Genomic DNA, 277,234 nt, shown 5'->3' with positions numbered 1-277,234 from the left:
GTTATTTTCCGTTCGTATGGAGAGAGTCAAAATTTTATAGTTCCCTATGGGACAGTTTATCCAGAAGACACGACAAAGTCATTTTTTCCAGCACTGAAAGTTGGAGGGACATCAATGTAAAATATTAATAAAATTCTTTCAGTCTCATGGGTAATAACTAGTTAAAGTTTTGATAAAAACTTTTGTTTATTCATTGTAGAAAACAAGCCAAATACAAAGTGCTGTGAATTTTATTTTTGCCTCTTTCCTGTTTCTTCTTTTTGCTTTTTTTTACATCTCAGTCTGCATTTGCTGCTCCTTTCTCTGCTTCTAGTCTACCTTGCAATAAAATTAAATCTTAAACTTGTTACTTTGGTGTTTATAAAACAGCAGGGTATATGAACTTTACTAGTCAATTTATAGACTTAAAAAATTGCAAACACTGAAAAATAGAGGCATCTACTTGAAAAACATCAGTTATCATTGGCTACATCTGATATCCAGCCATTTTGCAGTTTGGAAAAAATCTGAAAAATGTTTTTGTTGAAAAAGAAAAAAAACAAAACAATTGTTAACCTGTACAATGCATCCATTTTTTACATACATCTATGACATTCTCAGATTTCTATTTTGGACACACTTTTTGGTCTGTTGTAAAGTCAGACAAGGATCAACACTCTTTAAAATAAGTAGTTTGTCATGGAAATTAAGTCAACGTTATGTTTTTTGTAAACAAAAATGAAACATAGTAATCTACAAAGTGTCTCCAGACCATAATAATTTTACCTGACTAAATATCTAAATAAGTGCAAAAGAATCAGAGCAACCAGTTTTAAAACATTCATCAGTTTGGTTAACAAAACACAGTTTTTTATAAAGAGAATGAGAACATATTTGTTTGATAAAGCAGGAAGTCAACCTGATGATAGATTAATCTTCCGGACAAAGAAAAGAAAGCAGAACCCCTTTGATGGAGGTAAGAATGTTTTCCCAGAACCTGAGAAAACGAAATGAAGGGTTAGAATTCCTCAGAGCTCAGTCTCTGCAGTGTAATTCTTCTTCACCAGCCCTTTTGTGCAAGTTCGTCTACTTTTTCTTCCTAAATAAAAACTTTTTTTCTCTTCCCTCAGTGGTGCTTTATCTTTCTTCCGCCTTTGGTGTCAGGGACCAGTAGAGTCTCACTGCAAGACTAAACTGTGTTCCACGCTCTAGATCTCAGAGTCTGTGGTTGTCTGTAAAGAGAGCAGTGATTCCACCCAGGAGTCTACTCAAAACACAGCTCTCATTTTTCATAAACATATTCTGGGTTTTTTTTCAAACAGCTTTTAAGCTCTAATTTTAGGATTTGCCATTTCTCGTGAATGTTTGTCTGTTGACCTTTTACAATTGAGTTCAAATACAGTTTCAGTTTGATATAAAATGCTTTATTTGCTTCTCCGATGATGCAGTTAGTACAAAAAATACCATGGGTTTTTCTTTTTGTATTTTCTTACTTGTATGACTGACTCATGATAATCTATTTAAATGATTCATTGTTGTGACTGTTTCTTTTCTATAATGCCAAAAAGTAAGACAAATCTACCATAGCAAGAGGCTTTTTGATCCAAAACAAAATAGGTAAAATGATAAAGCTTGAAAGCATGATTCATGATGCCCAATACATGAACCTTGTAATTCAACTTTTCTTTTACCTTAAACATTAAACCTTTGAAACTGTACGAGATTTTCAAGAGCAACATTATCATTTTTGGGCTTTTTGCTTTACTTATTTTGTATTTACTTTCTGTCTTCTCAGTGGATTTTGTCTGAGTACTCCAACTTCTTCCCACAGTCCAAAAAACATTAGTTTTTTGTTTGACCTATGAATGTCAGACACTCTTAACAAGTGGCAGCTGGGCAACGGCTCCCAACCCTCCAATGCTCTTAAAAGAATAAGGTGGGAATGAAAATAAATAGGATAATGCTAATACATTAGCACTGTTTGTTTGTTGACATTCAACCTTCCAGCGTCTTTAAACCTGCTGAAGCTGCACGATGTAAATGAAACGTTCAGGTCATAATTATAGTTGTTTATCGTGTGGATCAACAGTGAGCTCTTCTAATCTGAACCCTGAGAATTTCAGTTGCTAGTATTAAGCTATGTGGGAAATGTCAAGATTAACTGTGCTGGGAAAAATATTCAATGTTGGTATGAGAATTGTATTAGCTTTCACATATACGCTTTGAGATTTATGAGCAAAAATCATTCAGGAAGAGAGTATTTTAAGACAGGAATTAGACATGGTCTTCGTCCCTGATGAAATGTGAGGAATCCAGCTTAACATTGGATCATCCCCGAAAGCCATGTATTTGTGGTAAAAAATAAAAAGTGCACTTTCTGTCAGCTCTAAGGCTTGTGCATTGAAACTTAGCCCTGATCTGCATCAGGATCTCAAATTATTCAGATCTAACCTCAGCTGTGCAAAAAGACAAACCACATACCACACCCTATCAACAGAGAGATCAACTTAAATGGAAAATGCTTTGAAAGAGGATGTGAAGATATACTACTCAAGATTTTTTTTGTTCCAAATCTGCCAGGTCATGTATGATTATGGAGTTCAATCATCCAACATGAAGAGAGCACAGATTTGCTTACTATATGCTGTGTGCGCTCCATGGCATGTCTCTGATAAACATCTCAGTAATATGAAGTGCTTCAAATGACCAGCTGTCTTCCTCTTGGTAGCCACTGTTTCTGTGATACTGTGCTGTCAATAAAGTTCTATGTGCCCAGCTTGCTGCCATGCTTAGAACCTGTATCACCCTCCACTTTTGTTGTATTTATTTACATTCTCATGTGAAACAATGCTTTTTCATTTTCTTCAAACATTTTCCCTATTGCTTGTTTATATGTGCTACAGTATCAGACATGTAAATTTAACCAGGTGAAAAATGGGTACATGTCATGCGAAGGGCCGAACCTTTCTTTAGCAGTTGCGGTTCTGCAGTAACTTCTACTCACAGCCAGTCTAAATCTTGTCTACAGCTGTGAGGGCACGCCCGGTAGTGACGTCAGTGAAGGTGAAGCAGAGAGAAACGTGAAGCAGGAGGTACCGGGGCTTTGAGGTGCGTCACGGAGACAGCCTGATATAAACACAGCAGGATGCTGTCTCTCGATACAGTTTAGAGAGTGCTGTATCGAGAGACAGCACTCTCTGTAAACTAAGATTAAACGTATATAAACTCTCTATAAGTTTATGGAGAGACAGCACCCTGATGTTTTTATACCAGGCTGTCTGACCGAGCGGAGGAACCGACTAGGACTGCATATGTTTTTCTCCCTGCCTGCACAGGGCTTTTAGGGGGTTCGGGGAGGGGCTTTCCCCGCTACTGCCAGGAACAACAAGGAAAGTAAATACAATTATTTTTTTGTGACTTCAACATCATAATCTACGTTTTTATTCACAAACAAGTCTATGTCATTAGACTTCTTTGAATTTATGAATTGAGAGCCACAGACAAGCATCCATATAGGCGCATAAAATAATGCAAAAAAAGAAAAAAAAGGCACTTGAGGCATCAATGAAAGGGGCCGGTGTTAAAACCCCTTCTGCCCCCTCTGCAAGTGCCTGACGGTAAAAAGTAAAATACACCTTCAAATTTTAAGGTTAACATATTAATGCCCTGGTCATTGTTAGTTTCTAAAATTATTTAAACTTTATTTCATTAACATGAAACTTCACATGACATTTTTAAAATAATTTTTGCATTTATTAAAAATACATATATAACATCCCAATAACCATATGTAGAGATGATATACATGAAATATGTAAAAACCAAAAAATTTGAAGAATGTTGCTTTCTTTTAACAACTTTAAGTCTGATAGCTTCACATGTTTACTAGTTTGATTTTTGTAAAATCTGTTCAACACCTCTCACACACCATTTCTTTATGAACAGCTTTGTCTGTTGTTGACACCCATGACCATAAAACAAAGAGAAGGACAAACTTCTGTCCTAAGATCTTTCGCTGATGAAACTCATTAAAGGCCCTTTTTTTCAATTGTTGTGAGTTTTGTTTTGACAATTATTAACCACAGCTTTTTACTTTTGTGTCAGTGTATTTTGTATGGAAATTCACTGTTGACATATTGACAATAATCTATTTCTTTTAATATGTCTTGATGGTTGGATGCAAGTTTTAAAATCTCAGCAGGGGATGGCGGCCAAAACGAACTGTGTGTTGAGCCAACCATCAAAAGAAACCGAATAATAGATGTCAAGGCAACATTTTTCACAAAACTGAATTCAACTCCTACCGCTATGGAAGAACAGAGAGATTTGTCCGCAACTGTGAAAATTACAGGCCCCTTTTGATGGCGGGAGGGGCATTTTCAGCAGTGGGGGTTTGCGTCATGTCAGTAAAAGAGGCTGTGATGTCTGAAAGGGTTGTTTCTGTTAGTAAAGTACTGAAATGCTGGCAAGTTTATGAAAGAATAATATTGTTGGCTGCTTTGTGTTAGACAGAGAAACAAACCGTTTAGTGAGAATTTAGCTTCTTGCCTCTTGATGAAAGACAGCAGAGCTACGGCTCCAAAAGAGAAATTACTTTTTCACATTAAAGAAAGAGTTCATGGTCATACACCTTCATGTGGTTGGATAAGAAGATGGAAACCTTTTGTGCACTCTGCTGAACTTTCTCATTTTTTAAACTGCACCAACAGACTGATGAAAACTACAATAATCTGGAGTCCAATAGCCTAATTAAAATGTTAGCTTTCAGCATGTAGCAAATTAGTTAATAAGGAGAAATACTGAACTACTTATTTAAATGCGATTAGAATAACCTTTTTCTGCTTTGGGAAAATGACTTATTTAAATGCGATTAGAATAACCTTTTCTGCTTTGGGAAAATGTGGGAGGGAAATAACTTACATCCAGCATGGCTTGATACAGTATATGAATTATGGAAGTTTTTGTGTAAATTTACTGCAGTTTGTACATACGATCAACCATGAATAGCTTGTTTGTCCAAGCTGAAGACAAATGAATTCTGTCAGTATTGACTTTCTCCTGACCTTTCTTCAATAAGGACTAGTTCGTTGACTGCAGATATAATACTTCATGGGTCAATAGATTCTTCCACCTGAGACCTGAATATGTGCAGCTCCTCCAGAGCAACCACAGGAATGTTGGCTGCTTCTCTGAATAATGCTGTTCTTGCCTGGCCTCTCAGTAGAAACACATCCATCCGTCCATACTTCAATAGCAATTCACAAACAAATTAAGGTAAGGTTGGTAAATTAAGGTTGTAAACGACCTTCTGCACAGTCCAAAACTGGCAACTGATTTTTTCAGTCACCATTTTTTAGCTTGTGAAGACAAAATAAGTGATAGAAAGAGAGTGTGATTTTTTTTTTTAATGCTTGTGACAGTGTGAGAGGAAACAGTTCACAGTACAGCTGGGGGAAACATCTCACCTGCCACTCAAAGTGTAGAGGATCCACATCCTGGCAGCTATACAAACTTTTACTTTCACATTTCCTTTTTAGGAAAGCAAAGCATCCCTCTTTGAAACTAGCATGAAAAAAAAGAGTATTGAAATTTCTTTATGAAGTGCGGTGGTGAATGAGTAAGAAAATAATTTTTTCCCTATCAGTTTTGAGTTAAGTGATTTATAATTTCCTTTGGTGTTAGGAAGGTAGTTTTGTTTTCTTGTTTTCTTTTTTGTACTTTATCAGTCAAATGCTTTTGGTTTTGAATTTAGATATTGACATAAATTGAAACTCCTAATTAAGAATTTATTACCCACAATTGTGGCCCTATTCAAACAATGTAACCAAAAGTGGATTTCCATGTATGAATTGAATCTTTGTGAATATGAATGTGTAATTATAATTTGTGAAAACACTAGTTGTGCTTAGTAGCTTTTTTTCTTGTTTCTTAGTATCTGTTCAAGGTTTTTTTTGCAGCTGTTAGATGTCAGGAAGTGCAGAGCATGTCTCATTTTCTTTGTGTTCTCTTTTTTATCTATACACGAGTGATTTTGTCTCATTGCCAAAGTTCATATAACTTACATGCCAATATGAATGGAAAGTGTTAAGTCTGATGAAGAACTGTACCATATGTATAATCATTTAAATTTTGAGAAAACATTCCTATCAAGCCAAGTTTGAGATAAATTTGTGCCAAATCTATCTTTGTAATTTCCTATGTTTATTGTATTTCGCCAGCTTGTTCAGTAACATTAAGGTTAATCTCTGAACCTTTTAAATTGACTGCACTTCTATAAATTTGTAACTGGGATGGAGTGAATTTGATTAATCATTTTGTGCTTTAAAAAAAGGCTTTATGCATCAAATCTTTCTTACCAGACTGATCAATAATTTGTTTCAGTCTGGATGCTAAAAAGCCTTTGTTCTAGATTCTTTGACGTGGTTTTTGGTCAACTGCAGTAGAAAAGTGGTTTGTCTGTCTGTGAGGTTGGATTCGCCACTAACAAGGTTTTGTAAAATCTGTCAGATGGATGGAAACAAATTTGGCAGAAAGATTTCAAGCTGGACAATTTTTACAAGAAGCTTCTCTTAAGCCTGCAGCTTTGCTTATTTTTTGTGCATCCTGTGGTTTACATGTTGAATACATGGCCTTGGGGGAAGCTTGTGAAAGAAGAGAGGTGAAGCTGGAACTGCCTTCTGTGAAATGTGAAGTGTTGCTGAATTGGGTTGTTGCTCTTCAGTCACTGCAGGCCAAGATTTCTCACATCATGAAATAAGAACCTCTCTGTGATTTAGATGTTTGAAAATGATCTTTGCTTTGGCCAAACTGTGAAGATACACAGGAATTTTATGATTCACTCTTTTGATTAGACAGGATGTGCGTGAATGGCAAAAATATTACTAAACACAGCCTTTCTTTTATAAATGGTAAATGGCCTGTACTTGAATAGTTCTTTATCTAGTCCAAATGACTCTAAGCTCTTTACAGTACATTCAGTCATTCACACAGCTATTAGACACTAATAATAATTATAGATGAACCACAATATAATTGAGAATAATTTGGTTATTAACCTTAACTGTGTATATTATGTTTATTTGCAATGTTTCATATTCAGTTGTGTATCTTGAAATGCATTCATTTCCATGACGAAAGAAAGAATGAAAGAGTTGCCAAAGGGTGATGTCATTACGATTTAAACCCTTGGGCATCAATGGGCCAACACAATGGGACCCCAAATGGAAAACCTCTAACTCAAATGTCTTTGTTTGTTGAAAGATTTAAATGCCAATTCATCCGATGAGGAGGATGACATAATCAGAAATCTTAATAATAAATAAAATGTATTATTATTATCAAATAAAATTGATAATGATCAGTTTTATTAATAATGGCTTTTATATCTCAAATTGTAATCTCAAATGACACATTCACACACTGATGATGATATGCTACTGGATTGTAGCAATAGCTGCCCTGGGGCAGGCTTACAGAAGCAAGGCTGCAGTTTTGCACCATTGGCCCTTGTGTCTCCTCTGAGAGTAATAGTGTGGAACAATGACAAACCAGAAAATGCCACCCAGAAAATTAAAAATGCTGAATGACCACTTGTACAGAAATTAAGAACAACAAAACATCAAAATCTTGGCATTATTCATCGTAATTTTGCTCTTAACCTGATAAGCTGATACCAAAATAACTTGTCATGCAGTGGTTGTCTAAAGCTCACTTTTCTACACATTATATGGCTGTATTTTGCTCATTAGGTTTTTATTGTATTATAGTAAGAGGGCTATAGTTATTCTGAGGACATCATCCGCTAGACAACTCAAAATCTATACGTCAGTCGACAGTTTTCTTACAACATGTTTAGTTGTAAAAATCACTTGAAGTTAATGCTGCATGTGGTGATTTGGCATCAAGTTGAAATGTCAATATAGCAGCAGTCCACAACAGTCTCCGCTTTATTTGTGCGGTTCTAGAAAACATGTCATCATGTGTCTGACTTACTTCCTTCCAAATTCAGTTTTTCTATACTATACATATGAAAAATAACCAAGTGGTTTAGAACAGAAGTCCTTAAAGAAATATAATATCAATGAGATATTTTAGGATTCTTGAAGTAAGATTCTCTTAAAGTACTATAAACAGTTTATTAGAGGGGAGTGGTTCCAAAGCCTCTAAAGTATGTTTTCAAATTATTTATTTGTTTTCTAAAACAGTAGAAAGACTGAGTGTAATTTATTTATGTTTTATACTTTTGGGTTTTCTGGCTTTAAAACATGTAAATAGGCCTATATTATTCAATAGCTCTGACAGACTTGAACGGTAATCAAGTTTTGGTTTGGTTTACCAAAACCCAAGGTTTTGGGTGTAAACACAAAAACCTATTTGAACAATCCTTACACATCTGCATAGGAACATGCTCATCTCCAACTTACTTTAAATAACCCCTTTCCAATTTAAAATCGGCTCAAAGTAGCAAAACTAACTACCTAATGGAATAAAGGCAAACCCGAATAGTTTGCGGGGTGTCAGCTACATCGAAATGACATTCAGATGTGTTGTGACTGGAACTGATGTTTGCTCACTTTGTTTCTACAAAATAAAATTGTCTGAGGGGGGGCCAATGTTGGTGGATGCTGTTAGCCATCGGACCTCCCTGACCGGCACATATGGGCGACATGCTCAAGCACTGACTCACATTTTAGGCCGACAGAAGGCTCTCTATAGAATCACTCATGGTTGAAAAGAAAAAGCTCTGAGATGAGACCAGTACAGTCTGCTGGCTTCATCTTTAGATAATAGCATGATTGTGCCTTTTTTTTTTATGGCTGGTCTCATCCTTTACGGTCTTAATTCTCCTTCTCTTTGAGTGTCACATGGAGAGTAGAGCCTCATACTGGTGACATTCAGCACATCATTCACAGACAGATCTGACAATGATGATGTGGGTGATAATCCTAAGAGGAATGGAGATGAGGGGGAAGCACAGTGTGAGATATGTGGGTGAAGCTTAAAGTTGATAATGTTTCAGCTTCTCTGGGCCCCACAGAAAGAGGCCTCCTACTGTCCCCTTCAGAGTGTGACCCCTCTGTGTGTCATCCACACCCAGTATTCCACATTTGGATTTGAAAACACATCCAAAGATTTTCAACTACGGCTGATGTTTTCACGTGACGGAAAGGCTGCCCTTGGTGCAAACATCTGTGCGGAGATGGATGGTGTTGGTGCTTCTAACCTTGGTGATATTAGCACATGAAAGGTAGAGAGACTGCAGGAGGGCCAATTTTACCTCTCATAGAGGCCCCTCCATTAGCCCCCCAACTTTTCGCAAACAGACACACACATGATGCTGCTGTTACACGGTGCATGTTGGTCACTTTCAACATCCGCTGCTCAAGCTGAATAATTTTGTCATAATTATGATTAATGTTCTGCTGGGTCAATGGCAGTGTTGACGCACTTCACAACACTGACTGCCCCTCCTTCACACAATCAGCAGGTCATTTACAAATCATTACTTTGAGTTGCGGTAATGGCCAACAAGTCATTTGACACTAGAACAGCTACAAGTCTTCTAATGTTTCCCTTTGGGAGCGTGAACTTAGTGCACATGGCGCCCCAGGACAGTGGCCTGGTGTGGGGCAGGGGAGTTTAATGACAAAAGAAAAGAGAAGGAGGTTAAAAAAGAGCAGGAAAAATAGTGATTTTAAATAATTAAAAAGGTTGTCGACAAGCAGAAATCAAATTCAGTAATGAAAAGACGGATCCGGTGCTAATGACTACACATAAAAAGTCTGAAAAGTGCTCTGGTCAGCAAATTCCCAAACTAACTTGTCTACATGCCAGATAGCAGCAAGGTTTTCTGTTTGACTTACTTCCTACCAAACTCTGATTTTCTATATATATGCTATACATATAAAAAATAATCAAATGCTTTTTAACAGCAATCTTTAAGGAAAAATAATAATATCAATGAGATATTTTAGGATTTTTGAAGGGAGGTTCTCTTAAAGTACTATAATATTTTTCTGCAGCAGATAACTCTCACTGAATTTTTTACATATTAATCCAACTAGATTGGGCCAAAGTTGACTTCCTACTATCTTAAAACAAGTTTGACCTCAAAAATGTTGTAGCAGTTTGCTGTTTAAACTGCTACAACATTCTCATTCCAAGGGCTACAAAAAACCCATGTAGATTGTTGTATCTAGATACAACAATCTACATGGGTTTTTGTATTAAAAACCCAATATTTTGGGTAATTAGGCAACACTTACTTTGATGGCAAATGCTTTGCATGTTGTAAACATCCTAATGGCCTAAGTCATTTTTCCAGAAGTGCCTTGTATTGCCTAAATCATGTTTTGGCCATAAATAGGGTTGATTTTTTTTCAAAAATCATTTTTGGCAAAAAAGGAAGGTGACAATATACTATTCTCAGTATACCTTTCACTGAGGCACATAATCTTCCTCCATTTCCCAAGTAAATAATCCTTGATGTTTTTGTAAATAGCCACCTAGTTAAACTGTGATTTTTGGTTCAAAGATTCATAAATTCATATTTGTACCATAATTTTCCTACCACTAGCCATTCCTAGATAACAGATTATTTAAAACTGCAAGTACAAAAGCAATACTCACAGGTGAGACATTCCTGTGTTTTGCTTTTAACTAGCTTTATATCACCTTTACAAAATACCATTGATTTCAGCCAACATCCTTCTATCCAAACAGCAAAACCTCTGGGTCTGCTGTAAACTATATATATTCTTAAACTATGGTGCAAATCTGAGTTTTAAAGCTGAAGCAGTGATGGGGGCAGGTGTAGTAAAAGTTGAGTCCTCCACTACCCACCATCCAGTACAGGAATTAGTAATCATGGGAACTTAACAGAGGTCAAAAAGAGGTCAGACATCGCTAACCAAAGCACCTCATTATAGGTGACATTTCTCAGAAGATGTGATAAATGTTGCACCGCTCTGAAAAAATGTTTCATCAACAAAAGAAAAATGGGAACATCTGAATAATTAAAAAATATATTATGTTACATATACAAAATCACAAATTACTGTTTACTTATTAAAAGTGGATTAAAATGTTTATTTGATTTAAATGAACTTCACAATGTGGAAAAGATTTACAGAAGCCTTTGGCTAAGGTCTAAAGCAATGTCAGTTTTCCTTTTTGTAGGACTTCAAGTCAAATTAATTTGATCATGAAATCCTTCCCTGTCTTTGCCCTACTGCTCTGTGTTGGAGTTTTAAACAGAGTGCTAAGGGATTTGGAAGGAAAGACAAACATTCAACCGGAAAAAAGCAAAGATCAATCCAACATGACATCCAAGTGTCTGCCCGGCAGTAGCTGACCTTGTGCTCTGAGCTAATTGGAAACTGGGGTCAAAGAGAAAATGTCAGGTTTCCCAAAGGGAGCTCAGGAGTCAAAAGGAAAATTATTTCCTCCTTCCTTATGAAAATGTTTACTGCAGCACAAAGTGTTGTGCACATATCCAACAACACATTGGCTTTTTGAGTAAAGATTTCATTATAAAGATATGAAAAGAGGAATTTTCTTCCACAAATTGCATTTTACAAAAGATATGAGTACATTTACAGCTTTTTTAAACAAGTTAATTATCTCCAAATGTGTGACATCCAGGCTTCAAAGTTTTCCCAGGGATATTATTTCTGTGTTTATTTAATACCTTAGGTGAAAATATGCTAAAATAGTGTACTCAACTTCTTGTCTGACAAGACAGACCTAAATTCTATTTAATTTATTCAGATATAATTTTTTATGACCATGTGTGCCTGAAATACTGTATGTACAGCACATGTAGCTACTTAAAATCTGACCTTGGTCAACATTACCATTTTGCTGTTTTTAATATAAACATACATATTTGAAAGCTATGTTCTGTGGGACCTTCTTGAAGTGGCTTTTTATGACCCCCATTTCCCTCTTCCACACATGGACACACAGACACACTAATATTTTACATTTCCATGGTTTAAATTCATGATGAATAACTGATAAGTAGAGTTTCATTGACAGAACATCTGGGAGCTCTTGCAGCTAAAAACGGTGGGAATACGTGCCATAAGTTAGACTATCACAGATACTCACCACGTCCCTCATTATATTGTAATTCTTTCCATATCACACGACAGATCTTTTTTCATTTTTCAAGGTGTCAAATTTTCCCCCAACATTGTGGTTAAACTCTAAATCCCAGCAGAATTTTGAAGAATATACTGGATATGGATTTCATCTGTCTTCTTATGTCTTGCTCATTCCTGAGCCATTATCTCTTTCCAAAAACGATGTGCTTGTGTCTGGTTCTTTGGTTTCTGAATATCTTCTAAAATCTTTTGCAATTCTGTCAGACACAGAACCCATCTACATACTGTTTGATGACATTGCCTCTGGTGAAAACACTGCTGCCAAAGGTTTTCAATTTAGAGTGTAGTCTGGGATCAGATATACCAGCTCAGCTGGCAAACATATGTAGACAGATTATTCTTTTTGATGACTTGAAGAATCTTTCAGTGTCGGTGTATGTCACATTTTTATTCTTAAAAAATGTTGCCATGTCCCCATATATTTATTCTTGCTGCTTATGCTACTACCATCCTGTCAAAATGGTTTGATTATTAGATTTACAAGATGATGTTTCCCCACAATCTGTAGGATTTCAATGCAAATGTGGGAGGTTTTGACACCTCAACCACATGTTTGAGCCTTACTGTGGAGAAGGAAACACATATCAGCTTATCATCTGCATGAAAAAATGCAGGTGAGGGGATTATTTTGAATAGATTTGTATGCATCACTGAGAATGGCATTTTGCACAATAATCATGATTCAGTACTTTCACATTCAGTCTATTAACTGATATGTACAGTTTGGAAATTTAGCACGAATACCCATCTTGTAGCTCGAATTCAATGAAAGTGCAGCTAATGCTGATCATCATCAGTATTAGCAAGGAACTTAAGAATTACATTTTTGGATGTATGTGCTGGTTTTTTTCTTGGTGTTTATGTTTTTTCAGTGATTGCATGTTGTTGTAGCCTGGTAAAAACCAGCTCTTTGTACTGCATTTTGCTTCACATGGAGGGCCTGGGCTCTTGGCTTTTGAGAAACAATTGCTTCCTGTTGGCATAAACTATATTAAAATTCAAAATTTTATCCAATCTCTAATGTTTGCCTTACATGCATGTAATGCGTCAGGTCAACGATAACAAACTTACCAGAAATTGCCTCTTTGTCCTTCACTTCAAAGACAGAAGTGCTGATCCGAACGAGACAGCTGTTAATGTTAATTCAATATTTGGAAGAGTGGCCAACACAGACGGCTTCCTTCACTTCCTACATTGCTAAAACTACAGGCAGACTACAATTCTCAAATAGCGCGGAAAATCAACGTCATCATTCACAACTTCTTCTGTTTGCTGATTGGCCCAATCAAAAATTGACTGGAGACAATCCATGTCAAGCGGATGTCAAGTGAAAGCCTAGACAGTGCTGTAAGCGAGATTTTTTTTTTTTTCGAGTGGAATTGTGCAGGAAGGCAACAGCCAGGCTAATATTTTTGCAATGCAGCAAGAAGGACCAAAGTTCAAATCCCAGCTGAAGTCTTTCTTCATGGAACTTGCAGGTTGACTGCGTCTATCTTGCGGCTACTATGCAATAACATGCATGCTAAATTAAATGGTGTCTTCTAATGGTCCCCAGGTATGTGTGTATACATGATTGTTTGTCTTGTTTCCCTCTGAAGGGCTGGAGAATTGCTCAATGTACATCCCAGTTCTTGCCCACTGACCCAGATAGGCACCACCCACAGCATGCACAGTGTGACCATCCAAGAATAAGCAGGTATAGACAGGTATCATGGAGGAATGTATGATTTTTTAAATTTTTTTGAAGAGTATGCTTCAGCAACTTGAGATCCTTCTTATTGTAGAGTGTTAGGTCCTCATAGCAATACTTGACATTAATTATGTGTGGTGTGATTAGATTCTACTCTTAAAATGTGGATATAATTTAAAAATCCTCATGCAAATTCATTATGTGGATCCACATGTCTTGTAATGATAGGTAACCTGAGATTTCTTCTTCATCTCAGAAGTTTTGAACTTGATTAAAACAGTCAAAAAACCCACACTTTTATTATTCATAATGGCGCAGTGTACTTGAAACAACACTTATGGACCTCTCAAAGATCCTGCAGAGACCATCCATGTCTTCACTGCTTTTCTCCTCTGTGATATGGTCTTAGTGCAGTGTGAAGGGGAGGCTATCGTCTGCAAAAGCTAACTAGTAAACATCCTTTGGCAAAAACTCACTAAGTATATATTTAAATCCATATTTGCATAAGCAATTTATTTCACAAAAATAAATCCATATTTGTTGGAACAGATATGGACTTAAATATAAACTATTTTAAAATTTAACAATAGTATGTTTACTATGGACTTTTAGACTGGATTTTTATTTAAATTTTAACTCTTTAAGGTACTATTTATCATTTACAACAATTCATCAAGCCACAAAGGATTACTTTTTCAATAAGGGCTTGTCTCTCTCTACCAGTGGAGACTGAGAGACACCATGGGTGTCCAGATCTATAGTTTGTTTATTTAGGATCACTACCCAGTTAGCTTCACTTACAAACTAGGCCCCGTGATGATGTCTGCCAAACATTTATATAATCACAATGTTCTGTTCCACTTCAGCAAACGTGATTTAGAGATGGATTAGTTTTTTTAAATACATCTCCTTAACTTTCCATAACATTTTGTTTTTTCAAGACTATCCTGCAGAAACATTAGTACATGGCACATTATATATGAATACAATGGCTATTAACGCTTTACACTTTGAAAATTGCTCAGGTGTATTTACCCTAGTATTTTCAGTTTAAAAGCATATTTGATGTGCTCATAAAATTGAAAGTTTAATCTTTTACACCCACACTTTACATTTCCTGAGGCTTTGAGAAACCAGTTTCAACACCTGCACAGTTTAACTGGTGGGTGGATGTGTTGATCCTCACAGCACAATGAACACAACTTTTTGTATTTTATATATATATATATATATATATATATATATATATATATATATATATATATATATATATATATATATATATATATATATATATAAATTTTTTAAAGTGTTTCTGGGCGGTCTGCTCTCATTTGTCAGTACTGTAGTCATTTAGGATAAATCAAGATGTAGGTGATAAAAGGAAAATAACATGCAACTTTGTAATTCTTAAAGTGAAATAATTGGAAGCAGTTTAAGTGAACAAATACAGGTGTTGACAATTTTGTTGTTAACCATCCACAATTAACAGAAACTAAAAATCTTTGAAAAATCTAGAACTGACAAAAGTTTGTTACTCCCTTTAATATTTTTGCACTTCCAACAGGTTGCTTGGTCAGAGCAGATCTATGACTGTAGGATTAAGATGTGAGGGTCATTCAGGAACAGTGTTCTTCTTTCTCTGCCATTTTTTTAGCTGTATGCTTTGGGTTGTTATCCTGTTGGAGGACCTATGAACTGCATATAAGACAGCTTTCTGGTAGTGGGTGGGAAGCCTTGGAAATCTCCAGACTTCACTGTGCTCTGCAAAGATTAAAGATTCCTCATGCCAGACAAAGCATGGCCACACCAAAACAAAACCAAGCCCACCCCATGTTTATAGTTTACATAGTGTTTCTTACTCTGGAAGCTGATTTTTTTTCAGCTTTCATCTTCAATTTCTCACCAAAAAAGCACCAATTTTGTCTCATGAATCCAAAGATTTTTCTCCTAGAACTTTTGTGACATCTATTTCTTGCCAGGATTTTTTTTGTTGTTTTTCTGTCAATGGCAAAGCCCTCCTGGGTTTTCTTCACTGGAGCCCATTCTGGTTCATAATGTAATCCATGATGTGATCAGAAAATGACATACCCCTCAAAAAGATTGACAGGGGAGATCCAAATTATAGAGCCCATTGTGTGCGCAAGCCGCTGAATCTTAACATCACTGTTTTGACCTGCAGCTTTCTGTGAGTTTAGTTCAAAGCAGCCTTTCAGTTCAGTGATTATGTCTAATTATTTTTCCAGTCTTGCCTGTTGGTATGGTGCTACTGTTTAACTCGCTATGGCTCAACCTGGACATCAATGCCAATTAGCTCCAAAATGGGCCACCGCTTGCATCCCTTTATCTATCCTTTATGCTTCAGTCAGCACACAACCCTCACATCAAAATGCCCTTGGAGGGAAGTTAAAAGTTCATCTCTTTTAGCTCTAATGTTTTCCTAATAGCTGCTTGTTGAGTTAATAGTTAAATCACAGTCAGGGTCCCAGTCTTTGCCTTTAATTTGGCCTTGCAAGGAGAGCCAAACACATGTTCTTACATAAAAGACTTAGTCTCTGACCTTTCCATACGGTAAAAATTCAGCAGCTGCACGTTGACACTGAATGTAAAGAATGACCTAGATAAGGAGTGTTTTAGTTTCTGTGCTGTTGTGTGCAAGTGTAATTATGTAGCATGTACAGGAAATCACACATTAAAACTTTACAAAGATTTTCTCTTTTTTTTTTTACTCAACAGATGTATACAAGTTTCACGATATAAAAAAGCTGCATGGCTCAGTTGTGAGAGTACAAGTCCTTCATTTTAAATGTTTAAACGTGTAAGAGTACAAAAATAAAACATTTGTATATCATTAATATTACATATGAGCAGGACAATTAAATGAATACATGGATGCATCTCCCAAATTTAACGTTTGCTGCAGCTAAACATTCAGTGACCAAAATAGAAAGAATATAAACTAAAAAAAAATCTAAGACAGAAGTAAATAGGCATGGTTAGAAAAGTTTTCTGTCAACACAGGAATACATCACATTTAAAGTGCATCGCTACATGCGTGGCGGTTATAGATAGTCACATTCATGTACATTTTAGTACTGCTTTCTGTACAGCTCGCAGTGTTTCTCTCTGTGTTAATTGCCAGTGGAGAAACTGCTGCCAAACTGTTATGCATCATTGTTTAACACAAACCAAACGGAAACACAAAGGCTCCCAGATGTGACCAGGGATCACTGTGATTTGTTCTCCAGCCTTCTTGTTAACTGATTCAACTTTATGGTTCCAGTACATTTTAATTTATAGGCTGCTCAATTAAAACTTTTTGGAAACCAGATGTTTTTTTTTGCTTTGTTTTGTTGTTTTGTCTTTTTATTTGCCATGAGTTAAGAAAAAATTACAAATGGATCAATTACATAATCGCAGTCAGAGTTCAGGAAATGCTCCATCTTTATAGGTCTCCAAAGTTCCATTAAAAACATTCAGAATTGAAAATTTTATTAGGATTTTATGTACATTTTACGTTCAATCAAGGTGTAGCTGGCACCCACTGAAATTCCTTGGAGCCAATTAGCTTGTGTTTTTCTTTAGTTTTTTATTTTTGGATAAGGAGCAGCTCGTTCGTCACAAACCATCAGGATAAGCATGTTTACAATTACCTGTATTTCCTGGTTGACAAACACAGGAGATGTTGCGACATACATCCCTCATCTTTAAACACTCAGGGCCCAGTTTTTTTTGTTGTTCTTTAATGACAGACAGGCCAGAGGGACAACTGAATCTTAAAAAATATCTCTTTACTGTTAAATGGAAAGTCCAAAAATATATACAATGTATTTAGCAAAACATACACTCTAAAGACACACTAAAGATATTTGTTAAAAGTCGTGATGAAGAAGATAATTCCAGGAACTGCTGCTCATGAAGAGTTGGGAGATTCAATCCATGCAAAAAGGCTGCAGCAGAGCAGCTAACATAAGTGCTGTATGACATACCAGAAGATCTTTGATTTATGTTTATATATGTGATGAAGGCCAAAATCCTCTGCAGTGACTCAGGAGAATCTCTTGCAGAAATGTTAGTTGGGCTGCTTGAATTTCTTCATCCTGGAACAGAAAAGAAAAATTAATATGAGTACAATGATTATAACTATAAGGCAAGTTTGTTTGTACATAATCATTTATACACAAGGTAATTTAAAAGTCTTTGTGAGGTAATAAAGACACAAAGATAAAGGAAATTACATTAAATTTACACACTGCATTACAAAAAGTGTTCAAATGCTACCTTAAAACAATTTCCAGGGAATTCTGGATCTGAGAAGTGTAGAAACTAAATGCTGCCACTTTGTGTTTTGTTGAATTCCTGAAAACACTGAATAAACCCGTGTCTGATGATCTGCTGCAGGATCTTTAAAGGTTCATATCTGGCAGCTGTGAAATGTATTTAAATCAAGGAGTGTATATATATATATATATATATATATATATATATATATATATATATATATATATATATATATATATATATATATATATATATATACGTATATAGACCAGTGTAAAACACCACTTTCTCAGTGTTGGACAGGACTCCAGAAGCAGCATTTGGACGAGCTGGAATTGCCTAATCGATCATTCAACATGGACATGAAAATACATAACACTGCAAAATTCTAAACTCCTAAAAAAAAATTTGCCTGGAAATCCTTTCATCAGTAAATAAAAGTATGATTAATACAGTTTCTACACATCCTTTGTGGTTTTTAGCATCACTGAATTTAGTGAAATGCTTATTTCTAACCTTGTGTGCGTGCAAGTAACAAATTTATGACTTCCTGTCATAAATTTGTGACAGTGAATCCATTATATCAATGGATTCACTGTCACAGTGGATTGTGGTCGCATGGTGGATTTCTCCTGGTTTTACAGCCTCGAGGCTGGAGAGACTGATACAAACATTTAATGGAGTTATGGTGTGAATGATGACTGAGACAGCTTTTATCTCTGATGTCTACACATTCAAAAGAAAATTCTTACAACCATAAGCATAACCGAACACACATGGCATTAATACCAAAAACTATCAAAATGATTGTATTTGAAAATGGAAAGCAACACTGCCTACACTGCTGCTGCTAAAATAAAATATAATAATTTTGGTCTTTGATATTTGTGGATTACTTTGATACATGTGCACACTTGCAGTCACTCTTTAAAATCAGTTACCTGTTTCATCCCAATCAGTTTCTTTCAGATAAAAATAAATTGGAAAAATCAAGACTTAAATTGTACATCGGTTAGAGCGCCGCATTGTTTCTTATATCGAATATAAAACTGACATGATCTTCAAATGAAGAGCTTTTATTGTACTCCATAATCTGACCAAAGGGAGGGGATGCAGGAAGTGGGTGGTATACAGATATTGATTAATAGTGAGCCAAGAATTAAGCTTTGAGGTGCCTCTCAAAGAATTTAAAATTGACTTCTAAGCAATAAACACCAACTTGAAAATGAATATTTATTTTTGCAAGAAGCTGAATAAATCTTGTTCCAGACTGTCAAAAACAAAAAGCTGTCTCACTGTAAATCTATTTTTTTACTGTTTTAAATTAAGAACAAAACATCTGACATTTCAAACATTTTTTCATTAACATTTGAGTAGCGGCACATTTGGTAGTACGCTTTGACATAATATTAAATTTCTAAAAATGAATGTCACATTCAGCTGCAGAAAGTATTTAATAGCATATATTTTCAACTTGGGGTAGCTTTTTATTTAATGAAAAAAAAAAGTAACAATTGTTTGTTTTAGTAGAGCAGCACAATGAATGAGGTTCAGGTTTGTGAATTTCTCACATTATAAAAAAGTTTATTCTTTTCTACTCCCCTTTGGCTAAATGTGTAATTGGAAACACATTAGGTTCTGATCTATTGCAAACAGGGAATGATCTGCTCTTTATGCGAGCCGCTTTCTGTTATGCAGTCAGCAGTTCACACGTTGCAAATCGAGGTCTCAGAAATCACCCCTTAGCCAGCCTGACTGCAGAACTGTGAGTGCATCCGTCAAGTTATGGGTATAGTTAAATAGATGCAAGAGTGTGTTAGAGTTTTGCATTTTTTTCTGCTGTACATTTGACATTTTATTGATTGCATTATGTTGTTCTGTTGATTTGTATGGTAAATGAGAGTAAAGTAATAAAATTGGTCAAATACTGTTTCTAAACACGTCTTATAAATTGATGTAGTGCAGTTTCTTTCCTAATAGTTGCAAACATGAACCCAAGAACACCATTGATTTTAAAGTTCATATTTCAGTTCACCGTCTAGAATAAAAGTATAAAACTGAAATGTTCTATTAATTAAATGACATGTCCAATTAGATGACTTTTCTTGTCATGTTGTAACAAATTATTTGTTACAACATGAGGTCTTTAACTCAAAGAAGTGTTGCTTTTTGTAATAACTGAGACAAGTGTAATATTTTAACTCATTTCTCCTCCAGGAACAGCATTTTCCCCATCAGATTCAACTAAATGAGATTTAGAAAGTGGGTGTCTTGTCCCTCATCAAACCACAGCTTTTGTGCTAAAGTGGAATTAGTTCATACTCCCACTTGGTCGTGTAGCTGCACGTTTTGAGTTTGAGCATTTGAAACCTGTCTTTCCAACAAAAATCTCTCAATGGCTTGTCCAGATGCGCATTTGTGTGTTTTCTGCTTTAAGTCTCCCAATTTGAAGTGAGTTAACGGCACATCAAATGAGCTACAAGTTAAACCTCAACAGCTGCAGACGGAAATGTGTATTGTGTTGCTGGTCCTCACTTGGTGATGGCGTTCCTCAGATAATTCTTCAGCCACCGCATCTCTGGGTTCAAACACACCTCCTTGTTTGACTTCAGCTTGGCACTGATTGGAAAAAGAAAGATCTTTTTTGTTGTTTTTTTAAAAGCAAAAAGTAAAATAGTTATGTAAATCAAATCAGCATCAGCAGTGGGTATTTTATCAAACAGACTAAATTAACATGGTCTGGTTAGCTTGACCCAGGCAAATAAAAGGCTTTTTGCAGAAATTCCTGTGACCTGAGATAGTGTTAATAAATTAGGTTTGCTTATGCAGATTAAAGAAATTTGATTGAAATATCTCATGCAAAGTAAAGAAAATTGCCAAGATGAAGGACAAATCTCTTTTTAAGCAAACTGGGTGATATTTAGGGGCTCACTTGCTCTTTATGTGGTTTTATAAGACCTGCCAATCACTTTTAATACAGATGCACCAACACATTAGCACATCAGTAACATGTTGACTGGAATCAGTCAACTCACAGCTTGGCCCGTCCTGACTAGTTAGAATCTCATAAATCCAATTTTTTGGGATCAATGAACCATACCGGGTCATGCTAACAGAAACACACTTCACTTTTCTTGTTACGACTACTATTACCAATGTAAGATGACTCAATGTCAGCTAATGTTGATATCAGTAAGGTTTTTAAAGTCAATTCAAAGCACAGAGATGTAAGAAGCTTATCATCTTGTACTATTTGTATTATCTACATGTCAAGACTTGTCTGTATTTTATGTAGGCAGCAAAAGACCAAGACAAAGCAAGTATTACAGGAGATAACAATAAAGATGAATTGAGAAGAACAAAGGTGTTTTCTCTTGTGGAATGTGCTGGATTAAGACAATTTGGTAGCTTTTTGGAAATCTTTGGAAGCCTTAATGTAAGGATTTGCATTTCATAACAAAATAATCCTAATCACGCTTATTGCTAATTTAAGATAGAAACAACAGCTTAAAATATCAAGTGATGTTTAAGAAAAAGACACACTTTACAGCAAGTGATAAGCCACATTTTGGGTATCAATCACAAAGAAAACATGGTCAAACCCTCCTGCAAGTATAAATAATCAATGATGCCTCAAGAAAAGAAAGCTGGAACATTTTTGGGGATGATTTTAGATTGAATCTTCTAAAACTGATATTGGTAGTTCTGTCTGTACAAAAACCAGAAATTACAAGCTACCTAAAAAACTGCTGTGTTTCTAGTATTTTCCTCTCAAATGATCTATGAAGGTCTTACTTGTTTAACAGATCATTTTGTGCTTTCAGTGCAATTTGCAGTTGTTAATAAATTGCCTACAAAAACTGTAAGAATTAACAAACCCCCCTTATTAATGTTTTCCTGCTAAAAGCCAACCTGCATATATTTCTGTCTAAATTTTCACCCCCAAACCTACTCTAAAGGATCACTTCCTGTGGATGCCTCAGTGAGCCAGTTGTACAAACGTTTCACTTTTTCTGAGTGTATGTGTGAGCGAGTGACAGAGGGGTGTGTGTGTGTACATATGCATGCGCAACTCCTTTCTCTGGCCTGTCACTTCTCCGAGATTGATGGTGAGAAATACCCGAAGACAAGACAAACTGACTGAGTTTTCATAGTGGAGTAAGAAAACTATTTGCCTTTGAACTCAACATTAATAATAATAATAAGAAGAAGAAGGAAAAAAGAATAAACCACTTACATCACTTGGAAGGGGCAGTTAGGAGTATGGAGGAATCTGAGCTCTCGGATAAAACTTTTCGGGAGGCTGTTAATGGTTGCACGGCAGTAGCATCGTTCCACCAGGCTGATGGGCTTTGCTGTGAAAGCAAAGGGGGACATAAGTCAGATGAGACAGAATTTAGAGGAAAGGATCTTTGCAGCAAGTGATAAAAGATTAAACCATTGATTGTATCAGGAAACTTTAGATTATAAATGTCCCGTTGAAATGAAGAAAGAAGAAAAACATTTACTAGACCAATAGATAGCCTGAAGGTTATTCAGGACAAAAAAAGGAAAATCACTCTTTGATGGACTAACAAGCTGAAGCAAGAGTGAAGCATTCTAATCGATGTCAGGCATCGTTCTGTTTAGATTTGAACTTCATTTTTACAGCTCATTACTTTTCCTCCTACGCGGTCACGAAATCTGCGTGATGACCACCTCTGAAAAACATTCAGTCTTCTCCATCACTGATTCATGTTTTGATTTCACGCAGAGGAAGCATCAAGATGCAAAAATGCAGAGGTCTTTGCGTAGTCTTGCACTGTGTGGTCTCTCTTGTGATAAAAGGGCATTCCGTTACAGCGTTAGGTTTCCTGTTTACGCGTAAACGTTCATGGCTGATCTACGTGAAAAAATAAATACAGCACGTTTCCTCAAATTTCCTTCATTTAAATGGAAAATTTTACGTAATAAAATTGTGTGAACTTCGCGCAGATGCGGTTGATGGAATTAAAAAGTATATGCTTTAATGACCTTTTGTCTGTATGCAAAGATTTGTTAAAACTAGCCACATTTCACGCCGCGGCGCAGCAAATGGTTGAATGTGTCACAACAGATTAAATCCTATGCAAATTATTTTTTACACCTGATCTAAGAGGTGCTACCAGGATAACAATAGAGTATCAGTCAACATACGGGATGACCGGTGACGCCGCGCTGGCTAGCGCTCGTACGCTTCACTTGTGCGTAATTAAAGAAAAACAAAGAGGACATGCGCTGATAAGATGTTGCTCAGTGACCAAACTGGGATTTGGCTTTTTCCTGCTGCCGCAGCCACATGTGTGGAGAGTTGGCGCTTTTACGCACGGCATAAATATGCACCTCTCCACGTTTGAGAAACCCACACGCTCATTAAATAAACAACTAAAAGTTAAAATAGGAATTAATGGTTCGGCATTATAAAAGCTGTACTAAACCTACACTTAAAAAGTGCGAAAAGCCGTGTGTTCACTTAACAGAAACGTGAATTCAATTACAATTTCTGTTTAACTTTTACAACAGCAACAATCCAACTGAAATTACACTTTTTGTTGCATTTCTATGCATTTTTAATTTCTACTATTTTGTGAACGTTTATAATTAATCGAAAAAACTTGCAGATTCCTAATAAATTCAGCAAACTAATGATCAAACGGAACCTAATTAAGCAAGCCGTACCTTCAGATGGAGGCGAGTATATCACCACTGTCAGTGCAGCCACGACGGCCAGTAGCTTCATATCCATGATTCTGCGTTAAAATCTCCGCGACCCGATCGTGTTCAGGGTAAAGTCCAGAGGAACTGTGGCAATGGGGGCCCTGGCGGAGAGCTAAATTACGCACCACAGTCAAGCCACACCGACAAAAGGAGACGACTTCCGGTAGATGTAAAAGTAAAAGTCACCAAACGGAACAAGTGGCGTAATAAAGGAACTATATCAAGATATCATAATGTGGAGTACCAGCAGAATTAGAGTGATTTACATGCTATTTTGGTATTAGGTGATCAGATTTAAAATGCATCTTGATGACAACCTTCTTTTCAGGGGAATGTAAAGTAGAGTTCGTAGCATATGTATTTAAGTGCAGTTGCTATTTGCTAAAAAAAAATTAAATAAATAATGTAAATTAAATAAATAAAAAATGAAACACACTGAAAAATTTAAATACAAACCGGAAAAAAGGAAACTTCCAGAAAACATATTTGAATCATTGTGTTTAGATGAACTTCAGCATCCCAAAATAATTAAAATATTTAATTGTTATTGAATAGGACTTATAAGATGCTATCTTACTTTGATTGCTCTAAAACATAAAATGTGATGAACCAACAAACTGGCACCTATTAGCTTCAGGATAATAAATGACTAAATTGTTCTCAGTTTAAGTGAATTCCTAAAGAATTGGCTTAGTAAAACCGTGTTAAAATACTCCAATGTGTGCATGTGCCAGTATGGGTGTGGGTGCTTGCAGAATGTTGGTGTTTAAGGTGTTATTGGAGCATTAAACGGGATGCAGATGTTAGTCTTCAGATGTTTGTCTTTCATCTTCCTTTACAAATGGTTCACACTGCATGCTAAAGCGTGCATAATACGCTGCCTTGCAAAAGTATTCACACCTCCTCAACTTTTCTAGATTTAGTCAGGTCACAGTCACTCACTGCTGCAGGTTTCATATGAGACACAACCAACACGTGGCAGCACATAATTGCTAGGTGGAAGCTAAAAAGATTTTAAAATAAAATCCAAAACTTGTAGCAAGCATTTATACTTTGCCTCATTTACTCTGACAATCCTAAATCTAACCAAACACAACCAACTGCTTCCAGAAGTCAACTTATAAATAAAGTCCACCTGTCTCATATTTAACCTCAATATAAACAGAAGAGTTATCCGAAAGCCTCAGAAGTTTGTTAGAGGACGTTCTCTAACAAACTTGTGGTAAGATTTAAGAGATATGAATACTTTTGCTGTTTATTGTTCACAACACAACGGAACCTTAGAGCTTAGGGTAAATATTTCTTATATGCCAAGTCATGCATTAATGCCTGACTTGCCTTTTTAGAGACTTTTGTAGAGAAACACACACAACCAGACTAAGTGGAGCCCCACAATGTAAATATAACCTGAAACTTCTCTGTTGGAGGATCACAAAAGCTTTTATTTACACAGACTGCGGATGTTTTTGTGCTACATTTCTGTCTGGATCTCAGAGCAACATGAATAATATGAATAAATCTTTGGTTTTGGATTTTCTATTTGGCCTTTTATTCACCAATCTGGGGACGTACCTACACATCCATCAACTGTGAGAACGCACACCACTTTATGACAGCACAATTCAACATAAAAATATGTGAAATGGAATAGAAAAGAATAACTCAAGAGGAATAACTGTGTTTTACACCAGTGTGTCCAAGTAATGTAAATACATACATATGATATTTGTCTAATTGATTTATAAAATGTTAACTTATCTTTAAAAAGTCAACTTGTCAGCATTTCTGGGTCTGATGTTTATCATCTTTCTCTTGATAATGCACTCCCTGTGGCCTTTTAAGCACAGTGACACCATGGACATTTTAAAACAGTCATCGGTACTTTTGGCAGTGTGAAGAGGTGTCAAGATCGCCATAATAACGCTCTATAAATGCAATGGAGATCCACCAGCAGATGTCACTAACTATGAAAACTTCACTCTGGACATCAAGCAACTTAGCATTTGTCCACTTTTCCTCCAGATTCTTGGACTTTAATTTTCAAATATAGTGGAAAATTTTCTTTTATCTGCAAGGAGGAGTTTGAACCACTAAGCAACAATCCAGTTCTTTTTTTATTTGGGTCAGAGAGGACGCTTCTGACGTTGCCTCCTGTCCTGGATGTGTCTTTGTTGCAGCTCCCAAAGCACAGTCACCAGTCCTGCATCATTTGAAATGGGCTTTGCATCAAAATCTCTAATTTCTGTTGCTTTCTGGTGACCTTTTTCAGTCCACTCATCTTTCCATAAATTCGCTGGAACTTTGTTAATGTTCCCCTTATCTACGAATGACCTTTTGTGGCTTACCTGTCTTGTATTTGTGTCAACTGGACAACTGTCAAGTCAGCAGTCTTGTTTAGGCCATGACAACGCTACATCTAAAATAATTTTTTATTGTCATTTTGATATCCTAATATTAAAAGAGCCTCACCATTATGTTCTGCTTTTATTAGTTTTAATAGAAGTAGACTTAGAAACAGAAATCCATTTATTATTAAGCCATAATCATTACCATTTACACAAAAAACACTCCAATCTGTGAGAAATATGTGTAATATATAAAATATGTTTTTACAAATGTAAGTACTAAAATAAATTAACTTTTCAATTATTGACACCAAATTCTTTGTTCAAGAACTTAGTAAATGTATTGTTGTAAATTGTTTGCTCTGTCTTGTGTCTTGAACAGTTCTGTGAATGAAGCCATGGAGACCAGACAGACAGACAGAGATGTGAAGAAGTCAAAACCAGCTGACAGCTGAGAGGACATATTGACTTCTCTCACAAGCAACAAAAGCTGTCTACACGTGTGTCTGGGTGTGTGAGTGAAAGTCAGTGTTTAAGTTAGATTCTCTCAGCCTGGGTTGAAGTTTAGCACCTAAATTTTTCAGATCAAAGTGTTGCCGTCTCACCATCCCATCCACGTGCAGCTGCCTCACACAGGATGCCGCCCTTAGTTTCTTTACTTCTATTATTTCTGCACTAAAAAGAAATGTGCGAGTCTGTGCAAACAACAAATGCCCATGTTGGGCTTTTGTGCAAGCACTTGTGCAATTGGAAGTGATTTCTTTTAAACACCCACATTCATGCATGCACAAGCACATGAAAACTGTAAATGACAAGACAACCAGCAGCATGTCATGGGAGAGAAATCAGAGCACATCCAAGTATTTCAACATTACTGTCACACTGGGAGAGATTTATTTTCTCCTAATGAGGCCAACAAACTTGTCGAGTGGTTACATAAGCACATTTAGCAGCACATGTTCTTGCCCAATTGTTTCACTCTTGAATTTGCAACGACTGTGAGTGTTTTAAAGAAAAGACTAGAAATGAAACAGCTGGTTTCTCGGTATGTTATTTCAGTAAAAGCGAAACTTGTTTGAGAATGAAACTGAAATACAATTTCCGATAATTGTATTTGTCTATAGGACCAAAGTTGTGGTAATATTGTGTGTGAGTCATTAAACTATCTGTGACACACATTTAAAAAATGCACAGTACCTGTTATGTGTTTCACACACCTGTCCACTGTCCAGCTTCTGTTTGAGTTGTGGTGTGGTGCTCTGTTCACCATGTGTCTCACAGCCTGCTGAGGAAGGTCTCACTGCAGGGGTCCATCTCCTGCTCTCTGCAGGAGCCACTTCCTACTGTAGTCTCAAAGAGCCTCTCTTTGACAGCAGAGGCAAATCATATGCTGTTTTACTTAGACTTTTTTTTTGTCCCTGAAGCTAAAGAAAATTAGCAGGTATCGTTCAACTTTTTAAAATACCCTGACTTATTTAGTTAATAAATTATGTTTTTTTGCTTTGTCTTATTACGATTATATGACAACCGAGGACATATGTTGTAGTGTGTGAAGAGTTACCATAGAGGAAAATGGAAAAAAAATGAAAAAGACAGTTATGGTAGTATTCGGTTTTTGTGTTCTGGTATTTTGTCAGGTAACTTATGCAGTACTGATCAGAAATTAAGAGAAGGATTTTCTGCTACTAAAAACTGAAGTAAAGAATGACCTTTAGCATGTCATTGTTTAAAAGAACATTTAAAAACTTTTCAAAAGTATTTATAAACCTCTTTGTCATATTTTGCCCCATTTGAACCACAAAAATCAATATATTTTGATACATAGAGTTAGATTTCTGTCTTGGTAGATTTGCAGATGTGTTATATCATGTTTTGCGTGATAGACCACATCTATTTCATTTCAAATATGAATTGGAAACAGCTTCTCAGAGATGCCTGGGCAATAATAACTGTGCGCTGGCTACGACAGCATCTTGTTCAAACGTGAAGAAGGAGCAGTACGCCAAGTTTGGCTTCAGAGGGATTGCACTAATACTGGCACTTGGAGGACCTGATGCAAATCTAATGGATGAGGGTGGTTTCATTATTTGTTGACAGACTGGCAGTCTAAACATAAGCTGTGGCTCCTAAACTGTAGCTAGTTTTAATAGCTGTCAATAAACACAGATTAAGCAAAGATTAAAGAGTACAGAATACTTGTAAAGAGAAAACAGTAGCACACCGATGCTATGTAATTAATGGATGATTAAAAGAAAACACGATGAATACAGGAAAAATAATCAGAAAGTGAAAGAGGGAATTCACCAGGAATAAGCAGGAATACTAAAAATAATTTTTGTTAAGGACTCCATGTATCTTAACTATCTCCAGGGTGAAGTGGCCTAATTAATGTTAATCATCAGAGATATTAGTGAACCTTATTCCCATTACATGGTGTGGGATTTGGCACCCTCATAATACACGGTACCACTTTTGGATAACATAAAGTCCACTCTTAGATTCAGTTCTATCATTTTAACAATCTGATATTGACACGGTTTCCACAGTGTCATTAAAGCTGTTTAATGACACTGTGGAATCTCTAGAGCATAAAATTGAGGCTGGTTTTAATCAGTCAAAAGAGACAAAGCCAAAATGGAAAAATTAAAACACACAAACCTTTCAACATGTTTGTAGCTGCAAAACTCAATTCAGACTTGATAAAAGAAACAGCAACTCAAAATGGCACCAAAGCTGGTTGCACTTTTCTCTATTTTGCCTGTTAGCATATATTTAAACGTTTTTTGTGGGTGTAGATGTATAAAAATGAAGTGTTGTTTGTAAATAGCAAGTCCTCTTGCATATAAGATAAAGAGTGTAAAATGTACAATGTGCACCTGTGTCAGGACAGTCAGTTTGTCTTGCCATGACATGGGCATATGTAATAAACCTAACTAGTTCTCATACAAAAAGCCTAGTGTATGCCCAGACAAAAATCAATAACACATTTTTGCTACATACTGTATTTAATTATTTCTGGCTGATTCTCTGATTTCTCTTTCCCAGATTCTGTCAAGACGTTTGAGTTCCAAACCTGTCAATTTAATGTCAATTTACTACATTTTATAAATCAGTTTAACATTTTTTTTGATCAAATTATTGAAAAAAAAAGGCACATGGCTTCCATTGCTATGGTAATAAAGAAATCTTGAATAGCGTTGATGATGAAACAGAAAAACACAAATGTCTCACATGCCAGTAGCTTGTTCTTGTTAAACATTCCTTAAGAGCCATTTACTTTTAAAAAGAGACCGTGTGGCCCAGAGGGGGATGCTTGAGTATGGATGGCTGAACGTATTAAGGTTGGAGTTGCCAGTTTCCATAGATCAGACTTTAGTTTGAGGACTTACAGACAACTGGACCCAGTAGGGGATCGCCCACCGCTCCATTGAAGCTCTGAGTGGCCAAGGCCCTGCTGGCTCCATCTTTTGTCTGGTTTTCCCTACATCCTCAAGAGAGTCACGAGCCTTGTTCACCATGCCACCATATGGACCGTCTCAATAGGCTGTCAGGAAAGTCTTTAGCCAGGGGTGTTAAACCAATGAAAAAAAATGCAGTAGAAAATATTTGCTTCATATCAAAAATCTTTAAGATACAACAAAAATGGAAAAAACTGCCAATTTTGCTGCTTTCTCTCTGTCCTGTCTTTTTTGATATTTAATTTTCTGGCAGAACCCAGAATATGTTTCCCCTTTACAGCATTGTCATCACCTATAGTTCTGCTTTAAGTATTTACTGCTAACTGCTTGTAAGAGTGACTCAAAAACTATTGCCTGGAGACGCAACAGACATAAACACACCGTTTGCATTCTCCTAATCCTTGAGATTCGGTGAGAAAGAGCTCACTTTACAACTCGCTATAAAGTGAGATTTAAAGCAAATGTCGGTTGTTATGGTTTTTATGATTTCAGCTGTGCATTTATGCCAGTGAAAACCACATGAAAGACAGCTGGTGTGTAGCTGGTGGGTTCACTGGTTGATGGTGAATCCATTGAGTTTGACACCTGGTGCTGAATGACCACGGGAAAAAGAGCCCCTCAGCTGCTCCAGTGATGTTCTCCAGGCGGAGCTGAGAAAAAACTCAAAGGCACATTAACCTTCAAAGTAACACTACTGAATCAACTTTTTGAAATCAAGTATCATGATATGTTGTTGTCATACAGCAGTTTTGCTTTCTTTCTTTCTTTTTTTTGGAGTTTAAAACTCCAGCTGCAATACATCTTGAGTCTTTTCAGAATTTTTCTCTCCCTAGTTTAAAAATATTTGAGGTTTGCTGTCGGAAAAAATCACAGACACATCGTAAAAGTGGAGTTTCAGATTTGAACAAAATGTCCTCAGTCTAATCTCATCTGTTAAACACGTCAGCTCAGCTTTGCTCCTTCATAGAGGTTTCTCAATTCTGCGTAAGTAGCAATCAGTGAACCGCGAACTTGTATATATAGAAGAATTTGTCAACTAGATTGTTCCTCATGTTGCAACGACACATAAACACGCATTAAATACAGGGACAGAAATGCAAACACAAACACACTTTTTCTCACAAGCAAAAGCTCCTGTAGTTTATTCTATCACTGAAATCAAAACCACAACACAAACAATACGGACCGCTCCTCGGCCCCGGCCACATGTTTAAACCTTGACAAAGGCAACGGCACAAAACCCCCTTCCACTTTTAACTCCTTGTTCTTGAAGTCTCTTCATCACTTGTGTTATACAGTTTATCTGACAGTTTATATTTTTAGATGCAGTACCAAATCTTTTCTATGTGATTTGAAAAAGTCTAAAAATAGTAAGAGAGATGGTACAGACCTTATTCGTGGAAAGTTTCTGCTTTTGTCTGCTGCGTTTATGGGATGTGTAAAAATTTGGGACAAACAGAGTTGTAAAATCAATTGTATGTTATGTGGAACAATGTTACTGAGAGTCTCCTCGATTGTAAAATGAAACTGGTTTCCTGATTTTCAGCTTGATGCACAACGAAAATAGATATTTACACATATTTAACATTCAATCATTAACTTTTCCTGTTTTAGATCAGTAAGATTACTCAAATTTATAATGATGCAGATGGCATCATTTAGCAACAATAGGCTTTTAGGAAAACCAGCAATCACTTTCTTTAGTGAGTTGGCAAAAGTGGTTAAAAAAAGAGCAGCTGAGATCTGTACTTCCTCTTTGCAATTAGGTGTTAATAAGGTGACGTCTGACTTAGAGATAACAAATCACTTTCATTAGATAAATAATTTTCTGTCACAAACTAAATTTTTTTCTGACACTTAATTTGGCTGATTTTAGTACTAAAAGTTCTTGCCCAAAATGTATTCACATAGTTACTAAGCTAGCATATTTGAGAGGTGGTGAAGCAACTTAAAGTTTAACTCTAACAGCAGAAAATCACTCAGTCAGTTCCCAGTTTAGTCTAAACTAAAAATCTGGGTCACAATATTTTATCTCCACAGTTCCGCTGAGAAGTGTCAGCCCCCCAAAGATTGTCTTACTAATCAATAATGATCCCTAACAAAGACTTACTTTTGGTAAATTAGAGCATTACTATGAAGTGCAGAAATCTCTCATCTGCCAACAGACTCCCAGAGAGACGTATCTGCAATTTGGAAATCGCATCAGAAACTCATCGAAGGCTAATGAGAAGATTGAGAAAAATTGTGTTTGCTAACAAAGGAAAATAAATTTCTGTCTCAGCTTCAGCACAGCTTGCAGATTTTCCAGATTAAAAATAATTGCACATGGTGCAATCAAAATAGCCACTGGACTCGAGTGCTGAAGTTTTTTTTTAAAGAGTGCTGGACATATCTGGTTTCCAAGACTTATCAGTTATAGTTGCATCAGTGCATATTTGCTTCCCCAATTTAGCCACATCTTAACCCCTTTCTGCTCACTTGCTCTGTTTTAGGGAACAACCCGCCCCAAGGTCTTTCTATTCTCAGCCGTCCGTTGAGCCGTAACGTCACAGCTGCTGTCCTTTTAGTGCTTCTTTATGCCCATGTCCCAACATTAAACACTCAAAGGGCATTAAAGGGAAGAGGCTACAGCTGTCAGTCAGAATGATTGAGTGTCTAAACATGACTGTCACTTTTATGCGCTTCCTTTGTAACTTAGCTGGCTATAATAGTAGGCGGCCCAGTGTTTCCCGGGCACGGGGCTGCGGCTGCAATCAAATACCCATTAATCAGACAGGGGAAAAGGCAACGCCAGGAAAGCAAAGACATACTGTCTTGTCGTCTTTTACTTTGACAAATATGAGATATTGTTACATGTAATCCATCCTCCGCGGTGCTTTTGATGTAATTCCCAAGCTGGAGAATGGAGGGCTATTTATCACGAGCGCATAAGTGAACATGAACGGGATCATGTGTACAAGTTGGCTTGCATGTGCCAGAACACAAAAAAACACCTGAAAGTAAAGGTGTGCAAGCATTTTAAGACGGGTTTATTTATTGGACATAGTGCTGTGGAAGAACAAATCTTACATGATAATTGTGATTGCATGAGCCACAAGTGTTGACATGCTGGTTGGGTGGCTTGAAGGCATTTGCCTCTGCTCATCTGCTGTTCCTAAAAACCCGTATGATCACAGAGAACTCCATTTGAGCAGAAAAGTAGGCGTGTGTGTGTGTGTGTCACCAGCACAGTGAGAAAGAAGAGTGACAAATGAACGTGATAGGAGAGAAAAGATCGAAAAGGATGAAAACAGGAAGCTGAGTCAATGATGGGTGAAGAGAAAGGAAGGGGAGAGTTTCATGTGATTTACAAGAAAGGCAAAGTAACCTGAAGTGAGAGAGAAAAATGAGCAGGTCTGTTTCCAGAGCTGGCTTTGATTAGCGACTGTAACCACGCTCTGTTCCTCATTACCTCGCCACGGTGCAGGCTCTTTCTGGGAGGTTAGACAGTGGGCCTAAATTCATCCGCCGCATCTTTCCACCTTTAAGACAAGGGTTGCCATAATTCAAAAACAGCTTCTGATCTGATTGTAGTTTCCTCTCTGGGATTCATGCCCACTGCTGATCTAAAATATACCCCCTGGAATAAAGCGATCATCACTGAGCAGCCTGTGATCACATCTGCGAAGAAGCACACTGGCATCTCTATCGGAGAGAAGAAGATTTAAGGAATGTCAGTTTTACAGATCTTTATCACAGCTGGCTCCTGAAGTGAGGAGAGAAAAGTAGACATCAACTTGTGTGCATGTAGCAGTAAGCAGAGATGCAGGATTATTTCTTTAATCGAGGGGTCTCAAACTCCAGTCCTCAGGGCCGCAGTCCTGCAACTTTTAGATGTGCCTCTGCTGCACCACACCTGAATAGAATAATTACCGTAGGTCATTAGCAAGGCTCTGGAGAACGGATCTACACAAGAAGGAGGTAATTAAGCCATTTCATTCCAGCGTTTTGTACCTGTGGCACATCTAAAAACTGCAGGACAGCGGCCCTCGAGGACTGGAGTTTGAGACCCCTGCTTTAATCCAATTGATGGGTAATGATATTAATGTTAGTATTTTACCTACTGGTGACATATAGACTCTAGTGCTTGCTAGGCTCGCAATTTGTCCAAAGAATTAGTCAGAAAGGTCTCACTGACCATATTATTAGATACACCAGTTACAATTGCTTGTCAAACAAGCAGTAAATCAGTCAATCACAAGACAGATATCCTGCCTCTCACTCATTGCCCGTTAAAGACAGGCACCACGGTTTCCTTTTAGTCCACTCAGAGGATAAGCACTTTTAAGCATTTTTGGGTTGAAAACATTTTTTGTCCAACGTAGTCCTAGATTGGTCTATGTTAAATCCATGCCTGGGTTAGAAACTCTGTTCAAATCAGTAGTTTTTAGAGTAAATCAACAAATTACAATAGTTTTAATTTAACTAGTTGTATAGAATTTACTATAAAAATGATTAGACAGCAGAAAATCTAAAAAATGATAGTCATTTGTTTCTTTTCTTAGTATATGTGCTTGATTTATATTATTATTGTTGAATTGTTTCTTAAAGCTGTTGCTGATCTGAAGAGCTCCTTCAGAGACAGACTGCTGCATCCTAAGTGCACAAAGTAGTATTACAGGAGATCCCTACTTCCATCAAACAAACTCAATAAATGTTTTTGTACCTGCCGTTATTTGCAAAGTTTTACTAATTTTAGATTATATCTCTGCACACCTCTGTTGTTTGCACAGTTATTTTCATTTTCATATACTATAAATAATATTCTGTTTTTAATGAACAAATACAAATGGACATTTTAAAGTTTTCTCTTTTTATGAGTAATTTTCCTACTCAGTTTCACATTCCTTGGGCTTGTAGTATGCCATTTGTGAAACTTCACACTATTGTATGTCATAATCTTGCCTTTAGTGCACATAATAATATTCTTAATTTAGATTTTTATATATTTTAAATACAGAAGCTGTGGCAAGATTCTCTTTCTGCTCAAGCTTTCCACCTATTTGTAGTCTCTTCCTAAAAGGCACTGAAGACAAGATTCAGTATTCAAACTGGAGCATGCAGTCTAATTATGGGTGGTCTTTGAAGTAGCCAGATTGACCACTGAAAGTACTCCTTTTCAACTGTCTCCACATGTGGCATGAACACTTGAGAAAGCATGAAACTTTATGCTTTATAGCTTGTAAATGGCAAGAATGTGACACACACCTGCATCAAGAAGTCAATGTTCTGCTCATATAAGCAGGTGTATCTAAACACTGAGATGAAGTGGAACATACGTTGTTAATTGCTTTATTATGAGAGGATTTATTTGTCACACAATTAGGCAAATAATTTCAAGATCCTTTCTGTAAATAGAACTATGCTGCTTCGGACATTGGTTACTTATTACACCTTGCTCCTATTTTTGTGATTGCAATTGTTTATATGTTTGTTGCAAAGGGAATTGTGTTGATGCACAAAGATCCTAAAGGTTCCCAGCAGCCTTGTCTTCCCAGCCTAACAGGACTTTGTTAACCCCAAACTCTTCACACAAAAGCAGCTTTGTGTCTGCAGTCTGCAAGTGCAGTGAAAAGGTTTTTTTTCTGGGGAGGTGAATTTGAAATAAGTTTTCTCTTTTCTTCTAATTCTACTATGTCTTTCACTTCCCTGCTTTACAAATGTGTGGCTGCCAGTTACAGGGAATCAAGACCATTCAAAAGGTGTACAATAGCCAAGAAGCTGTGATAATCCACAGTTCAGATGTTGGCTGGCTGTTGAAATTTGAGCTGGCTAGAACTGTGTCTTTCTGTGGACTGTGTGGCAGACATTCAGTAACAGCGGCTTTAACTTGAATCCTATTAAAGGGGACACAAAAAAAGTACAGAGTATCTGTATTCCCTCCCATCACCTAAATCTCTTTTAGAGATCTTGTTCTTTCTGTCTTAATATGTCCATAACATCTAACAATAGTAAATCAGGGAAAAAATAGGCTCTATTTTGTAGTTTGCACATATTATTTGTATGACTCACACACACATATGTACCTGGAACATTTTCCTCTCTCTAATTTTGGCTACGGTTTATTGGCTAATGAAGAAGTCAAGGTTGAGCTTCGAGGCCCCATGTGGAGAACTTGATCACATCAAATTCTGACATATTGACATATTTTAAACAAATACTACAAACCTGTGAGTGTTGAGGAATAAGAGCAGCATTTGGTTTTTCACACTGACGAGCTTTGATGACATAATTAAATTGTTGGCCTCTATCACATCATTAACATATCTAGAGATCATTAGAGTTTAGTCTCCAGTTCAAACTCTTTATGCTAATTTACTCTTTGATGCTTCTCTTCCTTTTTATAAGTGACTGGTTCCTTCAATCTCTGCTGTCTCCTCTGCTTTATCTGTATTACTGCTATCAGGTGAGATTGATTAGCAGCTCTGTGTCACACTGGGACTTTGATAAGAGACATTTGACTCCCAGACCTGCATAAAGAGGCACTAAATGAGCCTGTAGTATCTTCCTGTTGCCCAAGAGTTCAGAGGAAATTACATGACAATATAATATGCCATTGCATTGAAGAGAAGCATGGCTGTACTCTGTGTGCTCATTCATGTGACACTTGTTAAGTTTCAGAGACTTAGATGCCAGAACGTTTTTTATTCCTCTGTGCTGGGATTCATTATGAAAGCCAGAGCCACACAGACTTCACTGGACGATTTTATTACATGTGTGAGTGACTAAAAGAGGAGATTATGTTGTGGAAAAACAAAAACAATCTAATTCAAGTTTAACTACAATGCTTACCTTGTGAAAACAGAGCCCTTGCCTACTTTCCTAAGAATTTGTGAACCGAAAGGAGGTGTCATCACCATGTAGATGAGTGTGCTTTCAAACATCACATAATGATCAAGGCTGAAAAAGCATTGGTGGTTGGTGAGGTGTGTGTTTGACTTCTGGTTCAAAGCAGATCAACTTTGATCCCCTCTTTGCCTCCATACCTTTCAAACACAATTGCATAGCAGGTTTGTATCTGTGGTATTCGATAGAGCAGACACAGGCTCATTTTGGCTTAAAAACATTCAAATGTAGTAGATAAATAGCTTTCCCAAAACCAAGACAGTAAGAACATGCACTAAAGTAGCTTTAATTCAGAAGGATTTATCCAGAAAATCTACAGAAAGTTAAAGAGAAACTGCTAAAACAGGGTTTTATGTTTTTTAAACACATTAGAATAAATATTTCATGTAGCTCTGAGGGTTTTTGTAGACACTCTCGTATCACAGAGCTTTGGGGGCAAAAGGCAAAGGAAGCACATTGCTGATCTTCCTCACTTAAAGGTAAAGGTAATTTTATTTATATAGCACATTTTCAGCAACAAGGCAATATAAAGTGCTTTACAGGATTTAAAAGGAAATACAAGCAAAATAACAAACCAAAAGAAGAAAAAGCTAATAATGTTGATCCAAAGTAAATAAACTAGATACTCCTATTCATGGTTGGTAGATAAGTATAAGTAAGTATCCATCCATTCATCCATCAATCCATTTACTAACACCCTTGTCCCTAGTGGGGTCAGGAGGTGCTGGTGCCAATCTCCAGCTAACGTTGCGGGCGAGAGGCAGGGTTCACCCTGAATAGGTCGCCAGTCTGTCGCAGTAAGTAAGTATCTTCTGGTCTAATTCCTTTTCTGATTTGTAAGAATAGGAGTCTAAAAAGTAGTTGCTAGGGTAGTTTTTCTGAATTCCAAGTTCCAATCCTTGTTCTGGGTTGCTAAATAAGTGTAAGTAAGTAAGTAAGTAAGTATCCTCTAGTCTCTGTTATGTTTTTTTTTAAGCTTAATATATATGACGAAGTAAAAGTCTGAGAGCAAAGGGTAAAATAGAAGTTATGGTACTATTAATATATGTGGCATCAAGTTTTAATTTCTTATGACTTTAAAGTAGCACTACCAACTTATTGTCATGGAGTCCTAGAGACATAGAGGTAACAATTGCAGATATGGTTCAGTTCAATATCTTGAAGAATAAACGCTTCATTACCATATGTCATTATTACTCAAAAGATGTTTTTTTTGTTGTTTCTATAGCTGCTTCTGGAAGAGATTAGGGACCCTGCCTGCCACTGGCTCCATATCTATGAGTTTGGCTCCTCTTGGCAGTAACCGTTGTCTTGAAATCATAAAGTTTCTCCTCTACGGATTGCATTTGAACTCCAACTGCATTACCTTGTCTTTCACTCCGTGCCAAAGGGCTGCAGTATGAAATGAAATCCATACTCCCTGTGGGTAAATTGCTCGTATTTGCGCAGCTGGTCCATGCTGCAAGAACAGACTTGGGTATTTGGACAACTAGGCAATGTTAATTTGAAACCTATTAACATTCTGCATTAGTTTGAGTTGACAGAGATATTTCCAGTGAACACTGAGAGCAACATTTGTTTCCTGTTGAGGTGGCTTAAATCTTTATCTGTGAAATTCTCTTATGTTTAATATATGGCCACATGTCCAGAGAGGGTATGTGTCTGAGGCAGTATTTTTATTTCTGTGTTGTGTTATCGTTGGTAAGGTAATTAATTTTTTCTTTAATCAAATCTGTCTGGAGCTTAATAGCTTGATCCTGACGGATTAAGTTGGTTTCCTGTCATGCTGCTCCCCGCCCCCCCAAAAGCACATATAGTGGTATGGACTAAGTAACTATGACCTAAACTGTAAAAACATCCCAAGGTGAAGTGTTCAAAAGGTCAAAGAGTATAGAAAAGGAGTTTAAATTCACTTCCTGTAGTTTGGATTACCAACACAAATTCAAGATCTGAGCTCAGAGAAGGACGGAGCAATAACCACGTTTAAAACAGCTTTAACTGTGACAAAGACCCAAGTTTGACGTTTAGAGGCCAAGGTTTAAAGGGGTGGGGGGAATAATTACATTTCAATGAGTCCTGTCACCAAAATCATACACATCAAATATGTTGGTCAATGTTTCATTTATTATGGTTCAAAAGCTATTCAAAACAGGTGGGTTTAAAAGAGCTCAGTGTTTCAGCTGTTTCACAGTTTCCTGAAAGTTTGTTCCAGATTTGTGGTGCATAGAAACTGAATGCTGAATCCACAGTAAACACATTTGAGAAACTAAACAGTAGCTCAGTTGCAGCATTCACTAAACAGATTATTGTAATGCTCAAATGTTTAAAAAGAAAATGTAAAAATTATCCTTTTGCTGATGCTTCACCTCTCCACCATGTTTTAAGAAATAAATAAATTGCTTTAGTCAATTAAAGTATTGTAGTTATTGAGCACAATTTAAACATTTGTTTGTTTTATGATTTACTTAGTAAATACAAAACTTATGCTTTAAGTTTTATTTGATTAAATATAGTAGTAAATATTTGGTAAACTGTTTTCCTACTAACTTCTATAGTTTTTTACCGAGTACTTTTGAGATATTTAAGAGTTTCTTTATAAATATCTGGATGTGCTCAGTGTATCTGAGTGTGTTTGCTGGAGGCTTATCTGTCTGGAATTTGTTTAGACTGTGATCAGCCATTTCTTATGCAATCCACAGAGAGACTTCTCAAACTCAGACTCGTTTTATGAAACAAATCTACTCTCTTCAACTAAAATAGAATTGTTTTCCTCCTTTTGTTTTTGGTCCTAGTCCAGTGTGGGCGAGATTCTACATCAAGCAGGGAGACGGAGAGGAAGGCCACAGGGATGGGTTTTTCTGGAAAGGTGTTAGTAGAAATACGTCTTACATTTTATTGCTTTGATTTTACTTCCCAGTCATGAAATTGTCATGCGTATAAAGCAACTTACATTGTGCATGACAATTTTATGAAGCGTGTTGCTTTATGCAATCAACAAGAGAAACATTTTGCTAAAAGCCTATTTGCACTACGGAGTATGATTTTTATTTGCTCAATTTAATGAGCCTTTAAACAGTCCTATCAAGAAAATGATCAACTTTGACATGAAGGCATAAAAGTGTGTTGAGTAACTTTTTATCATTTTTTTGTACAGAAAATTCAATGGATAAAATTTCTGTCAAAACACTAGTTTATTCTGATTATTTTTTTTTTGTGTGTTTCATCTTCTATGACAAATGGTTTAATTTGTTATTGTAAGAAAAACAATGACCCCCTTCATCAGTTATCACAGTCTGCTATCTGCATCTAGAAAAATAATGTAATTAGTGAGATAAAATAAATAAAAGTTGCCATTTTTAAATCAGTTTGATTCTTTCCCTCTTTGAACAATGGCATTGTTTTTTTTACAGAATACTGTAAATAAAGATAAGGCCTCTTGTGTGACAGCGCTAAGGCAACGTGTTCTGCGACTGTCAACAGCAATTCTCTCACTGTGATCCCACATCATGTTTGGATCACTCATTCGCCATTTCTACGCACTCACCAGAGGCCGGAGTGTCAAAGGTCACAAGTGTAAAGCTATATCACAGCGCGACCCCCATCAAACAAAGTAACCGTGAAATCTAGACAAGGTGTGGTATCGGGCATCACACATGGTCTAATCGACAAATTCCTCTCAACACTTGGAATGTCAAGATTGAAGAAAGCTTGCTGGATTCTCCCGAGGTCATGGGAAGCATTCCTCTGAGTGTTAAAGCATGTTTCTTTGGATTAAAGAGCTAAAAAAATATTGATTATAAGTTTACATGAGTTAAGTGTGTTTATATAGTAACAAATGTCATCATCATTCTACAGCAAGTTTTTTTTTTAGATAATTTTGATATAGCTCAGTCCAATTCATCCAAGTACAGTCCAATCTCAACAGATTTGATCATAATTCATATTTTATTGGTATTGTTTTAAATATATTGCAGTGTATGTTCATCACTTTATATTTAGCTTCATTGTTTATTCTTGTGTTGTTAGATCATTTGTCAGACTTCTTTTCTTCTTTTGGTCTTAGATCCTTTGAGTCCCTATTCAATCCAGTTCTGTTTTAGTGTTCATTTACATTTCCTCATTCCGCCTTCTCTCCCAGCTGCACCCTGTTTGTAATCGAACACCTGCATCTTGTCAGTAATCAAGCTCTCCTGTAATCAATCTCCTCATTTTCTCTGATTCCATGCTGGATTCTTCCATTGTATATCTATCATTTTCTTTTTAGAAGTTTCCTTTTCTTTTGCTGATTAAAATACTCTAGTTTATCGCAAGTGAGCTCGGACTGCACGATATTCTTTCACAAAACCTAAAATCTTGACGTGTTCAGATTTCAGTACATACAGTCTGATTCAATCTCTTTCATAGAACTATACATGTAAATTCAGATGATTATATCAAGCCAGGTGATAAAATGTTATCTGTGTAGCAGACTGCATGGAGTCATTGCTTTTACACCAATTCTTGTTTCTCTCAACTTTGTGACAGAGTTTCCTTATTGGCCAGTATCACAGTTTAGATTCACCACTCATTTAAAATTTAAACTTTAAAACTTACATTTTAACAACCATCTTCAAGTTCATAGAAGAATTTGCTTTTTTCTTTTAAATAACAAACCAAGTCCCATTTTTCTGGATACATTAAGTCGCAAGTGTGAGAATTTATCAGTTATTGGTAACTCTTGTGCTTGTCTGAATAACTTTGTTTTACAGATTTAATGAACATTACGATCAATCTTTGTATCACTTTTTGCACTTTGGGAATGTTAATATCACCAGGACATGAAAATTTATAAACCTTACGATATTTCGGGTAGTTAGACTAATATGGATTGCAGAAGGACTTAACCAGCTGTGTTTCTGTCCCCTCTTATGATAAAGAGCAGAATGAGTTAGAAGATATCGACACCAGTTTAAAGACTTTATTTTTAGTTTTAGGATGTTTTCTCTGTACAGGTGGATTTCAGAGGTGATGAAAGTCACAGTTTTTGCAGTGTCTCACAGGAAACTTAGCTTTGCCCAGATGAAAACCAGACATGCTCTAATCAGGCGCTGATGTTTATGTGCTGACGATATTTGGAGTTTGAGTTATGCTGCAGATTCATGTTATAGTAAAGTAAATAATCAGGATTTAAGTTTTCTTTTCAGTGGAAACCCCCCTTTCTTGCAGGTTTTGTCAGCGATCGACGCCGGGCACAACGGGGAAACAATTAAAGTCGTTACTAGCAATGTTAGAAGTGTAACCGAATCGTGTTCTCTCTTATTTACCCAACCATTTACAACCCTGGCGCCTGTTTAACTCAGGATATGCTTTGTTGCTCCATATTGTTAGGCATGGATACAAATTTCATACATGACTTAATGTGCTGAGTTTCTTCATTCTGACAAATGATATAGGCTAAGAGAGGCCTGAGGAATTTTGCACCTCACATTCACCAGATCCAATGAACCCAAGACATTTAGACAAACCTTACAGACCTTGCATGATTCTTTACACTTTTTCCTCTATGTATTTGATTCACATTATACCATAAATCACTGTGCTGTTGCTCCATTTCAACAGGACTTGCTGCTGAACCAAAGACTCAAGGCCAACTCTCATTATACTTGGAGATAGAAAACAAAAATAAATTAAAATTATAAAACAGATAAATTACAATCAGCCTTTTCAGTATTCCTCTCAGTTGACAAGTAAATTAAGACAAATTTTCACTTTTTTGTTTTTTTTTTTACCTTTTTTTACCTTTTTACTCACACCCTGCAAATCAAGAAGCAAGTTTTGTAATGACAAAACTGATTGTTTTCCTCATAAAGAAAAACTTTTTAACAATTATATGTCAAAAGATGTAGTCTGCATTTTTGCGAGACAGATTATCTGTGAAGGAAAAGTGGATGAGTTTTGCACATAAGAATATGCTTTTGTTTTTGATTGATTTTTGAGTTTTTTTCTACCCAATACATATGCTGATACCCCCAGATTGTGCTGCTAAATACATCAACAACTTCACTCTGCATTAAACAATTGCACCTGATTTTTCTCTTTGTCTCACACAAACAATTGAGGGAACACTTAACTGCAGCTGTACCTTGATTTTACGTTGACATTATAGTTTCCTGTCCACCCGCACATGTGCAGCATTGCTTGAAGTGAATGTCAAGTTAGCCTGAAGAAAGAAACAAACTTACAGAATTTGGCTCACATGAAGCATAGTGTCTTTAAAATAACATTTAAACAACATTACTCAGTCTTCATGAGTAAACACAGACTGATTATGTGTAAAAAAAGGTGAGACCTGCACATCAGCGCATGCTTCACATAAATGAAATAAGATATTCTGATGACATAACTGTTGGGTGAAAAGTTCTGATGCAGAAATTGTAATGTTTGACTGAACATTGCCAATAATGAATGAAGGCTGCCAATAACGAAATGTTTCAAACTGCAGTTTTTATCACAAGTGGTCATTCTTTGCTGTGGTGCTTTACGCATCAGAGCACTTTTAAATCCATCCACAGGTTTCTGGGTTGCTTGGTTTATAAAAACTAAAATCAGAAAACTCCCTTCTTTACACTGTCTAAATCACAATGTAAATGTTAACTTTATGGAAACTTTGTTTTGCTTCCTTTTCTTGGGTTGCCATTGTTTTATGCATCGATGGCCAAATTTGGTGTTTTAATTGTAACATTTTCACTTTTCAGCAACTTTGGGCTGTGATCTCAGCTACCTTGTGCTTACTTGCCATTTGTTACAGTTTTCTACATATTTCTTGATGTAGGACATTGGAATTATAATAAGCATAGTGAACTCCAAGTCTGAAGACATCTGAAAAGAAAAAGTTGTAAAAAATGATTTGATTATGTATGCCCTTTAACACCTTAGAGGTGGACCAACAGAGAGGGCTAAAACTCGGTCATGACCCTGCCAGTGCAGTGCTTGTGTGTGGTCATAGAGGGTCAGGGGTTCAGCAAGGATCAGTGAAAGGTGAGGCGGGGGTTACAGGACACCAACAAATCTATCAAGTGCATGGAGAAAACATGTTTGGTTTTTTTTGTTTGTTTTGTTTTTATGCAATGTTGATTTTGCAAAAACAACACATAGCAAACATCACAAAAGTTAGGCATTTTTGGTCTTCTGGCATAGTTTATATGAAAGCAGTTCCTGCCTCCTGGTATTTGATTTATAGAGTTTGTCGTCACTCAGACCTTGTTAGCAAATCAAGCTATTGAAGTGAGTAATAATAGAACATTCTTCCCCGAGTGTCCTCTTATTTCTGATGAGATTTATAGAGGTGACAGGTGTCAGCAAATATACAACCTCTCTGTACTAAAGCACATTCCCACCACTGTGATGTTAAAACCTCACTGAAGAAAACCTTTGATTCTCTCTGAATTTGTTTGTACCGGAACATACTTGTTTTTAAATTTCTCTACTTTCTCTACAAATTTAGTTTTTTAAGAACTTAATATTCATGCTTGGCTACTTGAACTGTATCCCAGTGGCCCGCCTGTACTTTCTCTTTATTTTAAACTAATCTAACAACAGATTTAAAAAACCAACCTTTTTACGATGTTCGACACAACCCTAACCACACCATCAACAATTTGTATTTAATTTGCAGTTAAATACAAATTGTATTTAACTGCCTCCATGAATGCTCGTCATGTCCTAAAATCTCAATCATTATCATGTGCATGTGTGCAAATCTTTGCCATTTTTTCCATTCACACAATCCTTTTATTGCAGCCAAAACAATTTTTTTTTTTTTTTTTTTTTTTTTTTACAAATTGTCCTTGTTTCATGGCCTCATCCCATTGGTACAATTACATAAGCAGTTAAAGTTAGCAAATTCAGTCGGCCTGGAAACGTTTAAGCAAGCTGAAGGATGGCCCTCACCCTGAACACCACACAAATCTATAAAATCCAGCCACATGTAGAGGATTTGTGAGGATGATGACTTCCCTTTGGATAGTGACAATGAAGACAGCAGGCATGTCAAATAACTTGGTATTTATGGGATATTATATGACATGACTCCCTTTCTTATGTGGATCTTGAATTCATCCATCCAATTTATTAGCCATCTTAATAGCAGATTTAATGACTAAATGTCAACCACCAGATGAGAAATGGTGCTTTTGGAGAGTTCAGCTGTTATTTTTACTGGAATAAATCCATGGTCTGTTTTTTTTCCCAGCAACGCTAATTTTATTTTATTAAATCTCAGAGCTTTTCAAACACTGAAATTACAGTATAACGTCAAACAGAAGCAATGCTCGACACGGTATTATTTGTTCATGACTGTGTGAAAGTTTAAATAAATTGTGGTCTGGTTTGTGGCCATGGTCAACATTTACAGCAGGGTTGTCCAAAGTCGGTCCTCAAGAACTGGAGTCCCTGATTCACACTTGAATCAAGTGACGGCTCGCTAGCAGAACATTGACATGCTGAGGTAGTGGTAGCTACTACCAAAGAGGGAACTAAAATATGCAGGATACCAGTCCTGGAGCACTGACTTTTGACATTGCTCATTTAGAGAAAACATAAACTTGCATGGCTACTGTACTCCATTGTAGCACAAATTGGGTGGGATGCCAGGTTGGCTAGATTGTCACAGTACAAATTACAACAATGCAAATCGTATCTTTTAAGCTTTCACTGTTTTTTCCTCCTGTGAAACGCACAAGCACTGCTTTTTCACAATGACCTCGTGGTTCAAACCTGTAGACCAGGGGTCTCCAAAGTTATTAAGGGCTTGTATCCTGGATGTTTTAGCTGTTTCCCTTGTTTGACTTAATAAATCAAATGGTAGCTCATTAGCAGATCCTCTGTAGAACTTTTACATACTGAGCTAGTTGGACCATTTGAATCATTTGTGCTGGAGCTAAAACTGACAGAACACCGCAGCCCTGAAGGAGTTTGCAGATATATTGTGTACTAAGTGCCTTGAAAACTAGCATTAAAACATGTTCTAACCACAAGCTTTATCACATTATGCTAGGATTTTACATGATTACATTGTTGATTTTTTATTTTTTTTTGACTAAAAGTCTATTTGTATTTTCATACCAGTTTTACACATGTAAAGATATTTTTGGCCATTGTTCTTTGCAATATAGCTTCATTGAGCAGAGGCTTTGCCATATATTAGATTTAGCTCTGGACTTTTATTGCGCTATTCTATATTTTGATCTAAACCAGAAGCTTTCAAAGAAGCATGGTGCCTCTCAACCAAGGTCCTCAAAGTCTACTATCCTTCATGTTTAAAATATATTTCAATCTGGAGAGACTCAGACGGAGATGAGAAGACAATTAGAAGAGTTTATTGACAAACGGAATTTAAAGTCTTTGGCGCTCGGGCCCCGGCTGGGGATAACGGTTATCGCAGCGTTAGCGATAGGCTTCAGATGAGCATCCCCGATGCTGTTAGGAACGTCATCCCCCGGGGCCCGGCACTGGTGGTGGAGGTTGAAGAAGGGTGCGGGCCTCAGGACCGGGCGAATGGAGGAGAAGGGGTGGTGGTGGGTTGAGCTCGGCTGGAGAGCGAAGGACACCATGGATGAAGGTCCTTATCAGCTGGGACTTGGTCGGTGATTGGACGTGACGTGGCTTGGTCCGGCGTTGATAGGTCGACGATTGTGGGCAGGTCGCTTCAATTAACGGGTCCCGGTGGGGATAAAAGAGTCTTCCAGTTTGAATTTGCGCCTAGGCTTCATTTCAATCTGGAGAGACTCAGACGGAGATGAGAAGACAATTAGAAGAGTTTATTGACAAACGGAATTTAAAGTCTTTGGCGCTCGGGCCCCGGCTGGGGATAACGGTTATCGCAGCGTTAGCGATAGGCTTCAGATGAGCATCCCCGATGCTGTTAGGAACGTCATCCCCCAAAAAGAGGCCGAGGCCGGGGCCGAGGCCGTGAATATAAGGCAGAAAGTAAAAGGGGGAAAGAAGTTGCGCTGACTTTGGCTACCGAGTTAATAACGTAAAGGACGTGACATGATAGTTAAAGGAGAGGGAGAGTAGGACGGGAAGTGAAGACCAGCTGGGAATGCTGCAGGGTAAGAGGCGGTAGAATACACAAAACACAGGGCATAAGGACGTGGTGTGAGAGCCGGCTGGGGATACAGCAGGACAAGGGAGGAAGGGATGTTGGGAGGTGACGGCCGGCTGAGGACACAACGGGGCATGGAGTAGCAGAACGCAGGGCACAGGGATGCTGGAGGATGAGCCGGCTGGAAATGCTGCGGGACTAGTGGGATGGACGTGGGCTGGCGATAGTTGGCGGAGGACACGGCAGGGCATGATGATAGGAAAGCCGGCGGGGGATGCGTGGGGTGAGAATGAAGGGATAGAAGCAGGGCTTAGAAGAGGGGATGCTGGTCTAAAAAACGCCAGCATTAACTAAAGAGGGTTGTAGGATGAGGGGAGCAGGGCATAAGACAGGGGATGCTGGTTGAAAAACGCCAGCATTAACTAAAGAGGGGTGTAGGATGAGGGGAGCAGGGCATAAGACAGGGGATGCTGGTTGAAAAACGCCAGCATTAACTAAAGGAGGGTGTAGGATGAGGGGAGCAGGGCATAAGACAGGGGATGCTGGTTGAAAAACGCCAGCATTAACTAAAGGAGGGTGAAGGATGAGGGGAGCAGGGCATAAGACAGGGGATGCTGGTTGAAAAACGCCAGCATTAACTAAAGGAGGGTGTAGGATGAGGGGAGCAGGGCATAAGACAGGGGATGCTGGTTGAAAAACGCCAGCATTAACTAAAGAGGGGTGTAGGATAGAGGGAGCAGGGCATATGATGGGGGGATGCTGGTTAAAAAACGCCAGCATTAACTAAAGCAGGGTATAGGATAGAGGGAGCAGGGCTTAAGATAAAGGGATGCATTGAATAGAGGAGATGGAGCAGGGAAAAGGATACGGGGCAGCTGGCTAGAAAAAGAAGCCAGCTGGTAGCGGCAGGGCTTAGGAGGTAACGAAGATATGGAAGGGACCAGCAGAGGAAGGAACAGGACAAGGGATGAGGGGCAGCTGGTTAGAAAAAGAAGCAAGCTGGAAGCGGAGCGAGGCATTAGAGGAGAGAGGCAGATGGCTGAAGGACAGCTGGGAATGGTTCGAGGCATAGGGAGAAGTGCCGCTGGGAGAAGAGTGATCACTATGGGTGAGCGGGGACACAGCGGGGCAAGAGAAGGTGGAATGCTGATGGGTGAAGGCCAGTAGAGGTGAAATAATGATACTATGGAGTGATATTACTAATAGAGAATGAAATCCCCCCAAAAAGAGCTGAGGCCGGGGCCGAAGCTCAGAATTAGAGGCAGGAGGGGCTAGGCTAACTAGGGGCTTACGGGCTATGTCTCGAGGAGTAATTAGAAGATGATTGCAGAGATAGAGGTAAGAGACGAGAAGATGGTAGATGAAGGTGAACAAAGGTAAAGTGGATGCTATGAAAAGATATGTTAGCTGGTGAAAGGAAGCTAGCTGTGAGATAGCAAAAGAGGATGGGAGAATGAATAGACTAGAGTGAGAAAATAACTGCCTGCTACTGAAGGTGGGATGCTGATGCTAGGATCAGACTCAGAGGGTGACGTTAGAGGAAACGGGCGAAAGACAAGATCATTCTAGAATGAACCCGAAAATAAAAGTGTGAAGGACGATGAGGGGAAGGACATGCATCACGTTTGCTGCATAAGAGTGTGCACTTTTGCCTGAGGTTGACCAACCACCACCAGTGGATCGTGCAGCGCTCGTCTGGCACTGAGGGAAGCTGCGAACACGGAGGAGAGATACTCATTACGTGAAAAGAATGCTGAAGATGAACTGGGGATTTTTACATATATATGCCCATATATAAATTATGTACAATTTTTTTTTTGCACTTATTGGAATAAAGAACAATGACTCGCCAGATCTAGATCATCATCCATGTGTTTATCTTCAGTTACATTGGTTACTTCGCGGGTCTTTCCGACAAATCAATCGAACGCTGCAGCTGATCAGAAATACTACTGATTGCGTTCTCGCTAAAACCAGGAAGATGGAGCACAAAACGCCAGTTTTAAGATCCCAACACTGGCTCCCTGTTGTCCAAAGAATTGACTTTGAAATACCGTTGTTAGTTTGCAAATCACTGAACGACTTGGCCCCACGAAACAAGGAGGATCTGCCATAAAGCATCAACCTCCCAGGCTCATGAGGTCTTTCGGTTTGAGCCGCTCTACGACCCCGGGACCAGGCCAGAAAGAGAAGGAGCATTCAGCATCTAAACCCCGCGGATTGGAGCAACTCCCGGGAGACCCTAAAACAGCTGAAACACGACTTTGATTAATCTCGACTAAAACCCGCCTGTTTAGAATGTATTGGAAACATGCTCAATTACAAAATTAATGATGGAACTTGACTTGATATCATATTTTGTTTGTTGCTTCCCTATGCATGACTTTGGTTCATGAGCTGTTATGATATAAAAGCACTTGCGCTGAAGACACCTTGCTGCTAAAAAGCTTTGTTGAGTGAGATCTTTAAATACTACAGCAGCCACGAGCATCCGGTAAGGGATGAGAGGAGAGATTTCTGGTTCGAAATTTATTAAATAGAGCTGAGAGTGGTCTACGAGAAATACGGAAGATGAGGCAAATGAAGCTATTATTTTCACTCGCTATGGAGTTAATTTTTTTTTTTTTTTTTTTTTTTTTTTTGTACCAGCAGATGGCAGCGAGACGACAAATAAACCGCAAAAACGGTATCGTGATGATAACTCTTTAGATTGTCATACCTGAATTTAAGTTGCTCGGATATACGAATCCTGCTTGAACGCGGAGAAAACTTACTTTTATTCGTTGACCCGCTCCCGGTCTCTTGAACAAACAGCTCTGAACGGCCTCTAACGATAACTTCATAACGCTGAACGTGAGCTCTTACAACAACGGCTGATGCAGCTTGAGAGTACAGGAATCAAGGTAAATGTGAATCGGACGGTTTCCTGAGCTCTTAAAGCGCAGTTATGTTAATCCATTGACGACATGCTATACGATAGGAATTTGATTGATTGATTTGGCTGGCTAGTTGAAAAGTGCCGTGCGACTACTTGACTTGGACCCAGGCGATGATGAGGGGGTTTGGTTCCTTTATAAAAAGCCGTGGCTTCAGGGCGGCTTGTAAGTGCTGATGGCCGTGTTAACGAATCCGTAAGGGAAACCGGAGGGTGCTTTATGATGATTAGTTCAGAAGCGAGATGGAACGAACGCATCTGAGCCTGGAACCTGAGTGAGCTAGAGAACGAGCTGAGTGAACCAGGAAGTGGCAGGATAATCTGAGAAAAAATGGTATGCAGATTTCAGATGAGAGATGAAGCGTAAAAGCACTGGACGGGACATGAGCTTGAAATATGAAAAAATGGGACAGCTTGCTTATTAGCGGAGAACCGCCCTGGCTCAGGATAAAATTTAACGGGTAGGGCGAAATGAATCTACGAGGCTGAACATGTACCACAACATCGGTAGCCTGCAGGCTACTTGTCAACGAGCTTAAGGTATTACTGGAGTCAACTCTTAGCCATCTGTATTACTAGAGTCGACTTTCAGCTATCTGTATTACTAGAGTCACCTTTTAGCTAACTGTATTACTAGAGTCGACTTTCAGCTATCTGTATTACTAGAGTCACCTTTTAGCTAACTGAATTACTAGAGTCACTTTTTAGCTAACTGAATTACTAGAGTCACTTTTTTAGCTAACTGAATTACTAGAGTCACTTTTTTAGCTAACTGAATTACTAGAGTCACTTTTTTAGCTAACTGAATTACTAGTCACGTTTTGGCCATCTGTAGTGCTAGAGTCGCCTTTTAGCTAACTAAAGTGCTAGAGTCGCCTTTTAGCTAACTAAAGTGCTAGAGTCGCCTTTTAGCTAACTAAAGTGCTAGAGTCGCCTTTTAGCTAACTAAAGTGCTAGAGTCGCCTTTTAGCTAACTAAAGTGCTAGAGTCGCCTTTTAGCTAACTAAAGTGCTAGAGTCGCCTTTTAGCTAACTAAAGTGCTAGAGTCGCCTTTTAGCTAACTGTATTTATGAGAGTGAACTTTTAGCTATGATTGCCTGTATCAAAACGGCCCTATTCGCCTCAGTCGGTTGGTTTGGGGAAACATTTGCACGGTTCTTTGCGTTTGCTGATTGTTGCCGAGGTTCTAACGCGCCTGCGCTCTCCTTCGCTGCCCTCGGGGTAACCCAGCGCGAGCGTCTCAGCACTCATGATGCGTTTAAAGGCGGCTTGGAGAAAAAGTCCACGACATGAAAACATCAGATAAGCAGTTTTAACTGCGAAAAGAGCGAGAACACATGCATGGGAAGTACGGAAGCCCCCAATGTAACTAATTGATGTAAGAATGATGAAGTTTGGAACGCAGCCTGAAAGGCGCATGCGAGTAGGGCCTGCGAGTTCAGGAAGGGGATGAACTAATAAAGTTCCTACGTTTTGTCGCGTTGTAAAGAGTGAAAGAGGCACGTGAAGGCTACGTCTTACCCCCGAAGCCCGAGGCGGGCGTGGCGTGGGAAGTCCGATGGGAGGTGCTGACGGGCGGGCTGACAGCGGCCATGCGGATTTGAGCCAAAGCGGGGAACCAGTGGGAAGGCGGTGCGATGAACGCTGGCGGTGGAAAGGAAGATGGTGGACGATGAGCTGGGAGGAAACGGCAGCGTAGATCGAAGCAGCGAGACGTTGCGGCCCGGCCGGGGCGGAGAAAGGCTGCCAGGGGATGTATGCAACGTAGACGGTGGGATTATGTGTCCACTTGCCAGAGACGGATCGTGAAGCGGGTGGCATAGGAGCGAGGGCCGGTAGATCCCAGATCGGCGAGAGAGCGGCGGGAGAAGCTGTCTGGAATGAATGAGGCCTGGACCGTAAGGAACTCTTCTTCCATCGAGGAGCGTCTGAAGGAAAAGAAGGCGCCGAGCCCGCGGCTAAGCGGCTTTTGTGACTGACATTAGAGGTGGAAGGACGAGCAATGACGACGAAAAGGATCTGGTGAGATAGCTGACTGAGAGCTGAGGCGTGCAGCTGAACAGGTTGAGCTCGGCTGGAGAGCGAAGGACACCATGGATGAAGGTCCTTATCAGCTGGGACTTGGTCGGTGATTGGACGTGACGTGGCTTGGTCCGGCGTTGATAGGTCGACGATTGTGGGCAGGTCGCTTCAATTAACGGGTCCCGGTGGGGATAAAAGAGTCTTCCAGTTTGAATTTGCGCCTAGGCTTCATATGTCCTCCAGAATGCCAAATTCAGATGATTGCACCACCATTTCATTTATTCCAGGTGTGTGGCAGCGGGGTGTCATGTTGGGAGGACAGAGGACAGAGACGGGTTCATGTTGGAGAGTGAACAGTTTATAGACCAAAACCTAAGTAATTTATAGAAACACAAAAGAAACTCAAGACAGAAGAGACCCTAATGATAAAAGCTATAAAATACAAACACAAGTGAGAGATAAGAAACAAACAATTTTGAATCACAACACACAGAAATATTTGCTTCCACCATTTGGCACAATTTAGTCTTTTACCTTGACAGGATTTCCCAAACTATCCCTAAGGTATTTAACTGTTAATATTCAAGTTTCAGTATCTCCAAACTTGTTTTACAACAAAAGCCAGAGCCCTGCATGCACATACTTTCAGTGCACTGGGACTCTGAAGATAGTTTAAAGTTTGCATGTATCCTCTTTCTGAAATATTTTCCTAAATTTATCCTATTTGGCAGTCGTGTTTTGCATGAGAACCATTTACAACTCCCACATGCACAATAAAGTGGGCATTTTTTCCACTGAAACCCCAAATAGACCTTTGATGTTTTATGCAATGTGAGCACAAATGCTCAGGTTTGCTCTGTGGCCCTCGTGGAGACGACTGATGTATACATCAGGATTTCCCACAAGAGTGAACCTATCACATCAACTGTCGTATTATTATAATGTATTGCACTCCAAAGTATAATTTAGTTTTGCTTTCTTTATGAGCTCTTTCTTCTTTGAAAGCCTCTTGATTTCTAAAGAACAGCTTATGACTGTGTGGACCTCTTTTTACACCAGTGCCAGAACCTTGTGAAATTTATTTTTGAGCTGAATCGAGAATAAAAAAAAATATTCAAATGAAAAGCAGATTTGCCTCTACAGTTTGGATATCATTAAACAACTTTATTGTATATTTTTTTCTATTTGTCCTGAAATTCAGCACCTTCTCGGATCTTATCAGCCTGGAGATGAGGGGATGTGCTTTACAAGGTTCGAAGGGAAAATATTCTGGCTCTCATTGAATCTTTTATCCATGTTTTCTAATTCATTTTAGATCCACATCCTTATGTCTAATTTGTATAGTTTAAAGAGCTGAGTGTCACAAAATATCGCCTCAAATCGCATAGGCGATGTGAGGGTGCAGAGAGTCTGAATGAGACATTAAGACCCTGCGTTGGTTGAAAAACCTCTCGGTTAAAATGACAAGTGTTTGATGCTTAAATACTCTGAATCCTTATCACAAATGTTAATCAGACTAAAATGATTCATTATTCTCTGTTCTAACATGAAAACAAAGGGAACTTATCAGATTTCTTTCGTACAAAGGTCAAGCACTGCTTGCTGGTTTGTTTCACTGTGTGAATCTGAATGTGAGCTTTTATGTGTGAGTTTAAGCTTGAACTGGGTTGCCCCCTCATACCACATTCCTGAACCTTGCCTCTGCTACACAACATATGAGGGCACTGCAGCTCTGTAAGTGCTCAAGACGACGGTCAGGTTTAGGAAACATTAGACTCCGCCAGGGTCTCTTGTCACCCTCCTGTCGGCCAAACAGAAGATCCTTTCTTATCTATTCAGCTCATCTGACTTCATTTGTCAGATGAAGTAGAATAAAAGAGTTACATTGTTCCTTTTAATTAGTCCCATATGAAAGATGAAAGTATTTGCATTCAGAATTTGACATAAAATGAACAAGATCACAGTGAAATGAAAAGTTGCTGTCTTGACAAGTCATTATAGGCTTCTCTTATCTCAGAACATGCGAGTCTCTGTGCTGAGGTCTCCTTAAATCATGCAAGGGTGGAATGGGAGTTAAAAAAGAGCCATGGACTTTTTCCTCAATAGTCCAGATAACTGGATGTGTACAAAAAGCTTCTGACAGAGTTGTCATGATTTTCTGTGTGCAATACAATATGAAACATTTCCATGCTTGTATTGAAAAAGCCCTGTGATGTGGCCTGTTTCAAGCTGCTTGCCTGTTTGATCGACATTTTCCCACCAGTTATTTCACTCACAAAAGGACTCCTTTCATCAGGGTTGGCTAATATGAAACAAATTTCTCAACACTGCTTGCCGTCCTCCACATGTTTGTGATTAATACCACTATTATAATAACTGTCAGAGACAGGGTGTTTAAAATGTAACATAGAGCCAACATATTTGATCGTTCCTGTTGTTACACTGTCACTTTTTTGTACTGCAGTTGTTATAAACCTGATTTAACAAGTCAAACAAATAGTTTCTTGTAGGCAAGACGTTTGCATCCATGGATTCTCACTGGGTTCCTCACACTGCCCAGAAGCATGTCTGTCAATTAAATTGACTTCTCTTATTTGTTTGCATGTGTGTGCGTGCATGGTTGTCTGTCTCGGTGTTGTGGTGGACTGTCCAGGATAAACTCTGTCCCTTGTCCAAAAGTCGCTGCAGAAAGGCAGCAGTTCACCTGGATTCTGCAGTGTAAATAGCTGAAGGCACTGCTTGTAAGAATAAATATTACAGATTTGGTCATACTAAGAAATATAATTTTAAAAATGACCAGTTATTTCAAATAATTTTTAAATGTGGCTTTCAAACAATACCCTCTGCTTAATTGTCATAATAATAACTAAGCACCTCTGCAAAAGAGGCTTTGACGGATAATTAGTTTTATATAAGCTTTTTTTTTCAAATGAACTCTGTTTAAATATTCAAAAGCCAAATCAGAGAGCCTACTGGATAAGTAAAACTGTTGTATTTGCTGAAATGTTTTCGTTTGATGTTCCTGGCGCTGAAGGAGCGGCTGTATGACAAAACATGGCAAAAGATTGCAGAGAAAATAAATGTTTGTCCAGCTTGAGATCACAATAACGGAGTTGATAACATAGGAGCAATTGCTACATTTCCAGATAGGAATATTTCTTACAAAATAATCCATCAGTCTTTCTTCAACTGTCAGAATTTTTTTTTACTCATAGTTACCCATATAATGCATGATTATAGTGTACAATGTAGAATGAATCAGGTGTTATTGCAGGTTTTATTAAGGTTTTATAGCAGGTAAGCTAAGAAAACCCTCAACATTATTTAAAAGATTTCTCTTTGATTAAGTAAGGAACTCTCCAAAATAAAGATTAAATCTGCATAATTGAGTCCACCATGCTGGTAAATAAAATACAGTTCATTAAATGAGCAGATTAAATTTGCCTTTTTTTTTTACTGCTGCAAACTTAATCCAATTAATTTATAGCAGTGCTGTTTTGAATTCCTGATTATGTCTGATTAGAAAATTATTTGAATAGTTTATTATTAATTATTATCATTAATTATTATGAATTATTATTTAATCTTTTGAATCTTTAAATTGTGGAAATAAAAACCCCTGAAAAACTTTGACAGAGATCTATTATGTCTGCACTCATGAAAAACAGACAGCTTTATCTGGAAAGCCGTGGGAGATGTGACTTAGAGATTCGTGATTAAACTAGACGTTTTAATAACGTATCCGAGGACAACCATCTGTTGTTAGATCACCACCCAACATTGCTCTCTCTGTCTCTTTCTTTATCTACAGAGAGGGAAGGCTATACCTGTACACAGGGGCGCAGTATAGGGGGGGAAAGTTATGACAATTCTATGGGCCCCTGACCGACAGGGGGGCCCTCCACAATTTATTTATTTATTTTTTGTTCATAGAAATAAAAAAATAAAAAAAATTGAGGCCCTGTCAATTACAAAATTAATCATATTGTGTTTTCAAAGATTGTTTTTAGCAGTAAAAATGTAATATTCCCACTCCCAGACCAAAAATCAGACATCCACATTTGCCCTGATCACCCCCCTGGATCTGCATGAAATGTTCGTTCCTGCTTGGCGCACTTGGCGGTGGCGGTGTTCAGCAGCAGACAGAGAGGAAGACAAGAACGACTGTGGTGGTTACTATGCTGCTAAGAAAAATTATAAAATCAAGAAAAAAATAGAGAGAGGGAGAGAGAGAGAAAGGTAAGAGTGTCAATTTGTAACCCAGTTTTTCTCCGAGAGGTGGACAGACTGTGTGAGAATATCAACCTTTTCACATAATTAGCTTAGCTACAGACTACTGTTTGCCTCCTTTTCACTAGCATTTAATGAATCAAGGCAAAAAAATACCAACATATTCACATATTTAACCTGTCCCTTGTACCTTTTAACACACTCAACAGATAAGTCAGTCAGCAGTAGCTCTAACCCACGTCCCTCCTGACCTGACCTCTCCTAAGTGAAATTAAAGCTGTAGTACGTAACGTTTAAAAAAAGTTTTTTTTACATATTTGTTAAAACTGTCATTATGTTGTGAAAGTTATGGTATGAGAGATAATCTGTGAAAAATCTTTTTTTCTCTGCCTTCTCCCAGTGCTAGAAACAACCAGTCAGTGGCAGGAGAGTTTCAATGTTATCAGTCACAATCTCATGTGGCTGCTCATCCTTCCTCCCCCTCGCTCTGTGCTATGCTGTAGCTAGCGCAGCCTGTTGTGAATGCTCAGTCTAATTAGCATAGCTACCAATGACGGCAGATAAATGGTTTCCTGTAATGATATGTTGTTTTTCCACCATTAGCACATTTAGCAGTTAGTGAATGAGGTTGATTGACAGCACTAAGACCCTCCTACTGGTTCTGATTGGTTGTTTTTGGTCAAAACGGTGCATTACTTTAGCCAGTAATAGCAGTTCAGGGAGGAGGTGGAGGAGATTGATTGTTTTCACAGATTATCTGTCTCATAACAAACTGACACAATGTTGTGCCAGATTTAACAAATATGGAGAAAACATATTTTTGATTAAAATTATATACTGCAGCTTGAATAAAATTCGACTACATAGCATTTTTTGAGAAGTCTGGATTGCTTTGTGTATTTTGCACGTTGCTTTTGACTGTTGCTTGTGGGGAGAGACATTTCAGTAAGCTAAAACTAGTAGAAAAATTTAAGCAACCTACTTGCATACTGTATGCAGACTGTTGGATGTTAAATTCATGAGCAGTAAATATTGTGTTAGTATCAGTATTGAACCCAAGAAAGCAAGTTGCAAGCCTTTAAAATTGTGATGCTTTTTATGGGTCAAATAGACTCAAAAAATTGTAACAGCAGCTGCGGAGGGGGGCCCTATAAAATTTTTTGTCAGGGAGCCCAAGATTCCTGGTGACGCCCCTGCCTGTACAGTTGAAGTGAAAACACTCAGCTGCCTAACCGGTATGGCTCTCAATGCTGTGGTATTTTTACAGCAGCAAATAAAGAAATGAATTATATCAGTCTTCAAGCCTCACAAAGCCTGCAAAGCTCTGAAAAGCTCTGAAAAGCTCTGCAAAGACCGCCGGCAGCGGTCCAAGAAGTTGGACAAGTCCAATAATATGACAAAAGCCTCACTGTGAGACCGCTCAGTAACGACAAAAAACTGCCACAAATAATGCAAACAGTCTGCAGGTACAAATACACAAAGTAGGATCAGGTTAGTTAACACTAAAAATACACTCAACATGAAAAATGGCCATTTTGTTTTTCTATGGAGGTGTTCTATGTTTATTTTATTGTTCCCTTTCCACACCTTAATGATGCAAACCATTTGTATTTTGTTTTAGTGTGAAAGACTTTGACCCAATCAATCACTTGTGTAGTTTTCTGCAGACATCTTGTAAACTGTGAGGAGCTGAACCAGTGCATTTTAACGCATGATAATGATTAACATAATTTGAGATTACGGTAAAATACTGAGCAGAATGACATGACATATCTTTTCTGTCTTCGCAAAATCTTTGTGCATGATTTGTTTCTGTTTCACAACCTCTGATTTCCTGCTCCTCCCATGTCTGCTCTTCATCTCTCTGCAGTTGCCCTTTGTTGCTCTTATTAGAAGCATCTGAAAAAGGGGGAAAGAAAACATTCCTTCCTGTAAATGTCTGTATTTGTTGCTGATCAGTAAGCATCAGTTTCTGTGCTGAATTGTAGCAGTACTTCTCAACCACTAGGTGACTCCCTGCATTGATATTTGTAGAACTGTCGCCTGGTTGCTGCAGAATAATTGGTAACCTGTAAAGCACAGTCAGGCGAAATTTGCTTTTACACCATATGAAAGCTATTGTGCTTTTCTTACTTATTTAAAAGTGTAAACATTTGAGGCACATTTAGTGCAATACATTAATGTAAATATAAAAACTGAAAAAAGTACCTTTTAATATTTTCTGTAAATGGATTTTTTAAACAAACCACAATTTCTTGTGAAGAACTAGTTTCATTCCAAACTAATTACTTAAAATTGAACACAGCTGTATCACACCTGACACACATGATTAGAATACCATTACTTACCATATTTGAAGGAGGTTTACCCTGTCTAAACCTCAGACATTCAGTTTGGTATGCTCTTGATTGTTAAAGTGACAATCCACTAAATCCATGGTGAGATGATAAGAGCTGTCTGAGGCCTTTGAAAAGAGGATTGTACTGGGATTTAACATCACCCATTCCACTGTCTGGAAAGTAGTCTGCAAGTGAAAAACATCAGAAACAACTTCCAATACGTCCAGGGCAGGTTTTCTAAGCAGGACCACCCTGAATACGTCGCAAAAGATGATAAACAAAAAATCCCCTCAAAATGTCAGTACGGGACGTTCAAGAGATTCCTCTTATTGTTGAAATGAAAATGCATGTCAGTACAATCAGACGGCACGTGCACCAGTTTAATGTTTGTTGGGACAGTATGCAAACTGGAAACATTTACTCTCTAAGAAAAAACATTAAGACAAAGACCAGCATTTCTGGAACAATGTTGGTTGGACAAAAGACACTAGAGCTGAATTATGTGGACATTCGAAAGCATTCCAGGAACAGAAGCCCAATACCGACTGCAAAGAACTGAAGAGGAAGTGCCATGATCTGGGAATGTTTGTTGCAAGAACACCTGACCAGCTTACCCAAAAGCCATCATTATTTTTTGCTGTGTATTGGAGAATGCTTTAGTAAAACGAGAGACCATCTGCTAAAAAAAATAGACCTGAAGCAGATAATTTACAATGTGTAAATAAGCTACTGTGATAAAAAGTTATTGAATTTGAGGTTTTTGCCACACATTTACCACAGATGTGCAAAAAGTGTGGAGGGCACTGAAATATGCTGTGATCGTTCTGCTTTTAAAAGAAGACTTGTTTATTGATTTATCAGATCACTGGAGCAGGGTAATAAAGCTGCTTGTGTAATTAAGATTAGAGCTGTTTTTACTGGTTCTGACACATACCAGACACCCACGCCGGGCTGAATGTGACTGAGCAAGGAAAAACAAGAGAGAGGTCTCAGAGACCAAAGCCTGGTTAATCTCATGTCTAGTACCAATAGGCACATTCGGAAAAAAAAGACTGAGACTGCAAAATGGTGATAATAAAAAGTCTTAGGATAATGCATAATGTGGAAGGAACTACAGGGTGACGGGCAGAGGGAAGAAACCAAGAGGATGTAGAGGATCTGGTGGTCAGTGATGTTGTATACAATTCTGCTACACAGAAATGAAAACAAAGGAACATATTTAAGCCGTAGCATTAGACTACAGTCTCATAAAAATTGGTAGTTTCCAAGAGGACTTCCCTCAGGCATACTCTAATAATTGGTCAATAAACACACAAAAAAGGCAACAAATTAGTTTCAGGAAGCAATATATGGAGATGCAAGGGACTAAATCGCACTTAAGGATGATTGAAAAGCAATGTTACTTCTTACAATGTATAAAGAATTGCACACTATGAATATTCCAAGCATAATACTACAGCAACAATCTAGTCTTCAGAGCTGCAGACACTATGGCATGGCTTAGACAGTACACATTCTTGACTCATCTTTGTTTATTATTTTCTAAGCGTACAATACTCGACAGTCAAAACATCCATTTGACTCATTCAAGATGTCCTCAGAACTTCATTGTTTTATGCTATCATTTTCTGCACACCATCTACACAAGAAGAGTTTGTGGTTCAGTCTCCTCTCGTTCAAAGATCAGATATCTTTCAACAGTGAAGCTGAACCATATTTGCTTCACAGATTGATTTTTTTTTGACACCATCTGTTTATCGTAACTTTCAAAAGGATCCACACTTTGTTTCATTCCAACCACAAGCTTCAACGCATTTTATTAGAATTTAATTAGTCATACCTACAAATACCAGCAGATAATTATAAGCTAGAAGGAAGAGAATAGATGGGTTTGAAAATATTTTACAAGAAAAATCTCAAAAGTCTATATATAGAACCCAGTGTATGCCTTTTGAAGTCACTTAGTTAAAAAACGGAGGGAATTGTTTCTTTTTGTTCTGTTTTTGTTAGAATATACATTATTTACCAACATTTTGAAATTCAGATTGGTCTGCAACATGCAGTTCTGAAGCCATCTGAGGTTCTTTCTGTCCTTCACATTGTCTCTAACATCAGCCAAAACTGATACAATGTTGTGCAGAATTGATTCATAAAAACTATAAAAAGGCACATTTGAGTAGTTTTTCCATTCTTCAGTAATGTGTGTAAATGTAAATAGGATACATTAAAGTTTGTGATTATATGTGACTGATGAGAGAGTGCACAGTTCAAGGCACTTTGAGAATGTTTAAGAAAATTTTGAATAAATGTGAAGCTACTGAAACTGATAGAAATAATTTCAAGTAACAAAGGTTTAATCTTGGCTCAGTCTTTTGATGATGTGGCCTTCAAGTACTAACATGGCTGGTTTCTTCCTTTAAAGCAGTGTGTCTCACTTCTAGTCCTCAGGGACGACTGCCTGCATGGTGTCACCATTCTTCCATACACTTGACTTGAACAGGTGGGTAATTAACAGGCTTCTGTAGCACTTGATGGCAGGCAGAGGAGATCTTGCAATCATTTGAATAACATGTTCTGATTCAAATCACGTGTCTAAAATATGCAGGGCAGTAGTCTCTGAGGATCAGAATTGATAAACATTGCTTTTATAGATGCAGGTTCTGAATCAGGAATGTAGATAAAAAGCGTTCATACTATAGCAATTTTACAACATTAAGTTCTGCTCTTTATACCCTTTGTACCCTTTATAACCATAATGAGTTAGACATTTGAAGACATAAACAGTCTATTAAACACATTTAAATGCATATAAGTAAAAATGCTTGTAGAACATTTTTTAAAACACACCACAGATTGCAAGATATTTCAATCAAGACCAGTTAAACATATGTGTAATGCAAAGGCTGCATATTTTGGTGTCATGATCCAGTCTGTGAATCACTTCGGACAATTTTGTTGTCTTTGGTGCAACTGACTGAGCAGCTTTTTAAGCAGCTTGGGTAATGGCCAATCAGATTGTGTTGCTGACTATGTGCTTATTGCGTCACTGCAAAATGGCAGAAATGTCCACCACCAAGTTTACCTTAAAATCTAACTGCAATCGTTTAGCATGGCAAATTTTACAGCAATAAATGTGACTGTGTTTTATCAAGACCATAAGGGAACAAGTGAAAATGAAGGAGTATATATTATTCAGTGTCACTTACAGGATTAGTTTCCTTTTTCATATTTCCTGTCTGCAGTTTTGGCCACACACCTTCTCAGTGGCAACCCACAAATAACCTGATTCCTAAGCTAGAAACAAGCGGAACTGGTACAATAACACAAACGGGTCTTTGTTGAAGATTTAGAGAGATTTATTTAGCTTACTTTGGCCTGTTCCAGGAATCCGTGTGTGTTTGCATTTGTGAACTTTGTGACTTTGTTTTCTTGTTCCAGAAGACTTTTGCTGTGCCTGAACAAGCTCACACCTCCGCCAAGTTTCAGGCCTGCCAGTTATTTGTTCTGACTTTCATGCATGTGTGAATATGTCAGAGGCGGTCCGTTTGTTTCTGTGCTGCTTTGTCCCTCATCCATTAATCTACTCCTAATACACAGTTTCACTGGTGCGTTAAAGTGAATTTTGTTTATGATATCTCCAAAACCGTAGAAGCTGCTTTTATGTATGCTGACGCAAGTTGTAGTTTGCATGCCGTCAGAGCACACTCATGCTGAAACAGAGCTGCAATCAGTGAGCTTGTAGGCACTGATGGATGCCTTTAAGATGGGCAGATAACACTGCTTGGAAATGTTTTAAAATAACCCGAGAAAAAGGGGAATAAAGAAGTTCTGGTCATTTATTTATTTTAGTTTTCAAAGCTTTACTGGAGTTATTGTTAATGCTGTATATGTGCATGTAGGGCAGTTTCATATTAGCTCTTCAGAGGTAATTTTTAACCAGCTTAAATGCAAAATGCGACTGGCTGATCAAATGACCCTGAGCTGAACAGTTTCACCTTGGTGCAAGAGCAGAAAGCCTTTGTAAAACTTGTGCTGCGTGCTTGTGTGAGAGTGATTAGCAGTTACTGGAGCAACAGGAGCAGTGAGCCACAAACTTTATTTAGGTGAGCTTGTCCTCTCCGGGGGGCTTCGCATCACGACACTGATGGATTACACAACTTTCGCTGTTACTGTTCGCCAAACTATCAGTCAACTGTCCATGTAGAATGCATCTTTAGAGACGAGACTCTAAGAGCACAAATAGAGGCTGAATTTGAAAACAAAAAATAAAAAAAAAACCAGTGAAAATAATATGGGAAACTCTGGGAGCGTATGGTGGACTGTGGTGGAGTGCGCTTGCAGGATCCTTGGTGTTTCTACAGCAACAGGTAAGACTTGTGGGCCTTATTGAAAAGTGTTGCAAAAAAGAAATGTCTAAAGAGGGATTCAGTTAAAATTAAAGGGATTTATTTACCAATTCATGGTAACCCTGTGAACTTTTGGGGATCAAGGCAGCAAAAAAAGGCTATTAAAAATTCAGAACATGCAGTACACCAGGGCTTTTGTTTTAACTGCTGCTATGACTGAAAGGATATTCTAAATTGTAAAGTGCTTTACAAAACTATTTATACAAATAGATTTTCTTTCTACTTTTGAAATGTCACAGTCATTATACTTGATGTCTTTTACTAGGATTTTATGTTTTGAACAAAATTAGTGCCTAATTATGAAGAGGAAGGAGAAAAATGGATTTCTTTAAAAACACTGAAAAAACTTCTAAAAACTGTGTGCATTTGGATGTAGGTCACCCATTTAGTAAATAAATGTGTCTAATTTAATCCCAATACAAATCCAGTTTTTCTGTGTAGATCTGAGAGGTTTGCTAGAGAACGTTAGCACTCAAACCACATCAATGAAGACTAAAGAGCACAGAAGACAAAATACAGTTATGAAGAAGTCTAATGCAAAGTTTGGTTATAAAAAAATATTTTGAAAGAGCAATGTTTAAACCATAATCTAAAAAAGGAAACAGTATTACACAACTGTCCACATACTGAAAAATGGTTTTGCCACCTCAGTTAATAGGTCAGAAAAGGACAGCATTATTTGGAGAAGAAGCCAGGAGTTTTGCAGTAAAGTATCTAAAAGGTCTAAGATGAAAGATGGCCATAAGGTATTCTGGTCAGACGAGATGTTTCTGTTTAAATGCAAAACACTATCTATGGAGGAAAACTCGCATAACTCTTCTGAGCGCATCTCATTGTGATGGAAGCACAGCATGTTGTTATGATGCTTTTTTAAGCAATAAAAGGAAATCAAGTGAGGGTAGATTATTGGAAGATGAAGTGGAGTATATGCAGGGCAATCCTGACAGAAAACTTACCTAACTATCATTATCCAAGGTGCTAAGCTCCTCCCAATTAACTCCCTGCTCTGAGAGGTTAACACCTGGCCAGATCTCCGTCTAACAGGTGCTGAGATTCCTAAATCTGCTAAGTATTTACCTGTTCTGGATTTATAAAAAATGTGAATTATCGTAGAAGACTTCTTCAACTTTCTAAAGTTTATAAATCACATTAAATTATTTAATATGTTGACCTTTGTTGTTACAATGTAAGGACAATGTGAAAAGTTCAAGGTGTAAGCATATTTTTACAAGACATTGTATTACAATAACAAATCATATTTCAACAAAGATCAACTGTATTCCTGACCCCAAAGGACACCACTCTGTTGATATATACTGTAGCACACATAAAAGCACACTTGATGGTAAGCTATCATTGTTCCTCCTCCTGTGGTTTCCTCAGACACCCGATTACCCACAGCACAGTAAACCTACATGGAAGAAGCAGCTCTTAGGTTCCTCCTTGAAAAACATGGGACCCCTATTCTTAAATTCAGACAGCTGCAGACAATTAACATTAACTTGGAGACATGTGCCTCACATCATACCAGTGATAAGTCTCATATCCAGCTGGGTTATAGGGCTTAACTGAACAAGCTGTTTTACATTTACGCCCACAACAGGATTGTGTGCATTGTTTTTTTTTTTTATGTGTAAAAACATATGTACTGTATGTATGCTTATGGTGCGTGTGTGCATGTGCCTCTGTCTGAGCAGCTGCCCTGTTCACGCGTCTCCACGTCTGAGTCACCCCTTTGGCCTCTGTGTGTGTTCGCTGCAGACATTAATGCAGGGAGCGCATGTATGTTAATGTCCAGCTGAGCTATATGCAGCGTTAATTCCCCTCTCACTCTCCAAACTACCAGAACATGTTTAAGTCACATTCCCACAGCTTCCCTCCAGCAAAGATTGCATCTCTGGATTTTGGAGAACACCAGCCAAAGAAATTGCTTCCATGTGCTAAACAGCGATCGTTGCGTTGCCAAGCTTATCTCATAGGGAAAATACAGGTTATTATACAAAGAGGGTTTTACAGTCATTTCAAAGATGTTTTAGTCAGTAATCAAATTTGCAGGATATCCATTTAGAGTTGTGAGTGAAGTGGCCTGAAGAAAATTCACAAGTAACATTTTTACAGTATTATAAAAATGCAGCTAAAAAAGGAGATGTCCTGATTTTTAAAGGCAAAAAAGTAACGTATTATTTCCTTAATTCTTTTTTTTTTTTTTATTAGTGTTAGATTTGGAACAAAATCTTAGTTGCCATTGGACATGGTCAATGTTCAGAAACAACCCCTTTGGCAAGTATCACAGCTTGTAAACGCTCCTTTAAACCAGGAAGGAATTTCTCACCTATTCTGTGGGCTTTTATCTGCTTTTTAGAAGGTTTATGCTCCAACTTTAATTCAAGGCTATTTTTGTCTTTCTTACTGATATTTTCAATTGAAATAAGACATGCACTGCATAAATAGATAATTTAAGTAGAGTCAGTTTTACTCTGGATTTGATCAGTTAGGATTACAAGAGAACCCTTATATGCAAAATTTGTAATATTTTTTAAAAATAGTTTGCAAAGTCAGTCTGTAAACAATCTTACAGAAATTTAGGCATTTTCATCTTGTTTTTGAACAAGCTGGTGCTTGGTGTTACATATGTATTTTCTTCTTTTTCTACTTCAAAATTAATTATACTGAAGTTTTGATTGAGAAAACTTTCTAAAGATCTTACATGAGCAACTTATGATTTTTCACCTCTTTGGCAATTCAAGACCTATGTTCTTCATTTATCTTTTCTTCCAAAGTTCATTTTGAAATATGTGATACCAGATAGCATTGCTCTAGCTTATTTGCAAGAATGTAGAAATGGACGGTATTGTTAGCATTACTGAGGAGCCAACATCTCTTGATGTTTACAAATCAAGTTTTTATGAATCGATGTGATTACAAACCACTGAATTGTCCAAGACTTTTTCTAGTCATGATTGCGTACCAGCTGGTTTGAATCTCAGACATCTGGATGTTGTTATGAGAGCACAAATCTAATTTAATGCACAGACTTTTGGCATGATGCAGCATTCCTTTTCTAGAAAATTGGGCAAACTGGCTTTGTGACACTGGACTTGTCATTGACTCATTGTGAAGTCATTTGTTGACACCAATGCTTGAGTCTTTTTCCAAGCATGAGCAAGCTATTATCAAAGTTCTGTGACAATGAGAGAATAAATAGAAACAATTACAAAAAATACTGGTGCTTAATTTAATGGATGATTTTAAGTTGGTTCTGTTTGAGGGGGTTAGAATGAAAAAATAGGCTTTAAAGCAAAGTTTAGGTTAGTTTTTATGTTATGCTAATTATACACAAACTAAAAAGAAAAACATAAGAGCCTCAAGAAAGACTGCGAAAAACACAGAAAAGTATTGTTGGGAAATATAGTGGGAAAAACAGAGAACAAAGTCGGCCTGTGAAAATATTAAACATATTTATCTTAGTTTGAAGTCTTTATCCTAGTCCAGCAGAACCTCCAGCAAATAATGATCTTACTCTGACATCTGGTGGAAGAAATCTGCTAATTACTCCAACACTAAGTAAGTCATTTATTCTTTTATTGTTCAGTGTTGTGCGCGGTGGGAGTAGAGACAGTCCAACAGGGAGAATTCAACAGCCTTGGCATCTACCTGATGTAAGTGCTTACATTTCTAAGCTACTTCATGCTGCATTATTTCTACAAAACTTAATTCTATTCTACTTTTGTACCACTTCTTTGCAACATATGGCATATCAAAGAATAAAAGTGGTTTGTGGGCTTTTAAAAAAGTTACTTTTGGTTATAATCTGTCTTATAATGATAACACTTGTAGGCTTGCAAAAGAGATGGGAAGGAGTCAAAAGGCTAAACAGAGGTGCAGAGTGCAGAAGGGGGAGCTGTCTTCCTCCTCCTCCTAATATTATTCTGTATCAAAGCCAAACTCCCACAAAGCTGGAGGAAAATGTCTCTCCTGGGACAGAGACAGTTTATTTTGTTTTTACACAACACAAGCTGTCTCCACACAAAATATAATTTAAAAGTGTCTGCAAAAATGCAAAACCAAGCTATTTATATGCAGTTTATAGCACATAAGAATTGTTGCATCACTGACATGCTGCTTGTTGACATGCTTCTCCCTTTCGGCAGAACATCCTCTGTCGGCATCATGATGTTTGAGTTGGCATACTTTCTGGATTCCCTACTGTCCATGTGTATTCCGTAAGTACACAACCATCCTAAAAATATTTGTTTGGAACTTTTGAATAAGGAACATACATAACGATGGAGTAACGTCCAGTTAAATTTGGGTTTTAGATAGGTGACAGTACTTAGTTAAGCTCAGTCTTGTAGCAAATTGGAAAACCTTTTGAATTCACTAACTTGTCATCTTGTATTTTTATTTTATTTTTTTTTTCACTTGGTCCCCTTCTGTTTTAAAGCGTTTTAGAAATGAATGTGTGAATGAATGAGTAATATTGGCAGTACCAGCTAATAACAGCATATCTCCCTCCATTTGGAGAACTGAAACACTAAAGAACCATATTCCCTGCTTTATGCCATGTTTGGTTCTAATTTAGTGACATAAAAACCACCAGAAGAGCAAATATGTAGTTCGCACTGGTTAAATTGAATGTGTTTTACATGCAAAGCAGCCATTTTCAATTGAACTCTGGGTTACTTTGAGACCCAACTGCAGGATGTTGGTTTGTTTATTTAAACAACTTGGAACTTTGAAATTGTGAATTTTAAGGGCAAATTGAATGCACCATAAACCACACAGCTGTGAGACAAATTCTATCATCAACAAAACTCTAAGATAAACCTTCTGGCACTTAAAGTGACCACAGTCTTACTATGTGTTTTAATATTGTTCACTTTTGATTGAGAGTTTTTATCATTTTTGTTAAAAAAAAATTATTCTAATGTTTTGAGTTCACATCTAACAGTTATTTTTTATGATCTGTCTTACAAATGATCATTTATCTCCCCCCAACTGAGAATGTGAAAAAAGACCAGTTTGTCATTCTCAGTTTAACCTGGATCGTTGTTGCTGTGGATTTTGACCATCTGCTTGCAAGACAAGGCTGATCAGTGTTGGAATGCATTAGCATCTCCCATGCAGCTGCAAATTACTCATAGCTAACTGGATGTGGCCAATATGGGAACGTTAACAAGAGCAGAAACAACAGTGGAAATTTATACAAATGCCTGCTGATTAAACATAACATTGTGTCAAACTGCTTGTGTCATTTAAGGCTATATTCTTTTAGTTTGAGAAAATTTCCTACTAGGATCCGTCCCAAGAAGAAATAAGAATGTCACACTGATTCTCCAAGTAGGTGCTGTTTACTCTCACTGCATGTAAGATACTGTCTGCTAAACCTCTACACACAATCTCAGCTGAAAGCATCTGGAGCACATGTTCTGGTTTATTACCGAACTTGAATGTCCAGGAGAGGGCAGACTTGTCTTTCTTTACCTGTTCTAATTGTCTCAGATTTTTAAGAAAGAACGCTATATGTAAAACTCATTGTAGACTGTACTTTCCAGCTGCTATTCTCATGATTTCCCCTTTTAATCTGCAGCTGTCCTCCAAACTGGCAAGTGTTTGTCTTGTGGGGGAAGATGGCTCGTGTTGGAGGCTTTCATAAATTCCTCTACTACTCCATCATGTCAGTGGTCTGCTTCTTGCACCCTGTGTTGGTTTGGCACGCAATCATCCCAGGTAAAAAATAGCATGAGCAACATTAACGGCTGTAAATACTTTTGCTCTAAAACCTGATGGCTTTGTATTTAGGTAAGTGTGGAATGCCTGAATCTGATGCAGTAAGAAAAAATTTGCACACTTTTAAAAGCATCATTTATTTTCACTATGAAAATAAAAGTGCCTTGCAAATGTATTTACACTCCTTGAACTTTTTCACAGTTTGTTACAACCACAAGCAACGGTATCTTCTCTTCATAGTTTAGACAACAGACAAATTAAGGTATAAATGTGAAATGAAATTTTTAAAAAAACTTGATTTTTGAGTATTTTTAATTCAAATCTCAATAAGGTGTTGCATTCATTTGCATTTAGCCCAACTGCTGATCTTTTAGGAAATGTTAAATTCCAACAGATCTAAGTACAGGAATTGTTACCTATCATTCTTTGCAAATTGTACAAACTGAGTTAGGTTGAGCCATTGTGTCACATGAATACGGTTCTAAGTAATTTCACCGTGGGTCTGGCTGAATGTTTACTTTTGTTGTCTTGCTGGAATTTGAAACTCCTTCCCAGTCTCAGATGTCTTTCAGCTTCTAACAGGTTTTCTTGAGGATTGCTCTGTATTTTTTCTCCTTCTATCCAAACTTTTGAAAACTTGTCTTTTTGCATTATTATGGAATTCTGAGCTTTATGTTGTACAAAAATACATTAAGGTTTGTGGTTGTAATGTGACAAAATATGGAAAATGTTTAGGGGTGGGAATACTTTTGCAAGGCATCCAGTATTCTGTTGGCAACCCATAAATAAAGGCATGTAATTTTTGACTGCAGGATCAATGCTTTTGGTAACAGCATTTTTCAACTTCATACTAAGCAAGAAAGCAAAGACCAAGTCTCCCAAGAGTCCACCAGAGAGCAATGGTGACCAAAGCCAAACAACTGTAACAGAAAGATCTGGCTCCAACGGCACGTCCTCGTTCTTCCAAGCAGTGATGGGAAGAAAGGGAGGGGAAATGGCCCTCACAGACCCAGATCACTGCTTTGAGCCACAGGACAGAGGAGAGAGCGTCCAGGCCATGCTGGAGCAGGTGCAAACAGTAGCACCTGCGCACACAGAAAGGAGGAAGAGGGGGTGGAAAGAGATGATCTGGTTCAGAGAGAGGGAGGAGCCTGTGGAAAGGGAGATGGAGGAGATGAATGAGTCTGAACCAGACACCACCTCAGACACTGCACCTATGATCACTGACTGAACAAGTGATACTCCTTTTTGCAAACTGCGAAGCACGCATAATGTATTCAGACTTGGTGCAAAAGTGGAAAATAGCCAAACGAGCATGGTGTTGTTCATTCCTTTTGCTCTGGTTATATGGCTAAGATACTGATTGTTGCCATTTGCAGTAAATGTACAAATTTGTTTATTTTTGCCTTTCAAAAATGTCCAAAATATCACTGCAAAAGCAATAAAAAAAAAATAACAAAACCATTTGTTTCTGAACGAGCATGTGGTAGCTTTTAGTCTGATTGCCTGTTTTTGCTAAGCCAGCATTGATTGAAGAGCAGATGTTAAGGTGGACGAATGCAGTTACTGAAGCATGCATTATTCATAAGCTCATAAATTAGATCAGCTGATTTCTTCATTCAGAGGAAAAAGGAAATATGCAGAAGTGTGTAAAAGAAAGAGCAGACGTGTGTGGACGCATGTGTTAGTCACATTCAAGCCTCCTCATTGTGTGTATGTCATGTGTGAGCGGTGACCATGGAGACGGAGCTCTGGGAGGGGAGCCCATGTTATTATGGTGATTAGAGAAATGTAAGATAGCCTGCACAACCACTATCACAGGCCTGTGTCTCACCGCAATATGGATTAATAGTAGCTCATGCTACTGTGGCTGCTATTGTGGTCTAGGGATCATAACATAGCTTCATAAATCATGAAATTAGCATATTTGTGTGGGCCTGGGTGATAAGAAAAAGATTTGTTTTCTTCTGGTTTTTATCAGGGTATGAAAGATGCACGATCCCCTTTTGTTCAGGTTGTAAATCAATAGTGCTATTTTGCCAAAGAATGCACCCCAAACCTCTTGGTCCTTTGTTCACTCAGCTGCAGGTGTGAAACATGTATGGCTGAAAACAGCAATCTCTCAGCAGAGGGAATCAATAAGAACAGAGCATCTCATTCATCATAAAAAAAAAGCTCTTCACAGATATATCTGGTGTCAAACACGTGAAAACACAGAAATATCCCAAAGCTTAAACAAGTGAAACAAATCACATCCCCTGCAGCTACTTCTCTCCGTTGCTTTGTTTGATTGCTTTGTGTCTTAACATGTGAATCGAGTCAGGCGAGATTAGATGGAAAAATACAGAGTCTTTGTGTAGAGCATGCTGAATTCACTCAGTGGCCCACATCCTGAGTTGTGTTATTTCCCTCACAAAGATTTCTGGTAAATTAGCAGCAGAGTGACCCCATAATAATCAGGCTGCATATTTTCATAAGCATTCCACCATCTTTTCCCCTTTTTTTCCTTTTTTACAGAGAGTTGTTCTCTAAGAGGGAAGTTGGTCAGCTGTTGGAACAGCTCACTTCCTTTGTGCATGGTAAATCATAGCTCCCATTCAGACGCAGGGTTAGAGAGACTTCCTTCAGCTCTTGTTTCCACTCTGACATAGTTCCTGAGATGGCAGATCCAGACTCAAAAACAGGATGGGTGAAATAAATCTTCCCAGGCTGCAGGAACGTCAGCTCTGCTGAGTAGAGAGAGAATAATATGCACTAGCTCAAGTTGTGTGGAGGTTTTGTTTGTTTACTTATCAGTTCAATATGAGGATTTTTATAAATTATAAGAAAAACCTGTGCACTGGGACAAGTGGAAAGCGTATACCCATAGAATATTCTATCTATAGAGTGTCATTGAGAAGTTAATTTATGTAAGTAATTCAATTTGAAAACTGAAACTCATATAGTACATTCATTACCTAAAGAGGAATGCACTTAACGGTGTTAATTCTATTGTTTTGTTGTTGTTTTTTCAGTTTTTTTACTAGTCTATTCATCAACAGCTTGTGAGGAAGCAGGGCAGAGAGAGAAGAAGAGAACATGCAGCTGGGACAGCCTGTTGAGACTGTAAGTTCTGCATATGGTGCACATGTTCCTCCACTGAGCCACCTGGTGCCCCTTATTTCTATTTATTTTAATGATCTTTGCTCACTGCAAAGCTCTTAAAATGATCAGTGATTGTGGAAACTTCACACTGAATCTTTAGCAACTTGGATTCTGAGCATCCTTCCTCAGGACCTTCAGACTCTGGAATCTTTATTATTATTTTTTTATATATATATATAAAAATAAAATAATAACTTTCTCATTAAAAAATGGATTCTGGACCTCTAAGCATAAGTTCTGTCATTTTTACTTCATAGACCATTGAAACACTTATGGTATTTTTCTCTGATTTATTGTCAGAAAATGTGACATACTATACATCTGTATGTGATGGTTCTTGATGTTCTGAGCAATCCACGTCACATGAAACTCCAAAAAAAACTCTTGTTTCTTCCACTTAACTTTCCCATAATATGCTCTGATACATCACTTTGTATAGAGACCGCTTCTTTACCGACTTATCTTGAGGAGGGTGTCACTGGCTAGACACCTTTTAAGTGAACAGTCTTCTCCTTAATTGTATGAACATAACATTTCTGCATCAAACCTTTTTGATCATGTGTATTTTTTCTAATTTGTATTTATTTTAAATTGTATTTTAATTTTTCTAGAAGTCTAAACTCTGTTATTCCAGGTTGTGTTTAATGAATCTAGATAATATTTCACTTTTTGAAATGAATAAAGTTCTCAGTGATTAGGTATTTTACTGAGACAACGATCAGATACTGAAGCTTTATCGCTGCATGGTTTTGAGAGTACCGTAAATACGGTCCCGCCCACACTGAACGGCGATTGGCTGAGGAGAGGCGACGCCTGCTTCTATTGGCTTTGTCCCTTGTTCGTTTTGTGTCCCTTGTCAGAATACCGCTTGAGCAAAAAGGCATAACACTAGAAAAGATAAGGAGAAAACATCGCTGGTAGTCTCACGGAAGAGGACGGGGTCGCACTCTGTTATGGTAGGAGACAATATCATTAATTTTACTGCAGGAGGGGCTTGTACAGCAAGATGAAGAGGCGGGGAAGTTTACTGTGGTTATAAAAAAATAATTTTACTTCGGAAGTTGGATTGCGGTAAATTTCCACTTTTTGTGCTAAAATTATTAATACAGAAGGGAGTGGCTTTAATGTAACTTTAGTGAGCTCCTGCTCGCTTTGCTCTCATGTTAAATGTGCAGCGATAGCCGCAAGACTAGAAATGACCACATCAATTAATCTGAAGGTGCATCTCCTCACCCACATTTGTTCTGATGTGGGTTTTTATGCTCAAATCGTTATTTTTGCACAATCTTTGGATGCGATCTGGAGCTTTTTATATTGACGTTTCTTGTCTTGGGGCGCCGCTGTCCGCTGTAGGTGCGATAATTAGATGCGGATTTCGGGATGATCAAACCAATCACAGGCTGCAATGAGGGTTCTTTGTCCACCGGGAGAGCACACACACTGGGACAGAGACGGCTCAAAGAGAAGAGCTGAGCATCACTTTAATACAGAAAGAACAATATATTGCATTGGCCACAGTACTAATTCACACTGTTACGTTTCAGTCTTAAGCTTTGATGCATTTCATCGAGATTGAATTTGATGGAGTAACACAACAGATAACTGTGATGTGTTAAAACATACTTTTTTAGAAAACCAAATTAGAAGTTACTATGTGTTTGTATCCATCCCCCTTTTCTTTGATACCCCAAAATTTAACCCATACTCCCAAACACTTAGACTGAAAGTAGAGCATCTGAGCAACTTTGAAGCTGTACCCTACCACAAAGTCTCAATTTTGTGGACTTTAACTGGACCATCCTGACACATGCGCAAGATTTGATCAAAGTCCATAAAACAGTGATATAAGTACCACAAGTTGACTGTAGTGCCCATAGGAAATACTGACATCAACCATTAACTTTAATTTTTAACAAGTTGGAAAACTGATGAGTTGTTCAAGTAAAATGTATTTTTGAGTCAAATTGAAACTAAGAAAAAGAGAAGTACACATGAGAACATTTAGAGAACTTACACTAAATGAACAGTAAATAACTAAGTACAATGGGATGTGGCTGCTTATTTAGTTAACAGTTAAAAGAGCATCTATCTATGATATCACAGATGAAAATCAAACAATGGATAATATTCACATGGAGAAAATATAGAGAAAAAATAAACAGAAAGTACTTCAGGCTGTAATAAAACCACAGAATGTAAAACCTTTCAGCTACAAAATACACCAAAAATGGTGCAAAGGACTATAAGAAATAGATTTGCAAGATTTTGTTAGAAATACACATAATTAAATAAATAAACTTAATAAAAAATGTTGACATATGCACAATACTTATTTAGACTTTGGGTTAAAATGAATTTTATCAAACATGTCCTCCGGTCACTTCATGAAGTTCATTAAGTTTGTCCCTACCATTCAGAACCAAGACATGGATGAAAAGGATAAAACCTACTCAATAAAATATCTGTAATAATGTAAAACTAGTCTTGTAATTATGAAAGGGGAAAAGTCTTTATAGGAAAGACAAACTGTGATGCCATTTTCTGTGTGCTGCTTCACAATTCAAATCAAATTGTATTCCTGAATCAATGATTGTCCCAAAACACTCATTAGATTGGACACATTATACAGTTTGACAATTAATTTCAAACAGTCAATTTCAAGCATCAGGTGTACTGGACTTTTTCTTTAAATCCACAATCACTTCTGAAGTTGAACCCAACCCAAACCCAACATGAGTGTCTGATGTTCTCAATTCCCTAGTGCAATATGCTAGCTGTTGTCCTCACAGACAAGCTAACTATAATTTGCAATAGGCCATAAAAACTGTGTATCCTCTCATTACATTTTATATTTTTAAACACTGCAGGTACCTGTGGAAATTACACATTACAGTGAGTGTGAAAGATTTGATGACATATCTATCAGAAATGTTTATTAGTGCAATGATCAATATGCTTTTAACATGGGGCAGCCATATGTTGTACCTGTGCTTTTTTCTTCTGCACTGTCTCTGGAAAATAACACAACTAAGAAACCTCAGTTATTTACTGAGGTATTTTTATTATGAAAAGTTTAAGAACCACTGATATGTGTTTAGGTTTGTTATACTCCTGCGAGGTAAACCTCCTCTCAAAAGTTTTCCTTGCCCTGTATTTATTTCCTTCCCTCTTCCTATCAGTGGTGCTTGTTTCTATAGGTTAAGGGTGATGTGCAGTGTTAGTTTGTCCTCTAATGTTCTGTAGCAATAGTGTAAGACCTCCACAAAGCAGCTTTACACTGAGAGATGGATGAAACATTTGGAATTTGCCTACTAATATTCAAGGGCAGTTAGTTTATCTAAGATTAAAATACACATTTTAATAGTTTTGGACACCATTTAATAGTTTGTTGACTCCTGCAGGAGTGCCAGAAAAAAAGGCAACCATATTGCAATAAAAGCTACCTAATAAAGGCAAAAATATGCATAGTTTTTCTTATGTTAAAGCACTGCCTTGTGTGGCCTACCTTAAAAACCTATAGATTAACGTTAGACTTGAAGCAAAATGTTTAGCTGCAAGTCGTATGAATACTTTTGTAAAGCACTATACATCAAGCTTAGTCCATCTTCTGTGCAGACACGTGTGAAGGTTAAATTATTTATCATAATGGTGACAGACTAGAATCCTTTAAGTTATGGAAAATTGATGCACCTCTTAGTGTGTATAAATATGTATTAGAAACAGTCTGGACATCCTTTTATGGATATCCTCTCTCAGTTCTCTGGCTGGTTGACAGTGGAAAGGAACAGAGGTCATCAGATGTGCTGATGTGGCCTCTGTTTGGGATTTTTACATAAAATGGCCATGGTGTGTTTTGTTTTAGTATAAAGTAAAACACCAGTGTGAAAGGAAAGAATGTCTCATTTTTTCATACTCTCTATGTTTTAGACGAGTTACCATCAGACTTTTTACACATCACTTCTCAAACCCAGACAGTATTATCTGTTTCCTGATTTTTGTGGCAGCTGCTACTGCTAATGTAAGCAATTTTTTCTTCAGTTTTTTTTTTTTGTTTTTGTTTTTTTCTTCCCCTTAACCAATCTGTGCTCTGGCTCATGCATTTGCCTCTAGAATAAACTCTGTCATTTATTTTGAAGGAGTTTTTAATGGCCCACAATGGAACATGTGAAAATATTCAATATTAGCACTTTTATTAAAAAATAACTTGACACCATTAAATTAACAGTACTTCCTCTTACTTTTACTGTATTTCGATACCACACAGAAATTAAATGAATCCCTGTTAGGAAAGGTCTGTGAAGTTATTAGTCACAGAGGGTTAAGTAAGTCATATTCTTCCATCCAACTGGCTTTGCCTTTTAAATCTTGAGATCAGATTATATGAAGCGCTGCCTAGTGGATCCATCCATCCATCCATTTTCTTACACTCTTGTCCCTAGTGGGGTCTGGAGGTGCTGGTGCCTATCTCACGTTCTGGGCGAAAGGTGGGGTACACCCTGGACAGGTTGCCAGTCTGTCGCAGGCCTAGTGGATCATCTGTGACAAAAGGGTGCACTTCTTGCTGTAAACACTAGGTGACACCATTGGATCATCAGCATCACAGTGTAAAATCTATCAGAAGTTTTTAACTCCTTAACTACACATGCTTATATGTGAGTCAGTGGTTTGAGATTTCTTATCCTGTCAATATTTAATAATGTTTCTTTCTGCTATGTGCAAATCCTTGTCAACAGAGTTAATATTAACTGATGGTCTATAAAAGATTTACCATTAACCATGAGTTACACTCATGTATTAGGACACATCAGTGAAACTTTCAGAAAATGTCTTACTGTTACATAACATACTAATAGCAATGTCTACAGCTACATTTCTAAACTTTTTAATGTTTCATTAAGAGCAGTTGATCATTTTCATAATCTGAAAATGAAAAGATCATTTCACCAACCTTGGTCAGGTGCCTCTCATAGATCAAATAATAAAATTTTAAAAAGTTCACTCACTCTCTCACAGTGAGGTTCACGAAGGTCTTTAGGCAGCAGGTACAGTGTTTCTAATGACAGCAACAAGTTATGCGCTCAACTGTAGTTTCCTCTATGCACACTTGCTGCAATTAGAAACAATGAAGAAAGTGTGTGTTGAAACTTGTTTAAACTTTGTTGCACAATACTAAAACAAATTAGTAAAAGACTTGAAGAACATTTCCTGATCAGATGCAGACAATGCTGAACTCTTTTAGTGCTATTGCAACAACCATTTTTGGAGGAAGAATGGTTACACGCATCACTTCATCAAAACACTAAGCCAAAGTGAAGTGGGAACATTGTTGTGTGAACTGTCATATTATGCAGCATACTGACTGATTTATGAAGAAATGTATTAGGACACTCTTGATTGCGCTGTACAATCTTAGGAAAACATGTCAAAGACGGGTATTATGTATTTTCTAGGCACATCATATATTATAGCACAATCAAGTAACTATGTCACCTTTAGTTGTTATAAAAATGTTGTATATATCAAAGACAACTTAAAAGTAATTTGGCTCCTCAATTAAACACCTTGAAATTGGGTCTCTGTCTCTTTAAGAAGCTCCTACTCTTTCTGACACTCCGCCTTCATCAATGCCCCTCCATTAAGCCTTGTACAACCATCCTTAGGTGCATCGGACTAGTTCTAGGAGCTAGGAGTAGTTCGTATGATGAGCTCAGCAGACACGTTGTTCCACCAGGTGTTTGCTCATTTCTGCTGCTGCTAGTCTGGAGGAGTTGTGAAGGTGAGATGTGCTCTCCGAGGGGACTCTCAACTGGAGACTGCAGCTCCAGTGAGGAACTTTTAGGAAATATGCGTCACTTTGTGAGAGCAAATATCTTGGCACCTCTGAATGATACTTGAATGAAAGATTCAAGTATCATTCAACACTTCTTTTTTATTAGGGAATAACATTATAAGATGATAGAGCTCAAAATGCAAGTTTATGTAATACCCCCATTTCAACAAAATTGGACAGGCATAGAGAGCCTGACTTCATTGTATTTGTATAATTAGTTTCCATTTATTACTCTCCAGGCAGTTCTTTACAAAATGAAAATTGCGTACAGTGATGATACAATAACAATAAACTTTGATACATTGTGCATTACAGTATGCACCTATATGTGCAAATAAGACCATAATCTTTTGTTTGGGTGCTGTTCCTTATTGTTGCTGCCCTGCAGCAGAGGGTATTCTACTAACTGTTCTTGCGTGTGGGAGCAAGTTTCTCAGTTAGAAATGTATCTTTGTCAATATATTTGAAAAGCTAATTGGTTGCATGTTCTCTCCTGTTTTGAACAGAGTGTATATTCTGGAAATGGTCCTGAAGTCCTTTTCAGCACCACACCCTGTCTCTGCTGCACCTCATCTTTGTATATTATGTATATACACATAACCTGCATCTTAACTCGAGTCGAGCAAATCTCTATCTCGTTGTAATCTGTTGATGACAATGACAAATAAATCTAATCTAATCTTGTCTTATCTTATCTTATCTTATCAATAGGACACTTCTTTTGCTCTGAAAGGCTCACGTTGGTTGCGAGAGGGTTTGTCTAAAGAATGTGTGTTATTAAAGGTTGATCACAGGCCAAGTGGCAAATATACTTAGGCTCAGCTTTACGATGCTGTGGGATTACATGTTCGCAATAGTCTATGGAGGATGTTCTCTTTCAAATGCAGATTATGAGATACACACTGTTTTAAAATTCAAATACAATTTTGCATAATTTCATTTGTTTATTGAGTTAGAAATAGAAATAGGATGCTTGTATTGCATTGTAAGATTAGTCTTTGCCTCGTGCAGGTGACAGTGGTGAGGGTAAAAGATAAATGGGGGTTGGACTGGACAGTGCATGTGTGCACTCAGGGTGATGTTGTGGCTTATGGGAAGAAACTGTCCCATAAGTCTGTTTGTCCTGGTTCTAATGGGCCGGTAGCGCCTGCCAGGGCGCAGCAGGTCTAACAGGTGGTAGGTGGGATGAGTTTATTGTTGTCTTCTCGGTTCTCCTGCAGTATCTCTATTAATGTTTGATAAGGGAGTGACTTCTGATGGTTGTGCAGTGCAGCCCAACCAATGTGGAATGTGTTTTCAAAGGCAGCCTTGTATGAAGAAAAGGAAATTAGAAATCATAAAACCAAAAATATTTGCAGACAAAATCTTTTTTCTTACAGTAGGTTGTTAAGTCATTTTAATCAGAAATGCAAGTCAGTCAGTCAGTCACAAGGTCCATCTGAAATAAGACTGGGCAATAAATAAATATTGCCATTTAATCAAATCTACTGTTTGTAAAGATTTAGTCACCAGTAACATTATAAACGGGAAGGGAGTTTTGCTTTTCGTTAGATTAAGAAGATGCTGCCCAAGAATGAATGTTCCAAAATCAACAGCTGCAAGATGGATAGAAAGTTGGATTAACTCTCTATACAAGCCAAATGTTGGGGAAAAGTTTTTACCATCAAATAAGACAGCGATTGAGCTGTTTGTCCACAAAAAACGAGAATGATTTTTGGAGGAGTCAAAGTAAAGTTTTCAATCCTAGGAACAGTGTACCAGTGGTTAAACATGTTCTTAATCATGCCAAACACTCATCAAAACCATTTTGGAGTAAATAAAGCAGGATAATATCAAGTATCTGGAATGGCAGTAACTTTAAGCTGGCAACAACCTTAAAGCATCATTAAAAGCTAGGTGCAGGCCAGGAAACCAATTAATTAAAATCACTCTGCCTGTTATCAAATTTTCTGCCAAAAGTTTGCCGGAATATTGCTTGAGGCTACAAAAACCATGTTCATCTTTGTGACTTGCTATGGAACATTTAGCCAAAATTTATATTTATAGATTAAAACCTACATGTATATTTGTAACTTTCTACCGTTAATTTGCAATTTTTGCAGGTTAACATTTAATCAGACCACCTCACTCCATAATATTTGACTTTCACTCACTGTGGTGATAACAGAGCAGTTATGGAAAATCCCTCCCGCATTTTATTTCCCTCTAACAATGCCTATCCTGTTGTAAAATTTACTTTCACTTTCCATTTCACACCCATGTTCTGTTAGCCGTTTGGTGGGAAAGAGATCACATGATGATTTCGCAAGAGTTTATATGAAAGCCTTTTGGATTTCTTCTTATTCTCCAGGATTGGAGCAGTGCAGGTTGGAGCTTGTATCTGTTATTAAATGTTGGGCTGAAGGATAACTGTGTTATTTACACAGGTCCTTTCTTGTGGCTCTTACTGGATGTAGCTTATGAAATACTTTTACAAGACCTCTCAGGCAGCATATTTATGAGTTAACACAACATCCAGTGGCTCATTCAAACAGGAATGTCTGTTGTGCACAACCAACAATAAAAGTATAAAACATTATTACTGTACTCTGATCTGTGCTGTAAAACTCTTGCTTTACATCTTTAGATCAATCTGACAGTCCTGCTTTACTCAAATTCTACTGTGAATTGACTTAATATAGTTCCTTTTGTTATAGCTTAAATACACATTATTGTACAGCTATTTTAAGAAAGATTAGTTTGTTTTTCTTGCAGCTGCTGACTCACATCCTGGAGTTTTTTAACTAAAGAGGCCAGGGTGCCACTGACCCCTCATGTCCTGTTAAGGACGGACTTATCCTCTCCTTCCTTTAACTGTGATGTACTATCAAAGCTTGAGCCTAAAAAAATCACACGATACCAGATCTGTTCTTTTATATTTATTTATAAAAACAGCTTCAAAAAGTTTATATATATAAAAATAAATACACGGCACACTTTCTCCAGCTGTGTGTAACTACACACAAACAGTTCCTTTTTCAATTCCTCGAAGTGAAACCTGTCACTTTGTTCATAGAAATAAAATTAGTCTCATTGGGGGGACAAAGCCCCCTGCTGCCAAGTAATACAGATTTTCAGCTTAGATAAAAACTAAAGGGAGCATGATGAGGAGGAGCTTTACTATTATAGATTTTTTTTAAAGTATTTAAAACAGGCACTGTTGTACTGCAGTCACAAAAAACAGTGCAGCAGCCATCAGTCCATACACTCTTCCCTCCACACAGTAGCTTTATGCTGTTTGTCAACCTGCTGAACTATTTGGATTGTGAAGATGATGTTCTTCTGGTGTGCCTCCTTGCCTTCTGCTGGGGCCTCGGCCGGCGCCCGCCTCGCCGTCTCCTCCTCCGCAGACACACTTTCACATCGCAGCCCAACTTCTGAGCTCTGAGAAGGAAATAAAAAGCATTAGAAGTAATATCACGCATTTGAATGGGAAAATAAACACTTAAACATGATCTGTAGGAAAGATCAACAAAGTGCTAAACTGGGTGCTCTGTATTTACAAAAAACAGCTTGAGAACAATCAAATACAGGTAGGAGTGATTTATGTGAAGTAGGATCCCACCCTGTTCCAGATTAGTTTCAATTTACCTCTAAGCTGAAAGTATTATATGGTCCGCTTACTGTTTTTAAAAGCTACCTTTCATTCTGATTTCCTTAATAAACCCCTAAAGATGCAATATTTTCAACTATTACTGCTGGGGACACTCTGGAGATAAGTGTTTTGTTAAGATTCTTACCTTTTCCAGCATCGAATCAACTGTTTCCCTAGTGGTGCTTCAGGATCTAAGCAAACATTTGAGTTGTTTCGCTTCAGTGTCACTCTGAAAAGCACATAGAAAAATAAAACACATTTACTACAACTTTTAATATATTTCAAGGTTGGCTGATGTATGGCTGCCTGCAGCGTCTGGAACTCACATGACTGTAATGTTGCTACAGGTGGCACTTGTAGGGTAAACCTTAAGGTCTGTTAGTTGCCCCCCGATCTTCTTTGTAGTCTCTGGACACAAACATCTTCCGGGGACGTATGTGCCGTCCGCCTCTCTCACTGCACAGACACAAAAACAAGATTAAAGGTTAATCCACTAAGGCACAGCAAGAGTGAGAGTCCTTGTTCACCCAGCTTTTTTTTTTTTTTTTGCAGAAGCTATAATGTACTTTGGCTTTATTAAGAACTGTTTTATAAACATGTTCTTACCTGCAGTGAGTAGGCAACAGAGGATCAGGAGAGCGAACTGACAGACAGCCTGAAGATTAAGCGCCATGCTGGAGACAAGACAAGCGTTTGCACTGAGCTCCGTTTTGGAGTTTTATACCAGCATGCTCCTCCCCCGACCACTCCGCTCAGGAGACGGGTTTTCCAAACTAGGAAATTCCCTCGTTTTGCTCCTGAAACTAGGATACATGGATAAAGTACAGCTTTCCTCAGGATGTGCCATGTCATATTTTTAATAAATGAGTAATTCATGAACTTTCCTTATTTTCTACTGTGCAACAAAAAGAAAATTAAACTCAAGTTCTCTGGATTTTATTTATTTATGTATGTATTTTTGTTAAAGTTCCAGAGAACTAAAGTCTACTTTACATTTCATTATTATTTTGGGAGCAGAGGCAGATTTTGTCCCTGAATGAGACAAAGACATTCCTCCTCAGGCTCTCTGTAACCCTAGCACAAGGTAATAGTTTTTTTTTTCCCTCTGTTGGCTCGGTGTCAACAACCCCATGTGATTTCTCCTAATTCAGTGTCCCTGCATGAAACCCTGAAGCAATAGCTTCCAGAGGTTTTGTTTGTAAGAAAAGATTCCACTCAGGTTGTAAAGAACTATTAAATATCGTTTAACTTGTTACCGTTTTGTCACATTGTGTGGGTTGATTTTTTTTATTGATTTTTTTTGTGATTGATCAACACAAAGCGCTGCATAAATGTGAAGTGGAAAGGGGATATTTTATGGTTTAGTTTTCTTTTTTCAGTTAATAAAAATCAAACGATGTTGCCTTGCATATGTATTCATCATTCTGAGTCTATAGAAATACTTGTCATTGCTTTTACAGCTGCAGGTGTTTTGGGGATATGTCTGTAGCGACTTTGTACATACAGGGTCGTAAATGTTTGCTCATTCTTTTCAAATACAGCTCAGGCAGGACAGACAGGAGAAAGGCTATCTGTGAACAGAAATCCTGGCAAGTTGTCAACTGGAAATAAGTCTGGACTTTGACTTGGCCATTCTGACTCATGAAAATGCTTTGATCTCAATCAGTATTGTTCTGTTCAGATGAATGAACAGATTCATTCATCTGTTCCTCTGAACAGATGAATGAATTTCCTGTGGTAGAAAAAGATTCCCACAGCATGATGCTGGCACTACTCCGTTTCACAGTGAGATTGAACTGTGGATTTCTGCAGCTCCTCTAGTGTTAACATGCACATCGGGTTTGCAGTTGTATGATACTATTTCCTTTTCACATAAGGAACTGATCAGAGAAGTTTTTTAAACTTGTCCTCGTCGTCCCTCACCTTGCTTCTGTGTTCCTTCAAAATACTTTTTTTGTTTTCAAATCTTCTCTCACAAAACTCCTAGACCTCACAAAACAGCTTTTATTGAGATTAAATGGTGGATCAAACATTGAGAGTTTGCTTCTTAATTTGTTGACCTGAAGAATAAAATGGTTGCATTGGGATTTAATTGGATGAATTTCAAGGTGTCTGGATGCGAATCCACCCCACACTTGTACTTGTTTTCTTTTTAAAGAATGTAGTAACGCATCTTTTTCATTCCTATCCATATGTGCTAGTTTGCTTTGGTTCACAATACAAACCCCCCAGAGACAAATTAAAGTATTTAAGATTGTAATGTGATCAAGTATGAAAAAGTGTAGTAGGTGTGAAGACATTTATTAGGAACTACACTGATTTTCTTTGCTGCCATTATAAATGACCCGCATAAGATGACATTGTGCCTTTCTCTCTTCAGATCTTTATTTTTAAATTGTTATTTGGGATTATGAACAGCGACTATATAAACTGTTTTGTCTCGTTTTCTCCAGTGAGAATGTGTGAACGTCAGACCTTTGTAAAGCTCAGTGAAGAGAAGCTCATACCAAAGTAAGTGCTTAGTGAACACAGACAATAAACCAAAGTCAGTGTGTTGATTAGGCGTGATACGTTTCATTTATCGCCAGCAATACCTGCATTGTGGGTGAATTGACAGCACTAATCCACCCTTTGTGTTCATATTCAGGTCTGACATCCTGTCACTGCTGAGAACCTACAACTGCTATCATGAGGGAAAAAACTTTCAGCTGCGGACTCGCGAGGTAAGAATGAGATGCTGCGTTGCTGCTGGAAATGTAAGGAAGAACGGAATAGCTGATGCAAACTGCTGTGCCTTATTGTGAAATGCCTCGCACATGTTGAAGCACAGCAATTTGATTTTCTAACAGATATGAGAACCAAAAAAGCCTCATTGGCTGTGAATGTTGACACAAAGCCCTTCAAGATTCCTGACTTGCTTCCCAACATGGCAAGTGGGTAAGAAACCAAAAAAAAAGCCCCTTTGTTCCTCAAAATTAAGACAGAATGAGAAGGGCAGGCCCGTCTTTCAGTAGAAAACTCTTAGAGAACTAATTTCCACAGTAAGCTCTTTTTCTGTAAAGTGGTTCGGTCATTTATTTGATAATTATCCTAAGGGTTTTGTGGTTTGGAGTTCCCCTTTGTGTTCACCAGCAGGTTTTCCAGGGAGACCATGCATATTTCTCAGTGTCTATACAGTATAAGGGCAGGGCACAGTGGTCAAGATGTGTCCCTCAATTTTATTCCCTAGTCAGACCCACAACCTGACAAAAACATAAACAGAAAAATAGCATTGTCGCTTTCTGGGGAAATCCCACACAGCTGCACAAGATGGGCAGAGGAAACCGCTATAAAAATATTTCTGCAATATCAGCCACAAAGAAAACAACAGTTTAGCCGCCTTCAAAACTCTAATATCATGTAAGATAAAATGTTACCAAATTTCTCCTCATTCCAAGTGAATAGAAAGTGATCCAGCACAGATTGACTCAGCCCTGTAAGCCCTGCTTTGATGTTGGAAAGCAGCACTGTGTCATCTTTCAGCTATGCAGATGAAAAAAAATGAAAGGAAAAGTGTGTTTATGTAACTTAACCGAACTGAACTGTAAGACTAATGGATACTTTTGGTTCTAAAACTTAGGTTCTTCAGTGATTTAGCTGTGAACTACTTTTATTTTATAAAGTATTCACACAAGACATACTGGGGCAGATGATGAGACAGCAGTTTTATTCTTTTCATGACATACAGTTTCTACATTAAGAAAGATAACATTATGTTTGCCCAGGCAACAAAAACGTTGACAAATATGCATTATATGTAGATATAATAGTTATATAAATAGATAAATACAGATGCTACTTGGTCCTGAATGTCCTGTATCTTAAGCCCTAAAGATGGCTGCGTTTGTTCTGTCATGGGTTTATGTAAGAGCCCAGAATACAGACTGTTTCAGTGATTTAAATGGGTGCTAAATAGCTGGTCAATAAGTAGATAATATCAATATTTTGTCCTGGTAGACATAACCAATGAGCATTTAAAATTCCTCTTAAAAACAAGGTGTGCTAATAATCCTAATGAGAGCGGGGCAATAACTTATTTGACAATATTTATCCTTTCAGAAGGATTTTCTCCCCACTGCATCTGCCAGGTTTTTATGTAAAAACATTTTTAAAAATGACACCCCTCCAGCACTCCTGTCTGGGAGGTTGTACTTTCCAGACAAGAGGTGGGGAATCTTTTAGTTAAAGTAATATTTTTTTTTGCTTGTTTTTTACATAGGTTTTGCTTATATTTGAAATTTTTAAGCATTTATCTTCAGTTGTGCAAAAAATTAAAACTGGTCAGAAATGTGGATCATTTACAGAGTTTAAAGTTGAAAAAATGGATTGTGATGCTGCATCTTGCGTGCGTGACAGAGTTAAAAACTGTGTTTATAAAGCAAGAAATACCAAATGTCATCTCAATACAATTTCTGCCAAGCCCCATACAATAGCCCCATACAATCACAATTATAATACATTACAGTTAAAGTCAATTGATCATATATTGCAAATTTAGATATCTACCTAAGCACCTTGTCACTAATCTTAGGAAAAATCATTATTGGTAACTGTAAGTCATAGAGTGGCAGTGGAAGGTCAATCAGTTGTAGCGTTATGGCTGAAAAACATAACTTTGTATAGTCATTATAGTCCAAAAAAAGATGGATAGAGAAGAAACATCTCAGAATCAGTAGATCTGAAACAGATTAAGGGTTCAAGTTAAAAAAAAAGTTGTATAGGATAAAGGTTGGACTGGACAAGCACTGTTAGCTTGGGAATTATTATTTAAATAACTCATCTTAATATGATCCATACATTAACTCTTTTTGTATCACAGTTCCAGTATTTGTTTAATTCATACAATCTTACTTTTTTCAGTATTTTTGTTTGTTTGTTTGTTTTAAACAGAATAAATTGGTGACAAGTTTAAATGAGGGTTATCTGTAAATATGCATGAGTCAAATAATCAGTCATTGTTAGATTCCTGAACTTGCATCTCTTTGTTATGGCTGTACAGACTTGTCCACTCTGATTCTACAGATTATGTGTATTTAGCTCTTTCACAGTGCTGACCTACTTGGCATGTACAGCCCTGCTAGTAATCACAAGACAAAGAAAATAATTTCTTGTCTTTGGTGTCCAGAGATGCACTTTTGTGTGTTTGCAGTCAAGTCAATGATCTGTGAAATTGTTTTAAGCCATCCTAATTTCTATTGACTTTGCTTCCAAGAAGCCAAATCTTCTAACTTCTTACTGACTTACTGAAGTTTTTCTAAGATTTCCTTTGGACATTTTCTCCAACTTGTCATCCAGATTTTGTGCAGTGACCAATCATAGCATAGCATGCTGTGCACAGAGTGCTTAAAAAGTTGAAGAACTTTCATTAAATCAATCTAGAACTCATGTCTTTGAAAAATACAAAAGAAAAAAATTCTTATTTAAGTGGCAAAATACTAGTATATGTTGTATGTTTTCTTTCTTTTCTAACTAAACTTAAATACAGAAATTTGAACAATTTGTGACAGGCTGCTGGCAACGGAGTGCCTAAAGATTAAATGAAGAATAGGTTCTCTGTTAAATTGTCTGTTGTATATCAACACAGATGCATCCTTTGGATTTAAGAGGCTTTTCCTGCCTGAGTGAGTCATAAGTGAAATATTCTTGTTAGAGACTGGAATAAAAATGAGTGGAAAAAACAGTTAAAGCCTAAAGAGAAACTTCATCAAAATCTCTTCAAACTGGCTCGCTTCTAGGGCAACAAATGAAGCAGAGAGGGATAGCTTAAGCATTTCGAAACACACTGAACATAATAACCCTTTTAGGTTAGTCAATTTGCTCTTTATGAGAAAAAAATTTATGCAAAATATCACTTGACCATTCCAGTGTGGCAGAAATGCTGAACTTACAAACTGTAAACATCTAATCCTTTTTGGATGATAATTTTGATATGATTTATATAAACACGAGAACAAGTTTGTTTGTGTTTTCAGAAAGTAGTGCTAACTATTTAATACTCACAAAGAAAGCATTATAAGCTACTGTATGTCTTGTTTCTTCATCTTACTTGATCAAAATTGACAAACGTTTAATTTTTAATTAACGCGTTCAGCTCCTAAGTTGGTGATATGGAAGAGGGAGAAAACACAGTTACCAATTTTTTAATTTTAACAGAGGTCTTTATCTTTTCTTTAAAAAGCTAAAAGTAAAATATGATGCTTGACTTCTAGTGGAATAGCACAACAATGCAGGTATAAGTTAAGGAATTAGAGTATCATCAAGTAGTTTAACTTATTTCAGTAGTTTAATTAAAAAATAGATTTCTTACACATGGAGTGATATATATGAAGTATTTATTTCTCTTAATTTTAATGACTGTGACCAATAGCTGTTTAAAATATGAAAAAGTTTCTTGAAAAATGTCACTATTAAGACCAACAAAGAGGATATATTGGCATTCTAAAAAGTATTTCCATGTGCTCTACAATATATAATGATATATATTGTAGAGCATTTGTATTTGTTTGGGACTACTTTTGTGTAAACCTCTGCATCAGTGCATCATGGCATGGAGGTGATCTCTGTGGGGCTCTGTGATGTGCTAAGGAAGTCCAAGCTGCATTTTTCTATGAATCTTCTAATAATTTTATGGTAGACGACTGCAGTAAATTTGGACTTAGTAAATAGCAGGTTACCCTGCCATTTTGATGATGATATGTCTCTTCACTCTTCCTTCAGATTCTAGGATATTAATTTCCTGCCACCCCTCCCCTCCACTGAAGTTTAAAAACTTCAGTGGAGTTTTTAAACTCCACTGAAGTTTACTCCACATAAACTTCAGTGGAGTTGGATGTCCAACTCCACTGAAGTTTTTAAACTTTGGAGGAAAATAATAAAAGTTTATTTCACACTTCAGGTTGCAACAAAACACACTACAAACCATCTTTACAGTGAACCCCTTATGTGTAACTGTTTTTTTTTCTACCCATACCGCTTCCCGCGCCCCCCCTGCAATGAGGGCACCTTGCCATTGCAGGGGGCAATGGGCACCCTCCCCCCAGGGGGCGCGCCCCACACTTTGGGAACCACTACCCAATAGCTTGTGCAACTTTTTCAATCTGACTTTTTCTGTCCACTCAACTTTCCATAAATGTGCTAAAACACAACATGCTTCTAAAGAAGCTGGTTGTTCATATTGATATATTGTTGTGAGTCCACAACATAACATTTAAGTAACTAAAATGATTTTTTATTGTTTTAGGTAATATGCAAATCTTCAAATTTTATAGTTTTATGAGCTGTAAAGAATAATCAGAAAAAAAATTTCATTTGAAATACTAAAATAAAATAAAACTTCTTGGTTTCTGTTGTATGCTTTGATTTAAGAAACAAAATAAAATTAAATGTATGACCCCTAAAATACTTTGCTGACGTCTAGACTAGATATTTAGATCAGATTATGTACGGTACATTTATGTGGGGCATCTCAGCTGCAGACCCAGCTGATGCAAGGCTACTGGAGACTTAGTCACTGGATATTTTGTGGTTATAAAGGTCAGACCATTGTTCAGCAGTAACATTCTTTGGTTATGCATGTATGCTGCCCAAAAGCCAAAGTTTGGAAACTCATTTCGGAAATTTCTAGTAAACATATAGACCATATGAATGGGCTTAGATGTAGCAAACATGCAGCGTCATTCCTCTTTGCCAAACAGAGCGGTGTGATATAAACAGGTTGTGTGTGAAAATTAGAGGCAGGTTGACACAGGAAGATTTGTAGGTTACAGTCAAGATTAGATCATAATCAGGTCAGGTGATGTGCGTTAGTCATTTCAGAGTGGACATGTTAGTAGGACTGACTTTACAGCCGTCAGGTAAAGCAAATGAACCAAACCACGTTGAGAAGGGAGCGAGCTGTAACATGTACGACTTTTCAGAATGTTCTTCTATTCTTGTGTTTTTCAGTGCTAGAGGCCCTGTTTGAACTGTTAGCACACAAAGTTTCACAGACAGGACTTATTACACATTCAGTCTTTTGACAAGATTTGATTTTAATTTAATTTCATGCTGAATTAGTACTAAAATTATTTGATTGTTGACGAAGGATATGTACATAAGCTTAGTGAAAGGAAAACTGATTCTTAATTGTAAGACACAACAATGTGAAGAATCTCTATAACTGAAAGCTAATCACCTTAAATAATTTTAGCTGACATGAAACAGTGTATCTTAAAGGTGTTTAAATAAATGTAGAATATGTGCTTCCTTCCTTTGTATCTTGTATTATACTGATATTTACAACCTCTTTGGATACTGAATGAAGATAATTCACCGCTTCTCTGACTCACCGCTCAATAAAACACAGAAGTAACTGTTTGCCTTGGACTCTTTACTGTAGTGACCCAATACTAAATTATCATGTGGACAACCACGAAGCGCCCCCTTGTGGCTATGTGTAGTATATGGCTTCAAGTTTGAACTCCACCACTAGATGGCGGTAAAGTCATTGCTAAAAATGTAAAGCAAAATCAACTTGAAGATGAAAACGTAATCATAACAATAAAAGTGTACATGCAGGAGTAGAAGCAAATGTCATAAAAAAATACTAAAGACGTTTACATTTAGTTAAAGTCTAGAAATCCTTCATTTTAAAACGTATCAGCATCAAATGGTTAATGTAAACATAAGAATCTTGCATTTTAGGCTCTGAAATGTTGACTTTAGATTGTAGTGTACTAGATTTTAGTGCAATTGCTTGTTAAGAACCCACAGAAAACATGTCTAGAAACACAGCTTTTTAAAAACTACAAAAACGAAATTGGGTAGAAATTATGTAAAGATTGTTTAACTTACAGTTTTAATAGTCATGCTTTAAATAGTTTAACTAGATGTACCTCAAAAGAGGTACATCTCGTTTGAGGTACATCTACAGGTATATATATGTATATATATAAATGTTTTGTTTCTGTTCGTTAACTCCTCCTGATAATTCTTTTATACAGCACAAAAAAGTTACAGAATGATATAAATTGCTTGAAGGAAATAAACCAGAAAGAAAATTGTGATATTTTATCATTTTATTAGAAACCACATCTTACGTCTTAACAAAATATTAAACTCTGTAAACACATAGATCACATAGAGTCTTTACTAAATAAAAATATAAATATATAAGTTACATTTGCACTATTATCATGAGCCATGGCGGAGCAGTTCATCCTGAGGTTCCTCCGAACTTATTTCCTCGCTCCAGCAAAGTACCCACATGATGTCCGACAATAGCAGCATCTCTCTTCAAGTCCTTATTTGTCCAAAGAGCCAGTCCACGGGGTCTTTGCCCCTGCTGTCTCGTTCTCTGCTCATCCTGAGGGAAAACTCCTCTGTGCTGTGCGACGGCAGACTGGCTGCTCTGGAAGTCCTTGGTGTGCGCGAAGACACACGGGCAGTTTTTGAGAGCTGATGCTGCCGGGGGGACCTCTGGAATCTGACGGGGCCGTAGCTCGTGTCCTCGACAGGCCGCGCAAGGGCTTGGATGCTTGACATGTAGTCGTCCAGCGAGTGGGATCCCTGGGGTTGTTGCAAGGAGGAGGGATGGACAGGCAGGTCCTCCAGTGTCTCGGTAATTGTGGGTAGTAGAGGCAGAGACATTAGCAGCCTCTTGTTTTTCATGCTGCAGGAATAAGAAGAAAAACAAACTTGTTAGAGATTATTAAACCTGTGTTCGTTGTTATTCTAATTTATCAATAAAAACTTACATATTATGCTGGCAAAACACTGGAGTTCTACTTTTCTATCTTTTTTAAATTGTAAAATTTTGATAGTATCATATCAAACAAAGATTAAAAAGAAGAATCCTGCTCACCTTCAATGTTTGAGTTTGGGTCCTTTGAACGCTGGGATAAACTTAGCGCCGTCTAATCCGTGCAGCAGAGTATGAGAGGACTTGAGCATGTGTCCAGGCTTTATAGGCTGGCTACAACACAGTGATTAACCGCCTTATCCAAAAATAGCTTCGCTGACCTTACTCACATCTATGTGAATTGGTGCGAGCGTGTACATTTGAGGGTGTGTCTGTGTATGCTCAGGAAACTCAGGAGTGGTGGGTTAGAAGAGTCCAGTGCTGCAGCTGCGCTCAGTGTTTACATAGCAGAAACAATGAAGCCCTGGAGTAACCGCACATACACACACAGAAATATTTCTGTCCAGTGTTTTTGCCTGGAGGTAACTTTCCTTATGCTGTACAGTCTAAAATGAAGTCATAAACAATGTTTACATGCTGAATGTGATATCTTCCATTAGGCAACTACAAATTTAATCTTGTTATGAAACTATGACAGACCAGTTAGAGTTTAAATGGAAAAATGTGTCAATCATGAGGCATTCAGGGAAAATAAATGTTTCTTGTTTATTTAGAAATATAAAAGATGTGCTTAGGTAAAAAAAAAAAAAGCAGCTCTTAATTTTTTGTGTGAAGATATACGTATATATAGCTCAATGTCTTCAGATCTCTTCACTTGGAGAAATGTTCCCTAATTTCAAAACTTTGGATGAAGTAGCTCTTCTAATACTAGTGTTCAGTGCGACAGCAGAGCGCTGATTCAGCTTCCAGATAAAATCAAAACCCTGAGACATTTGATTATGCATAATAGGGTGTAGGAATGGTCATTTATTGCACCATTTATCATTAATAGTGATCAATTACTTGTGGTAAGAATTTTGATTTATCGTCGTCACAGCAAAATCCAAATAATTGTCAGTTTTGTTGGGATTATTTTTTACTTTTTCTCCACTGTTTGTTCAATAGGAGTTTCAATTAAAAAAATAAAAATTTAAATTATTAAATGCAGTTACTGTGTGTTTTTCAGTGGAACAAATTAGACTCTTTTATGTGACTCTTGTCCAAGAGACGTATATTACAAATGGTTTCCAAGGGCATTATTTGAGTTTGTGGGGATGCAGCCATATAGTTACCTAAAAAAGGACATAATAAATGGTTCTTATCCTCATTTTTGTCATTATTGCAATAGTACCACAAAACATCAGGATAAAACTTTAAGTCAATATTGCCCATGCTTAAGTGGTTTTGCAGTTCAGGTCCATGAAGGCCTGAATACTACACAGATTAATTTTGCTATGACAATTGCGATTTGACCACATTAAACGTTTCCTGCAGACCAGAGGATCCTGAAAATGATTCACAGTTTTAACTTGTGTTCTGAGTTATAATCCGGTTGTTTAGCTGCATGCAGTAAATTGCGGCTTTCTAAACATATGTTGAACTTGTTTGCCTTGAACCAGAGTGTGCCCTCGGGGTGATGTAGCATCCAACCGTATCAGATCGCCACAACAGCTGTAGGAATGGCAGATGGCAAATATGACCTGTCTTTATAAACCTTTATAAACAGGCTACAGTAATAAGAATGTGCATGGTTTTTCATTCTGGTTCCATCTCTTTTCTCCCCCCTTCTTTTATCTTTGCTGATGATGTTGTTTTGATCATTTATGCTTCTTAACCTGCAGGCTGTTCCAGTAAAACTGGGGCTCTTGCTTTTGATGAATTCACGGTGACATAATGATTCTCAAAGAATGGGAATTTTATTCATTTCAGTCAATAAGTGACCTGTTGCAACTTGTGTTAAGTGCTGGAGTTGAACAAATCTTCCTGCAAAACTTGATGTATTTGAACTTTTTTGATTTAAGATTCATGTCTAAAACAACAAATGCCAGCTGTTCTTCTCACTGTCAAATGGTCACATCATGCCACCAGACTGCAGAGTTTCTGACTCGGCAAAAATAATCCCATGCACTTTATCTCATGTTTGCCTTTTTGCGAACTGTTCCTACTACTTTTACCCGTCATACGTCTCCAAATCTCATTGATGACGTCAGATTTCGTAACTGGATCAGGGACGGCTCGTACTTAAGTTGTTTTTGGCCAGACGCAGATGACAGTTGGGACCGATTGTTTGCTGGATTTGGGTTTTTTTGCCTGGGCCAAGTTGCTGGTTTGAATTCGACCCGCCTCTCAGAAGCCTTCTATTAGCACTGGGATGAAAAGAATAATGGCCAAAGGTGTGTGCGGAGTTGATATAAAACGTGTCTGAACCTGAAGGATTGTATGGCTTGAACCGTCTTTTAAGAAGGAATTACGTCTCTTATTGTATAATGTAATGTGATGGACAACAGATCCCGTAGGCTTAAGCCGTTGGACCTCAAAACTTTGAACTATTGTTGGTGGGATTTATCCTGTCTGTCATATTCAATGCTCTCTTTCTTTTTGTACTGTCTTGGCTAATAGAGTTTAATCAAATGGGATTTGCAAAACATTTTGAAACAAGTAAGGCAAGTTCATTTGTGAGAAAAGAACAAATTTGCAAGAAAGTTTCATTTTGATCTCAAAAAATGCATTTAGAAATGTTTGAAATATTAAAAAGCTAATTTCAAACAAATGAACTGATCTTCAATAATCTTCAATCTCTCTGGGAAAACTACAATAAACAATAATATCATGCTTCAAAAGGAGCCAATCGTTTCTGGATATCTCAGCTTCTGGCTTCTCTACTGAGCAGTAAAGATTAAATTTGGCCTGAGAAAAAAAGTCTTGAGGAACTCCACATATGACCTTTGCTTATTTAAATTTGTATTTGCCAAGTGACACAAAGGGGTCTGCCAAAGACGATGTGTAAGGAAAACAGTTAAGATTCAAGAAGTAACCAGAGAGGATTGATTTAGACCAGGGGTCTCAAACTCCAGTCTGTCACATTAATGTCAAATAACATACATGGAAGTTTGTAGTGGTAATGTAACAAAAATTTGAAAGAAATATGAGAAAGTTTGCAGTTGTAAAGTTTAGCCAATGTTTACTTTTATTTCTGTGTTTACTTTTAAAACAAAATTATTAAAGCAAAAGCTTTACTGCATTTTGACCGAGCTTTTTGAACATTTCTTGAATTATTTCTCCCGTTTGCTGTTTTCTTGATGTTTCCAGAGGTTTGTTTTCTGTAGAGTAGAATTTAACCCAAAGGCAAAACAGAAACTCAGAGCTTGCATCACCTGACCAGCCTGACCTTTTAACTTATAAAAACAAATTTTTGTCTTATCCTTTTTACTTTGGTGTTAAGATCTCTGTGACAATCTGATTGAAACAAGTAAAACCAATGTTGAAAGATCCATGTTGTATTGCGGGTAATGACTTAGAAATGGTGGTTATATAACACATATTTTCAAACTGGGGAAACAAAGAGCCTTCTTAGTCTGCAATTATAATATTCACAGCTGCGGTGTTATTTCCTGTTTTTATGAAAAATAAGCGTAATTAGCTGCTGACTTATGCCAAACTATTCAGGTCAAAAGATTTTCATTACAATTACTATTTCTCCTACATATGTTACACTTATAGATGTAAATTATAACAGTTTTTCCTAAAGTAAAGGTTATTCAGAATTATTTTTCTCCTCTAAAGTTATTCTCATTTATGTTAAATTAAAAGCCTCACCCAGTGTCTACGTGACCTACAACACTTGCTCTTTTCTGATGCCCCCTCAGACATGACTTTACTCCTCCACTGTGGAAAAAGGGGACAGCCCAACCTGACTGACTTTCTCCAGTTTTCAAGGCTTCCCAGTGCAGCTGAATGCGACTGTTCCAGCACGTACACCTGAAACTCAGCCGCTGTGGCCGTCGGCCAAGCAGGATTTCCTCCCTGAACATTTCTGTTGATTATTATTGTTCTGCGTGGTTCTCTTTGTGCAGGAGGATGGACAGCTCATCCTAGAGGGGCTGCTAAACATTTACTGGGGTCTGCGCCGACCAATAAGACTTCAGATGTTTGATGACAACGAGAGATTTCGTCTCAACAGGTTAAGCCGTCTGATTCATACTTCATACAGAGGCCTTAATGGGCTCAACTGAGAAGAGAAGGTCATGTGAGAGCAATGCTCTCTTGTAAAAACCTGAAAAAGTCATTGTTATCACAATAAAGTTGCTAAGTTATATTAGTGTATTGCTCTTTTTCATTTGCCTAATTGTAGCTTTTCACTTCCTTGAGAAAATAGCCTTGCAGATTAAATTATACTGCTGTCAAACTATCTGACCACTACCCAGATTATAGCAGTTTTGATAACCATAGTCTGGTGTCAGCACTGTAGCATGAACAAGACTCTTTTTGCCCTTTTTGGCAAGGAAAATGTAATCTTACTCTAAAAACATGCTTTCAGTTTTGGAGTTTTGACCAATATTTGGAAGCCAGATGTGAAAAATAAATAAAAACACAGGTGTTTGCATTGGGCGACGAGTTCATCCCCCAATTCAAACACTGACTGATGGCAATATTGTCATAACATAGAGTTTAAATTTAGTCTGAAGTGACAAAAAAGTTGATTTGTATGGAACTAAAACCAATTGCAGCTCAGTAAAAGCTGCGCATATCTCCACATAACATTATAATCATCATCAAAATGAAATTTGTATTGGATTATTGATAAGCGGGTGAAAAGGAGTGGTGATAAGACTGTGGGACACATTCGGCTACAATAAATGAGTTGAAAGTGAAGCAAACTTCTTAGTGATCCATTTGAACACGTTACATATTTGAATAAAAAATCTTTTTCCCAAGAAGTACAGCAAATAAATAAAAGTAAAAAAAATCTTAGCATATAACATTTAAATTGTTGGTCTTTTTAATAAATATTGTAATTTTATTTGAATATATATGTGGACTTTTTTGTTAGACATAAAGAAATAAGAACAGTTAGAATATGTGTTTTAGACTCAGTGAACAGCTATATAGATGAGGGGTTATGAAACTAACATTTCCTTTCAGTGTTCACTCAAGAAAGCAGGCAAATCATTTTAAGTGCTAAAAAAACTTATTAAATCAATATTCATGCAATGGCTTGTCTTTTACTGTTATTTGTCCACTCCAGGAAAAGGCAGACAGCCATAAAATTAAGACAAAAATAATAAATGAACGTTCTTTTCTCTTTCAGGAATGAAATATCTACTGCGGCAAAGCAGGCATCTGCAGAATCCAACAATAACTCACTGAACAGAGAACCTAGACCGGCTGGTGAACGCAAACACGTGCAGTCATGCCTTCCCTCTTAACAAACACAAACACACACACACCCAGACCTCTTGGATTAGTGCGGATTACACGTAGTGAGACGCACCCTCGCAGGTGCTTTATTCAGCAGGTCTTGTGGAAAGCTTGTCGCACGTGTTAGTTTCCTCATATGCCAGCTACACCAAATCAGATCAACAACACTATAAATAAACAGAATTACACTACTTATGTCCATCATGTTGGCTTTTGCAGCCTGTTTGGTCAGTTGCTCCTATCTGCTACGACAGATAAGCAACAATGCAAGCTTCCTTTGTGCGTATTTTATTTATATGTGTTGACACAGTGTTGCATTGTGTCAACAATGCAACATTGTTGACAGTTGTTGCATTGTGGTGTTGCATTGTCACCACAAGCCCTGCTTTATTCAGCAGGTCTTGTGGAAAGCTTGCCTCACGTGTTATAGGTTCCTCATATGCCAGCTACACCAAATCAGATCAACAACACTATAAATAAACAGAATTACACTACTTATGTCCATCACGTTGGCTTTTGCAGCCTGTTTGGTCAGTTGCGCCTATCTGCTACGACAGATAAGCAACAATGCAAGCTTTCTTTGTGCGTATTTTATTTATATGTGTTGACACAATGGTGCATTTTAAAAACAAAGTTCTTGAATTGTGACACCTTTTATAAATTTTATTTAGTCCACATGTAAAATGCAACTCAACTCTGCAATAACATGTCTAAGCAGCTTAGTGGATCACAAGAATACAGTAACCGAGGCATGTAGTGTTTATAATTGTATCAAGCTGATTGTCTAAGAATGAAAATTTAAGGGGTTTTGTCATTCAGAATCTAGTGGCATAGATTTACTTTTGTACACAAGCTTGTTTTGGTTTTATTTTGTATCCCAACAGAAAATGGGTGGAAGAAAATTCTATTTAAAGCTTCCCGTATCGCATACCCAGCACTCATAGATTCCAATAACATAAACAGCTTGAGATATTTTGCTTTAGCAGTTTTGGAAGTCAGTAGAGAATGTTTTCCTATTGCTGCAACACTTTTTCTCAAACCTTAATCACAAACCATTTCTATATATATATATGTATATATATACATTTTTGATTCTTCATAACATGAAGAACAAGCTTTTTAACTTCCTGAATGAAACAGTAAAAACACTTATTAGTCATGATTTTTAATTAACGCATAAAAGGGTACTGAATTAGTAGTGTTTGTTGAACCTATTTTAACAGGGTACCATTCATGACTAAAACAGCTAAGACAGTTAATTTTCCAAGCACGCTAGCAAGTTTGACATTAGTGCTGTCTTTTATGCTTACGTAAGTTTTAAACAAACTCTTGCTCCAAAGCAGAAACTTTCTCAACACAAACCTCATGGCAGTGAGGCAACTTAAGTTGATACAGTTAAGCCCCAGCATGATTCATATTTCTGACAGATTTCGTTTTAAAAGGATTTAATTCAATCCGTACGTTTGTCTCTTAGAATTGGAAATGAGACAGGTAATTAAACAAAGTAAAGGGACTATCTTACATTATTCTTTCTTACAAAAAAATGTAATGTTGTTAGTGTTTAACCATTGTTGAATATTTTAAGTCTAAATAATTTCACTTGCTAATGTTTATTTGAGAAATCCTCTTTATCTTTTCATAGTGTCATGCAGAGTGCGGAGGGAACATTGGAACAGTATTTTATTAAAAATGTGTAAGCATAATTTATTTCTTGCTTTAGGCGGTGATATTGGGGGTCAAGAGGAAGAGGACTCCCCCCAGCTGCTGAGGACCAGGAGTGACGCTTCCTTCATGCGAGTTCAGAGGAGGTCAAACACACACACTGCCGGAGACCTGCAGCGCCTGCGCACACACAGGTTCTCGATCAATGGCCACTTCTACAACCACAAGGTACAGTGAACAAAACACTCTCAATCAGCTGTGATCACTTTAACAAATCCCCTTGTTGAGATATCCCCAGATGCAGACGGGCGGTGGTTTCCTTTGACTGTACTTCTGCCGAGTTTCACAATGGCCTGCTGTGGGCTGATTTCATTATGTGCCACAGAAAACAAACTTAAGGCAAAGCTAGCCGCATTAGTTTCTGCTTGATTCAGCATGAGTTGATGTTGATGTTGAACAGAGTCCAGCTGCAGATGAAAGGATTTCCTTTCTCCCGTTGCTTTCCTGGCCAAAATGTCCGACATGTTCATTTTCAGGAACACACACTCAACTTTTCAAGTGTACGAGAGGTTCTGTACTAAAACAAAATGTACTTTACTCAAACATACTGGTTTATCTGTTTTTCTTCATTTAGACGTCTGTTTTCACACCAGCTTATGGTTCGGTCACTAATGTTCGAGTAAACAGCTCAATGACAACCGGACAAGTCCTCAACCTGCTGCTACACAAGTTTAGGGTGAGCACAAGATCCTGGCTTCAGTTTTTTCTTATAAGTTAAACTTGAAATAATGATGATTTGTTTTATTTAAGGTTGAAAACAACTCTGAAGACTTTGTCCTTTATATGGTACACGAGTCTGGAGGTAAGTCTGTAATTGCTGTGGTTTTGGAGATATAGGTATTTGTTTTTGTTGGTAAGCAGTTTATTTTCTTTTGTGCTGATCTGGTAGAAAGGACACGACTGAAGAATGATGAACACCCTCTGGTCACTCGCGTGCTGTACGGGCCCTGTGAGAAAATCTCCAAAATCTTTATCACAGAAGCCGACCTGGGAGAGGAAGTGACATACGATGTGAGTCTTAGTCTCACTCACCATGTGACTGTTCTCTGGAACTGTTCTACATAAGTGATGCTTTTTATAATATTTTGATAGGTTTCAATGGGCCAATGAAGGATATTTGGGCTAAATTTAGGAAGCTGATACATCACATCCTGTTTTGGGACAAATTTAACAATAGACTAAGATGACTGAATATCTGTTGTGATGCTGCTTGATATATTTTGCGTTTTCCAAATCTTTCTTATTCTTTGAAGTTTTCCATATTTTGCAAAGATAAAACTGCAGGCTTCCATGCTTTCATTCTCATTTTATCTAAGAGACAAACACAAAGTAGCTTATAATTATTGAACAGAAGAAAGTGATACATGTTTTTTCCTATTTTTTGATGCCTAAATTAAGTACAGTATTCATAAGGCAGACTAAGAAAATAGAGAAAACTTATGTGCCATTTAATGGGAAACGTTTAATAAATCAACATAAATGTTCACATAATTGTGAAGTGGTGGAAAAAGAATTCATGATTTTCAAGGTTTTTTTCATTAACAATACACCCTGGAAAACATCCATCCCTAAAGTCCTAAAATCCAATGCCAGTTCCCATGAAAAGTCACATAATTAGTGAACAGTCACAAACAAATCCATATGAAACCTCTATAGTTTACCTAATGTCATTTATAGGACACAGCAAACACAGGAAAGGGGTTTCTTCAAAATATTTCGCCTACATGCCAAATATGATGTGTTGTGGAAAAAAACTGTGCACCATTCCCAGTGTGAAAGATGTTGGCGGCTGCATCATGCTGTCAGGATGTGTTCTTCCAGCACGGACAAGAGCAGGAAACCTGGTCAAAGCAGATTGGAAAATAGAGGGGGGAAAAACTGGGAAATAGTGGAAGAAAACATGTTAGAGGCCACAAAACACTCGGATTGAGGTTCAGTATTTAGCAGGACAAAAACAGGACAAAAAATGCATGGCGCTAAATACAGGGCAATGCTCAAAAACAAAGAGTTGTTTGAGACTGCAAAAGAAATGAAACTGGGATAGAGATTTATATTTTCTCAGGACAACTCTAAGTATACAGTGAAAGAAAGGTACAGAAAGGTACAAATAAAGCTATAGGTTATTGCATTTTCATGTGCTAAAATGAATTTACATTTTTATTTGATTTTTTTTTTTTCTTTCTCCTTATAGGTTGCTCAGTACATCAAATTTGAAATTCCGGTTTTAGACAGCTTTGTAGAGAAACTCAAAGAGGAAGAGGAACGTGAAATAGTTAAACTGACAAAGAAGTAAGTGAACAGTTACTCAGCAGGAAAAAATAAAACTCTCCACTCAAAGTATTATGTTTCATTATGTGAAGCTAATGAAACTTAAGCATTTTAAAATTGTTTTCTGCAGAAGATAATCTTTCCTGTAACATATGCCGTTAGCATTTTAAATATTGCATTGAAACGAAAAACGTATTGACAGAGGTAAGTTTATTACATGACAAAATAACGTCTTAAAATTTCAAATCATACTTAATGTTTAATGTGGCCAGCAATGTGAAAAATTATGAAGAGACTTTTAGCTAATTCCAGTTTTTCTCCAACTATCCCCTTGAATTTTAATAATATATTAAACATATTTAATGAATCAATTAATGTGCTGCTTTATGTCTTTGTATGTGATATTATTTGTGCTTTTTCTCTCCTGCAGGTACAGCTCGCTGAGATCTATGATACTGCATCAGCTCGAAGGCAGAGGTCACAGCAGTGACGGAGTATGACTGTTTCTGTTTGTATGACCTAATGTAATTGGGTCTGTGGGCGGGTGGGTGTGTGTATACAAGGATTGGGAGATACACTAATAACTGTTGATTTACTATGGGACCATTTCCCAATACTGTAATGATTGTAAAGTTGAACAAGTGCTTTTATTGAAAACTATACATGTCATTTTGTCTGATCTACTTTGTATCATGTATTCTTGATGCATTATCACACTTTGTATATGTAATTTTAATATTTACACATTTTGGATAAAATTCCTTCTGCACATATTTATACCCTGTTTTTGTAATAATTAAAATTGTAATAAATCGTCCTAGTTGTTGTGCTGATCCCTGGATCTCGACTGGCACCAAAACAATGATCACAGCAAGTTTCAATCCAAAAGAATGTAAAAACAAAAACCAAACCCTTTTTTTATTATTTCCCTGAATTCCACTAAGAGATTAGCATTGTTTTTCTGAGTTACCTTGCTGGCCAGCTAGTTCCCACGGGATGTATATGTGTGTCTATCTACATTACACAATGGAAGTATTCTGAGAGGAGGCCAGTTCCTTTTTCCCACAGTGGAAATGCTATTTATTATTCGATGATGTCACAATCAGGTGACTTTTGTTGTACTTAGATTATTGTTGTACTGACATTAACACAGTTTTAACGAATTACTTGGGAAAAATAAAGATGCTCTTTAGCTAAAACTTTACAAAATATCTGAACAAGGTGAAAGACATGAGACAAAAAAGTAATTCATTTGAAAACATACAAATAAAAAACAGAAGAACTTTTGCTTGGTTTGGATTGAAGTTTTTTCTTCCCATTTAAGATTTTCTTTTCCTTTGCCCTCTTCTTGTTCAGGATGGGAGACGAAGTGTCAAAACTGACATAATCTGGTGACTTCATTAGAGAAATAAGTTGAATTGCAATGGAGTGGTATTCCTCCCTATAATGTAAAACCTGTGAATTACTGACAAAATTAATTTCAAAAATTGAAAAAGATGAATCTTTAAAGTATTCGACATATCACTTGGTATTATAACATTCTGCTCTGTTAGTTAGTGTCCACTAGATGCCAGTATAACTCAAATGAATCTAACAGGATAAGACAAAACAGCACTTTCACATCTTAGAATATTACGTGTCTTTTAGATGCTAATTTGTTAGCACAAGTTAATGATAATATTCTAATTTACAACAAAATATGTTAAATATTTATGTTTTCTGTAAATACATAAAGATGGAGCCTGTTAATAATTGCATTTGCAATAAGAGTTTTTTTTCTTCTTCTTCTTCCAGAAAAATAATACAATAAAATCTGTAATTCTGGGTTCCCATATAGCATAATTATAAGCAACCTCCAAGTTTTGGGGACTCAATATGTCGTACTGTAACCAGACCAGAATGCATTCGGAGTGTTTTCTATGGATAACAGTGAGTTTTTTGTGGATATCAGATGAGTCATTTCTAACAACCAGTTCAGCCTCAAAAAAAGGTGCAGCTCAGGTGTGTCCTTAATCCGCTCACTTCTGAATTACTTTGCAAGAAAGCCAGACTTAATCTACACTCAACATCTCGTAAAGTCGAGAAAGCCGTGGGGCTTTACGAACAGGGAAGCGGAAGTATGGAAGGTGAATAAAAGGTGAAAGCTCGTTATAGAAGTTAGTCTGAGTCACTGAACCAGACATGGCTGAGAATGTGGATGCAAAAATAGTGATCATAGGCTGCGGGATAGCTGGGATCGCAGCGGCTCACAGGCTGGTTAAATCTGGGTTCACTAATGTCCGGATACTTGAAGCCACTGGAAGAAGTGGAGGACGAATTAAAACTGGCAGACTGGGTAAGAAACCAAACTCAAGACCTTTCCTTATGTCTGCAATTTGGTTTCTAGGAGACTTGCACACAGTAAGACCAGATAACCCATTAGACATTTTTTTTAAGGTCTTAGATTTTGTAAGTTTAACTAAGAAAAAGTAGACTAGCCGATTTATAATTTTTTAGTAGTCTCTTTCTATCTTTAGACATTATTATTATTTTATTATGTTGTTGTAATTAGAGTAATTGTTGTGCATATGATTATAATTCAATTTCCACCTAGGGAATAACCATTTTGAATCCTTGCACAAAACATGTTAAACAATGCTGTTTAACACTTTAACTTGAATCCATTCGCATCTTTTGTGTTCCTCCACAGGTAATACCATGATAGAAATGGGTGCAGCTTTTATCCACGGTCCGTCTGAAGAGAACCCAGTGTTTTGTCTGGCCCGTGACTATAACCTCCTGGATCCGAAATCCCTCACGCCAGAGAACCAAGCCGTGGATGTTGGTGAAGATCCTCCTCTGGTTCCCAACTGGTTTACCAGTTCAGGTGAAAGAATTAGCAAGCATGTTGCATTCTCAATCAAAATTAAAATAAATGTTGTAGTCCTCGTGAAAAAAAAACATATATATGTTTATTCAGGTCAGAAGTTGAATCCTGATGACATGGATCCTGCGACAGAGTTGTTTCATGTAATCTTGGACAATACTCCAGAGTCCACGACTGACAAACAATCCTGGTCAAGTGTTGGAGATTTCGTGAAATCTGAGGTACACTTTCATTCAGGAAGAAAAATCAAGAAATATCTACTTATTTTCACCAAAGCAAGGAAAAACAAAGATACGTAGGTGCTCAGATGTATTTTTTTGTTTGTTTTTTGCCCTTTATGCAGTTTCAAAGGCAAACAGCAACGAAGTGGAAAGATAAAGATAAGCACACCAGGCAGGTTCTGCTGGGTGCCATGAATTCTATGCTGAAGGAGGAATGTTTTGCAAGTGCTACTCACTCACTGGAGGACTTAGATCTGATTGGATTCTCTATGTACCTGAGTATAAAAGGAGTGGACTGCACATTCCCAAGGTTTGCACACATGTTAGACCAGAAAAAGCTGTCACCAGACTGAGGGAGTGTCGTTGAATTTATGCTGCAGGATGTTTTGCTGAAATGTAGATTTAAAATATAACTAACAAAATCACTTGGTTTCTGAAATAAAACAAATTTTATTTGCAATTTTCATCTCTGCAAATTAGGGTTAATCGATTTCTGAATACTGTAGGATAGAAAACTAAATAGAAGAAAATACAAAAAATGTTAAATTAATAGGATTTTTTAAAATAAGAAAGAGCTGTTTAATCCACTTAATTTTTTTGTACTCATCAGGAATTACAATACATGTAATCTCCGATAAATACAGAGTTGCACAAAGTCAGTGCAATCTCCAAATACCTACTGCTCAAACAGTTTTTATGTTGTTTCTCCCTACCTGTAAAGTAGTCTGACTTACCGTGTTTATGCTCTTGTCTGGCAGTGGTGCTGAGGGCTTAATCAGCAACTTGATGTCAGAGCTCCCCGCCAACTTGGTGTCATACAGTCGGCCTGTACGCTGCATTCACTGGAGCTACAGCGAGAGTGAAGAGAATGCTGTGATGGTGGAGTGTGAGGATGGGGAAAAGATTAATGCTGATCATGTCATTGTCACCGTGCCTCTAGGTGGGCTTTTAGGCTATTTTGACCTTTGCAGCTTAAAGGCTTTATCTGCAAGGACGTTTTAGGCGATTTTTAATTATGTCTTACAAATCCAGCTGAATGAAAATGTGGTTCTGCAAATGATTATTGCTACAACACATACATGTCAATAAGTACAAATAGAGGAAGTGAGTTTTACAGACAGCCTCTTGCAGTTTACAGATTTTAAGATTATTGACTATTAAGCTGACCCCTACCCCCCACCCCCCACCACCACCACCCCCAACCACCCCTATAAGGCTCTAGCATTAAATATTTTATTGTTTTTTTTTTTCTTTCTATCCAGGATACCTGAAGAATCATCACTCAACTCTGTTCTCACCTCCTCTTCCTGCCCAGAAGCTGGAGTCCATTCAGAAAATAGGATTTGGAACATGTGACAAAATCCATGTTGAGTTTGAATCCCCTTGGTGGGATGCTGACTGTGAGATCATTTATCTGGTGTGGGATGATGAGGTTTGTACAACTGCTCTTCACAAATATAGAAATTTTTCTAAAGAGAGTAAATCAATATGAATTCTGCAGCATAAAAAGTTCTTGCTGATTATTCTAACACTTCTGCACCATCAACCAGGTCTTACGTCAGTCCTGTTGATATTTTTTTTTGTCTTTTGCAGGAGGATATTTCAGACCATGTGTCAGATATAAGCAACAACTGGGTTAGGAAGATCTCATCATTTAATGTGGTGAAATCCTCTAAAAGGTCAGCAATGTCACAATGTTTTTCTCAAAAAGATTTTAATTGAAATGTAACAAGCTAGCACACAAAGCGCTGAAAAGTCTAACTTCATGTTGACTATGAACATTATAGTGGAAGCCATGTTCTCTGCGGTTGGATTTCTGGACACGAGGCGGAGCACATGGAAACACTTCCTGAGCAGGAAGTTAGGCGTTCCATCACAGAGCTCATCCGTAGATTCTCAGGTGATCCTTACTTCAGAAAAAAATAAGAACACGTGTTGTTTTCTTGTTTTAATAACAGGAATTTGTAAAACATTTCCCTGTAAAGCAACTTAGACAGTCTAATTATGATTACCCTGTTGATTTATGCATACATGGTATCCTTAAGTAATTAAAAAGGACTTTTTTGTAGAGCTATGATCAATTGTTTTCTGTAACTGTAGCATTTTGACAGACATTGCTATTTACAGGATAAACACTTGCAGACCCATGCGCATAATGACAACTTGTCACGACTGAGCCAAAGCTGACTCTGAAGTATTTCACAAGAATTTAGCTATACTTTTCAGATTGCTATGCTCAAAAATAAATTGATAAGGGAGTTCATTATTTATTTGAAAAGCATGTAGCTAGTGTTTTTCCCACACTTTCCTATTTTATGTTTTTTCATGGAGATCAGTGTCAGTATTTTTTCAATCAAAAGTACAAGTCTATGTTTGTAAATAGTCTGTTTTTAATATAATTGTCTGTATTTAGGAGACCTTACCATCACACCTACGAGAATCGAGTGTACCCGGTGGCTTCATGAGCCCTGGACGTTGGGATCTTACTGCCACCCAGCAATCGGTTGCTCAGCGCAGAATTTTAAGGACATGATGGAGCCCTTGCCAACGATAGAAAAGCAGGAGGTTTACAAATTAACATTTTTTATTTAGACACAAGCTTACATTTATCTTGACCGTGCGCATGTTAAAAAAAAAAAAAAAAAAGTTCATCTGTAAAGCTGTTGTCATTTATGGACTTTATGTTTATGCTTCAGCCCCTGCAGGTGATGTTTGCTGGAGAGGCCACTCATCCGTCCTACTACTCAACCATGCATGGAGCACTACTCTCTGGCCGGAGGGAAGCTGACAGACTCATCTCTCACTACTCTTAAACCAGTCCCCTCCATCCCCAAGAAAAGTTGAAAATTAATCCCCCCTCAGCGTAAAATTATAATTGCTGTCCTTCTAATCAGGTGACACCAGCTATGGAACATCTTTATCATTGAACAAAGAATCTGTAAGCTGTTTCTCAGAACACATTAAACTCCTGAGTTGTCATAAATGTATGCTTGTATAAATGTTTTAAAATATCTGGAAACTCTGGTGCAAGGTACACAAACTGTAGATACAGAAAGGGGATCAGCAGAGGCAAAGTCAAAAACAGGCAGTTAATTAACCTGAAATATATGCAACAAGTAACAAATACTCTGTAACTGTGGATTGAATGAATAAATTTGGGGTCAGTGGGTCAAATGATATGAGACTATTGTAGTTATTTTTTAGCTTCTCTACCTATTTTTCTCTAGCAAGGAAATAGAACAATGTTTCAGAGGTGGAAGGTAAAAAGAAATAGAGCTGCAGATATGTTTTCACTGTGTCCAAATTTGCAAACACCAAGGTTGGAGTTGAGAGAAGGGCCTGACGTCATCCATGCTTGCTTCAGGGAAAACAACAAACAAATAAGGACAATCTGGACTTGGATGAACATAATAAGAACCCAAAAGTTTTCTTCATACCTACATCAAATATTATGGGAAAATGGACAGAATCAGGGTCATTTTTAATGCCATGCTTTAAAACCATTCAGTTAAATAAATTTGCAGATTGACCAGCCTGGATGTACTATCTGAGCAGTTTATGTAATGCTCTGATAGCATCATTTTTGGGAATGCTTCGAAGAGCAAGTGTAATGTAGGTGTTATTGTACATGCATACCTACATAAAGTCTCAGTGAAACAAATCATTAGTTGAGTTGAATAAATGAAAACACATAAAAATGAAACGATAAGTATTAATATAGAAAGTTGAAAGCAAAAAGGTTTTATTGTTTTTTACATGTATGCAGATTTATGCATATATATCATAAATATAACATTTAGTAAGATAAATATTTTAAACCTATTCATTAAAAAGATTTTTACTTTTATACTGCATATGGTATAGTCATATTGAGTAAATTAGAACATAATTGAAAATGTTTTTATTTCAGTAACACAATTCACTAAGTGAAGAGTAATTATATGCAGACTTATGTCTTCATTCATTATTGAAGATAAGGATTTTTCAAATACAAGAAAAAATGAAAAGATAATTTGTAAAGTTTTTATTGGCTTCTATATATAAACTGATAAAACGTATTAGCTCAGAAGCTAATAAGGTTTTATATATATATATATATATATATATATATATATATATATATATATATATATATATATATATATATATATATATATATATATATTAGTCTTTCAGCTTATTTATATAAGCTAATAAAAACTTAGCTACGCAATTTTGCTATGTTGTTTAATTTGTGAGTCATATACATGTTACGTGGTAAATATATATTTAATTTCCTAAATTTGTTATGAGTCTAATTTATTTACTTACGGAAGTATTTTAAAAAGCTTTTATTTTGAAAGTGTGTACCAGAAAATATTTCCGACGCCAGTCTTTGCCATGAGGAAGTAGCTGGAGAACGTTATCCAGAGCAAGTGTGCTGCAGCTATGGCTGGAAACAGGAACGTAAACATTGTTATCGTAGGCAGTGGGATAGCGGGGATCGCTGCGTGTCACAGGCTGGTTAATTCTGGGTTCACTAATGTCCACATACTTGAAGCAACTGAAAGAAGTGGAGGACGAATTAAAACTGGCAGATTTGGTGAGTCTTGTGGGCTCAGAAAATGCTGACAAAGAAGTAAGTGACCAGTCACTCAGCAGGAAAAAATAACTCAGCAAGTATTATGTTTCATTACGTGAAGGTAATGAAACTTAAGCATTTTAAAACTGTTTTTTGCAGAAGATAACCTTTCCTGTAACATATGCAGTTAGCATTTTAAATATTGCATAGAAACGAAAAACGTATTGACAGAGGTTAGTTTATTACATGACAAAATAACTTCTTAATATTTCAAATCATACTTAATGTTTAATGTGGCCAGCAGTGTGAAAAATTATGAAGAGACTTTTAGCTAATTCCAGTTTTTCTCCAACTACCACCTTGAATTTTAATAATATATTAAACATATTTAATGAATCAATTAATGTGCTGCTTTATGTTTTTGTATGTGATATTATTTGTGCTTTTTCTCTCCTGCAGGTACAGCTCGCTGAGATTTATGATACTGCATCAGCTCGAAGGCAGAGGTCACAGCAGTATGACTGTTTCTGTTTGTATGACCTAATGTAATTGGGTCTGTGGGCGGGTGGGTGTGTGTATACAAGGATTGGGAGATACACTAATAACTGTTGATTTACTATGGGACCATTTCCCAATACTGTAATGATTGTAAAGTTGAACAAGTGCTTTTATTGAAAACTATACTTGTCATTTTGTCTGACCTACTTTGTATACCATTGTTTTTCTGAGTTACCTTGCTGGCCAGCTAGTTCCCACGGGATGTATATGTGTGTCTATCTACATTACACAATGGAAGTATTCTGAGAGGAGGCCAGTTCCTTTTTCCCACAGTGGAAATGTTATTTATTATTCGATGATGTCACAATCAGGTGACTTTGTTGTAATTAGATTGTTGTTGTACTGACATTAACACAGTTTTAACGAATTACTCGTGAAAAATAAAGACGCTCTCTAGCTAAAACTTTACAAAATATCTGAACAAGGTGAAAGACATGAGACAAAAAAGTAATTCATTTGAAAACATACAAATAAAAAACAGAAGAACTTTTGCTTGGTTTGGATTGAAGTTTCTTCTTCCCATTTAGGATTTTCTTTTCCTCTCCATTGTTGCCCTCTTCTTGTTCAGGATGGGAGACGACGTGTAAAAACTGACATAATCTGGTGACTTCATTAGAGAAATAGGTTGAATTGCAATGGAGTGGTATTTCTCCCTATAATGTAAAACCTGTGAATCACTCACGAAATTAAGTTCAAAAATTGAAAAAGATGAATCTTTAAAGTATTCGACATATCACTTGGTATTATAACATTCTGCTCTGTTAGTTAGTGTCCACTAGATGCCAGTATAACTCAATGAATCTAACAGGATAAGACAAAACAGCACTTTCACATCTTAGAATATTACGTGTCTTTTAGCTGCTAATTTGTTAGCACAAGTTAATGATAACGTTCTAATTTATAACAAATTATGTTATTTATTTATGTTTTCTGTAAATACATAAAGATGGAGCCTGTTTGAAATAATTGCATTTGCAATAAGAGTTTTTTCTTCTTCTTCTTCCAGAAAAATAATATTACAATAAAATATGTAACTCTGGGTTCCCATATAGCATAATTATAAGCAACCTCCAGTGTTTGGGGATTCAATATGTCACGTGTTGTACTGTAACCAGACCAGAATGCATTCGGAGTGTTTTCTATGGATAACAGTGAGTTTTTTGTGGATATCAGATGAGTCATTTCTAACAACCAGTTCAGCCTCAAAAAAAGGTGCAGCTCAGGTGTGTCCTTAATCCGCTCACTTCTGAATTACTTTGCAAGAAAGCCAGACTTAATCTACACTCAACATCTCGTAAAGTCGAGAAAGCCGTGGGGCTTTACGAACAGGGAAGCGGAAGTATGGAAGGTGAATAAAAGGTGAAAACTCGTTGCAGAAGTTAGTCTGAGTCACTGAACCAGACATGGCTGAGAATGTGGATGCAAAAATAGTGATCATAGGCTGCGGGATAGCTGGGATCGCAGCGGCTCACAGGCTGGTTAAATCTGGGTTCACTAATGTCCGGATACTTGAAGCCACTGGAAGAAGTGGAGGACGAATTAAAACTGGCAGACTGGGTAAGAAACCAAACTCAAGACCTTTCCTTATGTCTGCAATTTGGTTTCTAGGAGACTTGCACACAGTAAGACCAGATAACCCATTAGACATTTTTTTTTAAGGTTTTAGATTTTGTAAGTTTAACTAAGAAAAAGTAGACTAGCCGATTTATAATTTTTTAGTAGTCTCTTTCTATCTTGTGACATTATTATTATTATTATTATTATTATTATTATTATTATTATTATTGTTGTTAATAATAACATTAGTATTAATATTATTATTTTATTATGTTGTTGTAATTAGAGTAATTGTTGTGCATATGATTATAATTCAATTTCCACCTAGGGAATAACCATTTTGAATCCTTGCACAAAACATATGTTAAACAATGCTGTTTAACACTTTAACTTGAATCCATTCGCATCTTTTGTGTTCCTCCACAGGTAGTACCATGATAGAAATTGGTGCAGCTTTTATCCACGGTCCGTCTGCAAAGAACCCAGTGTTTTGTCTGGCCCGTGACTATAACCTCCTGGATCCGAAATCCCTCACGCCAGAGAACCAAGCCGTGGATGTTGGTGAAGATCCTCCTCTGGTTCCCAACTGGTTTACCAGTTCAGGTGAAAGGATTAGCAAACATGTTGCATTCTCAATCAAAATTAAAATAAATGTTGTAGTTTTTGTGGAAAAAAACCCAACAAATATATGTTTTATTCAGGTCAGAAGTTGAATCCTGATGACATGGATCCTGCGACAGAGTTGTTTCATGTAATCGTAGACAATACTCCAGAGTCCAAGAGTGACAAACAATCCTGGTCAAGTGTTGGAGATTTCGTGAAATCTGAGGTACATTTTTATTCAGGAAGAAAAATCAAGACATATCTCCTTATTTTCACCAAAGCAAGGATAAACAGAGATATGTAGGTGCTGAGATATATTTTTTTTTGTTTGTTTGTTTTTTGCCCTTTATGCAGTTTCAAAGGCGAACAGCAAAGAAGTGGAAAAATAAAGATAAGCACACCAGGCAGGTTCTGGTTGGTGCCATGAATTCTATGCTGAAGGAGGAATGTTGTGCAAGTGCTACTCACTCACTGGATGACTTAGATCTGATTGGATTCTCTATGTACCTGAGTATAAAAGGAGTGGACTGCACATTCCCAAGGTTTGCACACATGTTAGACCAGAAAAAGCTGTCACCAGACTGAGGGAGTGTCGTTGAATTTATGCTGCAGGATGTTTTGCTGAAATGTAGATTTAAAATATAACTAACAAAATCACTTGGTTTCTGAAATAAAACGAATTTTATTTGCAATTTTAATCTCTGCAAATTAGGGTTAACCGATTTCTGAATACTGTAGGATAGAAAACTAAATAGAAGAAAATACAAAAAATGTTAAATTAATAGGATTTTTTAAAATAAGAAAGAGCTGTTTAATCCACCCAATTTTTTTGTACTCATCAGGAATTACAATACATGTAATCTCCGATAAATACAGAGTTGCACAAAGTCAGTGCAATCTCCAAATACCTACTGCTCAAACAGTTTTTATGTTGTTTTTCCCTACCTGTAAAGTAGTCTGACTTACCGTGTTTATGCTCTTGTCTGGCAGTGGTGCTGAGGGCTTAATCAGCAACTTGATGTCAGAGCTCCCCGCCAACTTGGTGTCATACAGTCGGCCTGTACGCTGCATTCACTGGAGCTACAGCGAGAGTGAAGAGAATGCTGTGATGGTGGAGTGTGAGGATGGGGAAAAGATTAATGCTGATCATGTCATTGTCACCGTGCCACTAGGTGGGCTTTCAGGCTATTTTGACCTTTGCAGCTTAAAGGCTTTATCTGCAAGGACGTTTTAGGCGATTTTTAATTATGTCTTACAAATGCAGCTGAATGAAAATGTGGTTCTGCAAATAATTATTGCAACAACACATACATGTCAATAAGTACAAATAGAGGAAGTGAGTTTTACAGACAGCCTCTTGCAGTTTACAGATTTTAAGCTTATTGGCTATTAAGCTGATTTATCCCCACCCCCATAAAGCTCTTAAAAGCATGGCTTTTTTGATTGTTTTTTTTTTTTTTTTCCATCCAGGATACCTGAAGAACCATTACTCAACTCTGTTCTCACCTCCTCTTCCTGCCAAGAAGCTGGAGTCCATTCAGACAATAGGATTTGGAACATGTGACAAAATCCATGTTGAGTTTGAATCCCCTTGGTGGGATGCTGACTGTGAGATCATTTATCTGGTGTGGGATGATGAGGTTTGTACAACTGCTCTTCACAAATATAGAGATTTTTCTAAAGAGACTAAATCAATATGAATTCTGCAGCATAAAAAGTTCTTGCTGATTATTCTAACACTTCTGCACCATCAACCAGGTCTTACGTCAGTCCTGTTGATATTTTTTTTTGTCTTTTGCAGGAGGATATTTCAGACCATGTGTCAGATATAAGCAAAAACTGGGTTAGGAAGATCTCATCATTTAATGTGGTGAAATCCTCTAAAAGGTCAGCAATGTCACAATGTTTTTCTCAAAAAGATTTTAATTGAAATTTAACAAGCTAGCACACAAAACAGTGAAAGATCTAACTTCATGTTGACTATGAACCCTATAGTGGAAGCCATGTTCTCTGCGGTTGGATTTCTGGACACGAGGCGGAGCACATGGAAACACTTCCTGAGCAGGAAGTTAGGCGTTCCATCACAGAGCTCATCCGTAGATTCTCAGGTGATCCTTACTTCAGAAAAAAATAAGAACACGTGTTGTTTTCTTGTTTTCATAACAGGAATTTATAAAACATTTCCCTGTTAAGCAACTTAGACAGTCTAATTTTGATTTTGATATGAATTACCCTAATTATGATGTAGATTTATGCATACATGGTATCCTTAAGTAATTAAAAAGGACTTTTTTGTAGAGCTATGATCAATTGTTTTCTGTAACTGTAGCATTTTGACAGACATTGCTATTTACAGGATAAACACTTGCAGACCCATGCGCATAATGACAACTTGTCACGACTGAGCCAAAGCTGACTTTCAAGTATTTCACAAGAATTTAGCTATACTTTTCAGATTGCTATACTCAAAAATAAATTAATAAGGGAGTTCATTATTTATTTGAAAAGCATGTAGCTAGTGTTTTTCCCACACTTTCCTATTTTATGTTTTTTCATGGAGATCAGTGTCAGTATTTTTTCAATCCAAAGTACAAGTCTATGTTTGTAAATAGTCTGTTTTTAATATAATTGTCTGTATTTAGGAGACCTTACCATCACACCTACGAGAATCGAGTGTACCCGGTGGTTTCATGATCGCTGGACATTGGGATCTTACTGCCACCCAGCAATCGGTTGCTCAGCACAGAATTTTAAGAACATGATGGAGCCCTTGCCAACCAGAGGAAAGCAGCAGGTTTACAAATTAACATTTTTTATTTAGACACAAGCTTACATTTATCTTGACTGTGCGCATGCAAAAAAAGAAAAGATCAACTGTAAAGCTGTTGTCATTTGTAGACTTTATGTTTATGCTTCAGCCCCTGCAGGTGATGTTTGCTGGAGAGGCCACTCATCCGTCCTACTACTCAACCATGCATGGAGCACTACTCTCTGGCCGGAGGGAAGCTGACAGACTCATCTCTCACTACTCTTAAACTAGTCCCCTCCATCCCCAAGAAAAGTTAAAAATTAAACCCCACTCAGCGTAAAATTATAATTGCTGTCCTACTAATCAGGTGACACCAGCTATGGCACATCTTTATCATTGAACAAAGAATCTGTAAGCTGTTTCTCAGAACACATTTAACTCCTGAGTTGTCATAAATGTATGCTTTTATAAGTGTCCCTTAAGATAGCTGGAAACTCTGGTGCAAGGTACACAAACTGTAGATACAGAAAGGGGATCAGCAGAGGCAAAGTCAAAAACAGGCAGTTAATTAACCTGAAATATATGCAACAAGTAACAAATACTCTGTAACTGTGGATTGAATGAATAAATTTGGGGTCAGTGGGTCAAATGATATGAGACTATTGTAGTTATTTTTTAGCTTCTGTACCTGTTTTTCTCTGGCAGGGATATAGAACAATGTTTCAGAGGTGGAAGGTAAAAAGAAATAGAGCTGCAGATATGTTCTCACTGTGTCCAAGTTTGCAAACACCAAGGTTGGAGTTGAGAGAAGGGCCTGACGTCATCCATGCTTGCTTCCGGGAAAACAACAAACAACTAAGGACAATCTGGACTTGGATGAACATAATAAGAACCCAAACGTTTTCTTCATACCTACATCAAATATTATGGGAAAATGGACAGTATCAGGGTCATTTTTAATGCCACGATTTAGAACCATTCAGTTAAATAAATTTGCAGATTGACCAGCCTGGATGTACTATCTGAGCAGTTTATGTAATGCTATGATAGCATCATTTTTGGGAATGCTTCAAAGAGCAAGTGTAATGTAGGTTTTATTGTACATGTATACCTACATAAAGTCACAGTGAAACAAATCATTAGTTGACCTGAATAAATGAAAACACATAAAAATGAAAAGATAATTATTTATATAGAAAGCTGAAAGCAAAAAGGTTTTATTGTCTTTTACATGTATGCAGATTTATGCATATGTATCATAAATATAACATTTAGTAAGATAAATATTTTAAACCTATTCATTAAAAATTAGATTTTTAAGCTCTCTAGTTAAAACTTTACAAAATATCTGAACAAGGTGAAAGACATGAGACAAAAAAGTAATTCATTTGAAAACATACAAATAAAAAACAGAAGAACTTTTGCTTGGTTTGGATTGAAGTTTTTTCTTCCCATTTAAGATTTTCTTTTCCTTTGCCCTCTTCTTGGGCAACAATGCCAAGAAGAGGGCATTGTTGCCCTCTTCTTGTTCAGGATGGGAGACGAAGTGTCAAAACTGACATAATCTGGTGACTTCATTAGAGAAATAAGTTGAATTGCAATGGAGTGGTATTTCTCCCTATAATGTAAAACCTGTTAATTACTCACGAAATTAAGTTCAAAAATTGAAAAAGATGAATCTTTAAAGTATTCGACATATCACTTGGTATTATAACATTCTGCTCTGTTAGTTAGTGTCCACTAGATGCCAGTATAACTCAATGAATCTAACAGGATAAGACAAAACAGCACTTTCACATCTTAGAATATTACGTGTCTTTTAGCTGCTAATTTGTTAGCACAAGTTAATGATAACGTTCTAATTTATAACAAATTATTTTATTTATTTATGTTTTCTGTAAATACATATGGATGGGGCCTGTTTGAAATAATTGCATTTGCAATAAGAGGTTTTTCTTCTTCGTCGTCTTCCAGAAAAATAATACAATAAAATATGTAACTCTGGGTTCCCATATAGCATAATTATAAGCAACCTCCAGGGTTTGGGGATTCAATATGTCACGTGTTGTACTGCAACCAGACCAGAATGCATTCGGAGTGTTTTCTATGGATAACAGGGAGTTTTTGTGGATACGAGTCATTTCTAACAACCAGTTCAGCCTCGAACAAATTGTGCAGCTCAGGTGTGTCCTTAATCCGCTCACTTCTGAATTACTTTGCAAGAAAGCCAGACTTAATCTACACTCAACATCTCGTAAAGTCGAGAAAGCCATGGGTCTTTACGAACAGGGAAGCGGAAGTATGGAAGGTGAATAAAAGGTGAAAACTCGTTATAGAAGTTAGTCTGACTCACTGAACCAGACATGGCTGAGAATGTGGATGCAAAAATAGTGATCATAGGCTGCGGGATAGCTGGGATCGCAGCGGCTCACAGGCTGGTTAAATCTGGGTTCACTAATGTCCGGATACTTGAAGCCACTGGAAGAAGTGGAGGACGAATTAAAACTGGCAGACTGGGTAAGAAACCAAACTCAAGACCTTTCCTTATGTCTGCAATTTGGTTTCTAGGAGACTTGCACACAGTAAGACCAGATAACCCATTAGACATTTTTTTTTAAGGTTTTAGATTTTGTAAGTTTAACTAAGAAAAAGTAGACTAGCCGATTTATAATTTTTTAGTAGTCTCTTTCTGTCTTATGACATTATTATCATTTTATTATGTTGTTGTAATTAGAGTAATTGTTGTGCATATGATTATAATTCAATTTATACGCAGGGAATAACCATTTTGAATCTTTTGAAACAACGCTGTTTAACACTTTAAATTGAATCCATTTGCATCTTTTGTGTTCCTCCATAGGTAATACCATGATAGAAATGGGTGCAGCTTTTATCCACGGTCCGTCTGAAGAGAACCCAGTGTTTTGTCTGGCCCGTGACTATAACCTCCTGGATCCGAAATCCCTCACGCCAGAGAACCAAGCCGTGGATGTTGGTGAATATCCTCCTCTGGTTCCCAACTGGTTTACCAGTTCAGGTGAAAGGATTAGCAAGCATGTTGCATTCTCAATCAAAATTAAAATAAATGTTGTAGTCCTCGTGAAAAAAAAAACATATATATGTTTATTCAGGTCAGAAGGTGAATCCTGATGACATGGATCCTGCGACAGAGTTGTTTCATGTAATCTTGGACAATACTCCACAGTCCAAGAGTCATAAACAACGATCCTGGCCGAGTGTTGGAGATTTTGTGAGATCTGAGGTACATTTTCATTCAAGATATTTCTTGAAGAAAAATCAAGAAATATCTCCTTATTTTCACCAAAGCAAGGAAAAACAGAGATATGTAGGTGCTCAGATATATTTTTTTGCCCTTTATGCAGGTACGAAGGCGAACAGCAAAGAGGTGGAAAAATAAAGATAAGCACACCAGGCAGGTGCTGCTGGGTGCCATCAGTACTATGCTGAAGGAGGAATGTTGTTCAAGTGCTACTCACTCACTGGAGGACTTAGATCTGGTTGGATTCTCTATGTACCTGAGTATAAAAGGAGTGGACTGCACATTCCCAAGGTTTGCACACATGTTAGACCAGAAATAGCTGTCACCAGACTGAGGGAGTGTCGTTGAATTTATGCTGCAGAATGTTTTGCTGAAATGTAGAAATAAAATATAACTAACAAAATCACTTGGTTTCTGAAATAAAACCAATTTTATTTTTCATCTCTGCAAATTAGGGTTAATCGATTTCTGAATACTGTAGGATAGAAAACTAAATAGAAGAAAATACAAAAAATGTGGAATTAATAGGATTTTTTTTAACTAAGAAAGACCTGTTTAATCCACTTAATTCCTTTTTACTCATCAGGAATTACAATACATGTAATCTCCGATAAATACAGAGTTGCACAAAGTCATTGCAATCTCCAAATACCTACTGCTCAAACAGTTTTTATGTTGTTTCTCCCTACCTGTAAAGTAGTCTGACTTACCGTGTTTATGCTCTTGTCTGGCAGTGGTGCTGAGGGCTTAATCAGCAACTTGATGTCAGAGCTCCCCGCCAACTTGGTGTCATACAGTCGGCCTGTACGCTGCATTCACTGGAGCTACAGCGAGAGTGAAGAGAATGCTGTGATGGTGGAGTGTGAGGATGGGGAAAAGATTAATGCTGATCATGTCATTGTCACCGTGCCTCTAGGTGGGCTTTCAGGCTATTTTGACCTTTGCAGCTTAAAGGCTTTATCTGCAAGGACATTTTAGGCGATTTTTAATTATGTCTTACAAATCCAGCTGAATGAAAATGTGGTTCTGCAAATGATTATTGCTACAACACATGCCAACAAGTTCAAATAGAGGAAGTGAGTTCTACAGACAGCGTCTTGCAGTTTATAGATTTTAAGTTTTTTGTGTTTTAAGCTGATTTTTCCCCCCCTTAAAGCTCTTAAAAGCATGGCTTTTTTTATTGTTTTTTTTTGTTTCTATCCAGGATACCTGAAGAATCATCACTCAACTCTGTTCTCACCTCCTCTTCCTGCCCAGAAGCTGATGTCCATTCAGAAAATAGGATTTGGAACATGTGACAAAATCCATGTTGAGTTTGAATCCCCCTGGTGGGATGCTGACTGTGAGATCATTTATCTGGTGTGGGATGATGAGGTTTGTACAACTGCTCTTCACAAATATAGAGATTTTTCTAAAGAGACTAAATCAATATGAATTCTGCAGCATAAAAGTTCTTGCTGATTATTCTAACACTTCTGCACCATCAACCAGGTCTTAAGTCAATCCTGTTGATATTTTCTTTGTCTTTTGCAGGAGGATATTTCAGACCATGTGTCAGATATAAGCAAAAACTGGGTTAGGAAGATCTCATCATTTAATGTGGTGAAATCCTCTAAAAGGTCAGCAACATAACAGTATTTATGTTACTGTTATGATTTTAATTGAAATCATAACAGTGTGATTTTAATTGAAATTTAACAAGCTAGTACACAAAGCGCTGAAAAGTCTAACTTCATGTTGACTATGAACCCTATAGTGGAAGCCATGTTCTCTGCGGTTGGATTTCTGGACACGAGGCGGAGCACATGGAAACACTTCCTGAGCAGGAAGTTAGGCGTTCCATCACAGAGCTCATCCGTAGATTCTCAGGTGATCCTTACTTCAGAAAAAATAAGAACAGGTTTTGTTTTCTTGTTTTCATAACAGGAATTTATAAAACATTTCCCTGTTAAGCAACTTAGACAGTCTAATTTTGATTTTGATATGAATTACCCTAATTATGATGTAGATTTATGCATACATGGTATCCTTAAGTAATTAAAAAGGACTTTTTTGTAGAGCTATGATCAATTGTTTTCTGTAACTGTAGCATTTTGACAGACATTGCTATTCACAGGGTAAACACTTGCAGACCCATGCGCATAATGACAACTTGTCACGACTGAGCCAAAGTTGACTTTCAAGTATTTCACAAGAATTTAGCTATACTTTTCAGATTGCTATACTCAAAAATAAATTAATAAGGGAGTTCATTATTTATTTGAAAAGCATGTAGCTAGTATTTTGCCCACACTTTCCTATTTTATGTTTTTTCATGGAGATCAGTGTCAGTATTTTTACAATCAATAGTACAAGTCTATGTTTGTAAATAGTCTGTTTTTAATATAATTGTCTGTATTTAGGAGACCTTACCATCACACCTACGAGAATCGAGTGTACCCGGTGGTTTCATGATCGCTGGACATTGGGATCTTACTGCCACCCAGCAATCGGTTGCTCAGCGCAGAATTTTAAGAACATGACGGAGCCCTTGCCAACCAGAGGAAAGCAGCAGGTTTACAAATTAACATTTTTTATTTAGACACAAGCTTACATTTATCTTGACTGTGCGCATGCAAAAAAAAAAAAGGAAAAAGATCATCTGTACAGCTGTTGTCATTTATGGACTTTATGTTTATGCTTCAGCCCCTCCAGGTGATGTTTGCTGGAGAGGCCACTCATCCGTCCTACTACTCAACCCTCCATGGAGCACTACTCTCTGGCCGGAGGGAAGCTGACAGACTCATCTCTCACTACTCTTAATCCAGTCCCCTCCATCCAGACCAGAAAAGTTAAAAATTAAACCCCACTCAGCGTAAAATTATAATTCCTGTCCTTCTAATCAGGTGACACCAGCTATGGAACATCTTTATCATTGAACAAAGAATCTGTAAGCTGTTTCTCAGAACACATTAAACTCCTGAGTTGTCATAAATGTATGCTTTTATAAGTGTCCCTTAAGATAGCTGGAAACTCTGGTGCAAGGTACACAAACTGTAGATACAGAAAGGGGATCAGCAGAGGCAAAGTCAAAAACAGGCAGTTAATTAACCTGAAATATATGCAACAAGTAACAAATACTCTGTAACTGTGGATTTAGTGAATAATTTTGATGTCAGTGGGTCAAATGATATTTGTAGTTATTTTTTACTTTCTGTGCCTATTTTTCTCTAGCAAGGAAATAGAACAATGTTTCAGAGGTGGAAGGTAAAAAGAAATAGAGCTGCAGATATGTTTTCACTGTGTCCAAGTTTGCAAACACCAAGGTTGGAGTTGAGAGAAGGGCCTGACGTCATCCATGCTTGCTTCAGGGAAAACAACAAACGACTAAGGACAATCTGGACTTGGATGAACATAATAAGAACCCAAACGTTTTCTTCATACCTACATCAAATATTATGGGAAAATGGACAGAATCAGGGTATTTTTTAATGCCATGCTTTAGAACCATTCAGTTAAATAAATTTGCAGATTGACCAGCCTGGATATACTATCTGAGCAGTTTATGTAATGCTCTGATAGCATCATTTTTGGGAATGCTTCAAAGAGCAAGTGTAATGTAGGTGTTATTGTACATGCATACCTATATAAAGTCTCAGTGAAACAAATCATTAGTTGAACTGAATAAATGAAAACACATAAAAATGAAACGATAAGTATTAATATAGAAAGTTAAAAGCAGAAAGTTTTTATTGTTTTTTTTACATGTATGCAGATTTTATGCATATATGTCATAAATATTACATGTATTAAGATAAATATTTTAAACCTATTCATTAAAAATAAGATTTTTACTTTTATACTGCATATGGTATAGTCATATTGAGTAAATTAGATTCATTTCAGTAACACAATTCACTAAGTCGAGAGAAATTATTTGCAGACTAATGTCTTCAAGCATTATTGAAGATAAGGATTTTTCATATACAAGAAAAAATGAAAGGATAATTTGTAAAGCTTTTACTGGCTTGTGTATATATAAGCTAATAAAACTTATTAGCTCAGAAGCTAATAAGTTTTATTAGCCTATGAACAACTAATAATACATTAGCTGTTTATATCTATATATCTATCTATCTATCTATCTATCTATCTATCTATCTATCTATCTATCTATCTATCTATCTATCTATCTATATATATATATATATATATATATATATATATATATATATATATATATATATATATATATAGATAGATAGATAGATAGATAGATAGATAGATAGATATATCGATATAGATATAGATATATAATAAATAAATTAGCTACGTATTTTTGCTATGTTGTTTAATTTGTGAGTCATATACATGTTACGTGGTAAATATATATTTAATTTCCTAAATTTGTTATGAGTCTAATTTATTTACTTACGGAAGTATTTTAAAAAGCTTTTATTTTGAAAGTGCGTACCAGAAGATACTTCCGACGCCAGTCTTTGCCATGAGGAAGTAGCTGGAGAACGTTATCCAGAGCAAGTGTGCTGCAGCTATGGCTGGAAACAGGAACGTAAACATTGTTATCGTAGGCAGTGGGATAGCGGGGATCGCTGCGTGTCACAGGCTGGTTAATTCTGGGTTCACTAATGTCCACATACTTGAAGCAACTGAAAGAAGTGGAGGACGAATTAAAACTGGCAGATTTGGTGAGTCTGGTTGGCTCAGAAACAACTTTCTAACTAATCAACCACATCCTAATTATTACAGTATCTGATTCTGACGTTCCCTTTTAAATCAGATGAACATATTTCAGTAGGGAAATTTAAATGTTTTAACAATAGAGGCAGGTTAGGAGTCTTTGTCAAACTCTGGCAGATGGAAGTAGCCTGCCACGCGAATGTTAAATTTAAAACCACAGGTTGGAAACATTGGTACAATTATGCTTAAGACTTTTAAATGATCCGCTCAGTTTCAAAATTGAGATGTCGCGATATACTTTTGCAACAGTTGTTTTTTTTAATGAACAAAGTACGCACAAGGTGCAATACATCGGGATCGATTCGGTTTCACAAAACCAGTAGCACATAAGTTACCATGGCAATTTATGCTGTGCTGTTAGCCTGCTCCAGAGCTAACAGCACAGGCTAACAGCACAGGATTAGTTAACCCTGGTGCCTTATCTGCTCTGTCAGCGGCCGCGCTGATATGATGTGTTATGTCAGTGATTTTTTTTTTTAATTATTATTTATTATTATTTTTTATCTGCCTGTGTTGGTCTTTTTTTTCTTTTTCTTTTATCACCCTGCAAGTCCCACTGATTCATCTTGGTATTCAGTCAAGTCCCTGTATTATTTTAACATGGTAGCCTAAGCCTATGCAATTACTAACCTTATCCATGATTGCATTGCTGCTGTTCAACTGTGTTTCTGAGGCCTACTGTTGATGTAAGTTTGACAGGAAAGTCTTTAATAAACAATTACATGTATGTGTTGAAGGGATAAAATTTCTGATAAAGCAAAGGAGATGTAATCAGGTCAAGCCATATAAATTGTAGAATTCCCCCCCAAATGAACGATAACACTTCACTGGTGTACTTTTGCAATGCAACGTGTTAACTCAAGATACGTTTAGAACTTTAGTTTTGGCATATAGTTAAACAAATGCACAGGTGTCACACAATATTTAAAATATGTACTTCTTTATCATCCGTTGCAACTCATATTGCCTTTTGATTGCTGTTAAGCTGCCTTTGCGCAACAGTTAAACAGAAAACGGTCCCTTCAAAAATAAAAGCATCTCAAATCATACAAGAAATTAACCATAGTTAAAACCAAATAAGGATGATGTAGGAGAGACCTTCTAAGTGATCAGAAATGTATCGTTTTGCTAACTGGCGACCCGTCCAGAGTGTACCCCGCTTCTCGATAGTTGACAGCCGGAGATAGGCACCAGCACCCCTCCTGACCCCAATGGGATAAGGGTGTGAGTCTGGTGGGGATATTTTAGGGGGGTAGTTAAGGCTAATTATGCATTCCAATTAATTCATGGTTGTTTCCTATTGTACCTGGAGTGTTTGCCTTCTTGAGTATAAAGTGCTTCAATTCCCCATAATTATCCATCAGAAATGTTGCTTGTTTGGTGTGAGATATGGCATACACATTTTATCCACAGTATCAGTAAAGTTGCGATCGACCATATGGTCTCTTGAAGAAATTTGTGGACATGCATTTGCCTAAATTGCTTAAGCCTGTCTTTACATAGTCATAGTCCTGAGCCTGGTTTGGCTTTAGTGAAACATATTGATCCCATGTTTAACACCGAACCCACCTGCATTGTTTAAATAAGAGGTGTGGCAGGCACACCTTTTGATTGATTAATTAATTTCTCACTTAGTTGGCTATTATTTCAATAACTGATTAATAGTTCCAGCTCTAGTGAAGACGTGTATGCAGATGTTCTGTGCATTTGAATGCCTGAGTCAGATCTGAAAGAGAGCAAGTTAGCCAACATAAAAGTGATTCAGATCCACCTGCTTCCTGTTTTTTTTGTTTCCTCGTGTCCCATACTGTTTATCTCTAAAACATGAAGATCGTTCCTAGATTTGATAAGCTATAACCTTTGCATTTACATTGCTGTGCTGTGCTTGGCACTGAAAAAGACTTCAGAGTGTACCCCGCCCCGGCTGTGTTTACTCCGGAACTATAAAATCTTATCTATAACCCTTGTTACTACTTTGTGGAAGGAGGTCAAGAGTTTTAATCTAATACTTAGAACTTGAAATATAGTGGTCTACCCAGATGAATTTACACAATAACAGTGCAAACATTTCAGAAATGAAAAAGAGCATATAACTACGGTAATTTAAACATAATTAGTAAAATGTGTGCTACAGCTTACTGTCATAGAGAGGAGAGCGTAGTTGAGGTATTATTTATGAAATTATGAGTAGACAGTTTATACTTTCTGTTATGGAAAAACATACATATTATGGTCAAAGCAAGCAACAGTATGATTTCTCTGATCAGTCTTAATATTCAAGACAAATTTAACTGGTATAACTCTTTTTGTTGAAGTAAAGTTAATGGAAAGAAAAACATTCCAGTTTTGTAATGATTGTTGAAATGTGTCCTGTGTAGGTGATAAAGTCATTGAGATTGGTGCAAACTGGATCCATGGACCCTCTGAGGAAAACCCGGTTTTTTGTCTGGCCCGTCATTATGGGCTCTTGGACCCAGAGGCTCTGACCCAAGAAAACCAGGCCTTCGACCTGGGAGGAGAAACACCCTGGATTACCAACATCTTCAGCAGCTCAGGTAGTCAACACTGAGTCTCACTCAGCTCACTTATTAGACCTATTATGTTAGTTTGAAAAATGAAACAAACCTATCTCTAAACCAAAAACACTATGTGTTTTTATCACTGTATGAAAGAGCAGATCAGTGACTATATACTGTGTCATGCATGTCATTAACTGGAGAATTTAATATTTCTTTACTTTCTGTCATGTGTGCAGGTCGGAAGCTGAGTGAGAAGGACATCTATCCAGCTCTGGAGATGTTTACCGTGCTGCTGAATGAAAGTTCACAGTTTCAGAATCAAATGGGAGAACCCTATACCAGTGTGGGAGACTTCATACGCTCAGAGGTTTGTTTCTTACATTATTAACCAAAGACTAATGTTAGCTGTTCATCTATGAGATTCAGTTTTCCGAGATCGGTTTCCAACCACCGTGGCTGACTGCATTGTCTAATATGATTTTTTTGTTTGTTTTGTTTTGTTGCTGTGTGGAGGTGAGAAAACGATGTGTGGAGAAGTGGAAAGACATCGACTCAGCCACCAGATCCTTTCAGCTGTGTGTGATCAGTGGCATGCTGAAAAGAGAATGCTGTGTTAATGGCTCACACAGCTTAGATGAGGTTGGTCTGGGGGCCTTTGGCCAATACAAGACCTTTCCTGGATTGGACTGTACATTCCCAGGGTATGAACTTTGACTTTGTGTGGTTGTGGTGGAACAATCTCACATACAGTGCTGTCCACATTTGTTGGCCTATCTCTTAGAAATAATAATACAAAAAACAAAACAATAATCATTTCTGGAAGTAGCGTAGTCTCACAGAGGAAAATTTGTACAAAGTTCTCATGGTTTTTATAAGAGAGAAAAAGCCCACAACATCACAAGTCCTTTAACTAACAGCAGAAATTATGTGATTCTCAACATTTGTTTTAAACCAAACCCACCCGAGTGTTTGCTGAAAAGCTCATTCTTGGTCTTTTCTAACTGAAGTGCATGACTCCACTTAAAGTTAGAATAGAGTTTAATAAACTTCACGTGTTTATATATGTGATGGTAAGACAGAAAGGCTAATTCTTTGCATTCATCCCTGTGTCTGGTGGTCATATTAAAGACTTGCTAGCCTTAAAATACCACTTTTTGCTACAGTTCTCCCAATACTGAGCTTCTGGCTACTTGGAAGGATGTTTGCTGCTCTTTATTCCACCGCAAATTAGATCTCGAAGCTAAGCAAGAATGGTTGGTATATTGTGAAGGTTGGGGAAAAAAATAGTTGTAAGAAAAATTTGGGTAAATCATGATGGTCATCCTTATGGACACATTCAGCAATATGATTGTGTTTAGACAGGAAATTGAATGCATCTACTTTGCCACATTCGTCCAGAAGGAGATAAAAAATGCTATTTTTTACTTTTTAGTTTTTTGGAGTATAATTAGGGTAGAATTAAATGTATTGCTCCTGCACCATCTATTTATACTCTTTTACCAGTCAGGCCTACAATGTTGGCCAGCACTGCCGGGCTTTCAGCAAAAGTCAGTTTAATAATTTATGCAATTTTATTGCTTATTAATCAGAAACATGCTGATTCAGGGCAGAATTTATACATTCTACTTTTATTTTTTTATTTTTCTTCCTTTTTTGTATAGTGGCTATGAAGGTCTGATTGCAAACTTGATGTCAGAGCTCCCTGATGATATAGTAAAGTACAATCGACCTGTGCGGAGTGTCTACTGGAGCAACAACGAGAAACAAAGCTCAGTAATGGTGGAGTGTGAGGACGGGGAGAGGATCAACGCAGATCATGTTATCGTAACAGTGCCTTTAGGTAATTTCTCTCAGGCATATTTGTCCTATAAACATTTATTATTGTATTCTCTGCAGTCCCATGCAGATCAGTTTACCAATCCTAACTGGAAATAAAACACTAAATATGCTAAAACAATCCCATAAACTTCTGTTTTATTAGGATACTTAAAGAGACACCATTCACGTCTGTTCCACCCTCCTCTCCCTCTTCACAAGCTGCACTCCATCCAGAGGCTCGGCTTTGGAACCAACAACAAAATATTTGTGGAGTTCAACGAGCCGTGGTGGGATGCTGACTGTGATGTCATTCAGCTGGTGTGGGAGGATGAGGTGAGACAAAAATCTGCAGCAGTTGTCCTACAGACATTTTATTCTTCAGAGGGATTACATGTCAATTAAAACTTTAGCTCATGACTTTATGTTCCATATTTGTTTTCTCTTCTGCTTTGTATCAGGATGCGTTGGTGGATCAGGTCTCAGATGTGAAGAGTTCTTGGATAAAGAAGCTGTTTGGTTTCACTGTCCTCAAACCCACTGAAAGGTCTTCAGATACAAATAACTCTGACACTGTCCAGCTTATGCTGAATTTCATGTTTGGTAATATATGCGTTTTCTTGCTATGTCCTTCAGGTATGGTCATCTTCTCTGTGGGTGGATCGCAGGGCATGAGTCTGAGTACATGGAGACACTACCTGAGCAGGAGGTCACAGATGTTGTCACACAACTTGTCCGCAGATTCACAGGTGAGTTTTGAAGAATAAAGAATGCTAAAAGGGACCTCATTTGAAACTGAGTTGTTTATTATTATATTTTAGCTCTTATTAGTGAGCCTTTTTTTATTCTTTCTATTGTGTGATGAAAAAGTCTTCCAAACATTTCCTGTGTATCATTACGTGGATGCCTTTCTAGCAGAACTGCACAGTCTTATATCACTATATACAGTTTCAGTTATCAGGATCCTTCGGTATGTTTGGATCTAATGTTTGTCTTCAGGGAATCCTTCCATCACTCCACGGAGGATCCAGCGCTCCCAATGGTTCCACAACCCCTGGACAAATGGATCTTACAGCTACTTGGCAACGGGCTGCTCACAGCAGGATCTGGAGAACATGATGGAGCCTCTGCCATCCAATGCATCGAAAGCCAGAGTATGTGCATGTAGACGTAGACAGTTGCATATCATCTGACGTATGCTCATTTGAAAAAATAATTTGATACAAGGCTTTAGGTTCAAGATTCCTAAAAGCTGGAGAAAAAACATCTGCACTTAAAGTGTTTTTTCATCCTTTCCGTTCATCCTTCCATCTGTCCATTCGCCTTTTTTGCAGTTTCATTAAGAAAAGCCTCACCAATGTAGAAATATGTCCAATAAATTAATCATGATCATTTCTGTTTAAAAATTGGCAAAAGGACCTGAGAAAAAAAGAAGAAGTTGAAATAAAAACAAATTATTGTTTGGCCTGTTCAACATCCAGACCTTAATTGATCAGAGGTGGATCTTTAGGAAAGATTTGCATAAATCTAATTTCTATCAAATGACACAATGTTTCACAGAGGACAGAATTAAAACATCTCAACAACAGTCCAGGACACTGATGAGTTGATATGCAGGCAAACATTACCTTCATTTATTATTATCATGTTAATAAAGTGATAACACAGTCTAAGATGTCAAGTACATGCCTGTGCTCTTGTTCACCTAAGGTTGATCAAGTGTTTTTATATTATGTTGTCACAGATGGAATCTTTACAGTGTTTTAACTAGACTGTAAGATTATATTTTTGAGTCCTTTTTCTAACTTTTAAAATTCTTTCCAGCCCCTGCAGGTGTTGTTTGCTGGAGAAGCCACTCATCTCTGCTACTTTTCCACCGTCCATGGAGCGCTTCTCACTGGCTGGAGAGAAGCTGACAGACTCATCTCCCACTACTCCTCCACTAATCCCTCCAGGCGCCGAATGGCAAAGCTTTAAAAGAGCCACACGATTGCTAAAATAAAAAGATACTGCAAATGTATGCAATTTAAGGCTTACTTCTATGAAAAAATATTATACATAAATTACAAAACATGGGGTTTTGTAGATAATTTAGACTCTAATTCATTTAAAATTGGTTACTTAAAATTTGAAAAAGCTTGAATGAGCTAATGGCTTGTATAGTAGAAGATGTATCAATCCAGAGCTTTAAAGATGCCACTTACATACAGGTAAATTTTAATATTATTGAAAAGTTGATGTTTTTCAGTAACTGTTCACTAAGTGAAACACACTATATTGCTTAATTGCCTACCAACTAATGTTTTCAAGTAGTTGTGATGATTTTCCACTTAATGAAAGGGATATAATTATAAGATTATAATAATTAATTGGACCAATAAAAACATTTTTAATACACAAATGTGGGTTTTATGAAAAGTGTGTCTACTATCTGCTTAAAGGTTATTTTTTTAAAGTTTTAATCTGAGAAATGAGCCTCATGGGAACACATATTCCAATTAACTGAAATGTTCCTCTACACTTATAGCCATATGGACCTTTTTGTAAATTTTTAATAAGAGTACATGTGCCATATTAATTATGAACTACTTTTTAAAAAATGCATATTAATTTCTAAATAATTTTCTTGTCACTGTATCAATCAAATTGCTATTTATGAATTAATTAACTGTGAATCAATTTTATATTTGTCATATTTTATATGAAGTACTGTATGGCTTAAAAGCTGAAGTTGCCAAATCCATACTGTAACAAAAGGTTTGATTATCTGTCACTTGTATTGTCATTATTATTAAAAATTAGTGTGATTTATTTAGCATATCAATAATCTTACCCTTCCACAAGAAAATATAAATTTCTAACACATCTGACTTGTCCATATTCTTTTTTTTTTCTTTTTTTGAAAAAAAATGGGGGGGGGGATCCCCATGGGAAAGATGTCATTTGACGTTTGTTAATTGTGTATGTTTTTATTTTTTGTTTTGTTTTGTTGTTTTCAAAAGGCACAAGTGGCGAAATCTACCCACGTTTGTTTAATGTAGGTAAACAAATAATGTTTAGATCATAAACGTATTCCATTCTGCCTTCTTTTTCCGTTCAAGAAGTTCCGTGGCTGTCAGCCTGCAGGGGGCGGCATTGCTTCATTGAAGCGCTGCGGAACGTAGTTGTATGGAAAATATTCGAGTCGGTATGTAAACAGTGTAACACACTGGACATTGGGAGTGTGTTTCTTAGTAGATAAATTTATATACAAGTGGCTAGTCTAACCTACGTAAGTTAGCTTAGACTATCTGTGGTGATGAAACTGTGCCAGACTCTCAAAAATGTCGACAGATTCAGGACAGTGTTTGACTTTGGAGGCCGGGAGGTGGCTCACTGGTTCCCAGGACACATGGCGAAAGGTGACATACTCATCTATAGTTATCTCCAGGCTCATACAAAAATGCATTGTAGTTGTTTACATGTCCTTTTGTTAAGTGAATATTATTTATTTATTATTTTTTGCTCGATCAGTTATTTGTTGTGAAACGATGTGATGGTTGCAGGGTTGAAGCAGATGAAAGCCAACCTCAAGAATGTGGACTGCATCATAGAAATCCATGATGCCAGAATATCCTTTAAAACATCTCGTTCTGAATTAGGCTTTTAATTTAATTCAAATAAGTCCACATTATGTCTTTGTGCCATTAGAGATGTTGTGCCATACACCTTCCAGTTTTTGTATGATTGATAGAACAGAGCTCTATAAAATGCTCAAAGCTTGGGATATTGTTTCATAACCTAACCTTGGGTTGAACATTCAGTATTCATGGAGGGATTCATAGAGCTTTGGATTATAGTGATTGCATTTCATGCGCACGTTTGTCTTTAAGACATTGAGGAATATTTGTTCATTCCTGAGTCAAAGCTGACAATTTGTGATATACCTCTGGATCTCTACTACATGCAAATGTAGTAGACATGTCATTGGGAAACTAAAGGAACGTCCCACCTGTGACCAGGCAATGTAGCCATGCTTTACAGGTTTACTTGAGCATGTACTATTTTTCTTAATAATGACCAAATCCCCTTGTCTGGAAGAAACCCCATATTTGAGGACTCACTGAATGTAAGGCCTCATCTCCTTGTTCTGAACAAGATGGACCTCGCTGATCTATCCAACAAGCAGGTGAAAGGACTTGTTTACATATAGAAAAGTATATATTTTTAAACAGTTAACAAGATCTCTAACAAGGTCTTCATTTTGTCTTCACATTCAAACTGCAGAAAATCTTGAAGAAACTAGAAAATGATGGGGTGAGGAATGTTCTCTTTACGGACTGTTTAAAGCAAAGAGATGACAACGTCAAAAAGGTAAAGATTAACTTCAGTGTCAACAAGTAGCTTACTGAAGTTAATTAAATGCAATTAGTGCAATTCTTTCTCTTCTTATTTTTCTGCAGTTGGTGCCATTGGTGATGGAATTAATTAAGACCAGTGACCGTTTTAACAGAGAGGAGGTTGGCATACTCCATTAATACATGTTTTTATTTGAGTTTCAATTTGACACACAACACTTTATTTCTACACTTCAGTACAGATATTTCAGCCGTTATCACTCTTTACCAAATACAAAGCTGTGCAAAGGTATTTACATCTGATGAAGATTTTCTCAGCTTTGTAGCAGCCACTAACTGCGATATAATAATAAAATGAGATATAACTTCACTAAGCAATGCAAAATTGTGAAGGAGAAGGAACATGGTTTTCAAAAATGAAGATCTGAAAGTCCCCTTTACTCCGATACCCTCAAAATAAAATCCACTACAACTAATTAGTCCTGCATTCCGCAAATCTGGTCTGTGTGGAAGAGTGGCAAGAAGAATGCTGTCGTTGAAGGAAAACTGTCAGAAGTCTTGTTTGCAATCTGACACAAGCCATGTATTGAACATGGCTTTATATCACATTTATTTGTTAGAGTGGCCCATCAATAGACCAAATTCAATTGAGAATATATGGCACAACTTAAAAAGTGATGTTGGTGAGCACTTTCTCACCAACCTGAGTGAGCTTGAGCTATTTTACAAAGAAAAGTGCTTAAGGTTTAGGAGGCTGAATCCAAACTCACAAATTTAGATTTTTTTTTTCTTGTACAAGGTTTTGAAAACTTTTTTTTTTTTAATTTTCCTTCCACTTCACATTTATACACTACTTTGTGATGATTTCTCATGTGCAAGTTAAGTTTTTATTTCAGGCAAAATGTGGGAACGTTTGAGAGGTATGAATGAGAGGCACAAAAAACTCTGACTCTGTTTTTCTCTATTGATAAGTTCATGCATATTGTCACAGCACTTCTCTCACAGAATGCATAGATAAATGCAAATCTAAGCAGTAACAGCATGAGTTCATAAATTTTACATTATATCAACATAATTTGACAATAGTATATACAATTTTGCCTGTTTTTTCAGTTACTGACCATTTAAGTCATCTTTCTCTCTCTTCATGCAATGTTTTCAGAATAGAGATTACTGTCTCATGGTGATTGGAGTGCCCAATGTGGGGAAGTCATCACTTATTAATGCAATGAGAAGAACAAATGTTAAAAAAGGTAAGAATAATAATTAATAGCTTGTGAAATCAAATTATATCTCTCAATTATTTTGGCTACTTAGCAGTAAATGTTGGGATTTTTATGCAAATTTCAGGCCGTGCATCGCGAGTGGGTGGGGAGCCAGGGATAACTAAAGCTATCCTGACTAAAATACAGGTGTGAGTGGAAAACATGTTTCATTCTGTGGCCTTATTGTCTTTGTGCACTAATAGCCGTGCAATGTTTAAACAAGTCTTTGTTCTCAGGTTTCTGAGAGACCGTTAATGTACCTGCTGGACACACCCGGCGTGTTACCCCCTAAGATCGAGAGCGTGGAGACGGGCATGAAGCTGGCTTTATGTGGTGAGCTGAACACAGTTCAGATTTAGGTCCAACTAGAAAGTCTTTATTTTAAACAAATGTTTTATCTTCTACCTCAGGAACTATCCTGGACCATTTGGTGGGTGAAGATGTTATTGCAGACTACCTGCTCTTTTCTTTGAACCGACTCAGGAGGTTTGGGTATGAATTTGAATTTCTCGAGTGTTGTCTTTATATTATGCCTGTCGTATTCTTCACCGTTTGGGTGTTTTGTATGCAGATATGTAGAGAAATATGACCTCCAAGAGCCAAGTGACGACATCCAGCACGTCCTCAAACGTATCGCTGTGAAACTCAGAAAGACTCAGCGAGTCAAAGCCATCACTGGAGTAGGTGAGGAAGAGCAAGTCTTAAACTTTCACGCGGCACATCCAGTTGTTATTAAATATATATTCACTTGTGGAAGTTGTTTGCTTTTATGCTGAATCTAATATTGAAATAATGTTGTTCTCTGCACAGTAAAGATGAAACCATGGCCAGCAGCTTTCTAACTAAGATAATGAAATCTACTGATCAGCACCAATAGAGTACAAAGCTAGCATGTGAAAGTCTGAAGTCTTTTAGGTTCATAACAGTTCTTATATTATTTGTAATGTTCTCTGGCCGTTTTATGAAACAATCTTTATTTTGAGTGCACTTATTCTCACATGTGGAAATGATTACAAAATCACCAGTGTCACACCTGTTAGTGCTGTGAATATGTTTGGCAACAGGACAGAACTTGTCTTTCAACATTTAAAAAAGGTTGGGGCAGACAGAGCGATGGATCCTTTCTCTTTGGAGAGTCTCTCTACCCGGAGTTTCTGGGTAGAGACCCCTGTAGAAAACGCCGCAGGTTTTCTACAGGCTTCATGTTTGGGGACTGAACATGGAAAAATATTGATTTTGTTTTGGCCGAACTATTTTAGTCTTGTTTTAGATCATTAATATGCTGATAGACTTAGTGATGACCCATTTTGTCTGTTTTCTGCCATCTGCTAGATTTCCCTTTGCAGTAGTTCATTATGAGATTCCACAGCATTAAGGAAGTGAAACAGGCCCACAGCATCACAGATTTTCCACTGTGCTTAACAGTGGCCATCTTGTACGTTTCCACATAGTTGTTCCTCGTTTTATACTAAACAATGGGTGTTTAGTTCTAACAAAGCTTAGCTTTAGATTCATCTGACCAAAACAAATGGTACCAATTAAAGTCCCAGTATTGTTTCTACATTTAAACTAAAAAATAAACTGTTTTTTACAAGGGAACATTAATTTCCCGCTAAACGACTTTACAGAGTGATATTATGCTACTTTCCACACATTTTTACATTAAAATCTTAAGAAAAACAACATTCAAGGGTTAGGGCTTCAACTTTTCGCTTGTTTTTTTTTGTTTTTTTTTTGTCTGCTTTAGGAAACATCACTGTCACCATCCCAAACTACACGGCAGCAGCGTACAATTTCATCAGAACATTCAGGAAAGGAGAACTGGGACAAGTACTCCTGGACTGACCTGACACATTTTTAGATTTATTCACCTCTTAAATGTCCACAAAAGAGGACTGCTTATGTCTCCTCTGATGTTTTACAGAGGTCAACCTCCACATACTACTTGTAAATAAAAGTATTTAACTTAAATATCCTGGAAAGTCCTCTTTGTAAGACAGAAGGCAGGAGGTTAATATGATTAAAACAGTTTATTTATTAGCAGAGAGACAGTGATTACAAACCGTTTATTTAATATGTACACAAGAGTTGCAGAGTATTATTGAGTGCACTTATAGCTATGAAACAGTCTGTTGCTCCTGAGAGAGACCCTTTGGGAGTATGAACACAAGACGAAAACAAGATGAAGGAGTAACTATAAAGAGCAAGACATCTGCTTGATGTTTGTGACAGATCTCAAAACCCAAGATGCTATAAAAGAACATGGAAAAAGGAAATTGGGGAAAATGCTTATCTAGGACATAAGATAATAAGAACATGAACCAAAACGTTGTGGGGAAATTATGTTTGTGCATGAAAGCAATAAATATTAAAAGTCCAAAAGTTTGTTCTGAGCTCGAGAAAAGATTAGCAGCTTTAATTTCAGACACAATTATGTTGGTTCCAACTTGATCTCGGTCTGCTGTTCATGTGCCAACAATTATTGGATCAAAGTCTGCTTAAACGACCCATAAATCTGTTGGAGAGGTGCAGAGAGCTTTGCAATAAAAATTTACATTTGTAAAAAATATTGGCAGTATAGTTACAACTGTATGAAAACAGTTGAATTTGGCTCTTTGTGTTTTTCAGACATAGCATTTTGCATGGTGCATATGTTTATAAGGTAAACAGTGAGGGAATTCTATGCTGGTAATGTTGTGTCCACTAGTATAAAATCACTGTAAATACATACAGCACAATAATGTATTTGTGACAGTCCTTCTAATCAGGGCTTAAGATCAGAAATGTATCTTAAAATGACGGAAGTGTATTTACTGTATAAAGTCCAACGCGAGTCCATACTTTGCGCAAAATGTCGCAATAATAATATTGACAGCATTAGGGAGAAAAGATCCGTTCTGAGTGGAGCTCGACAATGCATCAAAGTAATTGGTCCTGTTGTAGTAATCCAGCTCCTCCTCCGAGCTGTCAGTGTTGCTGCGGCGGTAGGCGGACGCGTACCATTTGTCTGCCGATAAGGCCACCGCGGCTCCCGCCGCTGCAGCGCTCGCCACCCTCACCGGGGACGTCCGGCCAGCGACCCTGAACCGAGAGCGCGTGCCGCCGTAGGCTCCGCCTCCCCGGTAGGTCCCCGCTGTGGAGCTGCGCGCGGGGGATCCGCGGGAGGAGCCCCGAGAGCCCCCGCGACCTCCTTTGCAGAGCGCAGGCTCGCACAGGAAAGCGGAGAGCAGCAGGCAGGTCCAGCATGTTGCAACCAGCTGCTTCATTCCTGACATCTATGCAAGAAGAAGAAATGAGGCCACAGGAGTGATATAACCGAACTTTATGTTTTTCTAATGTTGTGTGGCACAGATGGAAAAACACGACTCGTTGAGCGCGAGCATCACCTGCTCCAGCCCATCGTGATATTTGCGCGGCACTGAGCTCAGGGTGGATCAGTGATGATGGGATCTGAGGTGTTGTGATGTGCTCAGTGCTGCTGAACATATTCTCAGCAAAGACTGATGTCCATGTTGCACAACATGCTGGTCTGAGAATGATATGAAATGAAATGAAATATTTATCTATTTCGAACACCAAAATTGTCGGTGCATGGAATAAAAGCCCTTCCAGTGGGCAATTATTGTTAAAACACTGGCAGTGTCTGATAATAGGCCCTAATTTAAAAGGCATGTCTGCGTTTTAGTATATAAATGTGTTATTATAATTAAGGGTGCAAATAATGTTGGAGAATAAACGTTTGTTGATAATTAAATGCAACAAGGGGAATAGAGGCATTTCTTTGCATTGTTACATCGTTACCATTCATTTGCATATGATGCTCAGCCCGTCTCGTAAATTAGCCTGGATAATCCTCTGCCGCCTGAAGGATTCACGTTTAAAAATAATGCAGCCTCACTCAGGGGAATTTTGCATATAACAACATATAGATTCATACTTACCTTATCGCTGTTATCCTTTCTTATGTGGCCCACGGAAGATACAGCGGATTGTCTCTGATGGAGGCGCGCTCGCCCAGACGATGCCGAGAACGCGCAGCGCGCTCTTAAAGGCGCGTCAGATTATTAAAAAAAAAGGCATTATCTGTTCCTTTCATTTATTAATTTCATAACCAGTTGTAACACTCTTTATTTCTTTATAATTTTGTTCATAGTTATTTTTTTTACCAAGCTAAAAATTTCTGAAAAATCACGCTCTAGACTAAAGATATCGATGTTCCACTTCACTATTAACAAACTGCAGATCTTGTGGTTACCAGCTCCTCTACTGTGTTGATACACAGTATAGACGAGTCTTGAACATTCCCAAGCCTTTTTTTATGCTCCACTTATCTGGAAAATAACTTCTAAAACGGCAAAGATACTGAAACATTGTTTACAGCTGCCTTTGGTTTATAATTACGGGAACATCCCAAATTTTTTTATTCATGTAAAACACTTTGAATTGACCTAACATGCACCAATTAAATCGTCTTGTCTTCTAATGTCTAATTTGAGTGTCTTAACGTATCCTCAGCTATTGACTTAAGCAAGAGACATACGGTCACATTCCTCATCCTGCTACTTTCTCCAACTTCTCTTCATATGCAATATTTGCAACCATAACCTCAATGCTTTTTTTCATGGAAGATGGTTCCCACTGGCCCAGTGTTTTTCTGCTTGTCACCTTCCTAGGAAAAAACTAATTTTGCTGGATTATTATTATTATTATTATTATTATTTATTTGTTTTTGTAAAATGTGTTTAGATTATTTTTTTATTATTATTTTAGCTAATAATTATATGTAATGGAAGTAAATTTATCTATTTCATGTTTGGTGGATGAATGGATTGTTAACATCACAATGAAAAACATTTTATTAGTGAGGTGAAGAATTTCAAAAAATTCATAACCCTTGCTTGCATGCCTTTCCAGAGACTCTAGATGGCGGTGAAGCCTTTTTTTAGCCTGCCGCCACAAAAACCAAGCACCAAAGAAGAAATTGTAAGAGGAAGGTCCCACTAACCAGATTGTTGCGAAGTTCAGTGTCTCGCTGCAGTCATGGCCTTTTTGTGCAGAAACGCAGCTTTGCTCCTGAAGTCCTCCAGAGCAGCGCCGGCCCTGCTGTCCGCCAGCCGCCTCTACAGCTCAGGTGTGTGGTCAGAAAGCAGCCACGGGTCCGCGGGGCGAACACCTGGCTGCAATAAGACAATGTCAAGATATCTGGATGCTGTCCAAGTGTGCAGCAGATAAACGGATCTTTAACCTTGCTGCTGCATTTTATTACGCTTATTTATTTATGAAGGAACGAGGTTATCTGATCTTTTAAAGTATATTTTTAGAACCTTAATGTTGCTGTTGCAACTGTCAGTGGAGCACTGTCAGATTGTTGTTTTGTTTGTTATTTTACATAAAAGCACGAATGCACTTATTTAAACCAAGATTTTGTTCACTTTGAAGAAAAAACACATTTTTAATTATTGACTTGGTCATATGTTCCTCTTTTATTTTTCCAAACTTACTAAAAGGTGCAACGTTTTGTTATGATTTTCTGCTGTGAATACATCTAAATTGTCAAATGTGAGCTATAAGAGCTGCTGGCTTGCTCCAGATAAGATGACTTCAAACATGTGTTTTATTGCATTGTTCTTGCTTTTGTTTTCTAATTATAATACATCTAATATGAGGGTGACTTTCTGATCAGTGCACTAACTGGTTGCACAACACAATAAAACAAATGACAATCCACCAGAGTTCAGTGAATGTTCTCATTCAATTTTTTAATTTTGCCTTTTCTCCTTGGTGGATGGACTGACTTAACAATTCAAACATCATTGTACTTTAAGAAAAAGAATGAGTGTACTTACTTTAAAAATGGCTCCCACCAGATAGATGAAAGTGGCAGCTAACTTTGCAAGTTGTGGATCGTGATCGTAAAGGCAGTTTCTTCTTCATGTAGGTGGTCAGTACGAGTATATTTTGGTGGAAAAGCGAGGTGACAAGAATAATGTAGGTTTCATTCAGCTGAACCGACCCAAGGCTCTCAACGCTCTCTGTGACGGTCTAATGAAGGAGCTGGGACAGGCGCTGGACGCCTTTGAAGCCGACAAAGACGTTGGAGCTGTTGTCATCACGGGCAGCGAGAGAGCCTTTGCTGGTATGGCATCACATGTTTTTATATTGGCAGATTGTTTGGCTTAAAGTGATTATTTTAGAGGTGAACTCTGCTGTTGTGTTTTTTCAGCTGGAGCAGATATTAAAGAGATGCAGAATCGAACTTTTCAGGAATGTTATGGTGGGAACTTTCTGGCTCACTGGAACAGAGTGTCCACAGTGAGGAAACCTGTAATCGCAGCTGTTAATGGATTTGCTGTAAGTATCACAAAGCTTTTTATTTTCTCCTTTTTTTAATATCTTTCTCCAGAAGAGTTTAGCACTTGAAATCCAACCAAAAGAAAAAAAAAAAAACTTAACATTTTAAAACAAACACCTTTTAATGCTGCTTAGCTATGAGGCCTTAACTGTCATAAAGTTATTCCAATATTACGGCTTCCAAACCATCCATCTATATTGAGGTTTTATCAGTCTTATTGTAGTGCACCCATTTTCCCTTCAGTGCAACACCCAGGTACGCTTACCTGTTCTGGGTTGGAAGGAGGGCAAATCCCTGTATAATGGAGAAGTTCACTACCTGAACCAAACCACACATTAACCTATTGGTGCGCGACTTGCCAGTGGAAAAGCACCTTTAGAAGTCTTCTTCACACTTATAGAGTTCAACATTATTTTATCCACATATCAGATTTCTGTTATTGTTCTGTGCATAATGGCACACTGCCACTGTTGAATGTAATACCTTAAAACCAGCAGACATTCATATTTTGTTAAATAAACGTGTTTCCAAGGAAATTGCACACATGCAGCCTGATTGTCTTCCTTGTTCTGATTCTGTTGCAGCTGGGTGGAGGCTGTGAGCTAGCCATGATGTGTGACATCATCTACGCTGGAGAGAAGGCGCAGTTTGGCCAACCAGAGATCCTGCTGGGGACCATCCCAGGTAGAGACTTCTTTCTGTCCTATGTACTGTAGATCTTACAGCGCTGTTGCTTTGACTCTCCATGACTGTTTTACTTGCAGGGGCGGGAGGTACCCAGCGCCTGACTCGTGCTGTTGGCAAATCCCTGGCAATGGAGATGGTACTAACGGGAGACAGGATTAATGCTCAGGAGGCCAAACAGTCAGGTAATGGCAACAGTATATAGTGACTTTATGAAAAAGATGCAGTGATCAGGCTTTACTTAATCTACATCAGTTTCTGGTTTTATTTGGCATCAAACCTGTCTGTATTCACTTTTACCCAGGGACTAAAACACACCAGTTTAAACTTGAGAAAAAGAGCACAACATTACTGAAAGACTCGTTCAAGTTAGGATCTGAACTCCCTGCAGGGTTGCAGACCAGACACACATTCAAGCCAGACTGAATGTGTGTCTGAATGTGTCATATTCTATCAATGCAAGGACCTGAAGATAAAGAGTCATTGCCAGAGGAACATCAGATGTGAAGGAGCTTCATAGTGTTTTTTGTTTGTTTGTTTGTTTTGTGGAATGAATGTAGTTATGTGAGTAAAGTAAAATAATGCAAACATCAAAAATTACCTTTGGTAGTTTGTACAACCTCTGCAGAAAATATCTTCTCATCTCTGTACATTTGTGTGAATGTCAGTGGTTATAGTTCACTAGCTTGTAGAGTGCCGATGACCTGCTAGGCCTGATAACAGGAAAACTGGCTAATAGTTTTTGCTTCACTAGAGTTTAATTAAAATGTTGTGTTTTTTGTGTTCCTTCTTGAAAAGGAAAACAGAAAATTATTTTCTTAATTTGGGTGTTTATTCTATTCTATGAAATTCATCTTTAAAATAGAAGCCTATATAGAAAAAATTGTAAAACAAATATATATATATATATATATATATATATATATATATATATATATATAGTAAAATAGAAGATAAATCAGCTATTGTAACTGCTGATTATTTAATTTTTTTTTATTAATCTGAATGACCCACAGAGAGCCATATGTGATGCAATATATAATATCAGACATAAAATGAAGCATATTCTATTGTTCATTTTGTGTGTTTTTAGGTTTGGTGAGTAAAATTTATCCTGTGGACCAGCTCATATCTGAGGCTGTTAAATGTGGGGAGAAAATTGCTGCCAATTCCAAGCTGATCAGCGCCATGGCTAAAGAAGCTGTGAATGCAGGTATGTGAAGAATTTATTTATTGTCAAACGAAAGTCTGAATCATCAACTTTGTTTAACTTCATCATTTGTTAAACTGCAGCTTATGAACTGACTTTGGCTGAAGGAAATCGCTTGGAAAAGCGATTGTTCCATTCTACCTTTGCAACGGTAAATAGAAAAGCCTGTTTGGTGATCAACTGTGAGCGTTAACTCTGTCTCTAACAGCTGATCAATGATGTTTAAATCCGATTTTGTCTGCAGGATGACCGTAAGGAGGGCATGACTGCATTTGTGGAGAAAAGAAAAGCCAATTTCCAGGACCAGTAAATAAAAAGCTCAAAGAACATCATTGGGTTTTGGCAATCAGTTGATCACTCCCTCACTGGTAATGCATTGTGTAATACTGAGATACTGATTGTATACCAGCTGAAAATTATAAACAGTGAAGTGAAAAGTGTCCCATCATAGCCTGCTGGTGCCAAGTGTTAACAAAGTGCTGTTTTGGATCTGGAGACTTGACTGTGATGGTGACTTGAAAACTGTTTTATAGTCTGTGTGTACAGGAAGGATGAAGCTGGATGAATAATTTGTACTAGTTCTGCCTTTTCATTTTTCAAATGTTTGTAGCAGTTTATTGTGTGTGCATTTTGCAAATAAAGGTAAATAACAATTTTTAACACTAATTATTGTGTGGGAATTCTTGAAAAATGTTAAGATGTAAGGTGGTGTGTTCCATAGTTTTCATTAGTGTGACCTTAGCTGTGTTGGTAAAGTAGCATGTGATTTTGCGTTGTCTACTCTAGACCACTAGGTGGAGCTGTTTTAAGGCTTTACGTGGAAGCTAAATGTGGATTGTGAATTTTATTTCTCTGCTAAGAAAAGCACTTTGTTTTGGTCAGGGATGTTCAAAGTTAATCCTGAAGGGCCGGTGTCCTGCATGTTTTAGTTCTCTCCATGGTTCACACACTTGAATCAAATGATGGTCCGTTAGCAGGTCTCTGCAGAGCTTAGACATGCTCAGAAGGTTGTTACCAGGGTGTTGAACCAGAGAGAGGAATAAAACATGCAGGATACATTTTGGACATCCCTGATTTAGGTCATATGAGACAACCAGTGAAAACAGTGTGATAAACGACGTGTGAATTTGTATTAGATTTGCTGTCCTACAACGGATTGGCGACATGTCCAGGGTGGATCCCGACTCTCGCCTAATCATTGCTGGAGATGAGCACCAACCCATTCCATAACCTCCAAACATAGGCAGGTGTAGACAACCTGCTTATATTCTTTTCCTTTGTGTTTTTCCATCACAGGTGATTGTGTCCAACCTCCAAACAATGGACAGAATATTCAAACATATTACTAGATGCTTAGTGCTTAGAAAAAAACATGGTGGAAAATTGTCATATTAAAATGTTATTCTGAGAAAATGTCCATTAGGTTTTCATTAGCTGGAAGCCATTAAATCAAAAAAATCAGAAATAAACATTTAACAATATGTCTGTCTGAGTTTCACTTTTTGAATTGAATTACTGAAATAAACTGACAATTTACTCAGATACATTTGTATAACATACATATTGTTGTAAATAAAAAATAACTAATTACCAACTTAGTAAATTTGCACATTTTTGTTGTTTGAAGATACCCATTATGCTGTAAATGCAGAACTACTGATCTGCAAAGAGAACCACCAGAACCAATTTGGTTAAAGTGTGCTTTCTGCTGCTGCTCCAATCATCAGGAGGCATCTTTTCTCTCTCTGATCTTCACACGGCAGTGCTTCATATCGCCACAAGGCGATGGCCTAATTGTTTTTTTTTTTATTATTATTATTCAATATTCCCCTGGATCTTGCTCACTTGTCAGCACCTCTAACAAAACATTTAAAAGGAATAGAAAAAAAACGTGTCTCCTCACTCTGCAGGAAAGCACAAAAGAGCACCGAGAGGAGCAGAAAAGGAGCTCCTCTTTGAGGCTGCCGAAAGGTCAAAATAATAAATGTAGACTTAAATGAGGCTCTCCTTGCACACAAAGGGGGCAAAACGTTGCAATTTGGCAGTGCAGTCCCTCATAGCGTGATAAACTCATTTAAAGAAGCCGAAATAAAGCGAGAGCAGCATGGGTCCAGAGAGGGAGAAGGGGCTTTCAGATTTGGCAGACAGGCCTGACTCCTGCAAGGTTCTTTTTTTCCTGCTCAGCAGCCTCAAATAACTTCCCCCAAAGTCACTTTTATTTCCCAAACTAACACAGCAGCTGTGAGATTTAGTCACATTGCTGGCTCTATTTGAGCTTCTATGGACACGATTAGGTCAGTGTTCAAGCTACAAGCCATAGTAAAAAATACAGAATCATTTTTTTCCAAAAGGAGGTTCAGTCTGTTGTTTGACTTTGCTGCAAACAGACCCCAAAATAGAAGAGATATAGCTATTTATGTAACATCTGAACATATATAAAATACTGTATATATGTGCATATTTTTTTCTTATTATATTTTTCAGTTCAAGGGAGAAAAACTGAATCATGAATGAACAACCATTATAGTTACTACTTTACAACGTTGCAGCTTAAATTATTTGAGGCAAAAACTTGAACATATTTTAATTGGTGTGACCAACACAAAGTAGTTCTCATTAGCTCTGAACCACAGTATAAGCAAATGTTGCAACTGTCTAAGGCTCCCTGCTTGACTGTGGGCCTCAGGAGAACCTGAGTTGGCTCAGGACTTGTCAACAAATGCAACAGCAACAAACATACTTAGGAAAACCTCCTTTGTGTGAAATTTGCTAACAGATTCATTTAAGGATACTTTAGATCTTTTGCTGTACCTGTCTGACCTGGAAAAATGCATACTTAGTTTTTGTGTATTCATAAGCATGTAATGGTGTTTTTCCGTAGCTATTTGTGAGAGCGGCATTTAAAAATAATCTTAAGTTGCAGTTTTTAGAAAATTGCATTCTGTTTTTCACTAATTCAATGTGTGAGATGTCTTTACAGCAATAAAAGAACATTTTATTTTAAAAACATTTTCCAGTCTTCATCAGAAGTGCCAAAAATATAAAGGGCATTTTTCTGTATCTAAAAAATGAACATCCCTCTTCTGACCAGAGGCTCCTGACAAAAATACTTTTGATTTTTTGTTTGTAGTTCATTTTCTGACCAGTAGGTGCTGTAAAGCTAAACAAGACGGAAGTAGATTCAGGGAAATCCTTTCGGTTCGCCTCGATTTCTGCTTCTGTGAATTCTAAGTTGTTCGGCTTGCAGGATGGTGGTTCTGAAGGGGATCCCCTCTGTTTTATCACCAGAGCTGCTGTATGCGCTGGCCAAAATGGGCCATGGGGATGAACTGGGTATGATCCACAGCTCTATTCGTGTCATTCATGTCCGGTGGTGGTTACAACCTGTGGTGTTTGAACTGCAAGGGGTCAGAAAGCTCATTTATGTCAACAGTGAAACTAATTTAATGTTTTATCATCTTCAGTACTTGCAGATGCTAATTTCCCTGCGTCTTCTATTTGTGCCTGTGGTCCAAAAGAGATCAGAGCTGATGGTATGGTGAAATGAAAACATTATACCGGATTGTTACTACACTGTTGTTTTAACTTTTGACTCATTCTGGTTACAGGTCTGGGAATCCCACAACTTTTAGAGGCGATTTTAAAGTTGTTGCCCTTGGATACCTACGTCGACAGACCGGTACAAAGCCCACACATGCATGTCAAAATCAGAGTTTAATCTCCAGCTATTTTGTATTTACAGTACCATGACGTTTTATGTTGCAGCCTTATTCCAATTCCAATAAGGAGTTCTATGTAGGATTTCCTCTGCATTCTACATGGAATAATCCACAATGATAAAATTGATTTTTCTTTAAAAGAAGTCACAAATATAAGTATTCACTGCTGTAGGCCCTTCTCAATTTAGTATTTATTAGCACAGATCTAGTTGACATTTATGAGAAATTACACAATTGTTGTTGGACACCACACTAGACGAAAGTCCTGCACACATTATCTGGGTAGATAATGTACCCAGATAATGTGTTACATTATCTGTACCATAGAAACAGTTGACATTGTGCCATTTTATGGTGGTATTTTCTCTAAGATTTAGAGGGACTTTTTGAATTAAACTAATTTTGGAATAAGGCTGAAACATAGCAAATGCAGAAATAGGGAAGAGAACAGCTGTATCTTCAAGAATATTGCATGTTAAATTTGTTGCCGACAGGCAGCAGTCATGGATCTGGTAAAGAGTGACAAGCAGAGACGTTTAGCTGTCCCAGTGTGGGACACTTACACACAGCTCCTCAGCCAGGCAGGCTCACAGGTATGACACTAATTACATATGGGCTGAACTTAAAACAAAATAAGTTTTTACTGATTGCTGTTCACATGCAGAGCTCTCTGGAGAAAATGGAAAGATTTAATTTCTACGAACGAGCTAAAAAGGCATACGCTGTCGTGGCAACAGGGTGCGTATTTTTCTGCTTTAACTTACAGGTGGCGGGGGTGTCCAAGTGCAGTCCAGAAGAGCTGGTGTCCTGCATGTTTTAGATTTGTTCAATTCTTTAAAATCTTCAAGAGTCTTTAAAGTCTTTTTAATTAAAAATAATTACTTTTTCTGAAACTGTAAAATACATCTTAAACAAACATGAACATTTGAAATAAATGTTGTGGGAAAACTCAGGGACTCTAAGCTCCATTTTTCCTCTTCCCATTCTTACCTACTTCTTTAATTATTTACTTATTTCAGTTTTGGCCTTCAACTCCAAAAATTTTAAAGTCTACACCCAAGTTCTTTTTTTTTTTTAAAGAATTGTTTGATATTTTTCTGTGTTTTGTTTTTGCTCAGGGAAACTGCTCTTTATGGAAACTTAATATTGAAGAAGGGAGTCATTCCTGCTGAGATGCTGCAGTGAAGGAAACTTAGTTTTGCCAGAGGTTCAAATTTTTAATACTTTTTTAGGAATCTGAGACACAAATGTAATTATTTTCTGTTTAAATAAAAATATATATACCTGGTTATTTTGGGCTGTGTTTTTATTGAAAGCTCAGAAAACATCATACTTTATTGTTCTGCAATTAATATGAAAAATATGTTTTAATTGCTCTCATATGCAGTAGATATGACCTTATCTCTCCTCTACGCCTTTTCTCCTTGTCTTCATCAAATAAAACCTGAAATCTCTCATGAGTTTCTATCAACATGAAATGTAAAATAGATAGCGATTGATCCATGTATGTTACTGTAAAGCAGTTTAATAGAATCAAATTACACAGATGCGCCTGTGTGTTGCATCTGACATGTTTTAAATAAATGCTAAGCCTGGATCACTGGTGGTACAGTCCATCCAGATCTTCCTCTGGCTTGGTGTACTTCCTCTGAGAGGGAATGTCGACAGGAGCCTCAGCTACCTTTTGTTGAAGGACTGGCATGTCAAACCCTTTATGGTAAAGATAATCGAGATCTTCCTCTGGCTCAGTGTACTTTCTTTGAGAGGGAATGTCAACAGGGGCAGCAGCTTCAGCCACGTCTCGTTGAAGGGCGGGCAAGAGGGGCTTTTTGTGGTAAACATCATCCATGTCTTTCTCAGGCTGCAGATAAACTACCTGCTCCATCTGTGCAGGCAAATGCTGGTCGTCTTCCTTCTCTTCAGCTTTGTATCCAAGCTCTCTGATATGAGCTTGGAGCTCGACTGTTGAAGGATGGTAAATCTTATCCAGATCTTCCTCAGGCTCCAGGTAGTGTTTCTCCTGTCCGCTGGCCTTCATGCTGTTCCAGATCCTCATACGAGGGTCGACCTCATACTCGATCCCGTCCATGTCCTCTGGAGGCTCAACCTCTGCTCCCCAGGACAACTTCCCTTTGTCATCAATGAACCTGTAACAATGTCGACAATGCAGTGTCAGCCTTCATCTGAAGAGGCCACTGGGTTTTGTACTTTTGGTTGAAGATGTCAACTTACACAACCCTTTGCTCCAAGTGTTCATCTGAAGGTTTATTCTGAAGAGGAGAGCAAATATTAGACATCTGTCACCAAAGGAAAAAGCTTTTAAAGTTTGTATGATTCAATCTAAACCTAAACAGCACATTTCCATACCAAGGGCTTTGCATTGATGGTTAGCATCAGCAAAACGCTGACTATGATAGAAACCCTGCATGTGAAAAGACTGTAGATTAATTCAAATTCCAGTATAGTTCAAATAAAAGCCAGGAATATTTTCAAGAGATTTGTAACGTACTTACCGAATCATGGCGTCTGCTTCTGCTGTCAGCTTTGCAATGAGAAACGCTCCCTTCGTTCACCTGCTGTGGAAAAAAAAAACGAGCAAAGTCCCAGCAATAAAACCTGCTGTGTTTTCTTGACCTTTGTATTTTGCTTAACTCAGTGAGGGCATTTGTGAGTAATTCATCATCGTTTATCTGGTCTATATCATGCACCTAAAACAACTTTTAACAACAATAATGTGAACCACTGATCAGTTTCAATTTTTCTATCCAGAATAGCAATAATGCATTTATGCAGTATTTTATCTTATAAAAGACATGCTGTATTATAACTAGGCTTCCTTATCAGGAGAATTGTGGTGACAGCTCATTTTATATCAGCTAGTTTTATTATACACACATGTATAAATGATAAATATGTCCTCACCACTGCTCAGGACCTTTGAGTCTAACATAGTTGTTGAATTGTTTCATAGCAATATTTAAAACATTATGGATAGCCCTGACCATCCCTTTTATTAGACTGTTATATAACAACATGGTGTCTTCAGTCAGAGGCTTCTTCAGATTCACTGTATTACAGACTGCTACAGTCTGTAATATTCCTGCCCACAGTCATCACTATCTACATCAATTCTTTGGAGAAATTTGAATGACATTTTATTTCTCTTTGTAGTTAAAGTATTTTTTAATTTAGTGAAGAATTATTGCACAGCACAAAGAAAAGAAAACAAAAGTAGAAATGTGAACATCTCCTTAAGCAAAACTGTACATTAAAGGCTGTAGGAATTGCAGTGCAATCTTCCTTTACTTTCCACCACCACATTTTGAAAAATTCCCCAACGGGGTTGAGGAATGAGGAGTGCGGTGAGAGGAACTCCATTGGCATCCAGTTGTGGGTCACAAACCATTGCCTGATGATGTTGGAGCGATAGAAACTGGCATTTGTCCCCAGTTGATGGTTCATGAGAGCTGCAGGTTGCTGACGCCTGATGTAGAAGATGAAAACTGATTCTATCTCAATACAGCTGAGGCTGAAGGGCAACAACTTCATTTCAAATTAATTTTTAAAGTAAAATTGTGAAGGTAAACAATTTAATTAGCCCAAAGAACCAATTAGCTATGGCTTTTGTGCCAGTACATGTCGTCCTAAGAAATTGATTTAGTTTTGTGTCTTCAGTACAGGGGCCAGGACTAGTTCTGCAGGGGCAGAGGCCCCAGCTGGCCCCTGTCTAGAACCACCCATGAGTATATGTTTACTGTATCTCATGTACAGACACAAAACGTTTTATGTGTGACTGTGTGATACAGGAAATAAAAATACCTTTTTATTATCTTTTAACTGTAGTTAAAGTGTAGGATATTAGCTGTGCTGTGTAGTTAATAATAGCACCGAGTTTGTAAATGCAGCTGTCACGTTTCTTTGTAACAAAGCCGTCTCTGGTGGTAAAGCAACAAATAGAGAACATATTATTTAACAGGTGGCAGTCAGCCGGAGACAGGAGGCTCCACGCTAAACCTCAGCACAGTTTGTAAGGCTGTTTGTCATAAAAGGGAAGGAAAAACATAAAAGGAGCTTCAGCTTTCTAAAACAATAATCTGACACCTCATCATGAGCATCATTACTGTCAGTAAATCCCATAAAGGTTGTCCCACAGCACAGGGCTCTATTTGAGGCTAACCACAGCTCTGTCTGCTCACTCAGTCTGCAGTCAAATCCCCCCCCAACCCTCATAACAGTTGGAAAAGCTGCGGGTTTTCTAAATAACTGAAATTATCTCAATGATCTGCAATTAACTTAACGTTGGATGCCTCACCAACATTCATTAAACACACATCAGACATCTAATGGAGTTTAGAGTTATAATTAAAGAGCGTGAGGGAAGGACCTCCAGGGAAGAGCAGAGATAATAAATCTAACGATTGTAAAGCTTTTAACATTTTGATTTTTAATGAAAAATGTGTTTCTGTGAGAGACTTGGTGTGCGTAAAACAGCAGTGTGATTATACAGATAGTCTGAGATCTGGAGCCGTCTGATGACTTCATATAATTAGGTAACAATAGGAGATGGATCAGGGGCAGCAACACTCTACAGCAGACAGACACAGGAGGCTGATGACAGGGTAGTAGAGATTATTTGTTGGAGGGAGACACATAAGAAGGTGGTTCGTCTTTTTGTTAGCTGCAGTTAATCCTTTACACAGCTTTGACTCTGTGTGTTTTACCCATGGAAATATCATATTAAAGATACAATTGAGGAGGAAAAGCTCAGGTGGTCTTTCTTAGTTTCTTCCCCCATACAGAAACGAGTCAAACAACCTTCTCCTCTCTCAGTCACACCCCTCATAAACACAGTAAACATGTGGGAGCTGTTAAAGTAAGTCTAATGGCTATTTACCATGTTTTGTGCACTTCTCATTAAAAAGATTTTCCACTTGAGGAGAGCTAATGTTTTGGAAAACTCTATTAAATCAAACACACTTCATGCCAATAAGCGGCACATGTGGCTCTCTTCAGTAATTTAAAGGATCTACCAACCACTGGAAAAACAAGGGAAACCACAGCCTATTTTCTTCACAAAACCTCATCTTTAATCACATGTTTGTATAGACACGTATAGAAAGCATTTAACTTTTTAGCCTGTTATACCTAATAGTTTCTTGCCCTTGTATTTCATGTCAAATCCATCATGTAAACAGCTTAATTTGCGCACTGTATTTGTAAGGAAATTTGTGTCAACACTGAGCTAAATTTGACAGATCAAAACTCGACTCTAAAGATAAAACATAATATTGTTATTTTTTAATATTGCAGTCACTTACACTCAGCAGGCACTTTATTAGGTGAACCTTTGCTGGTACAAGGCTGAGGTTGGACCCATTTCGCATTGAGAACTGCCTTAATTTGATAAAGCGTAAATTTGAAAACAGAAAAATTTGCTTGAAAAATTTCTCAGATATTTTGTTTTATGTTGGCTTCACATCATGACATGGTTGGTGCAGATTTGTCATCTTCACATTCATGTTGATAATCTCCCGTTTACGTGTTGGGTTAAGATCTGGTGACTGTGGAGGCCGTTGAAGTACAGTGAAGACCGTTCATTGTCTAGAAGCCATTTTGGTCTGATTTGAGTTTTGTACTGTGGAGTTTCTGGCAGAAAGTAGTTCTCAAAAGATTCTTCTTTGTGCTCATACAAGAAGAAGCATGATTATCAACAATGCTCAGGTAGGATGTGGTGTTTAAAACATGTTCAGATGGTAATAAACATGGAGTACCCCTAACCTTTCACCTCTGACTCCCAGCATCACAAAAAAGATAAACAGACTGAACTTATATACTGCTTTTTCAGTCATACTGACTACTCTAAATGCTTTACACTAGCACCACATTCACACTCACAAGCACAGACACACTTTTACGCTGAAACACAGTTCGGTTGGCCACTTGGAGCTAAGCGCCTTGCCTAGACATCTGAGTGCTGAAAATGAAATCAAGATTATTTGGACCAGGCAACGTTTTTTCTTCATGTTTTTCCCTTGTTTATTTTTCATGAGTCTCTGTGGAATGCAACCTTATTTTCCAGTTCTTTACTGACAGACGATCTTCTGCTGGTGTAGGCCATTTGACCTTTAACAACAAAAACACAAGTCATCTTTATCACGTTCAGATGTCTAAAAGTCGAGCTGCTGCTATGGGATTGATTGAATCACTATTTGTGTTTACAAGTAAACAAACAGGTGCATCTAATAAACTGACTCATGCATAAGGTAAGTCTTCCACAGCAAATAAACCAGTAAAGTGAACAAATGTGTGCTTTTAGGAACCATACAATCCACTATGAGGGGGTTGGTATCGATATACAGGACAGAATTGAATCCAAATGACTGAATAGAGAGAAGTAATAAATCCCAGGGTAAATACAGATGTTGCACAGTTAAATATAAATTCCTAGAAAAATTACTTGATTATGTGTAGTTCATACTGTGATACAGCGCAGTTCTTTTTAGTGTTTAGCATGCTGTCAGAAACAAACTTTATTATGCAGAATTAATTCTTCAATTGGTGCATAATGATGTAGAAGTAACATTTGTTTTCTTAAAGCATCTTAAAATGTTTGCCTGCAGGGTCTGTGGGTTTTCCCACATTACACTGCTGTGTTTCCACAGGCAACAAAACCTCACAGTTGAGATTTGAGTAAACGTGTCAAGCAAAAGTGTTTATGTATAATAGTAGAACATAAAGTAGTGCATAATAGTGCAGTGAAAGGAAAATTACACATAATTTCCCATTTTATTTTATTAATTTTCCAAATAAAACTCTAAAGTGTGGTGTGCAATTTAATTTAGGCCCCTTTCACTCTGACACCTCTAAATAATTTTTTTATAAGGTAAATAATATTTCCTTGCTGTTTCCTTAGTAACAATGGCAATGTTACCAAGGATTTTCACAAATGCTGACTGCATGACGTGCTTATGACGTTATGTTTTCATGATGTCAAGCACTTTGAACTGTCTTGTTGCTGAAATGTGCTATGCAAATAAATGTGACTGATTGATTGGTAAAACAAGTGAATCCACATTTTGAGGAGAGTTACTTCACGAACCTCAGTGGCTTTCCTGTAAGATCATATTTTGAAATGATTCATGCTGGCAAAAAGGCCTTTAAGACGCACAAAGGCAAAGACAACTTTACTTCACTCTTCAGCCCCCAGTCTTCCTCCTTCATCAGACACTGAAAGGTTCCTAACTGGAGTCTGAAGTAGCCCTGGCTGCCAGCTGGAGTACCCTTAACCTTTCACCTCTGACCCCCAGCATCACAAAATTCATCACAGAGCCTCAGCTGGACGAACACAGAGGGGAGCATATTACAAAAAAGAAATACTGAGCAAGAACAGGTGCTAGGCACGAATACAGGTGGGACACGTGTTTTTCCACTTCTCCAACTCCCCTGGACTCACCGAATCCATAGATCCTCAGGGTGTGTTTGTCACTCTCTGAGTGTGTGTTGGTTTCTGTTTGCGTGTCAAGGCTCCATCTATCCTGATGCTCTTGGTTTAAAGAGAGGACCCTGCTGTTCCTTAATGAAAAGCTGTCTGCTACAGAAAGATTGAGTTACAAGAATAAGGTTCTTTCATCATTATTGAAGAAACATGTGCCTCCTTCTGCTTTCAATACAGACGACATTTTACACAAACCTGGTTAGTTTATGCTCTCTTTTAAGAGAACTACAACAAAACAACATTAGCCAAGGAGGGAGGATATGAGGTGAAGCTTTTGGCTCACATTTCAAACACCAATGTTGCAAAAATAAAAATACAAAATATAGACTCTTTACTGGCAAAGAATATTAAATTGGTCATATGAATTTTTTTATTTTACCTCTTCAAGACGGTTATCGTTAACTTTGAAATTCCAGTGGTGCTTCACCACTCTTGTTAACACAGAGGACGAGAGTTATTGTGTTGTAAACAGATTTATGCATAAGACGTGAAGATAAACATGTGCTAATGTGGCAAGAATTTAATGTCTTCTTTAACCTTTTTAGTTTTCTTTATTGTGGTGAATTTGAATACTAAAATTCTTTTGTATATTTATAACTGTGTTTGTATTCTATAAAATCAGAAACAATTAAAGTCAGTAAATAGAGATGAATATACAAATTGACATTCAATTTAGGATTCAGTGAAGTTCTTTTATTACCTGGAAATATGCTATCATATGGATTAGTGTGGAAACAATACCACACTATTCTTGCTAAAAGAATTTTTAAAATAAGGCTGAAATTAAAGAGCCTACAAAGAAGAACAGAAATCCAAATCTAAGATGCACAATCAATAAAATTAAAGAGAAATTAGGAATAAACTATTATCCATGACTTAAAGTCAGATAAAGTCACACTTTGCAGTAAAGTGATGAAACTTGTCTGATAAAAAGTCAAGTTTAGATTTTGCGTGCCCATTTTATTTTGTGTGGTTAAAATTGACTTATTATGGCTTTTTCTTTGTAGTGTGAACACATAAATAATTTGTGAGAAACAGGAGCTTTTTCCAAATAACTCCATGTGACTGGACCGAGGTATAGGATGGGAAGCTTTTTCCTTCCAGAGAAACAATTCAAACCTTGTGAGGGAATGTGTTTATAGTCTGATGAAACCAAAAGCCACAGTGAAACAGCATCATGCTATGGGGTAAATTTCTTTAGAAGAACTATGAATGGAGCAGAAACTCAGTTAGCTTTGAACCTAAACCTTCAGATTTTTGCTTGAAAGCAGAAGATGGAGCATAAACCGCTTGCTTGCCATTGCAGTGGTCCAGCTTTACATCCAAATCACTCAAAAGATGGTCAAAGAGACTAAGAAGAGACCAGAATTCAATTTGACTGAGAATTTGAGGAATTTTCCCCCTCATTTGGAAAGAGTTAAAGAACTTCATGGGAAATTTTTACCAAACCAAGTTTGGGCTTGCTGAAGGACTACAAACAGAAAGAGTGATTGTTGAAATTGAACCAAAATTCAATAAAGCTATAGTTTAATGCTGAGCATTCTTTTTTTTTAATTTTCCCTGGCAGATAGTTTTGTTTTTTGTTGAATTGTACATAAATGTTACGCCTATATGGCTTAAAATAAGTTATCATGGATTTTCAACAGAGGCATGTAAACTTTTAAGCTCCTCCTTATGTACGCGCTTACTCCAATGTGCTTCAGCAATTACCGTCGACTTTTTCTAAGGGAAAAGATTGAAATTTAAAAGTCACCATGATTTAAACTAACACAATGATGATGCTCATTGTGCTGCCCGCTGTAAATACACCAACACAAGATGAGTCTGACTGAGCAGGGTTACTGCGAGGGTTACTGTTACATTGTTGGTTTACATAGCCCTGTGAACTTCCCTGAGGAAACGCATGCCAGAGCAGGATTTTACCAACCTCTCTTAATCACTCCCAGCTGGGTTCATGACAGGAAATGCTTCTTTCTCCTGAAGCCCTCGCTGAAACATGAAGCATGTTGCTTTATGAGTACGTCTCCGCTGAGAACTCGCGTTGAACTGTCTTTGCTGGGTTTAAAAGCGTCCTTTATGGTCAGCCGCCCTCCTCTTCAACAAGAGCTCACTTGACCTTTTGAAAGTGGTCAGCTATTTTCAGAAGGAAAAGCAACTCTTGGCTTCAGAAGGTGCGAACAGCATCATGTCAGTGATTCCTTAATGACGGCGAGGTCAGCTGCACAGTATTTAAAAGGTCTAATGGACATCTGAGCTGGCTTTGGTGTCAGGCTTATGAAAGCAGTTTAGCAAGGAGGCAAGCAGCCTCAGGCCAGCAATAACAGAGTGGAACTGATTAAAGAAGAGGAGAGAAGCAGGGAGGAGAGAGGAAAAACGAGACAGGGACTGATAACATCTTTTTCACCAGTATGATGATATTAGAGAGCTAAAGGCGCAATAATCTCTCAGAAGTTGCTGTTTCTTTAGCTGCTTCAGAAATGTAAACAATAACTAAAGTCTACTATATGAAAACATTTGGCAGAGGACTGAAAGTTATAGTTAAAATAACAATTGTTATCTTTAAGTTTGACAGGAATTTACACAATTTTCCAGAACAATCTACATTACTGCATCAGGATGAAAGTGGAGTCCTGATGTTAACACATTTGATTTCACTAATTGAAGTCAACCTCCTCTTAAAGCGAACACTCACATGAATCTTTGATGTTTTGTCTCTATAAACTTCAATACGTTTTATTCAAACATTATACAATTAGCAAATAATTGTAAGGCGAAAGGAAAAGGGTGTATGGGTGTAGTTTTTGTTGTTGTTTTTTACAGAAACATGCACGAAATTGAGCGTGTGTTCATATTTAGACAGTTTCTGATGCCTTGATTTATATTGCGGTGAAACCAATTGGCTTGTAAGGTCACCCCAGAATAACTAAAGGCCATTTGTGTGCAACCTAGTCTTACTAATCCAGATTGTCTGTGAAGGCCTCAGAAGTTTATTAGGGAACATTAATGAACAAACAGAGTCATGAAGACCAAGAAACACAGCAGACAGACTGAGGATGAGACTCTGGAGAAGTTTAAGCTAAAACAATATTCAAAGCTTCAAACATTCCAGAGATCACTGCTCAAATCATTTTCTAGAAATAGAAAGAGCACGATACAACTAAAAACCTAACAAGACCCGGCCATCCATCTGAACTGGCTGGGTAAGGGTCGCATTGATCAAAGAGGCAGCCAAGAGGAGCCTGGGGAGCTGCACAAATCCACAACTCTTGTGGGAGAATCTGTTGACAACACAACTATTAGTTGTGCACTCGACACGTCTGGATTTTATGATAGAGTGGTAAAAAATAAAGCCACTGTTGAGAGAAAGTAATGAAAAGGTCTGTTTGCAGTTCGCCACAAGCCATCATGGGAAAGCCAGACGTTGCTTTCCTCGTCAACCCTTTCCAGCTCATTCTGGAAGACCCCAAGGTGTTCACGGTCCAGAGGGGATATGGGTCTGTCCCGGGACTTCTCCTATTGGGAGAGACTAAAATTATATGCTCTATATCCACCGTGGAATAGATTATGCATCAAGAAAACCCCCAAAATGTTGTGACTCTCATCTGGTGATGTGTGCTGGTAAACTTCTGACTGTGACTGTAACAAATGTCTGAAAAAACAGTCCCATGTTTGTCCGTGTGACACAGCAGAAAAGTTATCACTTTCCCATAAAATTTCTGGATAAAGAATTAAAGAGTTATGAGGAAAGCAGTACTTGTCTTTTCTTACAGTTTTACAACATATTAAATCTAATTCAAGGGACCAATTAGCTTTTCCTTTCCATTGTTTTTGTTGCGTAAAATTCCCCTAGAACATGTAGGCAGCTAGCTTTTCCATGTCATATGACTAAAATAGGATAACACAACATCGACATCTTTCAATTAGTGGCCTTATCTGTTTCCCATCTTTTATTACAGTTAAGGTCAGAATTATTAGCAACTCCTGTGAAATAACTCAAAACTCTTAATTTGTCCATGGAAATGACCAAAATAAAAACTTTTCATTGTGGTTTTGCTTCCAAAAGAAAAAAGATAAAATCTCCGCAGAGTTTCATCAGTATGTATCATTGATGCTCTGACCTGTGTTTTTTTAGCGCAGTCAAGTAACTGTGCTGCCTTCAGTTGTTGCAAAAATGCTGTATATAACAAACATGACTTCAAAGAAATTTGACTTCTCAATTTGATGCTTTGAAATTAGGCTTCCGTCTCTAAGAAGCTCCATTTCTTTCCGACACTCCGCCTTCAGCACGTCATCACAACCATGCTCTTCCACTATACTGTTTACAACCGTTCTTGGGAGAGTTGACCTGAGAAGTAGTTTGTATGATAAGATCAGTCGACCCGCATTTCAAACAGGTGTTTGCTAATTGCTGCTGCAGCTAGTCTGTAGGAACTGAGAGGGGAAGATGCAGGGAAGGGGTGCTCTGTGAAGATGGCGCCTTGTGAGAGCAAGCGTTTAGGCACCTCCTAGCAGCTGACATGGGAGATTCCTCAGACATGCATGAAAGAATCATAGCAACACTCTCGTCATCATCACAATGATGATGAGGGAAAACCAAAATAACATGATATAAAGCTTTAAAAAAGTAAATTTTACATAATACACTCTTCTTTTAGAATTTTGTGTGATTTCATCAAGAGTGACTTTATCTGACCTTAAGTGAATATCCACCCTCTGTCACTCAGCCTTTCCATTGCCATGCCTTCTGTAATGTCTTTAGCAAATAGACACTTAAAACAATCTATGAAAATTAGGTAGCAAAGAGCAACAGGATTTCAGGTCTTTTATTCTCTTCCCACACACTGGAAGAGCTCTTAAAGTCCAACTTGTCAAGAAAAGGACATGAAAATAAGGTGTACGGAAAGAGGATTGTGTAGATAACAGTGTCCTCCTGGACATGGAAGAAAACACGGTGCTTCATCTGGTTTCAAAATGCAGGGGTGTCAGGACACAACAGCAGAAAGAGCCACGCCTTCACAGACCCTAAAAGGGGGGACTCATCCTCTCCTCTCTTCACTCCTCACCTCTCCCCGACATGGCTATAAGCAACACTAAAGCACAAGCCCAATAGCTCATCTCCATCTTCTCTGTGTCCAGAGAAGGCGGCCATTGTGTGCCCGCTTCTCTCTCCCCAAGTCAGTTTCCTATTGAGACTCTGAAAAGGCCTTTGAGGGGCCCTGTTTTGGCTGTGCAGCTCACCTGCAGAGTTGAAACTATGGGTCCATTCTGAAGCCCAGCAGCTGCCAGGGCAGAGAGGCTGGCACCCGGTGGGAGAGAGAATAGTGGCCGCAGAGCCTTTCAATATGAAGCCACTTAGTAACAGAAGGCATGTGCCAAGCCTGCAAAGCCATCCTTTGGAGCTCTCCGAATATCAGAGGAGAATTAGACACATCTTTGCCTTTTTTTAGCCGTTTTGTGGCTTTACTGTTTTGAATAATACGGCCTTTACGCTGATGGGGATCAAGTGAGATTTAAGAGCAGAGAAACAAGCTAACATGCTAACACTATCTGTCCATATCTAAGACTGACTGGTGAACTTTGGTGACAGATCTCTCTATGAAAACGCTGAAGATTTCAGCAGCTTTGGGCCTCTGAGGATGTCCTCACCACACAAAGCCCTCTTTCTATCAGCGGGCCAGCTCCCATACTGGTGCTAATTTACGATGCCCTCACAGCAATTTCCACAGTCAGAGAAGTTCAATTGTGTTTTCCAGCTCATTAAGCATCAACACAACAAAGCTTTCATCTTCTCCTTCATCTACTTTATCCCCCCCACCTCTCTCCTGCTTCACACATCTACTGCTGCTTTTTTCCAGTTTACAAACATCTTCCAGGCCTAAAAAGATGAAGGAAAGGTATGGTGGGCAAACATCTCATTCTCCCTCGTTTTTTAAACTCTCTTTGTGTCCTGGCTTTGTGTTTTGGTTGCTTTAATGCAAAGACTGGAGATTTTCCTCATAGTGGTGCAGGAGGGATTTAATAGTTGTTTATTCAGGGGCCTCTGCTGCACCCTCCTATTCCTTTCAGGGCTCCATGAGACGACGTGAAATCTATTGTAATCTCAGCATATTTGTTCAGTCTCCCAATATAATTAGAAACTCCCAAAATTAAGCTAGTACCTTAATATTTTTAAATTAAACAAGATATTTACACAAGACCTTCAACATCGGAGTTGAACAAAAGTACAGTTATTTCCTAAAGTTTGAAGAGACATATGACCTCATTATCACTGAGAGGAAATAAATCCAATGGGCAATTCCCACCATTTAGAGGAACAACAACAATGCCCCAGAGTAAAGCATGAAACCCCAATTTGTTCCAGTTTTGGCTTCTTCTAATGTGGTGAACATTATCTGAGGCTCTGATAGATGAAACCATAATTTACAGACATAATCAATGTGCCTGGAACATCTTTTGAAGCAAGTGTGAGTCAGAACAGATTAGGAAATATGTTGGGGACGGGGGACATTGTCAGCACTGGCAGTTACTACTTCTGTGGATAGATCAAAACAAACCACAACCTTCAAAGTGTAGTCAAATAATTTATGGCTATTAATGACCTATTTATTTACAGTGTTTAGCAAATAACACTGAGGATCTTAGATCTTGCTGCTTAGTACTGGCACGCATTTTAGGGGTTCTCCTGTGTAATATTTATACATATGACTTTTTGAAAATAATAAATGTACACTGTAGTTTAAGTGAGTTGATGCATTACAAATTTGTGGTCCTTCCACACAGCAGTGCCGATGGTGTCAAACTGATCTTGCTTTTGAAACTAGATCTGAGTTTTTAGGACTGAATGAGCCTATAAACCCATGTAAAAGTATCCAAACTACTTCTTTTCCATTTTATGGTGTTGCAAAAAGAAACTTTGATGTATTTTGTTGGAATTAAATTTGATAGAGTAACACCGAGTTAATTGTGAAGTTGAGCAAAAGTGATTTTGAAAATCTTCTAAAAAGTTTGCGTAGGCCAATACTTTGTAGCGCTAGCCTTTCTCTGCAGAAGCAACAGCAGCAACTTTGCCCATCAAGGAGACTTCTTGACTTCTTTAGCTAAATTTGTTCAATCTAAGTATATCATGACACAGTTTTCAACTTTCGCTTGTCTCTGTAAATCCAGCATCATTTCTTGCTGTCTTTGCTATGACTTTCACTCAAATGGGAACTAAATCAGCATGAACAGTGCTGCATCATAAACCAGCATTTCCAACCTGTCTTCCTGGGTTATTTTCCAACATCATCATCCTCCTCATCATCATTATCACAGAGCGCAGGGAGTATAATGACCCCCTTGCTGTCAGCACCATCACTGAGCTCGCTATAACACCCATCTCTCCCTGAGTCCAGAGAGGGTGTCCAATTCCCTTTGTCCTCATCCATTTTCTCCCAAACCACAACAATATGGCATCCATGTATCTCCACTTGTCTGTTAGCACCTGGCACCATGGGCAAGGCTCAGTGCAGAGCTCCTCGTCTGTCAGAGCAAGCTCATCTCCATCAGACGCCATGTGGAACTCACCCGCTTGTAACCAAATCCAAACTAAGACGTACAAAACAAACAGGGGGACAATAAACCACTCTCAGCTCACCTGTCAGCACTGTCCTCTAAAAGTCATGCTAACATATAGTAGATAAATGAAAAGCACTTAACCAATCAGCAGCCTGTCAGCTAATTACAATAATTTCAAGCCTTATCTGCCATGCGAGTTTCCATTGCAGTGGCGTTTCTTGCATGAGTAGCGCTCTGGGTGAGTTACCGCCTTCTACGTCAGCAGCCTTCAACAAACTTTGATCTGATCCCATCGATTCTGCCCGATTTCTCTATCTCTGCAGAGGGAAACCAAACCAACATCATGTTACCGAATGTGTTGATAGTGATGTTTACAGTTGCTTTTATGTCACACATTGCATGTAGGCCAGGTCAACTTTGGGTGAATCTTTAACATGTTTGCTGTGCTCTCTTGTGGCAAAACCTTATAAGTTATGCTATTGAGAGAAGCAATTGATAAGTCAGTAGCTTCTCCTACCTGAGCTGTGGATCTTTGCAACTCCTCCAGAGCTACTTTTGATCCCTTGGCTGTTTCTCAGATTTGTGCTCTTTGCTCAGCCTGTCAGTTTATGCTGATCGCCAAACATCAGTAGGTTTGTCTTTGTTTATTTAGGAATGTTACATTAATTACATTAATGTAACATTTAATGTTACATTAAACTGATTCAATATATATATTGATATATATATATACACATACATACATAAACAGTCATTATTTCTAATTTTTTCTTCCACTTATCAACTATGAATTATTTTGTGTTGGTTTATCTCACACAGTCCAAATAATATATATATTCAGGTTTGTGTTTGTATTGTGAGACTAGGTGCTAACTTTCAAGCGATATGAAGAACTTCACAAGGCAGTGTACTCTGTACCGTGAAAACAATGTGGCTCAGCTATATTCTGTGACAATTTGACAAAGAGAGGAAGGTTAAGTTGCACCTTTGTCATAATGGTTCAGCAGGTTAGACTGGAACCTGAGTGAAGACAGAGTCAGTAGCAACTGAAACTGACGTGTTGATGTAGTTTCCTTCAACTCTTCCTGCAGATAAGGAGGAACATCACAGGGGAGACCTCAGGGTCGCCAATTGATCTCTGGCTGATTGGCCTGAGAGAAACTGAGCAGGCGGCAAGACCTGCTTCACTTTAATATTCTTGGAGCCTGTGCAACACCGCATCAATCTTTCAAACCTGCAAGACGAATGCAAGAAGTGGAAACCAGTATGTTTAGCACAATGCATGACCCCAGTTTGTTCCAGGAAAGTTGTCATGTGATTCTTATCAGTTTTTTAAATGACATAACAGGAAGAGTGAGACATATTTCTTCAGCAGTTTTTTCTCCCATTCAATTTTCCATTAATCTTTTTCAGCACAGCAGTCTGTGAACATCTAGCTTCTTTAGCAATGAGTTTTGGTAGCTTAACCTCTTTGTGGGGGAACCTGTGACTATCTGCTGGACTAATGGATACATCAGCAGCCTTCCCTATAGTTGTGTGTGGGTCATAACTCATAACATATTTTTGTGCTGAAAATATTTTTTAGTGAAATTTTGTAATATTTGTCTTTGCATTTGTATTAGATTGTATTTGTTGTTTTTCGCAATCTGACAGTCATTTTAATCAAATTCAACCTCCTTCTCATATTTCTGAATGCATTTAATACAGGTTTAGGAGTCAAAGATCTGTAAACCGAAACATATAGAACCTGCTTCAACATGTCTGCTTGGAAAGGAAATGCATTTTTGAAAACCTCAATTAACTCTTAAGCTATTCTCCTTTGGGGCAAGGCCAATAGGTTTAGGAGTGTGTTGACGTTTTATGCAAAGGGAAGAAACATTTTGGACTTTTTGCATAAAAGCAGGAAATAGGAGGTAAAAGAACAACCACAAATAAATTGCAAAAAAAAAAGGTATCATATTCTTAATATTTACAAACATAAGGAGATATTCTATAAAACTATACAGGCAATCAATGCTGTAGATGTCTGCATGTGAACTGTCAGCAAAGAAATAAAAATACCCATTTTTGTTTTCAAAGAAAAAGACTACAGACAACCGTGCACCTTCTTTCATCTCAGAGTGATAATATTGGCTGTAAGTAGATGAGAATGTAATGTTGCCCTAAATTACAGTCATTCAAAGCTTGTATGGTTACCCAGCAATCTATCACTGTCACACAAAGAGCGAGAGGGGGGAGACCGAGCAGACAGGCGCCAGGCACAGCAGGATCAAAGCAGGAACATACCTCAGGGAGGGAAACAGTTAACTCCATTTAACCAATTGTCCTATAAGACGGAGACAGACAGAAAGTCAGTGTGTTGCTTCAGGCCTGTCCAGCAGCAGAGTAAAAAAGCCTCACATATTTGGTTTCAATGGGAGTTATTGGACTTGATGCGAGGAGCTCCGGAACAAAACTAATTTGGACGAGCCTCTTCAATAAGGCCCTTTAGAGACTCTCAAAGGGGCTGCAGACAATGAGCACAACAGGCTGAAATATATGGGCATAGACAATTAAATTAGAGGCCACGATATGAAAATTTACAGTGACAATCACTCTTGGAAATACACTGAGAGCGGTAAATCACAGCTTGAACAGCTATGCTGCTTTAATGAACCAGGACCATGAACTACTGTGTTTTATAACAGCTTTCAACAAGCCGTGTCACTACTTTTTGCTCTACAGCTTAGATTTAAACAGTTTAAACAAGTGGTATACACAAACTCATCAGATTACTTTATTTTGAATAACTGAGAAAGGGCTGCCTGTTGTTTGTGGTGTTCGTGGGCAGGATCTAAAGGTTTAGTTGCGCAGAGGAGGATGTTTGGTTTCAGACACTCAGGGTCTCATCTTTGCTTTTCACAGACGGTGTGATTCTGTTGGCATCTTCAGCGTTCACTGTAGAGTGAAGACTTGAGTGTGAAGGGGCTAGGATGAGAGTCAGCTCCTTTAGATCTGAGGCCGTGGTTCTCTACGGGCAAAGTCTCACTCTAGCTGATTAACATCTGGTTCGGTTCTAGCGAAGTTGGGTGTGCTGCTATTGTCAGTGTGTTCCTAACTGTGTGGGAGTGAATATGGGCAGAAACGTGGTAGAGAATGCGAGAACGTGGGCAGTCTGTGAGCGTGAAAGTGCTGCGATTGATGCTCCAATGATGTCATTTTGCGTGTGTACCCTTGGGATGTCAGTTTTTCCAAAATCTTCTGTTATATTTGTTTGTTGGGGGTTGTCTTGTCGCTTCTATGCCCTCTTATCTTTCTTATTGATAAAAGGTTTGGACCTCAAAGTTTGACCAGAGAATTATCGTTATCTCACCAACTAACGTGTTCTGACGTAAATCAACGAATGCAGTTTACTGACAATCAAATCGCATCTGACCAAAAACCCATCTAGGTCCAGCTTGTATCACATGAGGTGGTTCCACAAAAAATGGAAAGGAACAGCACAATAACTAGTCCCAGGGTTGACTGGGACTAGTTAAAGCCACGGCCATGGAGAATGCGCTCGCTCAGGTGTACTGCTCCGTCTGGCTTGGGAGGTTGGTCTCTGTCTCAAGAAGAAAAGCTTAAGCATCTTGGTGTCTTGTTAACGAGTGATGATGGTGTGGAACATGAAATGGACAGACAGATTGGAGCTTCATCTGCAGGAATGTGGGTGCTGCTACAAACAGTTGAGGTGAAGGAAGAGCTTAGCCAAAAAGCAAAGCTCTCAATTTACTGGTCCTTTAATATTCTGAGCCTCACCTATGAACCTCAGATGTGGATCATGACCAAAAGACGAGATCCTGGATACAAAGATACAAATGTATCAAAGGGTGGCTAGACTCAGCCTTGCAGACAGGATAAGGGGCTTTGCCATCCAGGGGAAGCTCATAGTAGAGCCGCTGCTTCTCAACATCAAACGGAGTCAGTTTCAGTGGTTCAGCATGTTGCTTGGGCCCCTCCCTTAGGGGGTTTTCCAGGCACGACCCACTGGGAGGAGACCCCAGGGAAGATTCAGAACTCACTGGTGGAAACTCACTGCGATCCCGCAGAATGAGCCAGAGGATGCCACTATAAGGAGAGGGAGTTATTACTGGAGTTCTCTTCTGGACATGGTGCCTCCATCACCTGATCTTGGATAAGCATGGAAGACAATGGATGGATAATCAATATAAACTGAGAAACTTTGATTTTTAATTACAACAAAGTACTGAAGCTATGTTTATTTTCCTGCACAATTCAGTGAAAATGTCTATTAATAAATGGAGCTTTTGTAACACAACTTTTATGAGGTTTTTGGGTCTGTTTTTTTTAGTCACCTTTTTAAGCAGGAATTTACCCATTCACAACCGATTCACAAGTCTTTACTATTTGTTATACTCAGAAGCTATCAAATGATGAGCCGGCCTATGGCATAAGCAAACAGTATTTTATTATCACATTGCTTTGCAGAGCTTACAATATATCAGTAGATTAGCTAACCATTATGTACACCTTATTTAAAGAAATTAAATGAAACATGGACTTTCTGCATATGTGTTGTGGCAAAGTAGAAATTCTTTCACCAGACACATTTTTGGGATTTCGATTGTTAATTTTTTAAAGTTTTTTAACATCTAAGCTCCTACATGCAAACTCAGATATTCCAAGGTTTGTGCTAAATTAGAATTTAAAAAAATAAGCACACACTCCCGTGACTTCTTAGTTAATGCTTCTTGCGGACACACCTGACAGGCTATATGTAAATATTAAAAACCTTTAGTTTAGAAGTGATTTTTTTTTCAGTTTCAGAGTGTAATCACTTTGAAACTTATGACACCTTCTTAGATTAAGAGACATAGACTTTCCTTCGAGCAAAATTAATTTACAGCTTGTTAAAATCAGCCCTTTCCATTGGCCCTGGACTGGCTTTACTTGAGTTAACATTCTAAAACGTAATCGCTGAGACAGATCCATGCTTTATGTTAGCTTACTGCGTGCGCACACAGTCCGGATCGGCGCAGTTAATTAATCAGTTGTTGTTTCCATGCAGTTTCGAGTGAATTTAATAGGCTTTCAACCCATAATTGTTGTATTGGTTTATGTAAACAGCCCGACTTTGGACTCCACGCAGGTCTGACACGCTCACAATTGACTGCCAAAGTAAAGTTAAACATTCTGGCAAATCAAGTTGCGCTGAAAAAAAAAAATCCGTTAAGCTACTCTTTAAAATGTTAAACTCCAGAAACAAATGACTAAGTCAGAGAAATAGTCCTGCCTCCACAATGTCTACTTTTTTTTTTTTACTATAATGCAAACTTTCCTCAAGGAATAGTTGACCACCAAAAAGTGGAGAAGAATAAAAGTAAGTAAATATTATTTATAAAATCCTTTTCACATAAGTAAAATCACAAAGCTCTGTACAACAAAAAATAACGTTAAACTACACAAAGAATAAAAACAAGAATAAGAAGTACAATAAAAACTGCAGGTCTGAGCTGCTTAGGTCTCTAGTAAATCATGGAAAGTTTACATCTGCGCCACGTTCCTTGAATTAGTTATCTGCCATCGCTTACACGTTTTACAACTGTCAATGCCCACCAACAGCAAACTAACCTCATCATCCATCTGTCCTATCAGAGCGCGCACCAGGAGAGTCACGTGGAAGACTTTTAATGTCTGATTCGCCCGCGGTAAGATGAGAGAGAAACTTCTGGCTCTTCACTGAAGAAAATGCGAGCCTGTGCGTAAAACTCAGCTTACCAGCGGATGCGCAGCGTCAGCGGAACCACAACGATGACCCTGATCTACATCAAGTGAACACACGCAAACATTAAAAAAGCAGCGGGGAGAACGGTGGGGGGAAAGTGGTTGCATGGCACCGCAGTCGTGCGTAATGAATCCTGCGCAAGGATCACCGGCCTTGGACACGTCGCGTCAGGATAAAGCCGCTGAAGAAACTGGAGCCGAGGAGCTGGACATGGCACCCAGAAGGAGCTGTAAAACCAAAGGTTTCGAGCTGCCTTTCAGTGTGGAATCCCTCATATCGGACAGGACCTCTCCGTGCAGCAGCTCCCGCTCCTCTGACCTTAAGTCAGGCTGCGTCCGCACGGAGGAGACCGAGTGTGCGTCACCGAGAGGGATCTGTGGGTCCAAACTGGAGGCAGTGGACCTTAGCGACAAGGAGAGGACCTGGCTCCAGGATCCATACCATGCACACACAAGTAAGTTGGAGATATTATCATTATTGTTACTACTATTAATAAGAATTTGTGTTAGTATTATGGTTATAGCCTACCTCAGTTCGGTTACAAGACAATAAAAAAAAAAAAGTCTAGAAATGAAATTCTTTAGAGATATTTACGGTCATAAATAGCCTACTTTACGATTTCATCGTAAAGTATGATAAAACTGTATTGATTTGAATGGGTCTCAGAATAGATTTCTTTAAAAACGTTGTTGTATCAAGCAGAAGGTCACTATGTCACGTTTTCTGTCTTCAAGAAAGTTTTGTTTTTCCGACGTTTTCTGCTCAATACAAGTAACCATTATATAAAAATAAAAAAAACTAGGGAAAATGAGAAGTAAAATGGTTTGATATTGTGCGCCAAATGTATACTGGACTCATGTTATTTGCATTTTGTGTATTTTTGGTGCAGGACAACTCTTGGCTCAAGTTTTACCTGGAAGAAAAATCATAAATGGGGCCCACACTCACATATCGGCTGGCCACTGATAGGCTATAGTTTAAAATCTACAAAATGTGATGGCAGATTTTGCCGTTCGCTCACATTAGATTATAAAAATCTAAAGGTTGATTAACATTAGTTTTGTTAAGTGACACAGGAAACCAAACCATATCGACATAGAAACCATGATTCATCTTGAACGCAGTTTCTCACTTGATCAATCTGTTTCCAGGAATCCCCAGCCCAACTACGTGCAACCTGCGGAAACACAAGAACAACAGAAAACCCAGGACCCCCTTCACCACATCCCAGCTGCTCTCTCTGGAGAGGAAGTTCCGTCAGAAACAGTACCTGTCCATCGCGGAGAGAGCAGAGTTCTCCAACTCCCTGAACCTCACAGAGACCCAGGTCAAAATCTGGTTTCAGAACCGCCGAGCCAAAGCCAAGAGACTGCAGGAGGCCGAGCTGGAGAAGATAAAGCTGGCCGCAAAGCCGCTGCTGCCGGCGTTCGCCTTCCCCTTCCCGCTGAGCGCAGCGCCTCTGTACGGAGCTCGGCCTGCTTTCCCCGTACCCGGACTACTCAGCAGGCCTTACGGGATGTATTACTTGTCTTAACTAATATCCAGGACGCTGCGTTGGAAAAGCGTCAAATATGTTTTTAGAAAGAAAATAACAAATGTCACAAAACATATCCCTCTGTTTTTTTCTCTTTCTTTTTTTTTATTTTTACAGTTCTTGTAAGTTCAATGACATTTATATCGTTATAATTGGTGTGAGAAATATTTTTACATATATATATATATATATATATTTTACAAGCGTGGTCTACCTTATTTCTTTGGAGACAAATTTGATGGAGTAATAGATTTTAAAGAGGTCAGACCAGATGACGTTTATAAAGAGATAAATTATTTTTAGGCCAGCAAACTTGTTTTCCTTAGTGGACTTTTGCGCACATTTTACGCAAAAGATGAAAATTAAATCGCACTCCGCTGTGTTGTAAGCGGTTTAACTTACTAAAGCTTAATTCCATTAGATGCAATTACTTATTTTTTTATTTTGAAAGGCCAACTTGTTCTGGATTGAGAATATATATATATATATATATATATATATATATATATATATATATATATATATATATATATATATATATATATATATATAAAGGTATCCAGACTTGTGTGTTTGACGTTGCAAAGCCTTAGAAAATGTTTTTCTAAGGCTGTGACAAAGTACCACGTTTCCTACTTTTTTAAGAACTTTGCTGTCATATTTACCCTCGTTATGATTAACAAATTACATGAAAGTAACCCTAAAACAGAGTGACTAAAACTGACTCCTCAGTGTAGTTGTGCTTTATGGCTCATAAATGATTTAAAGACACCACGACCAATATATTTTAATTTCAAGAATAAAACAAAAAGAAAATTTACAAGTAAGGTCTAAATCATGATTTCCTGTACTGTTCAAAAATATTACTGGACTACAGATTGAAAAAATGTCAGTCTTAAGTATTTCTTTTTAAACCTGTATAAGAAGTGAAGGCCAGAACATCTCTTCCTCCTTTTTCTTAATACAAAGACCCAACAATTTATGAAAACAAATCTGACACCAAACCTGTTGCAGCCATCAACCAGTTTTTAAAAATAGATTGAACTATTTTAAATTGATATGGACTTTTTTGTGTTTTGAAAGATGATCTACATTTTAAAAACACTGCTGTTGGGCCCAAAATTATTCACACCCTTTGCCAGATCATTTAAAATTATTCTCATTCATTGAAAATGTTTGCTCCTGATTGGAAATGAGACAAGTATCTCTTAAAAGATGATAAAACACAATAAAAGGAGTAACAATTTAACAGATAACCATTATAAAAAATGTCTAATTGAAAATTATTTATAGTCGCTTCAATAATCTGTATGGCATCATAGTGTCAATGATGTCCTTCCTATAGCTGTTGACCAGTTTCTTGGTTGTTTCTATTGATCTTATGAGGATTCATCTTTGGTAAATCCAAGTCTTCCGAGTTTCTCTGTCAGATTCAAACTTCTGGCTCTAAAACATGAATGTTTTGGAGCTTGGCTGCTCCAAAATATAAATATTATAAATATTATTTCCAGGCAGAAGAAATGTGTCCACCAGCGTTATATATATATATATATATATATATATAATTGAGGAACTAATAAACTTAATAAGACACACAAGCATCAAAGCTGAACAGCTGGTGTTAGTACATACTATCACAGATGAGTAACTTTTGACAGATTTTACTGAATAATTAAAGTTGCACTTGAGTTGAAAGGGGTTCGACATTAATCTTTTGGGCCCGAGCAAGCACTGCAAGGGGTCTGAACTCAACCTACTAGCTTAAATAAATAACTTTTCTCTTTCTCTATACCAAACGGAAGGGCTGCTTTCTTACTTTTCACTATCTGGGAACAACTTTTGTTTGTTTGTTTTTTAACACACCTTAAACAATCTGCTGCTGCTAAACAGACTACAAGTAAAACCATGCAAAATAAATAGAAACACAGACATTTACTCACTTAGAAACTTTCGGATCAGGCGTGTTAATCTTATGTGATGTGTGACAGCTTGTATTTTGGATTTAGATTTTATCCTGACTTAATAACAATTTAGGACAAAATAGCGAAACAAGCTGGAAAAACTGACCGGGATATTGATATCTAAAGGGAGTTTGATCAATTTTCTATAAAGTTTGTTTGTTAGCTTTGACTGTTGTTGTTATGAGTGTTTTACTGGTTTTCACAGCAAAATGTTCCTTAATTAATTGTTGTCATTTCACACAACAACAAGATATTCTGAGGTGAAATTATAACCCATAAAACCCTGTCTGTTTCAGCAATACAAATGAAACCATATATTTTCCTCATGTTTTATTTTTCTAAAAAAAGGGCTGATTTCAGAACTTTCATTTTAGTTTATAAAATATGACTACAAATATTCTGGGTTGTTTTTTTGCATCCATCGATCCCACTGCAGTCATTAATGTACAGTGTATTTTATAAGGCTGAAAACACAATTTGTATTAAAGTCTATTATTAAAAAATGCAAATGTTCTTCTAATTTCCTATCACTTCTGTGAAATCAAATACATCCTTACTATAAAAGTGCTGAGCTTCACTGCATCCTTTTATCACATTTTCCAACAGGAAGCATGTTAATCATCTCGCATCTCATCTGAGAATGCAAAAAGAACTTTAATTGAATTGAATTACTGACAACAAAATGCATCATATTTTAATCCTAAAACACAGAGAACAGAGTGGCCAGATGCTGTGTTTCATTTCCTTCTGCCCCTCTGGCCTCTAAAGCCTCGGACCGAGCCGTGACCAAAACACACAGTTTTAGGCACCCTGTGAAAAACAGAACAAACCCTTTAAATTACAGTCAGTTATTTTTTATAAGACAATCTGCAGAAAATGCTTCACAAAACTTACTTTAATATGACTTAACTACATACAATCAAATGTTTATCTTTAGCAGACTAAAGGTTCTCTTCGACAAACAAACCTAAACTACATTTTATACAATTTAGTGCTTTAGAAAACACAAACCTGTAGGAGTATTTTGGTTTCAGCTGCTCTGTGTTTGTTTCTGGGGTCTGAGCTGAAGCAGAAAAGTCCTCAAACTGAGCAGCTTCCTCACTGCTTGCATGCGTCTCCATGGACTCCTCCTGCTCAAGCTGGTTGGACTCAACGCTGCACATAACCTCACACACACCCTCCGACCTACAAACATCGTCTGCTGCCTCCATGGCCGTGTTTGTCCTCTGCTCTCTGCTCGCTTCTCTGGTTCTACCAGAAAAACACAATTTCAAAACTAAGGACATTGAATGATTTCAACAAAGCTGCAAAAGGAAAAAAAAAATGTGGATCTCATTTTAAATACAGACTGTTGAGTTGAAACAAAATATTTATTTACCCTATATAAGGGGATACCGGAAATTCTTTTGTCACTGATGTAACTTTTCCTGTTTTAAATTAGCTAGGATTTCAAAACTATTTCTATTTGCTAAATGCAAGAGTAAGAAAGATGATATATATATATGTATATATTTTTAAGATAATTTTATATTACCTAAATGGAGACACACCTCTGGACATATTTAATGGCAACACATCACACAGCTTCCTTTGGATAATGTAATGGAAAAATCTAACAAACTCAGGCAAGATATCAGTGACAGTTTTTTCAGTGCCGCTGTTTTTATGTTCCAATTCTCTGTCTGTGGATGTTTTGGCATCCACAGACGCTTGATGGGTGGGGCTTCAGGACTGCATATCATTTGCATACATTATAGAAACTGACAGTAGTGCTACGGTCATTCTCAGGGTAAAATGTATGCAATGGCTACTTCAAGTTCAGATGGAACCTCTAAAACACAGGAAAGTAACATTGTTATATTTCTTTGGTATTCCACTGGACTGATATAATACATGCAAATGATATACGACTCTGAAGCTCCGCCCCTCAAGCGCCAGCCAGACGCCAAATCAGTGACATATAAGTGAAACTGAAAAGCAGGAGCACTGAAAAACCTGAAATGCCAGTCAGTGTGAAAACTTGTTAGCGTATGAGTTTTCACACGAGTTATTTGTTTCAATTTATTTATTTTAAATACATTAAAATAAATATGCGTTTAAATGAATCTTTGTTCACTATCAATTTATGTTTCACTTCCCATACAAATGAGTTACAAAAAAATTCAGTTACATTTTTTCAATGTCAATATTTCTCTTTAGGTTCAAGTCAAACTTTTATCGTTTTAGCCCTGTATTCCTACAGTATACAGGGCTATAGGGTTAGGGAAGCAGAACTGAACAGGTGTGTGTAAGCAAGTCTTGTAGCATTCCTTACTCGATTACACCAGTTCTATTGGGAGAAATGGGCCAAAGATCCCAGAAATATATTGAAAATCACAGAAAACTATTGAAAGAAGTTTGTGGAAAGATGCAACAAAGTTTTTGACAGTTTAAAGTGTACTTTTACCAAACTCTAAGTATAGTACGAAAACTTCTGAATTTAAAAAAACATAATATGAAACCCTCAAAAAACAATAATCGTACCTGACCTAAAACAGAAACAGTTTAGTTTGATTTGATATTAGACTGTGAGAAAAAAATGGTTGCAGTCTTTTACACTGTGTAGAGACCTGGTAAGTGAGCATATGAACATTTTAGCGCCATCTAGTGGACGTGCTATAGGATGTACAGTATTACCCTTTTTCTTTTCTGTTTTTGTCAAATCTGAAGTCCGGTGGATACTTGTGAAGTCTTATCAGGTGGTCCTTCCTTTGCTGACTTGTCCTAAACTTCTGTCCACAGCCTTCCACAAGGCACAGATACTGAAAGGAATCAAAGTCCCAAGAAAAAGTATAATTTAATATTGCTTAAAATAAATCACTTGTTTAATTCTTTGGCCAACAGATTATCCAGGGCTCACCATGTCTTGTTTTTGGGCGAGGATGGTGAAAAGTGAGTCATGCCACTCCTGAATGTGAATGTCCAGGAGCCGGGCGCTCGGCAGGGAGCGGCGGCAGGAGCAGCACACATGTCGGTGCAGGGAATTGTAGTGGTGCTCATACTCATCCAGTGTGCTGAAGACGGCTCTACAGCCGGAGATGTGACAGCCAAACTCTGAAACACTGAGGAAGAGATCAGGAGGAAGAGGGGAAATATCACTGACAGTTTGACTAAGAACTACCTGAGCCAACATCAGGGCCGCCTTTCTTCTCTGTGCTGCTTTTTCTTCCAAATGTAGCATCCCACTCTGAGGGACGCTAAATTCGAGAAAATCTCAGTATGTCTACTGAAGTTGCTCCTTTGTTCCCCTTTTTGAAATCAGGCCAACATGTAAAAGTCTTTGCCTCACTTACTTGCCTACTGCCATTCCCCAGCGAGCTCTGCACCGGTGGCAATTAATTAGTTGATTTTGTATTAGGAGACATTTGTGGCACTTGTTTTAATTTCTTTGGCACCTTATTTATTATAATATATTTGCCTGTGAAGAGTTGCAAAGCGATGATGACACAACATGTTTCCTTGGAAGTAACCAAAGTTGGCAAAAGAAAAACTATTTCAAGCAGCACTATTTTTCAAAGCAATCATGCTGCTGTCCTGTTTCAATAAGACTGATTATTGATTTCATCTGATCGCTATTCACAGTAATCTAGAGTCAACCCAAACTGCTACCAGTTCAACTGACGGAGTAAAGTTTGTGAAACACAAGACTTACATCAGTGTCAGAGGTTTGTCGTCACAGCTGTCCCGTCCAGAGTTTTGTCTGTAACCTACCTGGGCGCTGGCTGCTCCTCTGCCTCTGACATGAACAGGTCCTGCAGATACATGTGTCTGAAAACATCTCCATCCTGTCAACAAAGGTTTATATTACAGATGGTAACTAATGTTTTGTCGTCCGGTGGAGCTCCGTGTGAAGTTGTTACCTCAAACAGCTCGTGGTCTCTGTGCAGACGGAGGAGCTGCGGATTAAAAGTGAATGGGTTTCCCTCCTCCTGCTGCTCCGCCGCTTCTCTAAAACCCTCTTCTTCGTCGCCGTTACGAGTTTGACTTCCTCCCATCGCCATAAGCTGGAGCAAGTCTGGTTGCAACATCACGTACAGACGTTTTCATAACTTCTTTGTTGAATCATTGGCAGCCGAACGGTTTCTGCGTTTGTTTTGGTTAGAATTTGGCGCGGGGAGATTACGTCACTCAGGCAGTTTCCGGGTTGACAGGAAAATGATGTTTTAGCTCCACCTGCTGGTCAAACTAATATCGGGACTGGAAACAAAACCACTTTTCATTCAGTCACATGAATGTTACGTGGAAATGCTGTCTAGATTTCTACAATTTAGAACAGTCAGCTTTTGTTTCTTACCATTTAGAAAGTTATCTGTCTTTTGTAGCACCAGACAAAACGAAAACATGGTAAAATGGAAAACATGGTTTTTGCTGCTTGTCTGAATCCATAATTTAACACAAAGGCACAGTTACGAATAGGATACAATCAAAATCCTATTTTGCTTTCTTTATTTACATCTGGTTTGTGGACCTCCTGAAATATCTTGCTTCTTGACCAGTTTATTTATTTATTTATTAGCTTTTTCTTCAATCGTGATTTTCCTTCATTGCGTCAGTCAGGCGTTTTGATTTTACACCACAAGATGGCGACAAAATAACAAGGAATTTCAGGAATGTGACTGTATTAAACAACTGAATGCTATAACCAAGAAACTTTTGTGTTTCAAACTGACCCCGAAAACGAAAAAAATAATGAAATAAAATAAGATAAAAATTCTGAATAATCAAATAATTGAGAGGCCACTTTGACGACCGTATGAATGCTTCGTTTGTTAATGTGACTGTTTTTGTAATGCAACTAAAACATGTTGGTAATTGTGCTTACTTTTTCGCATCAAAATAATAAAAAATACTCGGAAAAAAAATTAAAATGGCACAGTTCTTTTGGCTGACCTGGGAGGTCAGTTTAAGATGTTAATTTCCAGGATATTACATATCAAATGGGCGGAGAACTGAAGACGTTTCCTCTGTGCTTGGACGCTGACAATGACAGAGTCCGTCCAACAGAGCAACATGACACATTCTGGCTATTTTATATGGATTTTCATCTCCTCATGTGGTAAGCAAAATTTCTTTCTTTGTTTCTTATATTCTTTTGTTTCTTTTATTCTTTCTGTTTTTCTTCTCTCTTTCTTTCTTTCTTCCCTTATTTTGTTCTTCCTTCCTTCCTCTTTTCTTCTTTCCTTTCTTTCTGTTTTTCGTTCTTTCTTTTCTTCCACTATAAATCTGTAAAAACCATCTCTGATACTCATAGGTATAATTGCCAGTAATGTGAAGAATTTGCCTCATGTGATAAAGTACCAAACAGCGACACCTCAGAGGTTGCAGGGCATGCCTCTTCCAAACGATGTTGCTGCTGCACACAAGGTAACAAACTTTACATCCTACCCAACAAGTACCTTTTAAAAAGTTCCCATCTTGAGCTAAACACACTGTTTCTTCACTTTGTGTGATTTTATGAAGAAATACCCAGATGTAGTTCAGTACTCTGTTAGTATTGCTGGGAAAAACCACACTCTGCACCTGGAGAAGAACAAGTAAGAATACTTTAAATCTCTCTAAGTCTATTCTTGTTTATTTATTTGTTCTTCTTCTTAAATCTGTTACTATTAATAATTTTTATATTGTCACCATTTCAGAGGTCTTGTTGGGAAAAGTTTTGCTGTGACCTACAATTCTGATCAGGGTACCCAAGTTTCAACTACCTCCAACCATGAGGTATGTCCATTTCCTGTTTGCTGTTGGCATTTTATTTGGTAAACGTGAATTATAGGACAAAGTACTTATTTTGGCTTGGCTTAATAAGCAGCAGAAAATTATGCAACACTTTACAGAGAGCAAGAGAGAGAGAGAGAAAAAGAGAATGAGAGAGGGAGAGACAGACAGTTTGGCCTGGCACTGAATTCTGTCACAGCTTGTCTCTGCTAAATATAAGAGAAAGCCTTTTTATCAAAGGCAGATCCTTGACTGTTCTTACAATTCTAGGCCACACTGGTCTGTACATCCCAAACCTTCTATCACAATCATCTTTATTATTACAAAGAAATCAGATGACGTATACATTTCTCATCATCAAAGTTCCGCATTGTGAGGAAGGGAATTTTTTTTCAGAAAAGGAACTGACATATTTGTACATTTCCTGTCTTACCTCATTCACATGAAATAACATCACATTTTCTAGCAGAGTTTATTTTTTTAGAAAATTTCATAATTCTTCAACATTAATAGGAACTTAATTAATTTTTAGGTCCACTGCTACTACCATGGACATGTTGTAGGAGTGGAGGACTCCTCTGCCAGCATTGGGTTGTGCTCAGGAATGAAGTAAGTAAAATGTTGTTCTTAGATCTTAGCAGCACCAGATGTCTGCTTAAGGAGGGGCAGATTTCACTGTACAGCTGTGGCACATTGGTCAGTGTGTCCAATTCAACGTGAAGAATGGACTCTCAAGACATGTCTCCATATGAGATTAATTAATTAGTTTGTTTAAGTATTTATGTTCTCCCCCCTACGCCCATTTTCTTGTTTATTTTATGCAAATGAAAACTAGATATGGGCACACAATAACAAAAAAAATAGAGATAAAATATAAACTTTTTTATTTTATTTTTTGTTTAAAAGGTTGAAAAAAATCAGCTTCTAATGTTTTTTCTTTTGTCATAAATACTTTAATAAATATAATGAGTGGGATTCTTTCAGTTTCTGCACTTTAACTCTTATAACCAGAATTATTTGCAAACAACTGAGTTGGTCTTTTCTGAATGGAGGAGAAAAAGTAATAGTCTTCTATTAGCTAGCTAATCAGCAGCACACAGCAACAGGGGGGGAGAAGCAAGTCTGCAGCACTCTGTGCTCTGTAAACACAGATAGAGTACTTTTTCTGGGATCTCATTAGGCCCAGGCCTATAGAAAAGTAAAAATCTAAGCAATGGCTGTCACATTGCGTTATTTTAGTTATGACAAGTTAGATTTACAGTACTTCATCCTTCTTGCTCTCATCTACAGAGGGTTCATTGCTCTCCAAGACCAGATGTACCTCATTGAACCCCTGCCTGGTGAGACGACGGGACAGCAGGATGGAGCTCACAGCGACGACGATCTGCATGCCGTTTACAACTACAAACACCTGAGGAGGAAGAGGAGCTCCTGTTCCCATGGAAACACAACCACTTTCTATGACCATGGAGCTCGTCCGTCTGGACTATTCCAGCTTGGCAGTCTGGTGAGGACGCCGCACGGACACATTCACAGATTATGTGGATTTACACAGCTAATAATTCATGGTGCAGACAGTTTCAGACATTGTGCATCTTTCAAGCGCATAAAAAAAATATTACAAGTAACATTCAATAAAAGACATGCAGATAAAATGATCTGAAACCAGAAAATTATCCTACATTTTACGAAGATCACAGAAATCTGACAAAAAAAAAAAACTTTTGGCTTTTTGTGCATTTGCACCAAGAGTCTGTTGTTTCATTAACTATAAATCTGGGGGAAAAAAAGAAAAAATAAGTAACATACACAATTAAATACAAAAATTATTACAATTATCATTGTTTTGTTCATGTCTTCTATGTTTTATGTCACTTAGAAAAGCAGAGCCCAGACCAAAGACCATAAAGGCAAACCAAGGACTGTGGAACTGGCAGTAGTGGTGGACAATACAGAGGTTTGACTAATTTTATTCTTTGACTCAATATTACAGATTTCTATTAGAGAAAATATGGAAGGAGATAGTTGTTTGCAAAACATGTTTGAATTCTTCTAGTACAAGAAGTTTGGTAGCACGAAGGCAGTGGAGGCCAGAGTGCTTGAAGTAGCAAACCATGTGGACAAGGTATGTTTGTTTCAGTGTAGCTTCAAACAGAAAGATAACAATTTTTGGTCTTTTACATATCTCTACTTTTAGTTTGTGAAAACGTGCAGGAAACTGTTCTCATATTTTATTAATTAATAACTAAAATATAACTAGAAGTAAAAGTTCTCTCACTACCATTAACTGCGAGTATTCACACCCAACTTGAAAATATTCACACATATCCCCTCAGCAGCGACTTTCTGTTACTTCTGCAACTCGTTGCATTAAGTGTTTGGACACACGTTCACATTCAGTAAAACTCACGATGATTTCCGGACCACTGCAGATTCTACTCTGTTGTTGCAGTTGTATCACTCCGTGGGTGTTCGGGTGATGTTGGTCGGCCTGCATGTGTGGTCATACAAAGATGAGATCGAGGTCAGCACCAACCCCGAGGTCACTCTTGGTCGATTTCTGGAGTGGCGTCAGCGGCACCTCCTGCCAAGGACCAAACACGACAACGCACAGTTCATCACGTAAGATGCTATGAATTTAAAATTCCAGTAAAAAGAACTGATGTTCGCACTGCTAGACTGTTTACCTAAATATACCCCCTCCCCTCTTCTTCGATCAGGGGTGTGGACTTTGAGGGCTCCACTGTCGGATTAGCTAACACTAATGCAATGTGCACCTCGAACTCTGGAGCTGTCAATGAGGTAATAAATTATGATGTGCTGAAAAATAATTCATTTTGTGAAAATGTTGAAAATTAAGTGATTAAAGAATTCTATGGTATCAGTGCTACATACCAAAATGTATTTATCTTCACAGGATCATAACACCAATTCAATTGGAGTGGCCTCCACCATAGCACATGAGATGGGTCACAATCTAGGTTTGTCCCATGATACAGAGAACTGTGTCTGCGGCTCTCAGGTATCCAAGAAAGGCTGCATCATGGCTGAAAGTGTTGGGTAAGCTCAAACAAACCTAGCAAAAATAATTCATGTCCCCTTAACTTTTTCAAATGGGATTTTATGTGATAATTCAAGTCAACATAGTGAATCTTTTGAAGTAAATGAAAATTTAAGCAGGTAAAGCTAGTTTCACTTTACACCCTATATCTTCAATACTTTAGTGTGGAAATAAAGTTTTTCTATTGATTTTTAGATTTAATTTCTCTTTCCATAGCCTCGTGTATCCCAAGCAGTTCAGCAGCTGCAGTCAACAGCAGCTCAGCAGGTTCCTGGAGGAGATCAATCCTGCTTGTCTGCTTAATATTCCTTCCACCGATCGCATCTACGGAGGCCCAGTATGTGGAAATGCCTTCTTAGAGCCTGGAGAGGAGTGTGACTGTGGCACTGTGGAGGTTTGTTCACTCTCAAAAGGTAGACGTTAGCGTTTTGCATGAAAGCACACACAGGAAGCTGATTTGCAATTTTTGTCTTGACAGGAATGCAAGAATCCCTGCTGCAACGCAACAGCCTGCAAGCTGAATGTAGGAGCTCAGTGTGCAGAAGGACAGTGCTGCCACAAATGCCAAGTAAGTACTACTCACTGAGCCTACTACTCGCTAGATGAGGAGTCAGACTGATGCTAATTATGTAACTGTATATCTAGACACAGAATGACTATTCTGTCTGGCAGGTTTTGTGTGAGTGGATGTATTTGACTAGTCAGTATATCACCATCTGTGTTTCTGTCCGCACTACAGCTGAAGCCGACAGGCAGCATCTGCCGCCCAAAAGCTGGGGACTGTGACCTGGCAGAATACTGCACGGGCCTTTCTGCTGCCTGTCCCACTGATGCATTCACCCAAAACGGCCAGCAGTGCAACCGTGGAAGAGGATACTGCTACAACGGGCAGTGTCCATCTCGGCAAGATCACTGCAAGAGACTTTGGGGACCAGGTGAAATACTTCTAACTATTAGTTTGTTTTATGAGTTCTTTCATCTCAATATTTTAACACTTCCCTTACTGTCTGCATTTTCATGGATCTGTTTAGATGCTGAAGTTGCCGTAGATGCTTGCTTCTATCAGTATGGAACCTGCAGAAGGACACTGTTCAATCAAAAATGTTCCAGTCGGTATGTAACTAAAAGCCACATTGAAGTAAATGTTTTTATGCAATCTTTTTTTGAGTATTTATTGTGGTTTCAGAGATCAATCTTGTGGGAAGCTTTTCTGTTCTGGAGGATGGGGCTTTCCCATAACATCCAGGAAGTCCCTTTACACAGTAGGAAACGGAATAAATTGCAATGAGGCAACCATGAACCCTGAAGACAACTACCCCTCCGATCTGGGCATGGTACCCACTGGTACCAAGTGTGGCAACAATATGGTGAGATAATAGTTTTTACGGTTAAAATAACCAAAATCCCTGGCATTACAAACCCATGGGACCTAATGTCTTTGTAATGTTTCTATCAGGTATGCTACAATCAAAAATGTGAAGATATCAAAAGCATTAAAGCATATGGAACAAATGACTGCTCATCCAAATGTAACAACCATGGGGTGAGTGCCTATGTAAAACTGTCAAGGTCATAAACCACAGTGCTACGCCATCTGTCATTTTCCCAGGCTTTCCTTTGTAACTTGGGTGTCAGTGCACAGCGCAGTGGCCACGCTTACAAACAAAGTGAAAGCAAAGCCTGCAGATTCAATCCTGCTCTTTACGGTTTATGTAGCGATTATTTCAGGGAAGGGGAGTGGGCACTGTTTTTTGATTGCAGTAGTTGGGATATTTAACAAAGTGGCACCCTACGTAGGAATTTAAAAGCAATGCATGGTAAAACCTTCTGGCAGCAGTTATATTAGTCGTTGCAATTTGAATTACAATTCTGACCAGCATTGTCTCTCTGTTGCACATGAATGCCAGCCATTTCTCGTAAAAACTTAATATTATGGCGCCTTGGAGTTATTATGAAAGTCTCAGTTTTCTCCACAGAACCAGTCAGTATTTTCTTCCTGAGGGTTTAACTGCACTACAGCGACCTAACTGGTGTTCCCAAGACACAACCCTCAAACTCTTTGGATCTGCATATAAATAGACATCTTATAATAAGACTTATGTCATTTGCATTTCATAAATGAAAAGATTCTCTGCTGGTGAACTTTCCTTTAAATCTAAGATTCAGATCTGCCTGTGTGTCTTTCCACGAAGCTCACCCATGTTTCTTGGATAGTTGATCTTTGTTGTAAAAATATAAAGCTATGCATGTTAAAAATGCCTTTTGGCTCCTGCCTTAATACATCGACGAGGTATTACTCCCTCTAAAGTCCTGTGAGAGCATAGTTATGCAGCTAACAGTGGGATCTCTGATAGGTATGCAACCATGAGAGTAAATGTCACTGCGATCCAGGCTGGGCTCCGCCTTTCTGTGCTGTACAGCAGTCAGAGCTGACTGAAGGTATTGTTATTATGTTTTTCTATCCCATGTGAATTTGCCTCTTTAAATGCTTGACCTTTTTAGGACTCTGATTTACACATGACTGTTTCTTACATGATTTAATATTCATAGACTCTAAAACAGTTTGTCTGTCCTCATGAGCAAAAACAAACGGTGAATTAATTCAATTTCCCCCATTAGTCCACACAAATGACATTACTTTGAATTTTTGTCTCCAGGACAGATGATGTATGTTGTTTCTCATACGCCATCATAACCGGTTGTGTATTTGTGTGTGTGTGTGTGTGTGTGTGCATGTGTCTAGAGTCAGGCCTGGCTATTGTCATTGTATCAGTGATCGTTGGCTTAATTCTCCTGCTGGTCATTCTTATTGGGAGTCTGACGTGCTTCATCAGAAAAAGGACACCGACAAAAAGGTGAGACAGCAGTTTACCTCTTTAAGTTAGCTTTACTTAACACTTATGTCTTTAATTTGATCTCATTTGTGTTTTCTTTATAGGTTTCTTCCTGTGACCTCAGGACAATCCAACCCAGTGTTTCAGTCAAGCACCAGGAGAGGCAGCTCTCGCCTCGGGTCCACTCACATCAGCCAGCCTACATTTGTGGAGTCGTCTGTTTCTCAGCCCTGTAAACCTCTGTTCTCCGCTGCTGTCAAACCACAGACTGGAGCTCTGAAGCCCTGTAGGGCAGCACCAGCGGTAAGCCCAAAGCCTCAACACCCAGATGCAGTTACACCCCGAGACTGCATGTGTTTTAACTTACATCGTCTATGATACATCACACTGAATATTACCATTAGTGGTTATGGGTACAAATTTAAGGCTGCCAACTGAGGCCAAAGGGAAACATAATAATGGTTTTACTTCTTTTTCTTCTCTAATTTTCTTCAATTTTCAGCCTCCAGAGAAGGAACCAGTTGCATCTCATTTATCAAAGGTTCATCAGGTAATCGAGTTTCTCTTTTTGCTCTTTTGTATTTTGTCAATTATAGTCATGGGCCAGGTTTCTGCACCAAGATACGCCAAATGGCTAAAATTATATGTCATTCCTGCTGCTTAAAGCCCTTTAATTGAGATGGTGAGCATGTTGCAGAAACTAAAATAACAGCATTATGTTTCATTCTTTTTAAAGTAACTGTGATTTTAAGAAGTTGGAAAATTATAAGAAACATGTGTTAATCTGCACACCACCTAGACAAATAACCCAACTAATTTGCGAGCTCATTTTAGCCCCTTATTCACTTTTAGTGTTAATTTACAGAGAGCAGAATAACAAAACAGGAAGAAAAGTTTCACACTATGTATATTTAATTCATATTTAGTACAAGCCAGGTTGCTTAACTTGCACCAATTAAGAATAAAAGTCATATTCAGCCACGTCACATGAAAATTACCCAAGTTAATCTCTATTCATAGAGAAATATATATGAAAATCAATCTGATAAACTTCAATATTATTATGTTCTGCAACCTAACAAATCAAAATAGTAAACAAATATTGTATATATTGTTATTGCTACTGAAACTATTAGAATGTTAGATTTTTGTGAATATTTAATGCTTTTTTGTTTTAAATAAAATGAACTAGATCATGTTAGACACTTGTTTAATTTTTTTTTATTGAAATACCTTAAAAACTGTAAAGCCATGATTGTTGTGATGTACACCCATTTATATTTTCTGCCCCTTTGGTGTTGCAAGAGTTAAATGAATGTTTCTTTTATAGGTTGCAAGGGCATTTATGCAGCCACCAAATGTTTCAAACTTGCCAATTTATTCTGAGGTGAATCAACACAACAACATTTCGAAGTATTAATTGCCAAATACAACTGATTGCCCACAAAAATTAGTGTGACAATAGTTTCAGTTTCCTGAGGTTGTCTTTTGTTGTTGTTTTTGACAGAATAAGCCCCTGCCACTTTCTAGACCACTACCCCCGCTTGCATCAAAACCAGTAAGTGATGTTGCAAGTCCTCTTATTTACATTCATGAATTTCATTGTTGTATTTTGTTTTAATAATTAATATTCTGCCGCTAAGAACATGAAGCCAAAACCTCCAATGCCTCCGCTGAAGCCGAAGCCCTCTCCAGTCCAGTCTGCCCTGCCACATTCTCAGCTGGTATGTAATCACAAAGCAGACGGAGTGATTAAGACTTTCCAACCTCTGACATAGCTGCTATTGCCATCCAGACATCCCTACATGTTATAAAAGGCATTCACGTTTATATAGAGATCTGTGGCTTTTGGCATTGCCCCAGCATAGCAGTGTAATGAATAAGCAGCAGCTCACTGTTGGAGTCGTCCCGGGGCTTAATAACTGGGACTGCTGCTCTGTGAATTAAACGGGAGGACATGTTTGGATAAAGAAGACTGAAGGCCGTTTATCTAAACTGAGTGTTAACTGTTTATTCATGTTTTTGTTTTGTTTTTTCCAGCTTGGTAGGAGAGCTCCGTTGATGCCCCCCAGCAGGCCGAGATGACAGTGGGAATAATTCACACTGTTGTAAATACTGACATTCTCTGGCAGAGATGCTGAGATCCTCTTTGGAGACGTTCATCTGTTTTACATGTGGGAAAAAGACCCACAGGGAGATCTGTAATGAAACCAGGAATGTTACAGTCACCCCGTTGATGACCTGTTATCTGCGTCCTGCTCATGCCAGTCTTCAACTGGTGTACCCGGAGCAATGTTTGACAAAACTTATCTTAAGTGCTTAATGGATGACAAATGGCGCTGCTGCTATGATGATGACAGATTTTGTATTATAGGGAAATTATTAATTCTGTTGGGTTTTTCCCAGCTTTTGTAAGTCGCCTGCACTATCAATGTCTTTGTTTACACATACCTTGGATGAGACTAGATTTCCTAAGCATGGTTGCACATATTCTGTTTTCAGAAGCTTGGATAAGATGTTAATCTGCATAGTTAGGTAACAAAAAAATCTAAATACTGTTGCAACTATCTCTGGAGATGGTTGCATGTTTTTATTTTATAAGATAAAAAAAAAACATGTATGTACAGGGAAATAAATGATCAGATTCCTCATGTTTCATGTACATGACTGCATTTCTGGTACATGATCTAAACTGAGAGGAAATGTTACAAAGGATGTAAACACTCTCTGGAGTACTAAATTGGTAGTTATTTCTAATTTGGTTCTGGTTCTTTTATACTTTATTTAAATAATAATATGAATCACAGAGACACGCTGGCTAAAGAGAACAATAAAACCTGTCAAAACTCCTCTGGCAGATTTTACATCAAGCAGAAGTTTACATCATTTTGTGTTTAATTTTTACATATCTTTTTTCTTCTTTTTTTCTTTTTTATGTTTTATATTTTTAAGGAATGGTTTGATTTGGCCCACTGTTAACCAATTTATTGGTCATTTATGTAATTTTTTTGTACTTTTGATTCTGTTTGTGGACTTTTATGGTTGTTTTATATTTCAAATGGTCACTTTAATGTCTATTTATGTTTTTATTACTGAGTGGTTGTCGTGTGGCTACCCAATGAATGCTAAGTGTTTTTTGTGCATTGCTTTAAATTGTTTTTCCCTTTTGTTTTATTTTTACTTGTGTTTTATGATTTCTTTTGATATTTCATCCTGGTATTTGTGTCTATTATGTGGGTTTTATATTACAGCATCAGTAGCAGAGGCGTTATAGCTCCACAAGCTGCTCTGTAATGCACCATTCAGCACTATGATTGGCTCTTTATCCATTGTGTAGCTTTTCATTATAATTTCAGTTTCTATTTATTTTTAATCAAAATTAACAGATGTATCTTGCGTCATGATTGTAATTCTTAAATATATCTCGCAAATATCTGCAACCACAGTGATGGAAAGATTGTGCCTTCATTTGTATTCCGTTTAAATAAATCACTCAAACTATTTATTCCTTCGTGTTTTCATTCAGAAGCCATTTGGTTGGGTTCAAAAGTGGTTACCTAGCAACCTCTAAAACAAACACGATAGCAGACAGCTAACGAGCTAATTGTTTTACGCTCAGAGATGTGTATTGTTCTGGGAATGGATCGTTTACTTAGCGATATGGAAGAGCGGGATACGCTTACCTGGATAGATAAAATACCTTTCTCCAGGCCAAAAAAAAACATCAGCAGGGACTTCAGTGATGGAGGTAGATCTTGTCTTGTGTCTGTAACTGCTAGCCGATTGTTTATTCAGTTTGTATGTGTCAGTTTGTGTTTTTATTGACTTGGGTACTCTGTGTATCTACATGCTGGACCCTCCTGCAGTGATGGTTGCGGAGATTGTTAAGCATTATTTCCCAAGAATTGTTGACGTTCACAACTATATTACTTCCTGCAATACGCAGCAGAAACGCAGCAACTGGAAACTTATCAACAAGTAAGACGATCCTCAGCTTTGTATTTTATGACATCTGATTCCTGGGAATTATTTCTGGTATTCTTCTGTCAGGGTCCCGGTGAAGGTATGACTAAAATAAAATATGTAAAAAATAAATAAATAAATATATATATATATATATATATATATATATATATATATATATATATATATATATATATATATATATATATATATATATATATATATATATTAATAATAATAATAATAACAATAATAATCTTGGATCATTATATTGTAAAAATACCCAATAATAGCGAGTTTAAGTTTATTAGTATTGACCTCAAGATTAGTATTAAAAACTGATGTTTCCATGTTTATGGTTCTATTCATGGTGACAAAGTTCACAGAACAATTGGCCCTCAGCACCATAGATTACCCATCATTTATTCTTGTTATGTTGAAACATATGTGGTGTGTTTGATGCTGAAAAGCAAAATCTTCCCATACTAACCAAAGCACACAGTTATAGTGTCCCATTAGCTTTTAGAATATCCAGCAGCTTCAGGCTTGTCATTGCAGGACAAAAAAGGTTTTTCCAAACAACTGGTAATTTAAAACAAAACAAAAAAACAAAACAAACAAAAACAAAACCAAGTCAACCACCTTTGTTTTTATTTATTTATTTATTTTTAAATCCTTTGCATTTTTCTCACTGTCCATAGTAGAAATGTTAAGTTGTCTCCTTGTTAAGGAGACAACTTAACATTTGTTAAGTTTGTTAAGGCATTTGTTTCAGCCACTGGCTAGAACAAATGGGGCTTTGTCATGTATATGAAGCCGGAATTTATTGATCATAGATTAAATTGTTCATTGCCACTCTGATCAAATCCAAAACATTACTCATGAATATAATTTTAAAAATGTTTTATAAGAGCTGATAGAAATGTCTTCAAAAGTGAAAAAACAAGTTTTACCTCCATCTATCCATCCATTTTCTTACACCCTTTTACCTGGTGGGGTCGGGAGATGCTGGTGCCAATCTCCAGATAACGTTCAGTGCAAGAGGCGGGGTTCACGCTGGACAGGTCGCCAGTCTGTCGCAGACAAGTTTTACTTATTTTTACAAATTATAAAAAAGACAGAAAGACTGGTCTTCAGGTAGTGGACTGGTTTTCTATGCAATGCAAATGTTAAGCTAAATATTTTTTCTGGGCCTTTTCATCAAGTCATCAGAAAACACCAACATGCACTCCCTCACCCACATCCTGGTAACTGGAGTTACACACAGCCAAGAACAAATTTATGAGCCCCTACTGTAAACATAGCTGTCCATGTGGGCTCATTAGTAAATTGCATGCCGTTTGCTTTCGACTTATTTTTTTGTAGTAGAAACATATGTTTCTCTGTATGGTCAGGAAGGTGTTTTCCAAGCTGGACTTTTATGTCTCAGAGGACATGGTGGAGAAGATTGTTTCAAGCACTCCTTGTGTGATACTGCCAGTGCTGTTTTTCCTCAAGGAGAAGATAGAGAATAAACTGGCGCAAGCAACAAGGACACAGGTTTGTATTTGCACATAAAAACTTTAAGTCACATTTTGTCAAAAACTTTAATGTGGAAGCGAATATAAATTTTTGTGGTCTATTTTTTTTTTATCTCCTTCCTACGTAGCATTACTCTCGGAATCAGGAGAATCTGTTTTCAGGTACTATATTAATTCTTCTATTGCATCATTAATGTGGTTTTCAAGGTAGCAATTCATCACAAGACAGTGATGAGGAAAAATTACAAAACTATCATAAGGTTGATGACAAAAATTTAATTACACAAGCTAATGTGCTGATTTCAAGTAAAGTGTGATGACTCTGCTGACTTCCTGAATGCCATATATGCAGGATTTAAAACTTTAATGGGGTATGTTGTGGAAAATGTTAGATGACAATGCCCAAAATGTTTCTAATTTTGTCTTTTTGGTCTGAAAAGTGTAATTTTAGACTTTCTAATGTGGTGCTATACTCAGCTTGACTCAACGTTTATTTATAGAGCTGTTGTAAAAGCAATGGAAGTTGACCAAATGGCTGAACAAGTCAATAAATGCAAACTTTACAACTGCAAACAAAGCTATGATTGTTGCAAGCAGTGTTTACTCTTCAGAAATGATTTGGATAAATTAATTTGAAAATAAGCAAATTTACTTTTAAAAATATATCAAGTAAAGAATAATATTATTTGGAGTCCAACTCAGGCTTAAAATCTTGTTTTACAGGTGTTAAACTAACAAGACATTTTTTAAATATAAATATTCAGAATAATATATATTTTATCTGTTCCTTTTGCTAAAATTGTTAGAATGTTATTTTATAAACTCAAGTGGAAATAAAATATGTAAAAAAGACCATATTATGACCCACTGGGTCATAAAAAGGAAAACTTCCAGTATAAAAACTAAACACACTGTGGATTTCTAGTGTCTTTATTTTACATGACAATTCAAATAAAACCACTCAGCTTAATATTCTGATAAAACAATCAGGTCCCCACTAGTCTGTTGTCACTAGTGATCACATACCACCCTGTGAAATAAAGTAAGAAAAAGTTTTGCAACGAAAAATCATTTCCTAGAAAAAAATCTGGGAATAATGAAAATTATGGAAAGAAAAGGGACCCAGGATTTAAAAATAACAGATATGAAAACAAATAATCAAGATTAAGAAAAATATAAATTTTAAGAGGTTTTTATGTTGAGCTGACCAATCAGTACAATCCGTTTTTCAAATGGCCTTTCTGTGTTTCTACAAACTCTTTACCAACTTCCATCACTGCTGTTTCTAGCTCTACCGTGATTTTTAAATCTATTGTCTTGCCAATCCTGAGATCACTGTTCGTCCTGACAGCCCCCCTCATATAGCAGCTGCCTCCTTTGAAGACACCAGACCAAAGTCTGATTAGAAAACGCCACAACATGATGGTGTGAATTGGGGCAAACCATGTGGGGCACACACGGTTTGCCCCAGTAAGCTCACTCTGTGAAGCTGACCTCAGACCACTGCCCCCTCCCTTTAATACTCTCTCGTTTATCACTTTCATCTGCACCCATCCTCTATCAGCAAGGGGAGCTCGGGTCTCTTTATCAACTCCTATCATCCAGATGGTCCTTATCAAGCAGTGAGAGCTCAGCACTGTTGACTGAAAGACAGATTTTCTCTCTCTGTCCTCTTATCTGACATTGTCTGTTTCCTTTTGTATTCCTCATTTATTTGCTAACCTCTTTACTTTCAGTTATTATGCTCACCAGATTTGTTAGATTGAATCTCTTAAGGTTTCTTTGCTTTTGTTGTGTGTTTATTTTGTTAGATGTAGAAATTCAACAGGCCGAAGCAGGAATTGTGGCTCAACTGGCAAAGATGAAGATTACAGAGCCAACAGTGTATGGGAAAACACTTTGAATTGAACCTAAAAGTTTTTGTTTTTTTAAAATCAGTTGCTCCACTTATGATGACAATTAGGATAAAGCACCGTTTGACTTGCTCATTTTTATATCACAAAGGAAACCGCAGCAACTGATGTTTTTCCCAGAGATGAGCCTTTTAACATTGCGGCAAGTCATACTGGAAAAAGAACTTCAGATCCAGGAACTTCAGGATATTCTGAAGGTACACTCATACAAGTTCACTTCAATTCAAACTGCTGACTGGTGAAACATCTGCAAAAACATCCATCTCCCTTTATAATGCTCTTTGGGAGGGGAAGCTTGCTCATGTTGCTGCACAAGTGTGTGTGTGTGTGTGTGTGTGATGTGTCACACCCTGTGTCAGCATCAGTCCATGAGTCACCACTGGCTCAGCGGATATAAACCTTTTTTTTCTTTTGCCACATCTGTTTATAAAGGAAAAAAAACAAGCAGAATGATGACCTACATTTCCAATTTCTCCTTCTGGTTCATGCCTCTTTAGCTAAACTACCTCCACATTGACATTTTTTCTCTCTCTCTGTTTTCTTGTATTTAGATCCTTCAGGTGAAAGTGAACAAGTTGGAGGAGCTCGTTCAATTGAAGGACAAGCGCATTGAACATCTGACAAGTCTTCCAGAGGTGTACAAAACTAAACTATTGCTACCTGGTTAAAAAGGAACTCACAGTCACTAAATTTTATTTTTTCTGGAATATATACTAAAAATACTGAAGATGAGGGAGTATCAATACGTTAATTAATTTGTTTTAAAATGTAATTAATAAAGAACAACTGCATGACCATCCTTTGTTTTATTCTATATTATTTTAAACACCTTTGGCTCTAAATTTTGATAAACTATATTTTGAAAATATACAAGTTAATAGATATATGCAAAAATCATTTGCCCTATTATAAATTTCTTTATTTTCATTCCTTTTCTTCCCATTACCATTTAAAAAAACATTCAGTATGAGACAACCACAACCTTAGGAAATCCAAAATGAAGTTTCCAAATAATTATGTAATTTCTTAAAGAAAAAAATATCCAAATAATCTGACTAGTTGTCCTAAAATTAAAATACAAAAACTTTTTTTGTAATTGGCAATTAGTCATATTATGTTGCTGCAGTCCCATTAATTCTGCATTATTGAGAGCTTTGGACATGAAAGCTCAATTCAAGGTCAATTAGAATAACTCTATTTTTTCTGAAAGGTCCAATTTCCAAAAGGTCTTGCCACAGCATCTCCACCAGATTTAAGTCTGAGCTTTGACTAGGCAACTTCAAATCCTACATTTTGATTTTGTCTGAATGTTTTTGTGCCATTCAAACTAAGACTTTCTGATCAGCTTTGGACCATTGTGCATACCACTGATTTGCTTAAGCTAATGGTCACAAACTGATGGCTGGACATTCTCCCTCAAGATTTTCTGATTGAAAGTATCATCTGTTCTTTTTCATGGAAATGTAGATGTTTTTTGAGAAACTGAGTCAGGCCTTCCTGTTCTTCTTGGTCAGCAGTGGTTTTGGCCTTGGGAATCTCCCATAAAAGCCATTTTTTCAGTTTTTATCTTATCGTTAAATTATGCACACTGAGCTTGAGTCAGGCAAATAAGGCCTTCAGTGCTTTAGATGTAATTATGTGTTGTTTCGTGAGCTCCTGATCAGTCTTCAGAAAGTTCACTACTCTCTATGTTTTCTCCATTTGTTTATGGCGGTCCTTATTATGAAGAGTCAAAGCAATCTTTTCCAGATTGATAGATGTGAATGACGTTGTGTCTCATTTGATCTTGAATATCTTTAGGACACAGTTGAAATTCAGGTGTAGCAATTTATAGCAGAAATATTGTGCAGTTATTAGAAAAAGGCAAATCAGACTCACGATCTAAGGTATGTGCAACTGAGTCGGATCACTTTTTCAAAACTGTACATTTTTGTGCATGTTCAACAATGCAATTAAAAAATATCTTCATATTACAGGTCTTGCAGTAATTTGTTTCTATGTAATTTCCCCCTGGATGTGTGAGCAAGCGGCTCTTGAACCTTTGACAGGAAAACAAACTATTTGCAGCTGTAGGTTTGTATGAGTCATTTTCTATTTAAACTGACATTTTCAAGAAAACAGTATCTAAGTGTGAAAATGATCCATAGATAGAACACAATTCTTATTGACGTCCTTTTTACACTTCAGTGATGACCTTTCAGAATGAATCAGTTCAATGATCAGAGATGACCAAATATGGTCAAGTGTTTCTCATCCTGCAGTCTAAAAACAAACAGTTCTTTCAATTAAAAAATATGGTTTATCTTTTTTTCTGATGGATTTTATCCGATTAACATTATACTGGAAAGTCCTGAGCTTCACTGTGGAATATGAAATATCATACCATGATAAACCATTGAACTATTTATGTAAGATAGTTATTTAAATACATAACTATTAGTTCTGATTTGTGTGTGTTTGAATCAGTGTCATTACAGAAAGCTTATAATAATCAGTCTTATTTGCTAGTATTAGTAAACACCACACGAGGGTCCGCTGGAGATTCTCCTACGTTCTGAAGTAAAAACAAAAAATAAATAGCAATTTTTTGTATGCTAGCTATACAAAAGTTTAAAATATAAAGAAAATCATGATAGAAGTGCTTTTATTTGCAACAGAAACAGAAGAAATATTCCCACTACTGATAAAATTATATAACATATATACACCATTGAAGTTTTTGATACAGACTCAAGAAAAGAGAATAAACACCCTCAACTTGATACACCTTAGTGTATCAAGGAACACCTTGATACAGGGGTAATATTGTTACCCCCGTAAGGAACACCAGAATCACAAGCTGATAATATCTGGTTGAATAATATTGCTGGCTTTGTGATTCACAATCGTGCAGGTGGCTGCTTATACACCCACTCATGTGGCTCGGTAATTGCAATTTTAAAATGATATTTTCATAAAAGTGATCAGTTGTGCTCCTTTAGTTTCCACAATATAATTGTTTCATGACTAGAAATATTTTAAGTCAGCTTTTTCTTAGAAGTGAAGAAAAGTGCAGTAGTTTTGTTAACAGCCAGCTGACAATCGGTGAGCAGAAACGAGTGAGGGAAGGGTAATGTTACGCTTTTCTATGCAAATATTATGAGAATTTAAGCAGTTTTGAAGTTGCAGTACATACAAATATATACCGATAAATACATGATATGTATTAATACATATCATGATAAATACATAAATACAAGATATGTATTTATCATCTGCCAAATGTTCTAAAAGAATCCATTAAGTATTTTCACATATTACTAAGGTGTTGCTGCAACTGTACAGAAAGCAAGTAAACACGTCTGAACAGAGAATTTGATTCAAAACATGCACCCCCCAAAAAACTAACAAACAAACAAAACAAAAAAACTTGAAAAATACAAATGTACAAATGGATATTCACAGAAGATCTCTGATCTGATGTCACCAGAGACACATGTACTTAGAGGTTTGTATTTTTTTGGGAGGATGGATTTGATCTTGATTAAATAACATTTCAAAACAAAATAATCTTACCAGGTCATATTCTAAATCTGACAAATTTAGATTGTAGCTACAGTTAGTTTGACTGGTTGAGAAAAGGTGAACTAGTAGCTTTAATCAGGTTTTCCAGGTTTCAATACTTGGTTTGTATGAATTGATATCATTTTCCCAAAAGAAGGCATACGCAATTTCACAGTGGTTTAGAGTAAGGAGGGGGCTTAGATAAGAATCAGCCACACACACAAAAGTAAATTATAGAGCAGTCTTGAGTAATGTTTTGATAATTATCACAGAAACAAAAAAGGAGCTCGATCAGTGAGGGATCCTGGGAAAAAGCAACAACACACACAGGAGAAGAATGTGAGAAAAATCAGCAGAACAGAGCAACCATTGAAAGTGCAGTTTACTGCGGATGATTCACACTGGTATCACACTGCTTTCTCAGGGCCGGATTTGGTCTGAGATGAGGGGCCCCACCCTCATGTAACTGGGGATGGGCATGCTGGAAAGTGCCAAGGTTTGTTGTATCTTATAGGATATGACTTGGGTAGAATTGGGACAAAAGGAAGGAAAGAAAAGTGACAGGTCAGACAGGAAGCTGAAACAAGCCCTCACAGCCCTGAGAGAAAAACACAGATATCAAATAAGTAGACCACCCAAATGAATTAGCACAGCCTGCCGGATAAACAAACAAACCTTCAGTGGAGCAGTGAACCAAAAAGGAAGTTTATTCATATTTACTCCACTTACAGACTGGATTTCTCTCAGGAAAAAAATAAATATGGGTCAAACAAGAGTTAACCACAATCCCTGAGGAAGCAAGAACTCATGATTTGATTGTTAAAGGATGCCAGAGACCTCCAGAGGGCCTGAGAGGAAGCCATCACTCATCAAGCTGTTCAAAATACTTATGCCTGTTTTATGAAATATATCTATACATGATGAGTCACAGTAAAGTGTACAGTGTGACAGTTAAATTTCAGTGGATATAAAACATTGTACACCAAGATGCAAGTTTTTGATAACATTTCATCTTTTAAGCTTTTATGTGACTTCCATACACGTGACCATATATTTATATGTGGTCACGTGTGTATGTTAGTCGTATGTGACTCTTTCTGTCTACAATGTGGGGTTGTGAGGACCACTGGTCCTTGTGGCGACATTTTCTTGGTCCCCATGAGGGGAAATGGTTTGTGACTAGGGTTTATGAGTCTGTGATGGTTAGGTTGAGGGTTAAGGTCAAAGTTAGGCTGTAGAAAATGAATGGAAGTCAATGTATCGTCCCCACAATGAAAACACAACTATGTGTGTGTGTGAAGTTAAATCAAAGGATGATTCAATGCAGCATTTAAGGATGCATATGCAACCAGATCACTGCAGCCTTTTTACATTTTTCTCTATATCAGTTTTCTATATCTGTTTTTCAGATAACTTGCGCAGGGTGTATGTCACATTCAGAGTAAGGAAAAGTCCTAAAATAGTTATTCTGGTGTCATTTGTTACATTACATAAACGTCCCATTTTGACAGAGGTGTGTAAGCCGTTTATGCACATTTAAACCTTTTTGCGGTTTATATGTGCATAAACTGCATAAGGTCATAGTTTTTTCTAGATAATGCAGCAGCAATCAATAACACCTAGGGATATTTTATCTACGTGTTTTATTGTAGATGAGTCAGAGATTTGTCCCATTTAGTCTTTGTGAAAATTATTTATGGCTAAGCTGTTTTTCTCCCCTGATGCATCTCAAATGTACAGATGCTTAAAAAATAAAACAAACGCCACACTTTAAAGGATGAGTCAGTTTTTATTTACAGCTCCTTAAAACGTGACTGTCAGACACTGTTAATACTCATGTTCTTCGCTTTTTGTCCTCCACAAATTCGTGGGGACACATTGCTCACCAAGCCGTTATTTGACAGCTTTTTAAAGAATTGTGATGTCAGATGCTAATTTATGATCAAACTCTCATCTCTGGTATTTTACAGGTTTAGTTAAAGTAATAGGAATGCACTGTGCCTCTGTGAAAGCTTTGAAACGAACTATTTAAAACCAATAACTAGATTCCAAAGAAGCTGATGTAGGAAAATGAAACAGGATCAAAAAGGAGCTAAGAATCTGCAAACATTTAAAATGCTTGAAGAACTACTAAAGATCTCAAAATAAAGACTTTTTAGTGTTTTAAACAGGATTTCCTGGCCAATGACACAAATTGAAGTCAGCTAATGTTACAGGCTTGGTCACTTATTTTACCATAAAATCCATCCAGACAACATGCAGAACCGAGAGAAATTGGACAAAAAAAATTATAGAATAAATCACGGTTTTGTCCATTTGTGCTTCTGATCTTAAATAGGTTATGAAGTTTCAGTGTTTATTTCTCAATCATATTCAACTTCTGCATCCTTCCATTAATTGCATATTTTTCATACAGCAAACCCGAAGTTGGACTGTTTCTCACCAACTTCCTCTATTTGCTAAATCTTTCCTTTTTTAAGCAACATGTATAAGGCAGGCTGCCTTTGTTCAGCACACTGTAAACTCGCCATCTGCTGGCACTGAGGAGAACTACACCCTGACCACCCACCCATCAACCAACCCACACACACTCACACATCAAACCAGACAGGAGAGGTACCAAAATAGGTTTTATTATTATTATTTTTTTTTTTACATAAGAACATTGTCAAAACTGAAAAACATTTTTGCATAAAAATGCAAAACAAGACAATGTTTCAATTTCACAGATTGTACAAAATATTAACAAAAAAATTAAATTTCATAAGTGAATCATACCCCTCCTTTTGCATCAACATTTGAACCCGTCACCAAAGCAATGCAGAGCGTAGAGGTCAGGTAAACGAGCATTAGTAGTGTCCACTGCGAGCTGCGTTCAAAGGAACCAAAAGTAGACTCCATGCTACAGATGTGAAGCACTTAGGAACAGTGATAAACAACTAAATATTATTCCAGCGAGAACAAAAATAATAATTCCGATGAATGGAAAGCAAAGTTAAGGTTAAAAACGTTCCGTTTTTATCCCACTGCTGATATTTTGTGCACAACTGTATGTTTAACAGCTTATTACTAATCAGGAGCTGTGTGTTGCCATTAGACCCTGAAAACCCATCAACATTACAATCATCAGCAAATTATCAGAAGTTTCCAGTCAAGTTTTAAGAGCAGAGAAAGTAAACAATGACAAAATTGGAAGATTTACGCAATTAATTCAACCTCAACAAAACCTTATCCTCACAATATAGACAGCTACTGTGAGTTGACTGCATACAAAAAGGTGTTAGGTGCAATCAAACATTCACCATCAGTCGTTCAGTTTAGGCTTGAATACAATTTTTTGTTTTACTTTTTCTTTTATTACGTAAAGCAAAGCATTGCTCAATAATAAATCAAACAATGATTAGAATAAAATAAAAAGTCCTGAGAATTTACATTTAATTATATCTGAACAAGCTGTATAAGGAGAAAATCATGGGTTCTATTTATCTGAATTAAAAAAACAACAAAAGAAAATAAAACATGCATAGCCCTGTTAATCAAAACCAAACAAGCATGCCGACATCCTGACAAAACAAATTCCCACACCTCTACTGATTTACTCCCTGTTAAGCATCTTAATTTAGTTTCATAAGACAAAAAATATGAGTTATGTCCCTTTTCCTTCACAGTAAGTGTCACAGAAAGTCAGCAAACCAACAGATTACAAAAAAAATCATCCATAAAAATAAAGCAAACAGCCAACAATCTGATCTATCCACTACTCTCCTCCACAAAGCTTCAAGATCTCTGAGTCAAAGGAAGATTAACAGCTGGGATTATTTTTATTGTATCTTTAATGTTGAAACATCTGCATTCAACCAGACTAAGTGTCAAAACTTCACCATGAGCAGCATGGGACATGAGGCGTTAATCAATTGGTTCTCAGGCGTGGATTAAGAGAGCACAGCCAACCACTAACTTGTTAAAAGAAAACAAATGGCACAGATGATTTTAATTACTTAGAAACCGTCTCCATCAACTTAATTAGTGTCACCAGTTAAGTTTCAATGTAGCTAAACCAGAGGTTGGAAAACCAGTAACTCATGGCGATCACAAATCACAGCTGCTGCACATATGTAATGAAAATGGCTCCAAAAGCAAAGTTAAACGCTGCACTGATTAAAAAAAAAAAAAAAAATTAAAATAGGAAAAAAAAAAGCAGGTGTAAGTACTTTCTGTCACCTTCCCAGACATAAAGACGGCATCGTTCTCTTTCCTAGTAAGACTCACACTGTATCCCAAACTTTTACTTTTCGCTTTCTGTCTCTTTGCCATGTAGATTTAAGACTGAAGTGTGCTGTTCACCAAACTAGCGGCAAAGCAACACATGTTCAGTGACAAGACCGCTTTGCATCAGGTCGTCCTGCCCTGTGCAGAGGCTCAGCTGTGGACTCACTGGGACTTTTACTTGGCTTTAGGCAGTTCTGGTTCAGCGTTGTGTAAAATAGGCGAGGGCACGGGTTTAGTGGCGCCGTTCGTCCCCTCCACAAACATGTTAGGAATGTCCTGGCCAAAGTAGATCTTACTGTTGGCCGCTATGGCCTGGTACTTCATGAGCTCCAGGTATTCCGGTGTCAATTTCAGCTGCAAAGATTTAGAAGAAAAACAGCTTATTATTAATGCATATCATCTCATGAAAATACTAGCGTGTCTCTTAGCACGACATGGCTGAAAATAAACCCAATACAGGTGTTGGAACAACTTGAGAGGGTGGGAGGAGTTAATAACAGGTTCAGGATCTGACTCAGCTGAGGAGGATAAATTTATGGGTAATCAAAACGTTACATTTCTAGAGGATAAAAAAGGTAGGAGGAGGATGTGAAGGGTTTATTCTATAAATTGCCATCTGGCCTCATTTATCAAATATAATATTCAGTCTTTAAATATTCTGTCAGTCAGATGGTATAAACTGAATCCTGTCCGCACAGCAGCTTTGTGCTTATTGACAAGTCAAATAAGTCTTTCATTAATTTATTTAATTAAAAATTAAACTTAATTTGATAAAAAGAAATAGAAAAGATACATTTTCTTCACACATAATGATATATTTAAAGCATGTATTATTTTTTATGGTTATGGCTCACAACTAATAAAAATGCAAAATTCAGTCTCAGTAGAAAAGTACTTGAGATCAATAAAAAATTATTATTGGTATTATTTTTTAACAGGAATGTTAAGGCCTAACCCTGACTGTATGCAGGCATGTGACTGGAGAGTTGAGTGGAAGGAAAAAGTAGAAAAAAGTGGAGAAGCATCAGGGATAATCAGTCTTAAGATGATTGTGAAGCAAAGCCCATCAATTGGAATGTATCCATGATTGAATCAGTTTTTTTTTTTTGAAGTATCTAAAACAGAGAAACCTTTTTAAAACCATCGAAGACGTCAAAGAAACTTCTGAAGATCTCATCACGCGATGCTAACCTTCTATTTCAGAAATCTTCTTCTCCGTCTCTTTCTCCATGACTTTCTGCTTGTACTGGATCTCTGCTACTTGAGCAACCTTTTGAGCCTCTGTTGGGTAAAACAGGGAAGAAAACAGGTAACTCTGCAACAAGACATTAGCAGATTCATCTACAGTAAAACAACAGATTTACCAATAATGGCTTTCTTCCTTTCGGTCTCTGCTTCTTTTTCTACCACTTTCTGAGTCTGTGCTGTTATTAACAGGCGGGTCTTTTCAGCCTCCCTGTACATGCACACAAAACAAAAACAAAAGAAAAAAAAAGTTTTGGAAAGTGTTTTGCCATCATTCATCTGAGAGGATGAGTTAAAAATAAATAACAGTATTTACTAAAAAAAAATGTGCACTAAATTATTATAAACTCACATGAGTTCAAAGTTTCTCCTGATAGATTCTGGGATCTTTGGCTTGGTAACACGGACTGCCTTTAACCAACAAGTGTATGTAAAGAGGAAAGAAAAACAATATCCTCTGATAGAAAATTGGTTATTTTTATAGTATAGTCAAAGTTCAATGATTAATCATTTACCAACTTTGTGTCATGAAGTAGAGAAATGAAGAAATCACAATTCAAGTAAAGCGTTTTTTGTTTTAAATACCTGAATTGTTAGTCCAGGTGCCATCGCATTAAGATCTTTCTGTAATGCAGTCTTCAGATTCTCATCTATAATATCTGTGAGACACAAAAAGGCAAATTGTGTCAACATGCAATCAATACCACATGAAGGAGTTAGGAAGAAAAAAACAACAACAACTAAAAACTACATTAAATCAAAGCCAATTTCTTACCAAACAACTCAATGTAGACCTCCTGCAGAGTGTGCACGCTGCAGAACTGGTTCAGTTCATGGTGAATCTTGTTAAAAATTAGAGTTTTGTCATAATCGGCTGTGTAGTTCCTAACAATATCCACCACTGAAACACAGATTCACACCACTAAAAATGGTCAAATTAATATCAGAACTGGGAACAAAACTGCTTTTCATTCAGTCACATGAATGTTACGTGGAAATGTTGTCTAAATTTCTACAATCCAGAACAGTCAGCTTTTGTTTCTTATCTTTTAGAAAGTTATGTCTTTTGTAACACCAGACAAAATGAAAATATGGTAAAACATCACGTGGTTTTTGCTGCTTTCTGAATCCATAATTTAACACAAATTCACAATTATAAATAGGATGCAAACAAAATCTTATTTTGCATTCTCTATTTACATCTGGTTTGTGGACCTCCTGAAATATCTTGTTTCATGACCAGTTTATTTATGTATTTATTAGCTTTTTCTTCAATCATGATTTTCCTTCATTGCGTCAGTCAGGCGTTTTGATTTTACACCACAAGATGGCGACAAAATAACAAGGTATTTCAGGAATGTGACTGTATTAAACAACTGAATGCTATAACCAAGAAACTTTTGTGTTTCAAACTGACCCCGAAAACGAAAAAAATAATGAAATAAAATAAAATAAAAATTCTGAATAATCAAATAATTGAGAGGCCACTTTGACGACCGTATGAATGCTTCGTTTGTTAATGTGACTGTTTTTGTAATGCAACTAAAACATGTTGGTAATTGTGCTTACTTTTTCGCATCAAAACAATAGAAGATACTCGTAAAAAAAATAAAAATGGCACAATTCTTTTGGGGTACCCAAGTTTCAACTACCTCCAACCATGAGGTATGTCCATTTCCTGTTTGCTGTTGGCATTTTATTTGGTAAACTTGAATTATAGGACAAAGTACTTATTTTGGCTTGGCTTAATAAGCAGCAGAAAATTATGCAACACTTTACAGAGAGCAAGAGAGAGACAGAGAGAGTTTGACCTGGCGCTGAATTCTGTCACAGCTTGTCTCTGCTAAATGAAAGTGACAGGGGGGGCAGATTTCACTGAGCAGCTGTGGCACATTGGTCAGTGCGTCCAATTGAAAGTGAAGAATGGACTCTCAGGACATCCTGCAACATGAAAATACTTAATTTTACATGTCTCCATATGAGATTAATTAATTAGTTTGGTTGTTTATACATTTATGTTTTCCCTACATTTTCTTATTTTATTATGGTAATTAAAACTAGCTAACTAACTATAAGATGTTAATCTGGATAGTTAGAGAACAAAAGATCAAAATTCTGTTGAAACCATCTCTGGAGATAATGAGGGATGTTATAGGATTAAAAAAACATGTATGTACAAGGAAATAAATGATCAGATTCCTCATGTTTCATGTACATGACTGCATTTCTGGTACATGATCTAACCTGACCTAAACTAAGAGGAAATGTTACAAAGAACTGTTTGTGGGCTTTTATGGTTGTTTTATATTTCAAATGGTCACTTTAATGTCTATTTATGTTTTTATTACTGAGTGGTTGTCGTGTGGCTACCCAATGAATGCTAAGTGTTTTTTGTGCATTACTTTAAACTGTTTTTCCCTTTTGTTTTATTTTTACTTGTGTTTTATGATCTTTTTTTGATATTTCATCCTGGTATTTGTGTCTATCATGTGGGTTTTATATTACAGCATCAGTAGCAGAGGCGTTATAGCTCCACAAGCTGCTCTGTAGTGCACCATTCAGCACTATGATTGGCTCTTTATCCATTGTGTAGCTTTTCATTATAATTTCAGGTTCTTTTTATTTTTTTTAATCAAAATTAACAGATGTATCTTGCGTCATGATTGTAATTCTTAAATATATCTCGCAAATATCTGCAACCACAGTGATGGAAAGATTGTGCCTTCATTTGTATTCCGTTTAAATAAATCACTCAAACTATTTATTCCTTCGTGTTTTCATTCAGAAGCCATTTGTTTGGGTTCAAAAGTGGTTACCTAGCAATCTATGAAACAAACACATTACCAGACAGAGCTAATTGTTTTACGCTCAGAGATGTGTATGGTTCTGGGAATGGATCGTTTACTTAGTGAGAAGGAAGAGCGGGATACGCTTACCTGGATAGATAAAATACCTTTCTCCAGGCCAAAAAAAAACGTCAGCAGGGACTTCAGTGATGGAGGTAGATCTTGTCTTGTGTCTGTAACTGCTAGCCGATTGTTTATTCAGTTTGTATGTGTCAGTTTGTGTTTTTATTGACTTGGGTACTCTGTGTATCTACATGCTGGACCCTCCTGCAGTGATGGTTGCGGAGATTGTTAAGCATTATTTCCCAAGGATTGTTGACATTCACAACTATATTACTTCCTGCAAGACGCAGCAGAAACGCAACAACTGGAAACTTCTCAACAAGTAAGACGATCCGCAGCTTTGTATTTTATTACATCTGATTCATGGGAATTATTTCTGGTATTTGTCTATCAGGGCCCCGATGAAGGTATGACTAAAATAAAATTTGTACTAGTAGTAGTAGTAATAATCTTGTATCATTATATTGTAAAAATACCCAATAATAGCAAGTTTTAGTTTATTAATATTGACCTCAAGATTAGTATTAAAAACTGATGTTTCCATGTTTATGGTTCTATTCATGGTGACAAAGTTCACAGAACAATTGGCCCTCAGCACCATAGATTACCCATCATTTATTCTTGTTATGTTGAAACATATGTGGTGTGTTTGATGCTGAAAAGCAAAATCTTCCCATACTAACCAAAGCACACAGTTATAGTGTCCCATTAGCTTTTAGAATATCCAGCAGCTTCAGGCTTGTCATTGCAGGACAAAAAAGATTTTTCCAAACAACTAGTAATTTAAAAAAGAAAAACACAGCCTGGGGACCAGTGGATAAAACAAATGGGGCTTTGTCATTTATATGAAGCCGGAATTTATTGTCATGTTCCGTGTTTTTCTGTGTGTTTATTTTGAGTTTCCTGTGTCTCTGAGTCTCCGTGTTGTCCTGTCTTCCCCTTGATTGCTCCCAGGTGTTTCTCGTTGCCCAATTACCTCCTGTGTATTTAGTCTCACCTGTGTCTCTGTGTGTTGTCGGGTCCTTGTCTATGTGTCCTGTCCATGCCTGTTGCTACCAGTGCTGCGCCCTAGCATTCCGCTCAACTGCGCTGCCAGCTTTTGTGGACTTTGGATATTGTTTGAGCCTATTTTCACCATTAAATCACCATAATCATCTCATCCTGGGTCTGCTGCGTCTGCTTCGCTGCCCTTCACCACACCAGTTCATGACATTTATTGATCATAGATTAAATTGTTCATTGCTCCACTTTAGGCATGAATATAAAATTTTAAATATGTTTTATAAGAACTGATAGAAATGTCTTCAAAAGTGAAAAAGCGGCAGTCTGTCGCAGACAAGTTTCACCTATTTTTACAAATTATAAAAAAGACAGAAAGACTGGTCTTCAGGTAGTGGACTGGTTTTCTATGCAATGCAAATATTAAGATACATTTTTTTTCTGGGCCTTTTCATCAAGTCATCAGAAAACACCAACATGCACTCCCTCACCCACATCCTGGTAACTGGAGTTACACACAGCCAAGAACAAATTTATGAGCCCCTACTGTAAACATAGCTGTCCATGTGGGCTCATTAGTAAATTGCATGCCGTTTGCTTTCGACTTATTTTTCTGTAGTAGAAACATATGTTTCTCTGTATGGTCAGGAAGGTGTTTTCCAAGCTGGACTTTTATGTCTCAGAGGACATGGTGGAGAAGATTGTTTCAAGCACTCCTGGTGTGATACTGCAAGTGCTGTTTTCCCTCAAGGAGAAGTTAGAGAAGAAACTGACATTTTCAGGTACTATCTTAAATCTTCTATTGCATCATTAATGTGGTTTTCAAGGTAGCAATTCATCACAAGACAGAGATGAAGAAAAATTACAAAACTATCATAAGGTTGATGACAAAAATGTAATTACACATGCTAATGTGCTGATTTCAAGTAAAGTGTGATGACTCTGCTGACTTCCTGCCATATATGCAGGATTTAAAACTTTAATGGGGTATGTTGTGGAAAATGTTAGATGACAATGCCCAAAATGTTTCTATTTTTGTCTTTTTGGTCTGAAAAGTGTAATTTTAGACTTTCTAATGTGGTGCTATACTCAGCTTGACTCAAAGTTTATTTATAGAGCTGTTGTAAAAGCAATGGAAGTTGACCAAATGGCTGAACAAGTCAATAAATGCAAACTTTACAACTGTAAACAAAGCTATGGTCGTTAAAAGGAGTGTTTACTCTTCACAAATGATGTGGATAAATGAAGTAGAAAAAAAATACTTTTAAAAATATATCAAGTAGAGAATAATATTATTTGGAGTCCAACTCAGGCTTGTTTTACAAACTTGTTTTACAGGTTTTAAACTAACAAGACATTTTTAAAATATAAATATTCAGAATAATATATATCTTATCTGCTCCTTTTAAACATCAGTAACATATACTTCATTGTATGTTTTCAGGATCTAAAGATGTAAAAGCATGGTATACTCTCTCCAGATCTTTGAGAGAGAGATAACCTGAGTCTGAGTTGGTAAAAGCTTGACATAATGACAGAGGCCACCTACTTATCAAATTTAAAACCCCCATCAAAAGTCACGCCGGGGGGTTTGACATCTGAGAAGAGAAAATGATAAACGGTACCTGAGAGAGAATGTAGCTGGACCTGAACAAAATAAAACATTTTTGCTTTTACTTTGACTTAGGAGGTGCCTGCTCAACATTTGTTTGGACATTGTCAGAATAAATTGCTAAAATTGTTAGAATGTTATTTTATAAACTCAAGTGGAAATAAAATATGTAAAAAAGACCATATTATGACCCACTGGGTCATTAAAAGGAAAACTTCCAGTATAAAAACTAAACACACTGTGGATTTCTAGTGTCTATATTTTACATGACAATTCAAATAAAACCACTCAGCTTAATATTCTGATAAAACAATCAGGTCCCCACTAGTCTGTTGTCACTAGTGATCACATACCACCCTGTGAAATAAAGTAAGAAAAAGTTTTGAAACAAGAAAACATTTCCTAGAAAAAAATCTGGGATTAATGAAAAATATGGAAAGAAAAGGGAAACATGATTTAAAAATAACAGATATGAAAACAAATAATCAAGATTAAGAAAAATATAAATTTTAAGAGGTTTTTATGTTGAGCTGACCAATCAGTACAATCCGTTTTTCAAATGGCCTTTCTGTGTTTCTACAAACTCTTTACCAACTTCCATCACTGCTGTTTCTAGCTCTACCGTGATTTTTAAATCTATTGTCTTGCCAATCCTGAGATCACTGTTCGTCCTGACAGCCCCCCTCATATAGCAGCTGCCTCCTTTGAAGACACCAGACCAAAGTCTGATTAGAAAACGCCACAACATGATGGTGTGAATTGGGGCAAACCATGTGGGGCACACACGGTTTGCCCCAGTAAGCTCACTCTGTGAAGCTGACCTCAGACCACTGCCCCCTCCCTTTAATACTCTCTCGTTTATCACTTTCATCTGCACCCATCCTCTATCAGCAAGGGGAGCTCGGGTCTCTTTATCAGCTCCTATCATCCAGATGGTCCTTATCAAGCAGTGAGAGCTCAGCACTGTTGACTGAAAGACAGATTTTCTCTCTCTGTCCTCTTATCTGACATTGTCTGTTTCCTTTTGTATTCCTCATTTATTTGCTAACCTCTTTACTTTCAGTTATTATGTTCACCAGATTTGTTAGATTGAATCTCTTAAGATTTCTTTGCTTTTGTTGTGTGCTTATTTTTTGTTAGATGTAGAAATTCAACAGGCCGAGGCAGAAATTGTGGCTCAACTGGAAAAGATGAAGATTACAGAGCCAACAGTGTATGGGAAAACTGTTACTTTGAATTGAACCTAGAAGTTTTTTGTTTTTAAAAAAATCTGTTGCTCTATTTGTGATGATGATTAGAATAAACCAACATTTGACTTGTTCATTTTTCTATCACAAAGGGAACCGCATCAAGTGATATATTTCACAGAGATGAGCCTTTCAGCAACCCGGCAAGTCATACTGGAAAAAGAACTTCAGATTGAGGAACTTCAGGATATTCTGAGGGTACACTCCTGAAAGCTCATTTCAATTCAAACTTCTGACTGGTGAAACATCTGCAAAAACATCCATCTTCCTTTATAATGCTCTGTGTGAGGGGAAGCTTGCTCATGTTGCTGCACAAGTGTGTGGAGGCGGGCATGTGTGTGTGATGTGTCACACCCTGTGTCAGCAGCAGTCTGAGTCGCCACCGGCTCAGCGGATTTAAACCTTTTTGTTGATCTTTTTCCACGTCTGTTTAAAATGAACATAGAAAGCAGAATGGTGACCTACATTTCCAATTTCGCCTTCTAGTTCATTTTTCCTTAGGTAACCTACCTCCAGACTGACATTTTTTCTCTCTCTCTCTGTTTTCATGTACTTAGAACCTCTGGGTGAAAATGAGCAAGTTGGAGGAGCTCATTCAATTGAAGGACAAGCGCATTGAACATCTGACAAGTCTTTCAGAGATGTATTAAACTAAAATAATGCTTGCCAGTCCGTGAGTCACCTCCGGCTATTTTTTTTTTTTCTTTTGCCACATCGGTATTTGTTTTAAGATGTAATTATTAAAGAACAACTACCATACATGTCCATCCTTCCTTTTATTCTATATTCTAAACATATTTGGATATAAAACATTGTACACCAAGATGCAAGTTTTTGATAACATTTCATCTTTTAAGCTTTTATGTGACTTCCATACACGTGACCATATATTTATATGTGGTCACTTGTGTATGTTAGTCGTATGTGACTATTTCTGTCTACAATGTGGGGTTGTGAGGACCACTGGTCCTTGTGGCGACATTTTCTTGGTCCCCATGAGGGGAAATGGTTTGTGACTAGGGTTTATAAGTCTGTGATGGTTAGGTTGAGGGTTAAGGTAAGTGTTAGGCTGTAGAAAATGAATGGAAGTCAATGTATCGTCCCCACAATGAAAACACAACTATGTGTGTGTGAAGTTAAATCAAAGGATGATTCAATGCAGCATTTAAGGATGCATATGCAACCAGATCACTGCAGGCTTTTTACATTTTTCTCTAAATCAGTTTTCTATATCTGTTTTTCAGATAAGTTGTGCAAAAGTAAGCAAAAGTCCTAAAATAATTATTCTGGTGTCATTTGTTACATTACATAAACATCCCATTTTATACTTCGCAATTGTCTGCAACCACGGTGATGGAAAGATTGTGCCTTCATTTGTATTCCATTTAAATAAAACACCCAAACTATTTATTTTTTCCTGTTTTCATTCAGAAGCAATTTGTTTTGGTTCAGAAGTGGTTACCTAGAAACCTATGAAACAAACACATTAGCAGACAGCTAACAGCCAATTGTTTTACGCTCAGCGATGTGTATGGTTCTGGGAATGGATCGTTTACTTAGCGATAAGGAAGAGCGGGATACGCTTACCTGGATATATAAAATACCTTTCTCCAGGTCCATAAAAAACATCAGCAGGGACTTCAGTGATGGAGGTAGATCTTGTCTTGTGTCTGTAACTGCTAGCCGATTGTTTATTCAGTTTGTGTTTTTATTGACTTGGGTACTCTGTGTATCTACATGCTGGACCCTCCTGCAGTGATGGTTGCGGAGATTGTTGAGCATTATTTCCCAAGGATTGTTGACATTCACAACTATATTACTTCCTGCAATACGCAGCAGAAACGCAACAACTGGAACCTTCTCAACAAGTAAGACGATCCTCAGCTTTGTATTTTATGACATCTGATTCCTGGGAATTATTTCTGGTATTCTTCTGTCAGGATCCCGGTGAATGTATGACTAAAATAAAATATGTAAAAAATAAATAAAAATAATCTTGTATCATTATATTGTAAAAATACCCAATAATAGCAAGTTTTAGTTTATTAGTATTGACCTCAAGATTAGTATTAAAAACTGATGTTTCCATGTTTATGGTTCTATTCATGGTGACAAAGTTCACAGAACAATTGGCCCTCAGCACCATAGATTACCCATCATTTATTCTTGTTATGTTGAAACATATGTGGTGTGTTTGATGCTGAAAAGCAAAATCTTCCCATACTAACCAAAGCACACAGTTATAGTGTCCCATTAGCTTTTAGAATATCCAGCAGCTTCAGGCTTGTCATTGCAGGACAAAAAAGGTTTTTCCAAACAACTAGTAATTTAAAACAAAACAAAAAAGCAAAACAATACAAAACAAAAAAAAAGTCAACCATGTTTTTTTTGTTTGTTTGTTTTTGGTTTTGTTTTAAATCCTTTCCATTTTTCTCACTGTCCATAGTAGAAATGTTAAGTTTGTTAAGGCATTTGTTTCAGCCACTGGCTAAAACAAATGGGGCTTTGTCATGTATATGAAGCCGGAATTTATTGATCATAGATTAAATTGTTCATTGCCACTCTGATCAAATCCAAAACATTACTAATGAATATAAAATTTTAAAAATGTTTTATAAGAGCTGATAGAAATGTCTTCAAAAGTGAAACAACAAGTTTTACCTCCATCTATCCATCCATTTTCTTACACCCTTTTACCTGGTGGGGTCGGGAGATGCTGGTGCCAATCTCCAGATAACGTTCAGTGCAAGAGGCGGGGTTCACCCTGGACAGGTCACCAGTCTGTCGCAGACAAGTTTTACTTATTTTTACAAATTATAAAAAAGACAGAAAGACTGGTCTTCAGTTACTGGACTGGTTTTCTATGCAATGCAAATGTTAAGCTAAATCTTTTTTCTGGGCCTTTTCATCAAGTCATCAGAAAACACCAACATGCACTCCCTCACCCACATCCTGGTAACTGGAGTTACACACAGCCAAGAACAAATTTATGAGCCCCTACTGTAAACATAGCTGTCCATGTGGGCTCATTAGTAAATTGCATGCCGTTTGCATTCGACTTATTTTTTCTGTAGTAGAAACATATGTTTCTCTGTATGGTCAGGAGGGTGTTTTCCAAGCTGGACTTTTATGTCTCAGAGGACATGGTGGAGAAGATTGTTTCAAGCACTCCTTGTGTGATACTGCCAGTGCTGTTTTTCCTCAAGGAGAAGATAGAGAATAAACTGGCGCAAGCAACAAGGACACAGGTTTGTATTTGCACAAAAAAACTTTAAGTCACATTTTGTCAAAAACTTTAATGTGGAAGCGAACATAAATTTTTGTGGTCTATTTTTTTTTTTTATCTCCTTCCTACGTAGCATTACTCTCGGAATCAGGAGAATCTGTTTTCAGGTACTATATTAATTCTTCTATTGCATCATTAATGTGGTTTTCAAGGTAGCAATTCATCACAAGACAGTGATGAGGAAAAATTACAAAACTATCATAAGGTTGATGACAAAAATTTAATTACACAAGCTAATGTGCTGATTTCAAGCAAAGTGTGATGACTCTGCTGACTTCCTGAATGCCATATATGCAGGATTTAAAACTTTAATGGGGTATGTTGTGGAAAATGTTAGATGACAATGCCCAAAATGTTTCTAATTTTGTCTTTTTGGTCTGAAAAGTGTAATTTTAGACTTTCTAATGTGGTGCTATACTCAGCTTGACTCAACGTTTATTTATAGAGCTCTTGTAAAAGCAATGGAAGTTGACCAAATGGCTGAACAAGTCAATAAATGCAAACTTTACAACTGCAAACAAAGCTATGGTCGTTGCAAGCAGTGTTTACTCTTTACAAATGATGTGGATAAATGAATTTGAAAATAAGCAAATTTACTTTTAAAAATATATCAAGTAAAGAATAATATTATTTGGAGTCCAACTCAGGCTTAAAATCTTTTTACAGGTGTTAAACTAACAAGACATTTTTTAAATATAAATATTCAGAATAATATATATTTTATCTGTTCCTTTTGCTAAAATTGTTAGAATGTTATTTTATAAACTCAAGTGGAAATAAAATATGTAAAAAAGACCATATTATGACCCACTGGGTCATAAAAAGGAAAACTTCCAGTATAAAAACTAAACACACTGTGGATTTCTATTGTCTATATTTTACATGACAATTCAAATAAAACCACTCAGCTTAATATTCTGATAAAACAATCAGGTCCCCACTAGTCTGTTGTCACTAGTGATCACATACCACCCTGTGAAATAAAGTAAGAAAAAGTTTTGCAACGAAAAATCATTTCCTAGAAAAAAATCTGGGAATAATGAAAAATATGGAAAGAAAAGGGACCCAGGATTAAAAAATAACAGATATGAAAACAAATAATCAAGATTAAGAAAAATATAAATTTTAAGAGGTTTTTATGTTGAGCTGACCAATCAGTACAATCCGTTTTTCAAATGGCCTTTCTGTGTTTCTACAAACTCTTTACCAACTTCCATCACTGCTGTTTCTAGCTCTACCGTGATTTTTAAATCTATTGTCTTGCCAATCCTGAGATCACTGTTCGTCCTGACAGCCCCCCTCATATAGCAGCTGCCTCCTTTGAAGACACCAGACCAAAGTCTGATTAGAAAACGCCACAACATGATGGTGTGAATTGGGGCAAACCATGTGGGGCACACATGGTTTGCCCCAGTAAGCTCACTCTGTGAAGCTGACCTCAGACCACTGCCCCCTCCCTTTAATACTCTCTCGTTTTCCACTTTCATCTGCACCCATCCTCTATCAGCAAGGGGAGCTCGGGTCTCTTTATCAGCTCCTATCATCCAGATGGTCCTTATCAAGCAGTGAGAGCTCAGCACTGTTGACTGAAAGACAGATTTTCTCTCTCTGTCCTCTTATCTGACATTGTCTGTTTCCTTTTGTATTCCTCATTTATTTGCTAACCTCTTTACTTTCAGTTATTATGTTCACCAGATTTGTTAGATTGAATCTCTTAAGATTTTTTTGCTATTGTTGTGTGTTTATTTTGTTAGATGTAGAAATTCAACAGGCCGAAGCAGGAATTATGGCTCAACTGGCAGAGATGAAGATTACAGAGCCAACACAGTATGGGAAAACACTTTGAATTGAACCTAAAAGTTTTTGTTTTTAAAAAATCAGTTGCTCTACTTGTGATGACAATTAGAATAAAGCACCGTTTGACTAGCTCATTTTTATATCACAAAGGGAACCGCAGCAACAGATGTTTTTCCCAGAGATCAGCCGTTTAACTTTGCGGCAAGTCATGCTGGAAAAAGAACTTTTGGTCCAGGAACTTCAGGATAATATGAAGGTACACTCATACAAGTTCACTTCAATTCAAACTGCTGACTGGTGAAACATCTGCAAAAACATCCATCTCCCTTTATAATGCTCTGTGTGAGGGGAAGCTTGCTCATGTTGCTGCACAAGTGGGTGTGTGTGTGTGTGTGTGTGTGTGTGTGTGTGTGCGCGTGTGTGTGTGTGTGTGTGTGATGTGTCACACCCTGTGTCAGCATCAGTCCATGAGTCACCACCGGCTCAGCGGATATAAACCTTTTTTTTCTTTTGCCACATCTGTTTATAAAGGAAAAAAAACAAGCAGAATGATGACCTACATTTCCAATTTCTCCTTCTGGTTCATGCCTCTTTAGCTAAACTACCTCCACATTGACATTTTTTCTCTCTCTCTGTTTTCTTGTATTTAGATCCTTCAGGTGAAAGTGAACAAGTTGGAGGAGCTCGTTCAATTGAAGGACAAGCGCATTGAACATCTGACAAGTCTTCCAGAGGTGTACAAAACTAAACTATTGCTACCTGGTTAAAAAGGAACTCACAGTCACTAAATTTTATTTTTTCTGGAATATATACTAAAAATACTGAAGATGAGGGAGTATCAATACGTTAATTAATTTGTTTTAAAATGTAATTAATAAAGAACAACTGCATGACCATCCTTTGTTTTATTCTATATTATTTTAAACACCTTTGGCTCTAAATTTTGATAAACTATATTTTGAAAATATACAAGTTAATAGATATATGCAAAAATCATTTGCCCTATTATAAATTTCTTTATTTTCATTCCTTTTCTTCCCATTACCATTTAAAAAAACATTCAGTATGAGACAACCACAACCTTAGGAAATCCAAAATGAAGTTTCCAAATAATTATGTAATTTCTTAAAGAAAAAAATATCCAAATAATCTGACTAGTTGTCCTAAAATTAAAATACAAAAACTTTTTTTGTAATTGGCAATTAGTCATATTATGTTGCTGCAGACCCATTAATTCTGCATTATTGAGAGCTTTGGACATGAAAGCTCAATTCAAGGTCAATTAGAATAACTCTATTTTTTCTGAAAGGTCCAATTTCCAAAAGGTCTTGCCACAGCATCTCCACCAGATTTAAGTCTGAGCTTTGACTAGGCAACTTCAAATCCTACATTTTGATTTTGTCTGAATGTTTTTGTGCCATTCAAACTAAGACTTTCTGATCAGCTTTGGACCATTGTGCATACCACTGATTTGCTTAAGCTAATGGTCACAAACTGATGGCTGGACATTCTCCCTCAAGATTTTCTGATTGAAAGTATCATCTGTTCTTTTTCATGGAAATGTAGATGTTTTTTGAGAAACTGAGTCAGGCCTTCCTGTTCTTCTTGGTCAGCAGTGGCTTTGGCCTTGGGAATCTCCCATAAAAGCCATTTTTTCAGTTTTTATCTTATCGTTAAATTATGCACACTGAGCTTGAGTCAGGCAAATAAGGCCTTCAGTGCTTTAGATGTAATTATGTGTTGTTTCGTGAGCTCCTGATCAGTCTTCAGAAAGTTCACTACTCTCTATGTTTTCTCCATTTGTTTATGGCGGTCCTTATTATGAAGAGTCAAAGCAATCTTTTCCAGATTGATAGATGTGAATGACGTTGTGTCTCATTTGATCTTGAATATCTTTAGGACACAGTTGAAATTCAGGTGTAGCAATTTATAGCAGAAATATTGTGCAGTTATTAGAAAAAGGCAAATCAGACTCACGATCTAAGGGATGTGCAACTGAGTCGGATCACTTTTTCAAAACTGTACATTTTTGTGCATGTTCAACAATGCAATTAAAAAATATCTTCATATTACAGGTCTTGCAGTAATTTGTTTCTATGTAATTTCCCCCTGGATGTGTGAGCAAGCGGCTCTTGAACCTTTGACAGGAAAACAAACTATTTGCAGCTGTAGGTTTGTATGAGTCATTTTCTATTTAAACTGACATTTTCAAGAAAACAGTATCTAAGTGTGAAAATGATCCAAAGATAGAACACAATTCTTATTGACGTCCTTTTTACACTTCAGTGATGACCTTTCAGAATGAATCAGTTCAATGATCAGAGATGACCAAATATGGTCAAGTGTTTCTCACCCTGCAGTCTAAAAACAAACAGTTCTTTCAATTCAAAAATATGGTTTATCTTTGTTTCTGATGGATTTTATCCAATTAACATTATACTGGAAAGTCAGGTTAGCTTCTGAGCTTCACTGTATAATATGAAATATCATACCATGTAATTGTTTCATGACTCGAAATATTTTAAGTCAGCTTTTGCTTTTTGGGAAGGGTAATGTTACGCTTTTCTATGCAAATATAATGAGAATTTAAGCAGTTTTGAAGTGGCAGTACATACAAATATATATCGATAAATACAAGATATGTATTTATCATCTGCCAAATGTTCTAAAAGAATCCATTAAGTATTTTCACATATTACTAAGGTGTTGCTGCAACTGTACAGAAAGCAAGTAAACACGTCTGAACAGAGAATTTGATTCAAAACATGCACACCCAAAAACTAACAAACAAACAAGACAAAAAAAACTTGAAAAATACAAATGTACAAATGGATATTCACAGAAGATCTCTGATCTGATGTCACCAGAGACACATGTACTTAGAGGTTTGTATTTTTTTGGGAGGATGGATTTGATCTTGATTAAATAACATTTCAAAACAAAATAATCTTACCAGGTCATATTCTAAATCTGACAAATTTAGATTGTAGCTACAGTTAGTTTGACTGGTTGAGAAAAGGTGAACTAGTAGCTTTAATCAGGTTTTCCAGGTTTCAATACTTGGTTTGTATGAATTGATATCATTTTCCCAAAAGAAGGCATATGCATTTTCACAGTGGTTTAGAGTAAGGAGGGGGCTTAGATAAGAATCAGCCACACACACAAAAGTAAATTATAGAGCAGTCTTGAGTAATGTTTTGATAATTATCACAGAAACAAAAAAAGGAGCTCGATCAGTGAGGGATCCTGGGAAAAAGCAACAACACACACAGGAGAAGAATGTGAGAAAAATCAGCAGAACAGAGCAACCATTGAAAGTGCAGTTTACTGCGGATGATTCACACTGGTATCACACTGCTTTCTCAGGGCCGGATTTGGTCTGAGATGAGGGGCCCCACCCTCATGTAACTGGGGATGGGCATGCTGGAAAGTGCCAAGGTTTGTTGTATCTTATAGGATATGACTTGGGTAGAACTGGGACAAAAGGAAGGAAAGAAAAGTGACAGGTCAGACAGGAAGCTGAAACAAGCCCTCACAGCCCTGAGAGAAAAACACAGATATCAAATAAGTAGACCACCCAAATGAATTAGCACAGCCTGCCGGATAAACAAACAAACCTTCAGTGGAGCAGTGAACCAAAAAGGAAGTTTATTCATATTTACTCCACTTACAGACTGGATTTCTCTCAGGAAAAAAATAAATATGGGTCAAACAAGAGTTAACCACAATCCCTGAGGAAGCAAGAACTCATGATTTGATTGTTAAAGATGGTCAAATTAATATCAGAACTGGGAACAAAACTGCTTTTCATTCAGTCACATGAATGTTACGTGGAAATGTTGTCTAAATTTCCACAATCTAGAACAGTCAGCTTTTGTTTCTTATCTTTTAGAAAGTTATGTCTTTTGTGCCAACAGACAAAACGAAAACATGGTAAAACATCACGTGGTTTTTGCTGCTTCTCTGAATCCATAACTGAACACAAATTCACAATTATAAATAGGATACAAACAAAATCTTATTTTGCATTCTCTATTTACATCTGGTTTGTGGACCTCCTGAAATATCTTGTTTCATGACCAGTTTATTTATTTATTTATTTATTTATTTATTAGCTTTTTCTTCAAGGATAATTTTCCTTCATTGCGTCAGTCAGGCGTTTTGATTTTACACCACAAGATGGCGACAAAATAACAAGGAATTTCAGGAATGTGACTGTATTAAACAACTAAATGCTATAACCAAGAAACTTTTGTGTTTCAAACTGACCCCGAAAACGAAAAAAATAATGAAATAAAATAAGATAAAAATTCTGAATAATCAAATAATTGAGAGGCCACTTTGACGACCGTATGAATGCTTCGTTTGTTAATGTGACTGTTTTTGTAATGCAACTAAAACATGTTGGTAATTGTGCTTACTTTTTCGCATCAAAATAATAAAAAATACTCGGAAAAAAAAATTAAAATGGCACAGTTCTTTTGGCTGACCTGGGAGGTCAGTTTAAGATGTTAATTTCCAGGATATTACATATCAAATGGGCGGAGAACTGAAGACGTTTCCTCTGTGCTTGGACGCTGACAATGACAGAGTCCGTCCAACAGAGCAACATGACACATTCTGGCTATTTTATATGGATTTTCATCTCCTCATGTGGTAAGCAAAATTCCTTTATTTGTTTCTTATATTCTTTTGTTTCTTTTATTATTTCTTTCTTCCCTTATTTTGTTCTTCCTTCCTTCCTTTTTTCTTCTTTCCTTTCTTTCTGTTTTTCATTCTTTCCTTTCTTCCACTATAAATCTGTAAAAACCATCTCTGATACTCATAGGTATAATTGCCAGTAATGTGAAGAATTTGCCTCATGTGATAAAGTACCAAACAGCGACACCTCAGAGGTTGCAGGGCATGCCTCTTCCAAACGATGTTGCTGCTGCACACAAGGTAACAAACTTTACATCCTACCCAACAAGTACCTTTTAAAAAGTTCACATCTTGAGCTAAACACACTGTTTCTTCACTTTGTGTGATTTTATCAAGAAATACCCAGATGTAGTTCAGTACTCTGTTAGTATTGCTGGGAAAAACCACACTCTGCACCTGGAGAAGAACAAGTAAGAATACTTTAAATATCTCTAAGTCTATTCTTGTTTATTTATTTGTTCTTCTTCTTCTTCTTCTTAAATTTATTACAATTAATATTTTTTATATTGTCACCTTTTCAGAGGTTTTTGTTGGGAAAAGCTTTGCTGTGACCTACAATTCTGATCAGGGTACCCAAGTTTCAACTACCTCCAACCATGAGGTATGTCCATTTATTGTTTGCTGTTGGCATTTTATTTGGTAAACTTGAATTATAGGACAAAGTACTTATTTTGGCTTGGCTTAATAAGCAGCAGAAAATTATGCAACACTTTACAGAGAGAGAGAGACAGAAAGAGTTTGACCTGGCGCTGAATTCTGTCACAGCTTGTCTCTGCTAAATGAAAGTGACAGGGGGGGAGATTTCACTGAGCAGCTGTGGCACATTGGTCAGTGTGTCCAATTGAAAGTGAAGAATGGACTCTCAGGACATCCTGCAACATGAAAATACTTAATTTTACATGTCTCCATATGAGATTAATTAATTAATTTGTTTGTTTATACATTTATGTTTTACCCACATTTTCTTATTTTATTATGGTCATTAAAACTATCTAACTAACTATAAGATGTTAATCTGGATAGTTAGAGAACAAAAGATCAAAATACTGTGGAAACCATCTCTGGAGATAATGAGGGATGTTATAGGATTAAAAAAACATGTATGTACAAGGAAATAAATGATCAGATTCCTCATGTTTCATGTACATGACTGCATTTCTGGTACATGATCTAACCTGACCTAAACTAAGAGGAAATGTTACAAAGAACTGTTTGTGGGCTTTTATGGTTGTTTTATATTTCAAATGGTCACTTTAATGTCTATTTATGTTTTTATTACTGAGTGGTTGTCGTGTGGCTACCCAATGAATGCTAAGTGTTTTTTGTGCATTACTTTAAACTGTTTTTCCCTTTTGTTTTATTTTTACTTGTGTTTTATGATCTTTTTTTGATATTTCATCCTGGTATTTGTGTCTATCATGTGGGTTTTATATTACAGCATCAGTAGCAGAGGCGTTATAGCTCCACAAGCTGCTCTGTAGTGCACCATTCAGCACTATGATTGGCTCTTTATCCATTGTGTAGCTTTTCATTATAATTTCAGTTTCTATTTATTTTTAATCAAAATTATCAGATATTTCTTGTGTCATGATTGTAATTCTTAAATATATCTCGCAAATATCTGCAACCACAGTGATGGAAAGATTGTGCCTTCATTTGTATTCCGTTTAAATAAATCACTCAAACTATTTATTCCTTCTTGTTTTCATTCAGAAGCCATTTGTTTGGGTTCAAAAGTGGTTACCTAGCAATCTATGAAACAAACACATTACCAGACAGAGCTAATTGTTTTACGCTCAGAGATGTGTATGGTTCTGGGAATGGATCGTTTACTTAGTGAGAAGGAAGAGCGGGATACGCTTACCTGGATAGATAAAATACCTTTCTCCAGGTCCAAAAAAAACGTCAGCAGGGACTTCAGTGATGGAGGTAGATCTTGTCTTGTGTCTGTAACTGCTAGCCGATTGTTTATTCAGTTTGTATGTGTCAGTTTGTGTTTTTATTGACTTGGGTACTCTGTGTATCTACATGCTGGACCCTCCTGCAGTGATGGTTGCGGAGATTGTTAAGCATTATTTCCCAAGGATTGTTGACATTCACAACTATATTACTTCCTGCAATACGCAGCAGAAACGCAGCAACTGGAAACTTCTCAACAAGTAAGACAGCTTTGTATTTTATTACATCTGATTCATGGGAATTATTTCTGGTATTTGTCTATCAGGGCCCCGATGAAGGTATGACTAAAATAAAATTTGTACTAGTAGTAGTAGTAATAATCTTGGATCATTATATTGTAAAAATACCCAATAATAGCGAGATTAAGTTTATTAGTAATGACCTCAAGATTAGTATTAAAAACTGATGTTTCCATGTTTATGGTTCTATTCATGGTGACAAGGTTCACAGAACAATTGGCCCTCAGCACCATAGATTACCCATCATTTATTCTTGTTATGTTGAAACATTTATGGTGTGTTTGATGCTGAAAAGCAAAATCTTCCCATACTAACCAAAGCACACAGTTATAGTGTCCCATTAGCTTTTAGAATATCCAGCAGCTTCAGGCTTGTCATTGCAGGACAAAAAAGGTTTTTCCAAACAACTAGTAATTTAAAACAAAACAAAAAAACAAAACAAACAAAAACAAAACCAAGTCAACCACCTTTGTTTTTATTTATTTATTTATTTTTAAATCCTTTGCATTTTTCTCACTGTCCATAGTAGAAATGTTAAGTTGTCTCCTTGTTAAGGAGACAACTTAACATTTGTTAAGTTTGTTAAGGCATTTGTTTCAGCCACTGGCTAAAACAAATGGGGCTTTGTCATGTATATGAAGCCGGAATTTATTGATCATAGATTAAATTGTTCATTGCCACTCTGATCAAATCCAAAACATTACTCATGAATATAATTTTAAAAATGTTTTATAAGAGCTGATAGAAATGTCTTCAAAAGTGAAAAAACAAGTTTTACCTCCATCTATCCATCCATTTTCTTACACCCTTTTACCTGGTGGGGTCGGGAGATGCTGGTGCCAATCTCCAGATAACGTTCAGTGCAAGAGGCGGGGTTCACGCTGGACAGGTCGCCAGTCTGTCGCAGACAAGTTTTACTTATTTTTACAAATTATAAAAAAGACAGAAAGACTGGTCTTCAGGTAGTGGACTGGTTTTCTATGCAATGCAAATGTTAAGCTAAATATTTTTTCTGGGCCTTTTCATCAAGTCATCAGAAAACACCAACATGCACTCCCTCACCCACATCCTGGTAACTGGAGTTACACACAGCCAAGAACAAATTTATGAGCCCCTACTGTAAACATAGCTGTCCATGTGGGCTCATTAGTAAATTGCATGCCGTTTGCATTCGACTTATTTTTTCTGTAGTAGAAACATATGTTTCTCTGTATGGTCAGGAGGGTGTTTTCCAAGCTGGACTTTTATGTCTCAGAGGACATGGTGGAGAAGATTGTTTCAAGCACTCCTTGTGTGATACTGCCAGTGCTGTTTTTCCTCAAGGAGAAGATAGAGAATAAACTGGCGCAAGCAACAAGGACACAGGTTTGTATTTGCACAAAAAAACTTTAAGTCACATTTTGTCAAAAACTTTAATGTGGAAGCGAACATAAATTTTTGTGGTCTATTTTTTTTTTTTATCTCCTTCCTACGTAGCATTACTCTCGGAATCAGGAGAATCTGTTTTCAGGTACTATATTAATTCTTCTATTGCATCATTAATGTGGTTTTCAAGGTAGCAATTCATCACAAGACAGTGATGAGGAAAAATTACAAAACTATCATAAGGTTGATGACAAAAATTTAATTACACAAGCTAATGTGCTGATTTCAAGCAAAGTGTGATGACTCTGCTGACTTCCTGAATGCCATATATGCAGGATTTAAAACTTTAATGGGGTATGTTGTGGAAAATGTTAGATGACAATGCCCAAAATGTTTCTAATTTTGTCTTTTTGGTCTGAAAAGTGTAATTTTAGACTTTCTAATGTGGTGCTATACTCAGCTTGACTCAACGTTTATTTATAGAGCTCTTGTAAAAGCAATGGAAGTTGACCAAATGGCTGAACAAGTCAATAAATGCAAACTTTACAACTGCAAACAAAGCTATGGTCGTTGCAAGCAGTGTTTACTCTTTACAAATGATGTGGATAAATGAATTTGAAAATAAGCAAATTTACTTTTAAAAATATATCAAGTAAAGAATAATATTATTTGGAGTCCAACTCAGGCTTAAAATCTTTTTACAGGTGTTAAACTAACAAGACATTTTTTAAATATAAATATTCAGAATAATATATATTTTATCTGTTCCTTTTGCTAAAATTGTTAGAATGTTATTTTATAAACTCAAGTGGAAATAAAATATGTAAAAAAGACCATATTATGACCCACTGGGTCATAAAAAGGAAAACTTCCAGTATAAAAACTAAACACACTGTGGATTTCTATTGTCTATATTTTACATGACAATTCAAATAAAACCACTCAGCTTAATATTCTGATAAAACAATCAGGTCCCCACTAGTCTGTTGTCACTAGTGATCACATACCACCCTGTGAAATAAAGTAAGAAAAAGTTTTGCAACGAAAAATCATTTCCTAGAAAAAAATCTGGGAATAATGAAAAATATGGAAAGAAAAGGGACCCAGGATTAAAAAATAACAGATATGAAAACAAATAATCAAGATTAAGAAAAATATAAATTTTAAGAGGTTTTTATGTTGAGCTGACCAATCAGTACAATCCGTTTTTCAAATGGCCTTTCTGTGTTTCTACAAACTCTTTACCAACTTCCATCACTGCTGTTTCTAGCTCTACCGTGATTTTTAAATCTATTGTCTTGCCAATCCTGAGATCACTGTTCGTCCTGACAGCCCCCCTCATATAGCAGCTGCCTCCTTTGAAGACACCAGACCAAAGTCTGATTAGAAAACGCCACAACATGATGGTGTGAATTGGGGCAAACCATGTGGGGCACACATGGTTTGCCCCAGTAAGCTCACTCTGTGAAGCTGACCTCAGACCACTGCCCCCTCCCTTTAATACTCTCTCGTTTTCCACTTTCATCTGCACCCATCCTCTATCAGCAAGGGGAGCTCGGGTCTCTTTATCAGCTCCTATCATCCAGATGGTCCTTATCAAGCAGTGAGAGCTCAGCACTGTTGACTGAAAGACAGATTTTCTCTCTCTGTCCTCTTATCTGACATTGTCTGTTTCCTTTTGTATTCCTCATTTATTTGCTAACCTCTTTACTTTCAGTTATTATGTTCACCAGATTTGTTAGATTGAATCTCTTAAGATTTTTTTGCTATTGTTGTGTGTTTATTTTGTTAGATGTAGAAATTCAACAGGCCGAAGCAGGAATTATGGCTCAACTGGCAGAGATGAAGATTACAGAGCCAACACAGTATGGGAAAACACTTTGAATTGAACCTAAAAGTTTTTGTTTTTAAAAAATCAGTTGCTCTACTTGTGATGACAATTAGAATAAAGCACCGTTTGACTAGCTCATTTTTATATCACAAAGGGAACCGCAGCAACAGATGTTTTTCCCAGAGATCAGCCGTTTAACTTTGCGGCAAGTCATGCTGGAAAAAGAACTTTTGGTCCAGGAACTTCAGGATAATATGAAGGTACACTCATACAAGTTCACTTCAATTCAAACTGCTGACTGGTGAAACATCTGCAAAAACATCCATCTCCCTTTATAATGCTCTGTGTGAGGGGAAGCTTGCTCATGTTGCTGCACAAGTGGGTGTGTGTGTGTGTGTGTGTGTGTGTGTGTGTGCGCGTGTGTGTGTGTGTGTGTGTGATGTGTCACACCCTGTGTCAGCATCAGTCCATGAGTCACCACCGGCTCAGCGGATATAAACCTTTTTTTTCTTTTGCCACATCTGTTTATAAAGGAAAAAAAACAAGCAGAATGATGACCTACATTTCCAATTTCTCCTTCTGGTTCATGCCTCTTTAGCTAAACTACCTCCACATTGACATTTTTTCTCTCTCTCTGTTTTCTTGTATTTAGATCCTTCAGGTGAAAGTGAACAAGTTGGAGGAGCTCGTTCAATTGAAGGACAAGCGCATTGAACATCTGACAAGTCTTCCAGAGGTGTACAAAACTAAACTATTGCTACCTGGTTAAAAAGGAACTCACAGTCACTAAATTTTATTTTTTCTGGAATATATACTAAAAATACTGAAGATGAGGGAGTATCAATACGTTAATTAATTTGTTTTAAAATGTAATTAATAAAGAACAACTGCATGACCATCCTTTGTTTTATTCTATATTATTTTAAACACCTTTGGCTCTAAATTTTGATAAACTATATTTTGAAAATATACAAGTTAATAGATATATGCAAAAATCATTTGCCCTATTATAAATTTCTTTATTTTCATTCCTTTTCTTCCCATTACCATTTAAAAAAACATTCAGTATGAGACAACCACAACCTTAGGAAATCCAAAATGAAGTTTCCAAATAATTATGTAATTTCTTAAAGAAAAAAATATCCAAATAATCTGACTAGTTGTCCTAAAATTAAAATACAAAAACTTTTTTTGTAATTGGCAATTAGTCATATTATGTTGCTGCAGACCCATTAATTCTGCATTATTGAGAGCTTTGGACATGAAAGCTCAATTCAAGGTCAATTAGAATAACTCTATTTTTTCTGAAAGGTCCAATTTCCAAAAGGTCTTGCCACAGCATCTCCACCAGATTTAAGTCTGAGCTTTGACTAGGCAACTTCAAATCCTACATTTTGATTTTGTCTGAATGTTTTTGTGCCATTCAAACTAAGACTTTCTGATCAGCTTTGGACCATTGTGCATACCACTGATTTGCTTAAGCTAATGGTCACAAACTGATGGCTGGACATTCTCCCTCAAGATTTTCTGAATGAAAGTATCATCTGTTCTTTTTCATGGAAATGTAGATGTTTTTTGAGAAACTGAGTCAGGCCTTCCTGTTCTTCTTGGTCAGCAGTGGCTTTGGCCTTGGGAATCTCCCATAAAAGCCATTTTTTCAGTTTTTATCTTATCGTTAAATTATGCACACTGAGCTTGAGTCAGGCAAATAAGGCCTTCAGTGCTTTAGATGTAATTATGTGTTGTTTCGTGAGCTCCTGATCAGTCTTCAGAAAGTTCACTACTCTCTATGTTTTCTCCATTTGTTTATGGCGGTCCTTATTATGAAGAGTCAAAGCAATCTTTTCCAGATTGATAGATGTGAATGACGTTGTGTCTCATTTGATCTTGAATATCTTTAGGACACAGTTGAAATTCAGGTGTAGCAATTTATAGCAGAAATATTGTGCAGTTATTAGAAAAAGGCAAATCAGACTCACGATCTAAGGGATGTGCAACTGAGTCGGATCACTTTTTCAAAACTGTACATTTTTGTGCATGTTCAACAATGCAATTAAAAAATATCTTCATATTACAGGTCTTGCAGTAATTTGTTTCTATGTAATTTCCCCCTGGATGTGTGAGCAAGCGGCTCTTGAACCTTTGACAGGAAAACAAACTATTTGCAGCTGTAGGTTTGTATGAGTCATTTTCTATTTAAACTGACATTTTCAAGAAAACAGTATCTAAGTGTGAAAATGATCCAAAGATAGAACACAATTCTTATTGACGTCCTTTTTACACTTCAGTGATGACCTTTCAGAATGAATCAGTTCAATGATCAGAGATGACCAAATATGGTCAAGTGTTTCTCACCCTGCAGTCTAAAAACAAACAGTTCTTTCAATTCAAAAATATGGTTTATCTTTGTTTCTGATGGATTTTATCCAATTAACATTATACTGGAAAGTCAGGTTAGCTTCTGAGCTTCACTGTATAATATGAAATATCATACCATGTAATTGTTTCATGACTCGAAATATTTTAAGTCAGCTTTTGCTTTTTGGGAAGGGTAATGTTACGCTTTTCTATGCAAATATAATGAGAATTTAAGCAGTTTTGAAGTGGCAGTACATACAAATATATATCGATAAATACAAGATATGTATTTATCATCTGCCAAATGTTCTAAAAGAATCCATTAAGTATTTTCACATATTACTAAGGTGTTGCTGCAACTGTACAGAAAGCAAGTAAACACGTCTGAACAGAGAATTTGATTCAAAACATGCACACCCAAAAACTAACAAACAAACAAGACAAAAAAAACTTGAAAAATACAAATGTACAAATGGATATTCACAGAAGATCTCTGATCTGATGTCACCAGAGACACATGTACTTAGAGGTTTGTATTTTTTTGGGAGGATGGATTTGATCTTGATTAAATAACATTTCAAAACAAAATAATCTTACCAGGTCATATTCTAAATCTGACAAATTTAGATTGTAGCTACAGTTAGTTTGACTGGTTGAGAAAAGGTGAACTAGTAGCTTTAATCAGGTTTTCCAGGTTTCAATACTTGGTTTGTATGAATTGATATCATTTTCCCAAAAGAAGGCATATGCATTTTCACAGTGGTTTAGAGTAAGGAGGGGGCTTAGATAAGAATCAGCCACACACACAAAAGTAAATTATAGAGCAGTCTTGAGTAATGTTTTGATAATTATCACAGAAACAAAAAAAGGAGCTCGATCAGTGAGGGATCCTGGGAAAAAGCAACAACACACACAGGAGAAGAATGTGAGAAAAATCAGCAGAACAGAGCAACCATTGAAAGTGCAGTTTACTGCGGATGATTCACACTGGTATCACACTGCTTTCTCAGGGCCGGATTTGGTCTGAGATGAGGGGCCCCACCCTCATGTAACTGGGGATGGGCATGCTGGAAAGTGCCAAGGTTTGTTGTATCTTATAGGATATGACTTGGGTAGAACTGGGACAAAAGGAAGGAAAGAAAAGTGACAGGTCAGACAGGAAGCTGAAACAAGCCCTCACAGCCCTGAGAGAAAAACACAGATATCAAATAAGTAGACCACCCAAATGAATTAGCACAGCCTGCCGGATAAACAAACAAACCTTCAGTGGAGCAGTGAACCAAAAAGGAAGTTTATTCATATTTACTCCACTTACAGACTGGATTTCTCTCAGGAAAAAAATAAATATGGGTCAAACAAGAGTTAACCACAATCCCTGAGGAAGCAAGAACTCATGATTTGATTGTTAAAGATGGTCAAATTAATATCAGAACTGGGAACAAAACTGCTTTTCATTCAGTCACATGAATGTTACGTGGAAATGTTGTCTAAATTTCCACAATCTAGAACAGTCAGCTTTTGTTTCTTATCTTTTAGAAAGTTATGTCTTTTGTGCCAACAGACAAAACGAAAACATGGTAAAACATCACGTGGTTTTTGCTGCTTCTCTGAATCCATAACTGAACACAAATTCACAATTATAAATAGGATACAAACAAAATCTTATTTTGCATTCTCTATTTACATCTGGTTTGTGGACCTCCTGAAATATCTTGTTTCATGACCAGTTTATTTATTTATTTATTTATTTATTTATTAGCTTTTTCTTCAAGGATAATTTTCCTTCATTGCGTCAGTCAGGCGTTTTGATTTTACACCACAAGATGGCGACAAAATAACAAGGAATTTCAGGAATGTGACTGTATTAAACAACTAAATGCTATAACCAAGAAACTTTTGTGTTTCAAACTGACCCCGAAAACGAAAAAAATAATGAAATAAAATAAGATAAAAATTCTGAATAATCAAATAATTGAGAGGCCACTTTGACGACCGTATGAATGCTTCGTTTGTTAATGTGACTGTTTTTGTAATGCAACTAAAACATGTTGGTAATTGTGCTTACTTTTTCGCATCAAAATAATAAAAAATACTCGGAAAAAAAAATTAAAATGGCACAGTTCTTTTGGCTGACCTGGGAGGTCAGTTTAAGATGTTAATTTCCAGGATATTACATATCAAATGGGCGGAGAACTGAAGACGTTTCCTCTGTGCTTGGACGCTGACAATGACAGAGTCCGTCCAACAGAGCAACATGACACATTCTGGCTATTTTATATGGATTTTCATCTCCTCATGTGGTAAGCAAAATTCCTTTATTTGTTTCTTATATTCTTTTGTTTCTTTTATTATTTCTTTCTTCCCTTATTTTGTTCTTCCTTCCTTCCTTTTTTCTTCTTTCCTTTCTTTCTGTTTTTCATTCTTTCCTTTCTTCCACTATAAATCTGTAAAAAAACAACCTCTGATACTCATAGGTATAATTGCCAGTAATGTGAAGAATTTGCCTCATGTGATAAAGTACCAAACAGCGACACCTCAGAGGTTGCAGGGCATGCCTCTTCCAAACGATGTTGCTGCTGCACACAAGGTAACAAACTTTACATCCTACCCAACAAGTACCTTTTAAAAAGTTCACATCTTGAGCTAAACACACTGTTTCTTCACTTTGTGTGATTTTATCAAGAAATACCCAGATGTAGTTCAGTACTCTGTTAGTATTGCTGGGAAAAACCACACTCTGCACCTGGAGAAGAACAAGTAAGAATACTTTAAATATCTCTAAGTCTATTCTTGTTTATTTATTTGTTCTTCTTCTTCTTCTTCTTAAATTTATTACAATTAATATTTTTTATATTGTCACCTTTTCAGAGGTTTTTGTTGGGAAAAGCTTTGCTGTGACCTACAATTCTGATCAGGGTACCCAAGTTTCAACTACCTCCAACCATGAGGTATGTCCATTTATTGTTTGCTGTTGGCATTTTATTTGGTAAACTTGAATTATAGGACAAAGTACTTATTTTGGCTTGGCTTAATAAGCAGCAGAAAATTATGCAACACTTTACAGAGAGAGAGAGACAGAAAGAGTTTGACCTGGCGCTGAATTCTGTCACAGCTTGTCTCTGCTAAATGAAAGTGACAGGGGGGGAGATTTCACTGAGCAGCTGTGGCACATTGGTCAGTGTGTCCAATTGAAAGTGAAGAATGGACTCTCAGGACATCCTGCAACATGAAAATACTTAATTTTACATGTCTCCATATGAGATTAATTAATTAATTTGTTTGTTTATACATTTATGTTTTACCCACATTTTCTTATTTTATTATGGTCATTAAAACTATCTAACTAACTATAAGATGTTAATCTGGATAGTTAGAGAACAAAAGATCAAAATACTGTTGAAACCATCTCTGGAGATAATGAGGGATGTTATAGGATTAAAAAAACATGTATGTACAAGGAAATAAATGATCAGATTCCTCATGTTTCATGTACATGACTGCATTTCTGGTACATGATCTAACCTGACCTAAACTAAGAGGAAATGTTACAAAGAACTGTTTGTGGGCTTTTATGGTTGTTTTATATTTCAAATGGTCACTTTAATGTCTATTTATGTTTTTATTACTGAGTGGTTGTCGTGTGGCTACCCAATGAATGCTAAGTGTTTTTTGTGCATTACTTTAAACTGTTTTCCCTTTTGTTTTATTTTTACTTGTGTTTTATGATCTTTTTTTGATATTTCATCCTGGTATTTGTGTCTATCATGTGGATTTTATATTACAGCATCAGTAGCAGAGGCGTTATAGCTCCACAAGCTGCTCTGTAGTGCACCATTCAGCACTATGATTGGCTCTTTATCCATTGTGTAGCTTTTCATTATAATTTCAGGTTCTTTTTATTTTTTTTAATCAAAATTAACAGATGTATCTTGCGTCATGATTGTAATTCTTAAATATATCTCGCAAATATCTGCAACCACAGTGATGGAAAGATTGTGCCTTCATTTGTATTCCGTTTAAATAAATCACTCAAACTATTTATTCCTTCGTGTTTTCATTCAGAAGCCATTTGTTTGGGTTCAAAAGTGGTTACCTAGCAATCTATGAAACAAACACATTACCAGACAGAGCTAATTGTTTTACGCTCAGAGATGTGTATGGTTCTGGGAATGGATCGTTTACTTAGTGAGAAGGAAGAGCGGGATACGCTTACCTGGATAGATAAAATACCTTTCTCCAGGCCAAAAAAAAACGTCAGCAGGGACTTCAGTGATGGAGGTAGATCTTGTCTTGTGTCTGTAACTGCTAGCCGATTGTTTATTCAGTTTGTATGTGTCAGTTTGTGTTTTTATTGACTTGGGTACTCTGTGTATCTACATGCTGGACCCTCCTGCAGTGATGGTTGCGGAGATTGTTAAGCATTATTTCCCAAGGATTGTTGACATTCACAACTATATTACTTCCTGCAAGACGCAGCAGAAACGCAACAACTGGAAACTTCTCAACAAGTAAGACGATCCGCAGCTTTGTATTTTATTACATCTGATTCATGGGAATTATTTCTGGTATTTGTCTATCAGGGCCCCGATGAAGGTATGACTAAAATAAAATTTGTACTAGTAGTAGTAGTAATAATCTTGTATCATTATATTGTAAAAATACCCAATAATAGCAAGTTTTAGTTTATTAATATTGACCTCAAGATTAGTATTAAAAACTGATGTTTCCATGTTTATGGTTCTATTCATGGTGACAAAGTTCACAGAACAATTGGCCCTCAGCACCATAGATTACCCATCATTTATTCTTGTTATGTTGAAACATATGTGGTGTGTTTGATGCTGAAAAGCAAAATCTTCCCATACTAACCAAAGCACACAGTTATAGTGTCCCATTAGCTTTTAGAATATCCAGCAGCTTCAGGCTTGTCATTGCAGGACAAAAAAGATTTTTCCAAACAACTAGTAATTTAAAAAAGAAAAACACAGCCTGGGGACCAGTGGATAAAACAAATGGGGCTTTGTCATTTATATGAAGCCGGAATTTATTGTCATGTTCCGTGTTTTTCTGTGTGTTTATTTTGAGTTTCCTGTGTCTCTGAGTCTCCGTGTTGTCCTGTCTTCCCCTTGATTGCTCCCAGGTGTTTCTCGTTGCCCAATTACCTCCTGTGTATTTAGTCTCACCTGTGTCTCTGTGTGTTGTCGGGTCCTTGTCTATGTGTCCTGTCCATGCCTGTTGCTACCAGTGCTGCGCCCTAGCATTCCGCTCAACTGCGCTGCCAGCTTTTGTGGACTTTGGATATTGTTTGAGCCTATTTTCACCATTAAATCACCATAATCATCTCATCCTGGGTCTGCTGCGTCTGCTTCGCTGCCCTTCACCACACCAGTTCATGACATTTATTGATCATAGATTAAATTGTTCATTGCTCCACTTTAGGCATGAATATAAAATTTTAAATATGTTTTATAAGAACTGATAGAAATGTCTTCAAAAGTGAAAAAGCGGCAGTCTGTCGCAGACAAGTTTCACCTATTTTTACAAATTATAAAAAAGACAGAAAGACTGGTCTTCAGGTAGTGGACTGGTTTTCTATGCAATGCAAATATTAAGATACATTTTTTTTCTGGGCCTTTTCATCAAGTCATCAGAAAACACCAACATGCACTCCCTCACCCACATCCTGGTAACTGGAGTTACACACAGCCAAGAACAAATTTATGAGCCCCTACTGTAAACATAGCTGTCCATGTGGGCTCATTAGTAAATTGCATGCCGTTTGCTTTCGACTTATTTTTCTGTAGTAGAAACATATGTTTCTCTGTATGGTCAGGAAGGTGTTTTCCAAGCTGGACTTTTATGTCTCAGAGGACATGGTGGAGAAGATTGTTTCAAGCACTCCTGGTGTGATACTGCAAGTGCTGTTTTCCCTCAAGGAGAAGTTAGAGAAGAAACTGACATTTTCAGGTACTATCTTAAATCTTCTATTGCATCATTAATGTGGTTTTCAAGGTAGCAATTCATCACAAGACAGAGATGAAGAAAAATTACAAAACTATCATAAGGTTGATGACAAAAATGTAATTACACATGCTAATGTGCTGATTTCAAGTAAAGTGTGATGACTCTGCTGACTTCCTGCCATATATGCAGGATTTAAAACTTTAATGGGGTATGTTGTGGAAAATGTTAGATGACAATGCCCAAAATGTTTCTATTTTTGTCTTTTTGGTCTGAAAAGTGTAATTTTAGACTTTCTAATGTGGTGCTATACTCAGCTTGACTCAAAGTTTATTTATAGAGCTGTTGTAAAAGCAATGGAAGTTGACCAAATGGCTGAACAAGTCAATAAATGCAAACTTTACAACTGTAAACAAAGCTATGGTCGTTAAAAGGAGTGTTTACTCTTCACAAATGATGTGGATAAATGAAGTAGAAAAAAAATACTTTTAAAAATATATCAAGTAGAGAATAATATTATTTGGAGTCCAACTCAGGCTTGTTTTACAAACTTGTTTTACAGGTTTTAAACTAACAAGACATTTTTAAAATATAAATATTCAGAATAATATATATCTTATCTGCTCCTTTTAAACATCAGTAACATATACTTCATTGTATGTTTTCAGGATCTAAAGATGTAAAAGCATGGTATACTCTCTCCAGATCTTTGAGAGAGAGATAACCTGAGTCTGAGTTGGTAAAAGCTTGACATAATGACAGAGGCCACCTACTTATCAAATTTAAAACCCCCATCAAAAGTCACGCCGGGGGGTTTGACATCTGAGAAGAGAAAATGATAAACGGTACCTGAGAGAGAATGTAGCTGGACCTGAACAAAATAAAACATTTTTGCTTTTACTTTGACTTAGGAGGTGCCTGCTCAACATTTGTTTGGACATTGTCAGAATAAATTGCTAAAATTGTTAGAATGTTATTTTATAAACTCAAGTGGAAATAAAATATGTAAAAAAGACCATATTATGACCCACTGGGTCATTAAAAGGAAAACTTCCAGTATAAAAACTAAACACACTGTGGATTTCTAGTGTCTATATTTTACATGACAATTCAAATAAAACCACTCAGCTTAATATTCTGATAAAACAATCAGGTCCCCACTAGTCTGTTGTCACTAGTGATCACATACCACCCTGTGAAATAAAGTAAGAAAAAGTTTTGAAACAAGAAAACATTTCCTAGAAAAAAATCTGGGATTAATGAAAAATATGGAAAGAAAAGGGAAACATGATTTAAAAATAACAGATATGAAAACAAATAATCAAGATTAAGAAAAATATAAATTTTAAGAGGTTTTTATGTTGAGCTGACCAATCAGTACAATCCGTTTTTCAAATGGCCTTTCTGTGTTTCTACAAACTCTTTACCAACTTCCATCACTGCTGTTTCTAGCTCTACCGTGATTTTTAAATCTATTGTCTTGCCAATCCTGAGATCACTGTTCGTCCTGACAGCCCCCCTCATATAGCAGCTGCCTCCTTTGAAGACACCAGACCAAAGTCTGATTAGAAAACGCCACAACATGATGGTGTGAATTGGGGCAAACCATGTGGGGCACACACGGTTTGCCCCAGTAAGCTCACTCTGTGAAGCTGACCTCAGACCACTGCCCCCTCCCTTTAATACTCTCTCGTTTATCACTTTCATCTGCACCCATCCTCTATCAGCAAGGGGAGCTCGGGTCTCTTTATCAGCTCCTATCATCCAGATGGTCCTTATCAAGCAGTGAGAGCTCAGCACTGTTGACTGAAAGACAGATTTTCTCTCTCTGTCCTCTTATCTGACATTGTCTGTTTCCTTTTGTATTCCTCATTTATTTGCTAACCTCTTTACTTTCAGTTATTATGTTCACCAGATTTGTTAGATTGAATCTCTTAAGATTTCTTTGCTTTTGTTGTGTGCTTATTTTTTGTTAGATGTAGAAATTCAACAGGCCGAGGCAGAAATTGTGGCTCAACTGGAAAAGATGAAGATTACAGAGCCAACAGTGTATGGGAAAACTGTTACTTTGAATTGAACCTAGAAGTTTTTTGTTTTTAAAAAAATCTGTTGCTCTATTTGTGATGATGATTAGAATAAACCAACATTTGACTTGTTCATTTTTCTATCACAAAGGGAACCGCATCAAGTGATATATTTCACAGAGATGAGCCTTTCAGCAACCCGGCAAGTCATACTGGAAAAAGAACTTCAGATTGAGGAACTTCAGGATATTCTGAGGGTACACTCCTGAAAGCTCATTTCAATTCAAACTTCTGACTGGTGAAACATCTGCAAAAACATCCATCTTCCTTTATAATGCTCTGTGTGAGGGGAAGCTTGCTCATGTTGCTGCACAAGTGTGTGGAGGCGGGCATGTGTGTGTGATGTGTCACACCCTGTGTCAGCAGCAGTCTGAGTCGCCACCGGCTCAGCGGATTTAAACCTTTTTGTTGATCTTTTTCCACGTCTGTTTAAAATGAACATAGAAAGCAGAATGGTGACCTACATTTCCAATTTCGCCTTCTAGTTCATTTTTCCTTAGGTAACCTACCTCCAGACTGACATTTTTTCTCTCTCTCTCTGTTTTCATGTACTTAGAACCTCTGGGTGAAAATGAGCAAGTTGGAGGAGCTCATTCAATTGAAGGACAAGCGCATTGAACATCTGACAAGTCTTTCAGAGATGTATTAAACTAAAATAATGCTTGCCAGTCCGTGAGTCACCTCCGGCTATTTTTTTTTTTTCTTTTGCCACATCGGTATTTGTTTTAAGATGTAATTATTAAAGAACAACTACCATACATGTCCATCCTTCCTTTTATTCTATATTCTAAACATATTTGGATATAAAACATTGTACACCAAGATGCAAGTTTTTGATAACATTTCATCTTTTAAGCTTTTATGTGACTTCCATACACGTGACCATATATTTATATGTGGTCACTTGTGTATGTTAGTCGTATGTGACTATTTCTGTCTACAATGTGGGGTTGTGAGGACCACTGGTCCTTGTGGCGACATTTTCTTGGTCCCCATGAGGGGAAATGGTTTGTGACTAGGGTTTATGAGTCTGTGATGGTTAGGTTGAGGGTTAAGGTAAGTGTTAGGCTGTAGAAAATGAATGGAAGTCAATGTATCGTCCCCACAATGAAAACACAACTATGTGTGTGTGAAGTTAAATCAAAGGATGATTCAATGCAGCATTTAAGGATGCATATGCAACCAGATCACTGCAGGCTTTTTACATTTTTCTCTAAATCAGTTTTCTATATCTGTTTTTCAGATAAGTTGTGCAAAAGTAAGCAAAAGTCCTAAAATAATTATTCTGGTGTCATTTGTTACATTACATAAACATCCCATTTTATACTTCGCAATTGTCTGCAACCACGGTGATGGAAAGATTGTGCCTTCATTTGTATTCCATTTAAATAAAACACCCAAACTATTTATTTTTTCCTGTTTTCATTCAGAAGCAATTTGTTTTGGTTCAGAAGTGGTTACCTAGAAACCTATGAAACAAACACATTAGCAGACAGCTAACAGCCAATTGTTTTACGCTCAGCGATGTGTATGGTTCTGGGAATGGATCGTTTACTTAGCGATAAGGAAGAGCGGGATACGCTTACCTGGATATATAAAATACCTTTCTCCAGGTCCATAAAAAACATCAGCAGGGACTTCAGTGATGGAGGTAGATCTTGTCTTGTGTCTGTAACTGCTAGCCGATTGTTTATTCAGTTTGTGTTTTTATTGACTTGGGTACTCTGTGTATCTACATGCTGGACCCTCCTGCAGTGATGGTTGCGGAGATTGTTGAGCATTATTTCCCAAGGATTGTTGACATTCACAACTATATTACTTCCTGCAATACGCAGCAGAAACGCAACAACTGGAACCTTCTCAACAAGTAAGACGATCCTCAGCTTTGTATTTTATGACATCTGATTCCTGGGAATTATTTCTGGTATTCTTCTGTCAGGATCCCGGTGAATGTATGACTAAAATAAAATATGTAAAAAATAAATAAAAATAATCTTGTATCATTATATTGTAAAAATACCCAATAATAGCAAGTTTTAGTTTATTAGTATTGACCTCAAGATTAGTATTAAAAACTGATGTTTCCATGTTTATGGTTCTATTCATGGTGACAAAGTTCACAGAACAATTGGCCCTCAGCACCATAGATTACCCATCATTTATTCTTGTTATGTTGAAACATATGTGGTGTGTTTGATGCTGAAAAGCAAAATCTTCCCATACTAACCAAAGCACACAGTTATAGTGTCCCATTAGCTTTTAGAATATCCAGCAGCTTCAGGCTTGTCATTGCAGGACAAAAAAGGTTTTTCCAAACAACTAGTAATTTAAAACAAAACAAAAAAGCAAAACAATACAAAACAAAAAAAAGTCAACCATGTTTTTTTTGTTTGTTTGTTTTTGGTTTTGTTTTAAATCCTTTCCATTTTTCTCACTGTCCATAGTAGAAATGTTAAGTTTGTTAAGGCATTTGTTTCAGCCACTGGCTAAAACAAATGGGGCTTTGTCATGTATATGAAGCCGGAATTTATTGATCATAGATTAAATTGTTCATTGCCACTCTGATCAAATCCAAAACATTACTAATGAATATAAAATTTTAAAAATGTTTTATAAGAGCTGATAGAAATGTCTTCAAAAGTGAAACAACAAGTTTTACCTCCATCTATCCATCCATTTTCTTACACCCTTTTACCTGGTGGGGTCGGGAGATGCTGGTGCCAATCTCCAGATAACGTTCAGTGCAAGAGGCGGGGTTCACCCTGGACAGGTCACCAGTCTGTCGCAGACAAGTTTTACTTATTTTTACAAATTATAAAAAAGACAGAAAGACTGGTCTTCAGTTACTGGACTGGTTTTCTATGCAATGCAAATGTTAAGCTAAATCTTTTTTCTGGGCCTTTTCATCAAGTCATCAGAAAACACCAACATGCACTCCCTCACCCACATCCTGGTAACTGGAGTTACACACAGCCAAGAACAAATTTATGAGCCCCTACTGTAAACATAGCTGTCCATGTGGGCTCATTAGTAAATTGCATGCCGTTTGCATTCGACTTATTTTTTCTGTAGTAGAAACATATGTTTCTCTGTATGGTCAGGAGGGTGTTTTCCAAGCTGGACTTTTATGTCTCAGAGGACATGGTGGAGAAGATTGTTTCAAGCACTCCTTGTGTGATACTGCCAGTGCTGTTTTTCCTCAAGGAGAAGATAGAGAATAAACTGGCGCAAGCAACAAGGACACAGGTTTGTATTTGCACAAAAAAACTTTAAGTCACATTTTGTCAAAAACTTTAATGTGGAAGCGAACATAAATTTTTGTGGTCTATTTTTTTTTTTTATCTCCTTCCTACGTAGCATTACTCTCGGAATCAGGAGAATCTGTTTTCAGGTACTATATTAATTCTTCTATTGCATCATTAATGTGGTTTTCAAGGTAGCAATTCATCACAAGACAGTGATGAGGAAAAATTACAAAACTATCATAAGGTTGATGACAAAAATTTAATTACACAAGCTAATGTGCTGATTTCAAGCAAAGTGTGATGACTCTGCTGACTTCCTGAATGCCATATATGCAGGATTTAAAACTTTAATGGGGTATGTTGTGGAAAATGTTAGATGACAATGCCCAAAATGTTTCTAATTTTGTCTTTTTGGTCTGAAAAGTGTAATTTTAGACTTTCTAATGTGGTGCTATACTCAGCTTGACTCAACGTTTATTTATAGAGCTCTTGTAAAAGCAATGGAAGTTGACCAAATGGCTGAACAAGTCAATAAATGCAAACTTTACAACTGCAAACAAAGCTATGGTCGTTGCAAGCAGTGTTTACTCTTTACAAATGATGTGGATAAATGAATTTGAAAATAAGCAAATTTACTTTTAAAAATATATCAAGTAAAGAATAATATTATTTGGAGTCCAACTCAGGCTTAAAATCTTTTTACAGGTGTTAAACTAACAAGACATTTTTTAAATATAAATATTCAGAATAATATATATTTTATCTGTTCCTTTTGCTAAAATTGTTAGAATGTTATTTTATAAACTCAAGTGGAAATAAAATATGTAAAAAAGACCATATTATGACCCACTGGGTCATAAAAAGGAAAACTTCCAGTATAAAAACTAAACACACTGTGGATTTCTATTGTCTATATTTTACATGACAATTCAAATAAAACCACTCAGCTTAATATTCTGATAAAACAATCAGGTCCCCACTAGTCTGTTGTCACTAGTGATCACATACCACCCTGTGAAATAAAGTAAGAAAAAGTTTTGCAACGAAAAATCATTTCCTAGAAAAAAATCTGGGAATAATGAAAAATATGGAAAGAAAAGGGACCCAGGATTAAAAAATAACAGATATGAAAACAAATAATCAAGATTAAGAAAAATATAAATTTTAAGAGGTTTTTATGTTGAGCTGACCAATCAGTACAATCCGTTTTTCAAATGGCCTTTCTGTGTTTCTACAAACTCTTTACCAACTTCCATCACTGCTGTTTCTAGCTCTACCGTGATTTTTAAATCTATTGTCTTGCCAATCCTGAGATCACTGTTCGTCCTGACAGCCCCCCTCATATAGCAGCTGCCTCCTTTGAAGACACCAGACCAAAGTCTGATTAGAAAACGCCACAACATGATGGTGTGAATTGGGGCAAACCATGTGGGGCACACATGGTTTGCCCCAGTAAGCTCACTCTGTGAAGCTGACCTCAGACCACTGCCCCCTCCCTTTAATACTCTCTCGTTTTCCACTTTCATCTGCACCCATCCTCTATCAGCAAGGGGAGCTCGGGTCTCTTTATCAGCTCCTATCATCCAGATGGTCCTTATCAAGCAGTGAGAGCTCAGCACTGTTGACTGAAAGACAGATTTTCTCTCTCTGTCCTCTTATCTGACATTGTCTGTTTCCTTTTGTATTCCTCATTTATTTGCTAACCTCTTTACTTTCAGTTATTATGTTCACCAGATTTGTTAGATTGAATCTCTTAAGATTTTTTTGCTATTGTTGTGTGTTTATTTTGTTAGATGTAGAAATTCAACAGGCCGAAGCAGGAATTATGGCTCAACTGGCAGAGATGAAGATTACAGAGCCAACACAGTATGGGAAAACACTTTGAATTGAACCTAAAAGTTTTTGTTTTTAAAAAATCAGTTGCTCTACTTGTGATGACAATTAGAATAAAGCACCGTTTGACTAGCTCATTTTTATATCACAAAGGGAACCGCAGCAACAGATGTTTTTCCCAGAGATCAGCCGTTTAACTTTGCGGCAAGTCATGCTGGAAAAAGAACTTTTGGTCCAGGAACTTCAGGATAATATGAAGGTACACTCATACAAGTTCACTTCAATTCAAACTGCTGACTGGTGAAACATCTGCAAAAACATCCATCTCCCTTTATAATGCTCTGTGTGAGGGGAAGCTTGCTCATGTTGCTGCACAAGTGGGTGTGTGTGTGTGTGTGTGTGTGTGTGTGTGTGTGTGCGCGTGTGTGTGTGTGTGTGTGTGATGTGTCACACCCTGTGTCAGCATCAGTCCATGAGTCACCACCGGCTCAGCGGATATAAACCTTTTTTTTCTTTTGCCACATCTGTTTATAAAGGAAAAAAAACAAGCAGAATGATGACCTACATTTCCAATTTCTCCTTCTGGTTCATGCCTCTTTAGCTAAACTACCTCCACATTGACATTTTTTCTCTCTCTCTGTTTTCTTGTATTTAGATCCTTCAGGTGAAAGTGAACAAGTTGGAGGAGCTCGTTCAATTGAAGGACAAGCGCATTGAACATCTGACAAGTCTTCCAGAGGTGTACAAAACTAAACTATTGCTACCTGGTTAAAAAGGAACTCACAGTCACTAAATTTTATTTTTTCTGGAATATATACTAAAAATACTGAAGATGAGGGAGTATCAATACGTTAATTAATTTGTTTTAAAATGTAATTAATAAAGAACAACTGCATGACCATCCTTTGTTTTATTCTATATTATTTTAAACACCTTTGGCTCTAAATTTTGATAAACTATATTTTGAAAATATACAAGTTAATAGATATATGCAAAAATCATTTGCCCTATTATAAATTTCTTTATTTTCATTCCTTTTCTTCCCATTACCATTTAAAAAAACATTCAGTATGAGACAACCACAACCTTAGGAAATCCAAAATGAAGTTTCCAAATAATTATGTAATTTCTTAAAGAAAAAAATATCCAAATAATCTGACTAGTTGTCCTAAAATTAAAATACAAAAACTTTTTTTGTAATTGGCAATTAGTCATATTATGTTGCTGCAGACCCATTAATTCTGCATTATTGAGAGCTTTGGACATGAAAGCTCAATTCAAGGTCAATTAGAATAACTCTATTTTTTCTGAAAGGTCCAATTTCCAAAAGGTCTTGCCACAGCATCTCCACCAGATTTAAGTCTGAGCTTTGACTAGGCAACTTCAAATCCTACATTTTGATTTTGTCTGAATGTTTTTGTGCCATTCAAACTAAGACTTTCTGATCAGCTTTGGACCATTGTGCATACCACTGATTTGCTTAAGCTAATGGTCACAAACTGATGGCTGGACATTCTCCCTCAAGATTTTCTGATTGAAAGTATCATCTGTTCTTTTTCATGGAAATGTAGATGTTTTTTGAGAAACTGAGTCAGGCCTTCCTGTTCTTCTTGGTCAGCAGTGGCTTTGGCCTTGGGAATCTCCCATAAAAGCCATTTTTTCAGTTTTTATCTTATCGTTAAATTATGCACACTGAGCTTGAGTCAGGCAAATAAGGCCTTCAGTGCTTTAGATGTAATTATGTGTTGTTTCGTGAGCTCCTGATCAGTCTTCAGAAAGTTCACTACTCTCTATGTTTTCTCCATTTGTTTATGGCGGTCCTTATTATGAAGAGTCAAAGCAATCTTTTCCAGATTGATAGATGTGAATGACGTTGTGTCTCATTTGATCTTGAATATCTTTAGGACACAGTTGAAATTCAGGTGTAGCAATTTATAGCAGAAATATTGTGCAGTTATTAGAAAAAGGCAAATCAGACTCACGATCTAAGGGATGTGCAACTGAGTCGGATCACTTTTTCAAAACTGTACATTTTTGTGCATGTTCAACAATGCAATTAAAAAATATCTTCATATTACAGGTCTTGCAGTAATTTGTTTCTATGTAATTTCCCCCTGGATGTGTGAGCAAGCGGCTCTTGAACCTTTGACAGGAAAACAAACTATTTGCAGCTGTAGGTTTGTATGAGTCATTTTCTATTTAAACTGACATTTTCAAGAAAACAGTATCTAAGTGTGAAAATGATCCAAAGATAGAACACAATTCTTATTGACGTCCTTTTTACACTTCAGTGATGACCTTTCAGAATGAATCAGTTCAATGATCAGAGATGACCAAATATGGTCAAGTGTTTCTCACCCTGCAGTCTAAAAACAAACAGTTCTTTCAATTCAAAAATATGGTTTATCTTTGTTTCTGATGGATTTTATCCAATTAACATTATACTGGAAAGTCAGGTTAGCTTCTGAGCTTCACTGTATAATATGAAATATCATACCATGTAATTGTTTCATGACTCGAAATATTTTAAGTCAGCTTTTGCTTTTTGGGAAGGGTAATGTTACGCTTTTCTATGCAAATATAATGAGAATTTAAGCAGTTTTGAAGTGGCAGTACATACAAATATATATCGATAAATACAAGATATGTATTTATCATCTGCCAAATGTTCTAAAAGAATCCATTAAGTATTTTCACATATTACTAAGGTGTTGCTGCAACTGTACAGAAAGCAAGTAAACACGTCTGAACAGAGAATTTGATTCAAAACATGCACACCCAAAAACTAACAAACAAACAAGACAAAAAAAACTTGAAAAATACAAATGTACAAATGGATATTCACAGAAGATCTCTGATCTGATGTCACCAGAGACACATGTACTTAGAGGTTTGTATTTTTTTGGGAGGATGGATTTGATCTTGATTAAATAACATTTCAAAACAAAATAATCTTACCAGGTCATATTCTAAATCTGACAAATTTAGATTGTAGCTACAGTTAGTTTGACTGGTTGAGAAAAGGTGAACTAGTAGCTTTAATCAGGTTTTCCAGGTTTCAATACTTGGTTTGTATGAATTGATATCATTTTCCCAAAAGAAGGCATATGCATTTTCACAGTGGTTTAGAGTAAGGAGGGGGCTTAGATAAGAATCAGCCACACACACAAAAGTAAATTATAGAGCAGTCTTGAGTAATGTTTTGATAATTATCACAGAAACAAAAAAAGGAGCTCGATCAGTGAGGGATCCTGGGAAAAAGCAACAACACACACAGGAGAAGAATGTGAGAAAAATCAGCAGAACAGAGCAACCATTGAAAGTGCAGTTTACTGCGGATGATTCACACTGGTATCACACTGCTTTCTCAGGGCCGGATTTGGTCTGAGATGAGGGGCCCCACCCTCATGTAACTGGGGATGGGCATGCTGGAAAGTGCCAAGGTTTGTTGTATCTTATAGGATATGACTTGGGTAGAACTGGGACAAAAGGAAGGAAAGAAAAGTGACAGGTCAGACAGGAAGCTGAAACAAGCCCTCACAGCCCTGAGAGAAAAACACAGATATCAAATAAGTAGACCACCCAAATGAATTAGCACAGCCTGCCGGATAAACAAACAAACCTTCAGTGGAGCAGTGAACCAAAAAGGAAGTTTATTCATATTTACTCCACTTACAGACTGGATTTCTCTCAGGAAAAAAATAAATATGGGTCAAACAAGAGTTAACCACAATCCCTGAGGAAGCAAGAACTCATGATTTGATTGTTAAAGATGGTCAAATTAATATCAGAACTGGGAACAAAACTGCTTTTCATTCAGTCACATGAATGTTACGTGGAAATGTTGTCTAAATTTCCACAATCTAGAACAGTCAGCTTTTGTTTCTTATCTTTTAGAAAGTTATGTCTTTTGTGCCAACAGACAAAACGAAAACATGGTAAAACATCACGTGGTTTTTGCTGCTTCTCTGAATCCATAACTGAACACAAATTCACAATTATAAATAGGATACAAACAAAATCTTATTTTGCATTCTCTATTTACATCTGGTTTGTGGACCTCCTGAAATATCTTGTTTCATGACCAGTTTATTTATTTATTTATTTATTTATTTATTAGCTTTTTCTTCAAGGATAATTTTCCTTCATTGCGTCAGTCAGGCGTTTTGATTTTACACCACAAGATGGCGACAAAATAACAAGGAATTTCAGGAATGTGACTGTATTAAACAACTAAATGCTATAACCAAGAAACTTTTGTGTTTCAAACTGACCCCGAAAACGAAAAAAATAATGAAATAAAATAAGATAAAAATTCTGAATAATCAAATAATTGAGAGGCCACTTTGACGACCGTATGAATGCTTCGTTTGTTAATGTGACTGTTTTTGTAATGCAACTAAAACATGTTGGTAATTGTGCTTACTTTTTCGCATCAAAATAATAAAAAATACTCGGAAAAAAAAATTAAAATGGCACAGTTCTTTTGGCTGACCTGGGAGGTCAGTTTAAGATGTTAATTTCCAGGATATTACATATCAAATGGGCGGAGAACTGAAGACGTTTCCTCTGTGCTTGGACGCTGACAATGACAGAGTCCGTCCAACAGAGCAACATGACACATTCTGGCTATTTTATATGGATTTTCATCTCCTCATGTGGTAAGCAAAATTCCTTTATTTGTTTCTTATATTCTTTTGTTTCTTTTATTATTTCTTTCTTCCCTTATTTTGTTCTTCCTTCCTTCCTTTTTTCTTCTTTCCTTTCTTTCTGTTTTTCATTCTTTCCTTTCTTCCACTATAAATCTGTAAAAACCATCTCTGATACTCATAGGTATAATTGCCAGTAATGTGAAGAATTTGCCTCATGTGATAAAGTACCAAACAGCGACACCTCAGAGGTTGCAGGGCATGCCTCTTCCAAACGATGTTGCTGCTGCACACAAGGTAACAAACTTTACATCCTACCCAACAAGTACCTTTTAAAAAGTTCACATCTTGAGCTAAACACACTGTTTCTTCACTTTGTGTGATTTTATCAAGAAATACCCAGATGTAGTTCAGTACTCTGTTAGTATTGCTGGGAAAAACCACACTCTGCACCTGGAGAAGAACAAGTAAGAATACTTTAAATATCTCTAAGTCTATTCTTGTTTATTTATTTGTTCTTCTTCTTCTTCTTCTTAAATTTATTACAATTAATATTTTTTATATTGTCACCTTTTCAGAGGTTTTTGTTGGGAAAAGCTTTGCTGTGACCTACAATTCTGATCAGGGTACCCAAGTTTCAACTACCTCCAACCATGAGGTATGTCCATTTATTGTTTGCTGTTGGCATTTTATTTGGTAAACTTGAATTATAGGACAAAGTACTTATTTTGGCTTGGCTTAATAAGCAGCAGAAAATTATGCAACACTTTACAGAGAGAGAGACAGAAAGAGTTTGACCTGGCGCTGAATTCTGTCACAGCTTGTCTCTGCTAAATGAAAGTGACAGGGGGGGAGATTTCACTGAGCAGCTGTGGCACATTGGTCAGTGTGTCCAATTGAAAGTGAAGAATGGACTCTCAGGACATCCTGCAACATGAAAATACTTAATTTTACATGTCTCCATATGAGATTAATTAATTAATTTGTTTGTTTATACATTTATGTTTTACCCACATTTTCTTATTTTATTATGGTCATTAAAACTATCTAACTAACTATAAGATGTTAATCTGGATAGTTAGAGAACAAAAGATCAAAATACTGTTGAAACCATCTCTGGAGATAATGAGGGATGTTATAGGATTAAAAAAACATGTATGTACAAGGAAATAAATGATCAGATTCCTCATGTTTCATGTACATGACTGCATTTCTGGTACATGATCTAACCTGACCTAAACTAAGAGGAAATGTTACAAAGAACTGTTTGTGGGCTTTTATGGTTGTTTTATATTTCAAATGGTCACTTTAATGTCTATTTATGTTTTTATTACTGAGTGGTTGTCGTGTGGCTACCCAATGAATGCTAAGTGTTTTTTGTGCATTACTTTAAACTGTTTTCCCTTTTGTTTTATTTTTACTTGTGTTTTATGATCTTTTTTTGATATTTCATCCTGGTATTTGTGTCTATCATGTGGATTTTATATTACAGCATCAGTAGCAGAGGCGTTATAGCTCCACAAGCTGCTCTGTAGTGCACCATTCAGCACTATGATTGGCTCTTTATCCATTGTGTAGCTTTTCATTATAATTTCAGGTTCTTTTTATTTTTTTTAATCAAAATTAACAGATGTATCTTGCGTCATGATTGTAATTCTTAAATATATCTCGCAAATATCTGCAACCACAGTGATGGAAAGATTGTGCCTTCATTTGTATTCCGTTTAAATAAATCACTCAAACTATTTATTCCTTCGTGTTTTCATTCAGAAGCCATTTGTTTGGGTTCAAAAGTGGTTACCTAGCAATCTATGAAACAAACACATTACCAGACAGAGCTAATTGTTTTACGCTCAGAGATGTGTATGGTTCTGGGAATGGATCGTTTACTTAGTGAGAAGGAAGAGCGGGATACGCTTACCTGGATAGATAAAATACCTTTCTCCAGGCCAAAAAAAAACGTCAGCAGGGACTTCAGTGATGGAGGTAGATCTTGTCTTGTGTCTGTAACTGCTAGCCGATTGTTTATTCAGTTTGTATGTGTCAGTTTGTGTTTTTATTGACTTGGGTACTCTGTGTATCTACATGCTGGACCCTCCTGCAGTGATGGTTGCGGAGATTGTTAAGCATTATTTCCCAAGGATTGTTGACATTCACAACTATATTACTTCCTGCAAGACGCAGCAGAAACGCAACAACTGGAAACTTCTCAACAAGTAAGACGATCCGCAGCTTTGTATTTTATTACATCTGATTCATGGGAATTATTTCTGGTATTTGTCTATCAGGGCCCCGATGAAGGTATGACTAAAATAAAATTTGTACTAGTAGTAGTAGTAATAATCTTGTATCATTATATTGTAAAAATACCCAATAATAGCAAGTTTTAGTTTATTAATATTGACCTCAAGATTAGTATTAAAAACTGATGTTTCCATGTTTATGGTTCTATTCATGGTGACAAAGTTCACAGAACAATTGGCCCTCAGCACCATAGATTACCCATCATTTATTCTTGTTATGTTGAAACATATGTGGTGTGTTTGATGCTGAAAAGCAAAATCTTCCCATACTAACCAAAGCACACAGTTATAGTGTCCCATTAGCTTTTAGAATATCCAGCAGCTTCAGGCTTGTCATTGCAGGACAAAAAAGATTTTTCCAAACAACTAGTAATTTAAAAAAGAAAAACACAGCCTGGGGACCAGTGGATAAAACAAATGGGGCTTTGTCATTTATATGAAGCCGGAATTTATTGTCATGTTCCGTGTTTTTCTGTGTGTTTATTTTGAGTTTCCTGTGTCTCTGAGTCTCCGTGTTGTCCTGTCTTCCCCTTGATTGCTCCCAGGTGTTTCTCGTTGCCCAATTACCTCCTGTGTATTTAGTCTCACCTGTGTCTCTGTGTGTTGTCGGGTCCTTGTCTATGTGTCCTGTCCATGCCTGTTGCTACCAGTGCTGCGCCCTAGCATTCCGCTCAACTGCGCTGCCAGCTTTTGTGGACTTTGGATATTGTTTGAGCCTATTTTCACCATTAAATCACCATAATCATCTCATCCTGGGTCTGCTGCGTCTGCTTCGCTGCCCTTCACCACACCAGTTCATGACATTTATTGATCATAGATTAAATTGTTCATTGCTCCACTTTAGGCATGAATATAAAATTTTAAATATGTTTTATAAGAACTGATAGAAATGTCTTCAAAAGTGAAAAAGCGGCAGTCTGTCGCAGACAAGTTTCACCTATTTTTACAAATTATAAAAAAGACAGAAAGACTGGTCTTCAGGTAGTGGACTGGTTTTCTATGCAATGCAAATATTAAGATACATTTTTTTTCTGGGCCTTTTCATCAAGTCATCAGAAAACACCAACATGCACTCCCTCACCCACATCCTGGTAACTGGAGTTACACACAGCCAAGAACAAATTTATGAGCCCCTACTGTAAACATAGCTGTCCATGTGGGCTCATTAGTAAATTGCATGCCGTTTGCTTTCGACTTATTTTTCTGTAGTAGAAACATATGTTTCTCTGTATGGTCAGGAAGGTGTTTTCCAAGCTGGACTTTTATGTCTCAGAGGACATGGTGGAGAAGATTGTTTCAAGCACTCCTGGTGTGATACTGCAAGTGCTGTTTTCCCTCAAGGAGAAGTTAGAGAAGAAACTGACATTTTCAGGTACTATCTTAAATCTTCTATTGCATCATTAATGTGGTTTTCAAGGTAGCAATTCATCACAAGACAGAGATGAAGAAAAATTACAAAACTATCATAAGGTTGATGACAAAAATGTAATTACACATGCTAATGTGCTGATTTCAAGTAAAGTGTGATGACTCTGCTGACTTCCTGCCATATATGCAGGATTTAAAACTTTAATGGGGTATGTTGTGGAAAATGTTAGATGACAATGCCCAAAATGTTTCTATTTTTGTCTTTTTGGTCTGAAAAGTGTAATTTTAGACTTTCTAATGTGGTGCTATACTCAGCTTGACTCAAAGTTTATTTATAGAGCTGTTGTAAAAGCAATGGAAGTTGACCAAATGGCTGAACAAGTCAATAAATGCAAACTTTACAACTGTAAACAAAGCTATGGTCGTTAAAAGGAGTGTTTACTCTTCACAAATGATGTGGATAAATGAAGTAGAAAAAAAATACTTTTAAAAATATATCAAGTAGAGAATAATATTATTTGGAGTCCAACTCAGGCTTGTTTTACAAACTTGTTTTACAGGTTTTAAACTAACAAGACATTTTTAAAATATAAATATTCAGAATAATATATATCTTATCTGCTCCTTTTAAACATCAGTAACATATACTTCATTGTATGTTTTCAGGATCTAAAGATGTAAAAGCATGGTATACTCTCTCCAGATCTTTGAGAGAGAGATAACCTGAGTCTGAGTTGGTAAAAGCTTGACATAATGACAGAGGCCACCTACTTATCAAATTTAAAACCCCCATCAAAAGTCACGCCGGGGGGTTTGACATCTGAGAAGAGAAAATGATAAACGGTACCTGAGAGAGAATGTAGCTGGACCTGAACAAAATAAAACATTTTTGCTTTTACTTTGACTTAGGAGGTGCCTGCTCAACATTTGTTTGGACATTGTCAGAATAAATTGCTAAAATTGTTAGAATGTTATTTTATAAACTCAAGTGGAAATAAAATATGTAAAAAAGACCATATTATGACCCACTGGGTCATTAAAAGGAAAACTTCCAGTATAAAAACTAAACACACTGTGGATTTCTAGTGTCTATATTTTACATGACAATTCAAATAAAACCACTCAGCTTAATATTCTGATAAAACAATCAGGTCCCCACTAGTCTGTTGTCACTAGTGATCACATACCACCCTGTGAAATAAAGTAAGAAAAAGTTTTGAAACAAGAAAACATTTCCTAGAAAAAAATCTGGGATTAATGAAAAATATGGAAAGAAAAGGGAAACATGATTTAAAAATAACAGATATGAAAACAAATAATCAAGATTAAGAAAAATATAAATTTTAAGAGGTTTTTATGTTGAGCTGACCAATCAGTACAATCCGTTTTTCAAATGGCCTTTCTGTGTTTCTACAAACTCTTTACCAACTTCCATCACTGCTGTTTCTAGCTCTACCGTGATTTTTAAATCTATTGTCTTGCCAATCCTGAGATCACTGTTCGTCCTGACAGCCCCCCTCATATAGCAGCTGCCTCCTTTGAAGACACCAGACCAAAGTCTGATTAGAAAACGCCACAACATGATGGTGTGAATTGGGGCAAACCATGTGGGGCACACACGGTTTGCCCCAGTAAGCTCACTCTGTGAAGCTGACCTCAGACCACTGCCCCCTCCCTTTAATACTCTCTCGTTTATCACTTTCATCTGCACCCATCCTCTATCAGCAAGGGGAGCTCGGGTCTCTTTATCAGCTCCTATCATCCAGATGGTCCTTATCAAGCAGTGAGAGCTCAGCACTGTTGACTGAAAGACAGATTTTCTCTCTCTGTCCTCTTATCTGACATTGTCTGTTTCCTTTTGTATTCCTCATTTATTTGCTAACCTCTTTACTTTCAGTTATTATGTTCACCAGATTTGTTAGATTGAATCTCTTAAGATTTCTTTGCTTTTGTTGTGTGCTTATTTTTTGTTAGATGTAGAAATTCAACAGGCCGAGGCAGAAATTGTGGCTCAACTGGAAAAGATGAAGATTACAGAGCCAACAGTGTATGGGAAAACTGTTACTTTGAATTGAACCTAGAAGTTTTTTGTTTTTAAAAAAATCTGTTGCTCTATTTGTGATGATGATTAGAATAAACCAACATTTGACTTGTTCATTTTTCTATCACAAAGGGAACCGCATCAAGTGATATATTTCACAGAGATGAGCCTTTCAGCAACCCGGCAAGTCATACTGGAAAAAGAACTTCAGATTGAGGAACTTCAGGATATTCTGAGGGTACACTCCTGAAAGCTCATTTCAATTCAAACTTCTGACTGGTGAAACATCTGCAAAAACATCCATCTTCCTTTATAATGCTCTGTGTGAGGGGAAGCTTGCTCATGTTGCTGCACAAGTGTGTGGAGGCGGGCATGTGTGTGTGATGTGTCACACCCTGTGTCAGCAGCAGTCTGAGTCGCCACCGGCTCAGCGGATTTAAACCTTTTTGTTGATCTTTTTCCACGTCTGTTTAAAATGAACATAGAAAGCAGAATGGTGACCTACATTTCCAATTTCGCCTTCTAGTTCATTTTTCCTTAGGTAACCTACCTCCAGACTGACATTTTTTCTCTCTCTCTCTGTTTTCATGTACTTAGAACCTCTGGGTGAAAATGAGCAAGTTGGAGGAGCTCATTCAATTGAAGGACAAGCGCATTGAACATCTGACAAGTCTTTCAGAGATGTATTAAACTAAAATAATGCTTGCCAGTCCGTGAGTCACCTCCGGCTATTTTTTTTTTTTCTTTTGCCACATCGGTATTTGTTTTAAGATGTAATTATTAAAGAACAACTACCATACATGTCCATCCTTCCTTTTATTCTATATTCTAAACATATTTGGATATAAAACATTGTACACCAAGATGCAAGTTTTTGATAACATTTCATCTTTTAAGCTTTTATGTGACTTCCATACACGTGACCATATATTTATATGTGGTCACTTGTGTATGTTAGTCGTATGTGACTATTTCTGTCTACAATGTGGGGTTGTGAGGACCACTGGTCCTTGTGGCGACATTTTCTTGGTCCCCATGAGGGGAAATGGTTTGTGACTAGGGTTTATGAGTCTGTGATGGTTAGGTTGAGGGTTAAGGTAAGTGTTAGGCTGTAGAAAATGAATGGAAGTCAATGTATCGTCCCCACAATGAAAACACAACTATGTGTGTGTGAAGTTAAATCAAAGGATGATTCAATGCAGCATTTAAGGATGCATATGCAACCAGATCACTGCAGGCTTTTTACATTTTTCTCTAAATCAGTTTTCTATATCTGTTTTTCAGATAAGTTGTGCAAAAGTAAGCAAAAGTCCTAAAATAATTATTCTGGTGTCATTTGTTACATTACATAAACATCCCATTTTATACTTCGCAATTGTCTGCAACCACGGTGATGGAAAGATTGTGCCTTCATTTGTATTCCATTTAAATAAAACACCCAAACTATTTATTTTTTCCTGTTTTCATTCAGAAGCAATTTGTTTTGGTTCAGAAGTGGTTACCTAGAAACCTATGAAACAAACACATTAGCAGACAGCTAACAGCCAATTGTTTTACGCTCAGCGATGTGTATGGTTCTGGGAATGGATCGTTTACTTAGCGATAAGGAAGAGCGGGATACGCTTACCTGGATATATAAAATACCTTTCTCCAGGTCCATAAAAAACATCAGCAGGGACTTCAGTGATGGAGGTAGATCTTGTCTTGTGTCTGTAACTGCTAGCCGATTGTTTATTCAGTTTGTGTTTTTATTGACTTGGGTACTCTGTGTATCTACATGCTGGACCCTCCTGCAGTGATGGTTGCGGAGATTGTTGAGCATTATTTCCCAAGGATTGTTGACATTCACAACTATATTACTTCCTGCAATACGCAGCAGAAACGCAACAACTGGAACCTTCTCAACAAGTAAGACGATCCTCAGCTTTGTATTTTATGACATCTGATTCCTGGGAATTATTTCTGGTATTCTTCTGTCAGGATCCCGGTGAATGTATGACTAAAATAAAATATGTAAAAAATAAATAAAAATAATCTTGTATCATTATATTGTAAAAATACCCAATAATAGCAAGTTTTAGTTTATTAGTATTGACCTCAAGATTAGTATTAAAAACTGATGTTTCCATGTTTATGGTTCTATTCATGGTGACAAAGTTCACAGAACAATTGGCCCTCAGCACCATAGATTACCCATCATTTATTCTTGTTATGTTGAAACATATGTGGTGTGTTTGATGCTGAAAAGCAAAATCTTCCCATACTAACCAAAGCACACAGTTATAGTGTCCCATTAGCTTTTAGAATATCCAGCAGCTTCAGGCTTGTCATTGCAGGACAAAAAAGGTTTTTCCAAACAACTAGTAATTTAAAACAAAACAAAAAAGCAAAACAATACAAAACAAAAAAAAGTCAACCATGTTTTTTTTGTTTGTTTGTTTTTGGTTTTGTTTTAAATCCTTTCCATTTTTCTCACTGTCCATAGTAGAAATGTTAAGTTTGTTAAGGCATTTGTTTCAGCCACTGGCTAAAACAAATGGGGCTTTGTCATGTATATGAAGCCGGAATTTATTGATCATAGATTAAATTGTTCATTGCCACTCTGATCAAATCCAAAACATTACTAATGAATATAAAATTTTAAAAATGTTTTATAAGAGCTGATAGAAATGTCTTCAAAAGTGAAACAACAAGTTTTACCTCCATCTATCCATCCATTTTCTTACACCCTTTTACCTGGTGGGGTCGGGAGATGCTGGTGCCAATCTCCAGATAACGTTCAGTGCAAGAGGCGGGGTTCACCCTGGACAGGTCACCAGTCTGTCGCAGACAAGTTTTACTTATTTTTACAAATTATAAAAAAGACAGAAAGACTGGTCTTCAGTTACTGGACTGGTTTTCTATGCAATGCAAATGTTAAGCTAAATCTTTTTTCTGGGCCTTTTCATCAAGTCATCAGAAAACACCAACATGCACTCCCTCACCCACATCCTGGTAACTAGAGTTACACACAGCCAAGAACAAATTTATGAGCCCCTACTGTAAACATAGCTGTCCATGTGGGCTCATTAGTAAATTGCATGCCGTTTGCTTTCGACTTATTTTTTTGTAGTAGAAACATATGTTTCTCTGTATGGTCAGGAGGGTGTTTTACAAGCTGGACTTTTACGTCTCAGAGGACATGGTGGAGAAGATTGTTTCAAGCACTCCTTGTGTGATACTGCCAGTGCTGTTTTTCCTCAAGGAGAAGTTAGGGAAACTGGCGTTTTCAGGTACTATCTTAAATCTTCTATTTTATCATTAATGTGGTTTTCATGGAAGCAATTCATCACAAGACAGTGCCATCCATTCGCGGGTTTAGCAGCTTCAGAAGGAACAGTGATGAAGAAAAATTACAAAACTATCATAAGGTTGATGACAAAAATTTAATTACACAAGCTAATGTGCTGATTTCAAGCAAAGTGTGATGACTCTGCTGACTTCCTGAATGCCATATATACAGGATTTAAAACTTTAATGGGGTATGTTGTGGAAAATGTTAGATGACAATGCCCAAAATGTTTCTATTTTTGTCTTTTTGGTCTGAAAAGTGTAATTTTAGACTTTCTAATGTGGTGCTATACTCAGCTTGACTCAACGTTTATTTATAGAGCTGTTGTAAAAGCAATGGAAGTTGACCAAATGGCTGAACAAGTCAATAAATGCAAACTTTACAACTGCAAACAAAGCTATGGTCGTTGCAAGCAGTGTTTACTCTTCAGAAATGATTTGGATAAATTAATTTGAAAATAAGCAAATTTACTTTTAAAAATATATCAAGTAAAGAATAATATTATTTGGAGTCCAACTCAGACTTAAAATCTTGTTTTACAGGTGTTAAACTAACAAGACATTTTTTAAATATAAATATTCAGAATAATATATATTTTATCTGTTCCTTTTGCTAAAATTGTTAGAATGTTATTTTATAAACTCAAGTGGAAATAAAATATGTAAAAAAAGACCATATTATGACCCTCTAGGTCATACAAAGGAAAACTCCCAGTATAAAAACTAAACACACTGTGGATTTCTAGTGTCTATATTTTACATGACAATTCAAATAAAACCACTCAGCTTAATATTCTGATAAAACAAGCAGGTTCCCACTAGTCTGTTGTCACTAGTGATCACATACCACCCTGTGAAATAAAGTAAGAAAAAGTTTTGCAACGAAAAATCATTTCCTAGAAAAAAATCTGGGATTAATGAAAATTATGGAAAGAAAAGGGACCCAGGATTTAAAAATAATAGATATGAAAACAAAAAATCAAGATTAAGAAAAATATAAATTTTAAGAGGTTTTTATGTTGAGCTGACCAATCAGTACAATCCGTTTTTCAAATGGCCTTTCTGTGTTTCTACAAACTCTTTACCAACTTCCATCACTGCTGTTTCTAGCTCTACCGTGATTTTTAAATCTATTGTCTTGCCAATCCTGAGATCACTGTTCGTCCTGACAGCCCCCCTCATATAGCAGCTGCCTCCTTTGAAGACACCAGACCAAAGTCTGATTAGAAAACGCCACAACATGATGGTGTGAATTGGGGCAAACCATGTGGGGCACACACGGTTTGCCCCAGTAAGCTCACTCTGTGAAGCTGACCTCAGACCACTGCCCCCTCCCTTTAATACTCTCTCGTTTTCCACTTTCATCTGCACCCATCCTCTATCAGCAAGGGGAGCTCGGGTCTCTTTATCAGCTCCTATCATCCAGATGGTCCTTATCAAGCAGTGAGAGCTCAGCACTGTTGACTGAAAGACAGATTTTCTCTCTCTGTCCTCTTATCTGACATTGTCTGTTTCCTTTTGTATTCCTCATTTATTTGCTAACCTCTTTACTTTCAGTTATTATGTTCACCAGATTTGTTAGATTGAATCTCTTAAGCTTTCTTTGCTTTTGTTGTGTGTTTATTTTGTTAGATGTAGAAATTCAAAGGGCCGAACCAGGAATTATGGCTCAACTGGCAGAGATGAAGATTACAGAGCCAACAAAGTATGGGAAAACACTTTGAGTTGAACCTAAATGTTTTTTGTTTTTTTTTAAATCAGCTGCTCTACTTGTGATGACGATTAGAATAAACCAACATTTGATTTGTTCACTTTTAAATCACAAAGGAAACCGCATAAAGGGAAATTTACCCCAGAGACGAGCCTTTTAGAAAGCCGGAAAGTCATGGTGGAAAAAGAACGTCAGGTCCTGGAACTTCAGGATATTCTGAGGGTACAATCATGCAAGCTCACTTCTATTCAAACTGCTGACTGGTGAAACATCTGCAAAAACATCCATCCTCCTTTATAATGCTGTGTGTGAGGGGAAGCTTGCTCATGTTGCTGCACAAGTGTGTGTGTGTGTGTGTGTGTGATGTGTCACACCCTGTGTCAGCAGCAGTCCATGAGTCGCCATCGGCTCAGTGGATACAATTTTTTTTTTTTTTTTTTCCACATTGGTTTAAAAAGGACAAAAAAAAAACAGAATGGTGACCTACATTTCCAATTTCTCCTTCTGGTTCATGTCTCCTTAGATAAATTACCTCCAGACTGACATTGTCTCTCTGTTTTCTGTTTCATTTTGTACTTAGGACGTTCAGGTAAAAGTGAGGAAGTTGGAGAAGGTGATTCAATTGAAGGACAAGCGCATTGAACATCTGACAAGTCTTCTACCAAAGTAAAATACAGCTAACCTGTCTGTGAGTCACTACGGGCTCAGCAGACAAAAACCTTGTTTTTATTTTTGTCTTTTGCCACATCGGTATTTGTTTTAAGATGTAATTATTAAAGAATAACTGCATGACCATTCTTCCTTTTATTCTATATCATTTCAAACACATTTGGCTCTAAATTATGATAAATTATTTTTTTAAAAATATTTAAGTTATTAGATACAATATATGCAAAACTTATTTGCAATATTATAAATGTTTTATTTTAGCTCCTTTCTTCCCATTACCATTAAAAAAAACCATTCAGTATGAGACAACCACAACCTTAGGAAATCCAAAATGAAGTTTCCAAATAATGATTTAGTTTCTTAAGGGAAAAAAAATATCCAAATAATCTGACTGGTTGTCCCAAAATTAAAATACTAAAGATTTTTATGTAACTGGCAATTAGTCATATTATGTTGCTGCAGTCCCATTAATTTTGCATTATTGAGAGCTTTGGACATAAAAGAAGAGTCAAAGCAATCTTTTCCAGATTGATAGATGTGAATGACGTTGTGTCTCATTTGATCTTGAATATCTTTAGGACACAGTTGAAATTCAGGTGTAGCAATTTATAGCAGAAATATTGTGCAGTTATTAGAAAAAGCCAAATCAGACTCACGATCTAAGGGATGTGCAACTGAGTCGGATCACTTTTTCAAAACTGTACATTTTTGTGCATGTTCAGCAATGCAATTAAAAAATATCTTCATATTACAGGTCTTGCAGTAATTTGTTTCTATGTAATTTCCCCCTGGATGTGTGAGCAAGCGGCTCTTGAACCTTTGACAGGAAAACAAACTAGTTGCAGCTGTAGGTTTGTATGAGTCATTTTCTATTTAAACTGACATTTTCAAGAAAACAGTATCTAAGTGTGAAAATGATCCAAAGATAGAACACAATTCTTATTGAAGTCCTGTTTACAGTTCAGTGATGACCTTTCAGAATGAATCAGTTCAATGATCAGAGATGACCAAATATAGTCAAGTGTTTCTCACTCTGCAGTCTAAAAACAAACGGTTCTTTCAATTGAAAAATATGGTTTATCTTTTTTTCTGATGGATTTTATCCAATTAATATTATACTGGAAAGTCAGGTTAGCTTCTGAGCTTCACTGTGGAATATGAAATTGTGACCAGCGGGGTGGGGATTTTTTTAAAAGTCATGTACAAGATGCACCAGAACACAGACTGAGTAGTACACAATAGTTTAACAATTTCCTTAAAACATTTCTCTTTTAAAAACATGGCTTCAGGCCAACTACTCGGTCCATGGAAAGAAAAGGTGACATGTGAGGTAAGGACAACTCAATTATTCCAAAGAAAAACAAAAACATGCAATGCAAAAGTAAACAAATTAGTAAACCAAATAAACAAACAAAAAATAGTAATTTCAATAATACACAACACAGACAAAATGTTAAAGAAAACACTTCAAGCAATGGAACAAATAGTTGTCCAATTTCAGAGTCCTTTCAACAGGGCCAGAGGAGTCATGCCCGTCCTGCCCAAGCAGCAACAGGTTTAGTTGAGGGCGGCCCAAACAACCACTGGCAAGACAAGACAGATTCCTAGATTCTCAGCTAGATTAAAAAGAAGCTGATGTAGGAAAATGAAATGGGATCAAAAAGGAGCTAAGAATCTGCAAACATTTAAAATGCTTGAAGAACTACTAAAGATCTCAAAATAAAGACTTTTTAGTGTTTTAAACAGGATTTACTGGTCATTGATGCAAATTGAAGTCAGCTAATGTTACAGGCTTGGTCACTTATTTTACCATAAAGTCCATCCAGACAACATGCAGAACTGAGAGAAATTGGACATATTCAACTTCAGCTTCCTTTCAAAAACTGCATATCTTTCATACACAGTAACCCCAAAGTTTGACTGTTTCTCACCAACTTCCTCTATTTGCTAAATATTTCCTTTTTTAAGCAACATGTATAAGGCAGGCTGTCTTTGTTCAGCACACTGTAAACTCACCATCTGCTGGCACTGAGGAGAACTACACCCTGACCACCCACCCATCAACCAACCCACACACACTCACACATCAAACCAGACAGGAGAGGTACCAAAATAGGTTTTATTATTATTATTATTATTATTTATTTTTTTTTTTTTTTACATAAGAACATTGTCAAAACTGGAAAACATGTTTGCATAAAAACCTTTTAAAACAAGAAGACAATGTTTCAATTTCACAGATTGTACAAAATATTAACAAAAAAAATAAATTTCATAAGTGAATCATACCCCTCCTTTTGCATCAACATTTGAACCCGTCACCAAAGCAATGCAGAGCGTAGAGGTCAGGTAAACGAGCATTAGTAGTGTCCACTGCGAGCTGCGTTTTCAGTCAACTAGAATCCAGGTGGTGCCATTTTTTAGTTTATAGGACTAACTAAATGTTTCAGTCTGTGAGTGTATCTCTGGGAGTGACCCCATTTAATAATTAAGGCTTGAATTCTGTATAGCAAAAGATGATTAAAGTTAAAGAAGCCTAAAGTGAAAGAAAAGAATAACAAACCCAAAAACCCATTAAATTCTAGCACCAACTTGCAATTTCAGCCTTTATCTTGAAATGAAGCTGCTCGTTCCTGGGATTAGATTAAAATTAAATTACAATCAAACTGAACAAACACAGTTGTGTTGAAAATAATAGCAGTGCAACATCACTAACTAGATCAATCACTGTTCTGGGTGAAAGCTAATAATTTGCTGGCAGGTGTAGTGGAGTAATAGAAAACCAAGGGCAGAAGTTGCAGGCTTTCAGTTTGCAGGTATGAAATATTGGTCAATGGAACCTGAGTACAACAGAAATATTTTCATAGTAATTTGATTAAAAAGTTGACTTGGAAAAAAGGAAACGGTGTGTTAAATGGTGGCTGCTTTGCTAAAATGATCTTAAATGCTTTATAATTGAACCCAAAACCAGAAAGATGTGGACAAAGAGACAAAACAGTTAACCACCAAACACTTTCCTAAGCTGAGGAGGCTGGAATACGTGACCACAGGAACCAGAAGTAGACTTCATGCTACAGATGTCAAGCACTTAGGAACAATGATGAACAACTAAATATCATTCCAGGGAGTCAAAGAGACTTCAAGAATTTTCTTCAGTTTTTGCATTAAATGTTTGAGTTTGAAGATTCTAATATTCCCTTAGCCTCACTTTCTGTAGAGTTATAGCAAGTTCGATTATTTTTGTTCTCAATAGTAATTGAGAACAAAAATAATAATTCCGATGAATGGAAAGCAAAGTTAAGGTTAAAAACGTTCCATTTTAAACCCACTGCTTATATTTTGAGCACAACTGTATGTTTAACAGCTTATTACTAATCAGGAGCTGTGTGTTGCCATTAGACCCTGAAAACCCATCAACATTACAATCATCAGCAAATTATCAGAAGTTTCCAGTCAAGTTTTAAGAGCAGAGAAAGTAAACAATGACAAAATTGGAAGATTTACGCAATTAATTCAACCTCAACAAAACCTTATCCTCACAATATAGACAGCTACTGTGAGTTGACTGCATACAAAAAGGTGTTAGGTGCAATCAAACATTCACCATCAGTCGTTCAGTTTAGGCTTGAATACAATTTTTTGTTTTACTTTCTCTTTTATTACGTAAAAGCAAAGCGTTGCTCAATAATAAATCAAACAATGATTAGAATAAAATAAAACGTCCTGAGAATTTACATTTAATTATATCTGAACAAGCTGTATAAGGAGAAAATCATGGGTTCTATTTATCTGAATTAAAAAAACAACAAAAGAAAATAAAACATGCATAGCCCTGTTAATCAAAACCAAACAAGCATGCCGACATCCTGACAAAACAAATTCCCACACCTCTACTGATTTACTCCCTGTTAAGCATCTTAATTTAGTTTCATAAGACAAAAAATATGAGTTATGTCCCTTTTCCTTCACAGTAAGTGTCACAGAAAGTCAGCAAACCAACAGATTACAAAAAAAATCATCCATAAAAATAAAGCAAACAGCCAACAATCTGATCTATCCACTACTCTCCTCCACAAAGCTTCAAGATCTCTGAGTCAAAGGAAGATTAACAGCTGGGATTATTTTTATTGTATCTTTAATGTTGAAACATCTGCATTCAACCAGACTAAGTGTCAAAACTTCACCATGAGCAGCATGGGACATGAGGCGTTAATCAATTGGTTCTCAGGCGTGGATTAAGAGAGCACAGCCAACCACTAACTTGTTAAAAGAAAACAAATGGCACAGATGATTTTAATTACTTAGAAACCGTCTCCATCTACTTAATTAGTGTCACCAGTTAAGTTTCAATGTAGCTAAACCAGAGGTTGGAAAACCAGTAACTCATGGCGATCACAAATCACAGCTGCTGCACATATGTAATGAAAATGGCTCCAAAAGCAAAGTTAAACGCTGCACTGATTAAAAAAAAAAAAAAAAAAATTAAAATAGGAAAAAAAAAAGCAGGTGTAAGTACTTTCTGTCACCTTCCCAGACATAAAGACGGCATCGTTCTCTTTCCTAGTAAGACTCACACTGTATCCCAAACTTTTACTTTTCGCTTTCTGTCTCTTTGCCATGTAGATTTAAGACTGAAGTGTGCTGTTCACCAAACTAGCGGCAAAGCAACACATGTTCAGTGACAAGACCGCTTTGCATCAGGTCGTCCTGCCCTGTGCAGAGGCTCAGCTGTGGACTCACTGGGACTTTTACTTGGCTTTAGGCAGTTCTGGTTCAGCGTTGTGTAAAATAGGCGAGGGCACGGGTTTAGTGGCGCCGTTCGTCCCCTCCACAAACATGTTAGGAATGTCCTGGCCAAAGTAGATCTTACTGTTGGCCGCTATGGCCTGGTACTTCATGAGCTCCAGGTATTCCGGTGTCAATTTCAGCTGCAAAGATTTAGAAGAAAAACAGCTTATTATTAATGCATATCATCTCATGAAAATACTAGCGTGTCTCTTAGCACGACATGGCTGAAAATAAACCCAATACAGGTGTTGGAACAACTTGAGAGGGTGGGAGGAGTTAATAACAGGTTCAGGATCTGACTCAGCTGAGGAGGATAAATTTATGGGTAATCAAAACGTTACATTTCTAGAGGATAAAAAAGGTAGGAGGAGGATGTGAAGGGTTTATTCTATAAATTGCCATCTGGCCTCATTTATCAAATATAATATTCAGTCTTTAAATATTCTGTCAGTCAGATGGTATAAACTGAATCCTGTCCGCACAGCAGCTTTGTGCTTATTGACAAGTCAAATAAGTCTTTCATTAATTTATTTAATTAAAAATTAAACTTAATTTGATAAAAAGAAATAGAAAAGATACATTTTCTTCACACATAATGATATATTTAAAGCATGTATTATTTTTTATGGTTATGGCTCACAACTAATAAAAATGCAAAATTCAGTCTCAGTAGAAAAGTACTTGAGATCAATAAAAAATTATTATTGGTATTATTTTTTAACAGGAATGTTAAGGCCTAACCCTGACTGTATGCAGGCATGTGACTGGAGAGTTGAGTGGAAGGAAAAAGTAGAAAAAAGTGGAGAAGCATCAGGGATAATCAGTCTTAAGATGATTGTGAAGCAAAGCCCATCAATTGGAATATATGCATGATTGAATCAGTTTTTGTAAAGTTTATTTACACAAAAATTAACTGAATTGAATCAAAGAGTTTGAGGGAGGCTCCCAAGGTGTGGGCGGGAGCTGGAGACGTTACCTCAAGTGTTATCACACAGACATGAGGAAATGAACTAACGCCATCACACTTCTGCATTCCAGAACCCAAGACAACGTCACAAGCATCTAAACTGAAATTCAAGTAAATTTTGTACTTTATTTAGAAATCAAGGTCCCAGAATTTAGATGAGGAGCGAAGAGGAACAGAATCCAAGTTACATGAGGCCCGATGTGAAGTTTTCACAGTCACTGAAGAAAAACAAATCTGTTTTATTAGATTTAATTCTGAGAAACTGAATTTTGGGATTTCATTAGTTGCAACCCATACTCATCAAAACAAGAAATAACCATAAGAAATATTTCACTGAATCTATATTATCCATAGTTTTCCTTTTTTTTTAGTTTTATTAGAAACAAAAATGAGCTATTCAATGATATTGTACTCCATTGGGATCCCACTGTTCATCTTCTTACCCTGTTTGCTTCTGCAGATTTGGCAGCAGTGTAGTATTCTGCATCAGCCTTCGCCTTCTCCCTTGCCAGGAAAGCAGCGTCTAAAACAGAGAAACTGTTTTAAAACCATCGCAGACGTCACAGAAACTTCTGAAGATCTCATCACGCGATGCTAACCTTCTATTTCAGAAATCTTCTTCTCCGTCTCTTTCTCCATGACTTTCTGCTTGTACTGGATCTCTGCTACTTGAGCAACCTTTTGAGCCTCTGTTGGGTAAAACAGGGAAGAAAACAGGTAACTCTGCAACAAGACATTAGCAGATTCATCTACAGTAAAACAACAGATTTACCAATAATGGCTTTCTTCCTTTCGGTCTCTGCTTCTTTTTCTACCACTTTCTGAGTCTGTGCTGTTATTAACAGGCGGGTCTTTTCAGCCTCCCTGTACATGCACACAAAACAAAAACAAAAGAAAAAAAAAGTTTTGGAAAGTGTTTTGCCATCATTCATCTGAGAGGATGAGTTAAAAATAAATAACAGTATTTACTAGAAAATGTGCACTAAATTATTATAAACTCACATGAGTTCAAAGTTTCTCCTGATAGATTCTGGGATCTTTGGCTTGGTAACACGGACTGCCTTTAACCAACAAGTGAACGTAAAGAGGAAAGAAAAACAATATGCTCTGATAGAAAATTGGTTATTTTTATAGTATAGTCAAAGTTCAATGATTAATCATTTACCAACTTTGTTTCATGAAGTAGAGAAATGAAGAAATCACAATTCAAGTAAAGAGTTTTTTGTTTTAAATACCTGAATTGTTAGTCCAGGTGCCATCGCATTAAGATCTTTCTGTAATGCAGTCTTCAGATTCTCATCTATAATATCTGTGAGACACAAAAAGGCAAATTGTGTCAACATGCAATCAATACCACATGAAGGAGTTAGGAAGAAAAAAACAACAACAACTAAAAACTACATTAAATCAAAGCCAATTTCTTACCAAACAACTCAATGTAGACCTCCTGCAGAGTGTGCACGCTGCAGAACTGGTTCAGTTCATGGTGAATCTTGTTAAAAATTAGAGTTTTGTCATAATCGGCTGTGTAGTTCCTAACAATATCCACCACTGAAAACACAGATTCACACCGTTAAAGCAAAAACTATGCAGACTAAGGATAGTCAAGTGAATGTCCATGTTAAAAACTTTTTTAACATGTTTTACCTGCTGTAGGGACCAACATGTTAACCACTTCTATCCTGTCAAAATAAATCATCACGCCGCCACTGTGTAGAGAAAGAGAACAGAAAAATATATATATACATTTTAATAAAATAATTTTCTGGATGTGGGTTTGTTTCCAAAAAGATATTGCATCATTAAGTGTGGGCGTACCTTGTTCCACAAGGCACATTCTTGATCTCATCGGTCTGAAGCGTAGTCTGAAACAGAGACCCAATAATACACATTTTTATAATATCTTATTTAAAGCCCAAATTATTGTAAAGTAACACTAGTGTTGAAACATGTTAACAAAAACAACAACATAATGTTGTCAAATATGTAAACTGCATGATTAATGTTCTTGGAATTATAATTTGTCAGAAATTACATTTTTTATCTTGTGGCTCTGTGATGACAATGTAAATCATAATCATCACTGAAGGACGCAAGACCTTTTCAACCCCTCTACTAAAAATAAAAAAGCAGAAATTACCTGCACTGATCTGTATGTGGTGATGAAAGGCAGCATAATGTGATATCCTGGGCCATTGGGAGAGGTCAGCAATGCGCCACCTCTGAAACAAATATAAACAAATGCTTTGGTCAGAATTGACCACATACGTGGACATGACTTGCAATCATCAGGAAATCTCTTAATTACAGTAAAGATCAACAGGGAACAGACACAGATATTGGTGAATGGCACCAATCACTAGCAGAAGATGTTAACACTAATTAATCAGTTCTGAAATAACAGTTAAATCCAGATCAACAGTTGTGTACGAACTGTTATCCCCCCCCCCCCACACACACAGTGACATCTCATATTCTCGAAAAACAAATGATTGTAAATGACTGAAAAAGTAGTATTTTTATAGTTACACACAATTGCTGATTTAACAATCTAACTTAACAGCAAATCAGAGCTTTTTCCCTTTTAAATATGACAACTTATTTATTCTGACTGATCTTGTAGAAAGAAAAATGCAAAGTCTTGTGATATTATATACTTTAACATTTTAAGGTGTCAAATAAAGCCATATTATTTACACACAACAATACCTGTAGTAAACAGCAAGGTGTCCTTCCTCTATCTTGTGAATAGAGGAGTGCAAAAGGATGGCCATCATCCCTGCCATTGCTGAAAATACTGCCCCTACATGCGGCATCGTCATCCTCACTTGCTGTCACCTTCAGGAAAAGAAAGAAGCATAAACAGTTAACCGTTTGTGTATCACTTAACAATCAAACCATAAATAACAGATGCGTTCAGATACACAGAAACTGTCTGCAGACAAGCTTCCAGCCACTTCCCATTTCTTGGTCAACTATTGCTGAAAGTAATACCAAAAGTCTGATTTTGAAAGGTTTTGATGCAGCTTATGACCTGTAAGTAACACATTGTCCTGTCCAACCTGTTCAATACACAAGGCAACAAAAAGCTGCAGAAGAAATATTTGAGCCATGAGACATTGATGATAAAGAGAAAGACAAAAACATAGATGTTATTTGTAGATGAAGCCCACAGTTTTAATTTAAACAGACGTAAAAACGGGCCTACAATATCCTTCATTTGCAATTTGGAAATCCCCACTGCACAATTGTTCACCCAGCAAGTATAATGTATCCTATCGCTAAATCAGGTGAGTTCAAGTAAGGCTAGGCTAACGCTAACAAGAAATGATTAGCTTGCAGAATGAGTATAATACTGAAATTGTTCAATATAATTTGAAATAACAGGATAGCACATTTTTACTACAGCCATGCATTAGTCAGAGTAGTCACCACAGCAGACAGGAGACGCTGACTGAGCATTAGTTTGATCAGGCTAGCCTGGTAGGCAGACTTAGCTAGCTAGCTCTCATTATCTCTTCGGAAGTCAGCAACTGTCAGCATATTGAGCTTAACGGTAACTTTAGCAGAAAGCTAACAAACTACCTCACCTTCTACATTGCTGAAGCATAAACATAATCATGTAAGCGATAAAGTAAACGACAGGCTATTGACATAAATTTACCACAATATCGAACCGTCTCCACCTCTGGTTTTATCTTTCAGCGACCCATCCCCCTCACACCGCCTCCTCCTCCCGCAGCTTTCTGTCAGCGCTGCTGGGCTGGGCTGGGACTTCCGAATCCTTTCTGAGATCCGGATCTTTGGGCGCAGCTCACCTTAAAGAACCGGGTCTTTCGGCTCCTGAGCGGATCTTTCTTCTGTACAACACTTGATGCTTAAAGTGAAAGCGTAAGTATGCAGGTTGAAGTTTGTTTTTCTATGATGAGAATATTTTTTGAGATTGGGTAAATCTAAACGTTAATAGTTAACCTTTTAACTCCTGAAAGAGTGTTATTGTTTTCATCCTCGGAAATGTTCTCCTTTTTGTTTTTCAGTGGAGATAAGAGTAATCATTGATGATGCATTGAAGATATATAGTTATCAGAACCAGCCAATTTTCTTTCGCTTGGCTTTGAATGCTAATCAGCAAGTCAAAAAGTAAAAATCTTCCTTCCCCCCTGCCTTTTCTTTAATTGCATCGAAGCTAAGAACTGCCACCATTTGGGCTATAAACAAATCATTCAATAGCACATATTGTTCAATGCACTTTTTTCAGTTTGATAAAAAACAGGAATCGTTAGTGACAATTTAAAGGATTAATGAGGATAATCTTTTCCTGCCTTTAATTTCTGCCTGATTCAAAACTACTATTTGAATAAACTAACATGTAGCACTTAAAAAAAATATGCATAATAATCAGCTGGGTACCCTATATACTTTTTGTACATGGTTCATTCTTTAAATTACTCTACTCATTTGCATATTTCTTTTAATCAGACTACGTTGTTTTTAATAATTGCAGTATTATTTTTCTTATATTGTACATTTGTCCACACTGTATAGTCTCTTACTCTTGATTTTATATTGTTTGTCTTTGTGAATATGAATGCTCCCGTTTACCTTAGTCTGCTGCAGTAGGGAAACCTGGATTTCCCCACTGTGGGACAATAAAGAATATTCCCATTCTATTGTAGTGTATGAATTTTTGCTGCACCTCACATTCGTTCTGCAATCTCAACCCTTTACAGCTCAGAAAGGTATTTCACATGATTTCTCGTGAGATGTTTATGTCTCTTACATTATACTCATTCTTTTAACCTAGCATTTTGAATTTTTTTCATCTCCTTTTAGTATATGAATAACTTTCTGAAAATATTGCCAGCAGCCTTTAATTGGTTTGCATATATAGTTAAAAAGAGAGATAAGCAATAAAGAAAACAGAGGTGAATTATTGCATGTTTTCAACATTTATAAAACTCTCTTCACATTTCACCGTGCACAGTTTTATCGAAAACAGTGTCTAACTAAAATTAATTTTGGAAAAAATAAATACGTTCTAGCTGAAAACATTTGTTAACATTCTGTAATATCTGAACCTAAAACATGCATAGCTTACTTTGTCAGGATGTTTTATATATTATTGTCTTATAGGATTCATGGTTATTACACAACTCAAAACAGAAAAATGTCAGATAGTTTAACCCCAGGAAAGACACTTTTCAAAGCATACATGCTTTGAAAGCTTTTAGAGCTACTGAGAATCAACTTTGTTTGCTCCAAACTCAACCCAGCTCCAGTCCTGATCCTGTGGAGAAAGAAAAAACTATTAAAACAGCACTTACCAACAACCTTTCACTTATGTTAACACTGGTTTGCAGAGTCAGACATCTGCATTTTCATTACTTAAAAAAAAACTAACTTCAAATTTAAGTTTTACTGAAATATACATATAAAAGGTTGATCATTTTTACTGCGTTGAATTAGAAAGGTGTCTTCTTGCAGTGAGAAGTAAAAGTGTTCAAAAAGAAAACAAATCTGTTCAATCCCCTACAGCTATTTTAAAAAAATCTAGGCTCAGACATCCTTTTTTTTTGAGTGAAAAATGAACTCAGACAGAAATTAGGAGTTGTGTGCCTAACTTACTTAATCGACCCACTTCCCTACCTGCACTACTTCTACGCATCAGTTAGCATAATGATTAGCTACTTCGTACTGACCATAACACTTTGCTTCAATTCTTGGGTGGCATCTTGCATCAGGGATGTAAGATGATTCAGATAACGCTGATTTTCATCCAGAAGTTGTTGAACCGTTTCACTGAAAAACACAAGAGACTAAATATGCAGGACACTCTCTTTTTTTCAACAATATAATAATTATAAGACCAGATCCCCTGCTGTGTGGTTATACTGATAATTGTGAAAGAAGGAAAGCAAAAACAAGCAAACAAAAAAAAACACACAACAGCACATTAAAGATTTAGTTTTTTCACAGGATGCAACACTCCACACTTATTAAACTAATAATTTACTATGGTATCATATTATTACTAATACATTTTAAAAATCAAACAATTAAATACATTTATACAAAAAGGAAAACTGTGAAAAGACTTTAGCTACTAGAGCAGCACTTATTCTCTTCCTGTAACATTTCACAAGGTTGAATAGCATGAATAGAGGGAGGGACCTCTGGCTATTTGTCTTTGTACAGTATAGAAATAGAAATATCCTTTATTGTCCCTCACTGTGGAAATTCAGAAGCACCAATAGCAAAGTGAAAGACGAAGGGAAGCATGTAAATTCACACAAATGTAAAAAAATAAGAAAAGAAATAATATTAATAGCAGTACAATAACATGAGCATTTAATAGATCTTACCCGTCACTTGGCTGTTTTTGTTTAAGTGACGACAGCTGAGAGTTGCTCTGAGCCTGCAGACAAAACCACGCACTTCGTAAGGTACAAAGCTACATGACGACTAGATTTCATGTTGCAGAGCTTTAGCAATATTTATTGAGCTCTTATGACATACTTACACAAGCAATTTTGAGAAGGAACCAGAACTCTTTCTGTCTCTTTGTTTGCATTTGCATCACTTCAGTTTCTGCAGCTTTGATGTTCACAACGGCCTTTTCTAGTTTAGGGAACAAATCCACGATGCGCTGCTTACACATCAGGATCGCACTGCAAAAACAAACAGCCCCAAAAAGACAGAAACGCAATAAAATGTCAATTCAGCTGCACTGAGATTTACTAATCTGTTTGTGTACCTAAATAAAACACTTGAGTAAATTACCTTAGATGAGTGTAGAGGTCTTTTAAAGCTCTGTCCTGATTCTGAACCGTTTGGAGTATTGTCCGCACCATGTCTGAGCTATCACTGTAGCCATGTGGAGGGTCGTTACCTGCAGGAAACATGTTAGTTATTTTAGTAATTCAGTTCAAAAAATCAGATACATTATAAAAAGGAATTACACACAGTTGATTTTTTATTTATTTTGTTTCAGAGTGTAAATTTAAAGTGTAAATTCGATGGTAATCACTTAAAGATAATTAAAAACCAAAATTACATAAAACCAATGGGGAAAAGATTAAAAGCTCTTATGTCATTGCCATGTTATTGCTAACACAATCACAGGGAAAATCACTATCCATCAGCAAGTAATGGACACCATCCACAAGAAAGTTTACACATTAATAGAAAGTTGAGTGGAACGAAAAACTGCGGCAAAAAAAAGTTGGGATAACACCTCAGTGTATCACAGTCCAACTGCCTTCTTTAACCCAAAAGCTGAATTAAAAAGAGCTCTTATCAAGTATAGAATACATATTTCATATACATAAACACACTTTAAGTAAGTTGACAGTTTTGTATTAAAAGTTCTCTTTTCATTGGTCTTAACGTAATTTTGGTTTTTAATAATCCATAAAACATAATGTTGAAACTAAACTGAAATAACTGCTATGTAGAATTCTGTCTAATAAATATATCATGATAAAGCATTTTTCTATTAAATTCTATTCCATTATTTTCAATTCCAGGTAGCTGAAATTTGACGTTTTGAATCTGTAACTTTTGTACTAACTTTTGCATTTAGTTTTCAGTTGCTTGTAGAGTTCGACAGCCTTTTCTTCACTGGAAAAGAGACAAATGGTAAACAAATGAGCACAGTGTGCTCATTTGTTTGTGTCAGGGTTGACATTTGTCAAAATTTTTTATAGCTTTTTAAAGTTTTTATTAGGCATAATAACTGGATTAAACAATTAAAGTCAATTGACAGAGAAGAAACTATCTCATAACTACTGTATATGGACACTTGTAAAAAATAACTAAAAAAAAAAGCTACTGACAACTTCTCCATCACATCTCCTTGTCTCCTGGCAAACGGACTCCGCTGTAGCTCCACGATTTCAGAGTGTAGCGCTAATATCTCTTCATCAAGACCCGACACGTTTGCAACCTACAGCACAAAATATCCCTAAGCACTGATTTTTTTTTTCATCAGAGCATTGTGTTGTGTTATGCCACCATGATGTTTACAGATTCCATACCTGTGTAAACCCATCAGCTTTCTGTTCATTTTCTTGCCATGCCCGCTGCATCTTCTCCGAGGCTTCACATAAACACATAGAAGCAGGAAGTTCACTTGAGTTTTCAGAAAAACAGCTATGCGTATCACAGGAAGAAATGAATCACTACTGACAGATGCCGCTGTTGCTCTGTTTGGTGTATTGCTCGAGATCCTGCTGGATGCTGGTCTTAAAGATGGCTAACTTAGCGTGGAGCTGCTGTGAGTAGGAGAAGAGGCGGTGCTTGTACTGCGTCAAGGTTGAGTTGTAACGCAGCAGACTTAACCTGCAGACATATAAATAATACAGTAAGCAAGTTTGAATGAGTTAGTGTGTTTAGGGCGTTTTGAGGCACTTACATTGCAGCTCTCTGCCCCTGGTACAGCCGCAGGTAGTCCTCCTTAAGACCACATATGTAGCTGAGGGCTTCCCCCCACACCTTTCTAAGAGGAGACAGGGGCAGCTGTGTCTTTGTTTCCCTGACTGAGCATAAAACAGGAGGCATAAAAAATAAATGACACCTAATTATTATGAACGTAGCATTTAAAGAATGTATTACAAATGAATAAAAGGAACCAGAGCAGTATTCATAGATCCGATTCAAACATGGTACTACCATCCTGGGTAATTCAATTGAATCCATCAAGAACTAAACCAAAGTGTGAAAGCACTCCAAACATTTTATCTGACCGACTGACATTAAATCAGATAAAATGCTTCCCACTTTCAAGTCAGAAGGGATTTCCAAGAAATATTTGCATTTTCTAAATGACACATTGCTCATCTTGTTCTTTGAATTTTGTCATTGAAAAAACTCTACAAAATCGCAGCATGACTTGTTGGAGAAGAATTAGGAGGGACAGGTGATGAGCTGCTTGCCAACAAAAGTATATAAGGTCCGGGAATTGTTTGTGTTTTTATTGGCCATATCAGAGAAATAAAACTACCTTACTCTTTTTAACTCTAGATTATAGTAGACATAAAAAACATCATAATAAAAATGTCACAACGCCATGAGAAGTACAAATATTGGTCAAAGGTAACTGCCTACAACTGAAGAAAGAAGTAAATCAATAGGAAAAGATAAAAATGATACAAGATATACAATTCTTTGAACTACAATGATTTCAGTTTCTTTAAGAGCGCAATAATCCAAAGTTATATGTCATCAAGGTTTTCATTCCCATTAAACTTTCTTGTATTTTAACCAAATTATATATCTCAGTGAACAATAAACTTGTGTAGAGCAGCTGGCAGCAGTCTGATGTTTTACTGGTGTGGAAAAACTGAAATGCAAATGCAATTTTGTTGTTGCTGCTCCACTGTATGGAGTGACTGTGTGTTTATTTGCAAGTAAAGCAGGAAACATGGACCTGACAATTCAGGTCAGATTATAATAATGTGTGACTAGGGAGGCTTGACTACCGTCATCTAAATCAGTCAGAACATGCATTCATGTGATGTCTGAACAGTATAAAAGGTCAAAATCTTGCAGATTTTACACAATGAAATATAAACTATTTCTAAAATTAACTGTCAAAATTTTCCAGAAGTAAAAAAAAATCTTGTTGAGTAAAATGTCTTACCGATAAAGTTAACACTGTCTGGCAGGGGTCTGGCAGTCAGGGGTCCTGAGTACTTGGTAAGGCTCTTATCAAACAGGAACACTATGGAGGCGTCCCAGCCGCGCTAAAAGTGCCAAGAAATAATATTTTTTTAAAAAGAAAAAACAAAATAAAGACCCTGACATTAGGTGCAAGTCTATTCTTAGTTTATGAAAAAGTAATAGAATTTAAAAGTACATTGCCCACATAATGTGGAGGTAATTTATTTATAAAAGAATTACACTTGCCAGATAGTCAGAAGGAAAACAAATTGTAGTCTATAGTTTCCATCAGGGTTGTAATGGCACACAAAAAAACTAAACGAACAACAACAACAACAAAATCAGTTTGGTATTTACTTTAGTTTGATTCAACCAAGATAGACAAATAAAAAGTGGATATGATAGAATTAACAGGGAAGGGAGAAATAGAAGGAGGGGCAAATGGATGGAATTTTGTAATTAGACTGTGTGGACATTTGAGAATAAAATCTCCTTGGAGTTGTTTGGATATTAAGACAATCTAGTGTACAAGATATAGTTGAATGCTCCATGAAAGGGCAGCTGTTGGAAACTTTCCTATGGTCAGAGAGACTGGTCATGATTGAATCTGATATGCTGTGTAGCATTTTGGACTGGTTCAATGCTGGAGTCAGCTGGATTTGGACTCTAGCTGATACCAGGAATGCTAACATTCAGGTTGACATTTCTTCAGGTGAGTCATTCAGTTAAGTGCAGAACAAGCTACACAACTTATTACTGTTAAAAGATATTTTCAAGAATTCGAAAGAGAAACCTCAATGTTCTCAAACAATAGTAGTTTAGGAACAGTCCTGTCTGGTATTATTTGATGTCACTGTGGTGGAAAATTACTACAAGTTAACATCTGCTGATCATGTTATATGAAATGCTTGTGAACTCTCACCAAAATAACTATTTGGGTTATATGTACTAGGTTGGAAGTTGTTTTCTACAGCTGCATCAGAACCAGACTGTCTCTCCCCTTGTTTTGAATTTCTTATCCTTGGTATAAAACTCAAGTGTTGTCTCTGCCTGGCAGAGCTTTTCATCCAGACCTAGTATTTTTCACAACATCACTTTTTAAAGTTAGTAGCAAACAATCTGCATATGTTCAGGTATAAAACAACACTGCGTTTATTTGGTACATGTGGGTACGTTACACCACGATTTCCATGCTTACTTCATATCCACTGCTTTGTTTGTTGTTGCAAACTAATCACACATTTTGTTCATTTTCAGAAACACAAAGTTCCACAAAAACAAAGATAAATTCACTGCTGAAAATCAAAGACGAAGAACAGGACAATTTTAACAACAAACATGTGCCTAAAGAGAGTGGACACTGTTTGCCACAGCAGCATAAGCAACTATATGTCTGACTTATTTGTGTCACATACCAAACCGTCTGGCAGACACTGCATGGGCGCCCACCGTGGGTCAAGGGAGTTTCCTGTCTCCAGCAGCAGCTCCTGACTCTCAGGAGAGATGTGTGCCTGAGTCTGAGCCTCCAGACGACGCTGCAGGCAGAGAAAACTCTCCTCAACACCCAAAACCATCGAGTGCAGCTGGGCTGACGTCATGTCCAAGACGTGCATAACCTGAAACAACACAGGCAGAATGTTAATAGTTAGAGATTTGCTTGGCTGTAGTTTGGATAAAAGCTTTCAGGCAAAAATACTATTAATGTTTTCAACCTTCATGTTGAGAATTTTGTCCAGTAAGGTGAAACATCGTGGCTTGTTTGTTTTTGGATCCAGACCTCCGCCACGGAAAGCAGGATCCCAGAGTAGGAGCATCTGAAGGAGACACTCAATTGGCTCCAGTAGCGGCCTGGTAACACAGGCAAAACATACACACACTCATATTTGGGACACTAGTTTCTCACAATGAGGTAATCTACACTGGTAGATCAGAAAAAATTGTATTTCTGTCTTTACTTGCTGAGGTTGTTGGGATATGACAGATGTGCTGAGAACCGAATTTCTCCATTCATGTCCTCTACCGCCATAATGTCTTTAAGACCTTTGTTCTTGACTTTGTTTATCCTACAAAACAAAGAAAATATGCAAATCAAAAAAAGATCCTAAATCCCTCAAAATGTTCAAAAGGAACCTTTCTATGACTCATATGCCGTGCAAGCTCCCTTATCTTCAATCACTTTATCCTCTTTCTGAAAGCTTCAATTTGTTACAAGCTCTTAAAGTCGGCTCAGCTCCCAGACGGCTTGGTCACCATTACTAAACTTTTAGCAAGCCTATTTGACAAGCTCATGTACGTATCAAAAATAAAGCTCAACATGTATTTTCTTTAAATGACTGCAGAGCATTCCAGCAAGTGGATCAAGGAACTGGAAGAATCAAACTCTGGCCTCAGGGCCAAATGTGGACAAGCGGCCACATCCGCTACTTCAATTCTTTTGGTTATCTTCTGGCAGGGTGTGCCACAATCCTGAGACGGAAGACTGCAGTCCTGTCTGGCCATATTTTATGGTTTTCATGCATCATGTCTCACCTCTTACTAGAAATGATTTATTTATCTGTTCAGAGTAAGAGAAGTACATTTAATATTATTTGGGTTTCTTAGTTAATCAACTCTTGAGTACTGCGATGTTCCTGCTGAATTATTTCATTCATGTCAAGAAAGACGTTTGGAAATTTTCTACCCTCTTATTTGCATGTTATTTGATGCCACAAACCGTTTGGTTCTCCAATAAAAACATCATTGTGAAACGTGCATTTGGTTGGAGACAGTGTCACTGGTTGACACTGGAGACAGCATGAGGAAACACCTGGACCATAAACAGGTTGTACAGGTAGTTTAACTTTGTTACAGATGACAAGTGTCACTGCCTGAAGTTTTGTCGTGTTTCTCAGCAGAGTCTAAACAGCTTGGAGAATATTCCACTCAACTTTCCAATCATTTATGAACAGCCAGCTTTGACAGCGATGACGTTTGGTTGGTTACACAGGATAATTCGGTGGACATCATTACGTTTTTATCAAAATTGATGAGTTGCTGGAAATGAACAATTCTACCTAACCTGGAATATTCTGAAGATCCTGAGTAAATAACGATTATGTATTATTGACTTACCACTGTACTGGCTGCATGTTGTGCAGGAAGGGTCTAAAACCGCAAATGCATTCAAAAATAACCGTCCCAAAGCTCCAGTAATCCACCGTCACAGTGTATGGCTTACTCTCAAACAACTCTGGAGCCTGCCACACAAACACAAGAGGTTAAGCTTAAAATTTTGGACTATTATCTGAGTAGACATCAGTCACTAATGCAACACTTACTTACCAGATACTGAAGAGTTCCAACAAAGGATGTACAAAGACTTCCTTGATCCAGATCTTTCGCATATCCCAGGTCTATGATTTTATGGACAAGCTGCAGAGCAGAAACCCACATTTACAAAGTTAAACACTAAACAAAGGAGTAACATTTGTTCAGTGTTACACACTACAATGGCAAAATGCATGTAAGACAATAGAAATTGCAGACCTTTCCACCAATCTCTTGCAGAACAATGTTCTCTGGTTTTAGGTCTCTGTGAATAATCTTATTTTCATGGAGATACTGGATACCAGAGCCTGTTTTCACAAAATAAAGTCAGTTTACATATATTATCAATATGTAATTAAAGTGAGCTTTTAATCAAACTGAAGGCAGATGAAAACTTTACCAATGTCACTCAGAAGTGACAGGACTTCACTCTCCTTCAGTCCACAACAGTTTTCTGGCTTATTCAGCACCTAAATAAAATCATTTGATCTGTTAAGCTCCAAAGTTTAAAAACACTTATTTAAGTTCTTTATAAAACAATTCTTTGGTACCTTGCGTAGATCTCCTTTGGCACAGTACTCCATGGCAAGCAGAGGTAGGTCATTGAGAGCGATGGAGGTCACATCTTCTGGAACTTCTCTGGCCTGAACAATATTCACATGGTTCAGCCTGTAAAACAAAAATTGCAACAAATATGTTGTTTGTTTGTTTTAAGTTTGAGATGTGGGGTGTAAATTATTAACACACTATATGATCAACACAATCATACAATAAAACCCTTACTTCCTCATGATTTGAATCTCCCTGCTCCAGCGTTCTTTATTCTTCACATTCAGGTCCAGGCGGCAAAGTTTCACAGCAATCTTCTCTCCCGTCTCCTGCTCCCAGAATAGATGAGGAGTAAAATTTGAGAAGGATCAGCCCGGACTTTCTTCTCTTCGGGACAACAGATGGATTGTTTAAAACTTACATTGTGTTGGTACAGGTAGACATGCCCAAAGCCTCCCGTCCCGAGTCTTTCTTTATTTGTCCAATTGATGCAAGTCGGACTCTTTTTCAGGGCAGGACGCTCCATGGTGTGCAAATAATTCAACTGTAAACATTAAAAACCAGATAAGGTATTGCAAGTCCTGACAGTGTGGGACTATAGTGTGAAGCTGATTCAGTGTTTAAGTAAGTTAAATCATCCATAACTCTATACACTCCCAAATGTTCATGGAGATCAGGTGATCAGATTTGTTGTAGCTGCGCCTAAACGTTGTAACAACCTGTCTCTTCACATTATGATGTCTAAAACTAACGTATATATTTTTTTATTTCTTGGTATTCAAGCCTAACTGAGTTATTTATATTCTCAGTCTGCAATGTGTTTACACGTATTCTCCTTTTTATTATTTTTAATTCTATAAAATGCCAATATGTTGAAGTCAACCACTGTTGTTTTTATAAACTTCTTCTTACTTTGGCTATTTTATGGTGTAATTCCTATAGAAGCTGGCTGTCAATAAATGGCTGTGTCCAAGCATATGGATGGAAAGTTGAATGGAGGGAAAAAGTGCACAAGCAATAGGGATATTAGCAGCTGTACGAGCATTGAGAAGCAAAACCCATCCAGATGTTTATGGATGCTGATTTCATTTTCCAGCAGAACTTGGTAAAGCTGGCGTAAGTGCCAATACCTGCTTTAATTATCATGGTATCTCTATGCTCTATAGGAAAGCAAATTTGCACTATCAAAATCCTATAGAAAATGTATGCAATACTGTGATGAAGAACGTCAGACCCAACAATGCAGATATGGTGGAAGATGCCTTTAAAAATAACCTGTTCAAGTGTGTCTTCTTCATGCCACACCCCATTGATGAAGTGTTTTATGCAAAAGGAACAGCAACCACATATTGTATTTACTGTATGTGGACATATGTTGCAAAAGGCCAGCATTTCAGTTTAAAAAATGTTTTTTTTTTTTTGTGGAAAATATTCACATTTTCTGAGAAACAGCTGTAAGCCATAATAATTTAAACCGACAGTCTGTGTGTAAATAAACTAAGAAATGTGAGTTTCCCTTATCCTGTCAAACTATTGAAATAAATTCACTTTTCAATGACGTTTAATTTGTTGTGATTTATTGAGTTATGAAACAAATTTATGGCTTCACTCGTATAATCTTAAAGAGGTTATCTGACAGTATGTATTACTTGTCAAAACAACAACAACAAAAAAACATTTGTACAAGGACTGCTACTCCATATTTCACATGTAAATAACAACATTATAAAGATTTTACGTCCACAAAAGGATGCCACCTCAGACTTGGTGTTACTGGGGCTAAAAAGCTATTTTGGTCAGCTGTTATTGTAGCACTCAATATCAGTATCGCTAAAGTTTAAAAACCTTAAAACGCCTTCATCATATTAAACAATAGACATTTTAAAGGTAACCATGGCGCTACAAACCTTTTAAACTCACCTTTCCTTTGAGTGCAGAGTCGCCAGTCGCCAAAAACAGTTTGTTGTTTCTGTCAGAACATCGTCTCTTCAGTTAGCTAACCATGTTGTTTACGGGTTCTGTTCATTTTAGTGTCTGTGTAAGAAGACGGTGCCCCGGCCAAATGATGACTTCACCAGATTACCATGACTTTAAAAGGTTTACCTATATAGTTTGTTGTTGTTTTTGGGGAGAATTTACAGAGTGAGACTCCAGCGTCAGCGATAAAGTGAAAGTAAGGAGTGGAGCTCTGCGCATGCGTGTTTCGTGTTTCTGAAAAGCGTGACATTTTCGGTGGTGATCCATTTGACACGCGTGTTTTTGTTTTAACTGTTGAGATTTCTTATTCTCTTTTGTCCCACATTCAATTAAGAACCGCATAACAAAGAGTACATAAACTCCATAAGCAGTTCCATAAAGAGTTTATGGAATAATTTATGTTCCATAAAAGTTCAAAAGTAGTAACAGAAAGTTACTACTTTTGAACAAACTTTTTGTTACTACAAAAGTTAGGAAATTCCCTAGCAATTACAAAGACGAAGAAGTCTGGCACCGCCACTAGGTGACGCCAAATTACACGTTTTGGGTCATTACAAACCCCAAATCTCTACTTTTTATTCACTTAAAAAGTGGCCATCCGAGAAATTAATCAGGTATCAGTGTAAAAGTATTTGGTAAAAAGGCAATTACTCGAGTACTGACCATTAACATCTACTTAGATATTAAAATTTTATTTTAATATTTCATATAAAAATTGTGATCAGAAAGACAGAACTGTAAAATTATGTAAAGATTTAGGAATTTTAAAGACATAAAAAAAATACAAATCACATGATTTCGGAATAAATTTAGGTAAAAATACAATTTTATTTTATTAACTTATCAAACAAATACTTATTAGAATAGATTAAAGTATTTTCAGTGACAATATATAGTCTTTAATGTGTGTCCACTTGACTTTAAAATGGGTTAATAGACAATGGCATTGCAACATAGAAGCTTGTGTAAAGAAATAGTTTCACTTTAACATAAACTGTAGGTGAACTTGTTTGTCTGGTGCATTTTTGGCTATTTATTCAGTAAAGTAGCCAGACATTTAACTCAAACTACAAGTGTTGATACTTTATAATATTATTACTCAATCAAAAGTCTAAATTATGGTGCAGTGGTGGCAAAGGGATAGTGCGACCCACGTTTGGAGGCCTTGAGTCCTCGACATAGCCGTCGTGGGCTCGATTCCCAGACCCGGTGATATTTGCCGCATGTCTTCCCCCTGCCCTTCCCCTTTCCTGTCAGCCTTCTTTCATCTAAACGGACAAAAGACCCCCTGGAGGCGTTAAAAAAATGATGGTGCAGTAAAACTACTCAATTTTTCTTTTTCATAAAAAGTTACTCAAGTAAATGTAACAGTAAATTTAGCTATAGTCTGCTGGTGGTTCATTAACTTCTGGTGGTAGTCATGAGAAATCTTGGTCTAAGTGATTTAATAAATACCTACAGTAGAAAAGATTAATGTTGTTAGGATAATATTTAAAAAGTTGCCTGTGAAAATGGATAAAGGTCTTACCCAAAATAATAAAATCATTCCAAGTTTTTGACATATTGCCATGAAATGATGATGAATGTCCCAGCTTGATCTGACTTAACTTGAGTGAGAAAAAGAGGTGCTTATTTTCAGTATATGTAAAAATCCAGTTTCAACTGGACAGGCAACTAAAACATCAACTAACAGAGTATAAGGTGGATTTTAAAAATATATGATTCTGATCTAATGGTAAATTTAAAAACAGTTTTGTCAGACATTAAAAATAAGCCCCAGCTATGTCACTGATAGGAAAATTCTCAAGAAAACAAACCCCAATAGAAAATAAAAAGTGACTTTGGTGGGTAGCGCAATAACCAATCCAGAAACTGAAGACAAAACGGAAGCTGTTCATTTACTGACAATAACATATCTACAATCACCTTTACTTCATTAGAAATTTCTCAAAAGGCAACTGCGGGTGAGAAAGATTAAGAAGTGTTAAGGATGAATCAGACATAAGTGCTTTTAGCCACATGCATTCATGGCTGCAAGTACTCAGGTAAATGTTTTATTGAACAGTGTGGATTTTAGTCTAATTCGAAGCAGCCAGAGCATCAAGAAGGAAAAAAGGTTTAGTTTGTGAGTGTTTGTAGCATCAGCCTGGCAGCACCTCAAACAAATCGTTATTTGTTTGAGGTGCTGCCAGGCGGGTCTTCACAGATAAATAAGTGCCGTATTTTCTGCACTTTAAGGCGCACCTAAAACCCTTCAATTTTCTCAAAAGCCAAGAGTGCACCTTATAATCCGGTGCGCCTTATATATGGACCAATATTGAGCCACAACAGGTCTCGCAACTGCGGAAAGCAGCCGCCGACTTCATTTTCCCCCATAGAAGAAGAAGCGCTCGGTGCATGCTGGGTTTTGTGTAAAGACCCCAAAATGGCTCCTATTAAGAGACACGCTTACGACGCAGAGTTTAAGCTCAAGGCGATCAGTCACGCAGTAGAACACGGGAATAGAGCAGCAGCGAGAGAATTTAACATGAACAAATCAATAGTGCGGAAGTGGATATATATTGTGATTGCACTAACGTTTGATTTACCGTAACAGTATCAGACTGTTTTTTACGTGTTTATTGAATCGAGGAAAAGTTCCCCTCCACTATATGTTATACCTCGCTGTTGTTAAAAGATAAACTGTGTCACGAAAATACCACGTCACTTACTTTACCTCGGGGAAAATAATAAAACAGCTGTTTATTCATTTTGGGAATGAACAGAGTTTTCAGAACGCTGGTTTGTAATCTATTAATAAAGTTTGACTGACCTATCTGACTATTTTGTCGACATTCCCTTTAGCGCAGCTCCATCTAATGGATGCATAACGTAACCCCAGCCTCTACTGTAGCGTCTATTCTATGCGCCTTATAATGCGGTGCGCCTTATGTATGAAAAAAGTTTTAAAATAGGCCATTCATTGAAGGTGCGCCTTATAATGTGGTGCGCCTTATAGTGCGGAAAATATGGTACTTTATACACGTGTTATTATTAAATGGCAAAAAGAACATTAAAAATAGAAGAAAATGTATGAAACTAACTTGATACTAACTTGGTCATTAAAAACAAGAAAAAAATAAACTACAGTAATGAACACACCTGAATATGTATGGACTTTAGATTAAATTAAATGAAACTTTACTTTCCAAAAGTCCATAAAGAAATGCTGTGAAATTAACATAAAAAGGAGCAGAAGTTAATGGTAATTGTACTTTCACTACTAAACTTAAATAACGTCATTTTTGCTGTGTTAGCCAGACTTCAAGTTTATGTGCAATAGATGTGTTAAATTTACAGCTGATTCAGTTTTTCACAGGAACTTCAAATTTCACAATGATAAACTTAACAATAAGCTCATCGCACTTTTCAAGAATATGCCGTCACTCACAAAATGTGATGACTTGCCTCGAATTCTGTTCTACCAGCTGGTGCAACAAAGTCCAGCTGCTTTCTTTGTCATGATGAAAACAAATGTTATGCAAATCATCTGTGATGTTGATGCAATTAATATTTACTTTAAAAAAGTGATCTGAGGTTTTGGGCTCCATTTCAATTTTGAATATGATGATATTGTGCAATTGTTTCCAAACTTAGCCAATTAACCTCATGTTTAATTATTTTATGGCCACAAATATTACAAATAATAAGTCAGTGCAGTTTATTTATGTGTAATATCTTCAACTCAAAAAAATCCTACAAATAATTCATATTTAATATGCTACATCATACTGTATATTGAAACTAATACAAGAGCATGGAGGTTGTGTGTGTGATGGCGATGGCAATATAGCAGATTAATTTATTTCTGGCTTAGAAGTGGACAAAAAGAAACTTCTACTTCAGGCTTCCAGGAGATGTTTTGTTCAAGCATTGCTTAAGGAAGTTCAGCACATAATAGTTTTATTTTTTTATTATTTGTTTTTTTTTTTAGAAAAGATACATTTGCAGCATTCAACAGTAAAAAGGTGAAATACGGGTGCTGTTGCATATGTGGGAACCAGAAATTGACATAAAGACACAGGCTTTTTTAATCACCATCTGGCATTAAATCAGACTAACCTTTTATTGTGTTAAATCACTTAGTAAAACCAAAATTATTTATATTTGCTAAATGCAAGGACAACAGTAGATTTTGTTGTTTTATTTTATATTGCTTTCTTTATATTTGTTTACATACATTTCTGCAGAATTTGGTGAAATTTCTTTTCACACTACTAGTGGAGCCACCACATTGTTTTTTTTCTGCAGATGAGGGCGGTGAGAGAGATTGCTGTCGATAGATGTTTCACTATGACACATTCAACATACCGTAAATAACCAACAGTGTTCACAACTGGAAAATGTGGTTGCTGTTGTTGTGGTCAAAATTGATCTTGAGTGGGTGCTGAACCATTTCTCATAAAGTTTTTTCCAGCAAGACAAAAAAGAGAAACTGATCAACTAAAACGTCAAAGACACTGATCAACTTATAGACGTCTAAAAATGCATCTTTGTAATGCTGCATAATATATAAGAAAATCTGAGAGTCGCAATGTAACATTTGCATTTGTCTGGTTATTTGCTTTGCAAATGTTGCTAACTTGCTGGATCTCTGCCTCCTAGTTCTCCTCGCTGACTAGAGCGATGCAACATAAGCAAAAAGTGTTTTTCATAGCTTTTTATGAAGATTTTTTGGTGAGCCTCAATTAGACAAGAGGATGTGTTTGACGAACTGGCCTTGCTGCCTGTAGAGTCCAGTTGTTTACAGGATGTGAAATGAGGTCACGCGTTGTTCACCTTTTCCCATTGTCTTGTCTTTTATGTTGTTAACTATTGCTGTTAGTTATATTCACAATAGAGTGTTCACTAGGGATTATTTTTCTGTTTAGATAAAATATAATCAAAATCTGATTTGATAAAATATTTTATCACATAAAAAAAATAATCTGGTGGGAGCTATGGCAACCCACTTGCACTCTGTGTGACCTATAGGTCAAACACTGAGTATCCTTGCACAAACCACTGACAGTAGTTTGCTGGTATTTTTGTCCATTCCTCCTGACAGGAATGGTGTAATTCTAGGTTTGCAGGATGCCTTTAAAGCCATTTTTAATGTTTTGGTGGCACTAGTTACCTTTTTCCAATAGTAGTTGGACAGGAGGTAGGGCAGAGAGAGAAGGGGAAGACATGCAGTAAATGATAGAACTGGGAATTGAACCTGGGACCACTGCATTGAGAACTCCAGCCTCCCCAGGTGGTGTGCCAGCTCTACCAGTGATCCACAAAGCACCCAATTTTCTAACTATTTCATTTTTCTGAAAAGGAGAAGCAGCTAGATCTCTCTTGTGAGCAAATAGAGAAGCTGAATCATGTGAGTTTATTTATAATGTGACTCAGAATGAAATTACTTGTTAAAAGTAGTTCACTGACCTGTTCTACGCAACAGTTTCTAAAGCGATGGATGTAATCATGAGCACCTTTTAAAAGGTGTGAAAATGATGTTTGCAGATGACAGGTGATAACTGTTTATAAACAGGAATATTTTTTCTCTCTCTTTTTTTGAGTAAGAAGGGCTAACTAAAGAAGTTGTATTCACACTTTTACCCAGATAACTTGCAGTTCGCTGTACGTATCCTAATTCTGTAAAAATCATTTCCTCAGAGGCATTAGTGACATTTTTCCTTTCTCCTTGTCTATCAAAGCATGTGTATGCTTCCTGCAAAAATCTAGATGGGCTAGGTTGAATTACAAAGGAAGAACACAATAGAAAATCTCAAAAACGTGAATTAGTTTTAAGTTTACGAGGAATTTCTCATGTCTTAAACCTGACTTAAATAGGACTTAAATAGATTTATAGTTGCAACTTTTACACATTTACAATTTACATAAGCCTAAATTCGGAAATTTTCTTACATACAGGCAGGCTGAAGCAGTAGTGTTAACTTTTTCTTATCAAAAACAGGACAACACTTGACTCCTCTCACAGCTGCAATAAATATTGAAATGTTGAAAATCTGGGGGAAGATATCAGTGACTCAGACAGTCTAGAGCTTTAAATTCAAGTGTAACATGTCTGCAGGTGTGTGGAGTTTTCTTTTCCAAAAATGATTTATCAAACAAGCTTGGTTGCAGCTGTGTTGACCTAAAATATTCCGGGTTTTCCTGGATGAGGCAACTTTACCATTTAGTTCCTTATTTCACAAAACACCAACAGGGAAAGATTTTACTGTCTGAAATAATTAACAAAAGGTATATTACTCGTAACTCATTTGTTTTTTTGTTTGTTTGTTTTTATTTAACCTTTATTTTACAAGGATAAAAATTCATTGATATTAAAAGCTTATTTTTTCATGGCAATAATGTTAACAACATCCTTGCACAAATATATTATCACAATCAAAGTGGAGGAAACATGAGTAACACAGGCAGCAGTCATTAATTAAGTCAGACATGAGGGAGATTTCTACTCAAAAATTCCCCTACAAAATGTAAGACAATGTCCATTGTTCTAGAGGAAGTTGTATTACATTGCATTGGAAAGAATTGGCAAACTAAGATGTAGGTCTACCAGAGGACCAATACGGGTAGCACGCATGTAACACTCCAGGACCAGCTTGTCTGAAGCTATGATGATTTGTTTCTGAGCCATTTCGTCAAAAAGCATTCTAACATTTCTATCCGTGCTGAATTGTTGAATGTGAGGTTAATTCTAAAACAGAAACAGAAAGCAGGAGACCCACACACGCATACCCAAAGTTAGCTTAGAGTTATCACGTAGACAAAGTTAATGAGCTGTGCTGAGGAAGCTGGAGAGCCTGAAAAGAAAACATTTATGCACAGGAAATGCATGCTAATTGCAACACAGAAATACTGCGGACCTTTTTGCTCCAGTGTAAAGCACTACAGCCAACACTGTCATGCCAATTTCAAAGAATCATTGATTATTGATGTGGTTTTATTTGCAAGAATATTTAGATAAACGTTATAAATCTGTACCCCTCCTACACAGGAATTTTACATTTATTT

General features: G+C 37.0%; 26 protein-coding genes and 1 long non-coding RNA gene across 39 annotated transcripts; 19 read left to right on the top strand and 8 right to left on the bottom strand.

Annotated features, from left to right (window-relative positions):
- Positions 1 to 16,541: 16,541 nt before the first annotated feature.
- On the bottom strand, positions 16,542 to 23,950 carry LOC102231893 (stromal cell-derived factor 1). Its single transcript, XM_005813422.2, has 4 exons — positions 23,815 to 23,950; positions 22,355 to 22,472; positions 20,653 to 20,736; positions 16,542 to 17,936 (listed from the first exon to the last, which is right to left on the bottom strand). Exons 1-4 carry the CDS (start codon positions 23,879 to 23,881, stop codon positions 17,909 to 17,911), a joined length of 297 nt encoding a protein of 98 aa, XP_005813479.1. The 5' UTR covers positions 23,882 to 23,950; the 3' UTR covers positions 16,542 to 17,908.
- Positions 23,951 to 62,194: 38,244 nt separating this feature from the next.
- On the top strand, positions 62,195 to 69,542 carry tmem72 (transmembrane protein 72). The gene is made up of 5 exons (XM_005813428.2): positions 62,195 to 62,518; positions 66,150 to 66,216; positions 66,709 to 66,780; positions 68,148 to 68,287; positions 69,100 to 69,542. Exons 1-5 carry the CDS (start codon positions 62,443 to 62,445, stop codon positions 69,516 to 69,518), a joined length of 774 nt encoding a protein of 257 aa, XP_005813485.1. The 5' UTR covers positions 62,195 to 62,442; the 3' UTR covers positions 69,519 to 69,542.
- Positions 69,543 to 71,300: 1,758 nt separating this feature from the next.
- rassf4 (Ras association domain family member 4) lies at positions 71,301 to 101,287 on the top strand. Of its 3 annotated transcripts, none has more exons than XM_023327300.1 (11): positions 71,301 to 71,392; positions 83,349 to 83,406; positions 83,543 to 83,618; positions 94,666 to 94,772; positions 95,901 to 95,980; positions 97,731 to 97,900; positions 98,307 to 98,408; positions 98,483 to 98,534; positions 98,622 to 98,743; positions 99,924 to 100,021; positions 100,431 to 101,287. In XM_023327300.1, the coding sequence occupies exons 2-11, from the start codon at positions 83,354 to 83,356 to the stop codon at positions 100,498 to 100,500; spliced, it is 930 nt and encodes a 309-aa protein (XP_023183068.1). In that variant the 5' UTR covers positions 71,301 to 71,392; positions 83,349 to 83,353; the 3' UTR covers positions 100,501 to 101,287. The 3 variants fall into 3 exon arrangements, with proteins under 3 accessions (XP_023183068.1, XP_023183067.1, XP_005813484.2); XM_023327299.1 differs by lacking the exon at positions 71,301 to 71,392 and adding an exon at positions 72,280 to 72,387; XM_005813427.3 differs by lacking the exon at positions 71,301 to 71,392 and having other exon boundaries at positions 83,291 to 83,406.
- Positions 80,171 to 81,611, bottom strand: LOC102231635 (C-X-C motif chemokine 2-like). Its single transcript, XM_005813421.3, has 4 exons — positions 81,502 to 81,611; positions 81,222 to 81,351; positions 81,041 to 81,124; positions 80,171 to 80,684 (listed from the first exon to the last, which is right to left on the bottom strand). Exons 1-4 carry the CDS (start codon positions 81,566 to 81,568, stop codon positions 80,555 to 80,557), a joined length of 411 nt encoding a protein of 136 aa, XP_005813478.1. The 5' UTR covers positions 81,569 to 81,611; the 3' UTR covers positions 80,171 to 80,554.
- A 643-nt stretch (positions 101,288 to 101,930) lies between the features above and the next one.
- On the top strand, positions 101,931 to 106,264 carry LOC102229573 (peroxisomal N(1)-acetyl-spermine/spermidine oxidase-like). Its single transcript, XM_023327298.1, has 10 exons — positions 101,931 to 102,335; positions 102,690 to 102,866; positions 102,960 to 103,087; positions 103,210 to 103,397; positions 103,846 to 104,027; positions 104,350 to 104,519; positions 104,681 to 104,766; positions 104,875 to 104,987; positions 105,501 to 105,652; positions 105,784 to 106,264. Exons 1-10 carry the CDS (start codon positions 102,182 to 102,184, stop codon positions 105,898 to 105,900), a joined length of 1,467 nt encoding a protein of 488 aa, XP_023183066.1. The 5' UTR covers positions 101,931 to 102,181; the 3' UTR covers positions 105,901 to 106,264.
- Positions 106,265 to 107,457: 1,193 nt separating this feature from the next.
- On the top strand, positions 107,458 to 108,697 carry LOC111606539. The gene is made up of 2 exons (XR_002752080.1): positions 107,458 to 107,669; positions 108,108 to 108,697. It is a non-coding gene; the product is annotated as an uncharacterized LOC111606539 (long non-coding RNA).
- A 680-nt stretch (positions 108,698 to 109,377) lies between these two features.
- Positions 109,378 to 113,767, top strand: LOC102221362 (peroxisomal N(1)-acetyl-spermine/spermidine oxidase-like). The gene is made up of 10 exons (XM_023327146.1): positions 109,378 to 109,763; positions 110,190 to 110,366; positions 110,465 to 110,592; positions 110,721 to 110,908; positions 111,357 to 111,538; positions 111,837 to 112,006; positions 112,168 to 112,253; positions 112,362 to 112,474; positions 113,009 to 113,160; positions 113,285 to 113,767. The coding sequence occupies exons 1-10, from the start codon at positions 109,610 to 109,612 to the stop codon at positions 113,399 to 113,401; spliced, it is 1,467 nt and encodes a 488-aa protein (XP_023182914.1). The 5' UTR covers positions 109,378 to 109,609; the 3' UTR covers positions 113,402 to 113,767.
- Positions 113,768 to 115,217: 1,450 nt separating this feature from the next.
- On the top strand, positions 115,218 to 120,157 carry LOC102221096 (peroxisomal N(1)-acetyl-spermine/spermidine oxidase-like). Its single transcript, XM_023327991.1, has 10 exons — positions 115,218 to 115,632; positions 115,976 to 116,152; positions 116,247 to 116,377; positions 116,499 to 116,686; positions 117,130 to 117,311; positions 117,600 to 117,769; positions 117,929 to 118,014; positions 118,152 to 118,264; positions 118,798 to 118,949; positions 119,081 to 120,157. Exons 1-10 carry the CDS (start codon positions 115,479 to 115,481, stop codon positions 119,195 to 119,197), a joined length of 1,470 nt encoding a protein of 489 aa, XP_023183759.1. The 5' UTR covers positions 115,218 to 115,478; the 3' UTR covers positions 119,198 to 120,157.
- Positions 120,158 to 120,865: 708 nt separating this feature from the next.
- paox (polyamine oxidase) lies at positions 120,866 to 128,331 on the top strand. The gene is made up of 10 exons (XM_005813419.3): positions 120,866 to 121,080; positions 123,511 to 123,687; positions 123,888 to 124,018; positions 124,165 to 124,352; positions 125,313 to 125,491; positions 125,633 to 125,802; positions 125,928 to 126,013; positions 126,103 to 126,215; positions 126,466 to 126,620; positions 127,291 to 128,331. Exons 1-10 carry the CDS (start codon positions 120,927 to 120,929, stop codon positions 127,441 to 127,443), a joined length of 1,506 nt encoding a protein of 501 aa, XP_005813476.1. The 5' UTR covers positions 120,866 to 120,926; the 3' UTR covers positions 127,444 to 128,331.
- A 311-nt stretch (positions 128,332 to 128,642) lies between these two features.
- Positions 128,643 to 133,039, top strand: mtg1 (mitochondrial ribosome associated GTPase 1). Its single transcript, XM_023326901.1, has 11 exons — positions 128,643 to 128,867; positions 129,012 to 129,076; positions 129,530 to 129,634; positions 129,733 to 129,819; positions 129,909 to 129,965; positions 130,966 to 131,056; positions 131,154 to 131,215; positions 131,305 to 131,401; positions 131,479 to 131,560; positions 131,640 to 131,752; positions 132,816 to 133,039. The coding sequence occupies exons 1-11, from the start codon at positions 128,765 to 128,767 to the stop codon at positions 132,911 to 132,913; spliced, it is 960 nt and encodes a 319-aa protein (XP_023182669.1). The 5' UTR covers positions 128,643 to 128,764; the 3' UTR covers positions 132,914 to 133,039.
- Positions 133,040 to 133,083: 44 nt separating this feature from the next.
- Positions 133,084 to 135,201, bottom strand: sprn (shadow of prion protein). Its single transcript, XM_005813418.3, has 2 exons — positions 135,010 to 135,201; positions 133,084 to 134,343 (listed from the first exon to the last, which is right to left on the bottom strand). The coding sequence occupies exon 2, from the start codon at positions 134,341 to 134,343 to the stop codon at positions 133,879 to 133,881; it is 465 nt and encodes a 154-aa protein (XP_005813475.1). The 5' UTR covers positions 135,010 to 135,201; the 3' UTR covers positions 133,084 to 133,878.
- Positions 135,202 to 136,021: 820 nt separating this feature from the next.
- On the top strand, positions 136,022 to 139,980 carry echs1 (enoyl-CoA hydratase, short chain 1). Its single transcript, XM_005813416.3, has 8 exons — positions 136,022 to 136,199; positions 137,007 to 137,204; positions 137,292 to 137,419; positions 138,005 to 138,104; positions 138,185 to 138,289; positions 139,198 to 139,317; positions 139,398 to 139,465; positions 139,559 to 139,980. Exons 1-8 carry the CDS (start codon positions 136,109 to 136,111, stop codon positions 139,622 to 139,624), a joined length of 876 nt encoding a protein of 291 aa, XP_005813473.1. The 5' UTR covers positions 136,022 to 136,108; the 3' UTR covers positions 139,625 to 139,980.
- A 2,479-nt stretch (positions 139,981 to 142,459) lies between these two features.
- On the top strand, positions 142,460 to 144,328 carry fuom (fucose mutarotase). 3 transcript variants are annotated; one of them, XM_005813426.3, is made up of 6 exons: positions 142,460 to 142,647; positions 142,779 to 142,847; positions 142,923 to 142,993; positions 143,528 to 143,626; positions 143,698 to 143,771; positions 144,152 to 144,328. In XM_005813426.3, the coding sequence occupies exons 1-6, from the start codon at positions 142,563 to 142,565 to the stop codon at positions 144,216 to 144,218; spliced, it is 465 nt and encodes a 154-aa protein (XP_005813483.1). In that variant the 5' UTR covers positions 142,460 to 142,562; the 3' UTR covers positions 144,219 to 144,328. The 3 variants fall into 3 exon arrangements, with proteins under 3 accessions (XP_005813483.1, XP_023182786.1, XP_023182785.1); XM_023327018.1 differs by lacking the exon at positions 143,698 to 143,771 and having other exon boundaries at positions 143,800 to 144,328; XM_023327017.1 differs by having other exon boundaries at positions 143,698 to 144,328.
- Positions 144,329 to 144,540: 212 nt separating this feature from the next.
- On the bottom strand, positions 144,541 to 145,615 carry LOC102232665. The gene is made up of 4 exons (XM_005813425.2): positions 145,547 to 145,615; positions 145,401 to 145,455; positions 145,266 to 145,303; positions 144,541 to 145,180 (listed from the first exon to the last, which is right to left on the bottom strand). The coding sequence occupies exons 1-4, from the start codon at positions 145,552 to 145,554 to the stop codon at positions 144,631 to 144,633; spliced, it is 651 nt and encodes a 216-aa protein (XP_005813482.1). The 5' UTR covers positions 145,555 to 145,615; the 3' UTR covers positions 144,541 to 144,630.
- An 18,205-nt stretch (positions 145,616 to 163,820) lies between these two features.
- On the top strand, positions 163,821 to 165,849 carry LOC102232401 (homeobox protein MSX-2-like). The gene is made up of 2 exons (XM_005813424.3): positions 163,821 to 164,303; positions 165,001 to 165,849. The coding sequence occupies exons 1-2, from the start codon at positions 163,955 to 163,957 to the stop codon at positions 165,381 to 165,383; spliced, it is 732 nt and encodes a 243-aa protein (XP_005813481.2). The 5' UTR covers positions 163,821 to 163,954; the 3' UTR covers positions 165,384 to 165,849.
- Positions 165,850 to 167,962: 2,113 nt separating this feature from the next.
- znf511 (zinc finger protein 511) lies at positions 167,963 to 171,513 on the bottom strand. Its single transcript, XM_005813415.3, has 6 exons — positions 171,244 to 171,513; positions 171,095 to 171,168; positions 170,244 to 170,445; positions 170,021 to 170,145; positions 168,356 to 168,595; positions 167,963 to 168,154 (listed from the first exon to the last, which is right to left on the bottom strand). The coding sequence occupies exons 1-6, from the start codon at positions 171,409 to 171,411 to the stop codon at positions 168,082 to 168,084; spliced, it is 882 nt and encodes a 293-aa protein (XP_005813472.1). The 5' UTR covers positions 171,412 to 171,513; the 3' UTR covers positions 167,963 to 168,081.
- Positions 171,514 to 172,052: 539 nt separating this feature from the next.
- On the top strand, positions 172,053 to 182,493 carry LOC102232148 (disintegrin and metalloproteinase domain-containing protein 8). The gene is made up of 25 exons (XM_023327361.1): positions 172,053 to 172,439; positions 172,635 to 172,747; positions 172,844 to 172,917; positions 173,020 to 173,098; positions 173,628 to 173,704; positions 174,386 to 174,602; positions 174,975 to 175,052; positions 175,152 to 175,220; positions 175,548 to 175,717; positions 175,816 to 175,897; positions 176,013 to 176,155; positions 176,373 to 176,550; positions 176,635 to 176,724; positions 176,896 to 177,091; positions 177,188 to 177,269; positions 177,343 to 177,523; positions 177,613 to 177,699; positions 178,511 to 178,595; positions 178,900 to 179,011; positions 179,095 to 179,293; positions 179,493 to 179,540; positions 180,321 to 180,377; positions 180,498 to 180,548; positions 180,634 to 180,714; positions 181,031 to 182,493. The coding sequence occupies exons 1-25, from the start codon at positions 172,367 to 172,369 to the stop codon at positions 181,073 to 181,075; spliced, it is 2,667 nt and encodes an 888-aa protein (XP_023183129.1). The 5' UTR covers positions 172,053 to 172,366; the 3' UTR covers positions 181,076 to 182,493.
- Positions 182,494 to 182,585: 92 nt separating this feature from the next.
- LOC111606554 (sperm flagellar protein 1-like) lies at positions 182,586 to 187,183 on the top strand. The gene is made up of 7 exons (XM_023327370.1): positions 182,586 to 182,738; positions 182,857 to 182,968; positions 184,348 to 184,492; positions 184,602 to 184,635; positions 186,285 to 186,357; positions 186,478 to 186,583; positions 186,938 to 187,183. The coding sequence occupies exons 1-7, from the start codon at positions 182,612 to 182,614 to the stop codon at positions 187,052 to 187,054; spliced, it is 714 nt and encodes a 237-aa protein (XP_023183138.1). The 5' UTR covers positions 182,586 to 182,611; the 3' UTR covers positions 187,055 to 187,183.
- A 6,570-nt stretch (positions 187,184 to 193,753) lies between these two features.
- Positions 193,754 to 197,105, bottom strand: LOC111606683 (erlin-1-like). The gene is made up of 7 exons (XM_023327821.1): positions 197,096 to 197,105; positions 196,219 to 196,344; positions 196,029 to 196,102; positions 195,796 to 195,854; positions 195,563 to 195,654; positions 195,390 to 195,479; positions 193,754 to 194,596 (listed from the first exon to the last, which is right to left on the bottom strand). The coding sequence occupies exons 1-7, from the start codon at positions 197,103 to 197,105 to the stop codon at positions 194,373 to 194,375; spliced, it is 675 nt and encodes a 224-aa protein (XP_023183589.1). The 3' UTR covers positions 193,754 to 194,372.
- LOC111606557 (sperm flagellar protein 1-like) lies at positions 197,075 to 203,618 on the top strand. Of its 2 annotated transcripts, none has more exons than XM_023327374.1 (6): positions 197,075 to 197,108; positions 198,563 to 198,674; positions 200,000 to 200,133; positions 202,104 to 202,176; positions 202,303 to 202,408; positions 202,768 to 203,618. In XM_023327374.1, exons 2-6 carry the CDS (start codon positions 198,565 to 198,567, stop codon positions 202,858 to 202,860), a joined length of 516 nt encoding a protein of 171 aa, XP_023183142.1. In that variant the 5' UTR covers positions 197,075 to 197,108; positions 198,563 to 198,564; the 3' UTR covers positions 202,861 to 203,618. The 2 variants fall into 2 exon arrangements, with proteins under 2 accessions (XP_023183142.1, XP_023183141.1); XM_023327373.1 differs by lacking the exon at positions 197,075 to 197,108 and adding an exon at positions 197,567 to 198,444.
- Positions 203,619 to 203,716: 98 nt separating this feature from the next.
- LOC111606551 (sperm flagellar protein 1-like) lies at positions 203,717 to 208,189 on the top strand. The gene is made up of 7 exons (XM_023327364.1): positions 203,717 to 203,862; positions 203,967 to 204,078; positions 205,314 to 205,458; positions 205,570 to 205,603; positions 207,251 to 207,323; positions 207,444 to 207,549; positions 207,944 to 208,189. The coding sequence occupies exons 1-7, from the start codon at positions 203,736 to 203,738 to the stop codon at positions 208,058 to 208,060; spliced, it is 714 nt and encodes a 237-aa protein (XP_023183132.1). The 5' UTR covers positions 203,717 to 203,735; the 3' UTR covers positions 208,061 to 208,189.
- Positions 208,190 to 209,986: 1,797 nt separating this feature from the next.
- Positions 209,987 to 218,286, top strand: LOC111606550 (sperm flagellar protein 1-like). 2 transcript variants are annotated; one of them, XM_023327363.1, is made up of 11 exons: positions 209,987 to 211,949; positions 212,122 to 212,234; positions 212,331 to 212,404; positions 212,516 to 212,595; positions 212,760 to 213,923; positions 214,042 to 214,153; positions 215,413 to 215,557; positions 215,669 to 215,702; positions 217,350 to 217,422; positions 217,543 to 217,648; positions 218,041 to 218,286. In XM_023327363.1, the coding sequence occupies exons 5-11, from the start codon at positions 213,749 to 213,751 to the stop codon at positions 218,155 to 218,157; spliced, it is 762 nt and encodes a 253-aa protein (XP_023183131.1). In that variant the 5' UTR covers positions 209,987 to 211,949; positions 212,122 to 212,234; positions 212,331 to 212,404; positions 212,516 to 212,595; positions 212,760 to 213,748; the 3' UTR covers positions 218,158 to 218,286. The 2 variants fall into 2 exon arrangements, with proteins under 2 accessions (XP_023183131.1, XP_023183130.1); XM_023327362.1 differs by having other exon boundaries at positions 212,712 to 213,923.
- Positions 218,287 to 218,382: 96 nt separating this feature from the next.
- On the top strand, positions 218,383 to 229,198 carry LOC111606555 (sperm flagellar protein 1-like). Of its 2 annotated transcripts, none has more exons than XM_023327371.1 (9): positions 218,383 to 222,046; positions 222,221 to 222,333; positions 222,430 to 222,503; positions 222,615 to 224,024; positions 224,143 to 224,254; positions 225,580 to 225,713; positions 227,684 to 227,756; positions 227,883 to 227,988; positions 228,348 to 229,198. In XM_023327371.1, the coding sequence occupies exons 4-9, from the start codon at positions 223,850 to 223,852 to the stop codon at positions 228,438 to 228,440; spliced, it is 693 nt and encodes a 230-aa protein (XP_023183139.1). In that variant the 5' UTR covers positions 218,383 to 222,046; positions 222,221 to 222,333; positions 222,430 to 222,503; positions 222,615 to 223,849; the 3' UTR covers positions 228,441 to 229,198. The 2 variants fall into 2 exon arrangements, with proteins under 2 accessions (XP_023183139.1, XP_023183140.1); XM_023327372.1 differs by having other exon boundaries at positions 220,082 to 222,046; positions 222,615 to 222,694.
- A 98-nt stretch (positions 229,199 to 229,296) lies between these two features.
- LOC111606553 (sperm flagellar protein 1-like) lies at positions 229,297 to 244,678 on the top strand. 5 transcript variants are annotated; one of them, XM_023327366.1, is made up of 11 exons: positions 229,297 to 229,442; positions 229,547 to 229,658; positions 230,893 to 231,037; positions 231,149 to 231,182; positions 232,830 to 232,902; positions 233,023 to 233,128; positions 233,525 to 237,530; positions 237,703 to 237,815; positions 237,912 to 237,985; positions 238,097 to 238,176; positions 238,339 to 239,265. In XM_023327366.1, the coding sequence occupies exons 1-7, from the start codon at positions 229,316 to 229,318 to the stop codon at positions 233,639 to 233,641; spliced, it is 714 nt and encodes a 237-aa protein (XP_023183134.1). In that variant the 5' UTR covers positions 229,297 to 229,315; the 3' UTR covers positions 233,642 to 237,530; positions 237,703 to 237,815; positions 237,912 to 237,985; positions 238,097 to 238,176; positions 238,339 to 239,265. The 5 variants fall into 5 exon arrangements, with proteins under 5 accessions (XP_023183134.1, XP_023183133.1, XP_023183136.1 ...); XM_023327365.1 differs by lacking the exon at positions 238,339 to 239,265 and having other exon boundaries at positions 238,097 to 238,177; XM_023327367.1 differs by lacking the exons at positions 229,297 to 229,442; positions 229,547 to 229,658; positions 230,893 to 231,037; ... (1 more) ...; positions 232,830 to 232,902; positions 233,023 to 233,128 and adding exons at positions 239,623 to 239,734; positions 241,060 to 241,193; positions 243,164 to 243,236; positions 243,363 to 243,468; positions 243,828 to 244,678 and having other exon boundaries at positions 233,664 to 237,530; positions 238,339 to 239,504.
- Positions 244,679 to 244,776: 98 nt separating this feature from the next.
- Positions 244,777 to 249,866, top strand: LOC111606558 (sperm flagellar protein 1-like). The gene is made up of 6 exons (XM_023327375.1): positions 244,777 to 244,922; positions 245,027 to 245,138; positions 246,372 to 246,502; positions 248,193 to 248,265; positions 248,388 to 248,493; positions 248,852 to 249,866. Exons 1-6 carry the CDS (start codon positions 244,796 to 244,798, stop codon positions 248,939 to 248,941), a joined length of 639 nt encoding a protein of 212 aa, XP_023183143.1. The 5' UTR covers positions 244,777 to 244,795; the 3' UTR covers positions 248,942 to 249,866.
- A 2,788-nt stretch (positions 249,867 to 252,654) lies between these two features.
- LOC102226339 (erlin-1) lies at positions 252,655 to 258,454 on the bottom strand. The gene is made up of 12 exons (XM_023327854.1): positions 258,360 to 258,454; positions 257,405 to 257,533; positions 256,836 to 256,917; positions 256,514 to 256,560; positions 256,343 to 256,404; positions 256,121 to 256,246; positions 255,931 to 256,004; positions 255,698 to 255,756; positions 255,468 to 255,559; positions 255,295 to 255,384; positions 255,139 to 255,218; positions 252,655 to 253,868 (listed from the first exon to the last, which is right to left on the bottom strand). Exons 2-12 carry the CDS (start codon positions 257,515 to 257,517, stop codon positions 253,689 to 253,691), a joined length of 1,005 nt encoding a protein of 334 aa, XP_023183622.1. The 5' UTR covers positions 257,518 to 257,533; positions 258,360 to 258,454; the 3' UTR covers positions 252,655 to 253,688.
- Positions 258,455 to 259,628: 1,174 nt separating this feature from the next.
- On the bottom strand, positions 259,629 to 270,388 carry LOC102226088 (inhibitor of nuclear factor kappa-B kinase subunit alpha-like). 2 transcript variants are annotated; one of them, XM_023326924.1, is made up of 22 exons: positions 270,118 to 270,388; positions 268,632 to 268,754; positions 268,445 to 268,539; positions 268,213 to 268,330; positions 268,062 to 268,131; positions 267,881 to 267,969; positions 267,677 to 267,766; positions 267,467 to 267,591; positions 266,311 to 266,418; positions 266,068 to 266,203; positions 265,771 to 265,971; positions 264,336 to 264,438; positions 263,109 to 263,232; positions 262,884 to 263,035; positions 262,732 to 262,793; positions 262,531 to 262,640; positions 262,266 to 262,315; positions 261,476 to 261,584; positions 261,216 to 261,363; positions 261,058 to 261,110; positions 260,395 to 260,494; positions 259,629 to 259,982 (listed from the first exon to the last, which is right to left on the bottom strand). In XM_023326924.1, exons 2-22 carry the CDS (start codon positions 268,734 to 268,736, stop codon positions 259,929 to 259,931), a joined length of 2,202 nt encoding a protein of 733 aa, XP_023182692.1. In that variant the 5' UTR covers positions 268,737 to 268,754; positions 270,118 to 270,388; the 3' UTR covers positions 259,629 to 259,928. The 2 variants fall into 2 exon arrangements, with proteins under 2 accessions (XP_023182692.1, XP_005811961.1); XM_005811904.2 differs by having other exon boundaries at positions 270,131 to 270,388.
- Between the last annotated feature and the right edge of the window lie 6,846 nt (positions 270,389 to 277,234).

This window comes from Xiphophorus maculatus, chromosome 22 (genome assembly GCF_002775205.1).
Source record: "Xiphophorus maculatus strain JP 163 A chromosome 22, X_maculatus-5.0-male, whole genome shotgun sequence".
Taxonomy (NCBI): domain Eukaryota; kingdom Metazoa; phylum Chordata; class Actinopteri; order Cyprinodontiformes; family Poeciliidae; genus Xiphophorus; species Xiphophorus maculatus.
This window is presented reverse-complemented; position numbering and strand designations above follow the sequence as displayed.

What these genes read in the sequence shown, in the direction of transcription:
- LOC102231893 (XM_005813422.2), bottom strand. Translation starts at nt 23,881, where the DNA reads ATGGATATGAAGCTACTGGCCGTCGTGGCTGCACTGACAGTGGTGATA. An exon ending in ATACTCGCCTCCATCTGAAG is followed by an intron (nt 22,473 to 23,814) that starts GTACGGCTTGCT and finishes TTGCTTTCACAG; the next exon opens with CAAAGCCCATCAGCCTGGTG. An exon ending in AACTGCCCCTTCCAAGTGAT is followed by an intron (nt 20,737 to 22,354) that starts GTAAGTGGTTTA and finishes TTTTCCAATCAG; the next exon opens with TGCCAAGCTGAAGTCAAACA.
- tmem72 (XM_005813428.2), top strand. Translation starts at nt 62,443, where the DNA reads ATGGGAAACTCTGGGAGCGTATGGTGGACTGTGGTGGAGTGCGCTTGC. An exon ending in TGGTGTTTCTACAGCAACAG is followed by an intron (nt 62,519 to 66,149) that starts GTAAGACTTGTG and finishes TTTATTGTTCAG; the next exon opens with TGTTGTGCGCGGTGGGAGTA. An exon ending in TTGGCACGCAATCATCCCAG is followed by an intron (nt 68,288 to 69,099) that starts GTAAAAAATAGC and finishes TTTTGACTGCAG; the next exon opens with GATCAATGCTTTTGGTAACA.
- LOC102231635 (XM_005813421.3), bottom strand. Translation starts at nt 81,568, where the DNA reads ATGGCGCTTAATCTTCAGGCTGTCTGTCAGTTCGCTCTCCTGATCCTC. An exon ending in CTGTTGCCTACTCACTGCAG is followed by an intron (nt 81,352 to 81,501) that starts GTAAGAACATGT and finishes GTGTCTGTGCAG; the next exon opens with TGAGAGAGGCGGACGGCACA. An exon ending in TTGATTCGATGCTGGAAAAG is followed by an intron (nt 80,685 to 81,040) that starts GTAAGAATCTTA and finishes TTTCCTTCTCAG; the next exon opens with AGCTCAGAAGTTGGGCTGCG.
- rassf4 (XM_005813427.3), top strand. Translation starts at nt 83,306, where the DNA reads ATGAACAGCGACTATATAAACTGTTTTGTCTCGTTTTCTCCAGTGAGA. An exon ending in CAGAGAACCTAGACCGGCTG is followed by an intron (nt 95,981 to 97,730) that starts GTGAACGCAAAC and finishes TTCTTGCTTTAG; the next exon opens with GCGGTGATATTGGGGGTCAA. An exon ending in GCCACTTCTACAACCACAAG is followed by an intron (nt 97,901 to 98,306) that starts GTACAGTGAACA and finishes TTCTTCATTTAG; the next exon opens with ACGTCTGTTTTCACACCAGC.
- LOC102229573 (XM_023327298.1), top strand. Translation starts at nt 102,182, where the DNA reads ATGGCTGAGAATGTGGATGCAAAAATAGTGATCATAGGCTGCGGGATA. An exon ending in CAACTGGTTTACCAGTTCAG is followed by an intron (nt 102,867 to 102,959) that starts GTGAAAGAATTA and finishes ATGTTTATTCAG; the next exon opens with GTCAGAAGTTGAATCCTGAT. An exon ending in CATTGTCACCGTGCCTCTAG is followed by an intron (nt 104,028 to 104,349) that starts GTGGGCTTTTAG and finishes CTTTCTATCCAG; the next exon opens with GATACCTGAAGAATCATCAC.
- LOC102221362 (XM_023327146.1), top strand. Translation starts at nt 109,610, where the DNA reads ATGGCTGAGAATGTGGATGCAAAAATAGTGATCATAGGCTGCGGGATA. An exon ending in ATCTGGTGTGGGATGATGAG is followed by an intron (nt 112,007 to 112,167) that starts GTTTGTACAACT and finishes TGTCTTTTGCAG; the next exon opens with GAGGATATTTCAGACCATGT. An exon ending in GTGGTGAAATCCTCTAAAAG is followed by an intron (nt 112,254 to 112,361) that starts GTCAGCAATGTC and finishes TGAACCCTATAG; the next exon opens with TGGAAGCCATGTTCTCTGCG.
- LOC102221096 (XM_023327991.1), top strand. Translation starts at nt 115,479, where the DNA reads ATGGCTGAGAATGTGGATGCAAAAATAGTGATCATAGGCTGCGGGATA. An exon ending in ATCTGGTGTGGGATGATGAG is followed by an intron (nt 117,770 to 117,928) that starts GTTTGTACAACT and finishes TGTCTTTTGCAG; the next exon opens with GAGGATATTTCAGACCATGT. An exon ending in GTGGTGAAATCCTCTAAAAG is followed by an intron (nt 118,015 to 118,151) that starts GTCAGCAACATA and finishes TGAACCCTATAG; the next exon opens with TGGAAGCCATGTTCTCTGCG.
- paox (XM_005813419.3), top strand. Translation starts at nt 120,927, where the DNA reads ATGGCTGGAAACAGGAACGTAAACATTGTTATCGTAGGCAGTGGGATA. An exon ending in GAGACTTCATACGCTCAGAG is followed by an intron (nt 124,019 to 124,164) that starts GTTTGTTTCTTA and finishes TGCTGTGTGGAG; the next exon opens with GTGAGAAAACGATGTGTGGA. An exon ending in ACTTGTCCGCAGATTCACAG is followed by an intron (nt 126,216 to 126,465) that starts GTGAGTTTTGAA and finishes GTTTGTCTTCAG; the next exon opens with GGAATCCTTCCATCACTCCA.
- mtg1 (XM_023326901.1), top strand. Translation starts at nt 128,765, where the DNA reads ATGAAACTGTGCCAGACTCTCAAAAATGTCGACAGATTCAGGACAGTG. An exon ending in TAGAAATCCATGATGCCAGA is followed by an intron (nt 129,077 to 129,529) that starts ATATCCTTTAAA and finishes AATAATGACCAA; the next exon opens with ATCCCCTTGTCTGGAAGAAA. An exon ending in CAAAGCCATCACTGGAGTAG is followed by an intron (nt 131,753 to 132,815) that starts GTGAGGAAGAGC and finishes TGTCTGCTTTAG; the next exon opens with GAAACATCACTGTCACCATC.
- sprn (XM_005813418.3), bottom strand. Translation starts at nt 134,343, where the DNA reads ATGTCAGGAATGAAGCAGCTGGTTGCAACATGCTGGACCTGCCTGCTG.
- echs1 (XM_005813416.3), top strand. Translation starts at nt 136,109, where the DNA reads ATGGCCTTTTTGTGCAGAAACGCAGCTTTGCTCCTGAAGTCCTCCAGA. An exon ending in CAGCCGCCTCTACAGCTCAG is followed by an intron (nt 136,200 to 137,006) that starts GTGTGTGGTCAG and finishes TTCTTCATGTAG; the next exon opens with GTGGTCAGTACGAGTATATT. An exon ending in TAAAGAAGCTGTGAATGCAG is followed by an intron (nt 139,318 to 139,397) that starts GTATGTGAAGAA and finishes GTTAAACTGCAG; the next exon opens with CTTATGAACTGACTTTGGCT.
- fuom (XM_023327017.1), top strand. Translation starts at nt 142,563, where the DNA reads ATGGTGGTTCTGAAGGGGATCCCCTCTGTTTTATCACCAGAGCTGCTG. An exon ending in AAAAGAGATCAGAGCTGATG is followed by an intron (nt 142,848 to 142,922) that starts GTATGGTGAAAT and finishes TTCTGGTTACAG; the next exon opens with GTCTGGGAATCCCACAACTT. An exon ending in ATACCTACGTCGACAGACCG is followed by an intron (nt 142,994 to 143,527) that starts GTACAAAGCCCA and finishes TGTTGCCGACAG; the next exon opens with GCAGCAGTCATGGATCTGGT.
- LOC102232665 (XM_005813425.2), bottom strand. An exon ending in CCATCAATGCAAAGCCCTTG is followed by an intron (nt 145,304 to 145,400) that starts GTATGGAAATGT and finishes TCTCCTCTTCAG; the next exon opens with AATAAACCTTCAGATGAACA. An exon ending in CACTTGGAGCAAAGGGTTGT is followed by an intron (nt 145,181 to 145,265) that starts GTAAGTTGACAT and finishes ACATTGTTACAG; the next exon opens with GTTCATTGATGACAAAGGGA.
- LOC102232401 (XM_005813424.3), top strand. Translation starts at nt 163,955, where the DNA reads ATGGCACCGCAGTCGTGCGTAATGAATCCTGCGCAAGGATCACCGGCC. An exon ending in TCCATACCATGCACACACAA is followed by an intron (nt 164,304 to 165,000) that starts GTAAGTTGGAGA and finishes ATCTGTTTCCAG; the next exon opens with GAATCCCCAGCCCAACTACG.
- znf511 (XM_005813415.3), bottom strand. Translation starts at nt 171,411, where the DNA reads ATGTTGCAACCAGACTTGCTCCAGCTTATGGCGATGGGAGGAAGTCAA. An exon ending in GAGGAGCAGCCAGCGCCCAG is followed by an intron (nt 170,446 to 171,094) that starts GTAGGTTACAGA and finishes TCTCTTCCTCAG; the next exon opens with TGTTTCAGAGTTTGGCTGTC. An exon ending in TCGCCCAAAAACAAGACATG is followed by an intron (nt 170,146 to 170,243) that starts GTGAGCCCTGGA and finishes GATTCCTTTCAG; the next exon opens with TATCTGTGCCTTGTGGAAGG.
- LOC102232148 (XM_023327361.1), top strand. Translation starts at nt 172,367, where the DNA reads ATGACAGAGTCCGTCCAACAGAGCAACATGACACATTCTGGCTATTTT. An exon ending in AATCAAAAATGTTCCAGTCG is followed by an intron (nt 177,270 to 177,342) that starts GTATGTAACTAA and finishes TTGTGGTTTCAG; the next exon opens with AGATCAATCTTGTGGGAAGC. An exon ending in CCCCGCTTGCATCAAAACCA is followed by an intron (nt 180,549 to 180,633) that starts GTAAGTGATGTT and finishes TCTGCCGCTAAG; the next exon opens with AACATGAAGCCAAAACCTCC.
- LOC111606554 (XM_023327370.1), top strand. Translation starts at nt 182,612, where the DNA reads ATGTGTATTGTTCTGGGAATGGATCGTTTACTTAGCGATATGGAAGAG. An exon ending in TCAGGAGAATCTGTTTTCAG is followed by an intron (nt 184,636 to 186,284) that starts GTACTATATTAA and finishes TTATTTTGTTAG; the next exon opens with ATGTAGAAATTCAACAGGCC. An exon ending in AACTTCAGGATATTCTGAAG is followed by an intron (nt 186,584 to 186,937) that starts GTACACTCATAC and finishes TCTTGTATTTAG; the next exon opens with ATCCTTCAGGTGAAAGTGAA.
- LOC111606683 (XM_023327821.1), bottom strand. An exon ending in CACCTGGACTAACAATTCAG is followed by an intron (nt 195,855 to 196,028) that starts GTATTTAAAACA and finishes TGTTGGTTAAAG; the next exon opens with GCAGTCCGTGTTACCAAGCC. An exon ending in AAGGAAGAAAGCCATTATTG is followed by an intron (nt 195,480 to 195,562) that starts GTAAATCTGTTG and finishes TTTACCCAACAG; the next exon opens with AGGCTCAAAAGGTTGCTCAA.
- LOC111606557 (XM_023327373.1), top strand. Translation starts at nt 198,270, where the DNA reads ATGAAACAAACACATTACCAGACAGAGCTAATTGTTTTACGCTCAGAG. An exon ending in AACTGGAAACTTCTCAACAA is followed by an intron (nt 198,675 to 199,999) that starts GTAAGACGATCC and finishes CTGTATGGTCAG; the next exon opens with GAAGGTGTTTTCCAAGCTGG. An exon ending in AAGATTACAGAGCCAACAGT is followed by an intron (nt 202,177 to 202,302) that starts GTATGGGAAAAC and finishes TCTATCACAAAG; the next exon opens with GGAACCGCATCAAGTGATAT.
- LOC111606551 (XM_023327364.1), top strand. Translation starts at nt 203,736, where the DNA reads ATGTGTATGGTTCTGGGAATGGATCGTTTACTTAGCGATAAGGAAGAG. An exon ending in CGCAAGCAACAAGGACACAG is followed by an intron (nt 205,459 to 205,569) that starts GTTTGTATTTGC and finishes CTTCCTACGTAG; the next exon opens with CATTACTCTCGGAATCAGGA. An exon ending in AAGATTACAGAGCCAACACA is followed by an intron (nt 207,324 to 207,443) that starts GTATGGGAAAAC and finishes TATATCACAAAG; the next exon opens with GGAACCGCAGCAACAGATGT.
- LOC111606550 (XM_023327363.1), top strand. Translation starts at nt 213,749, where the DNA reads ATGAAACAAACACATTACCAGACAGAGCTAATTGTTTTACGCTCAGAG. An exon ending in CAGGGACTTCAGTGATGGAG is followed by an intron (nt 213,924 to 214,041) that starts GTAGATCTTGTC and finishes ACCCTCCTGCAG; the next exon opens with TGATGGTTGCGGAGATTGTT. An exon ending in AACTGGAAACTTCTCAACAA is followed by an intron (nt 214,154 to 215,412) that starts GTAAGACAGCTT and finishes CTGTATGGTCAG; the next exon opens with GAGGGTGTTTTCCAAGCTGG.
- LOC111606555 (XM_023327371.1), top strand. Translation starts at nt 223,850, where the DNA reads ATGAAACAAACACATTACCAGACAGAGCTAATTGTTTTACGCTCAGAG. An exon ending in AACTGGAAACTTCTCAACAA is followed by an intron (nt 224,255 to 225,579) that starts GTAAGACGATCC and finishes CTGTATGGTCAG; the next exon opens with GAAGGTGTTTTCCAAGCTGG. An exon ending in AACTTCAGGATATTCTGAGG is followed by an intron (nt 227,989 to 228,347) that starts GTACACTCCTGA and finishes TCATGTACTTAG; the next exon opens with AACCTCTGGGTGAAAATGAG.
- LOC111606553 (XM_023327366.1), top strand. Translation starts at nt 229,316, where the DNA reads ATGTGTATGGTTCTGGGAATGGATCGTTTACTTAGCGATAAGGAAGAG. An exon ending in AACTGGAACCTTCTCAACAA is followed by an intron (nt 229,659 to 230,892) that starts GTAAGACGATCC and finishes CTGTATGGTCAG; the next exon opens with GAGGGTGTTTTCCAAGCTGG. An exon ending in TCAGGAGAATCTGTTTTCAG is followed by an intron (nt 231,183 to 232,829) that starts GTACTATATTAA and finishes TTATTTTGTTAG; the next exon opens with ATGTAGAAATTCAACAGGCC.
- LOC111606558 (XM_023327375.1), top strand. Translation starts at nt 244,796, where the DNA reads ATGTGTATGGTTCTGGGAATGGATCGTTTACTTAGCGATAAGGAAGAG. An exon ending in AAGATTACAGAGCCAACAAA is followed by an intron (nt 248,266 to 248,387) that starts GTATGGGAAAAC and finishes TAAATCACAAAG; the next exon opens with GAAACCGCATAAAGGGAAAT. An exon ending in AACTTCAGGATATTCTGAGG is followed by an intron (nt 248,494 to 248,851) that starts GTACAATCATGC and finishes TTTTGTACTTAG; the next exon opens with GACGTTCAGGTAAAAGTGAG.
- LOC102226339 (XM_023327854.1), bottom strand. Translation starts at nt 257,517, where the DNA reads ATGACGATGCCGCATGTAGGGGCAGTATTTTCAGCAATGGCAGGGATG. An exon ending in CATGTTGGTCCCTACAGCAG is followed by an intron (nt 256,247 to 256,342) that starts GTAAAACATGTT and finishes CTGTGTTTTCAG; the next exon opens with TGGTGGATATTGTTAGGAAC. An exon ending in AATCTGCAGAAGCAAACAGG is followed by an intron (nt 253,869 to 255,138) that starts GTAAGAAGATGA and finishes AAATCTTTGCAG; the next exon opens with CTGAAATTGACACCGGAATA.
- LOC102226088 (XM_023326924.1), bottom strand. Translation starts at nt 268,736, where the DNA reads ATGGAGCGTCCTGCCCTGAAAAAGAGTCCGACTTGCATCAATTGGACA. An exon ending in AAGCTGATGGGTTTACACAG is followed by an intron (nt 262,641 to 262,731) that starts GTATGGAATCTG and finishes TTTGTGCTGTAG; the next exon opens with GTTGCAAACGTGTCGGGTCT. An exon ending in GACCTCTACACTCATCTAAG is followed by an intron (nt 261,364 to 261,475) that starts GTAATTTACTCA and finishes TTGTTTTTGCAG; the next exon opens with TGCGATCCTGATGTGTAAGC.